Source organism: Chelonoidis abingdonii, chromosome 7 (assembly GCF_003597395.2).
Source record: "Chelonoidis abingdonii isolate Lonesome George chromosome 7, CheloAbing_2.0, whole genome shotgun sequence".
In the NCBI taxonomy this organism is placed as follows: Eukaryota; Metazoa; Chordata; order Testudines; family Testudinidae; genus Chelonoidis; species Chelonoidis abingdonii.
The window spans coordinates 39,820,735-40,109,092 of NC_133775.1; the positions used below are offsets into that span (position 1 = coordinate 39,820,735).

A 288,358-nucleotide genomic window follows, 5' to 3' on the forward strand; every position below is an offset into this window, starting at 1 on the left:
ATATTTTGCAATGCCAGCTACAAAAGTGCCAGGTGAACATCTGTTCTCATTTTCAGGTGATGATGTTGTAAACAAGAAGCAGGCAGCATTATCTCCCGTAAATGTAAACAAACTTGTTTGTCTTAGCAATTGGATGAACAAGAAGTAGGACTGAGTGGACTTGTAGGCTCTAAAGTTTTACACTGTTTTGTTTTGGAGTGCAGTTTTGTAACAAAAAAAATCTACATTTGTAAATTGTGCTTTCACGATAAAGAGATTGCACTGCAGTACTTGTATGAGGTGAATTGAAAAATACTATTTCTTTGGTTTATCATTTTGACAGTGCAAATATTTGTAATAAAAATAATATAAAGTGAGTACTGTACAGTGAGAACTATTTTTTAGTAAGAAATATTTCTTTAATGTAAAAGAAAGGTAACCACTGTGAGGCTGTTATATTTGATGAACATTTTTTTAAGAAGATACAGCTAGCCAGATGGCAGTGCTCTCTGCAGGTGACCAAAGATCAGGCATGTTCTTTCTGAGTCCAGACAGAGCCTGCAGTATACAGCAACAGGAACACTCCTCTGTGCCCTGTGGGCTGAAAGCGAAATGGGTATTTATAGCTCCCATGACTCTGACTGTTCATGCTGTAGAAAAGAAAAATGTACCATGTCACTATGAATTCACCATTTTATGTGAAAAGTCCAGTAAAATGGATTGTGATTTTAGATACAGGTTTGACCTTTTAATCATCATTCTTACTTGTATCCTTTACTTTTCTGGGAGACTGTGGCATGTCTGTTGCACAATATGCAGGGAAGCCTGAATTTCTACAGAGCTAAACCAGGGGCAGCAGGCAGAATTCATTTGATCTAGTCATATTCTACATTCATACTGCGCTGCACTCCAAACTCTATGCTTTTTAACCTGAACATGTTTGGTTTCACTTGGGCTGCTTAAATGTCCCTGCAATGTAATTATTTTAATTGGCTCATCTTTAGCAATAAATATAGGCAAAGCTCCACAGGATCTGTGGCTGATGCTTAGCTGGCAAGCTGCTTATGAGCCCAGCAGATATTTCTGATTTTAAGAAAAATATGAACTTTACTAACTCTCTCTCTCTGCTTAAGAGAGAGAAACAAAGCTCTGATCCTATAAGATGCTGAGCACCTCATGGGGAAACGCTAAGCTCCTTCAACTCCCTCAGTAAATATAATTATTATTTAAAAAAATAAGTTTCTTGCACAGAGTGGTACTAGAGAAAGGCATAACAATTAAATCTCTGCCCTTATCCACAAGCATGCAACCCCCATTGACTTCAATGGGAGCTAAGCATGTATAACCAAGGAGAATATGTGCCCTTGCTTTTTAAGCTTGTTTGACATCAGATATACCAATAATAATAGATATGTTTGCAAGAAAAGAGGGAGCTGGGTTAAGACTCCAACTCAGCATGAGAGTCTTAGTGAACATACTATTTGAGAATCTGCTGAAAGACTGTGGGAATTCTCAGACGGTCAGCTTGGAAACAAATAACATTCATGAACCTCTGTTCTTTGTACTGAAAAAAATCATGTACATCAATATTTGTACTGTAATGGTATTTATCACACCTTTGGAGTGTCACTTCCTATGGGCATCCGTGGAAGTTCTGTCTTAAGCACACACTATTCTCCTTCTGTTGATCTAGAGTTTCATTGTTTGGTGGAATGTAGTTGTCATGAGAAAGCAAGGACATAAAGTGAGAGATGATTTCTTAGGAAATTAGAGTCAAATCAGTGAAAGTTTTGAACGTCAGCACAGAGACCTTGAATTAGACTCTATGTTCCACAACTGGTGCTTCAAAGGTATCACTGGTAAGCATATTGTGATTTAGATTACCAAACTCTCAGTATCACATTGCGGATACCATGGACTCATAGCAATACTTGCAGCAAAGAATTCAGCAGCAACTCATAGGTAAAAATGGTTTTGCCTAAAATGTTCATCAACAAATTAATACAAATCACAGTCTGTTCACAGACAGTTTTTGAATAGTGTAAAGATAAATTTCAATGGATACATAATTTCTTATTAACTGTTTGCTGAGCATTAGTACTAGCCCCTTCTGAGCAATCATCATGACAAATTATTAGCTAATCGATTTATTCAAGCTATGGTTGTCTATTTGAAATAGACATCATGCCATGAACTTGATTTTGCTGTGGATGCAGCCTACTGAGCTGAGTCACATTTAGTGCCTCTGAGCTTGTCTGGAAATGAATATTCTCTGATATAAGCAGTCAGCAACTGAAGCATCGTTTCATCCTGACTCACTCAACTTTTTGTTAATTGATTACCATCGTCTGTTTATAGTACTTACAGTGCCAAATAGATTCTCATATAGTCTCTCTGCCATGGTCTGCTTAATGTGCTGTGATAGATAGGATTGGATGAACAGTCTTTCTGAATGACAATGGATGTGATGGTCCTACCAATGGAATCATTTGCCAGAGGAGGTTAACGGAAAGAGTAATCTCCAGGAGGTTTTTGCTGAGGAGGTTTGTCCCTGATCTTTCTGTCGGGGGCCAGGTTTGCCCATTCTGTGTAAAGGTTGTGGATCCCACTGCCAACATCCTGCACATACCCCACAGTCTACGTGGAGTGGCTGGAATATCTGTTTGGAGATATCGCAGTACCAGGTCTGTGTTCCTAGTCCCTTGCTTTTCTCTACAATCATGGCTTTGAGGGGAATTATTAAACCTCATTCTGTGCAGGAATATTGTGATCAGTGCATGTTCTTCCCTCATGAATCAAGGGTCATGATCAGTCCCAAAGATGTTAAAGTATGTTCTAACATTATTTTGTTCACATTTAACAGTAGAAATGTTTTTCTACAGCATCAATACCTCTAAATGTCAGTATATCTAGACCTTTACTATGAGAATAAAACTCTTATTTGATAATATTTAGGACTTCTGCTGAGGGTTTCTGCCATATTATGGAGATTTTCCATTTGTGCTGTTGAATTTGGAGAACAATTTGAATTCCAATTCTGATGTATTAAATGACCCTGTTCTTTAGCTTTTAAAAAATATTCCTTTTGAGCCACCAATACGAGAAGGAAATTCAGGCAATCAATAGTGATTCACATAAAAATGAGCACTGATGGTACAACCAGAAGGAAGCAGCATCTTTCTTCAATGGTTATTTCCCAGTTAGAACCAGACTCTGACATCTTTACTCTCAATGAATAGTGCCTTATTCCCCAAATGGTCCCATTGACTGCAGTGGGCCCCTCATGAAACAAAGTACTACTTAAAATGAGTTAGGGTATCAAAATCTGGCCCATAGTTACATAATTGCTGTTGCTGTTATCTATTTGTAGTTCTGAGACAAGGTGGGAGAGGCAATATCTTTTATTGGACCAACTTCTGCTGGTGAAAGAGACAAGCGTTCATGCTTATTCAGAGCTCTTCTTCACCTTCTTGACTTGAAGAAGAGCTCTGTGTCGCTGGAAAACCTGTCTTGTTCACCAACAGAAGTGGGTCCGATAAAAGATATTATTACCTCACCCACCTTATCTCTTTAATATTCTGGGACCAACATGGCTACAACAACACTACAAAGAAAATTTGTGTTTCTGACACCATATGAAGTTACTTTGTTCTCATGTAGAAATATGGCAATGTTACCTTGATTTACCATGCAGTTACCATTGTTCTCAAAAGAGCTGCTCCTCATATGTTATTGGCACAAGAATTAATTGTATTTTGTGGTAATTCAATGAACAGAATCTTGTATACTAACTTTTGTTTTTTAAATATTACATTTGTGAGGATTTGTGAGGGGTATTGCTCCTAGAGCAATTTGCAGTTTACCTCAGACACTAACATGTCTAAACCCATGTCTAAATCCAGCCCTAAAGAAAGGCTGGGTTTACCTGTAACAGTTTTTAATACAAATATCCATCCACATTCACATCAGTATGACTAGGTGAATGTTTGGAAAAAAAGATTCACAAATACTGCTCTGGTACTTGGGACTCCTAGTCATTTAGTGGAAATGAGCAGAGACCAGTAGAAACTGATAAAGGCCAGTTGCAGCAAATGGACAGCAGTTAAAGAATCCTAATGAAATGTACAGAATTTCCATTAGAGAATATGCAGAACAAGAATTTTTCACAGGAATTGCAGTGAAATTCCTCCATGATTCAGAGGGCCCTCTGCATGACTTAAGTCCTAGCTGCTGTGCAGGTTGAGTGTGCATGGACAACTGGACTGGGGAGTCTGAACAATAGAGCTGGTTGAAAACTTTTTGACCAAACACTTTTTGACCAAAAGGGTTTTTTGGAGTGAACAGCAATTTTTATGAGAAAATTTCCATTTGTGTTTACATTTGGGTAGGTTTTGTGGGGAAACAAAAGCTGTTTTTTTTCTCTACAGTTTTCAACAGCTGAGAACCAAGAATGTTTCAATTTTCAGTTTAACAGACACCAAAACTATTTTGGCTTTATTTTTTTGGAAAAAACCTGAAGAACTCAGCCAAAATCATTTTCATAGAAGTGAAATACATTTTTGACCATATGTACTGCCCACCCTTTATATGTACCAGAGATGATCTCCATGACAGCCTCACACAGGCTGGTGTGGAAGATTATGTTGGAGGTGGGTTAGGGGAGGGGCTATGAAATCTGTATTTACTGTGACCCCAACACTCAGAGTAACTGATATTGAAGAGTTGTGATTGCTATTCCAGCAAGAGGAGGGGAAAAAAATGGTGGCTGGGCAGCAGTCTTCCTCTTTCATCTATTGGCAAACATGTTTTTTATCTCAACTCTTTACACCTCATGAGAATTTTTTTTCCAATTAGTCAGAAAAAAAGGCACACTATTATTCCATTCTTTCTGTGCTTACATATTGCACAACAGACACGCTTCGAGACCAAATATACTTTAAGAAGTTAACACATTTGGAAATAGACAAACTGATCTCAATTGGTATGTTGGAGGTAGAATTAACAAATGAAATAGCTTCAAAATAGATCTGTTAAAAAGGAAATTTTTAATTTTTTGACAAAAGAACAAATTTTTCATAAAAAAGATTTGTGAGTCCCTCCACTTCATCATTTTCCATTTTCTGGTTAAAAGGATTTGAAAAAGGTGTTTATTCTAAACACATTTTTGGGGAACAGAGCCTTTGTGTTCTGTACTGCAGACTTGTGGCTTTCATAATCTGTGATATGCGTCATGGTAACGTAAAATAATTCTGTATCATTCTTCATGTTATATAGCATTTTTTTCTTTTATACCATGTCAGTTGCAAAAATAAGTAAATAAATCCTCTACAAACAACCTCATCCCACCCTCAAAATTTTGAAACTGGTAATATTAGTAAAAATCACAGATTTCACAAAAAACTTCCTTTCAAGAGAATTAGTTTTTGATCAGAGGCAGCAATACTATTTCAGTCAATAGCTAAAATTTTTGCTAAATATCTGTTGCAGTTTGTTTAGCCATGCAATATATTTCCCATTTAAATCAATAGACCAGGACAGCATCTACTAATGTATGTACCTCTCAGTAACAGGAGAGTTCATGCTTAATGTTATAGTTGGCATTTTCAGGGAAACTATCATGATGGATACCAGATGTCATGCCTGACCACTTTGCTGCTGCTTTTTTTGAGCTGCTATATGCCCAGACAAGCCTTCCCCCAGTGGAAATGTGCTCCTGTTAATGTAGGTAATGAAGCTGGCAGATCCAGGAAAGCCACCTCCCTTCTACAGTGGCCTCTATTACAGCCACCCAGATGAGCAGCTCGCACATATAGGAGTGCAGGCTGAGGCAGCAGCCCACCTACAGTCCTAAGTAAGTCTCCTCTTATCCTGCAGTATTCATGTAAGCCTTGAGAGCCTGCCCCCAAAGGAGGAACCCACAGACAGGTTACAGAAAGCAGTATGTAGCTTTCTGCTACAGATAGGGAGAGCTACAGAACATGAGAGGAAAATAACACCCAAAATTAGAGAGTGAAAAATACATCAGAAAGAAAATGGTTGGGAGGAAGAAAAGGTAGAAAATGGCAGGAGAGAGAAAATGAGCAAGACAATTGATAGTGGGAACAGAGACTGGCATATGAGGATACAGGCTGATAGTGCTTATTTGCTAGCATGTGTGCATCTACCAGCCAAAAGTTGGGGACCCACTGTCATGTGTTTGATAACATTTTAAATTGACCCCTGTTTAGAACTGTGACTAAACTTCAATATATTTTATAAAAAATAGTACTTAGTTTACTTTCACGGAAGTGAAGAGATACAATTGCACAATGGTGGTTACAATGGTAGAAATACATATAGTCGATAAACTGCAAGTGAGTTCAAAACATACTGTACAGCACCGCATCAGAAATGGTGTGATGGCAAAATGAATCATATACATTTTTTCAAAGTAAATCAAATCCCTAAAATCTTTCTCTTGGAATAAATAAGAATAATGTGCATTATGCTTCAGATTGCTACCAAAATATTTCCTGATGTTGAGCAATAGACAGATTAAAAAAGACATAAGGTGAAAAAAGACATTCATGCATTTAAGCCACCATTAGTCTCTGACTCTAATATAAGGCAGATCATAATCTTTTTAAAACCATCTTTAGCCACTTAAACCCTCTTTAGTGCGTTTCATGACAAGGTCATGGGAGGCCTTGTTTTTTCAAGAGTTAGGATGCTCGTATTTCCAACAGGTCATTTTTGACAGGCTCAGCCATATTTGGAACACATTGCACAGTAGAAAATGCTTTCATTTTTTAATGAAAAAGAACTTAAATGAAAAGAAATCCAAAAGGATGTTTTAGAGTTTATCACAAATGACACTTTTGAAGTGTGCGTGTGCAGGGAGTGGAGGTGAGAGACAAGTTTATGTGTCATCTTCAGTCTTAATAATGTGGAAAAGGGTGACATTGAACAGGACCTGATGTCCATTGTTCCAGGCATAGAGAGCTCTATCTCTTGCATTGTAGTCAAGCATGGATATATGAAAGTACTGATTATGGAAAGGAATGTCTGTATACTCATAAGTGGAGGTTTTCGTGGAATAAGAATAGTAGACCTTGGCTCCTGTTAAATGTGAGTTGGTAACATACAAAGTTCCACAGATCATGAAGGATTCCCCTGCACTTCTCTTTGGATAGCCTGTACTCCAGCTCTTCATCACTTCTAACGTATCCTGGTTTAGCTGGCTGATAACAATGTTGCCTGCATTCTGGTTGGTAGCATATATGGCCCACAGCCCAATTTCATCTGCCATCAGGTCAATATCTGAGAAGCCACCCCAAGTGTAGGGATACACATTGTGAAAGCCAGCATACTCCAGGCTACGCTGTGCAAGCACCCGTCCTGTGTCAAAGCTGTATTTGATGATTATGTTACTCTGATACTTGTTGAAATAGAGGGAGCCATTGTAGACAACATGATTGGTTCCTGCCCATTTGAACGGAAGATTGTATGTTCTTGATTCAGCCCCACTGACAAAGTCTGTGATTGATTTGTATTCACGGACAATTTTATTGTTAGTATAACTGTCCATGTACCAGACCTGAAAGAAAAATAAAGAATAGGCTGTAAACTACTGAAACAGAATCCTTAGCTGATCATGCTTTATTCTGAGAACATTTTAAAATATGTTCCAGAAATCCTATGGCATTATAAGTTACTAGACTTGCTCATAAAACCTACAGAAGCGCAGCATGTGTGTGTATATTTATTCTACTTCAAAGACATTAGTAACACTAGCATTTTGGATCAGAACCTACTCAATAGTCTCTCTGAGGCTGCTTTCACAACAACGTCTGCCAGCATCAGAGAAGTTTGCTTTGAGAGTGTTCTCATAGCTTGGTCCTCTGGCTCAAGGGGTCATTAGTATTGTTAATGATGTGCCCAGATTGTGAAAATCCCAAAGATGGAAGGAAAATTGAGTGTGACTCGAACTTTTGAGTCACACCCAGAATTAGAACTGGTTGGAATTTTTCAGTTGAAACTTTACTTGAAAAATGGCATATTTTCAGGAATGAGAATTTTCCTTGAAAATGTGTTTTCTGGGTTGTTGTTGTTTTTTTTGTATCTTACCGATTTTTCCACTATTTGGTTCCCCATCACCTTTCTCTGCAATTTTATCTTCCACACCTTATTACTTTATTTCACTCCTCACCTTTTTTCCCCTTTTGCCCCTGATAAAGGGCAGAGGGAAAAGAAAGTAAAAGAAATAAAAAATAAAAAATAAAAACAAACAAAAAATTTCTTTTTGCTGAAAATTTGGAAAACTTCCCCCAAAGTGAAATTTTGTTGATAATTTTTGTGACATGGACTTACCTTATTTCAACTAGCTCTGACTGAAATCAAGCATACTCAAGTGCATAGATTTTTTAATATTGGCTTTATCAGGTAAAGACCTGGATAAACCACACTGAGGGCCTAACTCTGCAAGCATGTTAGTTTACACATGTAGGAAGCTCATTGACATCAGTGAGATTACCTACATGAGTAAAGCTACTCATGAATAACTGTTTACAGGATTGGGTCCTTAGAAGATGTCCACTGAAGAAACTATAATGAAAAGAAAGAAAATAATGTGTATTTGTATACAGAATACAGACTAGTATGCATCCTCCCCAAAACAAGCAGTTTATAACTAATGAAAATATGCAATATGATAGAATTATATTTTTAAGGAGAATGGGTTAACCTTTTTTTCCCTGAAGTACTCCAAAAGATATAATTTGAAAATGCAGGGAATATAAGAAATAAATGCTAACTGGTAAAATCTCATGTAGGGAAATTATCTCCTTGTAAAAATTAAAAATGCAAATAAAATATCAGAAGAACAGAAAGATATTCAATGCTGCAACGTACTCGATTATTCTTTTTTGATGCTAAAGGATCTGTCATCCAGGCTCCAAATCGGGTTCCAGAGGTCTTGACTGTAACGGGGCCTGTAATTTTCATCAATTTGCCACATGCTGAAATTGGAAAAACAAATGTACTCTTATGAAAGCCACAAACAATTTTTACATAACCTGACCATATTCTGACGGATGTCAAAGAGTTGTCTAGTGAACAAGACTAATTGCTATAAACCACAGAATGATTTCAGGATGTATGGGGGCTGATTGAAAATAGCTCTTGATCCTCAGCATATGAACAGTGGTAGTTTACATTTTCTCCACTGAAAAGGGAGACAGGGATTTTTTAGAAAAGTTATAAAAATGTTTCAGAATCTTTATTATCTTCTGGGGTCAAACAAAATAAGATAAAATATATTAAAATATCTCCCCCACCAGACTAGAAAAACCAGAAGCTAGTGTTGTCTCCAAATGGATTTGACAAATCTATCCCTTCCTTAACAACTTGACACGTCAGAAGGAGAAAAGGAAAATTAAAAAATTCTACTGCAGATTCCCAGTATTGCATAATCCAAATTTTCATAAATTTAAAGATTTTGAATCGACTTTCTTCAAAATTATATTCAATTTACATCTACATCTACATTACAAAATTACATTCAATTTACATGATTGAAAAAGAAGCTGTTTGAGCTCCTCCTGTCTTAGAATGAATTGTCTAAGCACTAACAGCTCTATCCTGCAAATGTTACTGGCATTAGTGCCTACTAATGTGAATTAATCCCATTGTTATCAGTCTCCCCAATACCATGTGCAACTCAATTCAGGGAAGTGGAGTGGATTCCATTCTTAGGCCTGGTCTACACTAGGAGGAGGTGTCAATGTAAGATACGCAACTTCAACTACGGGAATACAGTAGCTGAAGTTGAAGTATCTTATTCTGCCTTACCTCCCGTCCTCACCACGTGGGATCGACGTCTGCGGCTCCCCTGCCACCTCCGCTACCGCTGCTCGCTCTGGTGGAGTTCCAGAGTCGACAGGGAGCACGTTCGGGGATAGATATATCGCGTCTAGATGAGACGCGATATATCGATCCCCGATAAATCGATCGCTACCTGCCGATATGGTGGGTAGTCTGGATGTACCTTTAGAGAACTGAAAATGGCAGATCTAAAATCCCATTCACGTGCCCCTACAGAAAGACCTGATTGATTCCTGCTGTCAGTTTATGCGACAATTCACAGATTGTTATTTTCTAATTTCTCCCCACACAACTCAACTCCATAGGAGCATCTGGAATAATAATCTAAGTTATAATATAATTAACTCCAATATGCCATAGATAACAGTTACAGAGATAGACTCGAATGTGTAAAACCACCATAGGTTTATGAGCAAAGTGATCAGCAAAAAACACCATAAATGAAGAAAGTAAAAATAAGAATTATTCTGGAACTGTCACCGCATCAATGGACATCTAATCCACCATGCTGTCCGTTGTTAGACTGTCTGGGATGAAATAATGAGAGTCAATTTGATCTTGAGTGCTGACCTTCCTAATAATCCAAAAATCTATATTTTAGGGGACATTAATAACATGCCTATTACCAACAAAGCTCACAGGGAATTTATTCTAAATTTATATTGCCAAAAGACTTAATATCATAGAATGGTGTAGATGAATAAGTAACCTTCAAGTTTGGGAAAAAATGATATTCCAGCTGAATGTAAATATTGAAACATTTCATGATTTTTTTAAAAAAACTATTTTAGATATAAATAATTCATTCTGATATAACTGCTATTGCACATGACACAATCTAGCCAGGAAAGGTAAGAGACAAATAGAATATAACCCTTTAAAAGCTAAGGTATATTATTCAAAGGAGCAGGTCACATCATGATTTCATTTTGTAATTTATAACAACAGACAAAGAATGCCCTGTATTATATGTTCCTATTTCAGCCAGTTATAATGGGGCTATTGTTCAGGTAGTTTCTGAGTTATCACCAAAAGGAATTCAATCCGAGGCTAGTGAAACAGGTTTTGTTTTTACTATGAAGGCCCTCTTTTTAAAAGAGACCTAATTTATTAGTTGACTGTTAATGCTGATCCACACAAGCAAGCATCTGTGTATCTCAAACTCAAGTTGCAGGATCTTTTGAAGACATACTGGATTAAACACGTAGAAGACAACACTTTTAAAATTCTGTTCTCTCCCCTCCCCCCCAGTTGCTTATAGTATTTAATTAACTATCTCTTCAGGGACTTTTTTTACAGAACTGCTTCCAGTGTCACATATAGCCTGAATGCTACTATTCTGGTATGCTTTACAAATCTCCATTGTGATCCCAATCAGGCCAAGTTTTACCCTCATTTAAAATAGCATGTCAGCGAACTCATTTGTGAAGGATATATACGTGGAGAAGTCAGAAACCATTTGGAAAGTACTATAACAATTATGATTTGAGAATCAAATTAGTGGAAAACATACAGTGCACTGAAAGAAATTAGAATGAAATTAATCACCACAACTCATTTACATTTACTTGCTGTTTTTTTAACTAATGGAAAAATACAAACTGAATAATGTAAGAATTTGTTGGGTACATAATTAGTATCATTCAAGTATTGTGTTAAAATTAGAATTAAAATACACGTTTTCCATTTTAAAAAAATTTGGAGTCCTAAAACAAAGGATATTTTAAAAAGAAAAAGGAAAATTTAATTCAGGAAGATACAGAAGTATACAAAATTATCCCTGAAATTTAGCTCTAGAATTTACAATAACAGTTGGATAATTATCTTTCAAAACCCATGGAGGGCTAATCAAAGATGAAGAAGAGGGATGAATTTAAAAAGAGACAAAACTCTGGTTTCATATAATCCAGTGGGGACAGCACCTCAAAAAAGAATGTTGCCTCCACTTTCTCCTCTCTCTGTTGCAGTTCTTGGCTTTCCCTTTCCTTTTTATTGGTAACAGACGCCTCAAAGCTTCTCTCTCCTTGCATGGGGAGCTTGATGAATCAGTCTGTGCTATTTAGAACTAACTAAGGCTACCCCATCTTATACCCACCACATTCCATCTCCACTTTAAAGTTTACTTTGGATCCAGTTTCTGGTATGGCCCCCAGTGGCGCATTGTGGGTCCGTTGGCTTCCTAATGTAATTGCTCTAATACTAGTGCACAGTGTAGACTGGACTATTCCCCTCTGTGATTTGGAGGGAGACAGGAGGAGCAATCCATGCCCACCTCCAATGACTAATGTTCCCAATCCTCCTACATCCCTTAGAACAAGCTCTCTCAGCACAACCTCTTCCCAGCTGAGACTTTCACTCATGGAGTGCGGTGATATGTGTCTTCAGTCCTGCCCTCCTTTCAAAACTCAGCAGATTCCCCCGCAGTTCAATGTATGCATGCATCCCTCATTTGTGGCAATATTTAAAAAGGTATCTTCAGTTTTAATTTGAAAAGTCTGGTCATTTTTATCAACAAGATTGCTTTGTGTGTGGGAGGTGGTGGTACAGAGTGATAGTGGGCAGGGGAAAAGAGAAAATAAAACTCCCATTTTTGCATAAGGCTGATCTTCTCTGATTAGAAATCTAATTGGACCCCATGAAGCCAAAACAGGGCATCATAAACAGATAGCTAAGGGCTAATGTCTCTTTCACCTATAAAGGGTTAACAAACAGTGACCTGCAACACCTGACCAGAGAACCAATCAGGAGACAAGATACTTTCAAATCTTGGTGGAGAGAAGTCTCTCTTTGTGTGTTTTTGTCTGTGGTTCTCTCTGGGATCTGAGAGTGACCGGACGTACTACAGGTCAATTTTCTATTCAAGTAGTAAGTGCAAGTAGAAAGGTGTTTAGTCTTTTTAATTGGTTTTTTATTCAAATGGTATCTGGCTGGTAGAGTTTTAATGTGTTTGCTGGAAGTATTTTAAATTGTATTTCTGCTGGAGGAGGCTTTTTCTCCAGTTTCTATAAGCTGAAAGACCCTGTAATATCCATCTTGATTCACAGTGATTATCTTATTCTTCTTTCTTTTATTAAAACTTTTCTTTTAAATACCTAATTGATTTTTTCCTCTGGTTAAGGCTGAGGTATTGAGTCTGTACTCACCAGGACTTGGTGGAGGAGAGAGGAGGGGGAGGAAGGTGAATTTCCTTGTGTTTTAGATTCACGGAGCTTGAATCTGTATTGCCTCTGGTGAGGGGAAGGCAGGGGGGGAAGGGACATCCTCCCTGTTTTAAGATTCAAGGAGTTGAATCCCAGTGATCTTCCAGGGTAACCCGGGGAGGGAAAGCCTAGGAGAGGCACTAGTGAGGGAAAGAGTTTACTTTCCTTGTATTAAGATCCAGGGGGTCTGGGTCTTGGGGGTCCCTAGGGAAAGTTCTGGGGAGACCAGAGTTTATCAGGCACTCCAAGTCCTGACTGGTGGCAGCTTATCAGATCTAAGCTGGTCATTAAGCTTAGAGAAATTCATGCTGGTACCCCATTTGTTTGGACTCTAAGGTTCAGACTGGGGAAAGATACCATGACACAGGGGTTTCAGTTACAGCAGCTGGTAAAATTTCTAGATCCTGTTTTAAAGTTAGAAAGTGACCAGATTAAAAAAGGACATAAAGAGCTGGTGAAAAAAACCCAACATAAAATGGGGAAAATGTCATGGCTCTCCTTCTCTTGAAGTAAAAATAAATTAAAAAAGAAAAGCTCTTGGTCCAACTCATTAGATGCTTTCTGGATAGTCAGTTTCTTGTTCCCTTTGGAAACAAGATAGAAAGTGAATTCTCTAAAAACAGACCTGGAAGGCAGACATGCTGGCAGCTGAGTGACAAAAGGAGAAATGATGGAATTATCCCCTGTTATGTTCTTTGATGAACTCTGACATGAATGGCGGATATTAGCAAGTACAACTATATTAGACATTCATGTTAATTGTTTTACTGAATCTTGGTGTTAATTGGAAACATCTTGTTACTATCTTTTAAGTGACTAATAGTAATACCATAATACAGGATTGTTTGCATCACAGATTTATCTAGTGCCTGTGCCTGTTTGTGATATAGTTGTGAATTCAGAAATATAGCTGGGAAAGATCAGTGAAGCAAAGAAATAATCTGCCACATGAGTTTTCTACAACAGTAGTGGTGGCTAAGAAATGTAAACAGCCCACAGATTATTTTTCAGGGCCAAAACTCCTTTTTTTTCTGTAAGAAGAAAAGTGTGACAATGTAGAAATAACTCTTGTCATAGCACATAACCTTTTGACTATAATATACCTCATAAGCAGAAATACCAGATGATAGTGAGAAAGGAAGGTCTTGTGTACTTCCAGCCTAGCAAAAAAGAGAAAATTTTAGAACATTCTCGTGAGGGCCTGTTTGATAGATTTGCAGTCCTTTTTCCAGAAAAAAGATATCCAGATAGGTTTAGATACCAGCAGATTTTCAGGATAAGATTTTTCTAAAACACTGAGTATTGGTCTAAATCTGCTTCCACTGTAAAAATTTTAATTGATTTCAGTGGAAGCAGCAAGGCCCATAATGAGTGCATTTGAAAATCCCAATGGTTATCCTAACTGAACAGCCAAGCCTTTTAATGTTTATCCACTAAATGTGATTGTATAAGAAGTACAGTGCACCATCTCATGGGTGTTTGTAGCCTGATTCCCTTCTTGTACTACTGTTAATCCATGGACTTCAATACAGCTGCTCATGATTTACAGTGGTTTAAGAAGATGATCAGGGTACAGGATGAGGAGCATATACTACCCATGAAGTAGTTTAGAAGCAGATGCACTATCCCTGCATGCTAGGGAACCCTGGAAAGCAGAATGCTTTCCAGAACTATCTGTAGGGGGCTGAGACACTGCCAGCACCTACTCTATATGTCACTGGAACTTATGGGGGAGGCTAGGAAGACCCAGTGAGCATGTGGCTATTTTGAGGTACACATAGGAATGGGTAGCCAGTGCTAATATATTCCCATAGTCTCTGTGATGACTAGAGTTTACTCTGAAGATTACAAGTTTTATTATACACCACAAACCAAAACAACCCCACTGTAATGATCATACAAGTAGTTTTTTTTTTAAGTAAGATTAATTTTTAGATGCATTGCTGAAAGAAAATGAACCGAATAAATTTAGTACAAGGACAGAATGGAAGTTTTCCTGGTTAATTAGCAAACATTTACCTATTGAGCTCTGCTAGTACCTAGTTATGAAGTTTTCCTTTTTCTGTCTCAAACACAGTCAATCTGGCTTTTATATGCAGAGCATTTCAGGTATTTATTTAGATACTAAACACTGACTTGAATTATTATGGGTAAAAAACAGGGTAGAGGGAAGTGAGTCCACTTTTCCGTGTGTGCACAAGCAGTTTCCAGATGCTTTACTTCTTTTGCATCCTTCCTTAGGATAAAATTTGTTATTGTAAAATGAAGAGCTAGAGACTGAGCTCACCCTTTACTTAGAATTTATGTATCCATTATCCTACTTAGCGCCAAACCAGGGAATATGGTGGTCTAGTGGCTAAAGACTGCCACTAGGAGTTGAAACTCCTCGGTTCTGTCTCGAGCTGTCACTGACTCCTTGTGTAATCTTTGGCATAGTCACTTACCTCTTTGTGTTATGGTTTCCTCATCTATAAAATGGGGAAAATAATTCTTACCTCCCTCACAGAATGCTGTACAGCTTAGTGTTTGTAAAGCTCCTCAGAAGCTACAGGAATGGTGCCATACAAAAAATCACTATTATCAATAAAAGACTCCCTTGCTAACGCTACCATCTCTTTTGCGATCAATATGATGGCATTTCTTTGTTGAATATGGTATTGCACTTTCCAGGCCCCAAGCAAAAATATCAATATCAAATTTTGCCTTGACCTTCCTGTATAAGAAAGCTAGAAATGAATCTAGCATATGTCTAGTTTAATAGTTTCTTTCATATTTCATAGGCAACTGTTGTCTGAGAGAATATTGATTTACTAGGCTGACCATATTATTTTTAAAAATCTGTTACTACTAAATAGCATTAATGCACAGTAGCTGATTAAATGAAGGTGATAAATCGCAGGAAAGTAGTGTATTACTAGAATGAAAATTGTCCAGATGTACAGCACATTATATGCAGTATAATAAGGCCTACATTTTCTTGTGTGTATCTGACTTGCATGAGTGCCAGCTGAGGATTTGCACACACAAATGCATGCAAGCACACACACCCTTTTATATGCAGACAACCAAATTTACGCGCAGAAGTCATGCATATGCTAAACTGCATGCACACTTCTGAAAATGTAGGCCACATTTATCAACTGCTGCAAAGTGACATTTTCCTATTATAAGGAGAAGGAACAAGTTTCACTCATCACAATGGCTTTGGAAATCATTAAATCTCAGTGAAAGTAAAATGACTGCTCACTATATGTTAATGAATGTTGCAAGAGTTGCCAATGCAGATGGAAGATTACTTTTAAGTGGCTAAAACTGTATAAATAATGCATAATATAACAGTTATATTACTGGAAAACACCTGCTAGGGAAAAGAAGAGGGAAAACAAGTCATTACACATGCTGGTTAGATAGCTATACTGCAAGACTCAACAAAAACTCTGTAATGATTCAAGCCCAGATCCTGGGAGCAGTGTTGCTGTTCTGTCCTACACTGCCATAGGATTCTGGCCCTAAACATGGCATGGACAGCCACAGCTGGATTACCCCAGTGCAGAGGGATCCTCCAGTGGTGTAGAGCAGGCATAGCCCTTCAGTGCATTGGGCACAACTGGGGTGAAATGGGTGGTAGCTGGAGTTTCCTTATGCCCCCTGATCCCAGATACAGTATTGGCCTCTTGGGGCTATATACAGCAAGATTAATTTTAAGCTGATTTCAGGCTGCTCTAACCTGCAGGTGGGAACTTGCCAGGAACACAGTCAGTCCAGGATTAGGGGAGCACAAAAACCACCTGACCTGTGCTATCCTTTTCCCAGCCATTACTGAGCACCTGGATCTCTGAGAATAAGAGCAAAGACAATTCTGCATTAGGATTTAAGAAGGCTGAAGTCCTTTCAGTAGTTAGCCATAACCTGCTTTAAACTCCTTAGCATGCAGGCAAATCATAGGCCCTAATATGAAAATTTTAGAATGGTAAAGTCTTACTAGTGTTATTGTCTGGCATCGTCACACTCTTGAGGCTCAAAATGTAGTTGCCTCTGGACTGGGAGAATATGTGATTGTTACATGGCTGTAGAAGGCAGAGGGGTGCAGAGACAAGTCTAGGGGGGTGGGGCGGAAAATGAGAAAGAACTCTAAAAACAGAGAAAGAGATGGGATCCTGGCAGTGAGTAGAGAGAGAAAAAGAGCCTTGGGGAAATCATATAATTGTATCTATATAGGGAGATAACTGAGTTGCAGAGTCTGGATTCAGAATCAATCTGGAGATGAATTTCTGAGAGACAGAGAGAGAAAGAATACATGTGCATGGATATGAGGGAGGTTTCTGATCCTATAGTGAAGTTTCATCCAACTTGCATACATATACTAGGAGCAGGGTATGATGTTTATTTCAATGTGGTGATGGTGTATTTGCTACTTTTATTTTATAGAACTTCTCCCCCCTTAAATTGCCAATATAAAAAAAATAGGCCCCAGAGACTTCTTTTTATTGGTCAAGAAAAAAAGAAAGGAAGAATTGTCTGTTAGGGAAGAACTCATGGGAAGAGAGTTAAGAGAAGGGATTTGACCTAGGAAAACAATTAAAAGGGAAATAAAAGGTGTGGGAAGAACCTATAGGAAAGACTACATATCGTATATACTCGTTCATAAGCCAAATATTTTTAGTAAAAAAGGGAAGCACCAGAGAAGGGGGTTGGTTTATGAACGGGTATAGAGAGGGAAAGGTAGGACACAGCCCTTCCCCCCTAACAGAGGGCGCAAGGAGAGGCAGCACAGCCAGAAGGAAAGAGGTGGGGCCAGAGTCTCTCCGCTTCTGGCCATGCTGCTCTCCCCACAGCCTCCAAAGCAGCTACTGTTCTGGGGCTGGCAGGCTGCAGCCGTGCCACTCGGCCCTGCCCCCCAGAGCAGGCTGTGGCCGCGCTGCCCAGCCTGCTGAAGTAGCTCCAGCCAGGCCAGAGACATCCTCCTCTGGCTCTCCTCAGATAAAGTGGGAAGGGATGGGATGGGGAGAATGTGAGGATCCTGGGCTAGGGGTGGGGTAATGTGGGGGGTGGTCAGAGGGGTTACTCCCCGACTCCCAGCTTCTCCCCTACAAAATTTCCCCATCATTTGCTGTCCCGGCCCGTCAGGGTAAGCAGCTGGCGTGCCGGGACACGTTGTTTACTTAGGTTTACCTCTGTGCCTGCAGGCACTCGACATAAATAAACCATCTCAGCCCGCCAGCAGCTTATCCTGATGGCCTGGGAGCCAAAGTTTGCTGACCCCTGAATTATAGGGTCGGCTTATGAACAGGTCATAAAAATTTTCAATTTTTACTTGTCTATCTTGGGGGGTGGGGTCGGCTTATAAACAAGCTGGCTTATGATTGACTATATACGGTAACTATAACAAGGATGATTGTGAGATTCAGCATACCTCCCATGGTGCAGTCAATTCGTTGATTTATATTACAGATATTCACCACAAAATATGAAAACAAGATGACTGAAAAATATGGAATGCCAACTTTTTTCTCCTTAATATTGCTTCAGAACAGTAACTATCAAGAAAAGTCACTATTTAGACCAAATTTCTTGCTTGCTGCTGCATAGTAAAGCATTTATTTCCCCTTGACTGCACATGTATATGTTCTGTCAATGTAATAACATGCTATTATATGTATGTATTGTAGGGGAGAATTGACTCATAAGAGATTTCTGTTTGAGGAAATCTTTCATGTACTTTTGCCCACCACAGATGTGCTAGTCCCATGTAAAAAGAAGCTGAAAATAAATAATTTAAGAGGTTAACCGAGTCTAGATTACTTTTTTTTGGTCTTTTTCCATTACTTCAAAAATGTACATCTTCTGCAATAGGCAACACCTCTTTCATATTTCAGATGCACCCACCGCCTATGAAAGTACATACCCAAGATTTGATCATTGAGAAACCTATCATAAGCCCGAGTTCTATTTTTTTAGTGTTTAATTTTTGTTCATAGTGATTTTTTTAGTTCTCATAAAAAGGGTCAGACGGAGAGAAGTGGAAGGCAAAGACTTTCAATAAATAATAATTCTTGGCTCCTAAACAGTACCTTCCAGCCAAGCATCTCAAAGTGTCTTGTCAGTTACTTTAATTGGAGCAGGCTAGGGCCTTTAAGTCCTCAGAACATACCTCTGAGGTACAGAAGTATTAATTATCCCCTGTTCAGGATGACATTTTCAAAAAAGGCCTCTAATTTTGGGTGCCCAATATTAGACAACTAGTCTCTAATTTCCCTAAGCATCCACTGAAGCCAACGATTGGGTATCCAAAACCGAGACTTTCCCAGAGTCACACAGGAAGGTTATGGCATTGCTGGAAACAAACCCAAAGCTGTGCTTTCGCCAATATCTTACTTCTGCTAAAGTAGGTAGGAACAGTTCTAATTTCAGTGGATCACACCTAACCTATTATTACTGAAAGTAATACAGTCTGAGACGTCATTTGCTGAACTGGCCATTTGTAAACTTCAAACCAAGAATTAAATTGTGATGATGGTTTTTGTCATGTGGATAGCTCTCCTTTGGACACTGGACAGAGACCGCCAACATATATCACACTGGCCACTAAAAAGCACCTGGAGGCAATCCTGGCCTGAGTTATATCAAAACTAGTGTGAGAGAGGAAACAATCTTTGTATCCCATTAACAAGCTCATGAGCAATTCAGTCCTAAGACCCCTGTCTTTAGGATTTCCAAGTTGCCATCCCTTATAATTCTGCATCTTAACCCTTTCTATTAATAATGGGTCAGATTCTAATTTAAATTATACTGGTGGAAATCTAGAGTAACAGTTGACTTCAGTGAAGTCACTCTTGATACACATTAGTGTAATAGAGATCAGAATCTGTCCCAGTGTGTCAAAGACCTGAAAAATAGGGGATTTTATGTTTCTACATCAAAGCTCTAAAATATATAACCTAGGGACAAAATCTGGCATGAAATGGTTAACTTACTGAGTTTTTTCATGCAGTCTCGAAGTCTGGTATCTAAACTGAGCACCCTCTGGTGTAGTTCCTCATAGTCATAGGCACCAATTTCTTCCTGAATCCCAGTGAGAACTGCTGACAGATTCCTAATTTCTTCCTTGAACTGGGTGATTAACTTGGCATCAGTTTTGTACTGTTCCAGAACTGGGATCAATGGCAACAGCTCATCCATCTTTTCCTTCAAATCCTGCAAAAAGCAGTCAAATGGGCATTAGAGCAGCTTAAAGGAGTTCAGTCCCCAACACTCTTTAATACAATATTTTGAACTGATTAATAAAATGACTTTAAAATTCTTATTTATATTAGTTTCAGATCCATTACTAGTGTATTGTGAAAGTCTAGCAAATTCATTGAATAAAATGTAAAAGAGAATATTCAATTTCCATTGAAAATACAAAATTCATTTTTAAAAGATTGGAAACAAATCTCCTGAGACCCGTCTTTCCCTATATATGATACAAAACTCCTATATTTTTCTTGAGAAAAGATGACCAGGACTGATCACACAGTTAGAGGTGAGGATATGGCACTGAAATAGTGACTTTATATATTCACCGATTTTCTATTTAATTTTTATAAATACTAATATTTAATTTCCTTTTTTTGACTGCCACTGCACTCTGAGCAGACATTTTCATTGATCTGTCCACAGTAATGTCTAGGTCTTTTTTCCCCTAAGTGGTTAGAGTTAAATTTAAACTCCAACAATGATATGAGAGGTTCAAATTATATTGGCCAACGTGCATTTGTCTTTAGTGATTTTTCACTGTCCAATCAATTAGTTTTGTTAGATATCTCTGAACTTCCTCAAATTATTCTCTGGCTTTAACTAACTTAAATAATTGTACGCCATCTGCAAATTTTGCAACCACATCATTCTTTCTCTGTCTCAGACATCCCATACTTAAATGTTTGCCATGTTGAAAATTGATCATTTATCCCCATTTATTGAATGTTTGTCTCTTAGCCATTTCTAATCCATAATGGCTATTTATCTCTCATACTATAACTATAATACACATAATATCTTTTGCTAGGGAGTTTGTTAAAATAAGTCAATACATTATGGCAACAGGCTCTTGTTCAGACACTAACATGTAGATTCCCTGAAAGAATCCTAGCAGATTAGAGATGTTTCTTTTATGGAAGGCATGTGGGTTTATCCTTTTCAGATGATGTTCATGTAGATGTGTTATAATGCCATTGATAATTTAAGGAAACAGCAGGATTTCCATGAGAGAGAAGGAGATGCAAGCCTGGATAGAAGACGGAGAAAAAGTGATGGAGATATAGGTTTGACAGTTGCCAGAACAAAGATAACAGAGGTCTTGGGAGCAGATGAGATCACCCGGGGGAAAGCAAAAGGGGGAAAATGAGGAGACCAAGGTTAGAACCCTGGGGAATATCACAAGATAGAAGAGAAGGCAGATTACTTCAGCACCATCTTCTGTTAATGGTAGAAAGGAAATCAGGGAAGAGTGTAATGGAAGCCCAAGCAAGAGAAAGTGGATCGGTGACATGTCAAAGGCAACAGAGATATTGAGGGTCAGAGGTGCCAGATTTATCACAGGCACTGAAATATGCTGATGTATGTGTGTGTGTGAAATTTATTACATTTTCATTCATATTAAAAGATGCAACAAACAATGTGAAAAGTTTTAAAGTTGCTGTAATGGTGATCCTGTCTCTGATCATGAGGTGGAGATGGATCAGGGATGCAAGGCCAGAGTTAAATTTAAGGAAATTTACCTCTGAATTTCCTGCCTTTTAAGCATGTTTTATAATGATTATAGTATTTGAATAATATTTGCTTATAAATTAATATGCAGCCCCCCATTTTAACACTACCTTGATGAATGTTTTTTCAGCTGGGAATTAACTCCAGAGAAAATCCTTAGGTGTTGGCAGTATATTTTATACATAGCTATTTTAGCTATTTTAAGCATTAGAAAACTGCATTTTAAAATTACATATCAAAATGTTATTACTACAAATGCATTTAGAGTAGCAGGAGTTCCTTCTGTTGTTCTGATTTATAGTTTTTACTCATGAGGGAACTTCCATTTACTATATAAGTCCAGAAATTTTTGAATTAAAGTGGGATGGAGAGGGGTGAGTGGATAGTTTATTATTTTATTATTATTAAAAACTATGCATACAGCACCATAAGCTTATAGCAATTTAAAACACATATTAAAAATTTTCTCTGGCCCAAAGATTTTAATGTGTGAGCCCAGTTTTGCTGCCATTGAAGTAAATAGGAGCACTGTCACTAATTTCACTGAGAACAGGATCAAGCCCTAAGAAATTTCAATGGGTAGAATTACAGGACTTACTACGTTTAGTATTTCACTTTAAAATTAACTTCTTAGTTACAGCATCTTCTCACGTCACTAAAGGAAGTGAAGATTTTGTGATCACTGTAACTATAACGATTCTTTTGATTTTATTGGCACTACTTACACCTGTTAAATCTCTTGTTACAAGAATGAATTCACATTGCAATAAAAGAAGGAAATTGCAATAAAAGAAGGAAATTGCACCATTTTTGAGCTTATTTCCCCTTTGATTTGCCACATAATTCCCACTAGTATTAATAGGAGCAATGTGAGGGTATCAAGGACAGGCAAACTGACACATTTTTGTGTCTCAGGAATGACGTACTATACCAAAATTTTAGTCAATCAAAATTCCGAAAGACGGTATTATTTTGACATTTCAATTACTCTTTAATTTAATTAGCTGGCAATCTGTTTTAGCCTCCTGGCAAACTGTCAAACTGAAGTTGAATGTCTAGTCAATACAAATATCGAATATTTAAAAGGTTGGAGTAGTACAACAGGTCGCTGCCTTTGACAGCCAAGTTAGACATTCAAATTCTGGTATTTTGTTCCTCTGGAAAAGAATATAACAAGAATACAAAATATATAATGGCACAACACAATGTGCCATTATATATTTATAATAACAATACAAGGGTAAAGGTGAAAACTTTCATTAAGCTGAAACTGGCTGAGCAGAATTATATTCAGACTTTCAGCTAAACTGAGAATAATAAATAAGAGATCACTTGGAGAGTATGGTTATTAGTATAATTAATTACTGAAACCAATTACTGAAACCAATTACCTCTGAAAAATCAGACCTCACTCAGTTAGGTGCCACTCCTTTTGAGAATGTAAGCCTATGCTTTTATGTTTCAGTTATCATGAGCACCTCAAAAGACAATGTTAATAAAATTTTCGTCCTTGGGATATATTTAATGGATCCTATCTTACATTTCTTGCACACTCAAAACTCTCCATCATTAGGGCCCAGTACTTGTAATACTATGATATATGTTTGTAACATTGTCTCCTTAGTATAGCACAAATGGCTTCCTAAGAATAGACAATAGCAGTTTCTAACCTCTAGCCACTAGACTTCATGGCAGATAGAGTGGCTAAAGTTTTTGTTCAGTGAAAAATTACTAGGAAATTTAACATGGACATTTTTCTTACAGCACATATGGATTAAAGGGGAGAGGGATACACCCAAAACCAAAATAACTAACTCCCCCAACCTCTAATCAGAAACTTTTAGATCTTAATGCTATTAAATACCAATTACAATAATTTCCGTCATTATGAACTTTCTTCTCTTCAGTTCTATGAAATGTCAGACAACGGTAAAAGTGCAAAACCCTCCGGTCATTTGCTATTAATTCCCTGGCTTCCTCATTTATCACTAGCGCTTGACTGCATATAAATCTCTCAGTATGAACTGCACATTGATACAGTAAAATAGGATTCTGTTTATACTGACATTTCTCTAACATTTTAATAATTAATGGTCACTCTTTATTGCTGTTAAACTGAATAGGAAAAGCGATTATCATAATAAAAGCGGTTATATTATGGTTCCTTTTCAACGTTTCTTTTGTATAAGCTTTTCAAGCCGAGATCTTAGCAGTTCATGCATTGCTTTTTAGTGCATGGCTTGCAGCAAGCTTTCAAAATTATTATTAAAATAAAACCTACTTGAAAATGCTTTGTCATTAATGTCTTCCGATCATCTTCAATTTGCCGAAACTTAGCCTTCAGCCCTTTCATTTGTGTTTCCATTTTTAAAACATACTGGAAATCCCTCTGAGTCCGTAGGTTTAAAACTTCAATAGATTGGGACATATTCTGAACCTGTTAAAGAAGAACACTGGCTGCACTCTGTTTTTCTTTTTCTTGTATGTGTAGTTAAATGTCAAGTGATAAAATGTCATGCTTCTGTCAATGCTTGAACTGTTAGCCATTTATTACGTCAGTGGAGCTTTGAATTCATAACTGTACAACAATACAGAAAGTGGGCCATACTTTGGCCTTGGTCACACGTGTGATCCCACTGAAATCAATGGGATTGTTCCACTATAAATTAGAGGAATTTGGCCCAATGTCTTTACCCATCATATAATACCTTAAAAAGAAAACTGTGCACTGAGTATTGTGACAATTCAGCAAGAGGAAGAACTGTTCCAGGGCAAGGAATCATAAAGGAGGTTTGGGAGTCAACATTCCTGAACAAAAGAATGTAAGTACTCAATAAATCAGGAAAATGGGATATTGACTTAAGTTAACTTATAACTCCATGCCACTTCACTACTTAAACCAATTTATAGAGGATTTGGGGGTGTGGAGAAAGAATGGGGTAAAGTTTTAATCTTGAATTTAAATTTGTTTAAGCTTCATCAAGGATCTGAATTTATACTTGACAAATGAAATGCATGCTGCCACCCAGATAGAGTTTGTACTATATTATGCAGCACTTGTTGATTTTTTTCAAGTGCTCTGTATACAGCATGTGGATCTTAGAAGCAATCATTTAGCCCTGAATATTGTACTACTCTATTAAAGAGAATGGGCATGATTCTGATCCTTTATGTAAATAAAATTCAGGAATAATTCTACAGAAGTCAATGGAGTTACATGAGTATGAAATCAGTACAAGAGAGATCAGGATCAGGGCTAGTGGGTCTCCTTTAAGAGAGATGTACAACTTTGGCTTTTGATAAATATGAATACAAGTTTTGCAGAACTCAATATTTTACACTCTAGTGAAGCAGTAGTTTAAATGTCAATGCTTTGGGAAAACATGGTCTTTGGCTTGAGAGTGACATTTACTCAAACTAGATTTTTAAATTTTAAGGAGGGTTACGCCATTGTTTTTGGTGAGTCAGCAAAAAACCCTATCTTAGGGCTTGATCCTGCTCCCATTGAAGTTAATGGCAAAATACCAGCTTACTTCAACGGAAGCAGGATTGAGCCTGTAAAATGCTAGTGTGTGTTAAAAAAGCTTTGAATTGTTCTCTTTATACTTTGGGCCCTAGCACTACTTTAGCTATAAATATCTTTATGCAAAGTTATTTATGCATGCTTCAGAAATATTTCCTAACTCTGACACAGATACTAAGATTTATTAAATTGACACCAACATTATTACCACTAGTACATTCTTGAGACTGTAACTTCTTTGGAGCCAAAACTGTCTTTTTTGTTCTATGGTTTGTACTCCATCTAGTACAATGGGGTCCTAGTCCATGGATTCTCTGTCTATTGTAGAGGCATTCCTAGATGCCTCTGCAATAGATTTCAATCCAGCAAAGCACTTAAGCATGGGCTCAGTTTTAAGTATGTGAGCAGTCCCATTGTAATCGTGCTTAGAATTGGGCATATGCTCAAATGCTTTGTTGGATCATGGCCAGAGTGCTCACCTGTCAGGTTAAAGGGTGTTAAGCCCTAAAGTAGACTATCCTACTTGGCTCTTTCAATTCCATATTGCTGCTGATGGGATCAGAAAAGATCACCGTGCTGAGCCTTCTTAGTATAAAAGAGAGGCTGTTGGCAGGGTATCCTTCATGATCATGAGCTTTGTAAATCAATCCCAGATCCCAGATCTGTTATCCTTCAGGATATGCTGCAAGGCACAACTTTTTCTCCAGCCATTTGAGGAGGGGATGGGTTGAGAGTTGTAGAAGTTTTTGTTGTTTGCTGTGGAAATCATTATTTTAATTGTTAGTATGTGTTTAGTAGGGTGGAAAGCAATGCATTACATTTGAGATTTTATTATATAATTCAGTAATATAACAGGTGGCCAGACTGTAGGATATGTGATTGTTTATAGTTTTATAAGTAGAAATAAAATAAATCTATTCAACTTTAAATCATTAATAGAAAAAAATCACTGAAAGATTAAAGGAAATGAGTTTTAAGTAACTGATTAAGCATATGTAGAACAAAAGAGAGCTCATTTCCATCTTTAAGACAAGGACAACTTTAATTTGTGCGTACTTTAGGTATCTTTCATACATGTTCATTTTATAATAATCAGACAAAATATGTGGGAAAAGATGATACATTTCCAGACATGAAGCTGAGGCAGAACATTTTCTTGTTGTTTTTTCACAGAGTTTTGCATGTGCAATAATTTAATGCAAAAAATTCACTTTAACTCATGCACACTAAATGGGGGAGGGGGAAGGAGGGAAGTACCACTAGAAAACATTAGGCTCAATCTTAAAGATCTTACTCAGAACTTGCTCAGGCAACACCCCTTTTGGCCATCCAATTTAATGGAGATGAGAGAAAAGGCTGATATTCCTTCCATTCACTAATGTGTATAATCCATAGTTTCAGCTGGCACCCCATTGTGAGGACGACTGTATCATACTGCATCTGGTTATTAGGATGCTGTAACATGTTGTGGATCTGATACGGTTTGATTTTACTTAACCTACCACCTAGTTAAAAATGCCTTAAAAATAGTGTTGATAGCAGTATAGATTAACTAGCAATAATCAGCCATACACTTAACCTTGACCTGAAAGGACCTCCTCTAACAAAGAGAGACTCCAGGGCTTGCCCTTTCTTTAGAGAGATGGCTTCAATTTTTTATGTCTGTTCCAAAACTACAGCCAGTGAATGCTGTGAAACTTCTAGGAATGAGACAACCCAGCTGCGGAGTGTGCTTGCAGCTATATGTTGTTAATATGAACACTGCTTAATGACAACCAGCCAGATTTTGATCTCATTTACACTGGTTTTAGATTGGTGCCACATATGGACTCCAGTGGTGGAGTTGCTTGTGATTTATATTGGTGTAAATGAGACTTAAGAGTCCAATTATTAACATACTTCAGTTTGGGGACCTGAGACACAAGTGAGTCCATATAGAAATGTTAAGAGTAAGGTTTTGTCTACACTACCACTTTTGTCAGTCAGGGTTGTGAAAAAAAAAACCCACATCCCTGACTGACATAAGATTCACTGACAAAAATGCTGACGTGAACAGTGCTATGTCGGCAGGAGAGGCTTTTCTGCCAACATAACTAACACTACTTGTTGGAGGTGGTTTAATTATGCTGGCAGGAGAGCTCTCTCCTGCCAGCAAAGAGTGGCTACACGTGAGACCTTACAGCAGCACTGCTGAAGCGTTAGTCTAGGTTTGACAGCAGTTCTCTAAACTTTTCTTGGGTTTGATCCTAATCTTTTGTTCTAGATGCTTGTGTAGCTCCCATTGGAATTCCCTCCAAGACCTCTTTCCACTTGGCTTCCCAAGAACTCAGTTAAACTCCAGACTTTGTGACTCGGGTATCTTTGTTTATCATTCAGCATCTCTAAAGCTGAGTTGATCAAGCTCAAACATGGGGAGGGGCATGTGTGGATGCAGCGTACATCACAGCTCCAAAGTTATACAGAAACTCTCTTCCTTTATATACTTTACACATCTCATTGCATTTACTATACAGTGCATCAGACCTTTTTGGATTGGCTTGGTTACTTTGCAGGAACCAATTCCTGTGCAGCAGACACTGTCCATGTGTTGTCCATGCTCAACTTTCTATTTATCTCATCTCTACATTCCTACCTCGTTCACTGTAATCTTGTTCCTAATAAATGATTCCCTGGGTGTTCTCCCTCTTATCTTAGATGGTCCAGACAATTTGCTTTTTAGCCTAATGATCTGTTTACCTCCCAAATTCTATCTTCCAAGAAATGAGGACCGGACCAGGCCTCAGCTACAGCTCCTGTACCACAAAGTAAATCAAAAGCTCCCTTAATCTAGCTAGGTGGGATTTCCTCAGATTTAGAAGAATTCCAGAGTAACATAACCATCAGAGCTGGCATAGGGACACACCATGTGCTTAGCTGGGGAAAACAAAGGTGGTTGGAGCATTGCTGCTCTCCACTGATCCCTGGCTGGTGGAATGTGTTCTCTGCAGTCTGCATGTGGCAGTGGACAGGTTCGTCTGTCTGGCTGGAAGAAAAGGGGTATTTCTTCGTTAAGGGCTCCCCTACAATGTGGGTAATAGGGAAGAGGGGGAAATGTACAGTGATGAACAGGAAGGGCAGAAAGTAGCTGGGGCAAGGTTGGGGTGGGTCACTGCCCTTTCTACTGACCAGAAGAGTGGGAGGGTATGTATACCCCACCCCATGCAGCCCTGGAGAAGCCATCTTTTACTGGGCTGGAATTGCAGCACCCACCCAGCCATGAAAAGTGCAAAAAGATGAGGTTTCCTCGTGACCTGTTGTGGGTATTACACTTGGCACCCTCTTCCTTGGAGGCCAGGAAGGAATTTTCCCCTCACTGCCAGAATGGCCAAGGTGGAGTGGTTTTTTTTCACTTTCCACATAGCAGGTCTGGGAACCATTGGGCAGAGCGGGGTTGGGGGGTTAGTATGTAATACTCATGGCACACATCCAGGGCAGGTACTTGGTATGGAGGAGATATGGTTAATGGATAAACTGGATTAGAAAATGATTTGAAGAAAAGTATCTCTTAAGGGAGCTAAGGAAAGCAGGGTTTGAAGGTCATCTGTAATGTACAGCAGCATGCTGACCCTTCTCTTTTTTCTAGTGGCCCTTTAAAAAAGCTGAGAAGGCGGGGTTGGGATATCTACATCTGGTACAGAGAGGAATTGACTCCCTCTCCTTTTATAGTCCCATTTCATCTCAAAGGAGGGGAGAGTGGCTGAGTCCCAGCAATGAGACAGCTGGTAGCAGGTTGGGATTTATGTAGAAATGATTTAAGGAAATGAGCATGACATGCACTGCACTATTTATTGCTGGCTAATCCGAGATATTTTAAATGAATAAAATTATGATCTAATTAAACCACGTCCATTGCCTTCTATCTTTCTTCTGGCATGGCCAAACAATGGCTTATTGGTGACTATTAAGCAGCATGGGAGGCTGAAGTGGATTAAGAAATGATGGCATAAAGTTCCCCTCTATATCCTACATGTTAACTTCTAAGCCCTTCCTGAACATGAGATCATGCTATAATTTTACAGAATTTGGTCACATGATATGGCATGGGCCCTGAGTTACATACACAAGCCAAGCTCCCACTGAAGTCCACGGGAGTTTTGCCTGACTCAGGCCTGCAGGATCTGGCTCCATATTGGCACTAAAGTGAGTTAATACTCCAAATATGTCTGTGAGATAGTAACGTACTGAACAATTTGTGCTGGCAAATAGCTCAATATTTGGTGTTGCTATCTGCCTTTAATGCTCTCTCTGGCCTCAGAGGGTATGCATCACCATTTGTTCTACAGTAAACAGAACTTGGTTACAGTGGCTCAGGGGTGTCATAGCTGCAGTTTTTTCTCATTTTCTTATGCAATGGAAATCAGCTTTTATCAGTTAAATTTACATGCAGCTGTGAATAAATCTGAGGTGTAAAACTCTTTAGTTGTTTGGCAGAAAAACCATTGAACAAGCTGTTGGTGTGATTCAAGGCAATGAGCTTCAAAATCCTCCTATGATGGTGATGTGGGCACTAGATTGAATCCTGGTGCTTCTAGCTAGCTTGAACTGGAATTTGTAGCTAATTTTATGATGGCCAGTCTGTTTTAATACAGACATGTAAACTATGGGACTCAGTTCTCTTAAAGGAATAAATCTGGGAGGAAGAAACAAGAGAGAAAATGCAGCATTAAGATGCTGCATCAATAACGGATCAGCAGAACTGTGTTGTAAAGAAACCAGATGAAGTGTGATTAGTGGTGGAAAACTGGGAAGGGGAAACAGAGAAATAGTATTGATAGATAATCATTGAATGCTGTATTATTTATGATTTTAAAGAGGGAAAGGAGCAGATTACTAAGGAAGTCTCAGTGGACAAAAAGAAGGAATACATTTGGGAGACTTACCTTCTCTAGCAGTTGTCTAAGTTGCCTGCTTTTGGCATCTCTGGAACATAAATTTTGTTCTGGTGCAACTACAGTACAAATGCATCGGCCATCTGGGTCTTGGGCTGAACTATACACTTGCCATCCTTCTTTGGGGCTAATTTGAGTCTATAGTAATAAAACAATAAGCAAAGACAAAGAGTGTGATATTCATGAATGACTTTTTGGTTTTTCAAATTCTTTAAAACAAAAATATCTATCTCTATATAGATATATGCACACAAAGGAATTAAACCTAAGAAAATATGTTTGCTCTGTTACATACCATATGTGTTCACAATGATGTTCCTTTTAGTTATCTTTTATTATCCCTGTAGTCGGGCGTGACCGGGGCTCAACCCTCCTCCACCGGGGGTGGAGGGGAGCCGCACCGGCTCACCGCAGTCCGTCGGCCTGGGGCCCGTCCCTTGCTGGGGTGCTGAGGGGGCCGACAACAGTTAGTAGGAGGCTCCAGCCCTGTCAGTCGGGCTGGGCACGAAGCCAGGAGTCTATATAAGCCCAGGCCCTTGGACAGGGCAGGGCAACACACACAGTTAGGCTCAAGCCTTGCAGCAGGGCTGAGCGGTAAGGCAACAGTATATATATAAGCCCAAGCCCTGGGGCAGGGCGGGGCAACACACACAGTTAGGCTCAGGCCTCGCAGCAGGGCTGAGCGACAGGCAACCACTGTAGATGGTCTCCTCAGGCAAAAGGGAGGGGGAGTCTGCCACCATTAAAGGGGTGGCAGGGGGAACGCAGGCCCTCCCACTCCACTGCGTTCCAGCCCGGGGCCCTAGCAGCGATCAGCGCCGCTGACGGTCAGTGGGGGATACTGACCGAAACACACTGACATGGGCTTAGACGAGTCTGCAGCCAGACGGGAGTCGGCTGCCCCCGGGCCACTTCCAACCTCCCCCTCACTGGGTACCTGCCCTTCGCCAGCGTCGTCCGGGGAGTCCCAAATCATGGGTTCCTCAGCAGGCTCGGCGGCGGGAGGTCCGGTCCACTCCTCAGGGTACCGGGGTTCGGGCGGTCCGGTCCAGTCCTCAGGGTACCGGGGTTCAGGCGGTCCGGTCCAGTCCTCAGGGTACCGGGGCTCGGGCAGTCCGGTCCACTCCTCCACAGGCCGAGCGTCAGCCGGCCTCTCTGGGTACTGGCCCCAGGGGATGTCAGGCCAGTACCTCTCCGGATACTGGGCACGGGGTAAGCCAGGCCCAGCGGGAGCTCGGGCCTCAGCGTCTGCCTTCTCTGGCAGCCTCCTCCTAACTGAGGGCTGGGGCCGGGTTTTTATACTTCCTGTCCCACCCCTTGACTTCCTGGGGGTGGGGACAGGCGGAAGGGGCCTTGAACTTCCGGTCCCGCCCCTTGACTTCCGGGGGGCGGAGATAGGCGGCCTGGCCTCCACCCGGGGCCGCAGGTTTTCTGGCCCATTCCCTTCAGGATCGTGGGGGAGGGGGGCCCTCTCGCTACAATCCCCTTAATGGATGATTGGTAATTTTGCATTTTTCCAAAGTTTTCCATTATACTTGACTCCTTGTTAATAGTTATTTAGAAATGTTTGACAACCCTGCTTAATTGCAGTCTTCATATTCAGTCTGGATGTGAACAGTTTTGTACTTATGATTCAACAAAAGTGCATTGATTTCATTTCCATGGATAGGTGTTATAGTTTCCATGAAAAAGCAAAAGAATTGTCCTTTCTTACTGGATGACTTTTACTTTAGATTAAAGGAAACAACAAGATAGAAAGGAACAAATATAAAGTCCCCATGAGAAAGCATAGTAACAGTATCCATGCTGATCAACTCTCAGGCCTAAAAACAAGTTAGAGGGGGCCCACTTTACTTTTAAAGGTGCAGTACACCAAAAACAGCCTTGCAGTTACATAGCTATAAACACCAACAGCAATAGAGAAGCCTCGGGGAAGTACAGCAAAGAATCTGTTTAGTTTAGGTGAGAGGGAGCAAAGTTAGTCATTGAGACTGTAACGTATGCTGGAAATTCCTAGCACATTCTGCTTTCAGCAGTCATGGTAACACTCAAAAATTCTTCTAGTCTTTTATAGGGTTTTTTTTTTTCCAGTGGTGACCAACATCCCAAAGTTCTATCTGCCTATTTCCCTAAATATTATATGATAGATTGAAAGAGTTGGTTCACACGCATTTAATAAGATATATAGAAATTTACAGAAGTCAAGATGAAGGAAGGAAATAAAACAACTTGACGATGGAGGAATTTCAGATGATATAATTAAATCTGTTAATAGAAGTAATGTTCTTGAGTATTGGATTTAGAGATGACTAGTCAAGATAAAATTATGCTTTCTTCTTTTTATATCTAACCAATACAGTATTGGCTACTTGATTTCAAAGCTCAGATGCTAATGGCTGCCCCAGAATAATTTCATTTTTGCACAGTGTATGTGTGTCACCAGTTATATTATAAAAATGTAGTTAACATCAATGCAAACAGTAATTATTAAAACTGGCAAGCATTAATATTGACGCTTACTGGCCTAAGTAAAATCAGCCATTGCATAGTTAATCACTACAGAGCAGATACAGTATCTCTTTAGAATGAGTTTAGAATAAAAGGTGAAAGAGTATTCCCTTGGTGATTCTTCTCTACATTTCATCTTAATACAAGAAAAGAGAACTACCTCTTTTCTTCCAAGGGATTTCTGCTGGGGTCACTGAAGAAACCAGTGACCTCTCCTTCTGTAGAGTTAATTGAAAGATCAAAACTGTAATATTCCCCTGTTTTGCTAGGAAAATAAAAGCCTGTAATTTAAAGGGATTGTAAATGCAAGACAGTTGAACTTGCTTTAGGGTTTGCTAGAAAGACTTATCTAGGGTTCATTGCTAAATCATGCCAGTTTTATGATGTTCTAACCTTTATTTTTTTAGGGCACAAGGAATCTAAGAGATGGTGAACAATAAAATCTAAACAAAATTACAGCTGCAGGGACAATTTAAATTGGTTTTGAATAGCAAGTAATATTGTAAGCTTGAACAATTCAGGCTTGTCAAAGCAGTTAACCCTTACAATGTTAGCTAATTTTATGTTGGTGACTTCTATGATTTTCCATAGTCCTCATACTCAGATAATGATGTCATATAACAGTACTGAAACCACAAGTTTATGTCAAAGTTTAGGAATATCTGCAGAATCCAATGTTAGTTCCTATCCCTTCTCAGGCACAGGAATACTTACTCCTAATGTACAGATACACTGCAATCTTTGGGCTTTATTGTGCGTTCATAGTGGTATAAACCCAGGAGTTACTCCATTTATGTTAATAAAGTTTCACCAGTGTAAAATGGATGAGACACCAGAATCAGGCCTAGTCTATAGTAAAAAAGGATGTAATCCAGGTTGAATTGTCCAAACAGTCCTTTATATGTTGTGTTGAAATCACAGATTTCAATCTCATTTCCTGACAAAAAGCATGTTTACCCAGGCACAAATTTCCTTACAATGTGGCGTTAGATGAAGAGACACTTGTACAAACATAAAAGCATTTACCATTCGATTTTTTTAAAATGAGCTGTTCTACACTTGTGATGTATACTTATCACAATGAGAAACCCTCAGGCACATACTAGAAGTGCATTGTGATTGATTATCTATGCTTAAATGAATGATGATACATTACTCTAAATTTAGGCTCCATTGCTTTAGTGTATTCTGCTTTCATTCAGTAGGAAAGAAGTTACTGTCATGAGAGGGTATGGATGGAGATTAGCTAGCTAGCTAGCTACCTATAACTGTGAGTGTGATTTTTACACACACCTGAACTTTTATTTTATAATTTTTTGTTCTTTCCCATTTAATCCCACCCTCAAGCGGAAGTTGCTCTGCTTCCCCGGGAAGGAGCTAGAAGGCATCAAAATCTTATGAAAGCTGCTGAATCCAAACCCCAAATGCAGGCTTACTGCTGACAGGTCTTAGTAAGCAGACGAGAAAAAATAACCATGTTTCAAAAGAGGAGAAAGAAAAATATTCATGTCAGTTCTTAATGATCTTATGGAAAGAGAAAGGAGCCCCTGCAAAAGCTAATATTTCATGTTATCTTAGAATAAAGGTAGCTGTGCTATAGAATTCCACTACCAGATATTTCAGTAAGAATATTATAGCTGTGTTCATTGTCACCACTATCTGGGCAAATGCATTTCATTGCAATACATATAATTCCTATGACTAATTGTGTATAAACACTATGGGCCAAATTTTCTTCTGGAATAATAACTCCACCGACTTCAACAGTTATTCCAACAGTAAATTTGGTCCTATCTTTCCCTCCTTTTCAGTTTAGGTGAAAAGAAGTAGTCAAATGTAAAGGAGATGAGTTTTTTTTCTTTCTCTCTTGTACAAAATGTACAATTTTTCAAATTTTGTGTGGCCTGTGGAAACATATTTAGAAAGTTTTATACATAGCAAGATTCAGTTTGAACTGCAGATTGCTCATATATGTTGATGGATTTCTGAGGATATGTTGGCAATATATGCCCAGGTGTCAAGGATTAGTACTGAATTCACAGTATATAGGGCCTAATCTCATAATGTTGCATTTTAGAAATTACATGCCATAGAAATAAGAAGACTCTATAACAAGATCGATAAGGCAGAAGAAATTCTCTTGACTATGATACTCTATAGAATATGAGTATTTTCCACCATATGAATGTTACAAGACTGTTCTGCTTCGGATATAAGGCTTTTATCCCTGTGTGCCAGCTTCACTGACACTTCTATTACCTCACAGTGCACTAAGGCATGAAACAAGTATGGTTGCTCCATCTTAATGAGAGCAAGCAGCACAATAACAAAGCCTACATGCTATGATCCAGAGCCTCAGTGGGTTTAAATGAGCAGAACTTCACTTGAAGTCAAGGAAGATGTCAACTTACACTAGCTCAGGATCTGATCTGCAAATTATATATATAATTATATGTGTGTGTGTGTGTCCCAGCTAGTCAAGCACAAATGTATATTTGGATTAAGGGACCCATCTGACTTGTTGGTGCCAGTAGGATTTAGAGACATGCCCCATATAGTTCAGTGTGCAAATTAGTTATATTTTAAGAAAAATTCAGGATTTCCCCATTCCCCCTTAACACGGTGTTGTACTAAAATAAAAACTCATTTCTTTAGGATAACAATACAATGAATTAAAAAGTAACAATATTAAAAACTTTGTATGCAATATTTTTTCCTATCCACATACAATCAGATAATTAAATATTGATCAGCTAATTAATCACTTTTAGCTACAACTGAAATTCAGTCCTGAGAATAGTTAGCTGTTCTCCTCTGATGTCATTTACACTGAAATTACACAGATAGGATTTCTCTAATATTTGGTAGAATCCATTTCCTCTTCTACAAATGCTACTGTAAAGGTCCTTGAGTTCACCTGTCCGATTGAAATATGAATCTAATTTTTAGATTACACATAGAAGTTCAGAGAAAGAGTTAATAACACTTTTTTTCTTTAGTTCTACATAAACAGAGACTGCGGCATGTTGTGTTAAAATTTACTGACATCAGAACATCAAATACAAGTACTGGAAGATTTTAACTAATCTAATTAATAATTCATCATCTCCACTATTTCCTAATCAGCCTGCATAAAAGTCCTGTGGCCAAACTGAAAAGTACCTATTTTCTTTTCTTGTTAAAAGACATCCCTTTGCTTGACTGTTCTGCAAATTAAGAAAAGAAACTCTGTGGCAATGCTACAGAGTAAGATAGACTGTATGTTTCTTTTCAGTTATTCTATAATACAACAGTATGCATTTTCTGGAACAATAAATATGGAAACAAATCTATGCTAAAGAAACAAGTATTTTTTTAGATATTTTAAACATTTCATACTAAAAAAATGAAGCTGTTTGTTCTTAAATACTTAATACGGCTATTTTTCAAAAAGATTCCCTTGTATAGTAAGTCTGTAGCATCCACACAAATACTGTGCAGTTTGACGTCTCCAGACAGAAGCATGCAGTAAGTTACAGCATAAAGATTAATAGCTTTAAAAGAGATTTACAAAGAGGCAACTTAAACCATAGCCTTGTGGTCCCTTAAATTATTAGCTCAGCATGAAGATGGCTTACAACATATCAGAGCTACTTACTAGAGTATCTGAAGTGGATAGTCTGGTGGTATTTAGTCCTACCAGAGATGGAAGAGTTTGGGACATCCAGTTAGAGATCATTGCCATGGTACTAAGAACAGCACCAAGCTTGAGCAGTGGAGGACTCATTGCTGTGGAGCTAGTGAGTTTTCATAGTGACTGATTATCATCCTAGTGCTAGCTGGCAGTGAGAGGTGTGACTGCAGCACTCAACATCCACAGCATGAAAGGAGATCAGCCTCCCCAGATTTAATCGACCATTAAAAACACACACAGCCTCCCCCAACTTCTGTTCTTCTACTCTAACCAACAGATACTTCAACAGTAAGTATCTCTTACCAATGGATACTTCTTATACTAACCACTAAGCCATATAGTACTTTGTATCTACATTCATCTCCCTTAATGGAGGGAAGGATTATTAGAGAGGCCAGGAAAACACAAAGGCTGACATTCTCAGAAATTGTTTCCTAAAACTGCTATTCATAGATTTTGAAGTAGTCACTTAAATTATGAATATCAATAACTTCACAGTTTGCAAAGCTTCTTATTACATGTTCACAAGCAGTACAGAAGTAGAGTGACTGATGAAAAAATAGCTATGCTACTTTTGGGAAAAGGAAAAAAAAATAAATGACATATGGCTCAAGTAGGGGTACGGGAGTTACTGATTCCTTAAATCTGCTTCAGGGTCTTCTGTTGTCTAATGTGATACAATGATTGTAAATTCAGTGGCAGCTTGTGCTGATTTGTGGGGAAGTCATAAAATAGAAATAACAGAACAAAAGCTTGTACCACAAATTGTGCAATATGGGTAATTGTTATGTATAGTATGTGCATTTTGAATATGTCTCTAAAGAGGGTAGGTAGAGCAAGTTTTCTTAACAGTATTTACTTGAAAATGTACTTGGTTAAAAGTTTGCAAGGAAACAGAATATTGTATTTGTTCCCAAGGTGAATGCTGGAGTTTGTTTCAAAATTTACTTCCTCGGAAATATATTTTTCTTAAACACTTTTGGCAGGTGATATGAAAAAAATCCTCAAAGCAACTGAAAAGATATATATTTATATAGAAGAGTGGGAGCTCATGAATGCATTCACTGGAATTAAGCTTTCTAAACATCCAGAAAAGCTTTTGAAATTCTCAGAGCTTGTGTTCCAAATTCATGCTAGACTTCTCTCTCCCAAATACTCTTAAAATGATTTCAATCAACCTGTTACTTAACCAAGAAGTACAGAAAATCAATCATTGTCTTTTTAAAATCAAGATATACAGGGAAAAAACAGATTGAGAGCTACTATATAATCTTATGAGGGACCTTGTGGCACAAAGGCTCAGCAGCAAATACAGCAGAGATAGCATGCATCTAAATATTAACTACTTTCATGGAACTGCATACTAAGCTAAACTGTTAAGTTTCAAAATATTGAAAAAAGTGTTACTCACTGAAGAGTGCATTTAGAGATCTGTGAGGTTTTAGTAAAGCAACAAACACTTAAAGCAAAAATCCTTGTGAAAGATGTACGTCCAGCAAATCAACAACAATTAACAGAGAGTTTAAAATGTGAGGCAAATTGTAGGTTTACTTATTTATGATACACTTCAACACAAATGATAAAATATTGAATATTGACAATTTTACCCTGTATTGTTTATTAGGCATGATAATAAAAGGTCTAAGTATGAAGAGTTTTTGGTGCCCCCTTTTTCAAGTATTATAACTACAAAAAACATTATACCACTTATGGCTTTATATATGGCTTTTAGGTGGAAGATCACAGTATTTTACACACATGGGATAGAGTGGGTAAAATCCTGGCCTCATTTAAGTCAATGGCAAAACTTCCATTAATTTCAATGGGGCAGGATTTTACCTGTCTGTTATCTAAGGATGTTAAACTGCTGTACAAACATTAATTCTAAATCACGATGCTCTCTGAGGTAGGTAACTATTTTACAAGTGGGGGAAACTGATATAACGAGGGTAAGGGATTGGCAAAGGGTCGAACAGTAAATCGGTGGCAGAGATGGGGGAATGATCAAGGACAACTGTTTTTTGCGCTACCTAATAAATAACACTCTCTGCTCTGTTGTGTTTGACTTTTGCCATGTGAACTAGTCTCCCCTTAACAAAATTCTGTTGGCTCTCATGAGATACCTATTCTGACTATTCAAATGAAATGAGCCTGATTCTGTTCTTGGTTCCACTGGTTCCACACTAGCGTAACTCTAATAGCTTCACCAGGGCCGGTGCAACCATTTAGGTGACCTAGGCGGTCGCCTAGGGTGCTGGGATTTGGGGGGCGCCATTTTCTTCAGCAGTGACCGTGGCGGATGTATCTTTGCTGCCCCAGTCGCCACCGGCATTTAGGCAGAGATAGCCACGGCAGAGGAGCGTGAGGGGGGCCGCCTGCAACAAGTAAGGGGGGCGGGCGGCACTCAGGGAAACTCCCTTCCCCAGCTCGCCCCCGCCCCGCAACCTCTCCGAGCATGCCATGGCTGCTTCACTTCTCCTGCCTCCCAGGCTTGCGAGGCCTACGCTGATTGGGCGCAAGGTGGAAGATTTGCCTAGGGCACGAAACATCCTTGCACTGGCCCTGGGCTTCACCTAATTTGCACCAGAATTTATGAATGCAGAATCAGCCCCAATGGGTCAGTTACATTGTATTTTGATTTGTTCTACATGGTTTCTGTTCAACAAATGCTTTGCCTTAGACTAAAACTAATGTTAATGGGTTGGATGCTCAAATGTGTCAAGTAAAGGAGGAGGCAAAGGTGGCTCTAGGTTAGCTCTACTTCTTCCTGCATCTTGAGGGCAGTTGGAGATTGAGCCAGCCACCGGACCCAGACAGAGTAACCACAAGTTAGGCTGTTCTAACGTAAGCTTCCCTAGGGCTTGGGATTACCCCTCTGGTTCTAACATACCTGTGGAAGGCCTCCTATGGCATCAAAGCTGGGGGCAAGGGTGTGCAGAAAAGACCCTCTGTACCCAGGATGATGGAACAATTTTTATAGTGGGGGTGCTGAGAGCCATTGAACCAAACTGTTAAACACTATATATTATGGAAACTACTTCAAGCCAGTGGGTTCAGTAGCATCCCCAGGACCCTTAGTTTCAGTGCCTATGACTATGCCACCTTAATGCCAGCCTGCAATGGGGAGATTGGGGATTCTCAGCTCCCTAAATTAAGGCAGCTTTAAGTCCCTTTGGTTTCAGTGGATTGGTTCCAAAGGGTCGTAACCAAAGCCAAAGGCCTGACACTGATGTGTCTATTATAGTTATATTTACAGAAGAATGTGTAAAGGAATGGATCTTTCAAGAACTTGTGGTCCTTTTTATATGACTACCATATCTAAAGGAATGATCAACAAGTGGACTCAAGGTTTATTATACTATTTATGCCACATTCTGCTAAGAAGAGGAAGTCTTCACCATCTGTTATACAAGCTTTGATTGGCTTCCCACAAACTGGATGGTTGTGCTGCCTTAACATATAAGCCCTACTCTTATTCCTTATATTGCACTGCTGATGTCCAAAGAGCTGCTGTTTCTTTTGTTCATGCTGATGCTACTGCACACTAATGTGGGACAAGATGCATACTCCTATCTTCACACAAAAAGAGATGACGAGCCAGCTACAATTTCTCCCTCCACAACTGGAAAAAGCAGTAAACGCTACAATTTTCTACCTGGAGCCGTTTCTTGATGTGGACTTTTCCTCCATTTCCAACCCAACCTCAAACAAATAAACCACACAGAACCAGTTCTTCTACTACCATATTTATCCAAGACATATAGAGCTCATAAAGTATTTAAAATTACCTGTACTTGGCATATGAATGTAGGTGCCCAACATCTGCACACTTATTTATCCAGGGGACTTGTAAGATCACAAAAACACCATTCTCTTTACTCTTCCTTCCCCTTTCATAGATCCCCTGTTACAGTGATCTTCCTTTCAACAGATTTGGGCTGAATGTATCCTCCCTCCTCTGTAAGTATTCATCCCACCCTCCACCACAGGAGCTCTCTGGACATAGGTCCAAGACACTCCTTTCCTCAGGGCTGAGCATGCAGCCGCCAATGTTTCCAGCCCCAGTTGCTCTGAGTGAGAAGACTGACTCTGAATTCAGAACCCAAATGCATTCTCCTTGCATCTCTGGAAGTGCAAATATTTTTGCTATGATTGGGAACCAGTGAACTCTGATCCCAGCTCTGCCACTGACTCTCTTTGGGTCATTTAACCTCTCTTTCCCTGTCTGTAAAATGGGCTAATATTGTATCATGGATGCCATGAGAATCCATCAGTTAATGTTTGTGAAGTCCACTGAAGGTGAGAAGAACTATATATCAGTGCGTATTATTATTACTTCAGCCATCTCCTTCCCATTCCTACTTTTAATATTCCCCTTTGAAAATATATAAGCTCCTTGTTTGGCAGGTTTCCAAAGACTGAGAGGCGGCATATCCTATATTACAGTAGGCAAATTAATCCAATTTCTGAAGAGAATCTCCTGGGGATATCTGAGTGGTGTGAAACCAAATTAGGAAAATGTATTTCAGTTGTGACAATTTACTTGAGTTGAACTATTGTAAAAAGTTACAGTAAGTTATTTGTAAAGGATAGACTCACTCCTTAATTATCTGACACAGGATTTATTCTTAACCAAAATCCCATTTTGAGAGAAGGCAGAAAACTGGCAGCAGTAAAATGAGAAAAAATATCAAAGTGTAAAAAATATAGAACATTTATATATCTTGCTTGTAGCTGAAGCAAAATAAATATCTCAAAGCTATTGCTGCAGTATACAAAGTGAGTTTTAATAACTGCAAGAGCACTGACACTCATCCACCTTTTTTTACCTGTCAATGAGTCTGCTACTCTGCTCAGGGGTGCAGGTGGAAATTTCCACACAAACAGAACCTCACATTGCAATGCAAAAGGCCTACTTATGATCATGCAGATATTCAGACTAAAAACAGAAGAGCCATATTATACAGTTGGATAAAACAATAAAATCCCAAGCCATTTGGGACATTATGTCAAGGACATCTAGAGGAGCCTTACAATAAAAAATACATTACATCCATAAAAAGAACAGAAGAATGTTGTCATAAACAGATGGTTAAGGGTTAATGCCCCTTTTACCTGTAAAGGGATAAAAAGTTCACCTAGCCTAACTAGCACCTGACCAAAGGAACCAATGGGGGAACAAGATGTTTCAAAAGGAAGGAGGGAAGTTTTTCCTTTGTTTTGAGAGTTTCCGTTTCAGCCGGAGTGAAAAAGATCAAGGAATCATCCTCTTATCAGAGTAGTAAATCTTAGAAAGGAATAAATAGGTTTATGTTTATTTCTTCATAACCTGTCTTATGCAATTAGAGGTAGAATCAAACTGGGTATTTGGGTATTATTTTTTTTTTGCATAACTAAATTTGTGCCTAGGGGAACATCCTCTGTGTTTGAAATCTGTGGTCTGTGAGAGTAGCTGGTATGCTAATCTCTCCCAGAGGGTTTTCTTTTACCTATTCTTTTCTTTAATTAAAAGCCTTTTCTTAATACCTGATTGATTTTCCTTGTTTTTAGATCCAAGGGGATTGGATCGGACTCACCAGGATTGGTGGGAGAAAGGAGGGAGAATGGTTAATTTCTCCTTGTTTTAAGATTCAAGGGATTGGATCTGGACTCATCAGGGAATTGGTGAAGGAGTCTCTCAAGGCTACCCAGGGAGGCGAAGGTTTTAGGGGGAAAAGGAGTGATCCAGACACTGAAAATTCTGGATGGTGGCAGTGATACCAGATCTAAGCTAGTAATTAAGCTTAGAAGTGTCCATGCAGGTCCCCACATCTGTACCCTAAAGTTCAGTGTGGGGAAGGAACCTTGACAAATGTGAATTGGTCCTTTACTAAGTTAAGAAGAACACTTTCAATACAAAGTCATTTCCTTTACTGAGGCCCACACATAGCTCACATTATGATGTGCTAAAGAGAGAGAAAACTGACAGCAGATTTCTTGAGATAATTTGGCTGCGCCACATGCCAAGACAATAGTGTGAAAAGGCTGTATCACCAGCTTACAAAAAAGTTTAGAGTGCAACTAGAAGTTCTGAGCGCAAAGATCTTTAAAATCTCCATTTGGTAAAATAAGACAGAGATTCAGAGCCAAATGAAATGTGCATGTAACTTACTGGTGAGTTTGTGTTACAGGTCTCAGTAGGAGCTTGTACTTTTTGCTCTGGAGGTTGCTGAATTATGCCCGGTGTATCACCCATGGTCATCACATAACCATGCACACCTAGTGTATAGTGCAGAACTCAGTGCTCTTGAGGGCAGATGGAAGTGGGGCATGGGCAGAGATCCATTGTTACTAGGAGTGCATAAATGGCATTGCTGCTTCAAACGTTGGGGTGCTGGAGCTTCTGGGAGTGACTCTGCATGTCTGGTAGAAATGGTCTTCTGCTTTTTGTCTTCCTACTACATATCCCAGGTAACTGGGGTGAGCATGGTCTTCAGGATTAGGCCAAATTGCACAAGAGTGCCAAGGTGTCATGTTTTGGATCCATCAAAGCAGTTGTGTAACATCAGCAGGAACGGTAAAGGGGAAATGTAATAATCAAATCAATTTCCAATACAGTTATGGATAAGAGTCTGTTTCAGTCATAAAACTTAAATCCAAGCCATGCTTTTTAGAGGGAAAAATTTATAATTTTACAATAAAAGGAGCAAGATATTATTCAACAAGAAAACCTCCAATAAACCCTTTAGATTTCTGGGAAAAGATCTGCTTCCAAAATATCTATCCCATCAGAAAGTAAATCAGGGCATTTCACGTTGCTCAAACCATCCAACACTGAATGTCAGACACACTATGAGATACACATTCAAATTAGATAATTATCCAAGATATGCAGAGCATAAGTCAGGCCAGAATTAGGTTCCTATGGTGTGTGTGGAAATAGAGAGCGAGACACACACACACAGAGTAATGTTCTCTGTGTTATTGCTATCCAATGAAAACTGAATGTCATTAAAACTTGGAGAATATCTGCGGTAGTACTATCATTATTTCTAGACTAGACTGGAAAGAAAACTGAGCATTTTTTAAAAGGAAAACCTCATTTTCTGTCTACTAAACATGCATGTTTTTCCCCTAGGAACTGAAAAGAATCTAATCATTGTTGGCATCCCTGTAAGCTCTTTAACTCAGTAATGTACTGTAATGTGGTAGTGAGTTCTACAGATCAGTTATGAGTTCTGTAAAGAAGCATTTAAATTTATCAGTTTTTAAATGTGTTAACTTTTCATTTTAATGGGTGTCCTTCTGTTCCTGTGTTATGAGGAGTAAATAGAAGCACCTGATTTAGTATCTCTACTCTCTACATATCATTAATATGTTACATCATATTTCTCTCCTTTCTAAAACATATAGTCCTAATCTTTTAAAATCTTTCCTGCTGCCAATCATCTCATCATTTTTGTTGCCCTTTTCTGGAACTTTTTTATTTGTGCAGATTTTTAATGAAGTGTGGTGACTAATGTTCCACACACTATTCAAGAGGAGGGTATATCACTGATTAATACCACTCAATGGAATTGTTATTCTTTTCTATTCCTTTCTTTATGCAGCCTTGCATCCTGTCTGTTCTTGTCCACTCCTGATTACTGAGGTTTTAAATCCAGAATGATGCAGCCATAAATCTTTTTGCTGAATTGTTACACTTAGTTTACAATCTATCAGTATGCATGAGTAATTCTGATTTTTGCTTCTAATATGCATTATCTTTCATTTGAACCAAGTGGCCTAATTTTCTAGTTTTATTAGGTTCTTCGGAAGTTCCTCAGCATCCCTTTTAGACCTGACTAACTCAAACAATTTTCTGTCATCCACAAATTTTGTCACTTAACTGTTCACCACCTCTTCCAGAAGTTAAATAAATGCATTAAACACCACCAGTCCTAATACAATTCCTTTGGAGGAACCACTGCTAAACTTCTTCCATGCTGAAAATCAGTTACTTATTCCTTCGTTTTTCTCCTCATAATCAATTTCTGATCCACAACAGAACATTACATGCCCCCTTCTGACTCCTTAGTTCCTTAATTGTCTCTCATGATGGACTCATCAAAGACTTTCCAAAAGCACAAATAAATTACAATACTGGTTGTCCTTTATCCATTATATTAATATTTTCAAAGAATAGTAATTAATGGAAAGGCATGATTATCCTTTACAGCTGCCATGCTGGTTTATCTTTATCATAGCATACTCATCTAGGTGTTTTATAATGTTATATTTAATTATTTTTTCAATTAATTTAGCTGGTACTGAAGCAAAACTCACTGATCTGTAATTAGCCCCAAGACTGATTTTTAAAGCTAGGCACAACTCAGGCTACCATCCAGTATTCTGGATGAGCATGTAATGATTCTGAGCTCCATGTGGGTGCATCCACACAGAGCTCTATTGACTTCTACGATGCTTTACTTGGTGCCCAGATCTGCCCATGCAGAGCCCATTATCTGATCTGGGTTTTAGTCTCTGACAACGGCTTGGAAACAGTACTGTGGGGTAAGTATATCCCAGTCATTGCTTGTGGGGTGTGATCCAAATAATTTGTGCAGCCTTTGTGTAATTGTGTTTGTGTCTGTAATTCTGAAAGTCTGGTTTCTCCCCATTATATCAAACCATGTCAGACATCTGAATTTCAATCCATATTAAGTTTACTAGTTGGATTAGATACATTTGAAAAAATAACATTCTTTGACTTACAATAGCTGAAAATTTCAGACACTACCTTTACTAAATGGCCTTTGAACAAAATCCCATTTCAAACTGCTTTTCTCACTGTCTTTGTAAAATCTTAGTGGGTGACTAAACTGCGTCTTTACATAATTTAGACAATTGTATTTCAAAGTCTTGGATTGAAAGTCCTTGAAATATGACCCTCAGGAAAAGTGTTTGTGGAATTTCAAGAATTTCAGTGTATCAGTAATGGAGAAACGGATATATCATTGGTTATATATTTCTAGTATAACTAGGAAAACTACTTATTGAAGCATTTAAATAAAGAACATATTTCATTCTGCAAATATTATATTTGATTTTCTCTTCATTGTAACTGTGCTAGAAAATTATCTGGGTTACATAAATTTCAGTCATATTTTATTTAAATAATTAAATGAACAAATTACAACTTTTTCCTTCCATTCTAATAAAAAGTTCTTATGAAATATTTTTTACTTACACCATACTGTATGTATCTAATGTCCTTCATTTTATGCATTCATTTGTGAAGTATGCAATTAAAAATCACACTGCCACAGAGCATTTCAGTGAGGAAAATGTGTGCACCTACAAACAGAATTTGGCTCCATCAGTGGAGCTGTACACTGGAAATGTGATTTGTTTGTCTTTTCCTTAGAACTAAACAAAATATTTTCATAAATATTTGAAGGAATAAAGCATTTAAATCACTTTGCCCTTTTTAGCACTCTCTTATTTACAGAACGGGAATGATCACGGAAATGAGAATTTTCAGCAAATATTAATGGGACACAAATGTTTGAAATAATAAATATGAGCATTTGCACTTGCATTTGCAGGAGAAATCTGATTCAAATAGTTATTCTTATCCAGTTAGAGAGCAGAAACAAGACTATGTGATCTATGTTTCCAATCAAATCTAACACAGCTCAATGTCAGATGTCAGTGGAGGACCTCCAGATTTACAGACGAGTAACTGGCCAGTATGATCATTCAAATCAATGCCTTCCACAAGGTTAATCCAAGGTCAATTTACATTTCATGACTGTCCTTGAATGAAATTTCACTTTTATATGTCAAGGAATAAGGCCATGTTATTTTTCTAACTTTCTGTATTTAAGTGCCCTTTTCTGGTGATGGTAGAGCCATGCATGATTTGCTGGCAGGAGCTGGTGAATAAAATTGACCATGGCAATCCTTATTTATAGTGGGGAAAACCCTTTTTTGAGTTGAACTTCGATAGTGCTGGTATCTGAAAAGTAGCAGGTAGACTTTTCTCAGGTCACAGTGCTGTAAAGCTTACATAGCCCTTTCCCTACTAACAGGTGTTATTTTCGTTACCTCAGTGATTGGATCTTTTTAATGTGACAGCTAAAAGCAAGTAAGATTTTTTTCTCCTCTTTAAAAAAAAAAGGCATCCTGAAAGAACACAGTTCCAGGTAAAGACTTTAAGGTCTACTGCTGTCCCTTGTCCTTACTGTAACATATACACCTCTTTGTCTTTGGGATTTTAGTGTCTGGATTTCCATCTGGACCTTTGGCTTGTTCAATGTTCTCTCCAGGATTCCCAGATTTCTGGAACATAGGCTGTTACCTGTGCTTACAGAGAGAAGTTTCTCCTTAGTATATTTTTAATGAACAATAATAAGTTTCCTCTTTTTAGGACTGCTAGATCTCTACTTATTCTTACCCTTATGTATGGCTATTTTTACCTATACTGGGGCTACTGAAACTGGTTGAACCAAATTTCCAAGAACATGGCCACTGTTCATGTGCGTGCAGCTGTGTATGAACTCCATTTGCTATCTATCACTCGGTAAGTGCAGGGGAATAGAATTTATGCAAGCAGAGCACACTGAATACACAGAAAAGCAGTCAGGGAGTAGTGCAAGTTGAGCATAATCAAGCTTTGTGTTTCAAAATGTGTCTATCATTTATTTTGCTAATGGACAAATGTCTCATGCAAGTGTGATAGTCATGCATGCAAATAGAGGCCAGGTTGAAGTTTAATTGAAAATTTGGACCATTGTGCTGTATCCTAAGTTTTTTGTCCCTCTACCGGATCCATATCACTCAATAAGAGAAGGCAAGACCTAAATATAAGAAAGGGGTGATTTTAAATGAGAGGCTGACTAGACCCTCGTCTCATATCATCTGAAAAGACAGTCAATACCCAAAGATATAAAAAGTGAGGATCTTTATTCCTCTCAAATAAACAGAATTTCCTGTTTGAAAAATCCCACATAATGTGTATTTTAAACCTTGCCCCCAAACAATTATTTGCTTGAAACCACAGTACCCTAAAATAATATAATTGAACATTCTAAGAAAGGAGCAACCCAGTATTTTGAAAACCCTCATGTGGCAAAGAAATGATATTTTCTTCTTTTTTTCTCCCTCTTATTAACTCAGTGTATACTCACAATAAGCAGTTTCTATGCTTACCAGATGCTTCAGCTTTGTTGCAGCATTTGACCAACCTAAAAAGACATTTATAGCTTTGTATATTTTGCCACCAAGAACAAAGGCTCAAATGGACTTGACATTGCAGAAAGAAAAATATTTTTTTTCATTGATTAGTCTAAAGATTTCAGACTTTTAGTGTTAGTGGTACTATTAAATTTTATGTTAGAAATAGTAATATTCTGAAAGATTAACCCCATTCTGTTTAGGCAAAACTCTTGTTGCAATCAGTGGGAGTTTTGGTTGATACAGAATCATATCCCACTTGAAGTTTCCTAGTTTAGTAAACAAGGCTATTTGTTATTTCAGTTTACATTCCAAAGGAGAAACTGAAATAATATTTTGTCTATTATCGACATCTATCAGTTTTTACAGAACTCACATAGTTCCATCTGTCTAGTGAAAATGCGACCAAATGAACTGAAATATATTTACCTGAAATCTATTATTGCACAAATAGCCATATTTAAGCACAGAATTAATACATCTCTTATTACTTGGAAAAATGTGTAATGTCACTTTTCTCCGCTCTAAGTCGGGAAAATGACTTGCTTCATAAAGCCATATATGGTTTATTAACTATGTATGGGATTAAGAATGTAATTTACTTTTTAAAAGTTGGTTTGCATTAAGTATAGGACATGGAAAATGAAAGCAAATTGAATAGAAATTGAATTACAGTACATTTAATTAAACTTAAAATCGTGTAAATAACAGTTATAATTCCATTCATATTAAAATTTCTGATTATATAAATATTTTGACTCTAATTCCCCAATAGAGTACATCAGATTTATGCTGATATAACTCTTCTGAAGTTGTTGGAGTATAAAACTGGAGAAACAGTCTGGAGAATCAGTCCCCTTGTATGGAAGGAAAGAGTTCCATTAAATGAAGAACCTCCTACACAGAGGATCCTCTGGATTCTCAAGTCAGTTCTCAGGGTCCCCTCAGCTTCTCCTGCTGGTAGGGAGAAACCACACCTCCCATGAGAGAATGAACAGGAAACTTCATGAGTTAAAACACATGGAGAAGAGGCTGTAAAATATCATATTTAATGTGCACTAACTATTACTCATGTTGAAGTGTTCTGTTAACTGTTAAATGCCATTCAAAATAAGAAAGCTCCACCTTAACATAAAAATAAACACCCAGTCCTGCATGGAGATACACAAGGCTATTACATGAAGCAAGCTACAAAGTAAAACTTGTTGCTATTCCATGTGGTAGTATTGGCTCCTATTACTGTCCTCTTCTGTGCCACACAAAACATGTTTTTTTTCAAAGCAACTGAGATTTATTAACACAACTGTGTATACTTTTAAATTAAATTTAAGAAGCTAACATTCCAATTTTGTTTTCTCTTTTTACTTTCCAAGTGTGCCCCCCCTCCAAAAAAAAAAAAGCCTCCAAAGTTCTCTTACAGATTCTGGTTAAATCTAATTCAATTATGAAGTATGACTATAAAATGAAATCTTGGTGCTCCATGTTTTCCCTCAATGACATCCATGTTAAATTTGATCAATTTCAAAATTAAAAATATTTTTCCAGCAGTCCAGACTGCAGGCTCAATCTGGTATCTGAATATCAAATAGTTCTATCTGCTTTGTATATTGCATATCACCAGTCATTGCTTCTGTCATGATTTCACATATAAAGAGCAAAACATGAACTTTCAGTCAAAAATAGCTTATTTTTAGGTTAAGGAGAACAACAGGAAAGAACAAAGTGATCCCGATTCAAAGCCCACTGAAGTTAATGTTTGGCTCTGCTGAGAGGGCACAGTCTGCTGAGAGGGCACAGGAATAAAATGACTGCCCGCTCTGAGAAGAGGCAGAGTTCTTAAGAAATGCAAAAATGAGGTACACAGAAAACGGACATTAAATTGGGTTTCTGAGCACCACGGGAAAGTAAAATATAGGAATCAAGATTTCCTGTGTGATATGAGAGGACAACTTTGTCCTAATCAATCAGAGCTTGGCTGGAAGCTTTGTTAATGCATGAAGCTTCCTCTTTTATTTCTGTTTATTATTTGTATTCTGGTAGTGTCTACAATGTGCTAGATACTGTCCACACACAGAAGAAGACAGAGCTTACAAATCTAAGTAAGATACAACAGGTTAGGGAAAGGAATACCATAAGTATAACTATGTATTGTCTATACCTAACTGCATCTCAACCTGCCATTTATTAGCTGGCATCATGGCAGAATTGAGTCTTGGAGACGGCTTTGAAAGAGGAGAGGGTGACTGTCACTCAGATGATGTCACCTGTTCTTCTTTCACATTATCCCTCTTTTGTATCTTTTAGGAATGTGCCAAACTGAAAGTCTGATGTCAGAATTTTGATCTATGAGTTTTCAAGGCTATATAACCCAAATCATCATTGTTAATGTATTAGATGCTGTGATATACTGAAATCAAATAAAAATTGATGTGATGCTTCTTTAAAATCTTTGTAATTTACATTAAGGCCACTGCCAGGTGGTGTAATGTAAATAAGAATCAGGTCCAGTAAGTAGACCATCATGAATGATATATAGCCACAATAAACCATACTATAAAATAATTAAATCCAATATTAAGAATATCAACAAAGAAAATATATTGGAGTCATAAAGATATAGTAAAATACATATATAAATACACTAAAATACATATTTCCCTCCTGACTGGAAAAAGAGGAACAGTAATAGTCACCAAGCGGAACCAGGACAAAACAACAGTAACCAGAAACTTGAAGTGATGTCTTGTAACCAAGCTACTAGCGTACAGAATGTGTATAAAGGACTCAGAGACAAGTCCTATACTTTTTCCAGCATTCAAAATCAGACTAATCTGACCAAAATGGCGAAAATTTAGATAAGTGCTGCAAATTGATCTTATTAGAATAGCAAAATAAGTTTGTTTGGTTTGAAAAACCATTTATCAACTGGCTTATAAACAGTTTGTATAAATGATTGGAAATAAAATTGATCATAATCGTCTAACAAAAGTGGCTTTTTTTGCTTAATTTCTTTTAGACAAGGGTCCAAACCTCAAATGCTAGCACTCTTGAACTTTGATAGGGGAGGGTTCTGAAACCAAATCTATAGCATAATGGCAAGGTTTGCACCATCTCTAATGTTTTTCCCTAATAGAATATATTCCAGAAGTAATAGAAGGAATGGGTTTCAAATAATTTACAAGTTAGTATATTAAATCAGCATTTCTTAGCTTTCCATTATTTATTTCTCCAAACAAGTTTAATGAGCACCTATTCAAAGAATTTTCACAATTATTATATTCACAACTAAGGATATACTTCCAAGCAAGTAGACCTTTGCCCAGTCAGTTCAACCTCAAATCTGAAAAATATAGAACACCCAAGAAACCACTAACTTCCCACACCTGAGCATCCACTAAACAACACCCTGCCCACCCTGCTTAAGAACAGTCTAAGCCTTGCAGTGTGACATGAAGTTAATAAAAGCCAGACAGTGTTGGGCCAGGAAATGGGGAGAAGTGAATTCCACAATTAAGGAGCTGGCTTGGAGAATACTCCTTTACCAGCCCCCTCCCATTTGAACCAAGGGGCTGTTAGCTCAAGCATCTCCACTGAGCACAAGTGCAGTAGTATTATGCAGAGAACATTTTCATTTTTTTTCATTAAACTAACTTCTAGTCTATTCTTAATAGTGCAAGTAGGGTGAAATTCTTCCCAATGGAGAGGGCATGCACAAGGCCTTGTGCACTGCTTCATCTTCACTGTACGGGCTTAAATGGACAATAGGGACTTGTGCAGGCCATTTGCACTGGGCAAAACAGTCCTCACTGAGAATATCTGCATCTTTTTTCTGTCTATCCTCTCGTGCCTGGCCAGTGATGATTCCTGCACGTACAGAGGCTGCTATTGAGTGCTGCATCTATAATAGGATTAGTTTATTAAATGAGCTGGCAGGAACACGAAGAAAGCAGGACAGAGTACTTTAGAACAGCTTGCACCTAATGGAAACATAACTTAAAAAAAAAAAAAAAAGGAGCCAGAGAAGTGACTAGTTGAAGTGAAACCAAGCCTTTGTTTTCAATGAATCCCTGCAGTTTCCTATTTTTATTAAAGGTTACATCAGATTCCCAATTAAACCTTTCATTTTATTTCTGATGCCAGCAGGTCTGTTAAATCAAATGCACAAAATGACTGACTAATTTCACTGGAGAATTAGTTTAGTAGAATCATCCTTTTTAAACCCAGTCTCTTTACTCCTGTAGATGATCAACATTTACAAAAAGCTCACATGTGTTAGAACACTGTCTGTACTGAATTATATGTGAGGATCCATTTAATGTGTGGCCAAAAGCATTTGCTGAAGATTGCTCCTCGCCCTTGCGCACAGGCTGCGAGAGAGTGCAGGGAGTCCTCTAGAGTGGGCTTCAAGGACAATTGCAGCCTCTGCCCTCAGGAAAATGCAGGCACGGCTCCCATTGTTGCACATTGCCCCAAAGGGCATGAGACGAATGTGGTAGGGTCATGGACCTGTCCCAAAGAACAGTACAACTTGCAAGGTTTTCTTGTTTGCTGTGTAGCTGGGGATACGGATTTTGTTCCTTCTGGAGCACTCTTTGCTCTAAATGTGATAATCATTCTAGCCCTTAACATTTACAGGAATTGCCTCCCTCCTAACTAATATTATGTGGAAAAGGGGTGATTATCCTAATGACTCCCTCCACCCACCATGCCTAGTGATTTTACTTTGCAACCCTCTGTCTTTTCAACTACACTTCCTGTTTTCTCTCCCTAGGTATCATCCTCTCTGCTTGCCTCTATGTGGGGTGGTGAGGTAAGAGAGATGGTCTAGTAGCTTTGATCAGCACTCAGTTCTCTTTGCCTGATATCCCCAGGTCTACTAGCATTAGATTCTAGCAAAAGTTGTATAGCTTGAACTAGTATGACAGCAATTCCAGCATTAAAGGCTGGAGTGCATCTACCATTATGAATCTCCAGTCCTAGTAGCATTAACAGCATTTCCTCTCTGGTATTGTGAGTTATCTCTCAGCAGGTATAAGGCAGAAATTGGCAAATGATAGGGCTTTTCAGAAAATACAATATGCGCTTTCTGCAAAATCTGCAAAATCACATTTTGAAGAGGCATCTACTTGTAGGTGACAATTTATTTTTAAATGCATGCTATGCTTCTGCAGTACCATTCTGATACAATTGTTTTACTTGTAAACAATGATGAAAGAGTACAAGATACAAACATATGTGGCTATTTAGGACATCCCAAAGGCATTATTTGTTGCAGCAGAGGGTATTAATCCTAGTGCTGTGATCCAAATTACAATTTAGTTAATTATATTCTACCTAGCAAAATGATCCCTGCTATTTCAGTTGGATACTGTAGTCTATTCTAAACTGTTTCATAGTGCTGTTTGTTTCACCTCTGAGATGGCTGCAGTTCAGTGGTGGGTAAAGTAATCCCTATGGACCATATACTGTGTATTTCAGTTTGTGATGAAAAACACTAAAGATGTAAAATAATGTTTATTTATTAAGTGCATACAAAACACACCTCTGATTTTTTTAAGGCTCCTATTTATTTTTTTTATAGAATTCTGGTTTAATAAGAGCAACACCAAACAGGACTAGGCAAGTTTATTTGAGAATAAAAACAAAATGTTTTTTAATAGCAGAAAAATAAATAATCTCACCCAAGTATCTTGCTAGACTCATTCCAGTTATCACTTACAGTATGCAGACTGCCACATTCTTTTTTATTTCCTATTTCTCTTTTACTGATCAGAAATAAAATGCCATTTTAAAATATTAAATTTTAAGTAATTTAATTGCTGGTTGTTTTTGTTGAGTCTGCTGTACACCCTGTTATTGGTCTTAGTATGGACTGTAAAGCAAAAGCATCTACTAGTCATGATGTGCTATACTGGCTTTATGGGTACAAATGGGTAATTGGTATTGCCCTCTTGTGGCCTGCAGAGAAGCTAAATGATTTCATAGTATCAGTCGGTGAAGGAGCTTTCTTTTAAGATCATATGGAAGAAGAATTTGATAATGGAGCTTGAAGGACCAAGGTTCTAGTCACAGCCCCCAGCTGATGATGGATATATGTGGGATTTATAAAATTGTTTGTTATCTGATGACATTAGTTTGTTACAAGTGAACTTCAACAATCCACAAGAGTGAACAAAATCTATACATGAGCCTGAAAAATACTAATCTGTGGCACATTCTGTCAAGACCAACTACTTTCTCCTGATGTGCCATTGCATCATATTGTTCAAATAAAGTAAATGAATGAATGGTTTGATTTTGGAGGGCCCAGCAATATTCACAAGAGACAAACAAAGGGCCAAAATTGTAAGAATTTCTTTCGCTCTGCTCCTAACATATCCTATGAATGTGGCAAGAGCAAGAGTGCTGAGAAAAAGAAAATCTAATGTGTTGTTCATAGACTTAATAAATACACTCAGCAAAACAGCACTCCCTCCATAACCACTGTCCCCACACTCACCACTACAATCATCGGCCTGCCCATATAAAATCTACTAAATCCTGAGTGTGTGTGGTGGAGTAGTTGCCCCACCCTCATGTGAGAGAGGGCTAGAGTATGCCAGAGCGGAGGCCAGCAGCCAATCAGAAAAGGGCTTACTAGGGGCCAATCAGGGCCAAGATTAGAACCAGCCAATGAAGGCTAGGCTAGGTCCTATATAAAGGCTGCCTAAGAGAGGGGTAGGCAATCTGTCCCAGACCTTCATGGGGGAAGGTCTGTCTCCTGAGTGAGGGGGCCAGGGCCAGGGCCAGGGCCAGGGCCAGGGCCAGGGCCAGGGCCAGGGCAGGCTGGCTGGCTGGCTGGCTGGCTGGCTGGCTGGCTCTGGAGAGCAGAAATGAACTCCAGCCTGCTACCTCCTGAGGGAAGGGCCTAGCCGGTGCAAAGGGGCCAAAGGGGAAGTGGCCCAGGGAGAGAGGTGCACAAGGGGAGAGAAGAAGGGCAGGAAGGCTGCCAAAGGGTCACTGGGTCACGATCCAGAGTAGTGGGTGTGCCTTAGTCCTCCCTTTCTCCCTTGTACTGCACCTGGCCATGCAGTAGGGTGGCTGAAACAAACTCCAACCAGCCCTTGAGATAAGGGGCTAGACTTTGGAGGTTGTGGTTCGCCATAGAGGCCAGTGCAAGGATGGTTGCTAACCACCTCCTCTGGAAGGGAGTGAGGATGGAGTAGGGGGGACTGTTGGAAGGCAGTGGCCTGAAAAGGATGGCGCAGAGTGGAGAGCAATGTGGGTCCAGACACCAGTAAGGAACAGATGATGGACAGGACACCACCAGCAGAGGCTGCTCCCCATGAAATAATTCCTGGAGGTAACCAGTGGGAGGTGGTGAGTCCCAACCCTGTCACAGTGTGTCTCAAAGAATGTATCAATGAGACTTGCAAGAGATTCGGCAGAGCCTCTTCAAAGGAAATCAGGAGACTCCTAATTGTAGCAAACAGTGATCTGGAAGTATTGGATGGTCACTATTCAAGCACCACTGTTTAGTTGGGAGTGGTTAATCTGTTCCTGACTGTGGGCCTCATAGAAAGCTCATCAAAGTCAGTGGATGTATTTCTACTGATTTCAATAAGCTTTGAATCAGGCCTAGATGAATGTTCAAGCTCTTCAATCTTAAGGACTTGCATGTGGAAATTTTAAATTTGGTTCCATGGCTACTCTCTGATTGCACTTTGAAATTCTCATTCCATGAATATTCATGCCAGTAAATTTACAGAAAGGGAACACAGAACATGGCCAAAGCTATTTCATGTAAATATTCGAGTGAATATTTGGGGGAATATTCTGCGGTATCTTCCCATCTGTGTCCTGCAATAGAAATGTCTGTCGCATTCCATTGATTCATAATTGATCGTTTTTATTGGAGCATTGTGCATGTACCCAGGTAACTTGCACCAACTATAAACAAAGAGGTCATCAACTTAGTGAGCTAGTTAAAACCCTGTGTATTCAAAACTGCCTCTATTGCTCATGCTGAAATAAATATGTTAGTCTCTAAGGTGCCACAAGTACTCCTGTTCTTTTTGTGGATATAGAGTAACACGGCTGCTACTCTGAAATCTATTGCTGGGCACGTTTTTAATTGTTACAAGACCATTGCAACTGACATTCAAAGGGTGTCAAGACAGCTACACGTATCCACATTTTATTATCAAAAATCCTATCTGTTCTTCCACAGCCTCACTCAATATCTAACTCCTCTTCTCCTCCTCCACAAACAGTAATAATTTGCTTAGGTATTTCTATATTGGCAATGTTAAGAAACATGGAAACACTTAAAACACCATCACTTTGAATTGTTTTATTAGTTTCCACTTATAATGGAATACTCAGTAAAATCAGTGCTTTGTATACAAAGGAAAGCAATTTTTCTTATTAGAGAAGAGAAGCACAAATTCACTACAAGGAAAAGAGAATAACATTTAAACAGCACAGAAAATATAAGACTGGGAAAACACTGCAATACTTTCTAAGAAATTTGTAGATTTGCAGCATATAGGAACATTAATGTGAAAATTTGGTGACATTTTCTAAACTAGTGTTCTCCGGGAATATTTTCTGTCTTAATCAGGGTTGTCGATTAATCGCAGTTAACTCACATGATTAACTAAAAAAAATTAACTGCAGTTAAAAAATCAATCAAGATTTATCACACTGTTAAACAAGAGAATACCAATTGAAATGTATTAAATATTTTTGGATGCTTTTCTACAATTTCAAATATATTGATTTCTGTTACAACACTGAATACAAAGTGTACAGTGCTCACTTTATATTAGTATTTTTATTACAAATAGTTGCACTGTCAAAATGATAGAAAATAGTATTTTTCAATTCACCTCATACAAGTGCTGTAGTGCAATCTCTTTATCCTGAAAGTGTAACTTACAAATGTAGATTATTTTTGGTTACATAAGTGCACTCAAAAACAGAACAATGTAAAACTTTAGACCCTACAAGTCCACTCAGTCCTACTTCTTGTTCATCCAATTGCTAACACAAACAAGCTTGTTTACATTTATGGGAGATACTACTGACTGCTTCTTATTTATGTCACCTGAAAGTAAGAACAGGCATTTGTATGGCACTGTTGTAGCTAGTGTTGCAAGATATTTACATGCCAGATGCGCTCAAGGTTCATATGTCCCTTCATGCTTCAACCACAATTCCAGAGGACATGCTTCCATACTGATGATGAGTTCTGCTTGATAACAATCCAAAGCAGAGCATTAATTAAATTTGTGACTGAACTCCTTCGGGGAGAATTGTATGTCTCCTGTTCTATTTTTACCCACATTCTGTCATATATTTCATGTTATAGCAGTCTCAGATGATGACCCAGCACGTTTGTTTTAAGAACACTTTCACAGCAGATTTGACAAAATGCAAAAAAGGTACCAATGTGAGATTTCTAAGGATAGATACAGCACTCAACTCAAGGTTTAAGAATATGAAGTGCTTTCCAAAATCTGATTGGGAGGGGGAGTGGAACATTTTTTCAGATATCTTAAAAGAACAAGACTCCGATGCAGAAACTACAGAACACGAACCACCTTAAAAGAAAATCCACGTTCTTCTGGGGGCATCTGACTCAGATGATGAAAATGAACATGCATCGGTCCACTCTCCTTTGGATTGTTATCGAGTAGAACCCATCATCAGCATGGACACATGTCTTCTAGAATGGTGGTTGAAGCATGAAGGGATATATGAAAATTTAGTGCATCTTGCATGTAAATATCTTGCAACACCAGCTACAACAGTGCCATGTGAATGGCTGTTCTCACTTTCAGGTGACATTGTAAACAAGACATGGGCAGCATTATCTCCTGCAAATTGTAACCAGATTTGTTTGTCTGAGTGATTAACTGAGGTAGGTCTGAATGGACTTGTAGGTTCTGAAGTTTTACATTGTTTTGTTTTTGAATGCAGTTATTTTTTGTACATAATTCTACATTTGTAAGTTCAACTTTCATTATAAAGAAATTGCACTGCAGTACTTGTATTAGGTGAATTGAAATATACTTTTGTTTTTTACAGTGCAAATATTTGTAATAAATATAAAGTGAGCACTGTACACTTTGTATTCTGTGTTGTAATTGAAATCAATATATTTGAAAATGTAGAAAACATCCAAAATATTTAAATAAATGGTATTCTATTATTTAACAGTGAGATTAATCACGATTAATTTTTGTGTTGCATGATTAATTGTGATTCATTCTTTTAATCGCTTGACAGCCCTAGTTTTAATCTGAACTAATTGGTTTACATGGCAACACTTATTAAAAATATTATATTAAGGATTTACTTTTTCATAAGGGATATTATATAATGGGATCAGCTACAAGTGCTTATGTTAAGTATTTCTATATTATAACAAATGATATGCCCTTTTATTGATACACAGTAGATAAACTATCTTGGATATAACCTCTTTCAACTTATGGATATTCAACTACTATAGTGAATGAGATATGTAAGTGATGCCAAATTTCAAATACTCATATGCACAATTGTCTGCATTAATTACTGGCTGCAAACATTTAAACTTTAGGGCTGACAAGCACATTGCTTACTAAGTTATCAATGAAATGCATGAAATGCAGTAATTTTGTACCTCTCATTCAGTCTCTCACACAATTTCCATCCTAAAGTTCAGAAGTGGCTGTGACTCCTGAGACTTGTACTATTGAAAGCAGAACATAGTAGCTATCAAGACAGCTCTTCATTACGAATATCTAATACCCTTGGGAGAAGTTAATCTTCTGCATGCTTGTGATTACTCACCACGTAATGCATTATCATTCTTTTATGTGTGTCCCAAACAAAAATGAGCTAGAGACCTGGGCCCTCTGACTAATAATAAATGACACTTCAATTATTACAAACCTAGGCTGTTACACAAATTGTAGGGGCCCTGGGAAATGATGCGATTAGGCTTTGTCATCTTTTGCAGTCCAGTGGCTGACTGTGATACCACAGACTATTGTAGTGGAGGAGAGAAAACCTTTTATGTCATAGTAAACAGTTCTGACATGAAGCTGATGGATGACTCTTTCAATACAAAAGGCTCACAGCTTTCAAATGCAAAACAGTCTAGAAAACTGTGCACGTCATGTCATATTAAAGGCATTCATTCACAATAACTGTTTATAACAAAGTGAAGAAAAAAAAGGTCATTCCCCCTTATGGAATGGTTGGAATTTTATACAAGTTTGAGAGCTTCTTTAAACTTACACTAAAAGACTGTAGAGTATGAATGTTGAAATGCTGAGTGATATCAACTGGGTTGTTATGAGAAATATTCAATGCACAGACTGTTCTACATACTGTGCATGACCTATAATATTTTTTTCTCTAGTTTTAACATGGCAGCTATTTTTTAACTGCTCCTACTGTTTGTTCCTCATGTGAAGTTCTAATCCTTTAAGGAGAGGAATATGACATCATGTGAAGAATATGCCACTAGATAAATCTATAAAGAACAAAGATTTTGCTTTCAGGAAAATGTTCCTTTACATTAAAAAAAAAAGGGGGGGGAACAGAGGGAGGGAGGAAGGGAGTTCATCTAAAAAAAGAACTTGGTAGAGGTAAAATTGTTTCTTAGTAGAATGTTTGTTTTTCAAAGTGTCCATGACAGATTCAGTGGATCTTTAAATGACTGTAACCTAATATGATTGCAAGGAATGGAATTCACCGCCAACTCTAGTAAATGTTAATGTGTGCTTTTTAGATTTAAGTTAAACTTATTGTTGTTGTTATATTTTTAGCACCAAGTCCTTTCTATAGTAGGATCTTTACAGAGCTTGCTAACTTCAGTTCAGGCTTTATAATGGGGTTTACCACTACACCATTAGAAAATGACAGAGAAATTTACCTGCTTTACAATTCTGTAGTTCATTTCTGCAACTTAACTAATATAGTCATGTAGAAATTTACAAAAATTTGAGCTATGAGAGCAGTTGTCATTTTAGATCCAAAATGTTTGTGTAGCATCTCTTAAAAGTCTTTTCAGCTAAATTCTGCACATAAAGGACATGAAGTGAGACCTCCCGGTATCGAACAATATACAGCCGTTTGAAAGTAGACGGGAAAATAACTTGTTTTCTTCAGCTCAGTGCAAAGCTGTGTGTATGAAGAAGGAAAGGAAATCTAGTTCAGTTCCATGAGGCCACCGTGCCTTGAACACTTTGAAACTCTGGATAAAGGACTGAACTTTTTTTTTTAAACACAAATTAATCTGAGAACAGAATGTATTTTTTTAACCAGTTCAGCTGGTCTGGGTTATACTTTCTTTTAATTAAAAAAGAAAAACAAAATTCTAGTAGACCAATAATTGATCACAATGGATCAGATAAATAAAATCTCGCCTTCACAATCCACTCATTCCACCATCAGTTCATCTCATCAAAAATATTTGAGAAAATAAATAGTCCTTATACTACAAGAAACTTTGGATGGATGCATATACAGCAGAGGAAGCTCTAGACATTTCGCCGCCCCAAGCACGGTGGCATGCCGCGGGGGACGCTCTGCCGGTCGCTGGTCCCGCGGCTCTGGTGGACCTCCCGCAGGTGTGCCTGCAGAGGGTCCGCTGGTCCCGCAGCTCCACCAAAGCCGAGGGACCAGCGGACCCTCCGCAGGCGTGCCGCCGAAGGCTGCCTGCCTGCCGCCTTCCCTGCGACAGGCAGAGCGCCCCCCACAGCATGCTGCACCAAGCATGCGCTTGGTGTGCTGGAGCCTGGAGCTGCTCCTGATATACAGACACCAAGGTCATCAGCAGGGACTGAATCCAGGACATTTCATCACCAATAGCACAGGCAGTACCACTTGAACTAAAGGAAAACTCCTTTAATTATGAGAAAGTAACACACTGAGACCTATCGCTAAATGTTATTAGACTGAGTCATAATCACACACAGGCCAGTTTATTACAAATAGAAAGCTCTGTAAGTCAAGAAACTTGGACTTTGTCTGACAAAGTTGGGGAATAAATTTCAGATCTGAATCCTTTCAGTGAGAACATCATGCCATCAGACTTAACCCTGTATATAAACCAGATGATGTTAGACTGAGTGCCTCAACTAACCAAGGAGAGAGATCATCCCTAAAGTAGACAAGTTATCATAATTTTGGTCATTATAGTAAAACAAACATTTTAATTTTCACCCGGAAACCCACTTAGTCTCACTGGAAAAGAGGATTTTAAAGAAATTAATATTTCTGAATAGACCTGTACTGAGAGAATTTCTGAGAGGTTTCTCTCCATCTAAAAATCTCTGTCTCATTGGAAATTTTATTTTTAACACTGAATATATTATAGTTGTCTTTTGAGGTATTTTCATTTTTATAAATAAATTATCAGCTTCATAGCTGTAATTTTTTCTACATTTTCTGTCTTAAAACTGAATCACAGAGACCAAACACATATTTTATTTATCAACCAACATTTCCAAGCTGCTCCAGGGCAGGATTTATTTTTTAAAAAACATTCACCATTTTTGACATCTGTAGATTTAGAGAATGTAGGAAGTTTTTAAAATGTTGATGGTTTAAAATATATACTAGCTGAGACTTGATAAAATGAATATAAAACAGTGTATGGAACTCCCATAAGCTAGAAAAAATGTACATAGTACAAGAATATACTGGGTTAGACCAATGGTCCATTTAGACCAGTATCCTGTCTTCCAACAGTGCCCAATGCCAGGTGCTTCAGAGGGAATGAACAGAACAGGTAATCATCAATCACTTTATCGCCCATTCCCAAAATGTATTCATTTACTTACATTCATTTACAAACACATTTGTTTATTTTTGAATTATTTACAAATTTATTTTGAATTATTTACACATTTTTGTATTTATTTTTAAATTATTTAAATCACTCAGGGACTGGAAAAACTATTCTTTAAACAATTGGAGGGATTTGGATAAAATTATTTTCTCCAGCCTGTATTACACATTTCTATATTAGATCCCCATTTCATATTTGCTACATTTTATGCACCTGGAATTTTCATAGGCAACAATAGAAACTCCACTCAAAGAATGATTGAAGAATATGCAATATAAATCTTGCATCCTGTTAAGATGCAGGGAACTATCAGCTGCCAATTGTTTCTCATGCAGCACTTTTTGTGAAAACAAAGGAAGTTTTTATTTAGAAAAATTTATTTTGCTAGATATGGGACTAAGCATTGGAGAGGAGGGAAAAAAATCTAGCTGAAAACCACAGAATCATATATTGGCTGTTTCAAGAAGTCCTCAACTTGGATTGATCTTGCAGCAGGCATAATACCCTGGCTTCAAACCAGCAACACACTAAAGCATGGTTTTGACTTTTAATACTAGAGTAATGACTTCAGGGCATGAAGTTAACTATTTTCCTGGACCAGGAGCAGGGTGCTTAGCACTCTGCATGGTCAAGCCCTATATAATTTTTTCAGCAAATATCTTCTTGAATTGTCCTTTGGAGACAGAAACTATAACCCATGATCAACACTGAGTTGTGAAGATTTTTCTTTGTGGCTGGAGTTAAGAAGATTCCTAAAGTTGACTAATTTCGCTAATTTTTGAATTCACATGACATCCTGAGGTCAGTCTGCTCTGAGCACAACATCATGAGGGGGGTAAGTAAATGCCAGGTGTTGCTTTTGCGATTACTAATCCTGCATGAAACAAAGTTATCAAAATTCAAACTATTGGACACAGCAGGAAAAGAAGGAGAGCTGTGAAATGGAAGCTGGTTTAGTTGTTTTATGACAACGGGGGGAAAAATGTTCCCATCAAAGAGAATAAAAATTTTAAAGCTATCAAAATTGTACAGACTACAGCTAGTAAATGAGGGGTTCCTGCAATTATTGGGCCTGATTCACCACTCCATTTTTAAATTGGTATGATGGAAAAATCAATGGAATTACGCTAATATAAAATAGGAGTAACACTAATCAGACACAGTATGGTTTTTTTAACCTTTTTGCAGCAATCTGTTCTGACCATACAAAGAATTCCACTCTAAGTTACAATTTTTCATTAACCCTTTCACATCCAAGAATTTAAGTTTTCCTGGCGTTGAACACATTATTAGCAATAACTGTAGTGTGTCTGTCTGTTGGCACCGAAAGCTTAAGAGCAAAGACTATCAATGTGAACTGGAAAAATCAATACATCTTAGCCAACTTGTCAAAGGGCTGATGTTGTTAAGGCCATTAAACTGCAATATAAAGAAATAACTTCCATCATCATTAGCCCTGGAGGTGAGTTTTAGATTTATACTCAGAATAAAATGATATAAAACCTGCAATGATTTGACAGAGGTTTTGAAATACCAAGAAGCTCAAGAAAATAATTCAGAGTTTACAACTAAAAAGACTAAGAGACCATATTTCATGGATACTTATTTTCTTGCTGTTAACTTTCATGTTAGCCAGTCGTGGACTTGCAAATTACACTGCACTTCATTGTTTCCTTTCGTAAACAGAATATGCAGTTTGATTCTCACAGGAGAAAGGAAGAGTAATTATGGATGAAACCTGTCCCAGCCATATACTCCCTCCATCCAGATGAGATGCCCCAGCATGAGGTGCAACAAGAAAGCTTTTTGTTTTAGACATACAGAGCAAAGAAAATGTGAAAACATTCACCCCATCTTTTAAATATGTTGGCTTTAACTATTCTCCTGCCCTATGTGTGATTATTGCCACAAGCATTTATGCAATCAAGCCTTACTTGCATTTATATAGTCAGGGGACAAAAACAATACCATGTGACTTTATCTGCCCAATCACTACTACCAGAAAAGCTTGAACAGCAAATAGTGAGTCATCACACAGGAATGTAGATAATCAATGCATGGATTAAAAAAATAATCTCAAAAATAATTAATCAAATACTTTCAAATGGATAATTCCAGGGACATTGTTGTCTGTTCATAGATAAGCAGAAAAGGAGATTAAATGGATAAAATATTTGTGACAAATTCTTAAAATGTGTGTGGAGTTGTGAAAACCCTTGAAAAAAAATTAAACTTGGCTCAGTGATTGTATAATTAACTGTAATCTTAGATGAGTAAAACTACATTTTAGCAAATTGGAACTTATATACATGATACTATGGGTTTCGGAAGATGTTTATTCCAATTTCAGTGAGGGCAGTTGATTGTATTTTTCTAAATTTCTCCCTCCGGGAGTTCTTTTCCTTGTACTCTGACACACAAGTTTTGCGGATGGTAAACCTTTTACTGTAGGAAGTGTAAACAAAGCTCATAGTGAGATTTGTGCAACTTCTTTTTGGAAGAATGTAAATGAAATCTAAAAACCCTGGAGCAAGTTTTATTTCTGGTGTAGCTCCATTGAAATCACAGTCAGTATGCAAATAGATTTGGTCCATTATATTTAAATAATCAAATTTTATTTACAAGCAAAACTCTTTGCTGTGCCTGTGAAAAGTTTAGCATAACTCCCACTAGCTTGGCTGGATCTTTTTTGTTTATCGAACAAAGATCTGTCTAAGGACCATGAGCATCCTGATTAAATTCTCATTTATATCAATGTATACAAGGGAGAAAAAAAATTAGCCATGCTTACAAATGGTGGTGTCTCAGGGAATCACGTTAATGAAGGGAGAGTGGATAAATCAGGTAATGAGATATGGTTCCTTTCATCTTCTAGGACAATGGGTCAAATGTGTTCTAGGCTAGTACTGACCAAAAGCTGTTATCTTCAGAAGGCTGTTTAATAATAGCTTTTATCTGGTGCCTATTGGTGATGGGCAGTTGTCATCACAACAGTCATCACTGTTGTTAGTAATAATCAAAATTCTAAAGGATCAGAGATTTAGCATGGATAAGCCTCCAGATATGACAGGAGATATTTCAAGTTACTTCTGCCTCTAGCCACACCAGAGACATAATAAAATCAGCCTCTGTTGTGCTATTTCCAATTTCATAATGTGATTCAGATCACTCATCCTTACTTGTTCGACTCTCAACTTTCTGCACTCTTCCAGAAAGAAGCTGGGACTGAATAAGCCTGAATTATAGAGCTGATCAAAAGATTTCAATTAGGAAGCTGTTTTCTCAAAAATTGATGGTTCACCAACAATAAAGATGCTCATGGAAAAGTTTCATTTTTAATAATTTTGTAAAACTATAATTGGTTTTCAAAAACTTGGGGGTGGAGGGAGGAGTTTTCAGATATTCTTTAAACAAATTCATAGGAAATTTCAATTAAAAAAATAAAAAAAACCCAACAAAGCCCCAGAGCATTTGCCAAAATTCCCTAGAAAAACATGATTGGTAGTTCTACTGAGTCACCCTTCTGCCCCTGGAGTTGGGCCCTTAAGAACAGTGGTGAGGAACACAGGCAGACTGCATTACTTGGATTGTGACTGTAGTGAGCTTTTGTTTACATTCTTGTAGATCTACCAATTTTCACAAATTCTCAAAATTCACTTTAAATCCAGAAGTAGAAAATCAAAATATTTGACACTTATTGCACACCAAAATATATGACCAACTTCGCCATATTCAACACCAACCATTGGAAAGCAGATTGTGTTGGCCCTTGCATTACCTGCTAGATACTATAGTGAGGGTAAGTCTACACTACCTGCTGGATCGGCGGGTAGTGATCAATCTATTGGGGATCGATTTATCACGTGTAGTGTAGATGTGATAAATCGATCCCTGAGCGCTCTCCCGTCAACTGTTGAACTCCAGCTCAGTGAGAGGCAGAAGCAAAGTCAACGGGGGAATGGCGGCCATTGATCCCACACTGTGAGGATGCGAAGTAAGTGATTCTAAATCGATCTAAGATACGTCGACTTCAGCTACTCTAGTCTCGTAGCTGAAGTTGAGTATCTTAGATTGATCCCCTTCCTCCCCCAAGTGTAGACCAGGCCTGAGTGGTGGTCTATGGATCTCACTTACAACCACCCAGGCCCCCTGGTAGAGTGAAACATAACAAACTACACAGCATGTTTTGGAGAAGAAATAAAGAAGATTATCATATTCATTTAAATTGCACAAGGAATAGAGGTAAAAAGAATGTAATTACCAGGGGTGAAAGTAACTGAGGACACTTACTGGTATGGGGGGTGGCTCTGGCGGAGCTTTGGGCAGAAGATGCAGGGCCGGGGGTCAGCATCCCCCAGCCAGCCGTTGGCCCACGCTGCCTGGGGCTCCTGTGTTGATTTAAAGGGCCTGGAGCTCCGGATGCCACTGCTGCAGTAGGGGCAGCAGCGTCCAGAGCCCCGGGCCCGTTTAAATCACCGGCCTCAGGGCAGCTGCTCCCTTTCCCCCCACCACCTGTCAGCAGCCAAGGGGGGCAAAAGGGGCAGGGACATTAAAGCACTGCAGGGTCCTTTGCCGCAGCAGTGCTTTAACATTGCTGCACCCGCTCCTTCCCCCCCTTGCCCCTGTCAGAGGCCCAGGCAAAGGTGCTGCCGCGGCAAAGGACCATCCTAAAAGTGCTGCTGCGGCAGTGCTTTGATGTCCCTGCCCTTTTTGCATCCGTTGTCAGCGGTTCTGCCAGTACAGACCCTACTGGCAGGGCCCCCGACAGGGGAGGCAAAAGGGGCAGGGACATTAAAGCACTGTTGCGGCAGCACTTTAATGTGGGCTGGGTATGGGCTAATGTGGGTTCTTACCGGTACAAAGTACCAGCCCGTACCTGCTCACTTTCACTCCTGGTAATTACCTAAAAGGAAATTTAGCTGAACATCAGCTGAACTGCCCTACTCTTCTGAAAAGTACAATAGCTTGTAGTGTACAATAGTGATCACAGGCAGTCAGGAACTTGTTTTTTTTCTAATTGAGAAACTATAACAAAAATACAAGCACAGTGCCTTTTGACTCATGCTGGATTATTCTAAAAACAGAGCACAAAATGCTACTTCCTAAATCACTCACATCATTTATTACAGCGAATTGATGAAACTAGATGATTATTGCATGATCATAACTTAGCTCCACCTCCGTAAAAAAAAACACTGTGCAAAGCAGCAAAAACCACACCACAATAAATGAAAATTATGACTTTTCTAAAAAATGCAATATGTTCAAACAATACACACTGTTAAAAAGAGATTAAGAAACACCATTTTAAACAATTTTAGGAACCATTTTGCAGACTATGTAGGAAAATCAAAGCACAAAACACAGCCACAATTAGAGACAAATTGAAAAAGAAGAACACTTTGCTGGGACAGTGTCTGTATGATTTCTATTATGGAATCTAGATACTAATTGAATTAAGATTGCATTCAAAATTAATAGGAAAAATGTAATTTTAAGAGGATATTTAATGTAACATACAAGAATATACAGATAATTTAAAACAAGACAAAATCCTTCTTACCTATTAAGGATTTCAAAGAACCAAGGAAAGGATAATGTCTGTTACCATGGTAACACAAAAGCAACACAGTTATGTATGGATTTTATACAGCACAAGTAAATTCAAAACCTCAAAATAAAGTATTGTGGAAGTGTGGATCTTGTGATGAGCATTAATGAAAACGTCATAGATATTGGTGTGAAAATGGATGAAGAATTACACATGCTAATTTAAAAAAATCTGCCAGTGTGGGAACAAAAACTAGCTGAGATTAAGTCAGAAACTAACAAAGGTGAAATCAGATTGCTCATGGCAAATTCTGAGAACAGACTTTGATCCCACAGAACGGGGATGAGTATTTACTCACAGTAGACTATTATTGCTATACAGGTTTCACAGAAAAGGATATTTACATTTTGAAAAGATACCCTTTGATTGTTAATATATATATATATATAAAACAAGCCCTAAGGTTGCAAATGAGTTTTTGATCGTCAGAAGGCTTTCAAATCAGGGCAGTGTTTATATGTTCAAACATTTACTGATAATCAGAGTAGATATTTCAGGCTGCAAAACAGGTTCTTGATTTAAGAGGTTTAGAATAAATACCAGCTCACACATCTTAATTGTTTTTGGAGAAACTGTAATGACCTGAAACAAGCTTAGTTAATTGTTAACCAATGGGCTGAGTCCTTGAATATTGCCATACTTTGAAATAAAAGGTGAATCAATAGTGAACTGATTCAGGGCCTCAGTAAATAGTTTGTAAAAGACATAGTCAAATGGGAGACAGGGAGGTCGTTTTGTTTTAGCCTGAAATCTAATCACAGATTTTCACGCTACCAATTTCTTATGTTTGCATATTGCTGAGAGCTCTGTGTAAAGGGCTGCATGATGGAAGCTATTTTCAGTTCCTAACAAGAAGTTTTATTGGACCTACAAAACTCATGAAGAATGGCACATTTTCTTGAGGGCCATCGACTGGCACCTTATTCTCTATCTTCATACATATAGATATTCAGCTATATCTCTCCTAATACGTATTTAGGGTGTTATAATTAACTTCTGTGTTTAAAATAGTTGATGAATCAAATCCCTTGACCTGACTTTGCTTTCAGCTGAACTCTGAAGAAATTCAGATTTGGCTTCAGAACTAGAATTGAACTTTGCTGACTGGTCCATATCCTTGTTATAGACTGGTCCAAAATCCCATATATGGGTATCTGCCAACCTTTGTGACTTGGCGTATCTGTCCTAAGAAACACAGGAGTAAAGATCACATTGTCGTCCAGCCCATCTCTTTAAAGTTTGATAGTCAATTAGAAAGTCTGGCCAAATGTAGTTACTTGTTTGCAAATAAAAGGTTAGGTTAAGGTGACCAGATAGCAAGTGTGAAAAATCAGGACCCGGGGTGGGGGGTAATAGGCACCTATATAAGAAAAAGCCCTGGATATCAGGATTGTCCCTATAAAATCGGGACATCTGGTCACCCTTGGTTAAGTTGTGCAAGCCTTCCACAGCCTCAGGTAAAATCATGATGCAGAGTCTCACAGCCCAGAATTAATGTTTGGGGAAGGATTGTAACTCACCAAAGGACCGGCCTTTCCTGAGATCTCACATGTGCAGAGGGGGCCATAGCCCCATGTCCTCTTCTTCCCCTTTGAGGTGATGTGCAGCTCCATCGACATATGGACTGAACAGTCCCTGTGCACGCCTGGGCAGAAGGGCTATGTAGAAAATGGGGCAATATCTGTATTTTGTTATAAAGATCATCTGCAGATCAGTTTATCTAGGTAATATTATCCTGCTTGAATGCATAGAGTTAACTCAAAGGAAGCTGTAAGGGGAGAATTTACAGGAAAGAAAATGATGGCAGAGATAAGACACCTGTGGTAAACAGCTTCAAAGGAATTAAGATAACAAAGACTGGGTCATCAATGGGGAAGAAACTTCCTATCTGGCTCCATGGAGAGTAGAATGGATTACATATCCCAAGGCTAAAGCCTGGATCAAAGGGGATTCTAATGTAGCCATTCCCTCTAGAAAAGGAAAGAGGATTGGGCAAACTAGAAGAGACTGCTCAGAGTGCTGCTGAAAGGCTGACAGGCTAGCAAACACACAGAGGGAGAGTGCTAGAAAGTGCAGTGGGGAAAGATATTCTCTCCAAGGAGGTATAGCTCAGTGGTTTGAGCATTGGCCTGCTAAACCCAGAGCTGTGAATTCAATTCCTAACAGGACCACTTAGGGACCAGGAACAAAAATTAGTACTTGGTCCTGCTAGTGAAAGCAGGGGACTAGACTTGATGAGCTTACATTTCTAGGAGATAGGTATAATATTTTCAATTATTATTATTTTTACCTGCCAGAGATGGAGCTAGCTGGACTGGAGGGAAGTTTGGTTGGGGGGAGGGGGGGGTAGTTTTCACTCCCATACTCATCTTCCCTGAGCAAAAAGTCCATTCCAGTCTGGCCCAGAGAAGATTGTTGAATCTGAGATTTTATTATATAAAAGAGATCTTGTTAGTGTTTATAGAACTATTTTGAAATAACACAACTCTAGTGCACCAAAAGTGACCTAGCCTGGTTATACAAAAGCAATCTCCAGCAATGCAGGGGACACATAAAGAAAGACAGGCAGAGAACAGACCACAGTTTATAAGTAAAGAAGTTCAGCTTTTTGTAATATGAGTAGAAATTTAGACACATGACTGATCAGTCAGAAGCATCAAAGAAAATAGTTTGGCTGCAGAGACTCTGCAGACCCTTTAAGGGGAAGTGAGAGGTAAAGAGGCTGACAGCTAGGATGGGAGTGAGATGATGAAAATAAAAACATCCCTATGGGAGAATGTCACTTATGAGCATGTGACAAATTCCGGACTATCTTGCTGAAGCCCATTACTAATGCCAAAGACACATAAGACATGAGGAATCAAATACAAGATACATTTATACCTGTGACAGATCTGATAAGATTCTTCCAAAGTTAAATGAGGGCCCAGCTATGCGAAGACACAATGCCAATCAGTTTTCAGCTATTGTGAAGCACATCAGAAAAATCACCAACCATATTCATACTGTAATTGGAATTCCCAAGGATTAAGCCACAATAGATTACATTGATTTCAGATAAAAATGAAACAAACAAACCAAATAATAGAAACACAAATATAGCAGATAAGATTTACGATAATTACCATAAAGTTCAATGAAAGATGGGGAAATTACAGCTATAAAAATAACTGAGGAACTGAACCCAGATGAATTGCATGCAGTGGAAGGGTAATATGAAAATCAGTCAGAAACACTGTATGATGTTCTCTTGTAGGGTGAGAGTAGACGAAAGAGAAATAGAGCAGTGAGACCTATCACTGACACAACAATCCAGAAAAATATGTCTGGAATACCCAAGCTGGAGGAATCCCCAGATGGTATAGAGCAACTCCTCCCATCATGTTCTAGTTCCTGGAACTCTCTGGCAATCACTGCGCGGCATAACGGCATCGAGGATGCCCTAATTTATATTGTGGTGAACAAGCCCCCAGCAGCACCAGGATTGAGGCAGCAGAAAGGTGATTTATGATCACTTTAGCCTCTCCAGTCCTGTACTGAGCACAGATCACATTTGCTGAAGCTTGAGCCCAAAGTCTTTTGAGTTCACAATACAACTACCACTTTTTAGTGTTGAGGCACTAATAAGAAGATTGCTCCTTCGGAGTTTCTTTTCTTATCAGTATTAAGGAAGTATTGCAAATGTCAGTAAAAGGCCTTGCATAAACTGATACTTTCTATTCTGCATGTGAATTAAATTAAATACTTTCTTGATAGAGGTTTAGTTTTTATTGAAGCACAATAGAATTTAAATATGAATGAAAGTTGCTACAACTGGTCCCCAGTGAAAACTATTTCATTTCAATCAACAATAGGACAGAATTTCCTACTATGAGTTGGCTATATTTCATTAAATGAATTATTGTAGAAAAATATTTCTCCCACCATACGGAGCCACCTATTATTTATTCAACATAATATTACCGTCTTTTAATATTGCTTTTGTCTGCCTGTGATATAAACTCATGAATACCTTAGAATTAATGGAATGCGTTCAAGTATGTGTAATATCTGTTCTACGTCTGCCCACAAAAGGATATAAAAATCATCAGTTACTTACAAGTAATGGAAAGGTATCTTTTTATTCAAACTGTTCAAAATATTTTGGATGCTGTTTAAAGCTGCAAATTTGTATCTATGGATTTTAATAAACTAACATTTTGTTGTCTGTCAATCTTTTTTTTTTTTAAAGAGTGGTAGCCGTGTTAGTCTGTATCAGCAAAAATAATGAGGGGTCCTTGTGACACCTTAGAGACTAACAGATTTATTTGGGGATAAGCTTTCATGGGCTAGAACCCACTTCATCAGATGCATGAAGTGAAAAATAAAGGAGCAGTATAAATACATGAAAGGATGGGGGTTGCTTTACCAAGTGTGAGGTCAGTCTAACCAGATAAATCAATTAACAGCAGGATACCAAGGGAGGAAAAATAACTTTTGAAGTAGTAAGAGAGTGGTCCATTACAGACAGTTGACAGGAAGGTGAGAGTAACAGTAAGGAGAAATTAGTATTGGGGAAATTAAGTTTAGGTTTTGTAATGACCAATCACTCCCAGTCTTTATTCAGGCCTAATCTGATGGTATCCAGTTTGCAAATTAATTCCAGTTCCGCAGCTTCACGTTGGAGTCTGTTTTTGAAGTTTTTTTAGTTGAAGAATTGCCACTTCTAGGTCTGTTATTGAGTGACCAGAGAGATTGAAGTGTTCTCCAACTGGTTTTTGAATGTTATGATTCCTGATGTCAGATTTGTGTCCATATATTCTTTTGCATAGAGACTGTCTGGTGTGGCCAATGTACATGGCAGAGGAGCATTGCTGGCACATGATGGCATATATCACATTGGTAGATATGCAGGTGAATGAGCCCCAGATGGTCTGGCTGATGTGGTTAGGTCCTATAATGGTGTCCCTTGAATAGATATGTGGACAGAGTTGGCATTGGAGTTTGTAGCAGGGTTTCGTTCCTGGGTTGGTGTTTTTGTTGTGTGATGTGTAGTTGCTGGTGAGTATTTCCTTCAGGTTAGGGGGCTGTCTGTAGGTGAGGACTGGCCTGTCTCCCAAGGTCTATGAGTGAGGGATTGTCCTTCAGGATAGGTTGTAGATCCTTGATGATGCACTGGAGAGGTTTTAGTTAGGGGCTGTAGGTGATAGCTAGTGGCATTCTGTTACTTTCTTTGTTGGGCCTGTCTTGTACTAGGTGACTTCTCGTTACCCTTCTGGCTCTGTCAATCTGTTTCTTCACTTCACCTGGTGGGTATTGCAGTTTTAAGAATGCTTGATAGAGATTCTGTAGGTGTTTGTCTCTGTCTGAGGGATTGGAGCAAATGCAGTTGTATCTTAGAGCTTGGCTGTAGACAGTAAATTATGTGATGTGGTTTGGATGAAAGCTGGAGGCATATAGATAATTATAGCAGTCAGTAGGTTTCTGGTATAGGGTGGTGTGTATTGACCATCGCTTATTAGCACTGTAGTGTTTAGGAAGTGGACCTCTTGTGTGGACTATTCCAGGCTGAGGTTGCTGGGTAAGGCGGAAATCATTGAAATCTTGGTGGAATTCCTCAAGGGCCTCCTTCACATGGGTTCAGATGATGAAGATGTCATCAATGTAGCACAAGTAGAGTAGGGACGTAAGGGGGTGAAAGCTAAGGAAGCGTTCTAAGTCAGCCATAAAAATGTTGGCATACTGAGGGGCCATGTGGGTACCTATAGCAGTGCCACTGATTTGAAGGTATAAATTGTCCCCAAATCTGAAATAGTTGTGAGTGAGGACAAAGTCACAAAGTTCAGCCACTAGGTTTGCCGTGATGGTATTAGGGATGCTATTACTGATGGCTTGTAGTCCATCTTTGTGTGGAACGTTGGTGTAGAGCAGAAGTCGTCAACCTTTCAGAAGTGGTGTGCCGAGTCTTCAATTATTCACTCTAATTTAAGGTTTCGCGTGCCAGTAATACATTTTAATGTTTTTAGAAGGTCTCTTTCTATAAGTCTATAATATATAACTAAACTATTGTTGTATGTAAAGTAAATAAGGTTTTAAAATGTTTAAGAAGCTTCATTTAAAATAAAATTAAAATGCAGAGCCCCCTGGACCGGTGGTCAGGACCCGGGCAGTGTGAGTGCCACTGAAAAGCATGCATGCCATAGGTTGCCTACCCCTGTTCTAGAGGGATTCTACATGCATAGTGGCTAGGATGGTGTTTTCTGGAAGATCACCAAAGGACTGTAGTTTCCCTAGGAAGTCAGTGGTGTCTTGAAGATAGCTGGGAGTGTTGGTAGCGTAGGGCCTGAGGAGAGAGTCTACGTAACCAGACAATCCTGCTCTCAGGGTGCCAATGCCTGAGATGATGGGGCATCCAGGAGTTCCAGGTTTATGGATCTTGGGTAGCAGATAGAATACCCCTGGTCAGGTTTCTAAGGGTGTGTCTGTGCCGATTTGTTCCTGTGCTTTTTCAGGGAATTTCTTGAGCAGATGTGTAGTTTCTTTTGGTAATCCTCAGTGGGGTCAGAGGGTAATGGCCTGCAGAATGGATGTCAGAGAGTTGTCTAGCAGCCTCTTGTTCATATTCTGACCTATTCATCTTCCAACCCAGGAACCAAACCCTGCTACAAACCCCAGTGCCAACTCTGTCCACATGTCTATTCAAGGGACAGCAACATAAATTTGTTAGTCTCTAAGGTGCCACAAGGACTCCTCATTTTTTTAAGTTATTATATAAAATACATTCATTATAAAACTTATCTGAATAGTTCTGTATCCTGGCCTGAAACTGTATTGAAGGTAGGGGAATAGATGCACCACTCCATTTCTTGTTTGGAAGGAGCAGAGCATTTTAGGCGCTCTACTTACCAAATGTCGAGACTGACGAGAAGAGAAATGAAGATAGATTGACAATAGCATAGGAAAAGCATTGCATATGAAGATTTTAACTCTACAGCCCCTTTCCCACTACAGCATTATTCCACTTTTCCTTCACCCACCCCTGGAGGGAGTCAGATTCTGTGGCACACAGGGAGTATTAGCACAGACTTGGAAGTAGGAGGGGGAAGTGCAGAAGAAGGCAGCCATTCCCTTTGGTATTGTCCCATCCCCATTGGGATTTCTCCCCTAAGTTAAAGTTGTCTGAAGCTTTAACACAGGTAATGTGGAGCTTCACTTGAGGGAGATTCCAGACACAGTGGTATCTGGGGGATTCTCTGGTGAAGGAACCTTCTCGCAGGGTCTGGAGGTAGCATAGATCTGGAAGTAGCAAGACTCCAGAAAGGGCTGGATGAGCTTGAATTCAATGAAAAGACACCAGACCCCCATGCAAATAGCTCAGGCATCTGCAGATCTTGAAATCAGCTGATTTAGGGTCGGGGAGGGAGGGGGGGAATCCTTGCATGTCCTATGCACAGGGAGCTCCAAGGGAATGATGCCATAGGGATTCTGTGAGGACAAAATCCTTATGTTTCCATATCCTATGCAGGTTATTCCACGGTAGGGCATGATCTGATCTATTGTAATTATGGGAATGGCAATCTACAAATCCAAGCCAGGATTTGCTTTCCATCTACCGTTTTTATGGTAAGTGAGAAATAGCTTGGCTTAGATGAGACGGTATGGAATAAAAGTGCTTCATATTTTCTGGAAAGACAGACAGAAGATCAATAGGCTGTAAAGAATCCTATGGTAATTTGGTTAAAAACATCTAAGAGGGCATATTACTAATTCTGCCACTGTAGCTAACTCTGTTTTTAATAATTCTGTTGATGGATTTTTAGTATACTGAATAGACAGAAGGTGTTTTTACTCGAAGATGAGATGGATGCAAATGCCTCGGTGAGAATGATTTTAGTGTTTAAGGTGGTACATTAATTTTGTTATGCACTTGCAAGAGTTTTTTCCTACTTTTTTGCATTTAGCATAAAGAAAGAATTTAAAGAAAGTATGGAAGAAAAGCTGCTTCTCCTCCATTCTTGACTCTCAAAATTGTCACAGTATTTTGCCTTTATATGACACCCCAAACAACTCCCCATCTCTTCCCCTTGAATAGCTCTTCGTCCTTTCCGTTGTACCAGTTTTCAGCAGAGCTATGAGAAGTCATTTGCAGGGCCACTGATGATTCATCAAACACTAATTCCTTAAGGAAGCCAAACCCACCGGTATTCAAATGATATGGATTCATAATGGCAATTAAGTGCAGGAACTTAACACAAATGTTTCTATCTTCATGGATTTCATGGAGGATTTTTTAAGAGAGGCAAAGAGGCAATAGTGCACTGGAATGGCAAATATGACCTACTCAGAACCAGAACTTCTTTCAGCTATTAAAGGGACTTGATTTCTTGTGCCATGTGCTGTAAATCAAGTAAAGATTAAAGCACTGTGTCCAAACTATAATGGCAACAATAAAAATAGAAATATGCTACAGGAAGCTTAGAAATGTGGATATAGGTGTGAGCGGCAGAGTGGAAGTATGGAAGGCTGACTTTATGCTCCACCTATATCTAAGCCTATAAATTTAACAAGCACAAAAATCAGGAGTTTGTCAGACAAAACCTTTTGTGTAGATTCACTAAAGGGGATTGAAAAGATGGCTATAGGGAGAAAAAATATGGAACCACAAATTCTGTGTCCTGCAATGCCAGTGTTAAATTATCTGCCAGAAGGAGGAAGATCAGTCAAATAGGGGCATATCTGAATCAGGTCGGATGTGCTCCACTCAACAGAAGCATCTTCGAAAGACTGAACAGTAAGGAGGAGAATATTGGTGGTAGAGAACAGAACCCTCAACTAACCAGAACTGTAATACAGAAGTGTACGCCTTCATGTATCAGAAGCTACATTGAAAAGTAAAATGTCTGGAAACAAAGTATAGTCCTCATGGGAATGATTGCTGAGCTCTTGGAAAACTAGATACATTCAGATTATATCAGAGTGCTGTTGCATGTTTCTGCTGGAAAGTATCCTCAAGTATTGGCCTATTTCTAATTACTTAGCTTAAATATAAAAAATGATCTGCTTTGTGTGGGGAAAAACATTATGCATATACGAGTGAGATGATCAGGAAAAAAGGAGCAGTTCAGGTTGAACATTCATTGTCTCTTTCATAAATATTAGAAAATGAGAAAAGGTTTTATCAGAGGGAAGAAATAAGAAAGAACATTTCTTTGAAGGTAAGATGACTATGATTTTCTCCCCAGATCTCCTCTAAGCAATGCCTGCAAATGAGAAGAATTAAAAGATGTTGTACCAAATTGTACTGATGAGGGAGTTGAGAAAGCCTTACTGTTTTTACCTTAACTTTGGGTTATTTACTATACGAATACATTGCATCAGTACAGAACCTTTGATTTGAGAATCTGAAAGATCTTTATAACATATCACATTAAGTCCTACAACAACCCTGTAAGATGGACAACTTTAATTATATCCATTTTGCAGATGAGATTAATGAAGCTCAGAAAGGTTAGCTGACTTGCCCAAGTTCACACAGCAAGTCAGTGGAAGAGCCAGGAAGACAACATGGGAATCCTGATGCCTAGACACGTGCTCTAATCAAAAGGCCATAATCACTCTCAGAGAAAATGTACAAAATCATATTTTCAGTAAGATAATAAATAGGTTGCTGGTGAGGAAAAGGGCAGAAAATACCATCTTGAAATTGTCGGAAGCAGATGAGGGAAGGGACTGGGAAGGGTGACTTGTTTGTCTTGTGATTGAATTCACACAGTTGGCATGAGAAGAACTTGAAGAAAGTCTAAGATACAAATTCATCTCCGGTGTAAGTGGACGCTACCCCAGCAAAGTCTGAATCTAGCATTTACCAAAATGTTTGAGATCATTTCTCTTACAATATGAAATTGGATTCTACAGCTGAATTGTAAGAGGTGCTAAGCATTTGTCCCACTGAAGACACCTCTGAAAATCAGGCTATTAGTGTAGAAATACGCTTAATGTTCAACTGAAAACGTATGTAGTGTTTCTTTCCTACTCAGACATGTCCTGCATTAAAAAAAGGAGACATACTCTGGCCCTGATCCTTCCAGGTGCGTCTCGTGGGAAGGTCACTGTGCATGCATCGTACTCCATACAGGGTCAGGACCTAAAGGTGCACATGCAACACTAGCAGACCAGGTGCCAGCTCATGCCAAGGTCCCTAAGGCTCACTGAATGCTAACAAATGCATAGCTGGAAACCAGTCTAGTTTACCTGGTTGTTATCATTATCAAAATAGATATTAGAATTATAACGTGTTTAGACTTTACGGAACACTCGTAGGGTGCTTCAAGTATTAATCCTACTTATAACATCTGTATCTCATGTTATAAGGCAATGTTTAAATGTTTGCTCTGTAACTATAAAAATGTTTGAAGACTGTACATTCCCCACAGTCAGGGGAGAAGCATTACCAAGTGTGAAATATTGGTTTACCCCAAGAGATGTTATCTCCTGCTCATCAGAAAGGACTGTTGAATCCCAATTGGCCATTGTGGAACAAAGACTTTGTCCTTTGGTTACCCCACCAATCCACAGAGAGGTTACATGAAGAAGTGTTCACCTGATCAGCTTGAATTCTGGGATGAGGGGTATAAAAATCCCTGACAAGTAGCAACTGGGCCTCTTCATGCTGTTTGACCTTTGAGGGGCAAAGATTCCTAGATATAAGCAAGAAATCACCCAGTTGCTTGGCTTGGATGATACCCAAAGGATATAAAAGCTTGCTTATTATAGAAGCTTATATTACCTTTTGCACTTAAGATTGTACCCTGTTTGTGTGTGTATTCTTACCTGCTTTAATCTTGAGAAGAACTTTCATTAATTCTCTTAGTTAATAAATCTTTAGTTAGTTTATTACAGGATTGGCTATAGGCATTGTCCTTGGTTTGAGATTTGAATACAATTGACCTGGGACTGGGAGTAATCTGAATATTGGTGTGTTTTTTGGCGTAAAATGACCATCTATCACATAGTCCATCTGGCCTCGGTGGAAGATATACTGGCATGCCCAAGGGGACTGTCTGTGATTCCCTAGTAAGATTGCTATAGAGCTTTAGGAGTTACCACTTGTTTTTAGGCTGGTGAAGTTTAATTATAGAACATACAACCAGATTGGGATGTCTGCTCGCCCTTTTGACAATTGATCATGAGTCTCTCCAGACAGTGTGACAGCACAAAAAGTGATATTTTAATCTGAAGATCTTTTGGCTGTTATTTGAGTAAGTAGCTGATACAGAATAAAATGTAGGGATCCAGAAAAAACAAAACAAAGGTCTCTTTATGACCATATGCATGTTCTGAATCAGCTGAGAACTCTCTAGAACCCTTATGCACTTTTGTGCATTTCTCAGATAACATTGTTGAACCTCTGCCAAAGAGGAGCAAATTTTGCAGCCTTGCAGGTTGATTTCCCATTAGAGGAGAAATCCATGAGACAGAGTGTGGTAATTTTCATAGTGTGGCTTGCTTTATCTACACTGCGTATGTCAGCACTTGAACAGAGGTAATCAAAACGGCACTGTCATGGGGCAGCTGCCCAGTACAGGGAGTTAGGGCTCATCTGACTGTCTGTGATATGCAGGGGTGGCTCTAGCTTTTTTGCTGCCTTAAGCACGGCAGTCAGGCAGCCTTTGGCGGCGTGCCTGCAGGAGGTCCCCGGTCCTGTGGATTCGGTGTACCCGCCGTCAAATTGCTGCCGAATCCACGGGACCGGTGGACCTCCCGCAGGCAAGCCAGATTTCTTATGTAAATTCTTACTTAAAAAAATCAGTCTTGCTCATCATCAATGCCCATGTCTGCAACAGCTTCTCTGAAAATAATGTACATCACAAAATTTCATAATTATTCGGCATTTCTGCAAACACTGAACAGTGCTAACATGCTAACAAAAATACCTTGTAAAACAGTCTGTAAGGTGTGTAAGCACCCGAGGTCTCCCAGCCCAACAATATTTTCCATTTCTATTTATTTATAACTTTAATCTATAGGGGCCAATTAAACAACAGAATTTGAATACTGAGAAGTATGATACATTATTTCCATTAACTAGTGCATCAGCATTTGGAATATCGTATGTACAAACTTCATGAACTATAAATTCGAATGTCTGTGCCTGATTGTGTCTTTGAAATTGGTTATTGGAGGGGACCCTCAGCATGCAAATTTGCCTCTTCTCACATGGAAAAGGTCAGATATCTGTCTGGAGCAGCACACTTTCTTTCCTCCCTGCCCCAGGTCCTTCAGAGAGAGACAGGATGGAGGATCTCTCAGTAAGAAGAGGCCATGGTCAAACATTTTAAAATAAATAGCATTCCATCAGCACCAATACATGAGAGCTAAAAGCTATTGTGGGAGCTGAGAATAATTCACTGCTACTTAATGTGCTTTTTTTTCTAAAGCACATCACAAGTTTTATTTTTGTAGCAACTGAGGCTGCACTAACAAAGAAACTAATGAAGCAAAAGTGACTTACAATTTAAAGTGAACATAAGGTATGTCAGTTATAGGTGGTCAACATATCATTGTTGAACTTGAGACCTAATAAGATTTACTGTTGTTCTCGGAGAGCTGACTTTACTGCCTTTATTCCATTTCCATGGCACAGTATTATAAATCTGCACAAATCACAGTTGCCTACTGCATGAAGGGCCTCTTGCCATGGTGACAAGTCTATGAGAACTTTGTAATTCTTAGATGATAAATTTGGAAAAGTGATTTCTGAGACTCTGGAGCCAGCGTTAGGCAAGAGCTGCAAAGGCTGAAATCTTTATTAGCTTGACGCAGTTTTTGTTCATTTTCATCTAAAAGAAAGGGTCCCATGACATCAGTGAGAACCAGAAGGGGCTTTCACATAATTCATTTCAACTGTATTTCAAGCACAGTGCAGAGTTAATGGTTTATTATAAAATGTGCTCCTTAGAATTTAGGCATTTGAAATGGATTTTCAGATCCATGTACTTTTTCTCAAATGATACCTATTTTATCCCTTTGTTAATGAAAAGTGTTTTACTGAAATATGGAGGTTCTATGGGCTTGATGCTGCAGTTTCTCCAGATCCCAAGACTCAGTAGTAGGGCTGGTTGAAAATTTTCCATCAACATTTTTTTTTTGACTGAAAAATTTTTTTTTGACAAAACAAATATTTTCACAGAAAGTATCTGCTTTCTTAGAAAACTTACAATTTTTTGTTGGAAAATGAAAACCAGAAAGCTGATTTCTTCCCTCTACCCCTGCCGCCCAGATTTCTATTGTTAGTCACCTAAATTTTTTCACTTTTTGGTTTTTCATGAAGTCAAAATTTTCTGGTGAAAAATAAACCTATTTTCTTACTGGCTCTAGTGAATGGTCTCTACCCTGCTGCCTGGAAGGCTCTCCTTTTAGCTCCTCTGGCCATTGATATAGTGAAGGTGGAAGTTGCAGGAATTGTGCTGAGCAGGGCAGGGATTGGTAAGGAAATGGTCCTTCATCTGCCTTAAAGTTTCTCAGCTTCTTCTAGCATGAGGTATAAAAACCCCAAAGATACTGTAAACAAGATTTGTCCAGACTGAGCTTAAAAGAAACAGGAGTGACAGAAATTGAATTCCTCTGATGAAGCTGGCAGACGCAGGACCATGAAAGTTAGAAAGTTACTATTCAAGGACCAGACATCGGTTCAGTAGATCGATGGCAGCATTTTATTAAGGGTAACATTCAAAAACCAATAGGAGAACACTTCAGCCTCTCTGGTCACTCAGTATCAGATGTAAAGGTGGCAACCTTGCAACAGAAAAGCTTCAGAAACAGACTCCAATAAGAAACTGATGAACTTGAATTAATATGCAAACTAGATACCATCAATTTAGGCTTGAATAGAGACTGGGAATCGCTGAGCCCTTACACACACTGAGTCTATTTCCCCATGTTAAGTATCCTCACACCTTCTTGTCAAACTCTCTGAAATGGGTCATCTTGATTATCACTACAAAAGTTTTTTTTTTCTCCCGCTGATAATTGCTCATCTTACTTAATTAGCCTCTTAGAGTTGGTAGGACAACTCCCACCTTTTCATGTTCTCTGTATGTGTATATATATCTCTTATTATATGTTGCATTCTATGCATCCGATGAAGTGGGCTGTAGCCCACGAAAGCTTATGCTCAAATAAATAATATGCTCAAATAAATAATAAGCTTATGATGACTGCTACTTTTCTTTCCTTCACTCTTGAAGGCCTTTACAATTGTGACTAAATGAACCCTAGTTCTATATAAATTAGTCTGCAAACCTAGAGTATATTTGTGAATAATAGGATCAAAAGTCAGATCAAAGTCTGCTGAAGTCAGTGGAAAGACTCTAACTGACCCTAGTGGGCTTCAGAATGGGCCCTATTTGAGTAATCTCCTAGTGAGGTCTAGCAGACCTTGCTTGGATTAGTATGCATGTCTAGTTATGAACCTGAATATTTAGGTGTATGTTAAGGGAATGGGCTCCAGCTTTTTAAACTGTGGAACAAGGTGAAGATGGCAGGATCAAGTAATGTTTAAAAGGCAGAACATTTAAACTGTCAACCCAGTTAGAAACCTCCAGAATGGGCTTGGTAAAAAGCACAATGAGTGGTATCCCTCTTGCCATGTGGTCTTTGGGCCTGTCGAAAAATGGCTAGGGATCATCATAAGGCCTTTTGCTTCTGGAGGAAGTTCTATTAGTCACTGGGTTGAGAACATCCTGTTCATACGAGGGCTAATGAAGTTATGGCCTGATCTTTCCTATTATCATTTTGTATCTGTCCTCACTTACATCGTGTCCTTGACAAAACAGAACTTACTCCTTTTGTAACCAACCCCCCAAACAAACAAACAAACAAAAACCTAACCAAGAAAACATTAGTAAAATTGCTGGTCTAAAAATTATTTATAATGCTCATGGTGTCATGTCCTGGTCTTTTCTGCTATTTCTGTATGGATAGTTCAGAAAGATTTCAGAATACTGGCTTACACGCACACACACATACACACCTGCAAACTTAGTGCATAAGTATCTTTTAACTTTAACCCTTTTGTTAAGCTATGTCTTCCTATGCCCTCACTACAAAGGAGTGCATATGCCAAATATGCTAATTAAGCTGCAGTCCGTCCTTTTAAAATGCAAAATCCTAAACATGTTTCATTTTCTATGAAGGACTAATTTTTTGTTTTTTTTCTAGTTCTTTATTTTTTCCCAAGAAGTTTCAGAATTTTGGCATCTTGCCACACAGTAAACTGCAAAGACAGCATAACAAAAGTTAATGGAGCTCTGAGATTCAGGTAACTCATATGAATTAAAAACAATTTGCATAGCAGGTTCAAAAAATGAAATCTAAAATACTTCGTGCAGAGTTCATAACAGACTAAATTAAACTTTGAAACTGTTGGAGCATATTTTACCAAACGGTGTTATACCAATAAAAACTAGCAGGATCTTAAAGGGGACAAGACATTTGTCACATTTATTGTAAATACCATAATAAAATAAAAGATAACAGCAAACAATGTTGTTTGGTTACTTATTTCTATGATTATATATATATATATATATATCCATTCACACAATCATTTATACAAGTTCTGTGTAGATATTATAGTTACCAGCCTAAAGTTGCTTGTGACAGAATACTGGCCAGGTACTCTGTACACAAGAGTGGAGCCGAGTCCGGGTCAGGTGCACCTGATGCTCCTGGAGGCTGGCAGCAGAACCATAGACTCAAAGTCCTCAGTCTTCAGAGTCCAGCTTTATAGGGATTTTTCCCTATGTTAGTTCATGGGAGTTGCTTCATTCTGCTGTTGTTAAATTAATCAGCAGGTGGCTGGCTCCATGTTGGCAGCAGAATGTTACCCAAAGTCTCTTATCTCACCCTTCTTTTTTACAGGCTTTTAGTTTGGATTCAAAGTCTATAGGTCTTGCTGTGTCACGCTGCCTTTGGGTTTGGATTGATCACCCGTCAATTGCAGGCGTGACTTTCAGCCTTGAACCTGGCTTTGATCTTCCTTCTGTTGTTCTTTTGTCCTTTTCTTTTTAGGGTGGATGCTTTTTACTTTGTTTCACTGTTGTCTAGGTCTTCAGCCGTTGGTAGTTGAACTTCACCTCATCAGGACAGGCTGGGGCTGGAGGTTGATTTTATCATCCATACATGCCTCATTCACACATCTAAACTAACTAATAAGATTACAGCAGGGTTGCCAAAAATGAAGGTTGGAGGAAGCTTTTACAAAATGGAGTGAGCGTTTTAAAATGGGGTTTGAATTACAATATGGCAAACAGTGAACAGAAGTTACAATGCAGGCAAGTGTAGTGAATGGTGAACAGAAGTTACATTAATAAAGTGAACAATTAAAAACAATTTCACTTATCAGTTCTACAACAGAAGTAAAATAAATGCCAAGGAAATGTCAGTAGGAACGAGAGATGATTGTTTTTACTTATAAACTGTTATTTTTGTATAATATCTCTATGGAAAACTGAACAACCAGCCTCCCCTCTCCTCCCAACACACACACTTATCAGTGTATATATTGTGGAAAAGCCTTACCACCTCTGTCTGAACATCTAAATTATAGACATACTCAGAACTAAGGGTTAGACTGTGAAATGAGTTCTGTGCCTACACCGGGGATTAAGGATTAAGGAAGCATAAGAATCACTCTTTTTTCCCTTCAAGGGATATCCAAATGTTATGGGTGGAGAGGGGTAGGGAATGGGTAGATCCTAGGTTTTATTCCCCCAACAAGTCAGTGCTAATGAGCCAGCTTGCCAGGGATAGCAACACATACACCAGCAATAAATCAATATCCCTGGGAGCAGTGGGGAACAGAATTTCTTCTTTGTGTCACCTGTGAGACAGCACAGGAATGCAATACCTGTTACTGAGGGCTGTATCCTAGGGAAACAATCTAGGTATAGACTATTTATATAACCTCAAAGGGCATGATCCATTGACACTCAAGGAGAAGACATTTGATATCAGTTGGTGATGGATTGGACCCTAAACCTTCAAAGAGTTGATAGAACTTTGCCACACCATTTGCGTTAAAGTCAGTGTTTTGAATCACTTCCCAGTTCATCCTTTGGGACATCTGTGCCAGAAGGTGGCTTTACCCTAGAAGGAAGGAAGGCAGTTGGAGGAACTCCACCACCCCCTTGAGATTCTTCCAGTAGAGGCCAAATTTATTTTACAGAAAACGTTTCATAGAATCCCCACCACTGGAGGGTACACAGGAGATATACTGAATACACAATCTCCTGTATGCTCTGACCATGTCCTGTCCCCAGACAACCATTTTCTGGGCTGCATAGGACATCTCCGTATTCATTAGTAAGATATTACTCCAATCCTGATTTCCTTGCTTAAATGGTTGGGCCTTTAGGTCTAAATCTTTAGCAGCCTTGACAGTGTGTTGGCACTGCTTTCCTTTAGTCTGCTAAATCACATCAGATACTTACACTCAAATTAATCCATAATTTCTCTTTAATAATAATAATGATTAAAACTCATATAGTGGCTGTAATCTAAGGATCTGAAACACTTTAAACAACTGCTCTATCATGTTGCATGCTCAGTGATATATAGGTCAAACTAGATGGTCAGAATGGTCACTAAAACATTGGCCAGATGCACTACTGGAAGAAGTGAATGCAACTTCAATGGATTTGTGAATGTGTACACCAGTAGTGAATCTGGCTCCTTAGCTATAAGTTTCCAGTAAATCAAATATCTGATACAACTTATATATATTACATAGGGAAGTTATATTAGCTATTTGATTTATTGGAAATGTATAATATATAAATATAAATAATATATAGATAAATATATATAAATAATATTCACACACACTACATATATGTGTGTATATAGTTGTATGTATGTATATATACACACACATCATACTTTTTGTTCAGTAAAGTGCTACCTCATAAGGTCAAACCCTGATGTTCTTATTCAGACAAAACTGTCCACGAGGGTCTCAGGGTCTATACAGCAACAAATGTATTTGGTTGTAAACATTCATGACGAGAGAATGTGAATGAATGAATTGTGAATGAAAAAAAAAAGAATAAGACATATCCCTCTAGTTTTCATCTGATGGAGTATTCCACATGTAGAATGTCTAGAATATACACTGAAGACCAGGACACTATAGCTCAGAAGATGTATGAAAGTTCAACATTATCATATTTATATTTTGAAGATTCTTAGTTATTGATGTTAGTAGTAGATGCTGAACCATCATTAGTAAGAATCTACAGATTGCTAATAGCAAAATGTTAAGCTAGATCCTCTATTGGGGTTAATCAGCATAGCTCCATTACTTCACTATGTTCTAATTATAGCTCTTGTCTTGTCTTTAGGATGATCATCAGTAACATCTCTTAATATTTACTGGCAACCACTGAAGTTCTGTGAGTTCATGTTTCGGTTCTGTATACAAAGGGCCAAATTCTGTCCTCAGTTACTCTGGTGAAAACCTGGAGCATCTCGACTGATGCCAGTGGAGTTGCTCTGTATTTACACCAATGTAACAATTTTAGTCTCTTGCTATATCTGTAGCTCAGTGAGTCACCAGATAAAAAGAATGAAAACACTAGGGGCAATTTATCCTTGCCAAACTGTAACAGTGCTCTTTATGGTCTAGGGAAAAAAAATCTTTATACGTGTCTGGTCAGCTCAGAGCAACCCATAATAATAGACAAGTGTGTGTCAGAGTGTCTTGATTTATTCAAATATCAAGGCAATATTTATGTGGCAGTTTTATTTAGCTAATGATAAATTGAGAATAAACAGCAACATGACATCCTTTGTCAAAAACCTCTCAAGCAGAAATGAAATGGCAGTCCTGGGTTTCACTGTATGTAGAGAACTCAGAGGTCTCTTCAGTATGTAAATGGGATCAGATTCTCTGATTCTGCCTGGTCCCTTTGCGCTGCTCTGGTGACAGAAAAGGGCCAAAAACTGGGTGGATATTCTCAGTTTGGGATTCCTCCAGTGTTTGGTGGATCCCTAGCAGGCTAAGAATCATGGCCAAATATTATAGCACCCAGTGTGCATCGCATGCCAGGGCAGGGAGTAGGGATGGTCATATGCACCAGCGATCACAGGCTGGTGGATGGCTCTTTGGAATCCACAGCCAGATGCTGTAGAACCAGCTCCAGAGTGAGATAGCTGCATGACTTCCCCTCCCTTCTGTTCACCCAGTAGTAATTGGGGACAGAAAACAACTAGTCTATGGAGTTCAGAGGTTGTGATTTTACAGTGAACAGCATAGGGTGTTGATCATATGCAGCATTTTTCAAAAACAGCTGGGCTAATGTGACACAGAGGGTCATTGGTGGTTCACGACTGTCAGCAACTCTTGTCAAGCCCAACACTCACTACACCTAACACACTGTTGTCATTATATATACCCAAAATGTGACATAATATATCATTTGAAAATGAATACCTCACTGGTAATTAATTTTATTGAATGGTACATGTATGGATTGTGTACAAAGACTAATACTATATGCTAGAATTATGTTCTTAAAATGTATTTGGCAAACAATGCATAAGCACAGTCTGCCTTAGACAAAGGAATGTGCATTTGCTTGTCTGACCTGCCTAGCCCTCAGACAGAGTCAATGAAGGTACATGTACATAAAAGGTAAACATAGCCATGAAATTAGGGAGTGGTCTGAACCTCAGATAATAAGAAATTGAATCACCTGATTGTATACAATATTATTGTATAATAAAAGTGTATCTAGTAAGGTTTTTTATGAAAGCTAGTGATACACTGGTGATTAATTGCATTGTGAAATGTGTGTATTAACACTCTATGGGGAATTACAGATACTGACTGCTATTATGCTTTAAAGCTTGTGGATGTTCTCCCAAGCAAGAGGGAAGGTAACTATCTAACTGTCTCCAGTGTAAACTAACCAGTGTGGAATCAGAACAGTGGAAACCATATTTACATCTGAATCAGTAGGGGGACTGGGAAGTCAACAGGAAGGGAAAAAACAACAGGAAGCCTTTCTTCCTCTTGGAACAAGGTCAATGAACTTTGGGAAGACAGTATGGCATCTACACATCCAAGCAAGAGAGAGAAGCTTGGTCTGGGCTTACTTTTCAAAGAATACATTGCAAAAGTTTACTGGACTATGAAAAAAACAGAGAGAGAATCTCATAGGTATTCAGAATTTGGGGAGATTAAAGGGTCCAGAGCTTTGGATCCTTCAACCATTGGGGTTGAAGTCCTTGGGAACTGAGTTTAGGAGTAACTTCCTGAAATGAAATTTTAATTGTAGAAGTGCATTTTTGCTTTTGTTTGCTTGTAACACTTTCTATCTTTATTCCTTATACTGGGTATCACTTAATCCATTGTCATTTTGTTAAATAAACTTGTTTTACTTTTACCATAAACCAATTCAGAGCTGTGATGGAAATTGGAGTGATTGTTAACTCCAGTTTTAAACTAATAAACTGCTGTTACTGTCTCTTTAAAAGAACAGCAAACTTAACTTCTATGAGTGTTCCAGGTGAGGATTGGACACTTGAGAGATTTTTTGAGGAACTCAGGAATTGGGGTGCACTGCTTGTTACCTGCAAGGCCAGGTTTGGACTGGCAGAGTCCTGAAGAGTTTTCTAGCAAGGCAGACAAGCTGATGTGTCAGAGAGTTGTCACACAGCTTAGCAGCCACAAAACTCTCATTTGCTGAGGCTGAGAGTGGCAACACAGTAACTCACAGTTCTGGGAATCTTAGCCAATTGATGGTTGGCTATTGATGGTATGGATGTAAACCACAGCATCTGAGGCAATTAGAGTCACAGGGCAGGCTGGGTTGCACAGGACTGCCCAGAGGAGGGGGCAAGTGGGGCAATTTGCCCCAGGCCTAAGGCCCCGCAGGGGCCCCCATGAGAATAGTATTCTATAGTATTGCAACTCTTTTTTTAATGGAAGGGGCCCCCAAAATTGCTTTGCCTTAGGCCCCCTGAATCCTCTGGGTGGCCCTGAGGTTGCATGCCAAAGTGTCACAGCCAGAGCCTCAGCTGTTGTAAATTACACTAACTGAGGATCTGACCCATCTATTTCTAACATGAAGTAGGAACATAAGGGAATACTGTGCCATTTGCATGCATACACATCCTGAATGTCAAAAAGAAATCACAAAATAAATATCTAATCAGGAAAGTCACAGTTTCTGCCAGCCTTGACTTAATTCTACCCTCCTGCTCCTCAGTCAGACCCTCAGGCTTCCCAGAGTCACAGAATCAGCGAAGAAATAGAGTAGCTGCCCTGATCTGCTTTGGCTGGCTACTCCCTTTAAGAGACAAAGACTTTCTGTGTTGTTATTTTTTGTTATAAACACTTCACTGCACCTACCATCTTGAGTTTATAATGCTGTGTCAAAGTTCTCTGTGCTTTCATGAACTTTTCAAAGGGGTGAAGAATAATTTAAAAAATAATTTAAAAACTTACAAGTTCTCATTTTTTAGGGAAGTAAAAAAAGTTATGATTTTTTAAAAATCATTTGTTTCTCCTGGGAATTTCTGTGGAATGCAATATAATTATATTTTTCTAACTGAAAAGCTGACTTTGTAACTTTGTGCAATAATAAAGACTGTAAAACAGCTCAGACTCCTGCATCTCTTCCATGGATGGGACTTTTAGGACAGGTCCATCTGTGATGCTCTTTGGTCATGAATCAATCACAAGACTCTGCCTCTTTTTTTTTCTGCTGCAGTGCAGAAGTTATTTGGAATCATATTGATCTTTGAGTAGAAATGAAAAGTTAGATAATATAATGCCTTTTAATTGGACCTCACACAAACTAAGTCCCCAAAAGCCCTTTTCCATGTGAACAAGAAGACAACTTTTGGCTTCAAAACTGTTATATAAATTCGTTGTGAGTCAATAAAAATGATCATATTATGTATCTTGTACACTCTCTCTGCTACAGTGAAGCTGTCAGTCTCCTCTTCTGTCTATTGTATGGTTTTCTCTAGAGAAAAAATGACTGGGCAGGAACAGCTCAGCTATTTCCATAGAAACCATAAAAAATTTATTTTACACCATACTGCAAAGCAAATCTATACACTCTGTCAGCTCATTATTTTTTATTTATTTGTGGTAGGGCCTACAATTTGCTAAGTGGTTCCTAGAAAGTTGAGAATGCCTGGACACTGTCTTAAGCAGCTTAGTAATATTTGTATTTATAGCCTATGAAGCTAGGTTCAGTTGATGTTCATAGAAACGGGCTCCTGAACTGTTATGCTAACCATATCACTTGCAAGAAAGGTGATGTTCTTGTGTTCTTATGATGTTGGAAACTGGGTGAAATTTTTTCAAACCATAATTTATCTGATATATGTAATCTAATTTTCCAATCACAGAATATCTGTGACTAGATTGCTTTCTTCAAATTCATTTGTCATATGTAAATTTTGGTATCTGACTTTTTATTTGCACTTTTTTTTAAATCTCTAGAGCTTTTTTATAGACTTTAGCATCAGAAGGGACCATCATGATAATCTAGTTTGACCTCCTGCACATTGCAGGCCACATAACCTCACCCACCACTCCTATAATTGACCCCTAACCTGTGGCTGAGTTACTTAAGTCCTCAAATCATGATTTAAAGACTTCAAGGTACAGAGAATCCACTATTTATACTAGTTTAAACCTGCAAGTGACCCATATGACAGGCTGCAGAGGAAGGTGAACCCCCCTCAGAGTCATGAACAGTTTGATGCAAGTAATCAATATTCATGATGCATAGATATATTTTGATTGGTCAGATAAGTCACATGTTCATTCTGTTCTATGAATGAGCACTTCCAGTACTCATCCTTGTGAATTTAAAATTATATTTCTGCAAATATGTGCGCTTCTGACTTTGAAACTCACTTTCCATAAGCATTATCAGTCACAGGAGCAACACGAGTGAAATGAGTGGGTGAATCTGCTCAACATCTTAGATGTCTATATACAGATACAAGGTGTATGAGAAAAATAGGAAGAATGGGAAATATTAGTCCATATGCTAAATTATGATTTAATTGGCATCACTGAGACTTGGCAGGATAAATCTCATGACTGGAACATTGGTATGGAAAGGAATAGCTTGTTCAGGAAGGACAGGCAGGAGGAAAAAGGGGAGAGGGTTTTGTATAATACATCAAGATTATATAGACTTGTTCTGAGGTCCAGAAGAAGGTAAGAGGCAGACTAGTTGAAAACCCATGAGTGAAGATAAAAGGGCAGGGGGGAAACAGGGTAACATGGTAGAAGTCTACTATAGACCACCAAATCAGAAGGAGGTGAATGAGGCATTTCTAGAACAAACAGAAATATCCCAAACTGTGAGTGGGTAGTAATACGGGACTTTAACAACCTAGACATGTATTGGAAAAGTAATATGGACAAACAGAAAGTGTCCAATAAGTTCTTGGAATGTACTGGGGACAACTTTTTGTTCCAGAAGAAGTGGCCAGGTGACAGCAACTTTAGACTTGATTCTGACTAAAAGGAATGAGTTGGCTATGATTCTGAAGGCAATTTGGGTGACAGTGTTCATGAAATGACAGATGCTTGATTCCAAGGAAAGGAAGCAGTGAGTGCTACAGAATGAGGAAAATGGACTTGAACAAACTTACAGAACTGGTACGTATGGTCCCATAGAAAGGAAATCTAAGGGAAAAAGGAGTTGGCGATAGCTGGCAGTTTCTTAAAGAGACAATATTAAAGTTGCAACAGCCAACTATCTTGATGCAAAGAAAAGATTGGTAGAACAGTAAGAGGCAAATATTGCTCCATCAGGAACTCTGTAATCACCTGAAAATAGGGTGACCAGATGTTTTGATTTTATAGGGACAGTCCCGATTTTTGGGTCTTTTTCTTATATAGGCTCCTATTACCTCCCAATTTTTCACATTTGCTGTCTGGTCACCCTACCTGAAAAAAAAAAAAGGATTTTGTAGAAACGTGGACCAATTGCTAAGGAGGAGTACAAAAGAATAAAACAAACATTTAAGGACAAACTCAGAAAGGCTAAGGCACAAAATGAGTCACATCTAGCAAGAGACAATCAATAAGAACAGAGTCTATAAATAGGCCAGGGGCAAGACAAACATGAAGGAAAACATAGACACTCAATTTAGCAGGGAAGGAGAGTTAATAAAGGGTGACATCAAGACAGTTGAGGTGTTTAATGCTTATTTTGCATCAGTCTTCACTAAAAAAAATTAATTCTGACCAGATATATAACAAAATTAATATTAACAAGGGAGAAAAAATACAAGTCAGAATAGGGAAAGAACAGGTTAAAGGATATTTAGATAAGTTAGATGTATTCAAGTCACCACAGCCTGATGGAATTAATCCTAGGATACTTAAGGAATTAGCCTGAAGCACTCTCAGAACTGTTGGTGATTATCTTCAAGAACTCATGGAGGACTGGAGGTCCTAGAGAGCTGTAGAAGGGCAAACATAGTGCCCATCTTTAAAAAGTGAAACAAAGATGACCCAGGGAATTATAGACCCTAACGTGAAAGATACTGAGACAGCTAGAGGATAATTGGGTGATAAGTAATAGCCAACATAGAGTTTTCAAGAGCAAATCAAGCCAAACCAATCTAATTTCTTTATTTGGCAGAGTTACTGGCCTAGTAGATGGGGGCAGGGGTAACTGGAGAAGTATTATTTCTTGATTTTAGTCCAGCTTTTGGCACAATGCCACATGACATTCTCACAGGCAAACTAGGGAAATGTGATAATCTTTAGCAAGGGAGATTTTGGATAGCTATTAGGTAAAACTTTCTAACCATAAGGAGAGTTAAGCACTAGAATAGTCTTCAAAGGGAGTTTTTAGAATCCACATCATTGGAGATTATTAAGAAAAGGTTAGACTAATACCTGTCAGGGATGGTCTAGATACATGCTCCTACTTCAATACAAGGGGCTGGACTATATGACCTCTTGAGATCCCTTCCAGCCCTACTTTCCTATGATTTGTGCTAGTAAAACACCATTGCACAAATATCCATGGAAAACAAGCAAAATAGCAGTGTAAGCGTGAATGAAATTAATTTAAAATTTGGATAAAATATTAATGGACAATTTCTAATAGGTACAACAGAAAGAAAGCAGAAGTGATCTAGGAACCAGAAATGCTATTGTCTTAAGATGTGGCCCCCTCCACCCTTCCTCTCAGTATTGATACCAATAACTACCAATACTAGTGTGTAATGGGGCGCACTGCCCCACTCCCTGAGAGTGTGGGCTGCGGCAGGCCAGGGCGCCTGCGCAGACAGGGAGCCAGTTAGAGAAGGGCTTATTGTGAGCCAATCAGGGCCCTGATTGGGGACAGTGAATCAGGGCCAGGCTTAGCCCTATAAGAAGGCTGCTCAGGAAGGGAGCAGTCAGTCTGTCCTAGCCCTTTGAAAGGGCAAAGTCAGTCTCCAAAGGTGGGAAACTAGCACTGCTGACAGCCCAGTGCTGGCCAGGCTTGGGGAGCAAAAGGGAGCTCTAGCCTCGAGCCTGCCAGCCCTGAAGGGAAGGGTCTAGTGGGTGCAAGGGGCTATAGAAGTAGCCCAGGGAAGCAGACAGAAAGAGAGAGAAGGAGAACAGCAAGGCTGCTGCCGGAGGGTCCCTGGGCCAGGACCCAGAGTATAGGGAGGCCTGGGTCCTGCCCCCCCCCCCCCTTGCAGTACACCCAGCCATCAGCTGTAGGGAGTTGCCATCATAGACTACGCCAGATCCCTGACAAGCGGGATTAGACTTTGGAGTGTGTGGTTGTACGTGGTGGCTGGGGCACAGAGAGACTGCTGTTCAACCCTTCCCCCCCCGCCCCCCAGAAGGGGGTGTGGATGAACTAAGGGGCACTACCGGAGGGCAGTGGTCCTGAAGAGGATGCAGTGAGTTGGGAGCAACGCGGGTCCATATGCCAACTGAGGGCAAGAAGCCAGACTGGACACCGTTAGGAGGGGGGCGCTCCACTGGACAGAGCTAATTCCCAGAGACAACCAGCAGGAGGTGCCAGGTGGTGAGTCCCAACTCTGTTACATAGTGTAACACAGATAATAGACAAGGCAAAGTTTTCTAATTCATACATTTTTATAAAAAAAGAGACCCCTCTGCCCCCAAAGCCTTTTTTGTTCTGGTCTCTTTTTGGTAACTTTTGTATTTGCTTTATTGTACATAAATATTATTATACATGAAAAACATATTAGGAATAGGCTTTAAAATGTCTCTGTAAAGGCAGGGGACTCACCCCTGTGGCACCTCCTGCTGGTACCTTCGAGAATTAGCTCTCCCACTACCGCTTGGCTCCCATGTCCCTCCCAGATGCCAGTGCCCCATTATCTGGGGTGCTGCTCCCTGGCAGTATCCCCTCACTCTCAGATTTCCCCTCCCCAGGGACCTCAACCCCCTAATCCCACCTTGCCTTAGCCAGTGGCTACTGCCAGTCAGCAATGAGCCCCCCGCTCCCTGGGGGAGACTGCAGAAAAGAGCCAGTCATCACAGGCAAGGGGGTAGGACCTGCTGTCTTCCTCTACCCCCTAGTACCTCAGGGGTGGGCCTAGGACCAGGCCCTGCAGCCTGGGAGGTCCGCAACCTGGAGCTCCCCAGCTCCTCTGGCCTTTCCCCAGCCCTGCTTCACTCCCTGTACCTTTGCTACCAACAGCCAGATCCTGCTTCCCCAAGACCAGAGAGAGCTCCTGGGCCTCTGGCTCACAGCCTTTTTATACAGGCCAGCTGTGGCCTGATTGGGGCGTGGCCCAGCTGCAGCCGCTTCCCCAATCAGCCCTGCCACAGCCCTCTCCCAGGTCTGTTTTAAGCCCTGCAGGGCAGGAGTGGAGTAACCATCCCACTATGGTCTCCTTTACTGGCTGGATCCCCTGACGCTCGCTCGGTGTATGGGGCTCTCAAGCCTTGTACTCCCCCATGCGTACTTCAGGAGGTGAGGGCCACTTTGCTGCCCACTGCTCGGGCCTACCTCGACCGGGTCCTGCACCCCAAGACCTCCGGACCTTTTCATCAGGCCCCTGCCCCATGGACCCAACCGGCTCCCTTGCCCCTTCTCTGTGAGCCAGCTGTATGACTTGCAGCTGGTCTGCTTCCAGACCATGCCACGGAAGCATCTATACATGCTCGTGCTCCACACCCTTCACTTCCTCATCCTCTTGTCCCACCCCAACACAAAGTGGTGGGACCTCCTGCCACCTCTAGAGGGTGAGAAGCCCCGGTGGGCCAGCCTACACTCCACCCTGGTCCCGAGGCCCACCGGGAATATCAGCTGGCAGCTCCTCCACAGGGCTGTGAGCATGGGTGTGTATTTGGCACGGTTTACCCCTGTCCTGGACACCTGCCTCTTCTGCAGCAGGAGGGAGACTCTGGTGCATGTTTAGTTGGGGTACGCCAGGTTGAAGTCCCTATACTGGCTCCTTATGAATATTCTGTTATGTTTCTATCTACACTTTTCCCCTCAGCTCCTTCTCTATGCACTCCCTATCCGTGGCCCCACAAAGTCGTGGGACCTCCTGGTCAATCTCCTCCTGGCCCTGGCTAAAACGGCCATCTACAAAACCAGGGAAAGGAGGTTGGCTAATGGAGACTCCTGTGACTATGGGGCCTGTTTCCAATCCTCTGTCCATTCACATATCGGGCAGAGTTTCTCTGGGTGGCATCCACTGGCTCCCCTGATGCCTTCGAGAAGCAGTGGGTGCTGTCCGGGGCTCTCTGCTCAGTGTCCCCATCAAGCTCCTTTCGTTTGATCCTTTGACCACACTCCTGTTCCTGTCATTTCATTAGTTGTCCCCCAGGATCATTTGGTTTCCAGGTCCTGTAGATCCTCCCCTTAGGCTGGTGGAGGGGAGGGAGGGTTCTTCAGCACTTCCTGGAACCCAATAGGTACAATCTACTTTCATATGCAGGTTTGTTTTTTAAAGAGGAATCTTTGTTTTCTTCTTCATTGCAAACCATTTGAAACTAATGGCTGACTAAGAAGAGTGATACAGCTTGGAAATGGCTGTGATTCACATTTTGTAGGGTGATGCTTGAAGCATACAGTAGCTTATTCCTTGTTTTGTTTGCTTCCTGACGTACACCTCAGACACACATTCTGAAAAAAATTGGTCTTCTCAGACTGTCTTCCTCCTCCTTATATTCACTGCCAGTGAAATATAGTGTGATAATTTTTTGCAAAGCCTCATTGACTGATTATGTTATTTCACTTTCCATCTCCTGATTCTATACAGTGAATGCAGGGCTCCTAGTCTTACTTCAAAAAGTGAGCAAGGGTGATATGATCATTTACAATTTTTGAAGAGTACAGACACGAGAGAGGAACAGGAACGATTTAGGATGACATTAGGGGTTATAACAAGAAGTTGTAAAATGAAGATAAGGACAATTTGGGCAAGGCTGCACAGGCCCAGCCCTTTGGAGACTATTTCATGTACTTCAGTGAGAGTTGGATTGGATTCAATGTCAGAAAAAAATTCCCTAATAGTGAAATGTGTTTGGTTGTGGAATAGCCTGACATAGGGACATAGTTAACGCTCTATCACTTGGGTCACTGGGCGAATAATTTGCCCTATTTAAATTCTATTTAACAAAATTGATCTACTATTCTATTGGTCAGTGGTCCACAAACAGTTTTTCCAAACTATTCAGAGGAACATGCATCAAATAATTCCTGGTCTGTAATTCATTCCTGGGCATTTTGTTACACACATTGGAAAGTTACAGTCTGAGCTATTTTGATCTGATCAATAAGTCACATGAAATTTTTATTTCCTACGTAAATGAGCAAAACTTTAAAAGAACCCGGTACTGTGCCAATACAATTACAAATCACTTTCTATAAATACTCACTCACAATTCACTATTTCAGAAAACATGTCTGCCAGCAATCTTGCTTGCTTCAGTATTAGGCAATGAAAACAGAAAAAGGACATGCAAATGGTTTAAGTGAATTTGTTTAAACATATGAATAAATATTTGTGGAAGATTTTTTCAGTATTTGCTCATGTCTACTAAGAATAGTGTCTTTGAAAGGCAAATGCACTGAATCATCTAGTAGGTCTTTTCCATCACTTTTCTCCCACAGGCAGTCAGCACTGATGTGCTTGTCCTTTAGGAGATCATTTTTGATGGATGGTGTTCTGGTGACTCATTGTATTTTAGCAGCAGAGATGGTAACATACCCTAACCCACATTTGATTGATGCTGCAGAACCAGAGAGAAAGAAACTGTTGTAATTGCTGTGACCGTTAACTTTTTCTTGAGAGACTTTCCCTTTTTCATTTTGTTGGGAGACAGACAGAGATTTCTCCAGGCAAAGGGTAGCTTGTAGTTCAGTGAAATGAAATTCAACCCTAATCCACCTTGACAGTCTAAGTAGCATTTCTAGCATGCTTTATTAATAATAGTTCAATATATTAAGTACCGTACCTAGTCCACAAAATTTTATAATGCTTTTCCCAGTACTCCTGTTTCTCTTGTGTGCTCAGTAATTTTTTCCTTTCTGCAACTGTTTAGCATTTGGTCTTCCTACTGTTTTTCCTTATCTGGCCTATACAGTCTATTCCTGCTTATTACAGTTAGTGCATTTTTAAGGGTGCTGTCATGATATATTACATCATTCTGATAGCTCTTAATAGCTGTCCTCCCTCCTCCCAGCCCAAACCTCAACTAAATCATTTGCGGTCTGTTTTACATCTCCCTCTAAAGCAAAGATATAATTATGAAACATTTAACTTTTAAAATAACAGAAGTTGTACCACATGCCAAATATTGAAACAAATGCTAATTTTGCATGTGGCCTATAGTAGCAAAATATACTTGGAGGCACTTATCTCCCAAAAAATGTGATCCTGAGACACTTCCCTAAGTAGAGAACAGGCTTCTGGAGGGAAAGGTACAACAGAGAACAGTGCCAACCACTTTCAGCTTCCGGTTTAGTGCCAGTGTTGCAGCCCTACGACTAGCCAGGGCAAGGGCACATGTAGATGTGCAGTGTCAGTGGAAAGTCTTTGCCAAACATATTCCAATGGAACCCATCCATACATGTAATTATATATTATATTTATATAGTCACCTAACTCTAATGTCTCCAAGTAACTGCACATAAAATTGACAATTATACAATTTAAGGAGGAGAGTGACCTGGTAAAAATGACTTGCCTTATACAGTAATATTCAACAAAAACAAGTATTAAACAGGTATGCAACTGATACTGTCATCCTCCTTATCATCTTCTGCCTACTCTGTCCCCTAGAACCTGCAGCCAACGTCTTCAAATGTAGGTGCCTAAAATTAGATACCTTGATCCATATTTAAGCACCTAACTACAAATGCAATACATCCTGGAGCTCTCACTGATTTGAATATTGCCTTGGGTTAAACTGCAGCCAGCTAGCCCTCCTCCAGGCTCCTGTCTTAACTCTAGTTATGATGCTCAAATAAGCACCAGTGGAATCAGATGACATGGAGATATGAAGCTGTTCTTGAGGCAAGAATTCCATGAGCTGTGGAGCGTTAAGGGGTCCCACCCAAACAATTCATAGTAGAGTCCTAATTCTCTCTCTCTCTCTGTCTGTATTGTTCATAGTCTACATTGCATTTGCAAACCTAAATGAATTGAGAAGCAATGCAGAACTGTGCGATTTGTCCATAGGTTCACACTGCGATAGGTGTATGACTTAATCTAAACTCAAAAGTTTTGATTGTGAGGGCCAGTCGACCAATGCAAACTGATTCTAATGAAAACAGAATTTCAGAGCCCTTGTGGGCAGAAGTCAGCAGGGTTTGCACCATTCTAAAGACTTCTCTAGTAGAATTTTACAAATTAATTTTAACAGGACATCATATTCAAAGATCAAGTGGCCAGAGAGGACATCTATTCTGAAGTAATGTTGCCTGGTATAAACTTTGTCTGACCTGAAGTCATGAACTTCTTTGACTTTAAAATAATCCAGTCTAGAGATCTCTTATTATGTTTAAATTGGCAGTGATAGATATGCTGATTAAGTCCTCCAACTATGGTTAACATTCTGTATATTATAGTAGCAGACAGATTGTAAAGACAACCTCCGCACTGCAACCTATGAATAAAGAAATGGGTAGTTTGGGGCAATGTTTCACTTACTTTTCTGTTGTGCCTGCTATGGGTTATTTTAGTTACACTGACCCTGACTGGAGTTACAACTCTAGAATATGGATGCGTGCCCTTGAAGAGGCTACCAAAGTCTTTCCAGTCTGAGGAGCAACTCGTCAGATCTGTCTGTTTTGGACTTACTCCTAGGAAAATCAGAGTCGGGGGGCCCTAAAACAGAATACATAAGGTCTTGGGACATGAATAGCAGATTTAAAATATTTTGGACATCACAGCAGAAATTTACCACTGGCAGAAGCAACTTTCATTGACCTCAAAGGAGTTGCTCTAGCTTATGCTATTAGTGAATTCAGCCTTATGTGCAACAGTTGGTAGCTCAAAGGCATGAGGCTGTAAAGGGGGGGCAGGATGGGGAAGACAAGATTGAAAAGACTCCTGAGTAAGGATATCACCCTCTTAAGCTAGGTGATAATGGCAAACACTAGCTATCCTAGTTAAAGAACGCAGTAAGGAACCAGGTAAAGGATAGACAGAAAGCATTTCCTAGGTAGGAAAACCATGGGTACATTGGTATACATAGAAAATTAACATCTCAATAGGGAAAAAAAGGCAAGAAAGAAAAGCCTAGTGGTCTTTGGTAGCAAAACTCTGAATAGGGGCAGATTCAATGTAGAATGACAAAGTATTAGGAAAGAAAAAGAACATATACATGTAAGTCTAACAATATAGATCCATAGAAGTATATAGTCCAATACCCCTCCCCCCAAGTCAAGATTAAGTATACCTATGCCATCCTAGACATAAGTTTGGTTAACTTATTCTTAAAAACTTCCATTGACAAGGATTCTACAAACTCCCTAGGTAACCTGGTCCAGTGCCTAACTACCCATATGGTTAGAAAGTTTTTCCTAATATCTAACCTAAATCTTCCTTGCTACAGGGTAAGCTGATTATTTCTTGTCATACCCTCAGTGGACATGAACAATTGAGCACCATTCTCTTTAGAAATAACCTTTTATGTATTTGAAGACTGTTATAATGTTCCACCTCAACCTTCTCTTCTCTTGCCCCAAATCAATCTTTCCTTGTAGTTCATGTTTTCTAAACCTCTTATCATTTTCATTGCTCTCAACATATAATAGTCTACTTATTTTAAAACGGTAAATACTTGGTAAACAAATAATATAATAGAAACTCTTCCTTCCCAGAATTTGTTAGAATTAAAGACTGCAAATAAGAAAACAGCAAGATTTTTTCACTTCTGTCTTTAAAGATAAAAAGAATAAATTTTGAAAAAAGCCAATACTCTCTGGGGAAAAAGTCTGGGCAGTAAAAGGATAACATCTTTGGTTCTTAAAATATTAGCTTCTATTAAAACATAGACATTACCAGATCTAAACTGCATATCTCAAAGAATGCTAAAGGAAGTGTTAGCCAATATGTTCCTGAGTATGCTTGGTTTAGAAAGGATCCTAAAGGAGAAAAAAGTGTAACATGCTTCTATTTAACAGAAAAACTGGTCACTTAGTGTTTATCAGGAAACTGTTCAACAACAGCCACATTTATAAACCATATGGGTCCATATGAGAAAACACTAACGAATTATGTTCCTTGGCAGGAAGATGAATTAGATGACTTAATTCTTATCCATCTTTAATTTCTATGACAGACAACTTCAGAAAAACAACTATTTAATCAAGGACCAGATTTTGTCTTGAACAAAACAAGGGTATAGGAGGGACTCAGATCACATCTATGCTCACTAAGGAGAAGAGAGGGTTGTGATCAAGATCCTAACTCCAGGGAGAAACTAAGCAGAAAAGACCGAGCTTGCCATGTGGGCTGGAGCATGTCAAAATTACTTCACCCAAAATGCAACCAGTGACTCCAGGAAGAATCACATCTCTATTGTTTTGAATCATTAATTTGTCTCATTTATTGGCTGGGGTGAGAGTCATAGTGAAAGGAACTTTTTATATGTGAATTTTGAGTAATGTCAGGTGCCTAGAACAAAGGGAAGGGAGCTCTTTTACTTGCCTACATCTAAATACATAAATAATATAATTTCTAAAAGGATCATAGCCACTTCAAGGTGAATCCATCCCACTCCTGCTAGGTACTGAAACACAGTCAATGGTACAAAGCATCTGGTAGACTAAAAGTATCAGCATGGATCATTTTTCTTTGTCCATGGCTGGAGATCATAAGCCAAGGCCACCAGCCAAAGTCTAAAACCTGTCAGACTTGAGAACTACAAGTGCTGCAAAAAATGTGCATCATCACCACCACCTTTCTCTCACTCTTCCCCAAAATGCAAGCTTTGAAACTGACCAATAATTGGCAAGATTGTCAAGTGACAGTTTCTGGTGAAGGGGCCATACTAGAGCTTCCTTGAGAACCTCTATTAGCCTACCCTCAAAGGGAGGTCTTGGTAGTCTCCACCTGTTACGTGCCTGAGTGCTCTGGAAGGACGAGGCCCACACACACACTGTGTGATTTGGCGTTTAATGAAGGTAAAGTAACACACCCGCAACGGGAACTCCATGCATTGCTGCACAAAAGCGGGGAGCAGAGTCCAAAACAGCAAAACAGGGTACAGCAAATATAGTTTCATGTTAATAGCATGTAAAGCAGCTCATGCCTATGCATTTCGGGGCTTTTCAACAGCTAGGGCTGCCCCTTTTGGCATAGGGCCAGGGGCTTTCTGCGCTTCCCCGTACACACAGGGGCTTCCCAGGCTAAGCGGTTTTAACCGGTTACAAGCAGCATACATTAGTGCACAACAACCTTTAATAACCTGTCCTTGAGAAGGCGATAAGCCCTAGCTAGGCCATAACAAACTCTTCCGTGGTCCCTTACACCACCAAACAGAGACCCAATGTGTCCCCCACTTGCTCTTTAAAGCTAGTACAAATATGGATCCCACCTACAAATATAAGCCTGAGGAACTCAAATATTTCCAAAAGCTTGTAAGTGACACTGGCTAAAATGAGATCAGAGCAGATTGTGTGTTTTTCCTCTTGACTTGAGCCATTGGTCTCAGATGACAGAAGCAGCCATACCAATCCAGGTGTGAATGACTTAAAAATAACATGCAAAATTTATGCAGTTGCTGAAGCTATTCTAAGGATCAGATTATCCATTGTTCTTGTGCAAATGCTCAGGGATGGGAGGCCACAAGAGCATGCCTCCCTCCTTTTTCACTTTGCCTGTGAGAGATAATCACAGTCTCTATGCTCTAGAGACTATGCCTCTTGTCTCCCTCTGACACATAGCATTTGATGAATAGGTAGAGCCACAGTCCTGAATCCCATCCATACTGGGCTCTCAGGGGAAGCAGGCTGCACAATCCCAACAGATAGTGCTCTGAAAAGTGGAGTGCTGGGGGAAGGAGGACTGTGCCTCCTGAGTCTGAGTGATTCACCAGTACTTGCTACTAAGAGCTGGTGTAAGACACCAGACTGTAGCCCTTACTATGGTAGTGTCTTCAATTCAGTGACATGTTAGCTGTCAGCAAATGTTTACTTCTTAATCATGACCACGCTTCAATCTCAAAGCAGCCTCTCACTTCTCAGTCTCTGAAGTGAGTAACAGCACCACAGAAGATGTAGTGCTTAATATTTTAAAAAGCCATGTTCATAACAAATGGAACATTCTGAGAGCACTGGTTCCTTAAACACATTCAGAATTTTCTTCAAATACTTTCTCCCCTGGATTGAGAGCAAGCAAGCACAGATATCACAAAGCTCTCATGCTAATGCTGGGTTTTATTGTTAGATGCTGCCATATAACAGCAGACGGCAATAATGTTATCCTTAGAGATAAGATTTATTATCTCAAAGTGTTTTACACTATACCCAATACAGAGAAGACAGTGATGGGGACTGAATTTCTGTACAAGAAAATTCCCATAATGCACTGTTGGGTAAAACAACTGTTATAATGCCAAGACGGAAGGATTTGATTTACAGAGCAGGATAAAAAACACGAGCAATCCTTCACTCCCTAAAAAAAGCAGGCATAAAGCCTGTGAGATGAGAATAGCTGAAGTGGAAGTTAGATTTCTGAAAGATGGATACACTCAGTTGAAACGTGCTTCATATTTGCACAGAAAAATTAAACATTAATATTGTTTATTTGGTTGTCAAGGTTTTTGTTCCTATGGCAACTGAGTTAGATTATTAGGGGATAGCCCAGCCAGCTTCGGCTGGTTAGGCAAGCTCTGTGTCTGTAAATAAATGGTAGTTTTGTTAGCTGTCTTCTGTCTGGCCTCAAGTGATTTCTTCCTAAACCAGCTGCCCCCAAGGATATAACAATTAATATAAGAAATTTGTGCTTCAGGAATGATTACTGAGAAGTTAGACTGGGAGAAATGCATAGGTCAGCAGATTTGTAATCAGATACAGAACTTATTTCTTTAAATCATCATGTTAACTTTTTAGGTTCTTCCTTGCATGGCAGAAGTCAATGGTAGTTTTGCCATTGAATTGTATGGTAGCAGGATCAGACACTTTGGCCATGGCTACATTGGCACTTTACAGCGCTGCAACTTTCGCGCTCAGGGGTGTGAAAAAAACACCCCCCGTGAGCGCTACAAGATACAGCGCTGTAAAGCCTCAGTGTAAACAGTCCCGCAGTGCTGGGAGCACGGCTCCCAGTGCTGCAAGCTACACCCGTAGAGGATGTGGATTACGTGCAGTGCTGGGAGAGCTCTCTCCCAGTGCTGGCGCTGCGACCACACTCGCACTTAAAAGTGCTGCTGCGGCAGCACTTTGAAGTTTCAAGTGTAGCCATAAAAGTCGTTACTATCCAGTGGTTGATCAATGGCTTTGCTAGAATGAGCTAACAGCCCGTTTACTAAGCATCGTAAGTGATGGTCAATAAACAGGTGCCTGCATCACCGAAAATCACCATTACAATTGATACTTTAGCTACCAGTCTAAATAGAGAGTAAAAAGTAAATGAATTTTGGGGAAAATGAATTGCTTTTTCATCCCTAGATTTAATTCCTCCACAACTGAGCTCATGGTTGACAAATGGTAAGCCTGTTCTCTGGACCTTTAAAAAAAAACCATTTAAACAATTTTCCAAAGTTTCAGTTAAAAATCTTAAACCTCATTTTCATCTTTCGTCGTCCCCCCCATTTCTCCTACCCCATTTTCCCTCTTGTTTATTCCCTCCCTCCTTTTACAGTTGCAGAGTAGAAAAGGAAATTAAAGTAGGAAAGAAAAGGTGGAGAGGACAAACGGAAGAGAGAGCAATAAACCAAAACAATGAAAAACTGATCAATTTTAAATTGGTCAATTTTTGCTTTTTCCATGAAAGAATCAAGTTTTGAAAGAAAACAAGTGTTTCCATGAACATTTTCATTTTCAAAAGAGGGCACTTTTTCTTGGAAGAAAGATTTCAAATGGAAAATATTGACCAGCCCTTATGGGGGAATTGTGGAAAAATTCACTGCCCATTACTGTGCCTATTCTGCAGAGGAATACTTTGTTCTTCATCACAGTGTCTATCTAGCAGATTACACACACTCTCTTTCCATTCAGTGTTAAGATAAATAATAAAATGGTCCATAAAAGAGAGAGCATATCTGTGTGTGAGAAACTATTCAGACTAAATGCAGGAAGGAGAGAAACACATGAGGAAATGTACGTAACTAGGTTGGAGAAAGTCAAAAATAGCAGAATGAGGCAAGATCCATTTTTATGCTCTATACATTTCTTCTTAATGTGACAAACAGAACAGTGCAAACAGAAATGTCTTAAATAGAAATGTAGTTCGCAAGAGTGACCTGAATTAGTGTTCCAGCTGTGAGGCTGATGAATGTTTTTAAAGGGTGTTTAAATTGTGAACAGCTCTAAATAGCTTTGAGAGTTGTGGCAATAGCCACTGCAGAGGAAAAGGATAGCAATAGTTTAAAGGCCACTGAGGAAAATGTAAGTCCAGTAATTGGAATTTCTCCAGTACCTCAGATTCAGTGATTTTCATCTATTGCTGAAATAAAGATCTTCAAATTCACTGTCTGAACATGTAATAGAATATATACATGGTCTAATGAGAAAATAACTCTTGAGGGCAAAAAGATCAACACAAGATGAAGACTAAGGCACAGAAGTTTGAGTTCCTGGGATAATACTGTACAGATTGCAGAACACAGCAGGAAGCATTGGAGGAAAGCACGGTAGAGGGGTATTTCTATAACCATCAGCCAATAAAGCTGTATTTATTTTAGCAGCATTTAGCAGTACTGGAACAGCAAAGGGTCTATAAGGATTGTCTTTATAACCCTCCCGTTAGAAAGGATTAGAATGCAAACCAGCTATTTAACCCACTGAAAGTCACAACTGGTTCATGCTGGGGATCACAAATTAGCAGTTGCTACCACGGAATAGGGAGACAGGCAGTATACAACCACAGGGCCTAAATGTACCACTATGATGATCATATGTTGAAATGTGGTGGAATAAAAAAGTGTACAATTTACTTTGGCCCTGCTAATTATACAACACAGGGCTGTGCGTGACATGACCTTCTTGGAATTTTTCCCCATTTTAGTTGTGGTGGTGATTTGGGGACTGGAGCTGGCTAATAAAAGGGTGTGCTTCTGGTGTGACAATATGGCAGTGGTACAGGTTGTCACCAAACTTCCAGATCTCACAGGGTTATGAAGTTGGTAAGGGCATTTGTTCTACAATGTTTACCCTTCAACATCTGTTTTTCTTCCAAGCATGTGCCAGGCCTGGATAATGGCATAGCAGACACCTTGTCTCATCTCCAGTCTGACAGATTTCGTGAGTTTGCACAAGGGCTAGCAGTGAACCCAAGCATATGCCACTGACTCTTTGGAACCTTGGAATATGATGTGGTCAGCGGAATGGAGATTTTTGGCTCCAGTTTACAAGTTGTTTGTTTTTTGTAAGAAGTCTTGTCAATTCAAGGATCCAGAGAATGGGTTGCCTATACGGCCCTCTGTGGAGGGCGATTGTTGCAGTATCAGGTCAAGGACAATGCAGCTACTGGTCAATGGGACAATGGGTTCTTTCTCCTCAGTAGGGCTGCTAGGCAAGAGGCCATTCGGAGATGTCTGGGAACCTGGCGGGGTTGCAGGGGAGGCATCCAAGCAAATTGCTAGCGCCTCCTTGTGGTGGATGTCCAGTGCAGGTACTCCATAGGGAGGGCAGCCAGTGACCAGATAAATGGCCTGGTAAAGGACTTAAAAGGAGGTACTGGATAAAGCTCTTCTAGACCTGCTGCTCACAAACCAGGAAGAATTAGTAGGGGCAGCAAAAGTGGATGGGAATCTGGGAGGCAGTGACCATGAGATGGTTGAGGTCAGGATCCTGATACAAGGAAGAAAGGAGAGCAGCAGTATACGGACCCTGGACTTCAGAAAAGCAGACTTTGACTCCCTCAGGGAACTGATGGGCAGGATCCCCTGGGAGAATAACATGAGGGGGAAAGGCTGTATTTTAAAGAATCCTTATTGAGATTGCAGGAACAAACCATCCTGATGTGTAGAAAGAATAGTAAATATGGCAGGCGACCAGCTTGGCTTAACAGTGAAATCCTTGCTGATCTTCAACATTGTTAGGCCTCATCGGCAGTACTGTGTCCAGATTTGGGCCCCACACTACAAAAGAATGTGGAAAAATTGGGAAAGAGTCCAGCAGAGGGCAACAAAAATGCATTAGAGGGCTGGAGCACATGACTTAGAGGAGAGGCTGAGGGAACTGGGATTGTTAGTCTGTAGAACAGAAGAATGAGCGGGGGATTTGATAGCTGCTTTCAACTACCTGAAAGGAGGTTCCAAAGAGGATGGATCTAGACTGATCTTCAGTGGTACCAGATGACAGAACAAGAGTAATGGTCTCAAGTTGCAGGGGGAGGTTTAGGTTGGATATTAGGAAAACTTTTTCACTAGGAGTGTGAAGCACTGGAATGGGTTACCTAGGGAGGTGGTGGAATCTCCTTCCTTAGAGTTTTAAGGTCAGGCTTGACAAAGTCCTGGCTGGTATGATTTAGTTGGGAACTGGTCCTGCTTTGAGCTGGGGTTGGACTAGATGACCTCCTGAGGTCCCTTCCAATCCTGATATTCTATGAAAGGAACAGAACAGGGAGAGGGTTGGGGACTCCTCTGATTGGTATGACAGGTGAGCAAGCCCCCCCCCCCCCCCAGGGTCGGCTGGGAGAGCTGGATGGAAATCAAGGGGGGCTGGTGGAAGCCCTGGAGAAGTGATTTGAATAAACATGGATTTGCCTGCACTGTACACTTTATCTGCTGGGTAGTCCCAGACATCTAATAATAAAGTTGTGGCCTGATTAAAATCCATAATAGGTGTCTCCTGTCCTCTTTGCAGTGTACCCAGACAAATAGTTTCTAGCTTACACACACCTTGGATGCATTTGCCAATCCTCAGCTTAATAGCATGTGTCACTGACACAAGTATGTAAATCACCGCTTGCTCAGCTAGTTAAACCATGTCAAGTAGTGTTAATGTCAAGGTGATATGAATATATTAATTGCAAAGTAAATGAAAAGCCTGGCTGGAAAGATCTGTGGGGTCCCAGATAATAGGTGGAAATCAGCCACCTCCTCCCTCTTGTGTCACTGTCAGATGTGTAGATAGGGTTAGCCTGGAGGTTAAAGAGCTGGCATGTAATGTGGGGCCTCCAAAGAGCAGAGCCTCAGAGAACAACTTCTTTGTTGGTATCTAAGGGCAGTCTTGATTAATAGATTAAATTGTTGGTATATTCATCATCCAGTGGTTTACACATGTGTTGACACATTTACCTAGGGCTATATCCTGGCCAGCCCTTATGCTGATGCACACTGTCTGGGGTAGAAGTAAAGCACGAGTATGTGAATGGCTATTCTGCCCTTGGAACTGCTTCCCATGGCAGATTCTGATACACAAATGAGGGCAGGGAGTAAACAGATCCAGGGCTCTTCCCCGCTCCCTAGTAGATCTGGTCAACCATATATAAGGCTCACTACACTCCCCTTAGAAACTGTTTGTGCTCTTCTGATATGCTATGTGGCTCTGGTCAGAGTGCCCCTGGTGCTTTACCCATACAGTATGGCTTTGCACCATCCCCAAAGAGAGCTTTGCTTCAGAGGGACAATCTAATCCACAGGTTGATATTAGAACACCAGGCCAAATTCTTCTCTCATGTACTAGCAGTACCTGCATCGAAATCAGTGGGGTTCCACACTAGTGTAAAACTGAAGTCAGATAAGAACCAGGCCCTGTAGTTCTATTATCAACCCCCAGCTGCCTTTGTGGCTACTGACATACACGTGCTCCCTGAATGGCATTGCTGCTTATTTTTCCAAGGGTTTGCTTTCTCCTCAGAACCAGAAACAAAAAACCTGACAAATTAACAGTACTCCCTCACTTGTATCATTATGTTCAGTCTCACAAAGGATTGAGCAGAACTAGTCATTGAGAGATGGCCAATAAAATGATTAGAGGCCTGGGAAGACTTTTGTATGCAGAGAGATTGAAAAGATTGGAACCATTTAGTATGGAGAGAAGGCAGATAAGGGATGCCATGAGAAGTATTAAAAAACAACAAATGATTAAGAAAAGGTAAATTGGTACTTCTAATGACCTTTTCTTATAACACAAGAACATGGGGACATTATAGCACACGTGTGGGCAAACTATGGCCCACAGGCCGGATCCGGTCCATCAGGGCTTTGGATCCATCCCACGGGATTGCCCCCCATTGTGCGGTGGGGCCCACGCCACTCTCAGAAGCGGCCAGCTCCATGTCCCTCTGGCCCCCAGACGGGGGGGCAGAGGGCTATTGCCCTTGCCTCCAGGCATCGCCCTCTGCAGCTCTCATTGGCCAGGAACAGGGAATCGTGGCCAATGGGAGCTTCGGGGGAGGTACCTGGAGGTACAGAAAGGACAGTGCATGCAGAGCCCTCCACCTCGCTCCCCCAGGGGCCGCAGCACTTCTGGGAACGGCGCGGGGCCTGGGACAGGGCAGGTAGACAGGGAGCCTGCCCTGGCCATGGTGTGCGCCACTGCTACCCCAGAGTCGCTCAAGGTAAGCGGCGCCAGGCCAGAGCCTGAACCACTCCTGCACGCCGCCCCCCAACTCCCTGCCCTAAGCCTCCTGCCTGAAACTCACACCCTTCCTGCATCCCAACCCCCTGCCCTGAGCTCACTGCTGCACCCCTGTGCACCCCAACCCCAGCCCTCCCTCCCACAGTCCGCACCCCTCCTGCACCCCAACCCCTTTCCCTGAGCCCCCTCCTGCACTCTGCACCCCTCTGGCACCCCAACCCCCTTCCCTGAGCCCCCTCATATGCCCCACACCCTTCCTCTGCCCCAATCCCTTGCTCTGAGCCCCTTCCTGCACACTGCACCCCTTCTCACACCCTACACTCCCTCACACATCCCAAGCCCCTGCCCTGGCCCTGCATACAATTTCCTCACAAGAAGCTTGGCCACCCCCGTTACAGCAGATTCTAAGGCCAATATTTAAAATTGATTATAGTAAATACTTCTTACCCAACATATAACTTGTGAAACTCACTACCACTAGATATCATTTAGACTTAGTAAGTTTTTAAAAAAATGATCACATATAAATGGATAATGGCCTCTGCCAGAACAGGTTACTGGCCTGGATGGACCTTTTTGTGGTCTAGTATGGCACTTTGTATGTTACTAAGAAAAAGATTCCTGTCACTTCAGGAAATGTTTTAGTATCTAACCTACATGATATTCTCAACTCTGATACTGATCAACTGACCAATTCTCAAATTTCTAGAATTAGAGTCTATGATTATGGCTTATGAGGGGACGGAAATTTTAGGAAATATACATTCATCTCTTAATGTCTTTACAAGAAGAGCTTCCAATATGGAAAAATCAATAACTGTTCTTCAAGAAAAAGATAATGAAAAAATAAGATTACAACTTCACCTTCTCAGTTGTCTGCTTGTATTTATGACAACACTGCATGGTGCAGACATGTAGAAAATCAAGAAAAGGACTTAAAGTACTTAAACCATCATTTTGTAAATTGCCCAATATTTGGTAGAACAGAACTTGACATTTGGTTTTATAATATGTAAATACATATTTGAAAGAAACTTTCAGAACAGATGAGAGCATACTCAAACAATTTTTGCTACAGGGATGGACTTTTCTTCTGTTTCTGTTCCTCAGTCAGATGCTCTAGGTCTAAGATAAGAACTTAATATAAGAACATAAGAACGGCCGTACTGAGTCAGACCAAAGGTCCATGTAGCCCAGTATCTGTCTACCGACAGTGGCCAGTGCCAGGTGCCCCAGAGGGAGTGAACCTAATAGGCAATGATCAAGTGATCTCTCTCCTGCCATCCATCTCCATCCTCTGACGAACAGAGGCTAGGGACACCATTCTTTACCCATCCAGGCTAACAGCCATTTATGGACTTCACCACCATGAATTTATCCAGTTCTCTTTTAAACTCTGTTCTAGTCCTAGCCTTCACAACCTCCTCAGGTAAGGAGATCCACAAGTTGATTGTGCGCTGTGTGAAGAACTTCCTTTTATTTGTTTTAAACCTGCTGCCTATTAATTTCATTTCGTGACCCCTAGTTCTTGTATTAAGAGAATAAGTAAATAACTTTTCCTTATCCACTTTCTCAACATCACTCATGATTTTATATACCTCTATCATATCCCCCCTTAGTCTACTGAATGACAGGAAATCCAATTTTAAAACAACAATCTTGATGTAATGCTAACAGTTTGAAATACACATTTAAGTAATTGTTTGGCTTAACTTGTGATGCCATAAGCATTCTAATGCTAGATTAAATCTATTAGGCAGAAATCCTCTCCACATAAATCACAAAAATAAAAAAAAATGTTGCTGATGTATTGTGAACATTAATATAAATAATGCAGGGCATACTGTAACAAATAATTTAAGGGGACAAATTCTCAGTGAAAAGTTCAGAAATTATAAAGGCAGTTAGGAAGTAAATTTTCTGTCCATTAATATTTATTTATTTATTAATTTTATAGTTTATACACATGACCTACTGATGCAATAAGCCTAATGTTATTTACTGCCTTTGGTTCTTCTCCTTTGGTACAATTGTAGCATTTCTGGGAGCGCTTGTATGTATTTCTCTGACTTCAATACCTTTATAATAAGGTACCAGAATCAGTCTCTTTCTTGTCAGTAGATTATGATGCTTAATCTGTTCATTTATTAATGATTTGGAATGCTCTAACATTTGTTAGGCTGTCATATGCAAGTCCCTTTGGCACTTTGTGAAAATGCACTGAAATACTTACACTGATAGTATATGTGATTCTTTTGTGATCTGACTATGGGTCCAAGACCCAAATTCCTGGAAAGCCGATGGGAGATGAAGGCACACAATACCTCACAGAAAGTACTCAAACTTACAGAAGCAGCCATAGTCTGTGTTCCACTCATGTGAATCATCTCAGTTCTACATGTAAGAATATTTCACTTCTCTTTAAAATGTGCTAAATATTAAAGAGGGACCCAAACTGAATCTGATGCATGTGTAGAAACAATAATAGAAAGGTAGTTTTGAAATTTGGACTCTCCGATGCAAGTTCAGATAATTCATCAATGTATAGATAAGAGTTTTAAGATCTGACTTAGTTATCCTCAAATGAACCTGCATATATGCCTTACATTTTAAGTATTTCTTTCTGCTAGTATCTTTAGAACTATTTAAAAATTTGAAAATCTGCAAATAAAAGACCATGTTAAGTGGCTCTTTGAATAGACATGACTGAAATTTTTCCTCAGAATTTTTTTTTTTTTTTTTACACAGAAAAGCCATTTTTCATCAAAACAGAAATTTCAATGGGACATCGGAATGAAAGCCAAAATACTTTATTGAAACAAAATTAATTTCCCAGCCGGTACTAATTTTGAGAGATTTCTCACCATGAATATAACTTACAAGCATAATAATTGGTATATGTGGACTTGGAGTTATTAACAGTTTTTCTCTCTCTACCTCTCCCTTTAAAAATAACTTTTAGGAAAAAGCCTGTTTTAAATAGCTAAGAAAGAAAATGACTTCTAAGGTTTCTGTGGTACAGAACTAGAATCCTTATAAGGAATACATCACAATCCTTTCACAAAGTGTGCTGGACTGAGGGGCCCAGTGAACAGCCTCATGTTCAGCTAGCACTGACTAACTGGGAAATAACGGGGAGCCAATGAGCTATAAACTACAAATAATGGGCTTGCTTCTGCTCCTGCCAAAGATAGCAAAACTCCTGTGGAATGTAGTAGGAACAGGATCAGTTTTGTTGAGTCCAGAGTGACCAGCAATTCAAAGCAAATCACTAACTAATCATGTCTTGTTAAAAAGAGAGCAGTTTTACTTTGGAAATGTTGTATTATGATTACTAAAATCTAATGAAGATCTGTGTGGATTATTGTTAAAAATAAAATGCTTTTGAACTGCTTTTGCATAGTAAATCTCAGTCATTGAATGTTCTATGTATGATATATTACATTGTTAAAGCATTGTAAGTTTTCAGCTGCTCTGTTCTCCACTGATTTTAACTGAAAATCCAATATTTTGAAAAAATACAGAAATACATTGTGTGCTAAGAATGTTAGTTCACTTGCATACCACAGCACTCGTGTGACTATAACAAAGGGAAGAAAAATAAGGAATATCCTGCAGAAGAGTGTTTGGAAACTGAAACAGAAATGACCCATATTTAAATGTAGGAATAAATATTTATTCAGACACTAAATAAGTTACTTTTCTTATTTATAGAAAGGAATATTTAAAAAAACCACTCCCAAAGGCAATCAATAAATAAAAAACCACAATTGAAAACAACTAAACCCTATAATAAGTACAATGGGACTGCTCACATAAATAATTAACGACTATTGATGTGATAAAATATTGCTGAATCATCAGAGCCTTAGGGCCTAATTCTGGAAAGCATCCTTATTCAGCACAGCACTTAAACGTGCTCAAGTCCCACTGAAGTCCATGCTTAAAAATTAATGATGTGCTTACATATCATTTAGGCAAGGATGGATTAATGTATGTATAAGTGCCATCCGAAATCAGGACCTTCATCTGGGTGTTTCTAATTAAATAAATAAATAGAAACCAATAACCATGCATAGATATGGCAAAATATACCAATTAATATGAAAGCTATCCCAGAGCATATCAGCTACATAAGAACAAACACATTTCCAAAATTGCCACTGGCAATTTATAAAGGAGTTCTGCAACATGCCTTTGTTGCAGAACCTCCTTCACTCAACTGCCCCAGTAGAGCTTACCCCACAGCTGCAGAAAGGTGCAAATAATAGCATCACTCCCTGAAATCAGGGGGACAAGTGTGGCCCTTTGTTTGTAGAATGTACCTAAATCCTGGTTGCCCCAACTGAAATATGTTTTCAAGTGAAGTAACACTAAATTGGAGATTAAACTGTAATCAGATTTACAGGGATTCATTTGAATAAATGTCAGGAAATCAGTTTGATGACTTTCTTCTTGATTATAAACATTTCCAAGGGGAACAAAAACAAGAAATACTACATTTTGGGCTATCGCACAGATACTCCCTGAAGAAAGTCTCAGAAAGGGCCAAAATATTAAAGATTTTTTTCACCCTGTAGACTCAATCTCAATAAAATCCTTTATAAAATGTCAACAGACATTTTTGTAAATAACTTTATTTTTATGTAATTGATGTGTTCTAGAATATCTGTCTTCTAAATAAGAAGCACAAAGACACAGAGGCAACTGGGCAATGAGATATAAAACCTTTTACTCCTAGGCTGACAGTTCAAATCCAGCCTAGTTCTGATAGTGATTGGAAGTTAACATCTTGTGGCTGTTTAATAACTTATATCAAATGAGTGTGGGTGTCTCAGTCAGGTTCCCAGTGAAAAAACTTCCATATCACAAAAAACTGTCACCTCCATTGACACTAATTTGGCACCTTTGCTGGCTGGCTGTGCAGCCATGCCAAAGATGCACACAGATTGGACAGGGAATCGGAACTATTTTTTCAGTTCTGCAAGTGATCCCCAAGATGAGCAAGGCAGTGTGGAACAGCTTGTAATGCCATCTTCTATGCTGTACCTGTGCAGTGAATAAATATAACATTTTAGTCTGCAGCATTGTCAAGTCTGCTCACAATCTGATTGGAAATAAAAGCCCGTATGCTGCAACTGTTACTGAACATGAACAAAACAAAAAGAACCAATGGAGGAAAACAAACAAAAGTAAACATACTTGCAAAATGATTGCATCTGTATCTTTCTCCTGACTGAATCAATAAACAGGCACCTTCTGACTGGTCTGGGGATCAATCTGGACAGTCCTACAGGACTAGACCATAAGCCCAGCAAACATTCTGGCCTAGAACTACTCCAGGCCAACCCCAGCAGTCTCTACCAGAAGGTTTCACTACCCTGGGATAGCAAAGTCCCTGATCTCTGGGTTATGAAACTGGATGACGAACACTGCCTTGCTCCAGTTTAATTGCTTATTGTTATACAAAATTATCCTACAAGAATTGTGCTGAAAACATTAGATAAATATAAATTAACCAACCACAATATCAACTTTCTGATACAAAAGAAAAAATGCAACACCACCTGTCCCTGCATTCAAGCATATGAATGAGTGGATGGATTTTACACTGGAAGGAGACAAGGAGGAAGAGAAAGCTCTTTCTCCTTTAACAAAGGACATTTAATGCCTCTTAGGTTTCGGAGAGGGTAAGAATTAGACTGTGTGGCTGGTAAGGCCATGCCTTCTTTAGGCAGCAGTGGTAAAAGAACTTCATTCCCATATCCAGTGTCGATGTTTGTTTTTTGTTTAGAGATATTAATCAAAGTCCACATGACCAAGTCTAAGCCGCTGAAGATCAGTAATGTGCATTACAGGAGCTACTAAGAAGTCCCTTTCAACTAAGAACCAGCTTATTTACCTATGGAAAAACTGAGTCTTTGAATGAGCCAGATTGAGTAACAGTAGTGATAGATGTACTTGGATTGTGGCTATGACCATATTTGGAATTTTTGCAATTCTGAAAGCTATTCTTCTATGAAGAAAAGCATGAATATCACATGGTAAAATGAGGAGCATCTGCTCTGCTTTGCAGGTGCACTGAGGTGCACAAATATCAGCCAAGACTGTTTGTGAGACATAGGACAGATATCACCTTTACACTGTAGGTGACCTCAAAGTTCTTTGGTCCTAGTTTCCAAGTTCTTGTAATCTGTTAAAATATTTTATAGGCTTAATATATATGTTTCTACCTCAACCACATTTAAAACAATATTATTCTTTACATTATAGTATGCATAGTTACTGTACATAATCTGTTTTTCATTAGCTGTGGGACTCAGAACGCCACTCTAATTAGATAGCATGTTGAACTTTTACATACATCCCTCTCCCCGATCATGATTTTAGAAACACAATTGACTGATATATGCAATTAAAAGATTCTGTCGGTCTCTAGGTGCATATTCCATGGTCATTGTTATGATATGTGAATGCCTTACAAAAATTAAGCAAGGCCTATAAGATTTTCAGTTCTCTCCTTTGGTATTCTTCTCCCTTCTAGAGTGAGTACATAGGGGTTTTGTATGTTGCAGCTGAGAGATGCTTGAAGAATTTGTATAGTGGGGATGCTGAGAGCAAGTGAACCAAACTGTAAACTCTATATATGATGGAAACCATTTCAAGCAGCACGCCTAGTCTCAAAACCTATGTCATCATGCCCATAAACTACAATAACTATAGTCAGTTGTTATTCTGGGAAGGCTATGATCAAGAGAGGCTTTTATGTTTGCTCCTGAATGTTGTCTTTCCAATTCCTTATGATATGGACTGCCACACTCAAGGTCCAACCACCAAAAAAAAAAAAAGCCTTGAATCTACTCCTGTCCGGTTCATTCTAACTTGTTAAGATATCCAATGCCTCTGAAATTAAAGCTATCATGGTAGATTGTCATCTTTCTGAAAGTCTTTGAGAGTCCAAGCCTACTCAGTCCTTTGTAGGTGACAAATCTGAGGAACTGTGAGATTGAAGTGTCATTAGAAGAGGTTTTGGAATTAATTGATAAACTTAACAGAAACAAAGCACCAGGACCAGATGAGATTAACCCAAAAATTCTGAAAGAACTCAAGTGTGAAATTGTGGAACTAACAACTATGGTTTGTAACCTCTCTTTTAAATCAGCTTCTGTACCCAATGACTGGAAGATAGCTAATGTAACTCCAATATTTAAAAAGGGCTCTAGAGGTGATCCCGGCAATTACAGACCGGTAAGTGTAACGTCAGTACCAGGCAAATTAGTTGAAACAATAGTTAAGAATAAAATTGTCAGACACATAGAAAAACAAACTGTTGAGCAATAGTCAACATGGTTTCTGTAAAGGGAAATCATGTACTTCACTAATCTATTAGAGTTCTTTGAGGGGTCAACAAACATGTGACAAGGGGATCCAATGGACATAGTGTATTAGATTTCCAGAAGCCTTTGACAAAGTCCTCACCAAAGGCTCTTACATAAATTAGTTGTCATGGGATAAGAGGGAAGATCCCTCATGGATTGAGAAACTGGTAAAAGACAGGGAACAAAGATAGGAATAAATGTAAATTTTCAGAATGGAGAGAGGTAATAGTGGTGTTCCCAAGAGGTCAGGTCTAGTGACCAATCCTATTCACTATCATAAATGACTGGAGTGAAAGGCGTAAACAGTGGGGGCAAAGTTCTTAAGATGATGCTAAATACTCAAGATAGTTAAGACCAAAGCAGACTGTGAAGAACTTCAAAAAGAATTCACAAAACTAAATGATTGGGCGACAAAATGGCAAATGAAATTTAATTATGGCATAAATGTAAATAAGCACATTGGAAAAAATAATCCCTGCTATACAACAATATGATGGGGGGCTATTTAGCTACAACCAATCAGGAAAGAGATCTTGGCATCTTTTGGATAGTTCTTCTGCAAGACATCCACACAGTGTTGCAGTGGAGTCAAAAAGCAAACAAGAATTTGGAATTTATTTAAAAGGGCTAGAGAATTAAGATGAAAATATTCTTATTGCCCTTATATAATCCATGGTACACCCACACCCTTGAATACCCATGTACAGATGTGGTTTCCCTCGCCTCAAAAAAAGACATAACTGGCACTAGAAAGTTCAGAAAGCGGCAACTAAAATGATTAGGGGTTTGAACAGGTCCCATGCTGAGGAGAGATTAAAGAGGCTAGGATTTTTCAGCTTGGAAAAGAAGAGGACAAGGGGGGGATATGATAGAGGTATATTAAATCATGAGTGTGTGGAGAAAGTGAATAAGAAAGTATAATTACTACTGTTCCCATATGTGACAACAGTTCCTGTCTACCTTGGTGGATCCTGGTGCTTCATTGGTGGATTTGACTCATCTCAGTGATCTTCCCCTCTGGTGATCCCACAGTCTGCTGTCAACTCCTTCCTGTGTCTAATCAGGAGTTGGGAGGTTTGGGGGGAACCATGGGCCAGCCCTCTACTCCAGGTTCCAACCCAGGGCCCTGTGGATCACAGCTGTCTATAGTGCCTCCTGTAACAGCTGCATGACAGCTACAACTCCCTGGGCTACTTCCCCATGGCCTCCTCCAAATACCTTCTTTATCCTCACCACAGGACCTTCCTCCTGGTGTCTGATAATGCTTGTACTCCTCAATCCTCCAGCAGTTCACTCTCAGCTCCTTACACCTCTTGCTCCCAGCTCCTCACACCTAAATTTCACTGACTAACTGGGAGGCTTTTAACTAGTTCCAGCCAGCCCTTGATTGTCTTCAGGTGGCCCAATCAATGTAGCTATCTCCACTGCCTTCTAGAAATATCTTAATTGGCTCCAGGTATCTTGATTAACCTGGAGCAACTGCCATTTGGTTACCATGGTCCTAGGGATTTTGTTAGCCTGGGGCTAACATACCTGTTCCTTACTACTTTACGGTAGCCATCTGGCCTTGCCCCATCACAAGTAATATAAGAATTTGAGCAACCAAATGAAATTAACGGGCAGCAGGTTTAAAACAAATAAAAGGAAGTTCTTCACACAGTGCACAGAAGGCTAGGACTATAACAGGGTTTAAAAGAGAACTACATAAATTTATGGAGGTTAAGTCCATTAATGGCTATTAGCCACGATGGTTAAGGAATGGTGTCCCTAGCCTCTGTTTGTCAGAGGGTGGTGATGGATGGCAGGAGAGAGATCACTTGATCATTACCTGTTAGGTTCACTCCCTCTGCGGTACCTGGCATTGGCCACTGTCAGAAGACAGGACTGGATGGATCTTTGGTCTGACTCAGTATGGCCATTCTTATGTTCTTATGTTCTACTGGGAGTTATACAGATGAAGGCTAGGACTTTGAATTTGATTTGGTATTCAATGGGATCTCAGGGTCAGGAATCAGTCTGGCAGCAGAGCCAGTCTGAAAGAAGGACCTGCAGCACGGTCAGTCTCTGGGCAACCCTAATGAGTGTATTTGACCTGCAGGAGGCCATCTGAGTGGCTACAGTGTCTGTAGGAAAAGTTATCAGATCAGCTCTTAATACCAGTGGTAACAGCAGTTCATTAGCTGCTCAAAGTGTTTGCCCATGACTGGACCCGCTCCTTGTTCCAGCCCTGCGGCTGCCTTGGATCCAGCCCTGCCCCTGGCTTGTTTCACTCCAGATAACTTGGTTCTGACTCTCAGCTCTGATTCCTGACCTCTAATTTTGGCTCCGACCCTTGACTCTGGCTTCTGGTCTCTGGCTCCGATTCTGACCGTAGGCTCCAGTTCCTCTAGGTGTGACCCTTGGCTCTAACACCTGACATCTGACTCCAGCTGTGACCCTGGACTCTGAATCCTGGCTAATGATTCTTGCTCTAAGCACTATGCCTGACTCCTGCTCTGACCAGAGTCCAGACTATTGCTCCAACCAATGGGCATGACGATCCATGTCCACATGATATGCAGGGATATGTTCTTGCTCCAACATTGTTGAACATATTTATGAATGATCTGCCTCTGACTATTTCAAGGTAATTCACATAGACAGATAACATCTGCCTAGTTTCAAGAGACAGAGTCTTCAAAAAGACTGAGGACAACTGGAGCCACCATTAGTGGCTATTACAAAAAAATGGAGAACTAAGTCCTGTGAGTCAAGGACTATGTTGTCATGCGTCCATCTCAACTACAAGAGCCAAACATTTTCTTGGATGGAGAAGAGCTGGCACATTACTCAAAACTCTATCTAGGAGTTACCTTAGCTCACACACTTACCTAGGTAGCTCAGAAGATAAGACCAGAAACAACCTCCTAATCAAGCTTGCAGGATCGACTTGGGAACCTAATACACAACACTGTGCATCTTGGTGCTAGCTCTCTGCTACTCCTGTGTGGTTAAAAACTCTTCCCAGACAAAACTAGTTGATGTACAACTGTTGGAAATGGGTGATTGCATTGGCCTCTTTAGCACAACAAAAGTACTTTTCCCTCTCTTGATATTCACCCCTTCTTGTCAACTGTTCAGAATAGGCCACTTTCACCTTAATTGAATTGGCCTCATTAGCACTGACCTCGTACTTGGTAAGGGAACTCCCATCTGTAATATTTATACTGCTTACTGTATTTTTCAGTCCATACATCTGATGAAGTGGGCCCTCAAAAGCTTATGCCCAAATAAATTTGTCTCTAAGGTGCCACAAGGATTCCTCATTGTTTTAACAGGGACTGTGAGACCAACGAACACCAAGTGGCTGTCAGATCATGCTAATACCCTGCATCCTAACATCAGGTCTTATATTGCAGCAAAGAACCTCCTTGACAAAATCCAGGGGATGCCACTACTGCCATTTTTCAAAGATATATGGGAAGTGCCTTGCCACCTACTCATCAGCAGAAGACCAGTCTATGTTTTTGACCACCTGTACAGCAGATGCTGCCACATTGTTGCAAGCAGAATGGGAATGAGCTGTTCCCTCTGTAAGTAACGTCCTCCTTGTCACTCAGCCTGATGAGACACTGCCTGGCTATGAACTGCCATGCTATCTCTGATGCAAGCTTAACCCTTTCAAATGCAGGCTGGTGGGGTGTACAAATGACTACAACTGGGAACTCAGGAACTGCCTCTGTGTAGTTGTGGTGGAGTGGAGAGTGCTGCTCATCTCATGTTGGACTATCAGGAGGACTTTCCAGTCCCCATACTGCTGATCCCAAGGCTACTGAATGGCTAAAATGTGTGATGCCTTCCTAAGCCTTTTTGACACTTTTGACATTTTTTTTGTTTTGACTTATGCATCTGCTTTATCTCCCTTCCTTATATTTTGTATTAGAACTTTTTCTTTATTGTCTCACTTGTGCATTAATTAATTAATAATATTTTGGAGGGGTTCCTATTAGAACCCAGAGCTCTGTATTGATGTACTTGTGTTTCACTATGTTATGGTGAGGCTGCTGTGTTCTGAATCAGCTGTAGGTTCTTCAGTGCCTCCAAGTTCATTTCTTAATATAGTTCATTATAATTATCAGCCTGGGAGGTTTCAATGTACTGATAATGCTGGCTGTAGCTAAGTCTGCATTCATCTAGAGAGTGTAAAACTGTCTTTACACTGAAAATATTGGGAGTCCGTAACCATCCAATTTCACCTGCATTTTGGCTACAAACAATCTGTAGCTCCAGTCTTGTTGAGAATAATGAGAAACAGTGGCCATTTTTAGTTAGGGCTTTAAAATACATGGGTTTTTTTGTTTTTCTCCTGATAGCAGCAGCTTAACACCTACTCCTACACATACACCTAAAATTATGACATTTTTGATAATATCACAAGAATTGGCAACTCTGTGTGTCACTTGTTTTCTCACAGTCTCTCCCAATAATATTAGAATAAAATTGAAAAGAAGAGAGATCCTTGTGTGACTTCACACTCAGTGTGGAAGGGGTGCTCTTTGGGGTTGGATTGAGAGGAAATATATGAAGCATCTTCATTCATTCCCATTCACTATTTCCAGGTCTCTAAGGCAAAAAAATCACTGTCTGATCACTAACTGTATTGTATATTGCTGAGAGAACCAGTGGTATTTGGATCCTGTTCACAGATGGAATAGAACAGCCACTAGTGGCTAACACCATCCCTGTGCTATATCCTACTTTGAACCCCAGTATACGACGATCGAGGATGGGAACAAAGTTACATGTAGCTGAAGACAATTCTTCCCTGGATTCTAAATTATCTTGCTCAGAAATAGGGGATCAGACACCAGGTGGTAGTTGACAAGACTCAGAAATTAATGTTTTAGAACTTTCATGTCTCCCAGTGCCATATATAGGCTTGATTGTTAATGCTAGATTTTCATATTAACTAGCCACTGATACTAGAAGAAAGAGACTATATTAATTTCATAGTGGCTAATGAGATTTTACATGTCCATTGCAGTGGATCATAGAATATGATAATTCAATAAAATAATGTATTTTGGCACATGTATGATATTACTGTTGTGAAATCTCATAAAGGGAATGAATTAACTTGAAACACCAGTGAAGTACACTTGATATAACTCCTTTTTTTCCTTTAACTCTCTGGGAAAAAAAAGTTTTTAGTTGCTAGATGTGCAAACAGTATGAAGACTGTTACAGTTTCTGAACAAGTTTATGGATTTTGAAAATTTAGAAGTATAAACAATTCTAAGGTGAAAATACAGAGATATAGTATGCATTCTGCAGTAACCAATGATGAATTTTAGATCTGTTTTTATTTCTTGAGCTTTTCCAAAATCATGTTAATAAAAGCCATATGTATAATTTACACTTTTTTCCTCTCCATACTATACTTTTGGTCCTGTTCTGCTTTCATTAGTCCATCTTCTTCTGAAACTGTTTTGGGCAAATTTCAAGAAATCAAAACTAATCACATGTGGAACATAAAGTCATTATGGGACTTATAATATACATGTAAAATAAGTGTTTGAATGATGCACACACATTTTTAAGGCCTATTTAAGTTCTAGGATTTCAAAATTAAAACTAAATATTTCTGGCTAGAATGAAGACAGTCTTTTAAACCTTTTCTGCTTATTTTCTTCAGAGGTGAGCACTGAACAGCTTTGAAATGCTTACTTCTGTTATACTCTAGTGATTAAATGATGGCCTGCCTAATGTGGTCCTTGTAAGAGACGGCCACTTTATATACTATCAAGATCATTACAATAAACCTTGCTTTTAGAAAAGCAGAACAGAGATGCCATCTAGCAGCAATGCATAGGAATTTCCAAATATTTAATAGTTCCTTCTCTCAAGAAATTGGATCTGAGTGAAATACCAAGGGAAGCTTTGTATTTCTAATTGAATCCTTTTGATTATAACTAGACTTCTTGCTGAATATCTACCTACTCTGATGGAAATAAAACTTTACTGAAGTACATTATTATGAACAGTGATTTTTTTTGTATTTTCCATATAAATAGATATTACAATTATAGTCTAATTAAGAGACAAGACATTTTAATAATTTTCTTGAACTAAACTTGATGGTCTATCAGCAACATTAAAAACTTGTAAAATCAATAGGCGGTGAACTGCTTTCCATTCAGTTAAAGAAGAGTTTCCCTGCACAGTCGATATTAACAAAAACACTGAAAATGTGTCAATGTGGAAAATAAATGAACTCAGTTGATGTAAACACTTTAGCATTTCAGAAATTAAAGACTAAACTCCACACTTTTTCTAGTTACATATCTTACCATGAGATGGCGTCACTTAAACACTTTATAACTGGGATATAACCTAGTAAGTTCTAACACAGAAAGCTTGTCATAATAAGAGTGCAAATATCATATCATCCTCTTAGAGTCAATAGTGGCCTTTCCGCTGGGAAACCTTTTGATTTCTGTGAAATCTGTAAAATGGGAAAATTGATACTGACCACTTTTGTAAAGTGCTCTGAGATCTAGTGACAAAAAGTGCTATGTAAGCTCTAGGTATTATTATTTCTATGTATTTATTTGGTTTTTTAGAATAACATATTGGATATATTTATTACTGTCTACATAGTAAATAAATATCTAGCACATTAGGAAAAATATATTGTGTCATCTATTCCAAAATGTTCATGTGATTTATTAGGGTAACGTGTATGTGCAGCAGATGTGTAAATATTCATGAGTATACATAGATCATATAGAATTATCCCTCACAAAAATGAATAAGCATAAAAGTTGAGAAAAGTTATCACAAATAATTCTTTTTGCAAAAATGCATATTAACATCCCCTTAGTCCCTCCAACTAATTTCAAATGGCAAATATGCTATCCAGTCTGAAAGGCAGAATATTATTGCTTCATTTCTTCTCAAATAAATGAATATATTTGTACTATTGCTATTTCCTAAGTCCTTTCAGTCATTTTTGTGCTTATTTACTGAAGACAGTCAATAACTAAAATAAAGACATTAAAAGGAAATAAAAATAGAGACGTTAATAAAGACTAGAGGAGTTTTCCACATACATAATTTATCACAGAAATTTGAAAGCTATTATTTAAAGTCTTAAAAAGGTGAATAATTAGAAATATAATGTGCTATATTCAATATACTTTATATGCTTACCCTGGCAAAAAAATTCACTGAAAGAAGTGTATGCCATTGTGGTTTAGGTCTATGAAAACTCAGCTGAGTCTGTTACATAGCAAAGTTTCACTAGGGCCTTTTATTTTTATATTATCCTAAGGACTTTTTTGCTTTTCAGTACATGTTCCTTTACAAAATTAAAATAGACTGCAATGAACATTTTAATATTCCCTAAAATGTCAGACAGAGTGTAGAATAAAAGGCCATTTTTATGTCCTGTGCATAGTATAATGCAGTACCAAAAGGGCTAGAAGCAAAGTTTGAGAAGTTAATTTATGCCACATCTTTAAAGTGGATCATTATGGCTTTTCAGTTCTAAATGAGTATAGACATGTTTGAGGGAGAGTTTATGCCATCATGTATATGGCGGACATCATCGACACCTGATGGAGGACAGAAAGAAGTATGTAAGTTACACTTCAGTTGCTGTACTAGGGGGTTTACTCTTGTGTAGATAGACAAATTGACATAAATTCTGCCACAGTTGCTCTCAGGCAGTTGCTCCCTTTGACATTAATAGAGCTGACTAGGTGTGACTGTGGCTAGAATACTGTGTCTCACAGGTACAGAAAAACAGATAAAACAAAATGTAAGTATGGAATTTCATTAATATAAAATGTATGTACGGCATGTACGGCATAATGAGCAGCAGCATGTGCTTGTTTTATATATACAACTCACATGCGTTTGCTTGGTGAATCTCTCTTTATCGGTTACAATAATAGCTACTAAACACTTTAATAGAATTGTTGATATAGCTTATTTTTCAGCTAATATTATTAAGCTTATATCACATCATGTTAACAATTACTTATGAGTAAGGTAAATTTCACTTAGATTTGCTATTTTTAAAAATCCCCAAAACTTATTTCTACAGATGTACATTGGATTTCCATTTAAATGATTTTAAAATTTTATCTCAGTGTATTTTTGAAGATGGACATTGTTTACTGTATTTGTAGCAAGCATAGATATATTGTTTTTTTCTGTGAGCAATTTTGACATCTACCTAGAGGAGAAAAGCTGATACTAGTGCTGAAACTGTTTCACACAGTTTAGTACTCAAAAGGCATCATTAAAATGACACTCACATACACACTGTATAAGTGGTGACAACACAATGTGTATTACTTGTGGTAATGGACTGATATACTCTACAGAAGTTCTTTGTCTCATTACCTTTGTATATAGCCTACAAGGAATCCAAAGATTGCATAACATAAATACTGAGACAGATGAGACAAGCTCTAAGTTCATACTGCACAAAATACACATATATAGGCCTAGTGGTTTTCAGTCATCAGTGCTATTAAATGGTATTAGAAAAGCTGATTTCTGCAAATTATTAAAGGATTGTATAATATATGATATTGCTTACTTTTCAGAACTCATAATTCAATTTAAGAGCTGATATTTTAGATATCTGAATGCACTTGAAAATAATGAAACTCTGCTGCAGTCTGGAGCAGGGCTATTGTACTCAAGGGAGGGGAGGGGGGAACCAGCCTTTTCTTTCCTGTGACACTTCAGTTTTTCAGTCTAAATACATTTATTTTCATTTCTTACAACACTGATACCAGTGCTGATGCTAGTGCTAAATATTTCATAATAGTTTAGGTATATTCACTGATCACTATAAATATCTCCTCGACTTGTGCTGGGTAGTCTAGTGTTAATTTCAGCCAGAACTGGACAGCTTCCAGAGTTCAATAGATAACAGTTGTTTTCATCCTAGTCTTAGCGTAGTAAGGCTTCTATCACCAGCTTCGTTTATTTTTGTCTGATAAAGTAAACTCCTGGAGATCCGAATATTGTATCAGCGATCAGAAACAGTTAATCTTTTCTATTCGAGGTTTCAATGGTACGAGCATCCCAAATGTTTTGGACACAAACTGCAGCACGTCTGCGTTGTTAGAATTATTGACCAATATCCAGCACACACAGAAAAGGAGAGAGAGAGAGAGAGAGATCTTTCTTAAACAATGGAACCAGACATCTCAATGAATGTTGACAACAAAATATCCTTCCCGTTACTACCCAGTGTTGCTGATCGGACAACAAAAGGACACACAAAAGCCTTTCCACTCCGAAAGCCAAACCCCGAGAGATCCGAATTGCCTGCTCCATAAAATATTTATCAGTATTTATTAATTTACCTTGCGGTGGCATTACTGGGATAGGTGAACTTATCATCTGTCAGGAGCGGGAGGAAGGGGGTGGAAGGAGACTTGGGTATAGGAGGACAGCTTTCAGATGGTCTCATGCAAACCACAATACACCGTCTCCTACCTTGGATGGGTCGAGCCCAGCGAGCAAAGCCAGCAGCAGCAGGTTGAGGATGTTGGAGGGCGCCTGCATTCTGATCCAAGGTGTGCGCCTGTTTTTTCACTCTTCATTCATTCACTCCGCTCTTGCTGCAGAGCCCAGGCTAGTCAGTTGCACTTTCTGCCAGCCCGCCAGAGCCGAATGGCAGCAGCAGCAGCAGCAGCCGCCCGAGGGACAATCATTCCGCAGGCATCCTTAGAGCGGAGAGGGAGGGGAGCGCCAGTCCGGAGAAGGCAAGCGAGGAAGGCGCTGCTCGTGGTGCTGAAGCGTCTCCAGCCCCCCCTCCCCCTCCTCTAGCCCACCTTCCCTCCGCCCGCAACCAACCCACCGCAAAAGTTTTGACCCACCCCCAAAAGAGCGGAGCCCTCGCTGCTGGCAGAGGGGTTGAGACCCGAGCAGCGGATGTGACATCAGCACAGCTCCGAGGGGCTCGGGGCTGTTTTGCAGGGAATTTGTTAACCAAACAAGGACCGACTCTCTCGCTCTCGCTGGCTTCACTTTGGGATTTGCTGGCAGCTTGAGCTGCGGAGCGGGCTCCAGTAGCCACACAGCGAAGCGCTACAGGGCGCTGGAGCTGGCAGAGCCGACGCACTCCGCAATCACCGGCAGGGGGCGGGCTGGCTCCCCAAAGCCCTGGGATAAAGTTTGTATTTTCTCCCATCCCGTGTGTCGGTGACATAAGCAGTTTACTATGTCCAGAGAGCAGTATGCAGCCCGCCATTTCTGTCCCTTTGTCTAGAGCAGGGGTTCTCAGACTTCTGAACTGATGACCCCCTTTCACACAGCAAGCCTCTGAGTGTGACCCCCTCCCTTATATATTAAAAATATATACTTTTTAAAATACTCTTTAGTACTTTTTAATACACTTAACACCATTATAAATGCTGCCAGTGAAGCAGGGCTGACAGCTCACAACCCTCCATGTAATAACCTCTTGACCTCCCTGAGGGGTCCCGACCCCCAGCTTGAGAACCCCTGGCCTAGAGGCAGCTAGAAGCAAGAATCTTACCATAGACAGCTTGCAATAGCCAGAGACAGACTCAAAGACTGATGATGAGGGCGGTACAAAAGCAGCAGAGAAGGTGAACAGCCAGGACATTAGAAGGAGAAGGGACTGGCCATGTGTGCTGCCTGCCCCCTGCTTTTACCGATCAGCCAGGAGTGGCTTTCAGTTGGAGGGAGAGAAGCAGCCAGGTGCTAAGCAGCTGAGACCCAGGAGGGTCAAGTGTAGGCCCTGTGGGCTGTCAGGCTCTTCCCCTAGGGGCCACCTGGAGGGCCAAGCAATGGGGACTCTAGGAAGGGCAGGGATGGGCAGTTAGCTGTGAAATTCTAAGTAGCAATTTGAGGGGCATTGTTGTGGATGTGAGGGTATGAAGTGAGTAAGCTTCTGCTGGGTTGCCCTTTTCCCCAGTATATAATCATAATAAACAAATTCTAATACTTTCATCTGAGGATCTCAGGGTGCTTTCATTTACCTGTCAGGTAGGTCACAGGTCAATATCATGTCCTATTGTACAGATGAGTACATTCAGGCACTAGGGGATGACATGACTTTCTCAAAGTCACACTAGGGGATGACATGACTTTCTCAAAGTCACACAGTGAATCAAGCAAAGCTGGGTACTGAACCCAGGGGGACTAGCTCCCAAGCTTGTGCACTAACCACTAGACCATTCTCCCACTAGTTACAAAGTACCTGCAGTTTTCTTTCCTCCTTTCCTCTCTCTTAATCCCAGTCTCCTATTTCTTTGTCTCTTTACTATGGTCTCTCTCTTTGCCTACCATGTGGCCCTTTCTCTCCCCTTTCTCCATTGGTTTTCTTCCTCCAGTGGTTCAGTCTCCCTCTCCTCACTTCTAGCCAACCCCCCCAAATGAGTCACTCCCCAAATCATAAAACTAATTTCAAACCCACCAAAATTTAATTAATTAATTAATTAATTGTGCTGTGTGGAGGCAGTCAATCCCGGGGCCATATTATACAACTGTCCATACAACCCAGGATTTAAATATACCATGCAGTATCGTGACCACTACAATTGAGACCAATCTACAGAATGAAGAGGCTAAGATTTTGTGAAAGCAGCAAAGAATCCTGTGGCACCTTATAGACTAACAGACGTTTTGGAGAATGAGCTTTTATGGGTGAATACCCACTTTGTCAGATGCATGTCTGCCACAGGATTCTTTGCTGCTTTTACAGATCCAGACTAACATGGCTACCCCTCTGATACTTAAGATTTTGTGGTCCAGGCAAACAAGTTGGACATAACTGTTGTAGAAATGAAGACAAACAAGACCATGTTAATTGATATTGGCATACCAGCAGATAGAATCGTAAAAAAAGAAACAAGAAAAGAAGATAGCAAAATATGAAGAGCTCTGTGAAGTGGAATGATCAAAGACAATCTGAGTGATTACTTGAGCATTTGAAGCAATCCCTAGGGGTATGCGTGAGCAGCTCAGGAACATGCCAGCAGTGCAAGACATTACAATCATTGACCTCTAGAAGACAGCGCTCTTGAGCACTATGAGAATTTTAAAAAAAGTCAGAGAAAAATGCATTTGAGAATCTACAAATGCTGGAAGTCTGTGAAGAGTTTAACAAAATGCCTGACTACCCAAATCTATGGAGTCAGTTTGTGATCAGGTTTTAGTGGTGGCTCATGGGGATACATTTTAGACAGTAGCTTCCCCTTTTTGTGCTTAAAGATCTCTTATGTTTTGAAGCTATCTGTTTAAAACAAATTGAAACAAACAAATCATCCCCATGATGTTATAATGAGGGATAATAATAATAATAATGATAATAAATACAATGGTGGTGGGGGTAAGGGCAGGTAGTTATTTGCCTTCTGTTTTTTGAGCCTGTAGAAATATGATGCTGGCCTGCAATTAGCATGTGATCAATAAAGGTTGAAATTTCAAGCCTAGGTAGTCATAAAAAAGAGCTTTTTTACAGGGTGTTCAAAGGGAGACTTTACTTACCTTAGCCTAAGACTTGGCATGAGGAAGTGCCATTTTATTCATCTCCTCCATCTTCTCTTGTCTCTTTCCTGTTGTTGACAACTCTCACAATTGAATCATGAGTCTAGTTTTTGTTTAAAACCCCAGCACCTGAAGACAAGTGTTTACAGGAAAATCTCAGATTTAGTTAAAAAAAACAAACGGTTCTGGCAATCATGGTTACCCAGAAAAGCTTAAGAAAAGCTTAAGAATGTATCCTAAAGGCTCAAAATCAGAAGACAACCCACAACTTTAAAATCTCATGATGGAACAGGAAGGGGGATTGAATCATGATTTTCAAGCATTTTGAGCTGACAATAATTCTTGCCCTTCTTGTTCCATCCAATCTCCTTTCCCGCACTTGTTTCCCATTTTTACCTGCCTCCCCCATATTTTTGCTGTCCATTTATAATAATATTCCATACTTCACATTCTCCCTTTCTGCCATCTTCTTTCCCTCTTCACCCTCTTCAGTATCCACCCATGCCTTTTTAGAATCCTTCCTACCCCCCACAATCCTTTGTACGCTGCTCAGTCTCTCCACTGGATCCCACATACATGAGCCTCTCTTCTGTTCCATTCTATCCTCATAGTTGTCTGTCTAGTTTGAAACCATTAGACCACAGGGGAGTAGCCATCTTCCCTAAGGACAGCTTGGCTTCAGTCCCAGTGGAAACAATGGAAGACGGTGACCAACTTTACTAGAGGAAGCCTCATTTCACATATAAAAGCTGTAAGGAAATGGCAGCCATATTTAATAATGGCAGCCTGTGGCTTCAGTGTCTTTAAGTGTAACAAGAAATGGTAGCTATTTTGAATGAGAGCAAAATTTTATGAGTTCCACACAAGCCATAATGAAATACTTTAATATATGTCTACTCTGATGAGGCCTAGAAATTCTGCACATTCCTTTGTAAGCCTGTCTCCATTGCCACCTGGCAGTGGAATGTACTGCTGTTCAGAGGCAAGAAGCAACAGAACTGGCCACCTAATGCTCCCCACTTCCTGCTCCAATGTGCCACCGTGGCATTGAGGGAGCAGTGAGAAGGAGAAGGAAATCTTGGCTGTCTGCTTAGAAGCTGTGAGAGTACCTTGTAGTAACTGGAAGGCACAGATGAAGGGGAAACCTTGCTCAGCGCCTAAAACCCTGCCTATGAGTGAAATTTTCACTCACATAAGTCAAAGTGAAAACAAGGGCAGATGAGTTCAGTTGGAGCTGTCCCCCTCTCCACTTCAGGGGTTGGAGGGAGAGGATGGAGAGAGAAGGCACAAGCAACTAGCATACTAAAATGGGTAGGGATTGGCCCAGCAGACTGCCTGCCCCCTCCACTTAGAGACCAGTAGAGATCTGCCTTCCCTGCCTACTGTGACAGAAGGGAGAGAAGTAGGCTGACCCCTTTTCTAGGGACAAGCACTGAACCATTAAAGAGAAGGAGAAGCAGTACAGGAGGAGGCTCTTACATAATTTTGGCCCGTCTGTGGTTTTGTTTGCTGTGGGGAGAGGGAAGGTAAGTATGTGTGGATGAGATGAGTGGAGGGCACTTTTGGTTGGCAGAGACGTGATCAGAGGGGAAGGAAGAGGGACTTGATTTGGGGAAATTAATAAGCATGGATGGTGGCATTGTGGTGAAATGTAAACAAGCTCTTTTGTTTTTGCCTATTGCAAATATATTGCATGGTTTTGGGATTGTTACATTTTGTCTGTCTTGTCTATATTTTAAGCTCTCTGGGGTTGTTGAATGTATTTTACCATGTGCTTTCTCAGCACTAGCACACAGTCCTGACTGGGGCTTCTAGCTGCTATGGTATTTCCATATATAAATAATAATAATGTAGCATCATGAGTATCCATATGAATGAAGCAAGACCCACTGTCAAAAAGTCTAACAAACTTTAACTGAGTCAGAACCTGAGTTTTCACAAGATCTGGCACCACACATTGAAGAACACTTTGTTTCATTTTCCATTCCCCAGCCTCTCTCTCAAACCACACCACATGTTACACAGACTCTGTGGGAGGAGATGTACATAACAAGACAATAGCTATAAAAGCTGTATGATAAAGAAGTAGGTATGCAGAACAGTTAAACTCTGTTTTCATTTTATACCTGAGGAAAGATGCAGTGATGGATACTGGGAAGTGGTCTTTTCTGATTCTCCTCTTGGGTAAGTAAGGAAAAGGTATTGCTGGGTCCTGGCAATAAATGGGGCGAGTGGCAGTCTGGCTTCACTAACCTCTATCTCCCACCAGTCTATAACCCTGGTGCCTGACCAGTCAGGAGCTTTGCTCAGTGCCTCTGAAAGGTGAATCGAAAGGATTACAAAACATGCCCTCCGCACACACACCATAGGCAGCATATGAGAAATCTTACAAACCATCAGTGTAGGGAAGACAGTTGCATGTCACTGAGAGAATTGCATCCTGTTCAGGAGTGCTGGTTTTTGGGTAATGTGTCACGATATTTTTCCAAATCTGAAATTCTCTTGGGATAAAACCAGACAGACAGATTTTCATATTTGAGTGAAGCAGCACTGATTCTTTTAATGTTAAAATTAGAATAAGAAGAATACTTTTTTAGATTAATCTGAAACATAAGGCCTTGCATTATAGAAAAACACTCCAGTCAGCAATTTATTTTTACTAGGCTATATACTCTTTAATTTCCATATAAGGCATGTCAAAAGCATGGCCTTTCATATAAAAAAAGTCGTACAACTTTGTGGACCATGCATAAGGGGTCTCCCACTGAAATCCTGATGGTTAGAATGGAAACAGGATCTGGCCCAATATTGAGTCTGTGTTGAATTTTCTTCTACAAACTGTAACGGAAAGGAAACTAACCTAAAAGTTTCCTGTGGAAAAGGTATATTAGGCATAGAAAAGAAACAAGAGCATATCAAAAGGGACAGTAATATAGATTAATGCAGATTTAATAATAACCAAAGCAATAATTCTATAGCACTGGAAATCTGAGATTCCCCAACAGAAAGAGAATGGACAATGTCTTCAACAGAAATAGTCTCCTATGGAAAAAAGCACACAGATTAGAAAACTACAAAGACAAGTATGAGAGCATTTAGGATCCCTTTCTAGAGTACATCCCCGACTAATTCTTTTACTTTCCTTTGTAGTATAGCCTAACTTCTCTCTTTTTCATATCCCTCATGTGCAAAACTGGCAAAGTTTAAGAACTTCAAAGTAAATTATATACAGTGACACTTTTTTTAAAAAAAGATGCTCTATCAAAGTTGTACATTTGTCTGACAATTTCAACATGCTGTTGGAATGTCTGTCTTTGAAAGTATTAAAATATTGAATAGAACAAGTTAAGATAAAAAGGAGCAACTGTTCTGCCCCTAAAAAAGGCAAACCTTCCAGAACTCCTCAGATATTTTAATTGGTCTCAGGAACTAATCATTTGTTGGACGCAATGGTAGCTGAGTAGATTTTACAAAGATCTGGCATAAGGGTGGCTGCATCATGATTATAAATATTATCTGGAATAACAGAGAAGGAACTCAGTCCTCTTCCCACTTATGTTAACATTCCCTGTAGGGGAGAAAGATAAAATTTAGAATGGACTTTTCTCTCAACCAGACAGTCATAGGAACCAAAAGCAATCGGCTGAAGTGTGTAATTTGGTGAAAATGGTCACAAACTTATTTGAGGTACCATTTTTTCCTCTTAGATTTGCAAAAATATTCCTGAAAAATAAACTAAATTCAGACTAACTCGAACATCTTTCTGCCGTGTAACCAAGAGGGACAAGGGAAGCAACATACAGGCCTTGGTTCAGCAGCCCATCCCTATTCAGTAAAGTGCTTAAGCAAATCCTTAACTTTAAGCACATGGTTAATTCCCAGGGACTTCAATGGGACTTAAGCACATGCTTCAATACTTTGCTGAATAAGGACAGCCATAAGAACATTCTTAAATGCTCTGTTGAATTATGTTTACAAGGAGGAAAAGACATACATCATCAGCTTTCCAACTGACCTTAACAACAGAGGGCTGGCAATATGGTTACAAATTGTATGCCACTGATGTAAGTAATGAGGGATTTTCTGTGTGGCCCTGAAGTTAGAGTAACTTATTTTTGATACCAGATTGCAAGACATATTGCTAGCAGTTGGAGGAAGATAAGACTCTTATTCACTTGTGTACATTAGAGACTACTGTTAATGTACTGGATATAGATAGTTAATTGTATACAAACATAGTGCCATGCACTACACACTGAGTTTGACACCTCCAGTGTGTACTGATGGGAATTTTGATAAAACATAATACACTTCAGCATCAGTAGAAAAAGACTCTTGAAAATATTTATTACAGCTCACATTTGAAGATTGGGAATCTAATTGAGGGTGCTATGGAAGAGTATCTTAGAAAAAATGATGTATAGTGTAGAAAATGTTTTATAAACAAAATTTATACTTTCCCTGAATATTAAATCTTGTGTGAGAATTTTGTGTTTTCCTCCAAGCACCTGTCTGTAAGGATTGTTCTTGATTTGGTCTGTCTTCCTTTTACATTCAACTTTTCCACCTTTGTAGTGAGGAGGACCAAATACCTTTGCCAGGAAAGTTGGACACAGCGTTGGGGATCTCTTTCGACATTTTCCATGGATACTAACCCTAACATCATTCTTTATTCCAGGCGTTGTTTATTACTTTTTATTCTGTAATCCTCATAAGGAGGAAAGTGGGACTTTTCACAATTCCTGTATAGTTTTTTAAAAATAAAATATATACGTATTTTTAATGATTCTGTCATTCACAAGATTGACACCTACACTCCTGGCAGCTGTTTTCTAATTAAGATAGTGGTCTTTTCTCCAGTGTTTAATGTATGCATTAAACAAAAAATCAATCAAATAAAATCCTTCACTTCCTGTCTTTGTAGCTGTTAACATCATCTTTATATTAGAGAACCATATGGCTCTGGTTGTTTCAGATTCACAAGTCAGTTTTATTTAAATATAAATGGTGCGTTTAAGTAGAAATTAAAGCATGTAATTAAAATCAGGCTGTCTTATAGAAATGGGCACTTCTTAATGAAAATGCAAACATACCAAAAATATCAGAGGTGCTGTAAACCAAAGTGTTTTCTAATAAGTAAATTATGGCACTGTGCTAAAATAAATTTTCTGATTTCTTCCCTCCAATAAGGACAAGTACAATTCAATATATTCCTTAAAGAGGAAGTATACCTGTAATTACTGGTAAAATGTAACTTCTCGTTTTCAAAATCAAAGATAAAGAACAAGAAAAGAAACAACCTTTAAAAATAAGGACCAAATATACATCACAGGGAAAAGTAGATATACTCTTGACGAATCCTCTTAGACTGCGAAAATTGCATGAGTACACAGGATAAATGGGGTTTAGAGAGATGAATATTAATGAAATGTGCTTTCAAGACTATATAAGAGATAGTAATATGTAGTGAATTGGTTAACGAATAGAAGTTTAGGTTTGGGTGATATACTTTGAAACTGATGACCAATAAAGTAATACTATAGAAGGTGAACTGGAACAACTTCATTTTTTTACATTAAGAATACATCTCACACTTTTTAAAAGCAATATTAAATATCTAAAAATGCAGTGTGTTAAACAACACTCAAAATTGAAATAAGTACCAGTGGAGCTGGTTCTAAACCCTAGAATCCTGCAGGGTGGTATTAATATATGATTTTTCTTACCGATTAGAATAGAAGTATTTCACATATAAATGCACACTTCAAAAATAACAAAAGACAAGATTTGCCATAGCATATGATACAGTTGCACTGCTTCTATTAAAAGTTACCACTAGAAGTCCATAAATGCATCTGATGAAGTGAGTATTCACCCACGAAAGCTCATGCTCCAAAATGTCTGTTAGTCTATAAGGTGCCACAGGATTCTTTGCTGCTTTTACAGATCCAGACTAACACGACTACCCCTCTGATATATAAATCATTGGATTTAAGCAGAATTTATAACTGTGAGCAGGGTTTTGCCTCCCCAAGCAGCCAAAAAAAAAAAAAAGCCGCGATCGTGATCTGCGGCAATTCAGTGGGAGGTCCTTCGCTCTGAGCAGGAGTGAGGGACCCTCCGCCGAATTGCCGCCGAATACCTTAAAGTGCTGCCCCGCTCCAGATTTGCTGCCCCAAGCACCTGTTTGGTAAGCTGGTGCCTGGAGCCCGCCCTGACCGTGAGTCAGATTGCATGTGAATTATATTTAATGTTACTAGTTCCATGGTAAGAGATTGCTTGAGATGTCTTTACAAAGTATCAGGGTCTGCTTTTGCAGGCCGTGAGTGGAGCTGAGTATCCACAACTGACATTGACTTAAAAGAGAGCTCAGGATGTTCAGCAGCTCATAGGATCAGGCCCAAAAACAATCAGTGGGGACAACGTATCAGCCATCAGTTCAAATGTATCAGCCATCTCCACCAATAACATTTAATGGCAGAGATTACTAAAGGGAGACTATATCATGAACATATATTGCAGTACAAGCAGACTGGTTAGTATTCTAGTCTACTCTACTCTAGCCTAGTTTATTTCTTATACTGTTCCCATTATCATCATATCTGAGAACCTTCCAGAAGTGCACCAAGTAATGTATCTAGCATCCCTCTCCGGTGCAAGGTGACTTTCATTCTTTCTCCAGGCTGAGATTGGGTAGGTTTTGCTATAATGAGAAATGAGTTCATTTAAGGAGTGCATATTTTTTATTTTATAACATATTATTCTTTTGATTTTAATTTTTTTTGTGCTTTAAAGGCCCATCTGTATTAACCATAACTCATACAGTTTAATATACAACCAGGAGATACACTTATATTGCATTAGATAACAACTAAGGTATTGTTATGACAATAAAATGCTAATTGATAAGGATATGGAACTTTATCTTCACCTGGCTACTAGTAAATAGCTAATCTGAAGAAATTAGCTAAATTGATCCATACTGGCATCCCCCTGACACTTCAAGTCTGTTAAATTTTAAATACTGATGAAAGATCAAGGCCATGTAAGCTATACACTGATATTCTCTCTGAAATCAATTGAAACCAGGAGGCAGATTTTTAAAGATGAACTTTAGGAACAAAAGGATAAGCCACATTAAACAGGACATTCAGTTTACTTCATACAATGTTTATTGTTTTCTGAGAAGTCTTTTCTAAGTGAATCTGGTGTATCTGATTGCCATTATAAAATAGTGTATGACCAAATAATCCTTTAAATTCCTTTGTAACTAGTTCTGCCCAGTTTTAACCTAAAATGAACTGTTGCTGTTCAATTTGTTGCACTGGTAAAAAGACAACTCTAAGAACTCCTGCAATGGCTTTTAGACAAATGATTCCTTTTTGCTCTTCTGAATAAAGATTATTAAAGACAGAGGGCCAGATCTTCAGGTGATGTAAATTGGTATAGCTAATAGACATTAATGGTGCTATGTTTATTTACACCAGCTGAAAATCTGGTCATATAATCATCTACCTGTAATGTAATTAATTCTCTCTTTGTTATAATATCCTTTTAAAATGTTTAAGACAAAAGATTTTTCCCTAATGATTTCCCCTTTCTAGCACATCAGAAACCAGCATAACTCACTAGTTTAGATTGACTGGCACTACTGTGGCCAGAATGATTATGAATTAACTGCTCCTACAGAGCAAGTGGAGAAACTTTGCTGTAGTGTTTTGTATCATGACACCAAAATAGTTTGATTCACACATTGTTTGTTTCATTTCTCAGTGACAGTGTGACTAAAAATCTACTAGATATTTAATAGATATGGGTTCAGATAACCAAAAGAAATTGGTTAGCACATTTTATGATCAGAAACTTGATGTAAGTGAACACTCTTTCCAAAAATATCATCATAGAAATAGTCATTAGTTGCGACAACATACCTTCCTTGAATTTTTAATGGCATACCTGACCATCTGTAATAAACATATGTTTATAAACTTTAGAGTTAGTGGCTGGCTTTAAAATGACAAAATGGATAAAAAGTGATGTATTTTGGCATAGAAGATCTGGTTCTTTTGTCACATGAATTTTACACCCAAGTAATTCCATTAACGCATTTGAAATTATTCCTGATTTATACTGGTGTAAATGAGAAGTGAATTGGGACCAAGATATCTAATGCTAAGTAAAGGTAAAGATGAGCAGTGTGCTATATTGAAAGCCAGAAGAAACACAAATGTGGAAACAGCTCCTTGCTTCTTCAATACCTAGGTATGACAATGACATGTCTTTCCCCAAAATATATACAGGCAGATATCTCACATTTGCACAAACAATATTAATAACTAGGGCTGGTCAAAAATTATGTTTCTAAATTTTGATTTATGTCTGAAATTTGAAAAATAAATGAAAAATCAGATACATTTTATGACACACACCCCACCTCCCATTTCTAAGTCAACTGCACAGTTGGTCCAATTATGTTGAATTTTAAAATTTCAAAATGTTAAATTCTAAGTAAATATCTGGAAAAATATATTTTAAATGCCATTAAGTTTTTTTTTCCTGACAAGTTCTAACAGCAACTTCCATTTATACAGTATCACAACTGAATATCAGTGTTATTTGAAAACTCAGGGAACTGAGGCTTGAGAGTGAGGTACATAAACTATTAACTTTATTCACATTTGCACTGCATGAATGATGCTTATAGTCATGTGGCTCATAAGTTTAATACTACAGTAGTTACCATAGTCTTATATATATCTCCTTTTCTCTTAAATATTGGTACTAATGTGCGCCTTCTCCAGACATCAGGCATCTTCTCACTCCTCATAATGAAATTAAATAGTTGTGTCACTATTTTCAGTCTACTTGGTCCTGGCACTTCCATACTTCTGCTGGTATACTATTGGGGTTGAAATCATTCTTATTTTTCATTTTGCTCAATGGTTCTGCAATTTCTGGTGTAACCAGACCCTGGTTTGGTTTTAGCCTACACATGGTTATCTTGGATTCTCTTCACTGTTCCTTGATCTTGTTCTCATTGATTAACATATTTCCATGTTAATCTTTAATATCTTTGATTTCACCACTGTCTTTAGTTCTTTTATCACAGATCTATCTACTCTAGTCTATATATTTTTTTCTCACCCTCCTTCATTTCAAGATGGACATACAAGCCTTCAATGGCTTTAGCCTAAGCAGCTACCACCTCTTTCTTCGCTACCTCTTCAGCTTTTTTATACTCCTGAAAATCCTGCTGTTGGAGCATCTCTTGCCCAAATTTAAAAAACTTTTTCTTTTCCTTCATGGGCTCTTGTACTTTCTCATTCCACCACCAGATCTCATCAGGGAAAAAAGGCTCTTGCTTTTGTTTCACCAAGCAAGCTTTTTGCACATTCTTTATTTTTGCCTGCAATATGATTCCACCATTGATTTGTATTTTCTCTTAATCTCTCTAAAGAGATCTTTTTCAGCATTTCCTATTTTAAACTCCTTGCCAACTTCATTAAGCTTCCACCACTTGGTTTTCTGCATTGCTTTGGGCTGTTTTCTTCTTACATGCGATACATATCCATTGTCAAGAAGCAGCATTCTAGGCTGAGTTGCAATGCTTTCTCCTGGGAAGACCTTACAATTTTTTATATTCTTTAGCTCAGCTTGGTGTATCAGGAATCTGTGCCCTCTTACTACCACCCTTATAGGTAATCAGATGCTCTTCCTTCTTAGTGAAAAATGAATTAACTACCAAATCGTATGCCAAGGAGTAATGTAAGATAGTCCCCATTCCTTGTTCATATGTCCATATTAATGGCTACCATAGTATCATTTGAAGAATTTACCATCTCTTCACACATGACCTTTGAGGTCAGCTCCAGTGATGACTCTCTCATTCTTTATCACTTTCTGTATAACAATGAGGGGGAGGGATAGCTCAGCGGTATGGTCATTGACCTGCTAAACCCAGGATTGTGAGCTCAATCCTTGAGGGGGCCACTTAGGGATCTGGGGCAAAAATTGGCTCTGCTAGTGAAGGCAGGGGGCTGAACCTGATGACCTTTCAAGGTCTCTTCCAGTTCTAGGAGATTGGTATATCTCTTTTTCTTGTTTGTCACATGCCATCTGCACATATAACATTTAGGGGGCTATTTTCAAGTGCTAACTTATCCAAAATAATCCTGTCAATTATCCATAACCACTACACATTCACACATCTCTTTATCTAAAATTAAACTAGTTACATTACTCTTATTAAACATGCTATAGTATAGTAGCTTATGGCCTTACCCAATATCTCCTGGCTTTGGTCCCTTCCATTTGGTGTCTTGAATGCAGGCAATCTGTACTTTCCTTTTCATGAATGTCTGAGCCAGATCTGCACTTTTTCCAGGTAATGTACTTGTATTCCAGGATATCAAAATTATATTCTGGACTCTCTTCTTTGACCACATCCAAACAAAATGATTAAGTAGCCTTGGCAGTGGTGCTCAGATGAGAGTGTTAATGCTTTGCTTCTGAGGAACGCTCTATTTGTATAGGGCATATAAAGGGCTCATTTCAGGGATTTCTTTGGCAAAGCTTTATAGCCTGCTGCCCTACTCTCTTACTGACATCCATAAAATACCTGCAGATACAGGAACGGCATGATACTAAAGACAAAACCTAGCATTCCATCTGAGAAAATAATATTTCACCTATGCTGAATATTGACCAGGACTCCACAGTGAAATATTTGCCAGGACTCCACTTTCACACCCTTGTTTGTGTGAAAAAGACAAGGAATTTTTAATGATTGCAGATTATCAGGAATTTGGGTTTCATGTCTTATCTAGAGCTGGCAAATATTGATACAAATGTGCAAAATCACTTCAGCAACTTCTAAATAAAATTTAACTTTCACCCTCTCCCTTTTAATTAGTTTTGTGAATACTCATGCAAGAGAAGTTCTGTTTGTACGGATGTTTGCAGAAGGCAAATTTTAGGTCCATAGTCAAGATCTGTGTAAACATGAAATGAAATTGGTTTCCTGATTGAAGGAAATTTATTTTGGAAAGGAGCCTATTCAGGTAAGATAACTAATAAGGGAAGAGGAACATTATCATGTGACTGAGGTGACCAATCACACAGTTTAACTATTAAATTGTAAGTGCAAATACACTAAGGAATACGCAACTTGAACAACTCACAAGAAATCTATAGGTCAAAATTTATCTGCAAAAATAATCTAACAATTCTGAATTAGTAGATGATACAATCTGTTTATAGATAATTGGCCATATAAGAAAGTGCTACATCTGCTGAGTAATTTGCTGAATAAATTGTTCCTTGCAAACTATTACAGCACAATGTGCAGCAGCCAAAGGTCCTGATCCTACAAAGATGTATGCATCCATTTTATTGTACACACTGTGGGGAATATCCTGGCCACATTGAATCAATAGGTGTTTTGTCTGTGAGTATTTCCATTGACTTACATGAGACTACCCACTGCATATGAAATTAAGAATGTTTGTAAGTCCTTGAAAGATCCAGGCCTGTCTTTTCTTGGTGGGACTCTCCTAAGGCCCAAGGCTTGATTCTTGTTACGTGTGAGATCTCATGAGACAGTAGCCAAATATGACATAATTTCAGTTTCTCTTTTACTTTACACTTTTAAAACATAAGCAATTTTTCATCCCTTTCTTGCTACTTTTCAATAACTTTCAAATCCCCGACTAACAGGTGTTTATGTACTTCTAGATTTATATTAGTTCCTGTCATGCTATCTGGAATGACTCATGACCGTGAGTGCCAACCTCTGGGCAGACAGTTGAGAAGCAGGGCTGAGACCCCAAACTAGATGTATGTTCTATAATTAGATTTCACCAACCCAGTAACAAGTGTGAACTCCTGAAGCACTGTAACAGTCTTACCATGGTGTCGCAGACAGTTCCCTTGGGCATTCCAGTCTATCTTGCCTCCCATGCAAACTGGATTTACTGATAGTTGGTTGCTATACACCAGTGATCACAAAAGTTCAGGTTGCTACCAGTCATTTGCCTCAGGTCAGTTTGTACCTTACGTTTCTCACCAAAGACAATGCTTGTAGCCAGTCCTGTAATAAACTAACTAAAGATTTATTAGCTAGGAAAAAGAGAGGAGAGAGTTTTTACAAGGTTAGTGGAAGCAAACATATATAAACGTATGAGTTACAGTCTATAGTTTTATAATGTGAAAGAGTTGTAATAATCTGTCAACTCTGAATGTTTTTTAGGGCTAACCGAGGTTGATCCTCGGGATCTCTGCTTTGTTTTGTAGCTCTAGGCCCGTGAAAGTCCAAACAGCAAAAGAGAGATGAAAAATGTTCTTGTCAGCTGTTTTTATTTCCTACTTCTGGAATTCATGCTAACGGGGTGAGTCCTTTTGCATGTAGCCTCTTCATGAATGTGAAGGGATGATTAACAAAATCTTTGTATTGTGATGTCTCACAATGGATCATTTAGTTTTGATAGGCCTTCTTGATGGTTAGAAGACAATCCCTCCGGATTGGGTTCATAGTTTCAGAGCAAACATTTTTTACAGTCATAAAGCAAAAACTTAAATATTACCTTAGAGCATTTGCTAAAGATATTATAAGTGAGATGAATACTTGCAGGAACCTACAAGCATTTCATAAAGTAGAATCACATTGTTATAAGTTCAATACTCATCTTAACCATACTAACACACAGGTGAAACAGACAAGTTTCTAGAAGTGAATTTGTCAGAGCTCACCTGAGGCCTAATGCTTTGGCAAGGGCTGGCACCTGGCCTGCCAGTGTTACTCCCAACCTCCTTCCATAGATGTAAAAGGGAAAGCCTCTCTCATATTATGTTCTTACTCATACATATAAGCTTGCTTTGCCTTTGCACTGAAAGACAGCTCTCTCCAGAAGACTTACCAATTTGAGGATTGAATTGCACAGATGAAAAATACAGACAAGCTAATGAGATGACCTTTCTTCATATTCAGTATGAACTTTCTTATGAGCTGAATTTATCAATAAGAACAGAGGCTTACAACTATGGCATTAACTTACATTGTCTGGGCGATAAAAACTTACAACTCATTCTCCATATTAACATTAATAAATGTGAAGGGTGGAACAAACAGCGTTTCCCAAACAACTTCTGGGTTTTTTTTTTATTTTATGCTATATTATTAATCTTACATTACATTGTAGTAGCCTCCACTTCAAAGAAATAGTAGAGAAGGTTTCAGTTTTCTTAAGAGTGAAAGTAGAAATTGATGTTTCACAGAAAAATTGACTGAAGATGTTTGTTGTTTTTTTTGGGGGGGTGGGATATCAATCTTTACAAAATGTGTGAAGCAACGTATGGACATGATATTGAAGTCAATGCGAGCAGGATTACAAACTTAATTTGTAGGCTGTGTATGTTTGTAATGTTGACATGTTCTCTCTTGTAAACTGTAATGTGTGTCCACTTTTAGTGTTTGCCACCAGTATTCAAAGATACAGCCATGAGATCCAGTAGGAAAGCAATGCCTTGTCAGATGTAATGATGCAGTAATTTCTGTAAGGTATTAAGACTAGACTAACTTTTCAATCAGTCCTTAGTAAGAGGTGACATGGACCTGAGCTGACTGAGGAGCAGCCATGGGAAGGAACTGTGACTCAAAGAGCCGTGAAAATCTAGCCTTTCATAAGATATTGTATTGTTGCTACTATTACATGGTGAATGTTGACATTTTAATTGCAGCCACTTTCTAAAGAAATGTTCAAAACACATATTATAAATACCTGTCATTGTTTTAATGTCTCCATGCACCGCATTGAATGTTGCATTTCTCAGTGGAGGCTGGCATTTTAATGATACTTCTTGGTTGAAGGCCAGCTTGATGACACAAAGGAGAGCATTTAAATATGGTGGAAGGAATATGCCAGTAATTTAGTCTAACTAATTTGATGCCAGACTGACAGAGTAAATAATAAGCATTTATAAATTCTGCCTTTCATGTTTTTTAAAGATTTATTGGAGATATATTACTTAAGTGTGATTAAAATGCTCACTGTTGATTGAAAGTTGTTGAAAGAAAACATTTTCAGCTAAATTTGGCCTTTTTTTCTGAAATAGAATTTTTTCATTAAAATGTTTAAAATGTTTTAAGTTTGCCACTTAAAAATTGTGATGAAAATGTTAACTGATTAAAATGACCCTGTGTTTCAGCAAATTTTTTTTTATGATTTGTTGTTATTTTGGTTTGGTATGTTGAGTATTGCCAATTTTGATTTGTTATTTCAGCCACGTAATGGGATTCTTGTCTCAATTTTATTTCAAAATTTCTTTGTTTTGAAAATGACACTTTAATCTTAAAAGAGTTTGCAGGAAACTTGGAAAATGAAAAATCACTGTTACAAAAAAGAAAGAAATGATTTGCTGAAATTTTCATTTTTCTTTTCTACATTTTGACCAGCTCTAAAAGTAACACACACAGAGTCAGAGATTCACCGAAGAAATGAACGGAACCACAAGGTGGTTTCATTAACATTCCAGTGAACTCACTGACTTCTAAAGTGGGATAATACAACAGTACCCCACAGCTCCTGGAAGAATGGAGTCTTGGTCTATGACTGGCCTCCTCAGCACTACTGAAATTCAAATATTAATTAATAATAATAATAATAATGCCACCCAGGAATTTCCACATGCACCTTCTTTAAACTCTCAGTAATGTTGAAACATAAATGGGACATTAACTATTGATGAAAACAGTATCCAGAAAAACAAAGTTTTCTCTTCACTAAGAGAAATATTCTTGTAAAGAACCTGTATCGTGTTTGCAGTCAACCGTAGGAGCATATGGCAGAGTGTAGACATCTAACACACTTATCTATTCACGCAGATGATGTTTGTAATCATAGACCTGTCAGAGAAACTTACTGATTCTAGCATGTGCATCTGCATTTGATTTTGGGTGCAATTTTAGAGGCCGCACTGAAAATCCGGCCCTCTATAAATAATACATCTGCTGTTTTTTGGCTTCATAGTAGGTTTGTGTGAACTCAGGGTGTCTGCATTTCTTGGTTTGCAATACAAAGATTAACTTTTACCTAGATATTAGTTGCTACATTTCATCTTGAAATGTCCCATGAGCACAGCCTGAACCCTCTGTGGGCATACTGGAGATGTTACAATTGTTCATGGATTCTTTCTCTTCTGCGGTCAACACAAATGCCTCCCACGTCTCGACCATGTGATCTGTGCCTCTGGTTGTATCCACTATCCCATAACAATTGTCTGTGCACCCTATAACCATTTCTATCCTCTGAAATAGTCTCACAGAGCTACTGATTGTCATCTAGATGCTAATTAGTTCTAGTCCCTTCTCCTGGCAAGTGTAATAGTCTATCAATCACATCCCCCCTGGATATTTGCAGTCAGCTGATCTAGACTAATATACAGGCTGTGTTTGAGGAGCAACATAGCAGGAGTCTCTTCAGCCATATTTTATAGACATTTCTATAAATCAGAAAGCTAGAATGCCTGACTTCTAACTCTGACTTTGCCACTGACTTACTATGTAGCCTTGGGCAAATCATTGAACCTCTGAGATCTTCATTTTTCCCAATCTGTTAAATGGAGTGTTAGGATTATTTAAAGTTTGTAAAGTGCTGTGAAAATATAAATGCAAAGTTCACATTCTACTTCCGTATGGGAGACAAAATGTGTGATGAGTTACAAATCAAGAGTGACAGAGATTTACATTAATTGGATTGTTTTAAGTGAGACATATTATTCTAAAATGGTAACTTTTAGGTGTAGATTACAGGTAACCCTGTGCAAAGAAAACTCTTTGAGGGCATAGGAAGCCTTGTCCCCTTCCTTTGCATCTCTTTTTAAGGCCTAGCCACAATTCTTGTCTTTTCCCTAGGTTCAAACAGGGTTTAATATCACCATTAGAATTCTGAAAAGATGAGTGGGGAAAGGGGTGAGGACAGAGCCCTATCTTCCTTTTGTATCAGCCTGCAGCGTGCAGCCAGCATAGGAATGAATGCACACTGTACCCTGTTAAAGGCTATCACTGCCTCCGCTCTGCCAGCCACCTACTCTGGGGACTGCAACTGGTACAGAGCCCCTCTATACTCACTCCACTGAGGGCTTAACAGCTGTAACCTTAACTATTATCTCAGTTAATTGAATTTTGTTATGATTTGTACAATTAATACAGAATGTGAGCTCTGCAGCATCCTCTTAGAAAATTAAGAACAAATTAACTAGAATACTTGGTTTTTAAGCAAGATTGGGAGAGTACAAGTATCAGTAGTCTTGTCTTTTTATACATGTGTACTTCTTTATTAATGAAAACTATACTTGGGGAGAGAGAAAAAATCTTGTCATAAGAACTTCCATTTTTCTTCTACTGAGTCAGAACAAATATTTCTATGTACATCAAAAATGACAAGGCAAATGTTTATTTCTCATGTTTAGCTGCTTAGAAAATAAAGGCCATGTGTAAAACAGCAGCTCAAAATGTTAATATGTCATTAGCTTTCTGAAGAATCATATACTAAAGAAAAACAATTGCCTATGTACAACAACATTCTTACTTTGTGCATGTAGCTTTTGCTGACAACTAAGTATTCAGAAAACCCAGCTGTATACCTACTGTAAACAGGGCCGGTGCAACCATTTAGGTGTACAGTCAGGGCACTAGGATTTGGGGGGTGGCATTTTCTTTGGCAGTGACCATGGCAGCCGGATCTTCGGCCGCCCCGGTCGCCACCAGCATTTAGGCAGAAGGAGCTGGGGCAGGGAAGCGCGGGGAGGGCTTCCTGCAGCAAGTAAGGGGGGGCCAGCACTCAGGGGAACTCCCCACCACAGCTGACTCTGCCCCGCCTCCTCCCCGAGCCTGCTGTGGCTGCTTCACTTCTCCCGCCTCCTAGGCATGTGGCCAGGACCGGCGCTAGAGTTTTTCGCGCCCTAGGCGCACGGCCATTTCGCCGCCCCGCGCGCCGCTCCCGCAGCTCTGGTGGAGCTGCCGCAGCCATTTCTGCGGAGAGTCCGTTGGTCTGCGGGCTCCGGTGGAGCTGCGCAGCGTGCCCTGAGGGAGGTCCACCGGCCATCGAGGTACCAGCTGGACCCTCCGCAGGCACGACTGCGGCAGTCCACCGAGAGTCCGCCTGCCACCCCCCCGCAAAATGCTTCCCCCCCAAAATTCTGGCGCCTAGGTGATTGCCTAGTTCACCTCAATGGAAGCACCGGCCCTGCTTGCGGCGCCTAAGCTGATTGGCACCGCAAGCCTGGGGCGGGAGAATGTGAAGCAGCAGCGCATGCTCGGGGTGCCTCATGCCGTTGCGCAGAGAGGGAGTGAGCTGGGGCTGGGGGTGCCTCAGGGTGAGGGTGCGGATGGGGAGCTGCCACAGGGGGGCGCCTCAGGCGCGAGGGGGGAGCTGCTGCGCAGGGGCGGCGCCTCAGGGGGGGCTCGGAAACGGGAGGCGCAAGGTGGAAGTCTTGCCTAGGACGCAAAACATCCTTGCATCGGCCCTGACTGTAAACCTTCAGTTTGATCCTATTAAAACAGTCATTAATGCTGAGATACATGAAATCAAATGTATTATTCATTCACACTGGCCAAGGTAATTGCAGCAAATATTTTGGGTGTAAGCCAATCAAGATGGAAGCTCTGTGTACAATGTAGAAATGGTCAAGATTGTCCAAATTGCTATGATAGACACATACATGTAATATGAAAAAGACAGAAGGAAAATCCATAGTTAGGCAGAATTCCAAGACATACTTATGAAGGACAAAGGGCTGATCTGCAATCATTTAGTAATATGGTAGGTGATGTGGTTATTAAGACAGTTACTATCTGGCTATACTGGATCATTGGAATATTAATTGTATGTGTATGTTGCTTAAGTTTAGAAGTTAGGCTGTTAGGAAGCAAGCTGGAAGGCAACACGTGGCTAATGTTAAGAAACGTCCAAGTGAACACATGTAAAAGGATAAATGGACACAAATCAGATATTAGGAATGGCAATATACAAAAGCCTGTAGAAGAACACTTCAATCTCCCTGGACACACAATAGCAGATTTAAAGGTAGCCATCCTGCAGCAAAAAAACTTCAGGATCAGACTTCAAAGAGAAACTGTTGAGCTTCAGTTCATCTGCTAGTTTGACACCATCAGCTCAGGATTAAAGAAAGACTGTGAATTGCTAGCCAACTACAAAAGCAGTTTCTCCTTCCTTGGTGTTCACACCTCAACTGCTAGAAGAGGGCCTCATCCTCCCTGATTGAACTAACCTCGTTATCTCCAGCCTGATTCTTGCTTGCATATAGATACCTGCCTCTGGAAATTTCCATTACATGCATCTGACGAAGTGGGTATTCACCCACGAGAGCTCATGCTCCAATACGTCTGTTAGTCTATAAAGTGCCACAGGACTCTTTGCTGCTTTTATGGTGGGTGTGAGGGGATCATAAAGAGACAATTCCTGAGCTATTAGCTATTTCTAGGTCGCCAGCCAAGTTGTTTTGCCAAGACTGGGAGACAAAAGAGCCAAAGGACACACTGAACAGTTAAAAAGACACTCTCGAGAGAAGGGAGGAGGCAGGTCAGTGAGCTGTTCAGGAGAAACAGGCTGACATTAGGGTATGTCTACATTAGCGACTGTATACATGTCCATCTGCATGGTTGTGCCACAAACCCCTATTGTCCAGAGTTAAACCCCACCACATGTCTGAAGATGAGGAGAGGGCAAGCAAGCTAGCATGCCTGAAGGGTGTGGGTAAGTACACACAGCATCTATGACACAGCCCCATACTTGTGCCAGTTTGCAGTGTGGACGGGAGTAAAAGGTAACAGATCTTGAGCTTCCGTAGTCCTCCACTCTCCCTTACCCTCATAAATGTTATGTAATGTGCAGCAGGCAACAATTATATGAACTGCTTTAGCCACATTGCCATCCAGGTGAGTGCATAGGAAGCACCAATCAGATTTTAGCCCGCCAAATTCACACTCCATGACCATTCTGCTGCTATTGAGCTTTTAACTGAGATCACTTTTCACAGAGTCATTGATATTGGAGTACGGTTTCATGAGCCAAGATAAGAGTGAATACATACGCATACGCCATCATATGCCAGCAATGCCCCTCTGCTATGTACATCGGCCAAACTGGACAGTCTCTACGGAAAAGGATAAATGGACACAAATCAGATATTAGGAATGGCAATATACAAAAACCTGTAGGAGAGCACTTCAACCTCCCTGGCCACACTATAGCAGACCTTAAGGTGGCTATCCTGCAGCAAAAAAACTTCAGGACCAGACTGCAAAGAGAAACTGCTGAGCTTCAGTTCATTTGCAAATTTGACACCATCAGCTCTGGACTAAACAAAGACTGTGAATGGCTTGCCAATTACAGAACCAGTTTCTCCTCCCTTGGTTTTCACACCTCTACTGCTAGAACAGGGCCTCACCCTCCCTGACTGAACTAACCTCGTTATCTCTAGCTTGCTTGCTAGCATATATATACCTGCCCCTGGAAATTTCCACTACATGCATCTGACGAAGTGGGTATTCACCCACGAAAGCTCATGCTCCAAAATGTCTGTTAGTCTATAAGGTGCCACAGGATTCTCTACTGCTTTTACAGATCCAGACTAACATGGCTACCCCTCTGATACTGAATACATGGAGACTCCCAAAATAACTGTTGGCACAGACACACTGTACAGAACAATATCACTTATGGGGAACAAAGTCCTTTCGTCCCCCATCAAATACAATTTCCTCAGCACCCTGTCATCATGAACCTTTCCAGTGTTTTCCAAGTTTGTGTTAATGAATCTACTTTGTGGTCCATTAAATCTGGCATACACAAGTACTGGGTTGGGTATATGTTTGCGTACACTCTCCATAGCCATGCTGAATGTCCACATATGCTGCACTGGACATGAGTATAGCACTTTGTACACACATATACCCTTTCCACACTGCTGCTATGTGACATTAGTGCTACCATTTTAAGGGTGGCAGCCCAGTGGTCTGTGTGTCACAGGGAGACACTCTAGGAACTGCTTTGCTGTGTGTTGTTGGTACCATCCCTTGCCTTCAGACATTTGTCAATGGCAGTTTCTGATCATGTCACCCCTCACTGTTATTCCTTGCAAAAATGACTGGAAGACATGAAAAAATGGATGATGATCTGGTTCTGCTCCTGCTCCTTATTGCTGGTTGAAAATTTTCCCAGATTTTTTTTTGACAAAAATTTGGTTTTCAGCTAAATGAAAACTATTTTTTTAAAATTAGGTTTTCAACAATTTTTGGCAGAAAATGTTTCATCTTTTGGCAATTGAAAACTGTAAAAATGTTTTTGGTTTTTCAATAAAAGACAAAAAAAATTAGCACATAAAAATTCTGACCCACTCTAATATGGAGTCTTTAGAACTTTGGAGTTGCAGATAAGAGGATGTTGGCATCCAGTCATTCACTGGTGGTGTATGTAACAGTGTAACTAAAAGATGTTGTCATTCTTTTTTCTGCATACTGCACTTTTATATGAAGAAGCATCCCTGTCTGATTCATGGTCAACAAGTGTCAGTTACCACTTTATGTTTCAGTTCATATGCTCTATGTGACAGAATGAGCCACTGCATTCTCCCTCTCCTGGGCTTGCTTTCTTTTCTTCTAAAGAAGAAGTCATCTCACAGGCTAGCTAGGGCACAGGTGGATGCGGTTTGAGAAAGACTGGTGTGGGGAATGGAGACTGAAAGGAGAAGTGTTTGGGGGTGTGATGCTGCCTCTTGGCATCTCAAGGGAAGATGAGACTGCTGGATGAGGGCTTTGGCAGCTTTAAAGAACTGTTAAATTTGAAGACAACAGTATTGCAGAGTATTAAGACAACAGTATTGTCAACTTGCGGCCTTCAAAAATAATGAGTTAACTCCCCCGCCCCAAATCATGAGCTATTTTAAAGCAGTGAGTTTGGAATTCTACTTTTTTTTTAATCTTAGGGATCATGTTTTCAAGCTTTGCTCTGCAACCTTGAGGGCTCGAAACTTACTTTTTTTAATTAAAAAAAAAAGAAAGTTGACATTCTCACACAAATAACAGGACTTCAAGAGACAGAGCTTTAAGAAAAACAGCAAATATTGCAAAAGTTGGAATAAAATCATGATTGTTGGCAACACTGACACAAGGAGGTCCCATTTCATTCATTCATTTAAATATTCCTGAAGCTACGACTTTATAGGTAGGTTTGACAGGATTAGATTTTTATTGGTAAAGTCAGCAAATGTCAATTTCATTGTACACACAGAAACTGATGGAAAATATATCCATCAATAATCAAAATGTGTGGATATGTAAACAACGAAAAGTGCTGCTTGAGAACTTAGAGTTAGATTTAAAGATACTCTATATATTTTGATATATGATGTTTGCAATTTCTGTAAATCATGTAAATCTTTAAACCATGATTTGAGGACTTCAGTAACTCAGTCAGGGGTTAAGAGGTCTATTACAGAGTGGGTGTGTGAGGTTCTGTGGCCCACGATATGAAGAAGGTCAGATTAGATGATCATGATGGTTCTTTCTGGACTTAGTCTCTGAGCCTGAGTCTAAAAGCTATAAAGTTTTAACTTTTTGAATCTCAACTTTTACTGTTATTAAATAATTATTGTCTGACTCCCTAATTTCTCTCAACTGTGAAATTGTAAAACTGTAAAAATTGAAAAAAAAATGCTTAAAAAATATTGGCATTATCTATTAAAATTACAAAAAAAAATTAGAATTGAATTCTGCCAAGCCTGTTATAGGTTTGAACTAATTAGTTTAGAAAAACAAACACAGACACAAACAAATTACTGAACATCTGAACAGAACCTACTACCTTTCTGGACATCTTTAACTTTTGTGCTGTTTTTAGAGTAATTATAAAATTTATTTCAACAACAATAGCTGTAGAATTATTTGCATAGGTTTATTTAGAATTTTTTCTAGGGAGCCCATTTTACCGCTAGATTTATCACTCTGATAACACAACCCTACATTCATTTTCACAATCAGGTCTTTTTCTAAAACATGAATGTTTTACATAGTTTTCTTGTGATAAGGATTACATTGGCACAAGCTGCTATTTACACCAAAGGGAGGTGTCCTGGTTTAGATAAGACACTCTAGGGTATATCTCTTGAGCTAAGCTCCTTAGACTTACAATCTTTTTATTATAGTAATTAAACTTCTATTAAATATTTTTTTACAAAGCACAAATTTCAATAACCCATATATATTCTAACATAACACAAAAGAAAACAGTATAAGGTTAAAAGCAAGGTAAAATTAAATAAATATGGATTTATGGCTAAGGAGGGATTATCTACCTGAAATTTGCTTGTCCTTGGGAGACAAGGTAGAAGTCTCCTGCAATTTCTTCAACCTGCCTGAATATTTTATAACATAACTAACTAAAATACACAAAGCACCCTGGCTGCAATATACCTGTAGCTATAGCTTAATATTCAGTAAAGGCACAAACAAGTTTGTAACAACTAATATTAAAAAGAAGTTACAGTAATTTTATTAATATCACTTTTGTTTCAGTATTGAAGTCTCTTTCCACTGAGTATAGGACTTTTCTTTATTATTAGTAATACATATAAGTTCATATTGCGGTTCTACATTTATACAAAAAGCACAAGATATACAGAAATCCTGGGGAAGGTATTACATTAATTTATTGTGTTGTAACAAACTTGTCAGTGCTATAGGTGGAGAAGGTAGTGGAGCAATCTAATCACAAACTTTCAGCTTGGAAAACCTGAGGTCGAGGATGTTCTAGTTCAAAAGTGGAACTAGTTGAAAATTTTATTAAACTAGCCTCTAGCAGAAATTTGTTACATCCCATTACGGGGTTAAGAGAAATCAAGTTTTATAACACCTGCTTGCGTTGTGTATGGCTTTGGTCAAGAAAGGCTCTGATTCTGGCAAGACATGCAACTCCGTGCTTGCTCAGAGTGGCATACTGCTCTGTCCCCCTCTAGTGATGGCTAGGCCAACTATAGATTGATGAGCCTGCTACAACCTTGGCTAAAAGATACGTGTCTTTTAGCTCATGCACTAGAGGCTCATGCATTAAGCTCCAGAGGTCCCAGGTTTGATTGCAATGGGACTATTCATCGTGTGTAAAATTAAGCATGCATGTAGAGTTTTCATAGGACCTGGGACAATATCATATGATGGAGATTTTTCCCCCTTAAGAGTAGTGGTACCTAGAAGTCAGCATATCCCTGTCACATTGCATGGCCCTTTTGAGATTTTGAGAAATATGATATACAAAGGTCACTCAGATATTGGGAGAGAATAAATGGTTCCTTAGAATAAGCAGTGTTTTTAAGAATCCTGTTACTGTGTCTTTAAGGGCCTGGTACAAAGAGCCTTGCAGAGTGGGTGGGGCAAGGCTCTAGCTCCCCACCAATTAGTATAAATTTAGGAAGGTGACCAGCATATATATGTGCCTTTTCCCTCATTACCAGGCAGACATCAGCAGGAGAAGGCTGTCTGGGGGATCCTCTAAGCTGGAAGACTAATTGGGCAAAAGGGGCCAGCGGAAGGTGGAGCTGGTTAAGGCCCTACAGTTGGCCTAAATCACATCTCCACTCTGTTGGAGAAAAGCTCTGGAAACTCCTGTCTTGCTGAGTGAGTCTCTGCAGTCTTACATCACAACTCCTGTCCTGTGGAGTGAACTAACTGCCCAACTGTACCCTGAGCTCTACAGAAGAGAACTGGATAGACAGCTGTTTGAAAGAGGGAGAAACTGACTGCCTGAATCATAGCCTTGGTTCCTGGAGAAGGGCTGGGGGAAACTCCAGCTTTAAGGGGAGAGGCAGAGGGATTATCTGAAATAAAGCCAAGCTTTGAGGCAGCTCCTCTATAGCTAGCTGGGAAAAAGCTAAGAGGAGCAGCAGGTCCATGGCAGGAAAAACTGTGCTTATAGATCTGTAGAGAGTGCTGACAAGCAGGGAAAGATAGGAGCAGCCAGGGAAGTGGCAAGTGATTGAAGGATGAGTCAAGTATCAGAGGGGTAGCCGTGTTAGTCTGGATCTGTAAAAGCAGCAGAGAATCCTGTGGCACCTTATAGACTAACAGACGTTTTGGAGTTGGAAAGGAAGATGATATCTGTCTGTAACATCTGTTAGTCTATAAGGTGCCACAGGATTCTCTGCTGCTTTTGAAGGATGAGTGTTCAGCTGCTTAAAACAGGGTCCCTGGGCTGGCTTCTGCTATCCCTGCCTGATAACAAGAAGGGAAGCACGGGATTCAGGGGTAAAAAAGCCCTAGAATGATAAGGCTCAGCTGGAGGCTGAGGGCGTGGCAAAGAAGCCAATAGACTATTTCCTTTTTTGGGGGGAACTTTCCTTAACCTCAGAAGGGGACTGGACTGTGAGGGACTTTGCTGCAGGGCTAGGATACTTAAGTGGAAGACAGTTGTTTAACCAGGAGAAGATATGCTAGAACCCCTGGAATGTCATATGGTGAAATGAGGTGGCTATCTGGTGGTGAGTATGCAGTATAAAATATCGCTGAAATTTATAGTAATCTATCATTCTCCAGCATTTGATTCTGCCTCATGGACTAAACATTTCTAGTTAATAGTTGGAAAATGCATAGTAATATTTAACTCAATTTTACAGTAAAAAAAAAACTACCAAGACTGCATTTTTATGGAAAACTTAAACATCCATATTCATGTAGGAATGTTTAATTACCACAGAGAAAAAGATAGCTGAAACCTAATTAAAGAAGTAGAGAGAGACTAAAAGGAGGTATACAAATGTTTACTATCTGAAACAGCAGATGCAAAGAAGAGTGATCTCTCTAGTCAATGCCAATATAGTTGTTTTTCTTACAAGCTTATTATAAATCAAAAATGATTATGCAGGAGGACACAACAGCACCATTAATATGGGAAATACATTACCTAAAATAGTCTGTTTTTGTATTGTCCGTTTTAATGGTTGCATACTCATAGAGGAAATATATTTTCAGTTTAAGACACTATTGAGATGATGCTTTCTGAAGAAGGTTTATTGCTGACTGTCCTCTAGGAAAAGATGGGGCTTTCAGTGAAATATGCATAAATAGCATTTTGGATGTGACCCACGTAATCATACCTGTCCTGAGAGGCTAGGTATGAAAATCCTACTATTCAGAATAATTAAACTCACCTCCCTAGCCTTATTTCTCATTAATTCAATATTCTTTTATAAAATAAAGCTCCCACAACAGCTTTAGTAATCTATCTCTCAGATTTATGTGCTATTTTTATGCTAGTATTGTTTTATAAGACAAGGTCCTTGATCTATTGCCAGGTAACTGTTTCAGTCTTTTCCAGCTCCTTGTTAATCCTGCACATTAATTTATTTTTAATTGAGTAACTTCATTATTTAGAAAATCCCTCTTGTGATACTTATGAAAACATTGCCAGATATTTTATACAAGCAATGATTTCAATATACTCACATTCTATGCATTCCCCTCCGCCCTTTTTTTTCATAAAGGGAAAGATTTTTTGAAGTTCGGCTTCAGGTAGAAATGAAAAAGAAACAGTCTGGGGCAGTTAAATTGGCATAGTGCTGCTGTTGAGTAAAAATGGTTAGCTGAAAGGTTTCAGCTAACCAGAGAACTCTCACTGCTATATAGATATTAACAAAGGTATAAAGCTTACATTATAATAAATAGTATTGAAGGTCTAAGAGAATTTTCAGAATGTTGATCTAGCAGCAGGCTCAGTTTTGAGGCCTGAGTGCGTAGAACGCTAAACCTAATGTGAAACTTCTTCAAAAGTGTGTGAGAGAGTTATCATCATGTAGGAAAAGTAAGTTAGTGGGAAGTCAAGCGAGTATTGGAGAGGGAAGCAATGCAATGGTTTAGCAGCGTTTTTTAGTCTAAATTTTTGTTAGTCTAAATGTTGTTGATGTGCTTCCTGCAAGCATATAGTATTAATAATCCAATTTCCTATGCTTAGAAATCTTATTTACAATTCCATAGAGATGGAAATCCACCTAGCATATGTGCTACAAACTATGTGGATGCTTGGAGATAGATTCTCAGATGTTGTAAATCAGAATTGTTTCATTGTGGAAGAACTGTTTTACCCAGACAAGCAGCCTCTCATGAAAGCTCTTCTTTCTAACGAGAAAGCCAGAGCTCCTACACCCCACCTACCCTGTTCTCCCTGCTTTAGGAGGAATCACTTCTGCTCTTGTTAGAGATTCCTGACAAATCAAGAGTTCCAGAAGTTCTAATGATGACCACCAATATTTTTTTATTATTTTTAGTTAAACAAAAAAGAATATTTGTTCTACACACATAACCATCCTAAGAGGATGGGATGTGTGTATTTGGCCAACTACCATTGTTGCCCTCAGACTTTAACAGGCCAGACCAAAGGCAACTGCAAAGACCCTCTACCCCGCAACTTTTGTGTGAGCACCTAGCCTCTGTATGTATAAGAGACTTACCTGAAGAGATGTACCATGGTCTTGGACCAACATCTGTCTGGAATGGACTCACATCACTTAAGACTGTGCCTTGTGGTTCCACTGAGTGTTAAAAGATGGGTTACTTACTACTCTGAATATAAAACATGGAGGGAGATAAGGATACATGAAGAGTAACTTCCTGCAGTGTATATAGGCCCTTTTATGTTAGGGTCTCATTTAGGGTCTGACTCTACACCTCAGAGTATGTGAAGCAACCATGGCCACTTTTCCTATCTGAGCCATCTACTGTGTGGCTTGCATGAGGGCACAAACAGACACTGTCTGAGTGTGTGACAGCTGATCTGCCGCTCTGTGGTGAAAAAAGTGGTGACTTCACTCCTCTAAACTGTAATATGAACCAGAAATCTGCAGATGTGGTCTTGGGTATGGAATTGGACCACAAGGAGGAAAAAAGTCAGGGAACACATTTCCTGAGTTAAACTAATTCATTGCACAAGAGCTTCCCCAGCTTTCCTCATTTTGCTTGTTGCAAATACCAATGGCGTTCTCACTGGCTTTCAAGCTTTTGTTAATATACTGATTACAGTTAAGCATATCAGTTCACCAGAAAACTGTCAAACAAAGGTTACCCATCAATTCAGAGGATCATGAGATTTGTGCCCACACTGCTTTCAGAGATAAAGGAGTGCAGGAAACCATTCATACTTCAGATACAGCCATGTTACAGAACCTGAAGGCAGCACCATTGTTCTGTAACCTAGTTGCAGTGTGGCTCAAATTTATAGTTCAGGTTGGAACTAGCTGCTAGGTAAACAGGACAAAACCTTGGTAATGTTAATCACATTCAAAGCTTTAACCTGATTGCAAAACTTGTTCAGGTACCCTGCCACCATTAGCTTCCCCTCCTCTGACACTTGTGCTGTCTGGTCGCTCTGAGCTGCAGAGGAGTAGTTCAAGCAGCATTAAGTCAAGATTTTTTTTCTTTCCAGAACTGACTCCATGTTGGATTGGGAACATGTCCCTTAGACTAGCAGTTCTGACTCCTCCTTCCCCTTCTTTGGTCTGACTATACCAATTTCCCCATGTGGGATATCTGTACTGAGTTTGTATGTAAAAGCAGACAGTAAGGGTTTGGTGAGGAGGGGAAATAGCAAGCATACCTTTTCTCTTGGTCCTTATTTCCCTATGATCAACATGGTCTTGCGTCCTTCCAGGCCATGCTGTGTAGTGGAGCGTATGGACCTCGTTAGCAGTTGGATATTGAGTTAGAAAGATCATTACCCAGATCCACTAACCTGCAATGATTAGGAGGATGGAAAACAGGAACACTGAATTTGAGCTATTACAGTGAATCAAAACTACAGGTTTTTATCCCTGCAATTTAGCGGATGGAAAAAAGTTTCCTAGACCCTCCAGCATATAACGTTGTGCATACCAGTGCACCTTGGTCAACTGTTCTGGAAAGTTCCATTAATCTGCAGTGCTGGTCACTCGCTGTTCTGAGTCATCATTTCTGTTGGCAGTGCCTCTGAGTACATTACTTCAGAAAATGGCAATTCACCATGGGGAATGCTGGAGGTTAGAAGTGTTTGGGAGAAATGTAGTTTTTATGTCAGAGACTGATGGGAATAGCACTTCTCAGTGCCCTTGCTATTGTTTATCTTAACTTAGCACTGTATAATAAGCAGTATCTGCATATATACAATGGGGGAAAAAAAACAAAACAAAAGTCCATCCTGTCAAAAGAATGTTAAGGTCTAGTATGCCAGTGGAAATGCTAGAATTAAAGTGGCCTGTGAAAATTTAACTTAGTCGTCTTGTGCATTTGAATTTTGATATTCTTTAACAGTATGATCACATACTTCTCCCCTATGGGACTCTTGCCCTATGCAGTACACAGAGTGGATGGGGCTGACTGAGCAACTATTAAAGTTAGGTCTACATTTAAAATGCTGCAGTGTGCAGCTGCAGTGCTTCAGTGAAGATTCCAGTATGTTGACAGGAGAGCTGCTTCTGTTGGCATAGTTAATGCATCTCTGTGAGAGCTGATAGCTATGTTGATAGGAGAAACCCTCCCATCCACATAGTGCTTTCTGCACCGGGGTTAGGTTGGTATAACTGTGTCACTCGGGGTGTGGATTTTTCACACCCTTGAGCATCATAGTTCGAACAATATTGATTTACAGTGTAGACCTGGCCTAAATATTTATTTTTATCCTCACTATTCAGTCTGTGGCCCCATACCTTATTTCAGGGATTGCCAACCTTTGGCCTGTGGACCGTTAGATAAATCCACTGGCGGGCCAGGCCAGTTTTGTTTACCTGCAACGTCTGCAGGTTTGGCTGATCGCAGCTCCCACTGGCTGTGGTTCGCCCGTTCCAGGCCAGTGGGGGCTTCCGGAAGCAGCATAGGCCAAGAGATGTTCTGGCCACTGCTTCCAGCAGCCCCCATTGGCCTGGAACAGCACACTGTGGCCAGTGGGAGCTGCGATCAGCCGAACCTGCGGATGCTGCAGGTAAACAAACCAGCCCGGCCTGCCAGCGGATTTCTCTGACAGGCCGCGTGCCAAAGGTTGCCGATCACTGTCTTATTTATTGCACGCGATTCAAACCTTACTCTGAGGACAGAATTATTTACTTCCGCTTTGGTTTTCCTGTGCTGCTCATCACTACAATGTCTGAGTGCTTCACAAACAATAATGAATTTTAATTTTTGTAACACTTTTTCTGTGAGGGAAGGAGGTGGTATTATCCCTATCTTACAGATGGGGTACTGAGGCACAAAGATTAAGGTCAAAAGTATCCACTAATTCTGGATGCCCAAAGAGATGTCTAGAACCTGTTTGGTTTTTTTTCAGAGTACTTGGAATTGTATAGCGCTTTATCTAGTCAAAGCAGACTCCCATTACTTTAGTTACAGCTGGCAGTGCTCAGCACTTCTGCCAATCATGCCAAAGGGACCTGGAGGCCAAATTAGGTTGCTGGGTAATAGACTGAAGTCCAATACCTCCATGGCAGCATTCTCTGAAATGCTTCTAGTTCCATATGCAGGGCCAGTGAGACAGGCAGAACTGCATGATCTCATGCATAGATTGTTTAGGGAGGAGGAGTTTAGGATTATTAGGCATTGGGGAATCTCTTGGGAAAGGAGGAGTTTGTATGGGAAGGATGGGTTCCACATAAGACAACAGAGAACCAGATTGCTGGGATGTAAAATTAAAAAGGTTGTAGAGGAGGCTTTTAAATTGAGGGCTGGGGGAAAGCTGATAGGTATGGAAGAGCACATGGTTCAGACAAACATCCCTTAGGGGAGGATCTGTTAATGGTTATTTTCTATTCTCTCCTCCTCTAGTAAGGAGAAGAGTATGGATGTTGATAGAATAATAGAACTAGAAGGTGGAGAGGTCATCCAGTTCAGTCCCCTGCATGCGTGGCAGGACAGAGTAGGAGATGAAGAGAAACAGTCAAATGAAAGAGTCCTACTCAATTACATCACAAAATGGCTAAAAAGTGACAAATGCTATAAGTGTTTGTATATGACAAATTATAGAACTCTAAATACTATGATGGATGAAAAAAAGTGTTGCGTTCATACAACACAAGAACCAGAGGTCACCCAATGAAATGAATAAGCAGCAGGTTTAAAACAAACAGAAGGAAATACACACCACACAATGTCCAGTCAACCTGTAGAACTCATTGCCAGGGCAAAACTGTATCAGGATTGAATTAGATAAATTCATGGAGGATAGATCCCTCAATGGCTATTAGCCAAGGTGGTCAGGGATGCTACTCCATGCTCCGGGTTTCCCTAGCATCTGATTGCCAAAAGCTGGTAGTGGATGACAGGAGATGGATCACTTGATTGCCTGTTCTGTTTATTCCCTCTGAAGCATCTGGCATTGGCCACTGTCAGAAGGACAGATACTGGGCCAGATGGACCAAAGATCTGACCCAGTATGGCTTTTTTGTGTAAGATGGGCACCCAGAAAAGTAGGAACATAGATAGTGACCACCTGTGAATGTTTGACTTGACCAGCACTAAACAAGAATTCTGTTGGAGACAGGGTTAGGAACCAGTTATCCAGCGGAGCATTCAGCAACCCATCTGCCATGTGTCCTTGTCCTGTCTCCACTTATGCCAGGCCCCTGTCCCAGTCTTATTGCCCAGCGAATCAGTCTCCCACTTTGGACTCCCCATCGCAGTCCCAGCTTTCCTCCAGCCTGGCTACCAGCCCTTTCCCCAGGCTCCTCGTCCCAGTATCCCTCTCACGTTCTCTGTTCATTCAGTCCCAGTTTCCTTTCAAACCCCTCTGTCCCAGCTCATTTCCAGAGTCTCCATGTGTAGCTAGTTCCAGTCACTCCTCTTCTTTTACTTAGTCTCTCTCTTTCCCCACTGGATCCAATCTTCTGGCCCAGGCAGTCCCATTCTCCACCAGAAGCCTCTTTGTCCCTATCTGTTCCCTTCTCCAGACATCTGCCTATTCTTGCTCCAACACCGCCAATGTGCCTAAATCCTGAACTGGAGGATGGATAGCTGAGCACTTGTCTCTGTACTTGCAAAATCATTAGCATCTCAGTTAAGGAAAGTATTTTTAGCTGCATTCAAACCATGCAGAGTAAAGTGCACTCTTTTGTTGACAGTTAAATTAAACAAGAGCTATATTGCATATACAAACTAATTAAATGATCAACACAGAATCAAGTTTGCAATGAAATAATGAGAAACACTCAAGTAAGAAGAAAACGAGGGGTACATAACAGTAATCACAAAATAAATGCACCTAAAAATGTAAGTGATCTTTGGGTTGATAATGAGATGTTTCAAATTGTGTATTCTGATTATCTCAGCTGAATGCTAAATTAGACTACCCTGAAATTTGAGATTCAGGCAGTCAGTAACTGGTATCCAAATCAAAGATGCACCTCTTCCTCTAACACCAATAGGTAATGCCTCAGGCCCTATTAAAGATGCGTGTCTTCTCTTCACATGCTGGACAGGATACCATTTCTACACTGATGCTGTCCCAGAAGCAGTGAAACATTCTAGAGAATGGTAAAATGGTAACACTTCCATTAAATTATTAATCAATGAGGAACCACTCTCTGAATCATCCAATGGGACCATTCCAGTATGGAATTTAACTGGGCTCACCTATGACCCTAAGTGTTAGAAATATGAGATTGGCTATGGGGCAATGCCTGCAGAACCTGCAGGGAGTCAGGTTCAACTGATTCCCCTCAGCCCTATAGGAGAGATGAGATGAGGGGAGCTCACTCTGTGACATGCACAGTAAAACTTGCTTTTCCAACTCTCTGTATGTGGGCATAGTACTACTCATTGGACTCAAGAGAGGCATCTAGCAAACATACAGGACTCTTGGCAGGCATTCTCAATTCAGCTGGACTAGGTGCGCCCCTGCCCCCATCTACCCTGTGGCAGACTGTTTCCATTCCCCACTGTTGATCATTGTTCACTCTGGGAGAAAGATTTATGCATACCAAATAGGGTTAGTCTCTTCATTAAGATAAAGACATATATTGACAAGTTTTCAGGCCTCTTCCCTGGTGTTGTGTTGGTCTGTCTGGAGATGCTTTCATGACATGTCTGGCGTGGAATATCACATGGACACAGAAGAAAGTGAAACAGGAAATCAGTAAGTGTATTATCATGAAAGGAGTGCAGTGATCTCCCATCAGAGAATTATTTACACCTCGCCAGAACTGTCTAGAGAGGACAGTCTACCTTATAAAATAGGGTGTCAGATATTTTCTTGGAGGACCTCAAGTGATGGGTGGATTCTTTTCTAGCTGCCTGGCAGGATGGAGTTGGAAGCTGATTGTTGTTATCCCCTGTGGTATGTTCCATTCTGGTGGATGGGTTAAGAAAAGGTCTAATATAAGGTCCTTATAATGCAAGGAGCATAAGCCCTCTGCAATACAATAGCATCTGTGATTGGATAATTAATTAGTACTCTCTAAATTCACAATAAATGGCTTTTGTGATAAATTTAGGCTATTCTGGTCATGGAATATCCACAGGAAGATTAAAATCCTTTGAATTTTCTATCATGAAATTTAATCCTAAATATCTTTTCAAATACCTTTGCTTGATATTCAAAATTTGGGCTGTGTTGCTTAGTTGTAACAGATCAGATTAGACAATAGCATGTGTTTTTAGTACCCTATTTGGATGAGAATGCAAACAATTCCACATGACTATTTGAGTGTGCATATTTAAATTTCCGTTTTCAGGAATAGTTTATTTTCCAGGAGCTGCAGATTATAGTATTCTTTATCTACTGCTATTGGAGTGATTTTCGACATCTGTTTACCCTTCCATAATGACACCACATCTGAAAACTTTCCCTTCCTGTTTATTTCTGTGGTGAAGTTTAACTTCATGTGATGTTGGTGGCCAGAGAACTCTTTTTCAAAGTGCATGGTTCCACTATTTTTTTTATTAATATCTTCGTGACCTTCCACTCTCAGGGCTGAGAGTTTTAATATCCCATATAGTAGGCTTGTCTGTCTGAGTGATCAGAGTAAATTCCATAGAAGTTTAGAAAGTTTATTTTTCTTGCTTAATTGATTGAGGAACAACATTTTGGATCCAAAATGTAGATTTAAAAATTACTTATTCAGGTGCCAAGAGAGATTGCTGAGCTGTTGTGCTGCATCCCATGACCTCTCGGGGGCTTCATTTTTGTGTGTGCAATATTCATCCTGTTCTATAATTAATAACAGGACTATGCCCTGCCTTTAATTTTTAAATCTATTCTCTTTCTAATGTCAGGGACTGCACATGCTCACATTTAATAGGTCTTAATTGATGTCTAAAACCAGCTAACTAGACTGTGAATCATTCATGGGTAGTCCCAATGAAGTCAATTATTTATATCTTAGTTTATTTCCAAATTTAGCTACTTTTTCCCCTTGTAAACATAGCACTTCAAATACTGTAGGTTAAGATAGGCAAGCTAATTCCTTACGCAGCCTTTTTAAATGTACAGTCACAATTAGACCAAAGTTTGCTCTGGACGGTATGTGATATAGTCAGGGGGTGTAGAGGGGGAGAGATAATTTCATGGTGCAGTTAAACCTCTTTATTCCTTGTTTTTTTCCCCAAATTACATGTCTAAATGACATAATACATAGAAATGTACTACTGTATCCGTCCTGTGCTACACTTGAAATCAAAACTGTCTTGGTACTGAGACACTTTCAGTCCAACAGTCCTGCAAGTTTTTATGACAATAAGCATCTAAAATTACAAGAAATAAGCTTTTGGCCTGACTATTTATTGATTGAGGATTGCTAAATATCATGCAGATTCCATTCACTTCAGTAGGAGATGTGTGTCCTCAGCACTTGCTACTGCAACGAGATTTCAATAAAGCTGTGAATCTCAGTTCCTTCAAAGGAAGTCTTTTTTGTGGTATCCATTTGTGTGCACATGCTAATGGAATCTTTATCAAGTCCAAATGTCATCTAATAGCTCTGGAGATGAGCTCTAGAAGTCTCATAGAAGGGCTCAATGTTTCCCTCACCCCCATAATTTTATTTAAGGTGTCTGAAATTTCACCCCCAAACTTCTGTAGCCTGGGAAAATCCTAGAATGTATTAAGATTCTGAGTGAAGTAACACCTTCAATAAGCATCTTCATCAGATTTACCCACTTGAGGTACTAAATTTGATAACGGAGTAATTTGTTCGGTGAACTAACTGAAATAGTTTTAGCTACTTAAAAGTATTGAAACTATTCTGAACAGTGAATTCTTCATTATATTTGATCTTCTCATTGGCAGCACATGTCAGAGAAGGAGGTAGCCACTTGATTTGTGCATAGGCTTTCATGATCTAAATGATATCCTGGCCCAACTCAAGTTGATGACAAATTCCATTGACTTCAATAGGGCAAGGATATTTCACCCATAGTGTGTGGGGTTTTTTTTTTTTTTTTTTTTTTTTTTTTTAATAAAAACTGGTCTGACTCTGGGGCCCATCCATATAAGTGAACTAGGCGGTCGCTTAGGGTGCCAAGTTAAATGGGGCACCAAATTTGAAGGGGAAAAAATTAAATAAAAAAAATGAAAGATAAAATAATGATGTCATTATTTCAATTCCTGTGCATGGGAATTATAATCAATTTCTCTACATTTCTGAGAATTTATTATGTCAAATCTTTTATTTGCTGCAAAAAATAATATTTTAACAAATTCTTTTTTCAATTTGTGACATAGGGTTAAGATAACCTACTATGCAATTTTGATAAGCAATAACTCAGCCACAGCGAAACACATCCACCAGCGGCAAGAGCTGCAATGCTAGTGACACCTAACTTGAATATACATTAAGGTCGCATAGCCGGAAATTCATGTAGAGCAGAGATATCGCAAGTTGATACATGTCAAACGGTCATTTTAACATACATCACAGGTAGAGGGTTAAGAATTGAGTGAATACTGTGGAAAATTGTTTCTTAATGCCAAAGAATAACGTCTTTCAGCATTATAAATCCAAAATGTGAGTATCTTTAAGTGTTGTTAAACCTTAGCATTATTATTGGGCTGTATAATTATGAACTTTTCTTTGTTATAACTGGTTCACAAGTAATAAATAACATCCATAAAAAAAAAAGTAACAGCATTAATGCTTAGACTATGAAAATGATGAGGTTGCACTCCAAGCAGGTAACTGTGAGGAAGAGGCTTACTTTCCAAACAACCAGTGTCGGGTTATAATGTCAAAATGTCATTTTGTTTCCATGTAAATGCTGTAACTAACTGTTTTAATAGGTAATTGAGTGTGTTACTAATCATTGAACCTTTAAGCAGTGAAAAGACTTGAGATGGCTGCAGTGTGGTTTAAATCACCAACCATGTGGTGTGTCAGCCATCCTTATCGCTATAATGCTTGCAGTTGGGAGCATAGTACATAATATTCAAATGCCCCATGGCAGAAAGAGGAAAAAGAAAACCCTCAGGAGCTGAGGATCATAAATGAAAGGCTGAGAAAGAAAAGTACCAAGCAAAGCAGCAGGGATCCTTCCTGAAATATCTTCTCTTTAATCCAAATAAAGATAGAAGCAGTTCACAGCATCCAGATGAAGGAATTTTACTTGGAGAGAAGGTTAGCTTACATCTGTCTGGAAGCAGTTTGGAACATCAAGATGAAGGTATATTACTCTGAGATGAGAGTAGCTCACATCCACAAAAAAAGCAGTTTGGAAACTCAATGATGGAAACTTACTTCTAGATGAAGGCAGCTCACGGCATCTGACTGATCTGGAAGTGGAGAAAATATATTCACCTTCAGAGACATGCAAAAATGGAAGTAAGTGAAGTAGAAGGATGAAAGGTTGAAGAAGTTACAAACAAACAAATTTCTCTATGGGGACCCAGATTCATGGCCCAGATATGATGACAGTTTGTGACAAATTCTCGTGGAACATGGACCCAAACAAGTTCATGAATTTCCCTTTAAGGATGGAAATAAAAGAGAATTCTCTGCTCAGCATTACAAGAGGAAACTCACTAACAGGGAAGAAATTCATTGAAACTGGTTACAATATTCAGTGTCGAAGGACTCTGTGTTTTGCTTTTGCTGCAAGTTGTTTAGAAATCAAGCAATTGGTACATCACTTACTGAAAATGGTTTGAATGACTGGAAAAAACATATCTTCAATTCTCTCTTCACATGAAAGAAGTACAGAACATTTGGCATGTTTTCAAAATTGGAAAGAACTTGAATTACAATTGAAAAAAAGGAAAAACTATCAATGAGGAAAGAATATTGGCAACAAATATTAGAGCGTCTGATTGGTTTAATGAGTTCTCAGTGGGCAAAATTTAGCATTCTGGGCCATGGTAAAAATTATACACTCCAGATAATGGAATCTTTTTTTAAAATTTGTTGAATACCTAGCTTTGTTTGATCCAGTCATGGAGGAACATCTCAGTAAAATAACTGATTCAAATATTAGCAAATACCATTAAAAATAAAATTGTAGACACTGCCCAGTCTGCAAAATACTTTTCAATAATACTGGACTGTACACCATATGTGAGTTATGTTTAACAAATGACGATAAATCGTTTTGTAGATATGGAAAAGTCTGCAGTTTAAGATAATGTTGAAGTGCTCATAAAGGCACATTTTTTGCGTTTCGTACCACTGAAGGAGACTAGAGCATTTATGACAAACTATTCTACAAGAGCTTGAAACAATGTCAATTATCTGTTGAAAACTTACGTGGCCAAGGCTATGATAATGGGACTAATATAAAGGGTAAAGCCAATGGTGTGCAAAGGAGAATGATGGAAATCAATCCTAGGGCCTTTATTGTTCTTTGCAGCGTGCGTTCTCTGAATTTGGTTGTCAGTGATTGCTGTTTGGAGGCAAGCAGTTTCTTTGACCTGATGCAACATTTGTGTTTCTCCAGATCCATATACCCTTCGGAGATTCTGACTCGCCATGTGAATTCTCTGTGAAACAACTTAATCAGACATGATCGGAGAGTCGCATTGATGCTTTTATAGCCTCTTTGCTATGAACTTGGAAACATTTATGATGCCCTAAGTGAAATTTCTGATGATACTACCTTTACTGGATCATCTAGCAATACGGCACGTTCAGATGCAGAAGCTCTTGCACATGGCTTTTCCAAGTTCAAATTTGTGACTTCACTCATTTTGTGGTATAATATCCTTTTCAAGATTAACCTCACTAGTAAGCAGCTTCAGGAAAAGAGCTTGAACATACATTCTGCTATTCAAAAACTACAGCAAACTAAAACTATTCTGGAGGATTTCAGAAGCGATGAAGGGTATGAAAGAACACTGGTAGATTCTCTTGAGCTCGGTGAAGAAATTGACTTTCTGCCAGAATTTGAACCAGAGCCAGTTCACATTCGGCAAAAGAAACAGCAGTTTTCATATGAAGGACAAGACACACCCATTCAGAACCCAAAACAAAGGTGCAAAGTGAATTTCTACTTTGCAGTCCTTGATACTTCTAGTCACTTGGTTGACAAAAAATAAACAGATGCAGCTGCTAGTGTCAGTATTTGGCTTTCTAGATGATATCCACAACTTCCAAAAGAAACAGCAAAACAGATAAGAGAATTCTGTATAAAACTGGAGTTGGCATTGACTCATGAAAATTCAAAAGACATTGATGCTACAGATTTGTGTAGTAAACTTTAGGCTTTTTCAATATGACTTAAGAAACATTCCACTCCTGAAGAAGTACTGAAGTTTGTTTCTTAAAATAAACTCTTAGACAGTTTTCCAAACATTTTTATAGCTCTACACATTCTTTTAACTTCCCCACTTTCCATAGTTAGTGGGGAACATAGCTTCTCAACGTTAAAATTGATAAAAATATATCTGCGTTCAACAATGTGCAAGAGAGACTTGTTGGACTTGCCACAATGTCAGTAGAGCATGAAATAGCTGGAAAACTGGATCTAAAAGAACTAGTGACTGAATTTTCAAAACTTAAAGCAAGAAAAATCATGTTTTAAGAGCACAGTTTTTTTTATTCTGAGCGTTCTGTAAATACAAGCTAAAGTTCATTGAAGAGTTTTCTGATTTCTTTCTATTTTGGATGTGGTTGTAATGGCAATTAAAGCAGGATAGCGTAATGGATGATTTTGGATTTGTAACAAATTAACATTTTTAATGCATTTTTATTTGAGATCGGACTGAAATACCATCTTGCTGTTGTGTACAAATCTCTATTCTGAAGATTTCATGTTTCTCTTTTATCTGATCTCAGAAACATTGGTTGGTCAGATGGACAGACAAACTGCATAATTAAGCCTCTGTTTAAAAAAAAAAAAAAAAAAAAAAAAAAAGAAGCTTAACCATTGAAAGGGGCAAAATGTTTCCCAGTTTAAGAAAAACCTTAGCCTAGATCTGCCCTTGGTGCCAATTGCATGGTTCACCTAGGGTACCAGTTGTTCGCAGCTAGTCTAGGGCCACCCCTGCTCTGGTGTTTTTTACTTTTATTTTTTTTAGGCAGAATGTGATTTTTATTTTAGTACTTGAAATCCAAAATTGGGATACAGGCAGCTGAACTGCTTTTTGTTAGTTCAGCTTTGGAGGAATACTAACTTAAGGTGATACATTTTGTACTTAAGAATGTGACTGACATTTGAATAATTTGGGGTATGTATTTGAGCTAAAGGAAAGGAACTGTTTCATTTATACATGTGATATTACTGCAGGGCTTTTCCTGAAAAAGAGGAACTAGTTACAGGATGTCAGATTATTTAGATCTTGAAAATTCAGATTTGTGGAAAAGAGAGAGCATTTCTCAAATATGTGGTTTCAGGAGCAGAGGTCTCCTCTCTTGAACACTGAATCAACAGCATATTAGAATGTAGCAAAGTGAAGACTCACTGGCATGGCACCTCTTGCTGGTTGTCTGGGGAATTAGCTTTCCAGCACTCAGAGCGCCTCCTGGTGGCTGGTGACTCTCCTGCCACTGGCCTCCATATCCTTCCTAGACCCCAGTGCCCTTTACCTCAGGACTCTGCCCCGACAGTACCCCCATGCTCTGGGTCTCCCCTCCCAGGGGAACCCCCAACCCTCTCTTCCACCTCTACGCTCCATCTAAAAGGAATGTCTAATAGTCCGTATGCACACTGGAGAGGTCTAGCAGAGGCCATCTTCCTCTACCCCCCACCCCCCCAGTGTTTCCCACCATTTGTCAGTAATTAGCTCTTCTGACAGAAATGAAAAAGTACAGCTGCTATGGTAGGCTTTTTTTTGGTGGAGGGCATAGTCTCTCTCTGTGACCTTGTCTACACTATTTGAAAGAAATAGTACTTATTGTGGTAATAGATCACTGTGCTCTATTAGAATTATTTAATCAACCAAACCCTAGCTCTATGCTAACTAGTGTGGATGGTTTTCAAAGTTTTATTTTTATTTGGTGTAATGGAAAGGGCAACTGAAGGTGGTTTCTAATGCCTTTTTATGAGCATGAACTGTGGCTGGTAAATCAAATACTTGTACAGATGTAAAGAGACAAGAAGCCTCATAAGCATCCTGTTACACTTCATGAGATTAGTGTGCAGTAAGCAAAGGACCAAAAACTTTGATACTATTAATGCTATGCTTTGCAATTTTTTAAATATCAGTAAATGTTGGATTTGCTATTCAGTGATATAAGATGTTGTTGTTCAGAAGTTTCACTAAAGGATAGTGGAGGGCCTATGAGGTTCTCCCCCCGCCCAGCCCCAAATTTCATGTGCAGGGCTTATTTCAGGTCTCAAGTGGGGGGGAAAAAGCTAGGTACAACATTTCTATGGTGTGGAGGGTAAGGAAGTCAACATGCACAGAGGGCTCTTTCCAAATATTCCCCATTTTGCTTACACACATCCAGAGCCATGAAAGCCATTCAGATAGCTTTCTACAACTTTTCTCATTTGCCAGGGTTCTGCACATGGGTATATTATATGCCATCAGCTAATTATTTGGGGGTAAATTGGTTAAATTAGTGCAAAGCTCCTCAAATTCTACAACTTGCACTTTATAAGGACATTAATAACTTACATGCAGTGTGATCATTACAATCTATACTTTGTTTATACTATTGCCTTTGTAAAAAATTTCACACTTGTTTCAGGATTCTTTATATTAGGCAATGCTGCAAATATTTAATTGCAAAGGCAAAAGTGGTAAAGATTTTAATGAAAACCCACGGAATGCTACACACTCCATAACACAAGATCACATCAGCTATCTGAAAATAATCTTGTTGAAAAGTGTACTGTTAGGATGAATAAAGACTGCTTGATGACTATTCAGCATATCTCTTAGAGCTACTTTGAATTTACTTGCATTATTTGTGTTTTGGTTGTTTCTTCCTCAGCCTCCCCCCACTCCCCGAATTTCACCTTGTTGGAGCTAATTAAAGTATCCATCATAATGAAATTAATAGTGACTCAGTGTTACTTTTGCTCATCTTAAGTCAAAGGTAGCAAAACATTAATATAAGTCAGCATCAACACCCACTAGCAAAGTCAGCACTACATATTTCTTTATACTAAGTTAATATGAATTTTTTTTTTCCCGGCAGTGACTTCATTCCCCATAGTTGTGGACTGCATGACGTGTGTTCAGTAAGACACCATTTATGGCATGCCTAATAGATTAGTAGTGAATGATTCCTTTTTATTACTATAGGCATATCAAAAGCCACCTGAGGCTGGGTGTGATTTCAATTAAGCATGTTGTTTACACCTTTGCAGCACATTACAAATAATCCTATAATATAGATACTCTGGAGGGGCCACTTTCCAAAAGTAAATGACTTGACATGTTTAAATTCATTGCAAAAGTCACTGTTTTATTCTAAGTAATAAAGAGGCTGTTTTGTCCTTGATGATGGGGAGAAATGTAATTCCCATTACCACAAAGTGCCTGCAAAACTTTACTTTGTGAAATTAGACTATTTTTAGCAATAGTGGTTCAAGACAAAAACTTAGATTCCAGTGGACCTGTCACTAAGCTTGTTATAGTTAACTAAGAAACGTGATCCAGAATAAAATCTGGTTGAATAATGTAATAGAAAAAGAGAGCCAGAGACCTGAGGCCTAGAAGAAGGGGCCTGTTGTAAGGCCTGAAGTAAAGTATATAAAAGAGAGGGTGTCCCTGAGCCAGTCCATTGTAACAGGCTACATATCTTAGTATCCAAGTAGAGTCTATGGGATGATATTACTGTTCTTCATTGGCAGTGAACCTGGCTGAGCATCTTTACCACTGAACTGAGTCTGTAGTTTTCTTGGGCAGCTTGATCGAGGTTTGCTGGGCCAGCTATCTTTGCAGAGCCTGTACAGCACACGGAGAACACACACACAGCCAATAGCTGATGAAGACAAATATCTTGTACACTTACATTTTAAAATATCCAGTTTCTAAGCACCCTAGGTAAAACGAGGTGTTTATAGTGGAAAGGCACAAGACAGTAATGTACTGTAAGTGCTGCTATATTATAATTTTTACATAGGGTGTCGCACAGCCTGGTGTGCTATTATGAAATTGTGCTGCACGTTTTGGTACTACACCTACCAAAATATCCTGTAGGCTAATTCCTTCCCAACCCCAAACCTGGAGATTAACTTTAACTCTGGGTACCACTTCAAGAAACACCATAACTATGCAACTAATTCCACTTATATTGTATGCCACCATTTAAAAATCCATTATCCAGCTTAGAAGTCTCATTATCTTATCAAGATACTCACTGCCTAAAGACAAACAACTTATGCAAAACAGAAATGTCTCTGTTTATATAACTTTCCAAAGAGTATGGTTACACTGCCCATTGCTGTGTGGCCATGGAATGAATGACATAGAGATGAGATACACACTGTAGTCAAGTAGGAACTTCTCCTTGCATTTTTTACTATAAAATCAAGTTTTTCAGTAGACGCTGCAGTCATCAGTTTGGTACATTTGTTTATCTTTCTATAACTTAGGTATGTAGATGTGAAGTGGTATGCTAATCTAGCTACTATTGCCTGTTTAAATACTGACATTACTTTTGAAACACAATTCGAAAGGTACTGTGTGCTGGCAATAACTATCCCTCTAAGTCCCAACAAATGATAGAGATTAACATAGGATTTAAATGCAGGTACTTAATGGGAAGTTATGTAATTATCAATACTTTGCATTGTTATAGGACTTTTCGTCTATAGTACCCAAAGTCCTTTACAGCATTATTGTTCCCATTTTGTAGACAGGGCAACTGAAATACCTATTCAGAATTTTTATACCATCTTTAAAAAAATTAATTAAAATTATGTCAGTGGAAGGAGAGAATTAAAGCAACCATGTTTCATACAACATACTACAGTAGCCCAAGGAGGAGATACGTTTACTGGATTTTCCCATACTGTTTGGCCTGCAATTTAAGCTTGGTGACTGCAAACCTTTAATCAATATAGAAAATAATGTACCAATCCTATTTAGGGTATTATAGACACTTCTGTAATGTGAACACTTACATGTACAGCAGGGAAACTATTCTTTATGCCACAACCTGATTTAAAAAGGGCACTAAATATTTTCCAACTCACATTTATCATATTCAGTGATCAAGCTTCATCTTAAACAAATCATAGAGCAAGATCACTGAACTGATGTAAAGTCTTTGAAATCAATGGAAAAGCTCCCACTGACTTCATTGGGCTTTGGATCCAGCCGTATGTAGATTAATATTAAAATACAAAAAGGACCTGATTTAATTTCTTCTGATAAAAAGATTACTCTCTTTGTGATGATTGCTATTGACAATGCAAATTGATGATTCAAGTGCCATTAGTTAATCTGTGGCAGAGTAAACACATTTTATATTTGAGGAGTTTTCTAAAGGCACCAAGGGCAGATTTCTAAAGGCTCCCATGTATACACTGTACACCATAAAGACACAAACCTACCATAAAAGGCTGCCAGCTCTTTGCATGTATTTAAGAAAGTAACATATTTCAGTGACATGCCATGGAAAATTAACTAATTATGTATAATCTGACATCCTATATCATTGAGCTGTCTGTGCTATCTCACTCTGATCTGCCATATCAGTATAATTGTATTTGGAACCACACTTCCACGACTGTCCAAGTTTTGAGTTTTGTTTCTCTCATTGCTCTTGCTTAACATGAATAAGTTTACCTCCCAAGACTATAAAAATTCATCCTTGTGACTAACAAATATATTTTCCCTATTAGCAAATCTTCAAGGAATATAAAGTTTACACAAGATATTAAAACATCCATTTTAGTATTGCCCTTTGTATGCAGACCTTCTAAAAAAGCATAGCATTGTATTGCCATTTTACATGGCACTTCACAGAGAGGGAGAATGTCCAAAATTATTTAAGAAATGTACATTTCAGAGAATAAGAGAAGCTAGAGGTGAAGGTCAGCTTGTCCATTCTACTTCCAGTGCAGAACTGTTTCTTATAAATTTAGTCATCTTCATTCTGGAGTCCATTTTAGATGTCTCAAGTAACGTGGCATCTACCACTGCCTTTGAAAGACTGTCCCAGAATCTTGTAGATCTCCATATAAATAAAGAAACTTTTGCTTATATTCTTCTAGCTAACTTCACCTCTACTTTTTCTATAGCGTGTTTTACTTGTACCTGGCTTCACTTGTATCTGGCTTTTATTTGTAAATACTTCTTATTCCCCTTAATATTGGCATTTTAGTCATCCTAGATTGTGGTGGAGATAAACAGCATCAGGATCAAAACCAAAATGTAGAGAGCAGATCGGGGCTATTGTGCAAAGCTGTCTTAAACCTTGCATTTGTTCTCCCCTGATTATGATGCTGCTTTGTGCCCTTCTTCCTCCCTGCACAGTGTTGGAGCAGCCTGAAGGCTGCTCTAATGAACACCAGCCTATTACAGCCATAAGCAGCCAGAAATGTAACCCAGGATCAGATTAAAGTAGGGGAACCAAGTTAGCCCCATTTTCCTGCTACTCTGGCAACAAGTTGAGTGTATTGTGTACAAACCACTACATTATCTGTACCCCATGGCAGGATCACCCTTGCACTGTGGTGATCCTCCATCAATCATTCCACAGGCTTTGCAGTCATGGTGGTTTTGTGCGGAGTAGCCACACTGCAGTCAGGTATCTACCCCTCAATGTACTCTAAGGAAACTTCTGTATCTAACAAGAGTCACACATACACTTTTTTCAATTATAAATATTTTATTAGCAATTCAATAGCCAAGTAAATTATTGTAGAGTAGTAGAGATCACCCTACAGGCTTAACCTTTTCAGATTAATTAACGCTATTATCTAGACAATAATAACTCTTTTTCCCTTAAAAAAAATCCATGGACCTACATAGCTAACTTAATACAAATTCTCCATTCACAGTTACTGGAAACTCCGTTTAAACAAGAATGAGACTTTTGCAGGCAAGAAACCTATCAATAACTATGTCAGGCATGTTTTATTTAAAAGTTGCTGTTGCAAAACTTCACTTCCCCCCTTTTCTGAATGGAATAAATATTGGATTTTGAGAAACGCAGGTAGTTTCTTGCTTTAATTGAGTCTGCAGCCATGGAAGTCTCCTGCTTAATTTTTGCTGTTCTTCTACCCTCTGTAGATTTGTAACTACTTGCTAGCATCTAAAAGGGTATACCTTGTCAGAGCAAAAACTCTCTGGAGTCTTCTACTGGGGTGGGAGGAGAAGGAAACACAAAGTAGTGAATCTTCCAAAGTATCTGTTTTGCATAAACATCTGGGTATCTCAGAAGTAGCCAAACACTACCCCATCTTTGCTCATCACTTCCATGAGTTGACACCTCTTCGGAGACTCTGGGGACATCAGTGCCCCACCTGACTGAGGTGGGGAGGAGAAAAGCTGTGCTCCTGAAGGATGGAGTCAACCCCTATGAGGAAAGAGACTGCCCTGGTGAGTACCAGGGCAAGGATTAGATCCAGATCTTCAGAACTGCTGGATACCATTAACATCAGCAACTGTAATTTGAACTCTGGACGTTCTTTATCTGCTGATTTGTTGTTCTCTTCCTCCATCTTCCTTAACTTCTTTGTTCTTCTCACTAAAGCAAGGAGTGCTAGCACTGAATAATTACATTTTATCCAGTCTTGACATACATCCAACACTACTGAAACTGCAGATTGCTCTCTGCTGTAGTCTGCAGCTCTTTTGAGCAGATGCTGAGGCCTGGAAAATCCTCCTTCCCTACTACATGTGTATATTTTGTCATTGTATTGTTGTTCTAAGAGTTTATCCTGTAGTCTTCACTTGAACAACGGAACCACTCTGCAAACTTCATTATATAAAATAGTGGATCAGATTTGCTAAAGCCAAATAAATAAGATGAAAACTACAACAGTAGTTTCACAGAGTAGAATGCTAAACAACCGAATTGATTCACTTTAAGAAAATCTCTTAAAGATTCCTTCCCCTGCTTCCCTCCTCCCCCCCCCCAAAACAAACAAACAACACATCCTGACTGAGCAGCATTGGTTCTACTGGTTTCTACCCATTGCTATGGGGACAGTTCATAAGAGATGCAAAAGTGACATGCATCAAAGCACTTTTATCGTTTTTTCTAGTGTTGTCAACAACACTACTTTAAACATGTCTTTAAACTTACTAATACAATTGTCTGCTCGAGTGGAAGAGTCTGCAGATTGGGGGCCTTAATCCATAGAGGATGACATCAGAATGATGGGACTAGGGCAAATGTCAGAGGCATGTGAGTAGAGCAGAGAGCAAAATTTTTGAGACTAATAGTTCATTTGCCAAAAAATGTAATTTCAGTTCATCAAAAAATATTAGGAATTTCATATGCATTCACTGAATAGTTATAGCTCCCACTTTTAAAAAAACATTTGGGCTGAATTCAGAAGTGGACTTCACGCACTATTCACAAAATAGCTAGAAGAGGTCATGCCTGCTTTGTAACTTTTGGCCAAGTGGTTAGGGCACTTTCCTGGAAGGTGGGGAATCTTCAGTTTTCCCTTCTGCTCGGTAAAATTTTTCCTCAGATTTGTCAGAACTACCAGCAAATTAAAAAAAGGAAAAAAATCAGCTCTTTGCCCAGCTCTACATGTGCCTAGGGCTGGTTAGAAAACCATTCCATTTTGCAAAAAATGTCAAGATTTCAACATTTTTGTTTTGGAATAAAAAGGACCATTTGAAATTTTCCATTGGAAGAAAAACATGAGAGAGAGAACCATTCCAGAATAGACAATAGCATGGTGGTTATGGCACTTAGCTGACTTGGGAGACAACCTCTGATTCAGAGCAGAGACATGAACCTGTCTCCCCCACAGTTTAGCAAATGACCTAATGCCAAGCCCATAAAATGTAAATCTTCTCCAGTCTTTTCTGGTTTTGACCAGAAATTCCACCCCTGACCTGAGAAACATTTCTGATAATTTTTATCAAAACCAATACACTTCTGTGTAATACTTCAGTTTTAATAAAATGTTGTTTCTTGACAGAAAAAAGTTTTGTCAGATGTGTCTGTCAGCTCTGCATCTGAGGTATTAAAAGCCTCTAAATAACAAATAGCTTTGGATGAACAACTAAAATGATGCTTAATGTTAGACACCATAATGTGATGTTTTAACAAGAATATTAGCTAATCTCTTGTTATCTGGCTGTACAATATAGCTGGTTGTATGTATGTTGTGTTACTGCAACCAGTGATGCATTTTAAAATGCTTCTTGTAAATGAGCCTCTTTAATTACGAGGAAGCAAGGAGGGCCAGTTATAGTAAACTATGCTGGATTGTGTTACATTTTATGAGGCATTTTATTTTATGTAAGTGATGAACTTGTTTAGGCTACAAGTTGGATTGAAATTGAGGTCCCAGAAGAGAAAAGCTAACTTTATTATTGGGACTAGGAATGTTCTGAAGAGTTTAATGAATATTTTAGAGAATAAGGCTTTAGTGTCTGGAAATGGATACTGTGTGCCATGATGATGATAGTTAGCACACTAAGTTGCAACAGCCCTGGAAATCAATGCCTGGGCAGGGCCTGAAGAGTAGCCTCTTCCTCTGTGAGGTTCTGCAGGACTTGCAAGCCAAGAGCATATCCTTCTTGAGATGGCTGCTTTGATCAATCCCCCCCAGCTTCTGGGTGACAGAAATGGCTGGTGCATACTATTGCTTCCACTGAATTTTTTTGAGCAAACCCTTTCTAGCACAACCTCTCCCCACAACTCCTTTCACCTCAGTATCTGTCGGTGACAATACAGCATTCATAGGCCCTCTTCCTTCTTCTGACACTTCACCATTCTACAGCCATAGCCCAAGATCACTTGCCTACTTTCTCTCCCTCCTTCTTCTTTCACACAGCCATATTGCATGTGGCCCCATGCTCTCTAATTCACTCCCACTTTTTACCCTGCTCAGCCAGGCTGCACACAGCTCCCAGGGATCTTTCAAGCCATTGTCCATAGGTTAGTTGTCCCATTGGTGCATGTGTTGTTTTGCCATCCTAACCAGTTGGTGAATAAAGTTTGATGTCATAAGTTGTGAGTTACACTTACTCACTTGGAATGTTCTTAATAAGTGGAATAGGCACCTGAAAAGGCAAAAACCTGGAGCAGCTACAGTGACCTGCACTTTCACTTGTGGGCCTTATCTATGGGAGAATTCTCCCCCCACCTCCAAAATCCCATCATTGCTAGCAGCAGTGGTGAGAGGACTAGTATAGAGATGGCTTGTGCAAACACTAGTGTTTTGAACACCATGTCATTTCCTCACTCATCTCATTATACAATAAAATATCATGGACTATTGATGGAATAATGTTCCCTAGTATACCAAAAAGTTTCCAGGTCACTCAAACTGCTGGATAGCTGATCCATATTTTGTGAAAAGAGTTAAAGTAATAAAACTTCAGCCAGATAGAGAAGTATATTCAAAAAAGCACAAGACACTTCTAGCAACTAACTATTTTTGGATAAATTGGCATACAAAAGGCTGAATCACATACCAGGTCTGTGTCTTTGTACACTGAATGGCTTACAGAAATGGCACAATGAGCAACTGTCACTTTACTGCCCTAACATCTGTTCGATAAAACAATGACAAGATCTACATCTGTCATTTGATATCATAGAAATAAAATCATTAGACTAGAATGTTGTCACAGGACCCATATCCTCCTCTTTGAAGATAAACGTCTCTTTTCTGCCTTTTCATTTATAGCTGGAGACCATTCTCTTGTGGCAACTTACTATTCTTTTGACATTAGTTACTAAACTATGTAGAATAAAATACTTGTCATCTTGTATTACTATGCATATTCACAGGACAAATTCTGTTCAGTTATAGGGATGCCAGTGACCTTGAGTGTGTTTTTTGAAAACTTCTAAAACACATCCTTAGGAAGCCTTGAAGCTTTTGCAGAAAGTCGTTGTAAAATAACTGATGTGAAAGGCACCTGATCCGTTGGGAGCGTATGTGCTGATACTTTGACTATTATACTATGATATTACAGCTGCACATTTCAATGTCTTCATACAGTACATAAACTAAGGTAAAAGGAACAGGTAGAAAAGAAAGGTGAGACAAATATTGATTTTTATTTTTAATGCTAAAGGCTCCCTGGTTTTCCCATTTTAAAGTTATTGCAGGACAATAACCAATACAACAAAATTTGTTTACTCATTTTTTTCCTCTCCCCGTTTTTCTTTGTAAGTGACTCTTCTGATGCTCTTTTCTGGAGGCCAAAGCAGACGAGCCAGAAACTTGTTTCATAAAGCAAGTTATCATTTCTGTTATGGTAAGATATGGGGATAACTTCTCTTAGAAATACTGTATGTGGCTTGCCATATACAACACTGAAAACATATCCCACAATCTGTTTCTTTAACATACAATAGTATAGTAAATCTCCATTTAAAAACTTTTGTTGTAGTTCTCAAATTTGTTACCACACAGTAAGATAACTATTGTATAATATTTTGTGTGGATTAAAAATTTTTACAAGTACAATATAATCATTTCTACTGCACAACTGCAGGAAATTGTAGTTAATTATAGGTGGGGCTGGAAGTGCCCCCTGTAATTCACATTGTCAGACACTTCCTATTATGAGACCTAGTTTTCAGCCACTTATAACTTTTTGCCAAACTTTACCTGTTTTGAGCTGAAATTTTTCACACTGGGTGTCTTCCTCAGCCTGGTTTTATTTTTATATATATATAGTCTCAGAAATAATTCAGCTGAAATTAAATTATATAATTTAATCTCAGCTGAATCATTTCTGAGAATGAGGCTAGGGAAAAATACATTTTTCCTTTGTTTAAAAATTCTTGTGACCTTTTATCCAAGAAGTTCTAATGGTCTGTTACTTTAAAGTAGGGCTGTGAAATTTGACAGGGAGGTAGCCTATCTCAGGGATAAGCCTTTTGCCCTTCCTGTATAAATCTACCCAAATTTAGCCATATATTAATGCTGTGACAAATCACAGTTCATATGTTCAGTTGAGACTTATTAGAGCTTTACACCTAAATTCCCTGAAACTTTCATCCATATTGAGCATACTCTAGTGTGGGAGCAAGCAGGGCTTTCCCTGAAATTGAAGCTCTGGGCTTTTGCAGGCTTCAATAATTCTCTGCTGGGCCCAGGTCATATGGAAGAGGAAGCTGCTTGAGTTGAATGCAACAGGGACAAGATCTTGGGGATCAGCTGAAGTAGATTAGGGCCAAGAAACCTAGGTGAGGGTGAAGGAAAACTGGGACTTGGAGTGAAACAGGACACCAGGACTGGGTGGACAAGAAGCCAAAGGATGGAGACCGGAAATGGCTGGGAAAGGTGCATGGGAGCCAGGAGGGGAAGACTGGGACCAACTGGGAAAAGAGACAGGGACTGGCAAGGAGATGATGTAGTGGGGAGAATGATTTCAGTAGGAGCCAGAGTGTGGGGGATAATTAGGATTGATTGGGTATAGGGGGATAGGACATTTGAATTGGTTAAGGAGCCTGGGGAAGGATACTGGGACAGGAAATATGGAAGGTGGCAGGGATAGACACAGATCAAACAAGGAGTAGGACTAATGAGTATAGAGGTTGGGACTAGAAGCTGAGGGAGACTGGGACAAAGAATCTGGAGAGGGTAAGATGGGGATTTGCTGGGCAAGGAGACTGGGACTAGAAGAGAAGCCTTAAGAGTTGATACTGGGACTGGCTAGGTAAAGAAAATAGGACTGGAATGAGGAGATGAGGAAGAGATGAGACAGGGACAGTCTGGAGTGGATGAGGCAGAAGGAGTCAAGCTTGGGTGAAATGGCAGAAGAATCTGTACCCATTACAGCATACTTCTCCCCCGACCCTAGAAAGGAACCCAAAATTCCTGAGTCTCTCTCTATTCCTATACTAACAGGAACTATCTGTGGAACACAATAGCAGTGTCCCATCTCATAGAATATTAGGGTTGGAAGAGACCTCAGGAGGTCATCTAGTCCAATCCCCTGCTCAAAGCAGGACCAGCACCAACTAAATCATCCCAGCCAAGGCTTTGTCAAGCCGGGCCTTAAAAAATTCTAAGGATGGAGATTCCACCACCTTCCTACGTAACTCATTCCAGTGCTCCACCACTCTCCTAGTGAAATAGTGTTTCCTAATATCCAACTTAGACCTCCCACACTGCAACTTGAGACCATTGCTCCTTGTTCTGTCATCTGCCACAACTGAGAACAGCTGAGCTCCATCTTCTTTGGAAACCCCCTTTCAGGTAGTTGAAGGCTGCTATCAAATCTCCCCTCACTCATCTCTTCTTCAGACTAAATAACCTCAGTTCCCTCAGCCTCTCCTGGTAAGTCATGTGCCCCAGCCCCCTAATCATTTTCATTGCCCTATGCTGGACTCTCTCTCCAATTTGTCCACATCCTTTCTGTAGTGGGGGGCCCAAAACTGGACTCAATACTTCAGATGTGGCCTCACCAGTGCTGAAGAGAGGGGAATAATCACTTCCCTCGATCTGCTGGCAATGCTTCTACTAATACAGCCCAATATGCCATTGGCTTTCTTGGCAACGAGGGCACACTGCTGACTCATATCTAGCTTCTCATCCACTCTAATCCCCAGGTCCTTTTCTGCAGAACTGCTGCTTAGCCAGTCAGTCCCTAGCCTGTAGCGGTGCATAGGATTCTTCCTTCCTAAGTGAAAGACTCTGCATTTTTCCTTATTGAACCTCTTCAGATTTCTTTTGGCCCAATTCTCCAATTTGTCTAGGTCACTCTGGACCCTATCTCTGTCCTCCAGCATATCCACCTCTTTCCCCAGCTTAGTATCATCTGCCAACTTGCTGAGAGTGCAATCAATCACATCTTCCAGATCATTGATAAAGATGTTGAACAAAACCAGCCCCAGGACTGACCCCTGGGACACTCTCTGCTTGATACCGGCTGCCAACTAGACATCAAGCTGTTGATCACTACCCATTGAGCCCAACGATCTAGCCAGCTTTCTATCCACCTTATAGTCCATTCATCCAATCCATACTTGCTGGCAAGAATACTGTGGGAGACCATATCAAAAGCTTTGCTAAAGTCAAGATATACCACGTCCACTGCTTTCCCCATATCCACAGAGCCAGTTATCTCATCATAGAAGGCAATCAGTTTGATCAGGCATGACTTGCCCTTGGTGAATCTATGTTGACTGTTCCTGATCACCTTCCTCTCCTCCAAGTGCTTCAAAATGGATTCCTTGAGGACCTGCTCTATGATTTTGCCTGAAATGGACTGAAGTGAGGCTGACCGATCTGTAGTTCCACAGGTTCTCTTTCTTCCCTTTTTAAAATATGGGCACTATATTTACCTTTCCAATCATCCAGGACCTCTCCTTCTAATGCATGTTCACATAAAAGATGATAATCTGTTATTGCTATCTTCATTAGCTTAAGGGACAGAGGATCTAAAGGCTCCAAACCTGCTGATGACTCTCATGGATGTCAATAAGATACAACATGACGGATTTTCTGTTTGTTTTTTTTATTTGTTTTTATAAAAACCAGGGATATTACATACCCAATGCATTAAAAATAGTACTAAGATTGCAATGTCCAAGAGTCAAAAGTTAGCGAATGCAAAAGTTAAGATTGCTTTTGCAATCTTAATTTGTTTCCCTTGTATGTATGTATGCATACATGCATTATGATGCAGTCTTCAGTTGATCACATACATGGTCATCATTAAGATTCTGAGCTCTATCATTTTTAGAGCAGACTATCTGTGACATATTACCTGGTGACTCTTTGCTTGCTTATCCTTTATATGTCTTAAGCAACAATTTCTTTGGGTGCAATATAATCCATTACTGCTGATATCTTCTTCTTTTTCTTTGGCCTAGTAATCTTGTGATATCAATAGAAGCAGTTAAAATGGGTGATTTACCACTCACCTGCTATGAATTTAGCTAATAGCTGGGTGTTGAGAGTGTTCTCTGTCTACGTCTATGTAAATAGTTAATAGATAAGGAAAGTATTAGTAGATAGTGCTCAAGAATATGTCACTCAGTTCCTGGGTTTTGAAGGACCAATAAAGAGTACTGTCCTCAAAAATGGCTTCCTTTGTGTATCTCTTTGAATCATCTTCTAACAGCTGATAAGCAGAGAGGCATATGAATATTTCTAGTGCATTGCTGAATATTGGTTCATGGCTATCTGCTGCAGTGCTGGAGCATTGCTGCTTGATTCAGCAGTGTGCAAATCCTGTTTTCAGTTAATTTCAATGGAGGTATGCTGGCCCAAAAAACAAACAAACAAAAAACAACCCCAAAACAAAACCCACCCCTCTAGAGTATTAATGTAATTGAATCAAGCCCTACCAGGGGAATTAACTACTCTGCTGTAGCCGCTTTGCATTGAGTAGGGACCCCTGTTGTATACCCCCATCACAGGACTCTCTCTGGCTCTGTCCCCTCACTCCAGCAGGCCCTGTAGCTGGGGCAGTCACAGACAGGCAATCATTGCAGAAGGGGCTGACTGAATTCTGTGACTGAACTGGTCCTAGCAGTCTGTGAATAAGGGAGGGAACCCTAGGACTGGCACAAGAAGAGAGTCCAACACTGGGATGAAGAGTCATTCTTTGCTTATTCCCTACCATATAATAAACAAGTTGGACGTACAAACAAATTAAAAATGGGAAAAAAAGCATGAACTATTCAAAGCCCAAAAACATCATTAAGGTGCAGCTAAGTCAAATACACCTATATTTCAGGCTCTGAAATTTAGGAAAGATACACACCAATTTTCAAGACAATACAAATAAGTATGAGGACTTTAGAGCACTTAGAAAAACAGCTGTTAAACATGCATCTGACGAAGTGGGTATTCACTCACGAAAGCTCATGCTCCAAAATGTCTGTTAGTCTATAAGGTGCCACAGGATTCTCTGCTACTTTTACAGATCCAGACTAACATGGCCACCTCTCTGATGTTAAACAGTAAGTTAATTTAAATCTTAACTATCCTGGAGCAACCACACCACTTTAATAAGGAAAGTGGCATTAATAATAGTCCTTTCGCTGTTTGGTCAATTCCCTACCAATATCATTAACTGCACTGATAGCAAAGGCTATCCAAGTCTTTCATAATAACAAACAACCAAAAAAAAAAAAAAGACAGCAAAAATAATCCCATGCTGTGAATGCAAGTTTTTGAGAATATATTTTCAAAGGGTTGCACTGATGTCAATAGACCTTTGTTGGCTAAATCTTGTGCTAGTAATTAAATATATGGGGATGATGGTCTCCTCTGCATTTATTTTTACAATCTGAAAAAACTTTTTAAAGTTTAAAAAAACATAGTTGTTTGGATCTGGCTGGATTTTTTTCCTTTGCAGTTATGTTTTATGATGGTGGGTCTAATTGTGAATATGACATAAATAACACATCGGCAATGCATGGGCTTTCTGTATAAGGAAGAATTTCATATGCTAAGAAGAGATTAAAAAAATAGGAAGAATAAATATTGTGGTGTATGTAATATGTAGTATCAACTATTCTCACACAATCATTTAATATACATACTCATCAATTGTTTGCAAAATTGTTATTCCTTTCTAGAGATGAAAGTGGAAACATTAATTAACTAGATCTTCCAGATCTTTCTACCAGATCTTTTAAAATGACTATTGGTGGGTAAATATTGTACAGAATATAGTGAATAAAGGCTTCATTAAGCAGCGGTAAGATTTATAGGTCTCCATCCTGCATTGTTTTTATAGGTAAAACTTCCTCTGAAACAGAGGGTCAAATTCTGCTCTCATTTACACCAGTGTAAATCTAGTGTGGGTCATTACAAGCAATAAAGTTATTCTAGATTTTAACTAGTGTATGTGAGAGCTCTGTGTGGCCCTGTGGGAAGTTTACTTACTGAATGCCTTCAGGGTTGGTCCTGCAGAGGTTGTGTAAAGGAAATACAAAAGTTTATATGAGAACAGTAAATTAAACTTAAGCAAGGAATGTCTTTAAAGACCTGCACTATATTATATAAGTTGTTGTGGGAACTGTGTCTTCTATAATAGAAATAAATATGAGAACTAAAATCAATGGAGAATTAAATTGAGGGTAAGTCTACCTAGAAAACGCTGTGCATGGGCAAGCTTATCTGAGCTATCTTTAGTCCAGCTAGTGCAGGTAACAATACCAGTGGAAACAGTGCAGTGCGGTCTCCAGAGCAGATTAGTGAGCTGAGCGTCGTCAATGCTGGGCTTGTACTGCTTGCAATGAAGCCTGTGTTGCGATGTCTTTGATGCTGTTGCTGTCTGTGCCAGTTCGATTCAAACTAGCTTAGGTAGGCTAGCCCCTGCGTGACTTCTGCTGTGTAGACATTCCTGAACAGTGGTGTAGAAATTAGAAAGTAAGATAAAGGAAACTTTCAGATGATAGTAATCTTGCAATCAAAAGGTAATTTTGTATAATATATAGATAGTACTAGCATATAGCACACTAAAAGTTAATTCAAAAACACCAGGCAGTGTTAGGTCACACAAAAAAACTATTTAATAATTCTCCAAAGTCTAAAGTGTCTCATTTTTTTTGCACAATTATTACAAATTGTGAAACATTAATATACCGACTGAAGTAATCCTGGAGGAATTCATACAGTAAAATGTTCTGTAAAACTACATTTATCAGACATTCATCGTGGGGAAAAAAATAATCATCATCAGCTTGTGCTGCTGTTCAGCTTTATTTTTCTTGTATTTCTCTATTGTCATGTTAACTGTTTAGCAAACTCATCCTCTGGTTTATTCTAAAAGGCTGTCTGCCAATTGAAAACTATTGCTAATACGGGTATACCAGCTACCCTTTGGTAAAATTCACTCTTGTGCACAGTCAGCACAAAGCCTATTCACCATGCAAGTCCTAGCTCAGTCCCACTTTGAAAGCTGAAGTGGGCTGAAGGAGTGGCTGTCACAATAATTATTTACCCATTTTACTGGCTTTGGTTAACTCTTAAAATTGTTTCATCCTTTCAATAATTTCATATTGTATATCTGAAATTGTAATTAAGGTTTATGGAGATGGATTCATTTCTTGCTCTATCCATGTTATAAGTAACTAATTATATACTATAGCTTTCTTCATGTGACTTCACATCACAATGAGGTTCTGGGAGAAAAATGACATAAATTGATTCTTGTTACCTCTTTTGACCTGAGCAGCTAGCCAAATTTAGGGTATTGTGGGTTGTTCCAGTTAGGAAGGGAAATTGATGGTGGAAGTGTTTTCTTTGATGCAATCTTGTTTATTTACAAAGATTACTCATATAAGTCCTGTTTTCCTAACAGAGTAGGAATCAAATATCAGAAGATAGTTTTAGAACAGGAAGCAAATAAACTGCCTTTCCAGCTAGCACAAAAGCTTTCTCTCAGGGCCATATTACCAGCACTTCTTTTACAATCTCTTTTGGCTTTTTTCTCTCTCCTGCTTCTCCCACATGTCCACACCAGCCCACTCAACTGTTACTCAAATGATGCCCAGCCTCACTCCTTCCCAGATTCCTGAGTGGATTTAGATGTGCTTTTGTTTTAGCCAGAGACATGGGCCTGTGTTTGGCGCAGAGGCTGCTTAGCTGTTTGTCACCTGATTACAATGGTTTATTTACTTTTATCCTGGATATACCAGGATAAAAGTAAATAAAGCCCAAACTGTAGTACTGCTTTATTCACTGTAAAGCATCTTTTTTCCTTTCCTGACCTTGCTGAATGACTGCAGCTAGTTGTGAATAATGTATGAAATGCAAAGCTCCTGGCCAATGCACAAAAAATACAGATAGTGCTGTGCAATCATCACTGTACTGAGTTATGTTCTCTAACACACAATATTCAGCTTGGTTAGGAAAGCAGTCCAAGCCTAGAAGAGAGGCCAAAAATAAAACAAATATGTTATTTTGAAAGTTTTATTTTTACTTTGTTCTCCATTTTATTTCATCTCTTAAGGTCCTTGGGTCAGCCAGAAACCCTCATCTCCTGAGTCCTTTACAATACTTTAAAATGTCATAAAATACTTTAAAAACATTATTTTAAAACTGTTTAAATATCCTAGGCATTCCTCCTGTGGGAAAATTTAGGGAGGCTAAAACCCCACTGGAAACTCCATATTATGGTTTGTTTTCTTACACACTACTCTTTGATATTGTTTTATAAAGTTATTGGGATAATAATCATGTTTGATAGCCAAAGATCTTGACATTTAGATTTCCACCATTAAGGAACCATGAAGCAAAAAGTTTAGTAAATTCTTGGAAAAGGTATTCTGGGCAATTTACAGACTGCTATTTCTGTAAATTGCTATTCTGTGGAGGGTGAAGTGGTTTTGTTTTGGCTGGGTTTTAAATTTGGGATTTTTAAATTGTTTGCTTTTTAATTTGCATGCTGCTGTATATTTATATCACTACATATCTATATAGAGAGTTAGTGTGCAGCAAGCTGGAGTGTAAATCTACAGTGCTTTAGCCTTCCACACACTACTTAGCCATGTGGATCCTGCTGCAGTATGCATTGATCTGCTGTTTGAAATGTTTGTGGAATTTTTAGTGAATGGGAGGCCAGAGCCAGAGTGCTATAAACTTGTATCCCAGCTTGTCATGCACTGTCTCTTAATATAGACAGCGCTTTAGAGAAGGCAGGTGGAAATCCTCCTTTTACTTTTATTGGAAGGTGTGGATGTTTGGGATGGTCATTTAGTTCCTGTAGGGGTTCATTCCACTCTCTCAGACTAGCCCCTGAGAAAACTCTGTCTCCTGCTCAGATAAGCTTTACTCTTGGGGTAGAGAGTGCCATTGCAGAGTGATGTTGTCTACCACTGTCTTTTTTATCTAGGAGTATTAGATGATTGTTTAGATACCTGGGCCCAGATTATTGAACACCCTGATCATAAGGACCAGGACCTTGAACTTGACTTGCAATTCTGGGGGAGGTCAGCATAGAAAGTGGAAAACAGGTCTGATATACTCAGTTGCCATGTCACTGAAGAGATGTGCTGCAGCATTCTGTACTAGGTGGGAATTCCTAAGGTGTGGGCTTCATATCCAAGTATTTTGTATTGGCGTAGCTCAGATAGGAGGTTACAAAGATGTTTGTAACCAAGGCCAGGTCATCAGGTAGAGTCACCTAACCAACCGGTGATATTAGAAAGTGTTACTTGCAGCTGCATGAGACCTTAGTCTCGGCAAGGAATCCAGCATTGTTCCTAAACTGTGGACTGAATTGATCAATTGTGGGTGAAGGTCTTCAATCAAAGAAGACTGCAAACTCTTCAGAGTGCTTTCTTCTGACTACAAGCATCACCTCTGTCTTGCCTGGGTGCAGCTTCAACCAGCTGTGCTTCATAGATAAGCTGATATCATCAAGCACCAGGATATCTTGGGAATAGTGGCATGATCACATGTGGTGAAGGATAGGTAGAACTGTATGATTTACAGGTAACCTTCAGAACCTTAGTTGTACCTATGCGTCATATCAACAGTGCAGATTTTCCCCACTATAATTACCTCGACATAGTTACACAGCTGCCTAACACCTTCATATAAACAAGGCTTTCTTTTATTATGGTAAAGGTGTTTGTTATATTTGTAATGGAAAACAGCCATCTGTTGGAAAAGATTAACAACCATTGCAGACCACCTTAACCAAGTTGAATTGGTGGGTGTCTAGCTAAAGAATGTAGACAATTAATACTACATTGTCTAACCTAGTATCTAGCACATAGCATTTCAAAGGCAAAGGTTCACTGAAAATATATTTGAATGAATATCATTTTGAGTCACAAGACCTGGCAAATGGTTCCTTTTGTGTAGTGGGGCGGGAAGACATGTTGATTTTGATTGATATCAAATTCACCTGAGTGGTTGTGACTTTGATTGACAGCATTAATAACTTAATATGTTGGGAATGAAGAAAATATGGGCTATTCTGAAGCAATGAAAGAAAATCTAGCTAGCTATTGTTACACAATAGCTTTCCGGCTCTCTGAAAGTATGAACCGTGTTCTAACTATTGTTTTATTAGTGATAAACTCAAACAACAAGCTTTTTATATCTATCAAAGAAAGGGAATGTACGAAATACTGTTGTGGGGGGCATAAATGTCCAAATGTGACACATAAAAAGAATATAAACAAACCTTCTTCTGGGAAGTTTCCTATGTGGCCATTTCTGACAAATCTGGTGCTTCTGTTGTATATATTTGTGAACTTTCTAAAGCACTAAGGGATCCCAAGGGCTGAAGGGCCGTAGATAAATCTAAGTATTATTGTACTCACAAACAACTGAAGCATGTTGGAATACTAGATACAACACCAGGAGAATGTTTGTTTATTTTTGTTGTTGACTGAGAGGTGCTTTTCTGCTGGAGCAGACTTGAAAGAGAACAACTTAGCAATTTATATCACAAGACAGGGACCAAGTAGAACTTATATCAAAGACCAAGCTCTACTTTTATTTCCACAGGTGCAAGCCTACTGAATTAAGGTGGGTTGCATCGGTATAAAGGAGGGTAGAATTGGCCCTGTATGGTTTCAAAAAAAAAAAAAAAAAAAAGAGGTCAGACCTTACAGTTAGTAATTCTCTATAATCATTTTCCTAATATTTTAGGTATTTCTGTTTGAGTATAACACTGAAACACTCATGGGCATTTTTTCCACTTTACAACTCTGATTGGTCAAATGCCTGAATATTAATAGATTGCTTAAAAGGTGCCCCAGGGCATCTACAGGTTTTTTTAAATATGTCCTTCTGTATTTAAATTCTAACTCTCTTAAAAAAATCTGCTTTTTCTGCTGTAGAAAATAGAAAGGGCAAGAGGATATATGGTGATAGGGGAAAAAGTAATAAACATTTTTGTTTGCAGTAGAAATAGGAAAAGATAATGAAGACCTTTGGTCTTCTGTTTGTTATAGTTGTCATTATTTTTGTAATATAATATTCAATACCATTGTCATATTGCTTTCTCCTTGTTCCTAGAACAAAAAGATTCGATACTGATTTTCACACTGTGCAATCCCCTTGAAGTCAATAGGTTTTCTTGAGGTTAAATCAACACAGAAAAAATGGCCTGTCTTTCCACTGACTCCTCTATTTGTGTGTCTGTCTCTCTCTTTCTTTTTTCTCCCCTCAGCTCCCATTGCTGTTCCAAGAGTAATGTTTTCTCTTGTGCCCTGCTCTTCAGACCTTTAGTTAAGAAACTGAATTTGGAAATTTTAAGCTCCATCTCAATTTAACTTCCCAAGTAAATGTACCAAGCAGCCTAGCCACCTGCCAACCACTGTGGTTGGAATGGAAGAGACTAGCTCTGGCAAGTCCATGTGTCCCCTGCAGCTTGAGCATTTCAACAGAACCTTTGCACGGTCTTGCCACTTAAGATTTCGATTACTAGGAGTATGTGTAACTTGTGGTTCTGGTTTAATATAAATGAAATTTGGTACCATTACCAGCTACAAACTGACAGCCTGGCAGCAAAGGTGCTGAATAGAATATCCATGATATAATCCCCTCTAAATTGGAAAACAATAATAAAGCTTCATGGAATAATGGGATTTGTGCATCTTTAATATGTTTTTGCTGTATCTGATCACTTTGGCATCGTTAATATTAGGGAATTTGCTAACTTGTGGGTGAGTGAAACTCACTGGCTAAGTGTGTCCTATCTTCTACACAGATGAGGCCAAGGAGAGCAGGAACCTGTTACTGCTATAGGCTAACAGAGTTATCCTTTTAACTCACATCATAAAGGTTTGGGCTTTTGTTGCTAAAAGCCCTGTGGGGATTTGGGATAAGCTTTCCAAAAGCAGCGTAGAAGATTTAGCAACACATCTTCCATCAAAATGAATATTAGTGACTGCCTCTCAGCTAAGTTTGTACTGTGCTGAACACAATGGGACCTCATTTGGGATTTGGACCACTAGGTACAATGAACAACACAAATGTTTACTACGAATAATTACAGAAGAAGATCCTGTCACCTGCACCAAACATAATATCACACAGCACAAAGGAGCTTAGAGTACTAACATAACAGGGTATTTAGTTAATTTTCTAGAGGATAGTCCACCACCTCCTCATACATCTAAAGGGGTCTGAATTCCAGAGGTGGGGAGCACTCACAATTACAGATGCCTAGTACTTTTGAAAATTGAGTCCTAGTTGTGTAAGAAGTAGGATGTGTCACAGCTGCTTTTTTCTCATTTGTTATCATAGTGAACTGTAGTGTCATACAAGGCCTTTTTCAATGCTTATGAGGTTCTTTCTTTCTTTCAGTATAATGCATCTGTGCTCAAAGTGCATTTATGAACAATTTCATAAAAATCCATAATCTGGCCTTGAATTTTTGCTTTCTCACATTTAGTATCCAATTCCATAATAATCCCATTAAACCATATATAGTCTCTTGGGAAGTTTAATGTACTGTTCAATACATGGATATCATAATCTGGCCCTCAGATTGAGATATCAATATTGAGCTCCTCATAGCACAGCAGGACTAATAACTCACCATTTCAACCAGTGCTCTGCAGAAGCCTGGGAATATAGATAAACTTTGCAGGTTGCCCTGGAAGACAACAAAGCACCTGGCTTTGTTGGACTAAATGACAAAACAAATTCTAGAGTTGTCCATTCTTTGAAAAGACCTTGTCACAAGTCCATTCTCATTTTAAGTAGAGCTATTAACCTGAACACCGCAACTCATCTCATACATGGAGAAAGGCAGTCGTAAGGTAGCTGATACTCAAACCACATACTATGTAATCTGTACTGAGTGATCTCGTCTCTCCAACATCCTTTATTGCCTAAAAGGACTTCTATTATGTAATGTGACACCTAACTCCACTGAGTATGGTCCAATAGGATGCAGACCTGAGCAATGTAGCTTTCACATGATAAAAAGGGCACAAAGTCATTGAGCAGTAGTAAGGCCCTCATTTTCAAACCAAGAAAAGCTGCATAAAGTAGAAAAAATAATGGAGCATATATTAAATATCACCCTAGACCTTGCAGCTATTATTCACTAAATTCCACTTGTGCTATCATGACCTCAATGAATCCTGTACTGTGTCCTCATTCCCCATTATGCACACATAATTATACCCAGAGATGAAAAATAGTATTCATGAGGGATTTCATTGCAATGAGCTTTAACCTACAGGTATAAACTTTTATAACAGTCTAGTTTTGCTGTAATAAATTTAGTTCCTACACAGGTTGTCACTCGTATGTTCAGTGATAATATGAATGTTTTACAAAATTAAAAATAGATAAGGAAAGATGAAAAAGATTTAGCTTATTTTAAAATGTTTTTAACATTGGAAATTGAAATAATTATGGACCACATGTATTTAACCTTAAGCATCCAATGACTATACAATGTATTTGCAGGCTTAGAGATAAATCTGAACCAAAAAGTTTTTATCTGGATCTGAACTCACTCATATTTTGCGCTGTTTTGGACTAGATGTTTGGTACAGTGCATTTTATATTGCATTTTGGACTAGATGTTTGGTCTATAGTGCATTTTATATTGTTTTTTATTTCAATGCACTAAAACTCATATCTCTAAATGTGTATACATATTTTGATTAAAACACATACCAAAGCTCCAATAAATCAATATCCATAAAATCTCTCTAATCTACTTCAGTTACTAATCTCCAGCTGCTGCCACCTCAGGATCCACAAAAAGCTTCTCTGCCCCCTACAAATCTTGCTCTCAGTCCCTTCCCGTTTACTCCTGGAAAGCTGTAAGTTCAAGTGTAATGTTGCAGTGTCATATGAGATGAGAGGCAATCTCTGAAGTAATAAAGGACAAAACTATTTAGCACTATATAAATCAAAACCAACACTAACTTTACAAGTCTGCCAATTGGAAGGCAGTGGAGGCTAAGGATATTGTTTGTAATACATTCCCTATATGAAATACATTTTTCTAAGTCTGAATCCATATTTCTTCATTAGCTGGAGAGTGAGTGGCATTCAGGTTAGCCCCATGTATCAGTACAGCTCATTGTGGTAAAACAAACTTGAGTTGACAAAGGCCCAGCCAAGTGTAGCAAGGTCCATGCTCAAAAAAAAAAAGAGCTTGCAACCATCTTTTGCTAAACGCAAATGAGAAGAGCACTTTTGGTCACTGCTAATACTTGAACATCTTGGAGCAGTTGTGCATTTGACATGAACTCAGATGCAAACCTGAGCGTACAGTGCTCCCTCAAAGGAACTGATGTAATCACCACCACTTCATTGACTGGTGGGTGGGGGTCCATATAGGCATTGAGGTCTATCCACGCAGAACCAATTGCAGGATCACGGCCTAAAGGTGAGGGATGTATTTGGTCCCAGGAGCCTAGATTTCTAATCCTAAGCCTTCACTAACTGGCAGGCCTCCATTAAGTTGATAGAAAAAAAACCAGTTATGCCTATTTCATTGTTTTGGTCTCCAAGCCAAAACTTGTGTTTAGAATCTAAATTTACACCGTAATTCATAGTTAATGCTATCAACAAACTAAAGGAGTGAGCTACATTTAAAAAGTAGAGGGCTTAGGATAACGGGAAAAACCAGAGAGTAACTGCAAAGAAATCAGCAGTGGAACAGAAGTGCAATTAATACCACTGCAGTTAATGTGGTCTGTTAGCATTTTCGTCATTATCCTCTATTTTCAAGGATTATATCTATCTTGACTATAAAAAGTCAGATTTTGAAATAAAAAGGAAACTTTCTTACAATTTTTTTTTAAAAGGAGCTTCTATGCCTCTGCAGCATGTTATTTTCATTGACAATTTCATAGATATTTTTAGCACTCAGCCTCATTGATCTCACACATGGACACCACTAGTCTATAATAGCCCCAGTGGGGCTACTTTCATCTGTTGGGATGATGAGTTGTGAACTAAGAAGTCTGTTAGAATGTATGGCTCATTGAAATGGCTGAACTTAAGGAGACCTCAGTATAAATCAGGTAAACTAGTTAGAATATCATATTTTATCAAAACCCCATTAAACTGTCATGGCCCAACTGCTTATTTTTGAGCACTTCTTTGTCCGTCATTGCTGATCTAGATGACTGTGTGAATGTAATCACTCTTTATAATCGGCTTTCTTCTCTTTGCCCATATTTTGCAGTCACAGTGCTGTAGCCCATGATGTAACTTCAATGGATTTGTCAGACAAGTGATGCACACTGATAAAGGAGGGTAAAAGGAGAGACCTGTGTTTCACCCAGAAAGGAATATTTTGATATGGATTACTGATCAAACAGGACTTAATGAATAGGAACATGGAAGTGAAATGGGAGTGAGATATTTTTGAAAATGTACTAGATTTTGAATAGGGCTTTTTCATAATTCTAAAAGTTTTGCTCCTTACTAAAGCATTAAACCCAAATTCCTTATTTCAGGAAGCATTTTAAAAGGCTGGCTACAGTTTCCACAAAAATAAGAGGTATCTGAATTTTCATTTTAATTACACAGAATATAGTAGACATGCAAATGCATCAGAAGCTTATTAGATATCAAAGTGAATCTGAGTTCGCTGATACTTCAAGAGAAGTCTGCAGTACCCTATTCCTGTCTTTGCCATTGATTTGCTGTGTAGCCTTGGCAAAGTCACATAACTTCCCTCTGCACCAATCTATCTGTCTAGAAAATGGAGATAATAATATGCAGGGGTTCTTTATGCCACAGGCTTGCGTGGCTGTGCCCTCTGCTGGCAGGTGTCATGTACAGAATGGTGTCTTCCACATATGAGAGTCATTATACAGTAGCTCAAAGAGTCCACATTCCTCTGTCCGCTTTTGATGCTGCTGGTCAGGGGGAAGGGTTTCTAGAGTTCACTCTTCCTCTAGCCACTGCTAGTACCAAAAGGGTCGGGGTGAGGAATAACATTAAGTGCTTCCACATCCTCATTGAGTTTTGGGAATGCAGTTTAACACTGAATAAGTTATTCCTAGTTCCATTCTGAGGCTGCTTCTAAGGAGGCACATAGGCATGGCTCCTGTAAGGTGTTTTAAAAGCCTACACACTGTGTCATCCCTTTCCCCCTTTAGGGAACAATATACAGAACATGTCACAAAGGAACCTCTTTGAGCGTTCTGCTCCTCTCCCACTTTCACCACTCTGTAGGGGAGTTTGACAGGGGTCATCTAGCTAGCTCCCACGATTCTTGTGAGGCTGAATTAATTAGTGATTGTAATTGTCTTTGAAAGCCTGGGATGAAAGGTGCTGTAGAAGTGCAAAGTGTTGTTACTGATGCATAAACCCTTTTGTAGAATTGACTTTGCATGCTGTAATTCTCAACTCTCCCAATATAAATTCAGTGTGTGACTTCACGTTTATCTGAATCCAAAATGCCAGCATTTTTTTCACCAGAGGTAACATTGATAAAATGAATGACATATCAATACGCCTTGAGTTTTTAAAGGAATTTCCTCAGTTATCATTATTCTCAGACTGGGAATTCTGACTTTGCATTAATGAGCCTTGCAAAAGCACCAAATTTCTTAGGAAGAGCTTCTCAGCTTGCAAAGGAAAGCATAAGAATAAGATATTAGATGGGCAAACCAGATACATATATGACTCATACAGAAAGTCTGTTAATTCTGTATTATGGCTACTCAGCAATAAATATATGAATGCCAATTTCAGTAACCATTATATGTTACCTAAAGTGGCTTACTAAAACATACATACTATAGGGTTAGAGCCTCAGCAGGACAAATCTCCACTTATTTCTGTTGTGTTATGCCAATTTATACCAGCTTCAGATCTGAGTCTCTGTCTTGGCATACAGGGATGATCAGTGCTCTATTGATAAATTTGGTGATTTAATCCTAGTTTTAAATACTTAAAAATTGGGATCTTCGACTATCTCCATTGACATTATTCTCACAACAATTGAATGATATTCCAATTCCAGGTGCAGGTGATTATCTGAAGCTATGATGTCACCCCTGGGAGTGTTTCCTTTTAGAAATGGGCCTTCTAGGATTGACAAGAAGACATGACATGACAGAGCCTTCCCTAATTAGGGACAATTTCATTCCTTTCCTGCAGTACTGCTGCCTAGATAGATGTTCCCCCTTTTGTAGTTTTACATTTTGATTTTTTTTCTTCCTCAGTGAAGTACTTTGCACTTGTCTTTGTTGATTTCAGACCATTTATTCTCCAATTTATCAAGCTTGTTTTGAATTCTAATTCTGATCTCCAAAGTTCTTGCAATCCCTCGCAGTGTGGTATCATCTTCAAATTTTATAAGCATACTTGCCACTCCATTATCCAAATCATTAATGAAAATATTGAATAGTACCAGACTCAGAACTGACTTTTGTGGAACCCCACTAGGTATGCCTTCAGAGTTTTCCAGATAACCATAGATAACTACTCTTTTGAGTATTGGCTTTGAGCCTCTGGTGACTCATCTTATAGTACTTTTCTCTAGTTTGTGTATGACTGTGACAAAAGTTTTAGTAAAATCAAGTTATAGCGCATCTCTTGTTTCCTGCCTATTCACTAGGTCAATAACCCTGTCAAAGAAGGAAATTAGGTTAGTTTGGCAGGCGTGGTTCTTCCTTACTCTCTAAGTGTTTACAAATGGATTGTGTAATAATTTGTTCCTGTATCTTTCCTGGTATTGAACTTAGACTGACTGATCTATAGTTCCCTATGGTTCTCCCTCCCCCCTTTTTAAAGACAGATACTAGGTTTGCCCTGGGTTACAGCTCTCAGGAGATTTTTCCCTCTATCTTTCTCAGTCCCTCCTCTTCAGGGCCTATGGCAGGATTTGGCTGTACTCTTTTAACTGAGCACTGCCTCTTAGGGCTCTCCCCATGGAGTCCCTTTTTCTCGAGAAGGTTCCCACTATCTCCTCTACTAGGGGACTCTGGCAGCCTCCCCCAGGGAACTTCCTGCTGCTCTTGCTCCCCCTTCCTTTCTGGCAGCCTGGCTCTTCATGGTCCCAGGTGCTGCCCCATCCTCTTAAATGGCTAAAGCACAGGGATTCTGGGCCTGCTTCACTTAAAGGGGCCAGCCACCTGTGATAGCTATAAAAAAACTATCAACTGGTGTGATGAGACTACTGCCCGTCATGCTGACCACTATTGTCTCCGTGTTTCCATGTACTTCCCCATCTACCTGAAGCCATCTGTGGTCTCTTGTCTTATACTTAGTCCCTAAACCAAGGTACTTACAATCTATTTTTGTGTCCTAACAATAGGATACTGCTCCATAACATGGATTCAAAGGGGCTTCAGTAATAATCATAATAAAGACTGGTGTCAATCAAATCTCACTGCAATGTAATTTTGATTTTCAGAATTTGTTGTGCCTTCTACTATATCTACAGAAAGCTTAATATCTTTTGGCTTCAATTGAACGTGCATGTTTATTAATCTGGGAGCCCCTAGTCTACAGTGGGTTTTTGATGGAATAATTCTGCACTGTGCTTGTTGTTGTCTTTGTCTTGGCTGTATTTTTAAAGCTTATCAGCTAAACATGAATTGCTTCCAGCAGAAATTTAGAGCCAATGGATGTTCAGCATTCACTCTACTCACTCTGGAGCATGTCTAGAAATTATTAGCCTTCACTGGAGTTATGTGCATGAGAGGAGCACTCAGTGAATAAATGGAGCTTTCGGCATGGGAGACAGAATCTGAGATCACTTGTTACAGAGTTCACTTGTGGTTCAGAGCATCAGAATAATAGTATGGATTGTGGTAGTACATCATTGTGTCTGAGATGCTATAGTTAAGGGCCTGCTGTATGCTAACATATTTATTAAATTATATTCAAAAAGTTTACATAGCAGATTATCGGTGTTAAAGCTAATTTTTCTTTGAAAAATTGAAGGAAACCATTTTGACTAGTTTGTTTAGGGCATTTTTTTTTAAAGGGTAGACATTTAATTAATTCTCTTGTAAAAACAGATGCTACTGAGATTTGAAATACTACTACTGGAATTTGGCAGGCAATCAGTCATTATTTAGAGTGGTAGCCGTTTGAAATAATTTTAGCTATTAACATTTTTACAAATGGTCATTCCCCCTGCAACTTAAAATCCATTAGAATTCTTGAGTCAAAAGGATAGTATTGATTCAAGTTGACTGCAGTGATTCAGATCCATTGTATCATACGTATGTCATGTTTTTCCTTCTTAGAATAAATAACATGAGTAAAGATTATATTTTATGGGAAACATAAGATTTTTGCCCCTTGAAAATTTCATAGTACATCTCCATTTTTTTCTGTAAGATTTTGAAAGGGGTTTGTATTAATTATTGTGGAATATATGGTCCAAAGGTGTTTACATAACGCAATCACTGTCCAAGATCAAGCAGTGTTTATACCAAACCCTGAACCTTGTTTAAGACCTCACCCTGCTTAGGGCGATGGAAAGCACACCATAAAAATCCTTTTAATCTTTTATTAATGATAAAGAAAGGAAGGAAAAACAGTTAAACATTTGAAATGTAAAATATTGAGTAAGGCTTTCATTTTAATAGCATTCCTTGTTCCCTTTCCCTTGTGCTGGTGAGCATTTTAAGAAGAAAAGGACCTGGGGTTTGACAGTCTCTTAGATGGTATCAAAGATGGTAATAACTGTCCTTTTGGAGAAAGGAGAAATTAGTTGAGATGGACTGGAGCTGTGGTGTTTGTTGATGAATTCCAATCATGTTTCATCTTAGTATTTTAGATTCAGCTGGAGCTGGTTGATATGTCTGGCTCCCTCTTTCTTTGGCCTGGTCTGATCAAGATATCTCTTAGGATCAGGATGAAGAAAATCTGGGATCCCAGGACATGGTGGAGGTGATAGCCAGATGCTGAAGCTCACTCCAGTAAGGAGTGGGATGTAGTCCAGCTGAGGCCGCTAGGCCAGACTGCCTGAGGTCTTCCCACCAGGGACAGGAGTCACCGGGCAGGCATTGGACAAATCGGAAGGCCAGGTCCCATAAACAAGAGTCAGAGTCAGGCTGGGATCGAAGAGTGGAGATCAAAGAGAGTGCCAGGCTAGAATCAGGACTCAAGAATTGGGGTCAGAGTCAGGCTGGAATCAGAGACCAGAGATCAGGTGACAAGGCATTGCAGTAGGATGATGTCTGTGTGGTTGCCCAGATAACTTCCTGAGGCAACCCCTGGGGTTAAGTAGGGACACTTGGCCAGAGGTCTGCAGGATACTGTCACTCTGGGTTGCTTAGGCACCACAGGAAGTAGCACCCACTCTCCACAGTGCTCCGTGGCTGTGCCCCTGCATGGCCTCCTGGTGGAAACACAGCTAGCACGGACTCTGCAAACGTGGGTTCTAGTACCTGGGCCTTACACTTTTTTTAAGGACCCCAAGGGGAATGGTGGGTGGAATAGCTTTTCTCTTTATTATTTAGGCCACTAATTGGACCTAGTTTCTGATACACTAACTTTGGTTTATTATTTCTGGTTCAACACTTTTTTCTTATTTACCAAACATGATTTCAGCACAGTCGTTCAGTTATACCAGTAAGCCATCTTGTTTGGACTAATTCAGTCTTTCTGTCTACCTTTCGTACCTTTCCCCATTTGTTCTATAGATTATTGTGATATCTTATGAATGTTCAGACTTCTTACAATTGAGCTCACAGTTAGGGTAACTTTGTAGGCACAGTTATCACAACAGATCTAAAGGTGCCCCACTACTACTGAATTTCAGTGTGATTTGAGTGCGTAACTCTCAGAGATCCTTTATAATCCCAGCCCTGGGCTTCTGGACCATGTTCACCACAGTGCATGAAATATGTCAACTGAAAATAAAATGCAAAGTGGCATCCAATTTTAAAACTTCAACATTGATTAAAGGATTTTCTATAACTTTCAAGAAAACTTTGAGGAACTCTTGAAAGCATTAAAGGCCAGATTTTCAAATGCTTTTCTACTTGTTCACATGCCAGTAGATATTGGCAGTTGGATATGAATTTACCTTATTTATCTATTCAGAAGTAGATTTTGCATACACAGGCACACATGGAGGAATTTTCATAATTTGGGCCAAAATTCCTAAAAGCGAGATTTTCTTTCAGATAGATATGTAGAGGGAAAGCAAGTGACCAAGGGATGCATATAGACTTTTAAAGCACAATCCTGCTTCTTTAATTAAAGAACTGGCAGTGATGAGAGTTTAGTCACTGATTTACATAGATATAAGATCAAAACCGTATAGCCTAATGGATATATAGCAACTCCTACATGTATTGTCTCTGTGGGTCTTTCTACATTGCAATTAAACATTCACAGCTGGCCTGTGTCAGCTGACTCGAGCTCTGGGGGCTCAGGCTGCTGCGCTGTAAAATTGCAGTGTAGCTGTTCAAACTCAGGCAGGATCCCAGAACCTGGCCTCCAGCCTGACCCTGAATGTCTACACCACAATTTTACAGCCCTACAGCCTGAGCCCCTTGAGCTTGAGTCATATGACATGGGCCAGCTGTGGGTGTTTAATTGAGGTGTTAGACATACATGTAGTGTGTTGAGACTCGGGGTAACAGAAGGGATTTTGTTGCAGAGTTTATAGGTAGCCATATATATGTGGTAAAAGACTTAATCTAAAACAAGAATCTTCTTATTTAATATCAGGCAATGTACTATTTATATCTACAGGAGAACTCACAGGGTATGCCTGATATTGCAAATTATGTGATGAAACAGCCAATGAATATTTCCCATAATGGATCATAAAGTGAATGATTTTTAGGTTGGCAGAGAGGTGGATGAATTGCATTGTAGGCTCTTAGGGTCCTATCTTCTGTCTCATGCCTTCAACTCATAAATCTCTGGGAGTGGTGGACACTGCACAGCTTCCAAATCAGCCCTTAGTCAGTGACACTCAGGGTAGTAAACATATAATAAATAGAAAATGTTTTGATCCTCAGCTCTGCATGCAGCAGAAAGAGGGAAAAGAAGACTTTTGAAAAGTCTTGATTTATGATCATTTCATGCTAAATATACTATAGAGAAGGCTGTTTTATATCGACATGCACTATATAAATTGTCAGTAATCAAACCTCAGGCAATAGGAATGGATTGTCCCTTAAAGAACTGACAGTGACTACCACTCAAATAAGTCATGCCATTCCAACCAGCAAGCAACATAGTATTCGGCGAGGATTATGGGGGATCACATGGGATATTTCTCATGTTCTTATAACAAGAATTCTGTGGACATTGGAAAATACTGAGTAAAAAACATATTGTGAATTGTGGCCTATTTGTACAGAAGGCAGCCAAGGCCATGAAACTGGTCAGTGATTTGCTACAGCCAAAGATTCACAGATCAGTGTCATTCTATAATTAATCTCATTGCATTGAAAGTGAGCTGACAGTTGGTACAGAAGGAGTTTTATTCTCTAAGGAAGCAGAGGAGTAATACTGACACAAGGAATTACCTAATGCAGACTGCCAATCGTGCATAGAAAAGTCACCTAGGGCTCTTAATAATTAAATGCCTAATTCATGAAGGAAGTATTTGCCTTATTTTCAAGTACTTGGAAATTCTGGGCCAAATGTAATCACTGGTGAAGTCAGTAGAACTGCAGCGTGGATGAATTTAGCTCCCAGTTAATATGTTGAGTGCAAGTACTTGTTTAACTGCTTGAAGTATACTTTGTGCTTGTCTAGCATTCATGAAAGGGGTTATAGCTGAGAAAAAATATTTATCTTTATATATCATTATATATATATACATATATATAATACATATTTTAATTAGTCTTTTATTTAATCTTTTGTTCCAGCAAATCTCACATGTAATTTATATTTAGTCCTGAGTCAAAAGATTACTCAACATAAACTTCAAGCAAGTTATTTCCAGAACTAACATGGTAAACTAGCAATAGAATTTTTTTTAAAGTAGAGTAACATCATTAATTGTTAATACAACTTTATAGAAAGAGCTCCATGGGAATGGAGACTTCTGTGTCTGGAGGGGTAAGAAGAATCTGAAATAGGATCAATGGTATATGGGTATGTCTACACTACGAAATTACTCCTATTTTACAGAAGTTGATTTTTGGGAACAGATTGTATAAAGTTGAGTGCATGCATCCACACTAAGCATGTTAATTCGGCGGTGTGCATCCATAGTACCGTGGCAAGCATGGACATTCCGAGCAGTGCACTGCTGGTAGCTATCCCACAGTTTCCGCAGTTCCCGCTGCCCACTGGAATTCTGGGCTGAGCTCCCAATGCCTGATGGGGCCAAAAATTTGTCATGGGTGGTTATGGGTAAATGTCGTCAGTCAACCCTCCCTCCATGAAAACAACGGCAGACAATCATTTTGCACCCTTTTTCCTGGATTGCCCAAGCGGATGCCATAGCACAGCAAGCATGGAGCCCGTTCAGCTCACTGCAGCAGTTATGAGCATTGTAAACACATTGCGCATCATCGTGCAGTTTATACAGAACCAGAAACTGAAAAACCAGGCGAGGAGGCAACGGCAGCGTGGTGACGAGACTGATGAGGACATGGACACAGACTTCTCTCAAAGCGCAGGCCTTGACAACGTGGACATCATGATGCTAATGGGGTAGGCTCATGCCATGGAACGCCGATTCTCGGCCCGGGAAACAAGCACAGACTGGTGGGGACTGCATAGTGTTGCAGGTCTGGGGTGATTCCCAATGGCTCCAAAACTTTTGCATGCATAAGGGCACTTTCATGGAACTTTGTGACTTGCTTTCCCCTGCCCTGAAGTGTCAGAATACCAAGATGAGAGCAGCCCTCACAGTTCACAAGCGAGTGGCAATAGCCCTCTGGAAGCTTACAATGCCAGCTACCGGTCAGCTGGGAATCAATTTGGAGTAGGCAAATCTACTGTGGGGTTTGCTGTCATGCAATTAGCCAACGCAATCACTGAGCTGCTGCTATGAAAGGTAGTGACTCTGGGAGATGTGCAGGTAATAGTAGATAGCTTTGTTGCAATGGGATTCCTCAACTGTGGTGTGGCGATAGACGGAACCCATATCCCTATCTTGGCACTGGAGCACCGAGCCAGCGAGTACATAAACTGAAAGGGGTACTTTTCAATGGTGCTGCAAGCACTGGTGGATCACAAGGGATGTTTCACCAACATTAATGTGGGATGGCCGGGAAAGGTTCATGATGCTCGCGTCTTCAGGAACTCAGGTCTGTTTAAATGGCTGCAAGAAGGTATTTATTTCCCAGACCAGAAAATAACTGTTGGGGATGTTGAAATGCCTATAATTATCCTTGAGGACCCAGCCTACCCCTTAATGCTATGGCTCATGAAGCCGTACACAGGCACCCTGGACTGTAGTAAGGAGCTGCTCAGCTATAGGCTGAGCAAGTGCAGAATGGTGGTAGAGTGTGAATTTGGACGTTTGAAGGGCCGCTGTCGCAGTTTACTGACTCAGTTAGACCTCAGTTAAACCAATATTCCCACTGTTATTGCTGCTTGCTATGTGCTCCACAATCTCTATGAGAGTAAGGGGGAGACGTTCATGGCGGAGTGGGAGGTTGAGGCAAATTGCCTGGCCACTGATTACATTCAGCCAGACACCAGGAGGATTAGAAGAGCACATCAGGAAGCACTGCGCATCAGAGGAGCTTTGAAAACCAGTTTCATGACTGGCCAGGGAACCACGTGACAGTTCTATTTGTTTCTCCTTGATGAAAACCCACCCTCTTGGTTGACTCTAATTCCCTGTAAGCCAGCTGCCCTTCCCCCGTCATTCACAGCTTGGAAATAAAGTCACTATCATTTGAAAAGAATATATTCTTTATGAATTGATTATAAAAATAGGGAGATAACTCACAAGGTAGCCCGCGTGGAGGAGGGAGGGAAAAGATCACTTCAAAACTTGTTGAATGACAACCTTCTGTCCACTGGGGTGAAGTGGTTGGGTGCCTGGAGCCTTCCCCCCACTCCTGCGTTCTTGGACGTCTGGGTGAGGAGGCGCCTATGGAACTTGGGGAGGAGGGAGGGCGGTTAAACGGGCTGCAGCAGTAGTCTCTCCAGCTGACATTCCTGAATCTCCACGAGACTCTGGATCATGTCCGTTTGTTCACACAGTAGCCCCAGTGTTGCATCCTGCCTCCTCTGATCTTTCTGCCGCCACCTCCCCTCACGTTCACTGTCCGCTTTCCTGTCCTGTGCTATTGTGTCCCTCCACAGTTTCTGCTGAGCTCTTTCAGTGAGGGATGCCTGCATGAGCTCAGAGAACATTTCATCATGCGTGCGTTTTTTCCCCCTCTTTATCTGAGAGAGCCTTTGGAATGGAGGAGGGAGGCTTGAAACATTTACAGCTGCGGGAGGGAAAAAAAGGGAGAGAAGTATTTAAAAAGATACCCATTGTTCTGTAAAATGTTTACCCTTTCACAGTGAACAACACTATTCACATTACATAGCACATGTGATTTCAGTACAAGGTCATTTTTTGCATCTTATATTGAGTGCCTGCAGCTTTGGTGTTAGAGGACTGAACATGCTGGGCACCAGAATTTGGCTTGCAGGCGGCCATGGTAAGCCATAGGCTTTTGGCTTCTGCAGCCTTCATAACAGCAGCACCACCCTCCTTTCCCATACCAAGCAAAACCCGTTGAGTTGTCCACTTAGGGCTGCAGTTTTTGTGTTAACGTGCAGCAGCAGAAACCAAACTAATCCCCCCACCCCATCCTTTTATCTGGGATGACTGCTTTAATCCTCCCCCAACGCACCACGTGGCTGGTATCAGGGAAGATCACTGCTAGCCAAACACGAACAGCTCAGTGCCAATGTCCCCCACCCCCACCGCTTGACTAACTATGGAGAAGAGTTCTTTTCAGCCACAGGCAAACAGCCCAACAGGAATGGCCACCTATGAATGTCCCCTTAATTAAATTCCTGTATTTCAACCAGGTTACCATGAATGCTATCACTCTTCTGAGGATAACACAGAGAGATAAAGAACGGATGTTGAATGTCAGCAAACACTGGGATCATACGCTGCCAAGCTCTGTCATGCAAAGATACCAGATTACTTGCTACTAGCATGGCATGGTAACGTGTCCTACCATGGAGGATGGAATAAGGCTGCTCTCCCCAGAAACCTTCTGCAAAGGCTTTTAGAGTACCTCCAGGAAAGCTTCATGGAGATGTCCCTAGAGGATTTCCACTCCATCCCCAGATACATTAACAGACTTTTCCAGTAGCTGTACTGGCCATGAATGCATCCCAAGTCCTCAGGGCAAATTAATCATTAAAAAATGCTTGCTTTTAAACCATGTTTTATATTTACAAAGGTACACTCACCGGAGGTCCCTTCTACAGCTTCAAGGTCCGGGATACCGCCTTGGGAGGGTTGGGAGGGTATTTCAGTCAGGGTGAGAAAGAGATCCTGGCTGTCAGGGAGAACTGTGTGCTCTCCTCAGCCACCTCCTCCTCCTCCTCCTCATCTTCCCTGTCTGCAAAATCCTCAGGCATGGCAACTGAGAGTACCCCATCATCGGAGTCCATGGACAGGGGTAGGGTAGTGGTGGCAGCCCCCACTTAGAATTGCATGCAGCTCAGCGTAGAAGTGGCATTTCTGCGGCTCTGTCCTGGAGCGTACGTTTGATTCTTTGGCTTTCTGGTATGCTTGTCTCAGCTCCTTAAGTTTCACGTGGCACTGTGTGGAGTCCCTGTTGTGGCCTCTGTCCATCATGGCCTTGGAGATTTTTTCAAATGTTTTGGCATTCCGTCTTTTGGAACGGAGTTCTGATAGAATGGATTCATCTCCCCAAACAGCGATCAGATCCAGTACCTCCCCTACAGTCCATGCTGGAGCTCTTTTTCGATTCTGGGACTACACGGTCACCTGTGCTGATGAACTCTGCATGGTCACCTGTGCTGATCAGCTTTCCACACTGGGCAAATAGGAAATGAAATTCAAAAGTTTGCGTGCTTTTCTTGTCTGCTTGGCCAGTGCATCCGTGTTCAGATTGCTGTCCAGAGCGGTCACAATGGTGCACTGTGGGATAGCTCCCGGAGGCCAATACCATTGAATGATGTCCACACTGACTCTAATTCGAACTGGCAATGTCGATTTCAGCGCTCATCGGGGAGAAGTACTGAAATCGATTTTAAGAGCCTTTTATGTCAACAAAAGTGGCTTTGTTGTGTGGACAGGTGCAGGGTTAATTCGATTTAACGCTGCTAAAGTCGACCTAAACTCGTAGTGTAGACCAGTCCTACACAGTGTTGATGGAAACCCAAAGAGATTAATATAATCCTTATTTCAGATTACTTAAATTGTACATTTTGCATTTGATAATTAAGAATTTAGGAATGAAGCGGTTAAGAAAGCACTGGGGGTCTCAGTGTAAATGTGCTGTATGTACTGTGTCATATAGTAACATTTCAGTTCATTCCCATGTTGTATTGGTAACTGTGCTTTTGATGCAGAGGACTAGAGTTAACCTGTACAAAAAATGTGCTAATTATAGTGCCTGTCAAAAAATTAAGGTGTTAACTCACAAATACACAGTTAGGATTTAGAACTATTTGAGATATATGAAAATAATATGAACTGAAGTATCGTAACATTTCCTCTTGGTGTGGAAAAAATGACTAGCCATAAGAACAATATGATAGATAGCAGAACTTACGGCTACTTTTTATTACTTATGTTGATGCTAGAAACTTGTTTAAAAGATCAACACTCCTTATGAACTTTTCTAATATTCCATGAACTTTCATTCATTTGGTATAGAGTGTAACATCACACATCATATGATTTTATGAAAATATGGTAATGAGTGTGAATATAATATAAATGGAATATGCTTCATGCAAAAGGTCTCTTGTAAGGTATCATTACAAAGCTTATAATCTACTGAGTGGTCCTCCAGTTTGTATAAATGTGTCATTCTTGTTTCTGAAACTAGAAATATGAAATATAACTCTGAGGTCCTATTGTTATTATGCAAAGTGTGGGCCATTAATGGTGGCTTGGAATCTTGATGGGTCCATTAACCAGAACAATTGGTTGTAAATGGCTCTGTTTACTTCTAAGTCTTCCTTTATACCTGTGTGCTGGGAAATGGGTAATGAAGTCTTACAGTGACATGTGATCATGTCACTTGAATTGGAATCCATCTTTAACCTGGTGCTTTTTCATTTAGAAGGAAGAGTGGGAACTCAGAGAGGGACAAAGGATTCCTGCCTTGTGCAAAAGATATATAAGAGAGTGGAACAGAACAAAGGGGGTGGCAGTCATGAGAAATCTCCTAGCTACCCCTGGAGCTGGAACAAGGACTTTATTGGGGAAAGGATTGGGCCCAGATTTGAAAGGCGTCTAGTCAGGGCTGGCGCTTCCATTAGACAATCCTAGGCAGTCACCTAGGGCACCAGGATTTGAGCGGCAGCATTTTGTGCGTTCCCCATGGGGTGCACGGGAAATTCCGGTTCCGCTCCCGTCGCGCCACTGAAGAAGGACTCAAGAAGCTCAATGACATTTCGGCGAAGAGTCCTTCTTCAGCGGCACGATGGGAGCAGAACTGGAAGCTCCCGCGCTCCCCGTGGGGAGTGCACAAAATGCCACCCCCCGAATTCTGCCTAGGGCGTTGTAAACTCTGATGCCGCTCCTGAGTCTAGTCTGTGAAAGAAGCTTATTGGAACATCTCTGAGGGTGAGATTTACCTGCATTCAGTTTCTTAAATTTGTTCGGCTTAGACTTGCATGTTTTTGTTTTATTTTGCTTGGTAACTTAACTTTGTTCTGTCTGTTATTTCTTTAACCACTTAAATCCTACTTATTATATTTAATAAAATCACTTTTTACTCAGTAATTAATTCCTGGGGGAGCAAACAGCTGTGCATATCTCTCTATCAGTGTTATAGAGGGTGAACAATTTATGAGTTTACCCTGTATAAACTTTATACAGAGTAGAACGATTTACTTGGGGTTTGGATCCCATTGGGAACTGAGTATCTGGAGACAGGAGCATTTCTTAAGCTGAGGTTCAGACCTCGGTCTGTGCTTGTAGCAGGCTAGTGTGTCTGGCTCAGCAAGACAGGATACTGAAGTCCCAAGCTGCCAGGGAAAACAGGCTCAGAGTTAGTCTCAGCACATCAGGTGGCAGTCCCAAAGGGGTTTGTATACCCAACCCATAACATGATGCATGTAGTGTTCTATGATTTGCAAGTGATGCATATGACCACTTTGTTTTCCATTCTACCTATTACTTTCTTACTATTTCCTCTTTGGTGTAATCTTGGATCATCTGTGACCACAATAAAAAATAACATTTTAAAAAACCCAAGCAAACAAAAATCAACCATAATAGGCCTTAGTGTTATGGGGCCTAGTTTAAATATGTTTTTTTAATTCAGGTGAGATTTTTTTAATGTATATTTTCTGATTTTGTTGTTGTTTGTTTGTTCTCATTTAATAAGGAAGATGGGAGAAGTGAGTGATTATGACTAACAGTTATCTTTGCTGCCATCATGGTGCTGCTGACAGGGCTACACAGCACAAGAGGACCAACAGCTGTAATAATAAATAAGAAAGACTAGCTGTTCATTATCTCATCAGTCCATCGGTGCATTAAAGTGATTAGGCCTGATTTCCATTCACTTATACCACTGTAGCTATAGATTACAATGGAAATATTGCTGATTAACACGCATGTAAGGCAGAACAGAATCCAGCTTACTATTTCCCATATGCTCATATGTAGCTTGGCTTCTAGTTCACATTTACCTAAATGTTGTTGTTTGGCTCTCAGTACACATTCACTACAACTGCTGTTTTTTCATGGGATATTATGGACTGAATATCAACTCTGACAATTTTGTTGTTGTGGCAACAAAGTGACCCACCTGCAAAAGTGCAATTTGCTCATGAATCAGATTTTGACATATAACTCAAGTACAGAAGCCTTCCTCTGCAGTTAGTAAATGAGCACAATACTGGCATGAGACCAAGTATAAACCTTTTGTCATGTTCTCACCATTCCAGTGTCAGAATAGGAGGGAGTCAGTGACTGATGGTTTGGCACCTAATCAATCAATCATGTGTGGAGCAGTGCCACCGCTGGCAATTTTTGTGTGTTCCAATAAATCATGTTAGAATTTTTTTTCATGTACATAAATAAGACAGGAAACTCCTGGATCAGCGAGGTAACAATCCCTCTCTGTACAACAGTAGTAAGACTCTACCTGAAAGAATACTTTTTAGGGGGGCAACTTAGAACCAGAAAGATAACATTGGGGAGAATTCACAGAGAAACAACAAAATATGGCAAAGAAGTTGGTTCTTGAGGAAAGTTTGTGAGAACTTAATACATATGTCTTGCCCAAACCATGACTTACTATGGGGTAATAGAATCGGTGAACAACATCTTAAGGGTGTAAACACCAAAGGGTAGAACAATTGTTTAGGGTAGTCCATGGTGTCATGATGAAATGAAGCAAAATAAAATGGGGTCCAAGTATTGAGAAAATGTGAAATTCTATTAGACTGTTTAATGGTCTCACAGGAGGAGTGGTTTTGTTGTCTGATAAGTTAAAATTACAGTGGACAGCACTGCCCCCTCCATTTGTGGAGGTGATTTTTAATTGAATTGGCCAGAGAAAGACAGTCGTAAGCAGAGTGGTTGGGATGGGAGGGAACAGTGATGTGCTTTCCTCACCCCTTGCAATCTTATGTATAAACAGGGCTTTTGAGCAGTGTTGTAGTTTCTAACCCCCACAGACTGACTGGTCACACCTGGGGTCATGTGGGCACCTTATTTTCCTAAGGGAACCCCTACAATTGGGGGCAGCTTATATTGCTCTTCCTGAGCCAAAGCTACCATTGTACCTGTCTATTAAGGGCTTAGGAAGAACTTTTCTCACATCACAGATTGGCAGGTGTGAGATATTTGCCTGCATCAGAACATAGTGGAGGTTTGACTTTTCTGGTGTGTGGGTTGAGGGGGGATAACATTGTACTGAGGAAGCAGCAAAGAATCCTGTGGCACCTTATAGACTAACAGAAGTTTTGGAGCATGAGCTTTCATGAGTGAATATTCTCCAAAACGTCTGTTAGTCTATAAGGTGCCACAGGATTCTTTGCTGCTTTTACAGATCCAGACTAACACGGCTACCCCTCTGATATTGTATTGAGGAGTTACTTGTCACAATGGAGTGGCAAGTATCCAGCGCAGGTTAATTGAGGTAGACATGGAGCCAGAGCTGCTACTTCATTTTCAGGCACCAGCTGGGTAGCATCTGGCTGGACCCTTGCATTGCATTGTGTGGAGAGTTGAAGGCTTCAGGATCTGGTATAGAAAGAGACACCTGTTGTGTCAACCCTAATCTCTCTCACAGGAAAAGGAAAGAGGGAAATGGGGCCTTTGTGGTCCTGATCCTTGGGTGGATTTCACTGGAGGCAGATAGCAGTAGTCTCCTTAAGAATTTCTCTGCCTTTACAGCCATTTGTGTGTGAACTGCACTGGATTTAACTTGTATGGGGAGAAGCCCCCTGGCAGTTCTCTCCCTAGTTCTGTTAAGCCATAACTAATAATTCTAGTCTTCACTCTAACCAAATCTCTGTGTGTAGTGTCTTACTTACTGTGAGTAGTAGAGAATGCAGTACAGGCACAACATTACAATGGCAAAGAGATGGGGAAATAACTTAATTAAATGCTCAAGGAGCCTAGTGTGGCAGTTTGTCTCCCCTGAGGAGAAACCAGACTGGAAGAGTCTCCAGAGTGTATGCATGGTCAGACTTTGCACAGCTCTGCAATCTGCTGGAAGTGGCATCTTGGTGGGTGCAGCTTATTTTGTGGATGGAGCTTGGAAGGATTCCACTACTTTTTTCTCAATTTGATCCCTTTGCTTAAGAATTCTGTTGTATTTCTATTTTCTCTGATGCTATGAAAATATACACTAAATGAGAAATGCTGTTAAATTAAGCTAGAATGAACATAATTACATTGGGACTATATCATATGATTTAAGATTATTAAAGATATTTTTATATGAATGAAGGTGGATGAATATACACTTAAACTTAGTATCAGAGGGGTAGCCGTATTAGTCTGGATCTGTGAAAGCAGCAGAGAATCCTGTGGCACCTTATAGACTAACGACGTTTTGGAGCGTGAGCTTTCGTGGGTGAATACCCACTTCGTCAGACAGCGTCTGACGAAGTGGGTATTCACCCACGAAAGCTCACGCTCCAAAATGTCTGTTAATCTATAAGGTGCCACAGGATTCTCTGCTGCTTAAACTTAGTAATGAGGGATGCCTATAAATTGAGACCATATAGTATTATGTCTTTAGCTTATCATTTAGCTGAACAGATATTTCCATAGCTGTCAAGTCACTCATTATCTTACGTATGCAAGAAGAATTCCATCTTCGTAAAATTAACATCTTGGCTATCATTACCCCTCTCAACAACCATCTTTCATCTCCCCAGCTCGGATAATTTCACTGTAGAGCGACTCCCTAGAATAAATAGATCTGGATCATGTGGAGGTGTACATTCTTATACTAAGTGGATTCTTTCAATTTTCTCTTCCCAGAAATATTCAGTCTTATCAGAATCCCAGATCATTTCTACAATAGTCATGTTACATCTAAAGCAGTGGTTCTCAAACTTGTTCTGCCGCTTCTGCAGGGAAAGCCATTGGCGGACCTGATCAGTTTGTGTACCTGCCGCGTCCGTAGGTTCAGCCGATTGCGGCTCCCACTGGCCGCAGTTCATTGCTCCAGACCAAAGGGAGCTACTGAAAGCGACATGGGCCAAGGGACGTACTGGACCCCGCTTCCAGCAGCTCCCATTGGTCTGCAGCAGCAAACTGTGGCCACTGGGAGCCACGATCAGCTGAACTTGTGGACACGGCAGGTACACAAACCAGCCCGGCCTGCCAATGGCTTTCCCTGCCGAAGCGGCGGAACAAGTTTGGGAACCCACTGATCTAAAGGGTATGCTTTTTATTAAATATTAACATTAGCAGGATTGTATCTATAATTAAGGGAGTTCTGTAATAGTTATACCAATGTATACTCAGTGGACTAGGTGCGAGGTTGGCAGCGCTGGATTCATCCCATTTTTCTACCAGCTCTATTAAGATCCCTGCTCCTCCACGGCTTCTTTTACTTCACACAGAGCAAGGTCCCCATCCAGTCAGGCCATGGCACAAAAAAAGTACTAATCATAGCGCTCTGCTATCTCTTCAGGGCAGTGGACAAGGACTTTGCTGATATACCTCAGTCATCAGTGCTGTTGCTCATGAAGTGATGCTAACATAACAATTAGCCTGCCTAAAACAAAGTGGATGGAGTCACTTTCAAGCGATTCTTCTTGTTGCTTTCTGATCAATCCCATGGGGTAGTGAGGAGTGTCTGCTCCTCCTCAAAAGGTCTGTCAGCGATGGGGCGGGGGGGTGTCCCACTGGGATTAGTCTGGTTGGCCTATCTTCAATATCTCTGAAACTACTGGGAGACACTGTGAGGTGGTGGTGTCATTAATAAACTGAGGACTCTCACCTTATTGTCTTTACTTCCTGGAAGAGATTGCCCTTGCTAGCTTCACCCAATCTCTGGCAAAAATTGGGATCTAGATAAAAGTCAGTAGAATGGAGGCTGATCTGCAAGGGAAAGTGCAAAGTCTAAAGCCATTCTGTTCATTCAAGGTCTTGTCCTAACCATCATCAGTCAAAGGCCTGGTCTACACTATGCGTTTATACCGAATTTAGCAGCATTAAACCAATTTTATGCTTCACCCTGTAAGGACGCGCCCTGGCTCCCCGCCGCACCTGAGGGGGAAGAGCCAGAGCAGGCACCTCCGTGGGCGGAGCCAGCACCGCCTGTTCCCGCCCCCCGGAAGTCAAGGGGCGGGACAGGAAGTATAAAAGCCAGGGCCCAGAGCTCAATTAAGCCCAGGATGCCGAAGAGCACAGACATGGAGGCCCGAGCTCCCGCCCGGCCCAGCTTGCCCTGTGCTCACGATCCAGAGGAGCGCTGGCCGGACCTGCCCCGTGCCAGGTATCCTGAGGACCCTCAGCCTGAACTACCCTGCCCTCACTAGCCGGAGGAGCCGCCAGAGCCTGCTTCCCCCCAGTTCTCCGAGGAACCTATGGTCTGGGACCCACCGGACTACGCCGACGGAGGACAGGTAGACTGGGGGAGGGGAAATTTGGAAGTAGCCGCCCGGGGCGCGGCTGACGACAGTCAGCCGCAGAAGGCCACCGAGCCTATAGGCCCGTGGTATCGACCGCCGGATCCCACTGATCACCCTGTCAGTGTGTTCGGTTGGGCCCTGTGACCCTTGCAGTGTGTCTCGGGCCGGGACCCACTCGACCGCCTTAGCGGACCCGCGCTACCAGGGCCCGGGCTGGAACGCAGAGGAGTGGGTGGGCCTGCGTTCCCCTGCCACCCGTAACGGGTGGCAGAATTCCCCCTTCACCCAGAACCCCTGAGCTGTGATACAGTTTGTTTGGTGCCTCGCCTGCCTAAGGGCCAGGGCCTATAGACTTTGCTACCGCTCGCCCCTGCCAAAGGGCCAGAGCCTGAACTGTTTGGTGCCCACCCTGCCTAAGGGCCAGGGCCTATAGACTTTTGCTTGCTCAGCCCCTGTGACCAGGAGCTGAGCCTGAACTGTTGTTTCCCCGCCCGCCTAAGGCCAAGGCTCATAGACCTCACTTGCTCGACCTGAGTACAGGAGCGCATGGAACCGTCCTGCTGCATAGAAGGACACGCCCTCGGCTCCCGCCCCTGGAGGGAGGAAGGCCCGAACCGACCAGCTTACACACCCGTCCACAACGAGCCCTTTATATTGATGTAAAGGCTCTTAAAACTGATTTCTGTACTCCTCCCGACGAGGGGAGTAGTGCTGAAATCGGTTTGCCAGTTGGATTAGGGTTAGTGTGTCTCAATTCAACGGTATTGGCCTCCGGTGGTATCCCACAGTGCACCATGTGACTGCTCTGGAAAGCCACATCTGAACTCGGATGCACTGGCCAGGTAGACAGGAAAAGCCCCACGAACTTTTGAATTTCATTTCCTGTTTGCCAGCGTGGAGAGCTCACCGCACAGGTGACCACGCAGACTCACCAGCACAGGTAACAGTGCAGTCTCCTGAGAATCGAAAAAGAGCTCCAGCATGGACTGCATGGGAGGACTGGATCTGATCGCTGTATGGGAGAGGTTCCGTGCTAAGAACTCCATTCCAAAGATGAAATGAAAAATATTTGAAAAAATCTCCAAGGCCATGATGCAGAGAGGCCACACACGGAGGACTCAGTACAGTGCCTTGTGAAAGTTAAGGAGCTCAGACAAGCCTACCAGAAACCAAAGAAGCAAACGGAAAGTCTGGGCAGGGCTGAAAACATGCCGCTTCTATGTTGAGCTGCATGCATTCAGGGGGCCACCACCACTCACCACCACCCTGTACCTGGATCCGGGGGTGATAATTGCAGCCATGGCTGAGGATTCTGCAGACGGGGAAGATGAGGAGAAGAGGAGGACGAGCTTGTAGACAGCACACAGCACTCCATCTCCCTAACAGCCAGAAGCTTTTTCTCATCCTGACGAAAACCCTCCAGCCCTCCCAAGCAATTGTCCAGACAATGAAGCCATGGAAGGGACCTCTGGTGAGTAGACCTTGTAAATATAAGACGTGGTTTAAAACATGTGTTCTTAATGATATTTGCCAGAGACTTGGAATGCATTCACGGCCCTTACAGTTACTGGAAATGTCTGTTAACTTGTCGGGGATGGAGCGGAAATCCCCAGGGATATTTCCATGAAGCTCTCCTGGAGGTACTCCAAAAGCCTTTGCGAAGGTTTCTGGGCAGGGCAGCCTTTTTCGTCCTCCATGGTTGGACCACACGCATGCATGTAGCAATTGCATGGTATCATTGCATGACAAAAGCCAGCTGCTTATTCCTGGTGTTTGCTGGCATTCAAGCAACATCCGTTCTTATCTCACTGTGTTATTCTCAGGAGAGTGATATTGTTCATGGTAACCTGGTTGAATTCAGGAATTAAGTAAGGGACGAGATGGCCATTCCTACTGGGTTGTTTGCTGTGGCTTAAAGAAAGGGGGGTGATTGGTGCTGAGCTTTCCGTGTTTGGCAAGCAGTGATCTCCTGCTACCAGCCCGCGGTTGTGTAGGGGAAAGGGTGTTTAGCTGTGATCTTCCATGATACCAGCTGCGGGGTGGTTGCTGCTGCGCATGTTAATAGAAAGAAGCAGCACTCAACGGGCTTTGCTTGCTATTTGGAAAGGAGGGCGCTGGATAGATGAAGGCTGCAGAAGACGAAAGACAATGGCTTACCATGGCCGCGTGCAGGCCGAATTCTGCTGCCCAGACCTACGTCTGTGATCTGCAACACCAAAGCTGCAGGCACTCAATATAAGATGCAAATGCGACTTTGTAGTGAAAACACATGTGCTATGTAAGGTGAATGTGTTGTTCACCGTGAAAGAGTATGACCATATTCTCTAAAATGTATTCTTTAAATACTTCTCTCCTTTTTTCCCTCCCCATGCAGCTGCAATTTTTCAAGCCTCCCTATCCATCCCGAAGGCTATCTCAGATAAGGCGGCGGGAAAAAAAGATGTGAGAGAAATGTTTTCGAAAAATCATGGAAGTGATCCGCAATGAAAGAGCTCATCTGAAATGAGTGGAAGACGTGGTACAATTACGGGAAAGAGGCCAGTGACCATGAGGACGGAGGACCAACATGAGGACAGGAGGGATGAACATCTGAGGAACAGGAGCGATGGTCAAGATGAGAGGTGCGGCAGGACGAATTAGTCGGGATGCAACTCTGGATGCTGCGTGATCAAACTGACATGCTCCGGAATATGATGGATTCAGGAATGGCAGCAGGATCACAGAGTGCCGCTGCAGCCCTGATACCACCCTCCCCTCACATGTTCCTTAGCCCTCCCACCCACCAGATGAGTAAGAACTCATGGGGGTAGGCTCCCCATGTACCGCACTCCACCCCAGTGGACAGCCCACCAAAGGCTCTCATTATTATGAATTTTTTTAGTGGCCTTTCTTCCCTCCTACCTCCTCCCAACCCCACCCGGCTACCTTGTCAGTTCTTTCCCTCTTTTATATTAAGTAATAAAGAATACATGATTTTAAATGAGAGTGATTTTATTTCCTTAGAAAGCAAGCTGTGATCGAGGGTGGTAGGGGTGCTTACAGGGAAAGAGTCATCAACGGGTGGGTTCAAACAAGGAGAAACAACATAACAGTCACCTGTACCTGGCAGTGATGAACTGGTTTTCAAAGCTTCTCTAATGCACACCGCTTCCTGGTGCCTTCTAATCGCCTGGTGTCTGGCTGCACATATCAGTGGCCAGGTGATTTGTCTCAACCTCCACCCCGCCATAAAGTCCCCCTTACTCTCAAGAATTGGGAGCACACGCAAGCAGCATAACAATGGGGACTTTGCGTTTGACTGAGGTCGAGCGTCAGTAATGTGCGCCAGCGCGCCTTAAACGGCAAAGCACATTCTACCACATTCTGCACTTGCTCAGCTCGTAGTTGAACAGCTCTGACTACTGTCCAGGCTGCCGTTATATGGCTTCATGAACCATGGCTCAAGGGATAGGCTGGATCCCCAGGAAACTACAGGCATTATAACATCCCGATCTGTTATTTTCTGATTCGAAAGTTAATCCCTTGCTGCACGCATTTAAAGACAGTAGTGTTCCTGAAGACGTGGGCATCATAACCTTCCCGGCTATCCCACGTGTGTTGGTGAAATGCCCTGGTGATCCACATTGCTTGCAGCACCATGGAAACGTTCCCTTGCGGTTCATGTAGTGGTGCCTGGTGCTCCGGTGCCAAGATAGGGATATGGTTCCATCTACTATGGTAGCCATCCAGCTATGACCTGCACATTCCAGTCCAACCTTTCGTAGAAGCGCTTAGTGATTGCTTTGCTACTGCATCACAGCAGCCCCACAGTTAGATTGCCACTCCAAACTGATTCCTGACTGACCAGTAGCTGTCTGGCGTTGCAGCTTCAGAGGGCTATTGCCACTGCTTCCAACTGTGAGGGTGCTCTATCTTGGATTCTGACGCTTCAGGGCAGGGGAAAGCAAGCACAAGTTCCATGAAGTGTCCTTACGCATGCGAAAGTTCGCGCCCTGGAATCCTCCAACCTACAACACTAGTGGTTCCCACGAGTCTGGCTTGTTTCCCGGCCCAAAATCGGCATTCAATGGCTAAGAACCTGCCCATTACCAGCCACGATCTCCAGCGCAGGGGCCCGCAGTTTGACAGAATTCGTGGCCTGTCCTCATCACTCTCGTCGCCGCTCTGCGTAGCGCCACTCCTCGCCTGGCTTTGCAGGTCCTGGTTCAGCACTGACTGCACAAGAATGTGCGAGATGTTTAAAATGTCATGATTGCTGTCTTGAGCTCAACAGGCATGCTTGCTGTGGAATGGTGTCTGCACAGTTCACCCAGGAAAAAAGGCGTGAAACGGTTGGCTGCTGCTGCTTTCACGGAGGGAAGTGTGAGGCTGTACCTAGAAGCATCAGCCTTTTTTTGCCCCATTAGGCACTGGGATCTCAACCCAGCATTCCAATGGGTGGGAGAGACTGCGGGAACTATGGGATAGCTATGGGATAGCTACCCATAGTGCAACGCTCAGGAAATCGACGCTAGCCTCGGCACATGGACGCACACCGCCGAATTAATGTGCTTAGTGTGGCTGCATGCACTCGGCTTTATACAATCTGTTTTAAAAAACTGGTTTCTGTAAAATCGGAATAATCCCATAGTGCAGACGTACCCAAAGTGATCTGAGTGTGGAGTCTTACTAGATTCATTGCTGCAAACACATGATGATGGTGCCAGTGTCCTATGAGATTCTTTCAGTAATGACTGGCAAATAGACTATTTCACTTCCTTTTCAGATGCTCAACTCATCTTGCTCATCCATATATGCCTAGATCCACACCTGGGGTTGTTCTGAGGATTAATTAGTTAATAAATGTAGAGTGGGTTAGGAAATGCAAAGTGCTATAAATAATATGTCATCACAAGTATTTGTGTTGTACGTGTGGCAGTCATTCCAGCTGACAGATGAGGATAATCTCTCTTTGGATGAATCAGCTACAAATTCTAATGCCAGGTGAGGATTTTATTCCTTTTTTTTTGGTGTGTTTTTCTTTCATTATGAGCCTGGGATATGTGTGGTCAGATTGCAGAATGCCCTTGAAGGGTACTTAATGAGTGAGCTGCTGATAGATGAGGTGCACTGTAGTCATAAATTGAGGAATGGAGGAGTTGCCAGCTAAGAAGAATATTTATAAACTATATGTGATCATATTATTAATACGTGACATTTAGATAGTATCTTCCATCCAAAGGATCCCAGTGGATTTTACTGACCTCATGTACAGGAATCACTTCCCCACATTACTGTGGTAAGAACATGGCAGTCTTTCTGAATTACCAGTACAACAAGAATCTTTCCCTCTGCCATCTCTCCCCAGGAGAATTAAATAATAATGTAATCAGCTGAAACCACACAGGATATATAGGTACCTGTAGGCTGAATGCAGCTCCCTGAGTTGGAAATTTATAGGAAATGAAGTCACCCCAACTCTTGTGCGAGTTATGTGATCCTTAGTAATGGTTAATAAGTCATAAGTCAAGTGACTTGTCCAATGCCACAGAAAAAGGCTGTTGCAGAGTTGAAGTTAGAGCTGGGATTACCTAGGACTGCATTGCATAACCACTAGACCATACTGCCTCACTTTAATAACTACAGAAAGGACACTGGTTTTATAGCTTATTCTAAAAGAAGACACTTCCTACAGTACAGCATTCCTAATGCTCTGATGGAGCATTACAGTCAGTACATGATTCTGATAATTTTATTATAGTGGACATATGGTGGAAATATTACTCTATCAGATCTATGGTACCTAAGGAAGAGAAGACATTTAAAAAATGTAATTTATCATGGCCCTTAGCCAAACTTGTAGAAATTATCTTTTCAAGTAGCAAACCCCTTTATATATGTAGATTTATAAAGAGGTAGATAGATGGCCAAATTCTCCCTTCATTTACCTTCTTCCTCCAATGAAGTCAGTGGTGTAACACACACATGAATGAGGGCACAATTTAGCCCATAGAGACTATCATAGTGAAATAAAAAAACATTACTTGGCCTTTAGCCAAATAGGAATAAATGAAAAACTGTGTGATTTCTCCCTGCAAATGCCCCCAAATATATTTGCTTTTCAGGAAAAAAAAAAAGCACTGAAGTTTGTAATTAGTTTTAAGCATATGAATAGTCCCAATGAATTGAATGGAACAACTAACAAGCTTAAAATTTAAGCACCATGCTTAGGTGCTTTGCTAGGCCTTACTACCTACCAGCATCATTTCATTGATTCTAAGCCAGAAGGGACCATTGTGATCATCTGTTCCTGTATGTCCTGTGCTTAAGGGTATGTCTACAGTACAAAATTAGGTCGAATTTATAGAAGTTGTTTTTTTAGAAATCATTTTTATACAGTCGATTGTGTGTGTCCCCACATAAAATGTTCTAGGTGCATTAAATCGGCAGACTGCGTCCCCAGTACTGAGGCTAGTGTCAACTTCTGGAGCGTTGCACTTTGGGTAGCTATCCCACAGTTCCTGCAGTCTCTGCCACCCATTGGAATTCTGGGTTGAGATCCCAATACCTGATGGGGCAAAAACACTGTCGGGGTGGTTCTGGGTACATGTCCTCAGGCCCTCCCTCCCTTCATGAAAACAACGGCAGATAATTATTTCATGCCTTTTTTCCTGAGTTGCCTGTGCAGACGCCATACCACAGCAAGCATGGAGCCCACTCAGCTCACCGTCACCATATGTCTCCTGGATGCTTGCAGACGTGGGACTGCATTGTTACACAGCAGCAGCTCATTGTCTTTTGGCAGCAGATGGTGCATTACGACTGGTATCCGTCGTCGTCGTACACCTGGGTGCTCTTTTAGCTAACCTCAGTGAGGTAGGTCAGCGGCACGTGGGCAGACATGGGAGTGACTCAGCCAGGATATTCCCATCTTCTGCCGAGCACCCAGGAGATGACGATGGCTAGCAGTCATACTGCACTGTCTGCTGCCAGCCTAAGATGTAAAAGATAGATGGAGTGGATCAAAGCAAGAAATAGACCCGATTTGTTTTGTATTCATTTGCTCCCCCCTTCTCCCTCCATGAAATCAATGGCCTGCTAAACCATTGAGTTCAATTCTTGAGGGGGCCATTCTATGTGACAGTTGTTTGTGTTTCTCCTTGATGTAAAGCCATCCCCTTTGTTGATTTCAAGTCCATGTAATCAATGTCGTCAGTCACCCCTCCCTCCGTCAGAGCAATAGCAGACAATCATCTTGGCCTTTTTTCAGTGCAGATGCCATAGCACTAGGAACATGGAGCCTGCTCAGATCACCGCGGCAATTATTAGCACTGTAAACACCATGCGCATTATCCTGCAGTATATGCAGAACCAGAACCTGCCAAAGCAAAACCAGGCGATGAGGCGACGGCAGCACGGTCACGAGAGTGATGAGGACATAGACATGGACATAGACTTCTCACAAAGTACGAGCCCTGGCAACGTGCACATCATGGTGTTAATGGGGCAGGTTCATGCCATGGAACACCGATTCTGGGCCCAGGAAACAAGCACAGACTGATGGGACCACATAGTGTTGCGGATCTGGGAGGATTCACAGTGGCTCCAAAACTTTCGCATGCGTAAGGGCACTTTCATGGAACTTTGACTTGATTTCCCCTGCCCTGAAGCACCAGAATACCAAGATGAGAGCAGCCCTTACAGTTGAGAAGCGAGTGGTGATAGCCTTCTGGGAGCTTGCAACACCAGACAGCTACTGGTCAGCCGGGAATCAATTCGGAGTGGGCAAATCTACTATGGGGGCTGCTGTGATGCAAGTAGCCAAAGCAATCACTGAGGTGCTGCTACCAAAGGTAGTGACTCTGGGAAATGTGCAGGTCATAGTGGATGGCTTTGCTGCAATAGGATTCCCTAACTGTGGTGGGGTGATAGACGGAACCCATATCCCTATCTTGGCACTGGAGCATTAAGTCAGTGAGTACATAAATGGAAAGGGGTACTTTTCAATGGTGCTGCAAGCACTGGTGGATCACAAGGGACATTTCACCAACATCAACATGGGATGGCCAGGAAAGGTACATTACGCTTGCATCTTCAGGAATTCTGATCTGTTTCAAAAGCTGCAGGAAGGGACTTTCTTCCCAGACCAGAAAATAACCATTGGGGATATTGAAATGCCTGTAGTTATCCTTGGGGACCCAGCCTACCCCTTAATGCTATGGCTCATGAAGCCGTACACAGGCAGCCAGGACAGTAATCAGGAGCTGTTCAACTAAAGACTGAGCAAGTGCAGAATGGTGGTAGAGTGTGCATGTGGACATTTAAAAGCGCGCTGGTGCAGTTTACTGACTCGGATAGATCTCAGTGAAACCAATATTCCCATTGTTATTGCTGCTTGTTATGCGCTCCACAATATCTGTAAGAGTAAGGGAGAAGGTGTTTATGGCAGGGTAGGAGGTTGAGGCAAATCACCTGGCCACTGATTATGTGCAGCCAGACACCAGGGCGATTAGAAGAGTACAGGAGGGTGCGGTGTGCATCAGAGAAGCTTTGAAAACCAGTTTCGTGACTGGCCAGGCTATGATATGAAAATTCTGCTTGTTTCTCCTTGATGAACCTCTCCCTGCCCCTTGGTTCACTCTACTTCCCTGTAAGCTAACCACCCTCTCCTCCCCACTTCGATCACCGCTTGCAGAGGCAATAAAGTCATTGTTGTTTCACATTCATGCATTCTTTATTAATTCATCACACAATAGAGGGATATCTACCAAGGTAGCCTGGGAGGAGTAGGGGAGGAGGGAAGCACTGGGTGAGGTGGGGGAGAGGGAAGGACAAGGCCACACTGCACTTTAAAACTTAAAATCTTTAAAAAACTTACTAAAGGCCAGCCTTCTGTTGCTTGGGCAATCCTCTGGAGTGGAGTGGCTGGGTTCTTGGGCATCTGGGTGAGGAAGCCATGGAACTTAGAGAGGAGGGCGGTTGGTTACACAGGGGCTGTAGTAGTGATCTCTGCTCCTGCTGCCTCTCCTGCAGCTCAGCCATACACTCGAGCATATGAGTTTGATGCTCCAGCAGCCTGAGCATTGACTCCTGCCTTCTGTCAGCAAGCTGACGCTACCTACCATCTTACTCTCTTCAGCCCACCACCTCTCCTTGCGTTCATATTGTGCTTTCCTGCACTCTGACATTGTCTGCCTCCACACATTCTGTTGTGCTCTGTCAGTGTGGGAGGAGAGCAGGAGCTCAGAGAACATTTCAGGCCGAGTGCGTTTTTTTCACCTTCTAATCTTCACTAGCCTCTGGGAAGGAGAAACCTATGTAGCTGGTGGAGGAAAAAAAATAGGGAGAGTGGTAGTTAAAAAGACACATTTTATAGAACAATGGGTACACTCTTTCATGGTGAACCTTGCTGTTAACATTACATAGCACACATGCTTTCATTACGAGGTCGCATTTTGAGGGCTTCACCCCTCCCCTCCCCATGTGACTAATTGTGGGGAACATTTCTGTTCAGCCACAGGCAAACACTCCAGCAGGATCGGGCACCTCTGAATGTCCTCTTAATAAAACCACTCTTATTTCAACCAGGTGACCATGAATGATATCACTCTCCTGAGGATAAAACAGAGAGATAAAGTACAGATTTTGTTTGAATGCCAGCAAACACCGGGACCATACGCTGCAATGCTTTGTTCTGCAGTGATTCCTGAGTATGTGCTGCTGGCCTGGCGTGGTAAAGTGTCCTACCATGGAGGATGGAATAAGGCTGTCCTCCCCAGAAACCTTTTGCAAAGGTTTTTGGAATACCTCCAGGAGAGCTTTATGGAGATGTCCCTGGAGGATTTCCGCTCCATCCCCAGACAGGTTAACAGACTTTTCCAGTAGCTGTACTGGCCATGAATGCCAGGGCAAATTAATCATTAAACACGCTTGCTTTTAAACCATGTCTAATATTTACAAAGGTACACTCACCAGAGGTCCCTTCTCCTCCTGGTGGGTTTGGGGGTTACTGGCTCCAGGTCCAGGGTGAGAAACAGATCCTGGCTGTTGGGGACACCGATTTCTTCGTTTCCTTGCTGTGAGCTATCTTCCTCATCCCCAAAACCCGCATCCATGTTGCGTCCTATTCCATTGATGGAGTCAAAGCACAAGGTTGGGGTACTGGTGGCTGCACTCCCTAGAATGGCATGCAGCTCATCATAGAAGTGGCATGTTTGGGGCTGTGTTGGAGCGGCCGTTTGTCTCTCATTTTTTGGTAGGTTTGCCTGAGCTCCTTAATTTTCATGCGGCACTGCTGCGAGTCCCTGTTATAGCCTGTGTCCTTCATACCCTTGGAGACTTTTTCAAATGTTTTGGCATTTCATTAACTGGAATGGAGTTCTGATAACATGGATTTGTTTCCCCATACAGTGATCAGATCCTGTACTTCCTGTTCGGTCCATGCTAGAGCTTATTTGCGATTCTGGGACTCCATGGTCACCTCTGCTGATGAGCTCTGCACGGTCACTTGTGCTGATCAGCTCGCCACGCTGGCCAAACAAGAAATGAAATTCAAAAGTTTGCGGGGCTTTTCTTGTCTACCTGGCCAGTGCATCTGAGTTGAGAGCGCTGTCCAGAGCAGTCACAGTGGAGCACCCTGGGATAGCTCCCGGAGGCCAATACCATTGAATTGTGACCACGCTATCTCAAATTCGACCTGGCAAGGTTGATTTCAGCGCTAATCCCCTTGTCGGAGGTGGAGTAAAGAAAATCAATTTTACAAGAGACTTTAAGTTTAAAAAAAAAAAAAAAAAAAAAAAAAAAAAGGCTTCTTCATTGTCAGATGGGTCCAGGGTTAAATCGAGGTAATGCTGCTAAATTCAACCTAAAATCGTAGTGTAGACCAGGCCTAAGATATTTGTAACCATTTTATATCCTTTGTTCAGATTCATAAGTACTACATTTCTGGAATTCTATACCACAATATCACATTCATGTAACACAGAATATACTGTATGGGACAAATTTTGTAAACTGTGTTCAGTTTGTAAAAAATCAAAATATCCATTAGCCTCATTTATTTGGTTCTTTCTGAGTAAGGAGTGATAAAACTGTCCTTATGTATATTGCATATAGACCATGATTGCCATTAAAGGCTTGGAAAGGCAGTGGGAGCTGGGAGTCTGCTATCCTTAGAGCATTTGAAAATCCCAGCATTTTTTTAAATAGTTTTGCCTTTGAAAGTCTCTAATATAATATACTTTATACTTAGTGCAGGATATATAGCATACATACCACAGAATGTTAATTATTTCCAAAGACACATGTAAAGATTTTTAAATGGCAGCAACTGTAATAATGAACAACATATTTATAAGGGCTAAGGGGAATAAGAAAAGGGGGAAAATAAATAATGCAATATATTCATATTTAATTTAAAATACATTTGATATAAATCATTTCATGCTAGAATATTTATAAATAAAGTTTGATGAAAATAGTTTGAAATGAAATAGAATGAAAATCAGCTTCAAGATACAAGTATTTTTTCATTACTTCTGAAAACCCATGCAGAAAATAGAAACATATTAATAACAGAACAGAATAATCTTAAGCATGTGTGTGGTTTAACTGGGAAAGAAAAGCAAGAGAGGCTGAACATTACACACTGTAAACTGATCTCCACAAATATTGGTTTGTCTTAAGCCAGCTAACAAAAGTTTCCAGCTGCTGTTCCACTAGCCAGGGAGGAGCTGGCAAAGCTGTATCCTAGCCAAACTTCCTAGAAGGTGGCCATATCCCCCTGTACCAGGTGCTGAAATGTAGAGTGGTGCACCATAAGGTTTTCCCAGGCTGGGAAATCCTGCATTGACTGGATGACTGGGTTTAAGGTTGCTTTGGGCAACAGACTGGTGTAAAGTGGCTATATCATGCCCATGAAACTGGCTCACAGCACCCTAAACAATTTGGTCAGGATAGTCAACATGACTATTGACTGAAATTTTATTCCAACATGGATAATTTATTGCAATTCAAGTAATTAGAAAGAAAAACAAATGCAAAAATTAAAGGTTGATTCTTATTTGGAGTTTAATATTTTTATATCTTTATCGCAAATTCTATTTTGTTTATACACATTGGACTTGAGAAATTATCTTTTTATTCACAGAGGGCCATTGGAGCAGCAAATGCCATACCTGGAAGATCATTGTTCTCTGCAAAATGGAATAGCATCAAATATCGAGAATGGTTAATTCAAGCAAAGTATTAAATGCATGAAATGAAAACGTACATGGGTAATAGGTGTAAACAATACTCATGATATAGAAAAAGGAACCAATTTTGAACTGACAAGTAGGGAAGGAATGAAAAATGAAGAAGCAGCAGAGGAAGTGTAGAGGAGGAAGAGAAATTTAATTTAAGAAAACATTCAAATGCTATGTGGGCTGAGCCAGACAACCGAACTATAGAGTTGAATTTACTATCTGTAATTGGGAGCCAGAGACTAACATATTTCTGCCAAACTATGGAGCTGCTAGAACACATGGCCAAAGAAACTGTCAGAGGTGTCATGGGGTATTGAAACAGTACCCCTTATAGAAGTATCTGTCTAAGATGTTATACTCTGTCTGTTGGTACTTGGGTTATAGTTAAGAGTCTGTCATTAGTTCTTTATTAAAGCCTGGATTCCAAAAGGTGAAACAAAAATTAGTGTGTGACATTTTTACAAGGTACTCTCTGCTGTAAGTCCTGAGGCAGCAAAAGCACTGACTTCAATGGGACTACTCGTGTGCTTAAAGCTTGGCATGTGCTTATGTGATTGGCTGGAACAGACCCTAATTTATTCAAAGAAAAAAAAATTATGCACACTAAATAGCAATAACCTAGTCATGGGAACCTAAGTGATCCCAGCCATCCTAGGATCCTGAGATTCATGTCCCTCTCAGTCTTCCTGGGTAGTATCTATGGTACCTGCCGTTATCTTGTGTGATTCATATGACTCTTATTTTTAGGATTATTAGTGCCAGAGTTATAGTCAAACTAGCCCTCCTGGAAGTATATTACAGCATTAGACTTTCCTCTCTAGAAATGAGTTGTCAGTGCTTACTGTAGGTCATAAGAAATGACTTCAACAATTTCACTTCAGTTCCCATTTGTACATGGCAGAAAACCCATGCATGATATCACAGTTTTTCAATATTGACTGTCTCCATTCAGTAAAGGTACAGGACTAGAGCCCAAATCTGGCATCCATTCTAGACAATAGGAATTTTAACTTTGACTTCTGGGAGTGCAAGATATGTCCCTAGCAGTCAGGAAAGAGGTTCATTGATTGAATTTTGTGTAGGACAGCTTGGGGAACACCTGCCCACCTTACGCCCAACAAGGATTGATGCCATTGTGACCTAACCCTGTTTCCCTTTAAGTCAACAGGAGCTTTGCTATTGTCTTCACTGAGTGCTGGATCAGGCTTTTAGTCTTTCATTTTCGTGAGCAGCAACAATTACTGAACTATTTAGAGAGAAGAAAATAGGGAATCCTTTAGCTTTTAATTAATTTTATATACTCTTTCCCATGAAACTGTGACTAAGCCTATTACATATGTGGGGAACATCACTAAAACGATTATTTTTTGGAATAAGTCATAAGTGGAAACTAGCATCACAAAAAGACATGTTTTTCATCATGATAATTTTTGCTAATACATAGATTATCTATGCTACAGACAGAATACTACTATACTGATTTCACAAAAGCTAAGGCCAATTTTTAAAAAAGCAATAAAAGAAACTATCCATGATGGAGCTTCACTGGGTGGGTGAAGAGAATGAACTGAGGAGAGCTCATGTAACTGAGCACCCCGCTTGTTCAGGAGTGATGTTTCCAATTTTAAGTCCTACTAGAGCCATGTAGGGGTCCATATGCAGCTCAATGAAGGGGAAGAAGTACTAAGTTTCCTTGTCTTTTGTATATTAAACAGACAAGTTTTGGTGAGAAGATATGAGCTTTGTTGTTCCTACTGTGTTATCTGGGAAGGGGCGATGGAGAAGAGGTCCCTTTTGTCCAGCTGTTGCAGAGATCTCCATTCTTCTCTGATCGTAATTTGTGATAGAACATATCTAGTCTGGTGAAAGACTTTTTGTATTTGTCAGCTGGAAGAGGTCGATTCTAGTTTCTGCAGATCCTTTCCTGACTGACTAACCGGAGCTCCAGCTAGGGATGTTGGCACTTTTTGAACATCCCCTGCCATGGTTATGTCTACACTGCAGTCAAAGATGCAATTTGCAGCTCAGTAGGCATATGTGAGCTAGCTTAATCTATTAGCATGGCTAAACATAGCAGCAAAGGTGTGGCAGCATGGGCTAGCAATGTGAATACAAACCCAGGGGGAGTGGATGGGCTTGTTCAGCCTAAGTCATTGCAACTTCACTGCTATTTTTAGTGTGCTAGCCAGATTTAAAACTAGTGCAATCACACCTTCAGTTGCAGTGTAGATATAGGGCATGATTCACAAGAGCCTTATTGTCATATATAGCAGTCAGGATGTCCAGATAGATTATCATGATGGTTTTTTCTGGCCTTAAAGTGTATGAGTTAGCCAGGGAGAAGTATATGTATCACATTCTGGGGTGCAGTTCAAACTGGTGAAGGGCTGTGTCATCGCCTGCCCTGTAACCTCCTGTGCCTCACAGTGCTTTGCTGTTGTAGCTCACAACCAGTTTACAAGTATGAGTATCTGTGTGCAAGGCAGCTCTGACCCTAGCAGCTTGTCTGCACCCCACTTTGGCTTCCATCAGCCTTTTTTCCTCTTGCAGGATGACCCCAACCATAGGTGCTGGAACTAGGAGTGCTGGCGTGCTGCCGCAGTCCCTGGCTTGAAGTGGTTTCCATTATATTCAGATCTTGAAGTTTTGTTCAATGGCTTTCAACTCTCCTGCTGTAAAAATTGTTCCACCGCCCCAACACATGGCCAGTTCTGAATTTTCCCAAAACTACGTTCTCTCCCATTTCCAGCCCTCTCCTAGACAGTCCAGAGAAATGATAAGGTTTGTTTGTTCCTTTAAAGACACAAAGCACATCACAGCTAATTAACTTAACTGAGCTGAATACACCCTTCCCTGTAAACATCATACTGTTATTTTACAGTTAAATAAAACAAATTTATTAAAAATAGGATATAGGTTAAGTGATGCTAAGTAAAAGGAATAATGTTAGGAAGGGTTACAAGCAAATAAAAGTGTAAACACACATATAAAACTTAATAACGGGCTTTGTTCAAGGTGTTTTTTTCTCACCAGTCATTCTTCTTCCAAGCTATGGATGACTTTCTCTCAGTCAGGAACTTCCACAAAAGCACCAGGGGACTGGTTTCCCTTGTTTTCCTAGGTGAAAGATCTTTGCTTAAGCAGGTTTCTCACCTATACTTAGTTCCAGTGACCTCAACCTTCCACTTGGTTGAAGGAGACATCTTTTTCAGCTTGCAGGGATTCTGTTCTGTTGTGTCTATGTAATAATGGATGCAAAGGATGGCTTCTGTCCTTGCTTATATCTTGTGACAGATCCAGACCAGTGTGATGCAGAAGTCTGGTCCTATTGGCATCCAGCGGGGGGTGGGCGGGCAAAGCCCGCCCACTTCTAAAGCTAAAGGACCACCCCCCCCACCTACAGGGAGGACCCAACAGGTCCTGGGACATCCAAGTAAGTACAGGAGCAACAGAAAACAGGACTAGGAGTGAGGTCAATAGGGCTAAACTAAGGGAACCTGAATGGACACTAACCCGAGCAGGAGAACCCCTGACAACGCCCACTCTCTTCAAAGGCGTCAAGGGAGCCTATGGTACACCACCCAGAGGAATCCGCTCTGGTATGCTTGAACGGACAGAGGAACGGAAATAAGGCCCCCAACAGTCACAAGAAAATCCCATCAGCAACCCCTCTCCCCTGGTGTTGTAGATGGCTAGTTTGGACCAGGGCTAAGATGAGTTGAGGAAGGAGATCCGCGACTGTGTGGGCCGATGGAGGGGAAGTGCGTAGAACAAAAAAGGGAGGGAAAGTGCAACAGAGCGCAAGAAAGACCATTCAGGAGGAGCCGCAGGGCTCCAACCGGCGCACTTCCAGTAATACGTGCCCAGAGGTCTCCTTCGTCGCCACAGAAAGGGCAGGTGTTTGGTGAACAGGGTGAACCGCACCATGTGACACCAGCCGTGCGCAACGCCCCCATGAAGGAGCCGCCCAACTGACATCTCCAGCGGCCGCGGGACAGTCAGATATCAAGCGGCCCACCGGGGCTTCCACCCTCGAGAGTGGCAGGAGGTCCCGCCATTTGTACGGGCGGGACGCCGAGGGGAGAGTAGTGAAGGGTGTGGAGCCAACGAGTGTGTACAGATGTTCCTGGCGCGTGTCTGAACAGAACTGGCTGCACATCGTGCAGCCGGCCTGCAGAGAAAGGGTGAGGGAGCCAATTGCGGTCCAACGGGAGGGGCCCTATATGAAAATGTCCCATTGGTGCCCAGGGTGGAGGGTGGGTGGGGCGTGCCCTCTCTGTAGGACCCGCGATGGTACAGCTCCGGAGCAGCAGGCAGCAAAGGGCCCTCACCTCCTGAAGACGTAACGCACAGGGGATAGAGGTCTGAGAGCCCCATGCGGCCGGCGAGGTGTGAGGGGATCCAGCCAATCTCCCCAGTCGTAGTACAGGAGGTCTCCGACCTCTTGGTTGACTACCCGCCAAGACCAGCCCCGCGCAGCCCGCGGGGACTCCGCCACCGCACACAGAAGCTGGGATTGGTAGCAGGCTCCGCGAGGAGGTCGCCACCATGGGGCCGCCTACGACCTGGTCGGCGGATAAGAGCTTTCCAGGTCTCGGAGGAGGCCTGGTAAGACCTGCAGCTCCGGAGAGTCTCCGAATGACCTCTCGGATGGAATAAAAGAGACTGCCGTCGTAAATCGGAGCCCTCGAAGCGGCGGATGGAAGGCGTTCCTACCAGTATTGCTCTCACTGCCACTACCCGCACCATAACAGGAGCCTCGCCAGTGGCCTGGAGGCGGAAGACATGGACTTGGAGTGCATAGGCACTTCAGAACCCGCCCCTTCCTTCCAGGGCAAGGTGGAGGACCCCTGCAGGACCCAGTGCGTCCCTGGGCCAAAAGAACTCCAGAATCATCCGTCCGAGGGTCAGGGAAATCCGGCCAGACCAGGTGTTGAGTCCGTACAAGCATTGGAGCAGTGACATGGATTAAGCCACCATTGCCCTCGCACCCGAACTGGGAGGCACCGAGAGGTCGTCCTCCGACGTCCCTCCGCCACCCTGCCTCCAAACCGTAGCATTCTACCGCGTGAGAAGGATGCGTGCAGAGGGGTAAACCCGAGATGAGCACGCTGACCCAACGCTCCACCCGGTGCCTGAAGCCGGGAGGGAGCTCGCCATGCCACCCGCCCCAACCACCATGCCAGGCTCTTGACCCAGTTAAACCCGGCGCGGAGGAGCCGGTACACAGCCTGCCAAGCCTCCACCGCCCAAGCTCGCCGGTCCTGGACACGAGCAGACCAACTTCGTCACGTACCCGACAGGACACCACCGCAGTCCACTCACGAAGCACAACACCCCGCAACCTCTCGCGGAGAGACAAGAGAAGGCCGATCCAGGTAGCCATCTCCCGAGAGGGGCCACCACGCCGCACTCCCCGCCCGAAGCTGACCGGCTCGTCGTTCCAGTTGAGCCTACTCAGACACTCCGCCAGAAGCGTACAGCACCCTGAGAAAACCTACAAAATGGGTCCAAGCCCGAACGCTCGCAGTATCCAAAATTACCCGTATCCATCCTGTTGAAAACGCCTTCTCCTGCTACCAGGACAAGAGGGCAACGACGTCCATCCCTACCCAATTCCAGAAGGTCCCGGACCAGATAAAAGTTATCAAGATAGTCGGCCTGACTGTGGTAGTCGTCTGGTATGGATGACCAACGTCCTGCCAGCATGGACCCTAACCAGCGAGTGGCCTTGCAAATTTTGTAGTCCGTGCTGAGGAGCGAGGGACGCCCAATTCCGTAAGTCGCAGAGGTTCCCCCTCTCGCAATAAGCGAGCACGGCTCGCCGCACAAGAGCAGGAGGAACCCCGCCTGCAAAGATCGGCCCCAACAGTGACAGGTCGGGCCGAAAACGTCCCAAACAGCGTGTCAGAATCCACGCTGCAGCCCGTCCATTACTGGAAGATTTATTGGTGGCATGCAACGGTAGGCTCGAGAACTCAAGCCAGAGTGAGAGCACTCTACGCATCACCGGTCGCCCGTGCGACGTTCGGAGCCCTCGCCAGAGTAACTCTGCGCGTAGGTCGGTTGGAATCCAGGGAGAAATAGCCGCGTAGAAGCCCTGGCCCTCCCCCCACATCTCCGCGGGTCCTAGGTAGTGCCATCCTCCCCAGAAGCAGGTGACGTTTTCTTGCGCCCCCTCCTTTCTCTCAGGGCGTAGAAGAACGCGGAGCTGCTCCATCTCCCGAAGGATGGTGATGCAGGGATCGAACAAAACCCCCCAGGCCTCGATTTCTCGAGTGGCCGGAGTCCTCGCTCTCCCAGCACCTCTGCAGAGAAGTGATCCTCGGGCGGCAGCCCACGCCCTCCAGCTCCAAGAACCTCTCCGCTCCAGCTGCTCTATGGACATCCCCCGCCGTCTGCGCCTCGGGTTGTAGTCCCGGCAGAAGAGTCGGTGCGCGCCTTCCCCAGATCACCACCGCCGCTGCGAGCAAAAGCACGCCGCTGCCTCGTCCAGGCCCAGCCAAAACTCCGAAGACGCACGAAGCCCATCCCTCCAGCAAATATTATTAACAGTCCATAGGGGCCAGCCTTCCCGCAGAGAAGAGGCTGTCAAGTGCAAGACGGTGATCCGGAAAAAGGGACCGCCGAATGCGCCAGGAGTGGGCCCGTAAAAAGTGGAAACGGTGACAGATAATGCGGCAGCGAGTGGCGCGACCGATGGGCCTCCACCCGACGAAGTGAACAGTCCGAACGTCGTCCGGGTATGGCTCCGCCAGACGATCACCAGGACGATGGCGTTCGACCATCTCCCGAGGCGTCCGCGGCTGCCGGGCACTGCCGGTCCCACTGGTCCCGTTCCTCGATGTGATTAAAGTCCCCTCCAGAACAGGCACTCACGAGGATCCAGGACAAGGAAGCGACCCTCTGATAAAAACGCACTCTCCGGCCGATGGTCGGGCAAAACATTGATGAGATTAACTACCAAGCCCCGCATGCGGCCCGGATGTGCAGCAGGCAGCCGCACCAGCCTTATGCGACCCCCAGCACCTTGCCGTAGTCGGGGAAACAGGGTCGCCACCCCAGCGCCAACCCGAGAAGTGCTAAAGTAGCCTCGTTCCCCCACTCCAGCGCCAGCTAGATATCAGCGCCGCATCCGTATGGTCTCCTGCAGGAAAATCACAGATACTCCCCCTCCCGGAGGTAGGAGAGCACCTGGTCCTGCGGAGACCCATCCTACAGCCCCGGGTGTTTATGTGGCAAAGATGATCAGTGCCATGAGGAGGGCTGGGGATCCTCGCAGCAACACGCCCACAGCCTCCGCAGGCCGTGCAGCAATCCGTGACCTACCCCATAGGTGAGTAAAGAGTCAGGAAAGGCGGACCGCTGGTAGGCCGCGCGCCTGCTTCCCGGTCCTCTTACCTCCCCCATGAGGACCTCCGCGGCCGGAGGACCTGATGGAAATCCCCCAGCGCTGGAGCGCAAGCTGGACTTTGTTAGGGAGCCACGGACGTCCTCGAGGAACTCCCGCAGCTCCTCCCTCAGCATATGGGGGGCGGGGTCACTGATCGACTTCCCCAGTGGGCGCCGCAGCCCCCGGGCACCGAGGCGGCGGACGGGCAGACCCCGACGTTGCGCTCCGATGGCCGATGCATGCCACGCGACCGCCCGCTCCCCGGTTCAACAAGGGGTGGCGAGAGAGAAGCGCCCCTGGTGGTCGGAAGAAAAAACTAGCGGAGCCGACCCTGGGGTATTCCCAGGCGGCACGGCATCACAGGAGGTGGGGGACAAGGACAGGGCTAACAGGAGTAGGGCGGGGATCAGGAGAGAATCTGGAAGGGGGCAGAGGCAAGACCTTGAGCCTCTATCATAGAGCACTAGCGGTGCTCCTCCTGGCAGGCTCAGGGATCTGGAAGTGGGAAGGGACCCTAATGAGCGGGCGCAGCCATTGTGGCCGTGGGCAGCTTCGGCATCCAGACATGGACATTTATCACATGGGTTCCCCGCCAAGGAAGGAGGCGGGTCCTCCACACCCAAAAGGGACACCCCTGGAACTGGGTCCCGGCAGCGGGCACTGGCCGTTCGCCCAAGGGCTCGGCGGCCAGCAACAGGGTCCACCCGACAGCTGGCGATGGAGGCAATCAAGGGGCCCTTAGAGGCGGAAGTAAAGCAGCAGTCAGGGGAAAGGGAACTCGGGAAGGGGACTGGGGAGAGATCGCCCAGATCGAGGGCCCGCTGCTAGAGGGTGTCCTCCCCTGACGTGACTGGGTTCCACCAGGGCCTCGTTTCCTTCATAGATGGAAGGAGATGATCACACCGCACTCACCTCAGGCCCCTCCTCGCTTTCCCACCCCCCCCGCACCCGAGCGATACACCTCTCGCACTCGCAGAGGGTTGAGGGGGAAGGGGGCTGAGCAGAAGGCTCCCTCGGGGCTTCCACGGTGAAGGACCCCGGAGGAGGAGGTGGCGTTATCCTCCGGTGCTGCCACGACTCCCCAGCCGGACCACAGAATGGGAGTCATCAGGGGGCAAAGGCGGACGGCTCGGGTCATCGGCGTCCCATCTTCTGTCTTCTTGTGTGGGGGGCCTCTGAATTGAAGATGTAACTGAGGCTCAAGCCTTTCCCTACTGCCCGCTTCCCCTGCACTAAGAGCCAGCCCTCCATGGCATCATTCCGGGCTGGCTAACGGGTCGGATCGGGGGCAAGGGCAATGGCTCAGGATTCCGGGAGGCAGGGTGGGAACGGCAAGAAGTGAGAAAGAATTCCCCCTGGGATGAGCCCCTCTCCACTATGCCCGGCGTATCCCGCTGCACCCCTCCTCCACAGCGAATGGACCGAGAAGAGAGGAAGGGGCAGCTTCGGATGCCGGCAGCTAGGGTGCCGGTGATGACAGGCGCGGCACCGTGCGGGGCTCAGGGGTCCCGAGCTCCTCAAGTGCTGGGCCAAGGGGCAATCCCTCCGATGTGCCCATCGCCCGCAGAGGTTAAGCACCGGCCTCCCCGTCGATGTGCACCGGTAGGTGGGCCCCCTGGGGGGACCAGAAAAGGACCCCTCCGAGCGCCTCCCCGCCTACGTGCCAAGTTGAAGCTTGCGACTTGCCGGCTGGACGATGAAGAGTGACAGAGCGCGGGTCCTTGCAGCCCAAGGGAGAGGGCTGGATGACGGGATGGAGCGCCCGGGCAGAAATGCGGCCAACAGGGGGCAATTGGGCAGGAAAGGAGGAACGGACGTCAGGCCCAAGGGACCCCCAGGGTTCCTTCCCAACGGCTCCAGGGGGATAAGAACACGCCCAACACTAGGCGCCCTCTCTACCGCCGTCTGTGGCGGTGCCTCGATGCGAGAAAAGACCACCTTCCGTTACATTTTGGAGGCCGTCTCAGATGCGTGCCCCACCACCTCAAGCCAACGCCCGCCACGTAGGTCTCCACGTGGGGCAGCGGGCACCAGGAGGCAACGGACGCCGTGCTTCCTGGTCAAGGTGGGAAAGGGTCCCCGGCCGCTGTAGATGGTGGTGGAAGCGGTGGTCGGAGGAGCGGCGGCAGGCGGGGGGGCCGCCGCCACCTGGGCGTACGCCCTGGGGGCCGGGGAGGGACACCCGCAGAGCTGGTGGAGGGAATAGCGGGGAGGGATGCCGCAGCCGGGAGCGGGGCTGCGGCAGTGGGGGCAGTTTCCGCCATGGAGGGCCTGGCCTTTTTAGCGGGGCCCTTACCCTTCTTCCCACCCCGACCTTCCCACCGGCTGGGGGGGCTCCCCCCGAATCGGAAGGGGGGAGGGACGTGGCAGCAGCGGAGGTCTCCCCGGTACTCGCCGCTGCCAGTGCCCCAGCAGGGGCGGAGGTAGGTGGATCGGCAGCGGCGGTCGAGGTGGAGGCTAGGGCAGTGGACATGGGGGCAGGTGGAGGAGGGGCAGTGGGAGCATCGCGTGGGGTCTCCCCCGCCGCGTCCCCCGCCATAACGAGAGCGGGAGAGGGGACAAACAGCGAGGGGAGGGGAAGGAGAGGAGGCGACCACCCCTCCCCGCTAGGCTGCAGGCAGGGGAGGAGGGTGCCAGAAAGGGAAGGCTAAAGGGGCGTGGGGAGCAACCAAGGACCTAGGGGTGGAAGGGTGACAGGACACCGACGCAGAGGGGAGTTCCGGCTCCTCCAGTTGCACTGGGGGATCAGGGGGGACAATGGCAGATGGGCGGGGGGTGCAGTGAACAAGGGGAAACTCAAATGGGGGAAGGGCACAAGCGCATGGGGGGGCGTGGGCGCACGAGGGGAGGGACCAATCAGGGCTGGGGGAGCACAGGGTGGGGGAGAAGGGCTAGCTGGGAATGGGGCAGAGGGACCACGGGGATAGCTGCAGGGCTGGGGCAGAACTAGCAGGGCCACAGAGGGAAATAGGTGGGGCGGACAAAAAAGGAAAGGGGCCAGTCCAGGGGGAGGGGAAGGTGGTGCGCCCACAGGCACTTGTGCAAAAGTCAATGGTAGGCTGCTGCTGCTGCAGGCCCGAACGATGGAAGTGGGCGTGGTGGGTCAGGCGAGCAGCTCAGTCCCAGAGGCAGGAGTCCAAAGGCGAAGGAAAACAGCCAGCGGGGGTGGTGGAGGGGGCAACGATGGTGGTGGGGGCGAAAGGGAACACAGATGGACCGGGGGCAGGCTCCACGCCACACCCCGGTGTCCCAACAGACACAGTCCAAACCCCCACCACAAGAGCACAGGTTGAAAGAGGACTCAGTCCAGGAATACCCCCTCCACAGTGGTCTTCACGTGGTCTCCAGCAGCGGGCGGTCTCCTCCTCCTCCTTCACCTCCTCCGGGCTCCAACAGCTCCCCAGCAACTGCCACAGCAGCCCCAGCAGCTCCAGGTGGTGGTGGTCTGGTGTCCAGGCAGGAGGGACCCCCAGCTCAGAAGGTGTCCTCAGCAACAAGAGCCAGGGTCCCTCACTCCCCCCTCTCTGGGAGCAGGCCAGCAGCCCCCCCTCCCCTCAAGGGCTGTAGGTGGAGTAACAGCAGGAACCGAGGGGGGGGGGGAATCTACTAGCCAGCCAGTGAGCAGATAGCAGAGGAGAGGGGTGGGTGGTGGTGTCTAATCCAGCCAGGGGAGCAGCAGAAGCAGGAACAGCAGGCAGCAGTAACAGCAGCAGCGAGCGAGGGCCCAGCAGCGCCCAGCAGGAACAGCAGCAGCAGCAGCAGCCCTCTCCCTCCTTCCTCTACAGCGGAGCGGTCAAAAGGAGATGAGCTACTCCTGGCCCCAGGAGAAGCAGGGTTCTGTTCTCTGAGGGACCAGAGCAGGGGCTGCCCTAGAGCAATCAGGAACCTGCTAGAAGCAATTAAGACAGGCAAGCTAATCAAGACACCTGGAGCCAATTATGAACTTTCTCAGATCAATTATGGCAGGCAGGCTAATCAGGACACCTAGTTTAAAAAGGACCTCCCATCAGTTAGTAGGGGTGCGTGCAAGGAGTGAGAAGGTATGCTGCTGGAGGAGTGAAGAGGTCAAGCATGATCAGGCTTCAGGAGGAAGATCCTGCACTGAGGATAAAGAAGGTGCTGGGGGAAGGTTATGGGGAAGTAGCCCAGGGAGTTGTAGCTGTTACACAGCTGATACAGTGAACATTGTAGACAGCTGCTATCCACAGGGCCCTGGGCTGGAACTTGATGTAGAGGGTGGGCCTGGGTTCCCACCATCCCCCCAACTCCTGATCGGACACAGGAGTAGTTGACCTGGTCTGTGAGAAACATCAGAAGGGAAGGTCTAAATTGGAAAGAGATCTGGCTTGTTCCTGATCTGCTATGTGGGACACAGAGACTGTGGGGATTGTACTCAGTTTCCCACATGCTGGCCAGTGATGAGGTTAGCTGAGTGGATGGCAGGTTTGAGCCACTAGCAAAAGTTGCCAAACTGAGGGCTACCATGAATCTCTGAGGCAAGCAAATCTGTCAATAAGCGCAGGACCCACCAAGGCAGAGGAGGAACTTTGTCACACTCTTCAAAAGCTCAATCAACTTGTTTCAAGAGACAGGATGATCTCCTATTGTTCTTTTCTTCCTGTGGGCTTCCCCATCCGCTGTATGATTTCTATGTAAATGAGGCTTCCATTGTTTGATTGCACAATGCTTAATTTACATGGGCGACAGATAGAAACTGACAATCTTTCCTTTCTGAGCAAACTGTACAGGATAATATCAATAAGTATCCATAATTCCTTACAAAGTATTAATACATATATTTCACAATATTAATTACTAGTATGTGATTAGCTTTCAAAAAAGACCTCACTCTATACACTTTTCTAATATTGTGTACAATCAGTTGATTCAATTGCTTTTCAGATGAGGTTCAGACCACCTGTCTTTATAGACCAGTACAACTTTGAAATGGATTCTTCTGAAAAGTAAAACCCAGACCAAGCTTCTCTCTTGTGCTGAGTACAAACACAGTGCTGTCTCCTGCTGTTAGTGTGAGGTTTGCCTCTACCCCTTATTAACTTGGTGGGTCTGTTTACTGCATATATGTAAATGGAGCTAAACACACATTCCTTTGTTTAGGATAGACCTGTTTAACAATTACCCTTGACTTACCTGGTTTGAACACATTTTAATTATCATTGTAGCATATGTCCATATCTCTTAATATCCATCAGGTATATACATGAGACAAGATTATTAATGATCACTGAGTTATTAGTTTTCAAATGGTACTTTACAAGGCATATTTTACACAAAGATTTTTATAATAATTTATAGGATGTGAATACAGGGGTGCTTGGTGCCACAATATGACTTATCCCTAGGAAGGGCTGGGTTTGGGAGGACACAGAAGATCACCATTTTCTTTCATGGTTTCATCTAGAAGGGAAGAATCCCTTAAGAATGGGCTGTGCAGCCCCTGAAACACTTGGGATTTCTATGGTCTACATAATCATGGAAACACACCCAGGCTGAAAAACGGCTTTAGTGAGAGCAGATTGGCTCTTTCTGCTGGTGTAACAAACAGAGAAAAAAATTCCTGGTTGAGGTAGTTTAGAAATAGAGATCAGTTACATATGGTAAATTCACCACCTGAGAGTGAGAAACCCAAGAGTAACTCGGGTAGCCGGGGTTTGTGCACTCATTAAAGAACAGTGAATATAATGCTATGACATGTAAGGCCTGAACCAAAGCCCACTAAGTCACTGAGAGTCTTTACTCTGACTTCAGGGTCTTTTCTTTAGGTCTTTACTGTGATGGGCACTATAGAAAATCCAAACATAAATACATAAACAGGTAACAATAGATTGGAAAGTTGTAGGCTCTCTTACTGGGAAGAAAATCATAAATAGGACCTGTAGGAAGTAATAACTGAGAACAGTTTCACTTTTAGAGAGCTTGTATGGGAAATGCCAGTTTCTGGGTCAAAATGAATGCACTAAAAAAGGTGTGCTATAGTTTAAGAAATGGACTATCAAGAAAGCAGCAACTTCTTTGGGGAAAAATCCCAAGCTCTACTTTGTTGCATTTTATTAAATATGAATAAAAAATTAAACATTGAAATTAGCTGTTACCAAGTCTTTAAAAAGCATCCACTGGTAAATGCCTTTGCTGTAATTTTTTTGCTAGTTATGATTCTTTGATATGCACTTCCCAATACTTTACAGGTGAATGGAGGGCAGGGAAATAAACTAAGTTTGCTTGAGTTCTTTAGTAGTTTAAACAAAACATTTCTCAGAATTTTTAGCCCAAAATATCTGCAAAAGAGCCATTAACTCCAGCTGGAACAGGCACTGGCCTCTTATCCCTTACATATTCTTTGACATCATGAATGATAATGCCTCCAAGAGTCAAAAAGCAGCTCTTTGAAAGCTGCTAGATATGTGGCTTTATTGAGTATGCACATAGTAAAGTCTTGAAGGAGATGATCTATTACAGTCCTGACACATTTTCTTTTTTAGACAGTCACCTTTAAAACTATGGATACATGTGCCATTAATCTAAAATCATTCTAAAAGCGTGTTTTAAACCCACACACTTTATTCATGATTATTAGTTTGGGATCACGGTAATATCTACTGCACCCAGCGCCTTCTACACATATATTAAATATGGGACGTTTAGGGTTAGGACTAAAACTAATCAGTGTTTAAATTAAGATATGATTCTTTACTAGGTGGGCTAAGAATAATAGGTGATCTTCCATCCTATAGAATATTCAGAGGTGATTTGTTATAGTGAGATCTTATGCTGACTAAGTTCCACAGAGTTCATTAATTTAGTTAATGAAGTATGTCAGTGGTAGCTCTGATAATGGGATTTTAGTCAGAACAATCCTTCACTAGGTGCCAATTTTTGTTTCTTTGCTTTCTGAATTTGTCCATTTGGTGGAATTGGTGGTGTTTTCCACTTCTCACCTTCTATAAGATGTCACGGTGTTATAACTTAATTAAACTCATAGCAGTTCCTCACGCTTGCTTCAGCAACTCTGGTATGAGAAATTCCCACTTCAAGATTGCTCTAAAGTATTATCAAATTGGATCAGACATCCTGTATTTTCCTGTTAAAAGTCTGAAAAATCTACAACTTATGATCTTCCCCCTCAGAGCAGAAACTTATTCTAATCAAACAGTTGATTTATAACAAAGAATAGTGATGATGAATAGTCCTCTTTTTGTTAAGAACCTCCTACCATGGGGCATATCCAACAATTAAAATACAGTAATGTAGAGAAAAGGGTTGAGAGGCTGAGGGATCTGATTGAACTGCAATGGGGTTGCATTGAATCTCATACCATTTAATGGCAAAGACTCATATAAAAACCCAAATCTAAGTAGTTTCTCAGGCCCCATAGTCCTATTTACATATGAGAATAGTCAAACTGATGTATTATACTTTGTGTGTTATATTCCAGCACAGCTGCACAAAGGAGTCTCTCTGCATCAGTTATAGGCTGCAAATGTTACAGCAGCAGAGGAGCTTTGCTTTTATTTGTGCAAAACCCCAACGTAAACCCCTTCTGGAAAACAGTTTACTGCTACAACCATGTCATATGTAGTGGTTTGATTTGACTCTACTGGGGTTCAAGTGAACTTTATCTTCCTTTCCACTTCATATGGATTCACACATCTGCAGAGTTGTCCTTTTTAATTTTTGGTTAGAATGAAATTTGGAACCTCAGAGGAAAGGTTAGTTCATTCCAAACCACTGAATTGTACCTGGTGTGATGGCAAATTAATGTAAAAATGCGACTTTTTTATGGTTTACAGCTGAAACCACAAATTATACTAGGTTTCCTTGGAAATGGCCCAAGAGTGACTCAGAAATTGGCTCACACTCATATTAAAGGTTCTACAAGATCTTTAAGTGAATCTGATCTGTGCTTAGACTTCATAACAAATTTTTGGGTTTAATTGGAAATGTTTTTAAGAACTTTAGCTATAACCAGATGTCAGTCTGGAAACTAAGCCTATTGAAGGCAATGGGTGTTTGGTCTTACAGTAACTTTGCTGAAAATTTTCAGGGATGCTCAGGGCCATCCCTAGACATTGTGATGCCCTACGCAGTGCCCCTCCCCCATATGGGAGGGTGTCCCCAGGCCTCTGCCGGGGCGGGGGGGGGAGGCTGTGCCCAAGGTCTTTGAGGGGCAGAAGCAGAGTTGAGGGGGGGCAGGGGGGAAGCCACCCCCCCCCAAGCATGAGCTGACAGAGCAGAGCAGATTGGGGTTGGGTCGCTCCACTTCCCGCTGCCCGGTGAGTGCAGGGTGTGCCCAACCCATGCTGCAGTCTGCCGGGATGTAGCTCAGGGGAAGGGGTGGAGCGGGGGTGGCAAGGATTGGGGCAGGGAGGAGCAGGAGCAGGGGCTTTGGGGAAGGGGTGGAGTGAGGGCGGGCTGGGGCAGAGCAGGGGTTGAGACTTTGGGGAAGAGCAGGGTCGGGCAGCTTTCCTAGTCGGCTCAGCTGGCCAGAAGATTGGGCTGGCTGCTGCAGTCTGGAGCAGCACGCAGCTGCGTAGGGCACCAGGAAAAGTAGGGCAATTTGGTGCATCAAATTTCCTAGTGCTCTATGCAGCTGCATAGTTTGTGCATGGGTAAGGAGGGCCCTGGGGACGCATCTATAGACCTATGCAGATTTACACCAGCTAAGAAAGTCAATGAAGCCATGCCAATTTACACTACTTGAGGATTTGGCACTAAATCATTAAGGGGAAAAATTTTAAAAGCACTTAACAATAAACACCCATTGCCTTTCAGTGAAATTTAGGCTTATAAGAGTCTGTCAATTAAAAAATAAGATATAGGGTCCTTAATCACTTTGGGTTTTTTTGAAAATTTTAACCTTGCTGTCCCATTATGTTGGACAAGCATCGCAAAATGTCTTCTGTGAATCATTATAGCTGCTGTTTTCTTTACATGGAAAAGTAATATTGTCTTGAATGTAATTCACTGGTACAATATCCATGAGTGTTCTCTACATGAAGCTGAAGAAATGTCATGTGTTCAAATAGACTGGGCTTCTTTTTGCTGCATCTTATGTAGCTTTGACACAAGTACTCAACTTTTTATTCAATACTTCTGTGTCCATTAAAAGGTTTTCTTTTTGATTTTTATTAACTCTAGTTAGGCTAGGGAAATTACATGAGTTTTCTTTTCTTTTTAGCAACTCTCCATAGATCTTGAGTAGTGCTCTTGTAGTTGTCTGAGAGAGAATTGTTCCTTGTGATTCTTTCTTTATCAGAATAATCTTTTGTTTTCTGTTATGTATTTACCTATATGTTATATAGATGTGTTAGTGCTGATTCCATTAAAGGGTGTATCTATTCTAATTAGGGCTGTCAATTAATTGCAGTTAACTCACATGATTAACTAAAAACAAAAAATTATGATTAAAAATTTGATTTTTCTGTATTTTCAGATATATGAACTTCAGTTACAACAGAATACAGAGTATAAAGTGGTCACTTTATATTTTGATTACAAATATTTGCACTGTAAAAATTACAGACAAGAGTATTTTTCAATTCACTCAATACAAGTACTGTAGTGCAATCTCTTTATCATGAAAGTTGAACTTAGAAATGTCAAATTATGTACAAAAAAACTGCATTAAAAAATAAAACAACGGAAAATGTTAGCGCCTACAAGTCCACTCAGTCCTACTTCTTGTTCAGTCAATTGCTCAGACAAACAAGATTGTTTACATTTGCAGGAGATAATGCTGCCAGCTTCTTGTTTGCAATGTCATCTGAAAGTGAGAACAGGTGTTTGCATAGCACTGTTGTAGCCAGTTCACAAGATATTTACATGGACATGCTTCCATGCCGATGATATTTACATGCAAGATGCGCTAAAGATTCATATGTCTCTTCATGCTTCAACCACCATTCCAGAGGCCATGTGTCCATGCTGATGATGGGTTCTGCTCGATAACGATCCAGAGCAGAAGGGACTGAGGCATTTTCATTTTCATCATCTGAGCCAGATGCCACCAGCAGAAGATTGATTTTCCTTTTTGGTGGTTTGGGTTCTCTAGTTTCCGCATTGGTGTGTTGCTCTTTCAGAACATCTGAAAGTCTTCTCCACACCTCATCCCTCTCAGATTTTGGACGGCACTTTAGAGTCTTAAACCTTGGGTCAAGTACTGTAGCTATCTTTAGAAATCTCACATTGGTACCTTCTTTGCGTTCTGTCAAATCTGTGGTGAAAGTGTTCTTAAAATGAACAACATGGGCTAAGTCATCATCCAAGGCTGCTATAACATGAAGTATATGGCAGAATGCAGGTAAAACAGAGCAGGGGACGTACAATTCTACCCCAAGGAGTTCAGTCACAAATTTAATGCATTGTTTTTTTAATGAATCATCAGCTGGAAGCATGTCCTCTGGAAAGGTGGCCAAAGCATGAATGTTGGGCATTCATGAATGGGAATTTGAATGTTTAGCATTTCTGGCACATAAATACCTTGCAATGCCGGCTACAAAAGTGCCATACAAATGCCTGTTCTCGCTTTCTGGTGACACTGTAAATAAGAAGAGGTCAGCATTATCTCCCATAAATGTAAACAAACTTGTTTGTCTTAGCGATTGTCTGTCTGAATGAGAAATAGGCCCTAGTGGACTTGTAGGTTCTAAAGTTTTACATTGTTTTGTTTTTGAGTGCAGATATGTAACAAAAAATCAACATTTGTAAGTTACGCTTTCATGATAAAGAGATTGCACTGTTTCTTGTATGAGATGAATTGAAAAATACTATTCCTTTTGCTTTTTACAGTGCAAACATTTGTAATCAAAATAAATATAAAGTGAGCACTGTACACTTTGTATTCTGTGTTGTAATTGAAATCAATTATTTGAAAATGTAGAAAACATCCAACATTTTTTAAATGGTATTCTATTATTTAGCAGAACAATTAATCGTGATTAATTTTTTAGTTGTGTGATTATTATGGTTCTTTTTTTTTTTTTAAATTGCTTGAAAGCCCTAATTCTATTTAGATAATGTATACAGAGGAAATAATATTGTACGGCCTTCTCAGTGCAATGACATCATTGTGGGTCTAATGCAACCCAAACTTTTCCTTATGGTACAAGATTTAGTCCTCTTCTAAACTTGATGTGTATATTTTATATCTTCTAATGAAGTAGTAACACTTATTTTACCTTTCATCCTCTTCTTCAGAATCCCACTCTATATACCTGATGAGTAGGCTAATATTTATTAGGGATGGATAAACTGCTTCAGAAGACAGTTTTGGTTCAGTTTGGGGAATGGAGTTTGAGACTTTCTAAAGATTTTACATAAGCATCCTACTACCACAGCCCAAGGCTGCTTATGCCAGTCAAAGCTCTCTTTTTCCCTGATAAAGCCAGTGATGGTTGTAGCAGATATGGCAGTCTCAGCTGGTCTAGCTACAGGCTCATAATCTCATTTGAGCTTCCCCAGAAATGCTCATTACACAATTGGCATGCTGCACCTGGGAAAGTCCTGGATAACATAAGATTTGATGAAAGCTGCTGGCTGAAGACCAGCAGGTACTGCAGCTTTATATTTTCCAATCCATTTAATCAAATATCAGCAAAGATAGTGGAGCGGAAGATATGCCTTTGTTGGCTAACTTACAAGGGGTGGTAAAGAACATTTTTTAAAAAAAGGATTGGAAGGAAAAGAGAATTGGAACACTGGGTTTGGGCTAGTAGGTTAGTACTGGAATGAGAGATGTAGTGTAATGGGGTCAGGGACTATACGGAGGGCGATTGTGAGGAATACTAGGACTATATCTGCTCTACATGTTAGGGATGTGATTCTCCTGCTAGTGTACGTGGAAACAGCACAGTATAAATAGCACTGTAGCTGGAGTAGCTACAGTGGAGATGCAAATGAAACCAATGAATATATATTCAGCCATGTCTTCACTGTTGCTATCCATGCTACCCTCTAATGAGTGCAAGTATGTGTACATGATTGGAAGAACACTACCTCAGCTGGTAATGTAGACATAGCCTAAGAGCAAGAAGAACCCGGTGGGTTGGAAATGGGTACAGATGGAGAACAGGAGAGAAGAAAAGATCTCCATATGTCTGAGCATTTGAACACGTAAGAGCTCACACTCAGTAGTTAGATTAGATATTTTATTATTCTGCCTTCCTAAGACAGGGAACTATCCTGGGATGTACACTTAGTTGCCAACTCTGTAGCATGCATTTTGAAAAAGAGTATTCTTTGGATTTATTAATGGAAAAGAAAAAATCTAGAACATATATAAAAGGGTTAGCCTTGTATTACAGTACATACAACATTTCATCCTTTTCGGTTGTGCAGATCCTTTATTACTTTCCTAGGGTTTCAAGAGAAGTGGTTTTTGTATGTATTTGGCAAGAGTGCCAGAACATTGTTCTGTTCAAGAGAAAAATAATTTTTTAAACTGTGGGCTATTCCAGGTGTTTTCTTGCAGAAAAGTCTATATTTCATGAAAGAGAGACACAAGTAATCAAACTTATTGTGTGTGATCCTATAGTAAAAATGCTTTTTCATAATAACAAGAATATATCTGTTAAATTGCAACATATCCATTTAGATGTTACTGGACTGTGTTTTCCAAAGCAGATACTTGTACTGAAAAATCAGAGTAATATTTAAATATACAGTACAGGTGTCATAAGGTATATTTCCCAAATCTGAACCTTAGCGTCCAAAATTTGGGTACCTGCATGAAACCTCTAAGCTTAATTACCAGCTTAGATCTGATAGCCTGCCACCACCCAAAAATATAGTGTTTTTGGGGACACTCTGACCTCCCAAACCTTACCCTGGGACCACCAAGAACGACCCCAAATCCCCCCATTGGAATTCTTAAAACAAGGAGAATAAACCATGTTCCCGCTTTCCCGCTCTCCCCAGCCCGCCCCCAGATTTTCCCCACTAGAGTAAGAGAACAGTAAAACACCCTGGCACAGAGAGAAATTAGCCTCTCTCTCCCCCTTCCCTCCTCCCCCACCAGTCCTGGTGTTTACACTCACTCTCCTGGGATAAAACAAGGAAAGCTCAATCAGGTTCTCTAAAAGAAATCTCTTAATAAAGGAAAGGAAAGGAAAGAATTATCTCTAACTTCAAGATGTAAATATTACAGGGTCCTATAGTTTACAGACAAAAGAAGAAACCCTTCCTCCAGTACCAATACAAATCAAAATATTCCTAGCAACTACACATATAAAAGTTAACCAGCCAGATCCACATGTGCAAACAGAGTAGAACAAACAATTAAAAAGCCTAAATCGCCTTTTTACTTACTCACTATTCTGAATAGATTGGCAGAGACCTGGTTTCATTTCTAGTCCTGTCCAGGACCCCAAGAGAACAAAGCCAAACCCAAAAACCACAAACAAAGGCTTCCCTCCCTTAGAGTTGAAAGTATCTTGTTTCCTGACTGGTCCTCTGGTCAGGTGTTGGTTGTTAACCCTTTCCAGGTGAAAGACATTAACCCTTAGCTATCTGTTTATGACAACAGGTAAGAAATATTAACATTGGCTCAAAACCTGACATCCTTACTTGGGCCTTGACTCAGAATACTACTTAAGCATGTTTGATTTCACTGGGATTGCTCACATGCTTGAAGTTAGACACATGTTTGCATCTGGGTCTTAGTTTCTGGGTCATTGCTTACTGTGTCTCATTGACCTATTTAGTCCTTGTTCAGGTTTTATTTATTCTCTACTTACCTTTCACTTAAGGTGAAATTCATTCCTCTGTGAGGGCCAGAAAAGATCTATGCATCAAGTCCAACTTAAGCCTTTTAAAAGATCTTAAATGGGACTTATGTACCCCACAGGCCTTGTACTAGTCTCCTGCACAGAGATGAGTTCCATCTTTTGTCCTTACTCAGGCTTCACTAGTTTGCTTGACTTTAATGAGGAATTAAATAAAACAGTAAAAACTCCACAAAATGGCCAAACTTTTAGTTCTCTCTGCTCCCCATCCCCCCAAGTCAGTTTGACCGCCATGAAGACTGAAGTTTTGAATTCATCCTTATAACACATGCAGCACAAGTAGCAGAGGTGCAAGCTTTCCAACACCACTGCCCCAATAGGCCTCAGTGGCTTTCTGCATGAGAGCGCTTTTCAGACTACCTACTCATTCCTATCCTTTTGGTTCTCTGCTGAGATTACCAACATGTGGACAACAGGCACTAACCATAATGGTGACTTTTTGTGATTTTTTTTTTTTTTTTTTTTGGACTTTTGAGTACTCTAAATTGGTTTAGACAACCAGCTCATTTCAAAAAAGGCCATCAAACAGCCAGATAGCAATGATGACTTTTAGCTGCTGCCAGCCTGCTAGAGGAGAAGCAGTGATTTAGCCAATAGTGGCTCCATATCCTGTTACCAATCCCAGGCTAACCAATGACCCACAACACTTCTCCACATTTAAACTCTGATTTTTTTCTCTTACATAATGTTATCTCAATATTTCTTCTGATTTCCTCTGGAAAGTTGTCACCCAGCCACTGGCACACACTGAACTGTACAAAAAAGACATACCAGGTAGATAAGACCTTCATGCCCAATTTACTTATAAAATGATGGGAATGGGCATTCACAACCCTTAGCCAAAAAGTACAATTTCAAAAAAAAACAATTTGGCACTAGTTCCGCCCTCACATCATTTTTGAACATTTCACCTGCACAGATTACCTAGGATGATGAAATATTTATTTGTATACGTTTTAGCCTATTTGGTGTCCATCTTAAAACAACCCATCTCCTGGTGCTGATTTAAAATCACTTTAGTCTTTTTCCATATTGTGTGTGAAACTCCCCAAATATGTGTCTTCAGGTCTGTCAGTAAAAAGGCATAGAAGATTAATTAGCACAATATGAAGTCTGAAGGCACTCCTACCCATCCATTCTGTGACTTTTACACTTATGCAATATGAAAAGAGAGAGTGTTTCCATCTTCTACTCGTAAATATCAACTGCTACTTGCAAGCTTCTTTACCGATGCACCATGAATCTCAGTTAGTGGGTAACAACAAGAGACTAAGCATGTTTTCACATTATAAAGGAACCGTTTTGTCCTGAAAATGATCGATCATAGATAATTACAGTATAATTATTTCCCTATGTCATGTATATAGAAAACTGAACAACTTTGCCTAATAAGAATCCTGTGGAAAATATTCACTGCCATCTATGTAAATGCTGCATTTAAGAACTGAATTAAAGTGTCAAATTATCATCTTACTAAGAAAGTTCATTATTGTGATAATGCTCTGAATATATAATTTACACCTAATTATCATTCTGCTAACCCTGTTTTCTTTGTTATTTTTAAGATATTACAAACCCATGATTTATATTTCACTTAAGGTTTCATGAAAATATGGCACAGAATCTTAGTTGAGGATTTCCTTATTTACTACTTCTGGAAGGGGATGGATAAGTTTGATAGCACTAATAATTTGAAATGGATGCCTTAAATCCAATTCTCTCCCAAATACACTTATGAAACACCCAGAGCAGACAGTGGGAGTGGTGTGTACATATTAGAGGGCAGAATGGGGCCCTTTAGGAACCACAAATAAACTTAAGAACATGCTATTCCTATTTTTGTCCTCATATGGAAATCGGGAATATGTCTATTCACTGACTGAAAACCTTTATGCAAGCAAGCCTCTATGAAAGCAAAATGAGTAAGTGACTGTGTTTCTGCTGCTTTTTGCAATAACAGAAAGGCATGCTCAGACAAGCTCTCAAGAAGCAGATTCTCTCTGCCTGATTATTTATTCTAGAGAAATAAAATCCATAAGGAATTGCCCTAATGGGGGAGCTGTATACTTGAGATATTTGACACAAACTACCACTGGTTGAATTTCCATCCCTAAATCATCCCCAGTAGGAATGATTTAGAATTTTCATTTGAGTGAAAACAGGTCATGCTTCTTTCTCTCTTTGGAGGCTGCATTTCGTTTATTTGTTAACTAGTGCTGGGATAACCTAAACATAAAAGCAAGCGTTCTGAATCTTTTCGATGAAACAATATGTACAAAGGGGCACTTGCATCTTTCAGACTTCACAAAGCATGTAATAATCCCCTCTACCACTTAATAGGGCCACCTATTCTGACTTTCATTAAGTGCATAGCTCAGATTTGAACATGCTAGTTGCAAAAAAGTACTTCAACATGTTCCTTTTATTAAAACCTGTGCACAGGAGGCATTCTGCCATGTATGCTTTCATGTGCCTTTCAAGCTGCTTCACATTTAAATAAGGGCTTGTTTACGTTACAGATAGGATATATGGCCATACACCAGACCAGGTTCTGTTTTGCCTTGCACCAATATATATCAGGAGTAACATCATAAACTTCAGCCAAGTATGCTGAATTCTTAACTATACATTATGCTACATACCTAGTCATCCAGACCAGTGTCTACATATGGAAGAAAATAAAGAACATTGGATCTAGCCTACCCCCTAACAGTTGTTTTATACATTCATGAGACTTAAGTATGTCTGTAAATGAACATAAGAACGACCATACTCAGTCAGACTAAAGGTCCATCTAGCCCAGTATCCTGTCTACTGACAGTGGCCAATGCCAGGTGTCCCAGAGGGAGTTAACCTAACTGGTAATGATCAAGGGATCTCTCTCCTGCCATCCATCTCCATCCTCTGACAAACAGAGGCTAGGGACACCTTCCTTACCCATCCTGGCTAGTAGCCATTAATGGACTTAACCTCAATGAATTTATCTAGTTCTCTTTTAAATACTGTTATAGTCCTAGCCTTCAGGAGTTCCATAAGTTGACTGTGCACTGTGTGAAGAAGAACTTCCTTTTATTTGTTTTAAACTTGCTGCCTATTAATTTCATTTGGTGGCCCCTAGTTCTTGTATTATGGGAATAAGGAAAAGTTATTTACTTATCTAATTTCTCCATGTCACTCATGATTTTATACCTCTATAATATCCCCCCTTATTCTCCGCTCTTCCAAGCTGAAAAGTCCCAGCCTCTTTAATCTCTCCTCCTATGGGGCCTGTTCCAAACCCCTAATCATTTTAGTTGCCCTTCTCGGAACCTTTTCTAGTGTCAGTATATCTCTTTTGAGATGAGGAGACCACATCTGTGTGCAGTATTCAAGATGTGGGTGTACCATCGTTTTATGTAAAGACAATAATATATTCTCCGTCTTATTTTCTATCCCCTTTTAAATGATTCCTGACATTCCGTTTGCTTTTTTGATTGCCGCTGCACTCTGCATGGATGTCTTCAGAGAATTATCCACGATGACTCCAAGATCTTTTTCCTGATTTGTTGTAGCTAACTTAGCCCCCATCGTATTGTATGTGTAGCAGGGGTATTTTTTCCAATGTGCATTACTTTACATTTATCCACATTAAATTTCATTTGCCATTTTGTTGCCCAATCACTTAGTTTTGTGAGATCTTTTTGAAGTCTTCACAGTCTGCTTGGTCTTAACTATCTTGAGCAGTTTTAGTATCATCTGCAAACTTTGCCACCTCACTGTTTACCCCTTTCTCCAGATCATTTATGAATAAGTTGAATAGGATTGGTCCTAGGACTGACCCTTGGGGAACACCACTAGTTACCCCTCTCCATTCTGAGAATTTACCATTTATTCCTACCCTTTGTTCCTGTCTTTTAACCAGTTCTCAATCCATGAAAGGACCTTCCCTTTTATCCATGACAACTTAATTTACGTAAGAGCCTTTGGTGAGGGACCTTGTCAAAGGCTTTCTGGAAATCTAAGTACACTATGTCCACTGGATCCCCCTTGTCCACATGTTTGTTGACCCCTTCAAAGAACTCTAATAGATTAGTAAGACATGATTTCCCTTTACAGAAACCATGTTGACTTTTGCCCAACAATTTATGTTCTTCTATGTGTCTGACAATTTTATTCTTTACTATTGTTTCAACTAATTTTGCCGGTACTGACGTTAGACTTACTGGTCTGTAATTGCGGGATCACCTCTAGAGCCCTTTTTAAATATTGGCGTTACATTAGCTATCTTCCAGTCATTGGGTACAGAAGCTGATTTAAAGGACAGGTTACAAACCATAGTTAATAGTTCCGCAACTTCACATTTGAGTTCTTTCAGAACTCTTGAGTGAATGCCATCTGGTCCCGGTGACTTATTAATGTTCAGTTTATTAATTAATTCTAATACTTTCTCTAGTGACATTTCAATCTGTGACAATTCCTCAGATCTGTCACCTACAAAACCTGACTCAGGTTTTGGAATCTCCCTAACATCCTCAGCCATGAAGACTGAAGCAAAGAATCCATTTAGTTTCTCCACAATGACTTTATCGTCTTTAAGCGCTCCTTTTGTATCTTGATCATTCAGGGGCCCCACTGGTTGTTTAGCAGGCTTCCTGCTTCAGATGTACTTAAATATTTTATTACCTTTGGAGTTTTTGGCTCGCTGTTCTTTGAACTCTTTTGTCTTTTCTTACTACATTTTTACACTTAATTTGGCAGTATTTATGCTCCTTTCTATTTACCTCACTAGGATATGACTTCCACTTTTAAAAAGATGCCTTTTTATCTCTCACTGCTTCTTTTACATAGTTGTTAAGCCACAGTGGCTCTTTTTCAGTGTGTTTTTTTAATTTGGGGTATATATTTAAGTTGGGCATCTATTAAAAAGCGTCCATGCAGCTTGCAGGGATTTCACTTTAGTCACTGTACCTTTTTAATGTCTGTTTAACTGGCCCCTTCATTTTTCATAGTTCTTCTTTTTGAAATTAAATGCCACAGTGTTGGGCTGTTATGTTCTTCCCACCACAAGGATGTTAAATGTTATATTATGTTCACTATTTCCAAGTGGTCCTGTTATAGTTACCTCTTGGACCCACTCCTGTGCTCCACTCAGGACTAAATTGAGACTTGTCTCTCCCCTTGTGGGTTCCTGTACCAGCTGCTCCATGAAGCAGTCATTTAAAGTATCAAGAAATTTTGTCTCTGCATTTCGTCCCGAGGTGACATGTACCCAGTCAATATGGGGATAATTGAAATCCCCCACTATTATTGAGTTCTTTATTTTGATAGCCTCTCTAATCTCCCTTAGCATTTCATCATCACTATCACTGTCCTGGTCAGATGGTCAATAATAGATCACTAATGTTATGTTATTAGAGCATGAAATTACTATCCATACAGATTCTATGGAACATGTGGATTCACTTAAGATTTTTACTGCATTTGATTCTACATATAGTGCCACTCCCTCCCCCCTCCCTCCCGCACGACCTGTTCTGTACTTCTGATATATTTTGTACCCTGGAATGATTGTGTCCCATTGATTGTCCTCAGTCCACCAGGTTTCTGTGATGCCTATTATATCAATATGCTCCTTTATCACAAGACACTCTAGTTCACCCATCTTATTATTTAGACTTCTAGCATTTGTGTACAAGCACTTTGAAAACTTGTCTCTATTTGTCTGCCCTTTTCTGATGTCTGAGTCTTTATGTGAATGTTTCTTGTCTGATCTGGCCCTTACATTATCCTCTTCCATCCTCTGCTCCTTCCTATAACCTGAGAATCTCTATCAATAGACTCTCCTCTAAGAGAAGTCTCTGTCTGATCCACGTACTCCTCTGCAGCAGTTGGCTTTCCCCCATCTCCTAGTTTAAAAACTGCTCTGCAACCTTTTTAATGTTTAGTGCCAGCAGTCTGGTTCCACTTTGGTTAAGGTGGAGCCCATCTCTCCTGTATAGGCTCCTCCCATCCCCAAAGTTTCGCCAGTTCCTAATGAATCTAAACCCCTCCTCTCTACACCATCGTCTCATTCACGCATTGAGACTCTGAAGTGGCCCTGGCCCTGCGCGTGGAACTGGGAGCATTTCTGAGAATGTCACCATAGGGGTCCTGGATTTCAGTCTCTTCCCTAGTGGCCTAAATTTGGCCTCCAGGATATCTCTCCTACCCTTCACTATGTCATTGGTACCTACATGTACTACAACCACTGGCTCCTCCCCAGCACTACACATAAGTCTATCCAGATGCCTCGAGAGATCCACAACCTTTGCACCAGGCAGGCAAGTCACCATGAGGTTCCCTGGTCATCACAAACCCAGCTATCTATGTTTCAAATGATCAAATCTCCCATTACTAACACCTGCCTTTTCCTAGTAACTGGAGTCCCTCCCCCAGAGAGGTAACCTCAGTGCAAGAGGATACCCTAACACCATCTGGAAGGAGAGTCCCAACTATGGGAAGGTTTCCCTCTGCTCCTGTTGACTGCTCTGCTTCCCTGAGCCTTTCATCCTCTTCTACAGCATAGCAGCTATCTGACCAGAGGTAGGACAATTCTAAAGTGTCCTGGAAAGCCTCATCAACATACCCCTCTGCCTCCCTTAGCTCTTCCAGTTCCAGCACCCTGGCCTCCAAAGCCTGTATGTGGTCTCTGAGGGCCAGGAGCTCCTTGCACCGAATGCACACATATGCCACCCACCCATAGGGCAGGTAATCATACATGCTGCACTCAGCTCAATAAACTGGATAGCCCTCACTCTGCTGCTGGGCTTCTGCCTGCATTGTCTCCTGCAGCTACCTAGTTAATGAAAGGGTTTTGTTTAAATCAAGAAGTTTTGAATGTAGCTTACAGGTTTTAAAGAACAGCAAGTGAACCTTGCCCCCTTCCAAACTCCCTGTTAGCAACCCCTGTTCGCAAACAGTACATGATCTTGTTAGTCAGGCCAAAAATGCTATTGTAAAGGCATATCCAAGGGGAGAGCCTTGCACCATCCTGGGTATTGTGATAGTGGTTCACGTCTGACTCTGAATTGTTATAAAAATGGTAGCTGGATTGTGGGGCTTCAAGGGTGAGAAGGGGAAATGTCAGAAAATGGTGTGATCTTCAGGACTTCAGGAAAAAACAGTTATGGAAAAAATGTAGCAGACTTTGCTTTTTGTGACTTTGAAGAGTTTATTCCCCATTTTAGTTACTGTAATCTGGCATAATAAGGTAAAGATTTTTTCAACACACAATTCAATAACTTCATGGGCATGAGACAAAGGGTTAATTTTTATTTAATTTATTTATATATTCCTTCCTAAGATGTTGTGAATTGATATAACACAGTATGAATTAATAAAAAAATTTGCATAAAGCTCATACTTATCATGTTCAGATAGCAAACTGAATAATATAATCTGAACTGCTCACAATCAATATAAATTCAATAACAGCTTTAGGAAAATTAGGTTACCAAAGGAAACTGAGAAATTGTTAATCAGCTAGGATTTTGAAATCACACTGAACTTCCAATGGTGAGGGTTAGATAAAATATGAGAATACACTCTGACAGGATGGGAGACACAGGCCAGGTCTACACTACGAGATTAAATCGATTTTAGATATGCAATTTCAGCTACGAGAATAGCGTAGCTGAAATCGAATATCTAAAATCGATTTACTCACCCGTCTTCACCACGCGGGATCGATCCGCGCGGCTCGCCATGTCGAATCCGGAAGTCCGGTTGTCTAGCTGGAGTTCCGGAATCGATCTAAGCACGCTCTGGGATCGAGATATCGCGTCCAGACCAGACGCGATATTTCGATCCCCGAGCAATCTATTTTAACGCTCAGATAGGACGCGTAGTCTAGACGTGCCCATAGACAGGGTGAGCATTCAATCAACAAACAGAAGCTGGCACTAATACAGAACTGCTACCAGACAGGCATCAGACCAGACTAAAAACAGAGATTTTATCATCTTTATGTCATGATTTGCCTTAGCTTCTTTCCTTCTGCAGAGCAGAAGAATGACAAAGAACAAGGGTACACTGAGCCATGGTGCATGAATTAAAGGTGGCAGATGAGCAGCTTATTGTGGGCTCCTGTCTAGACTGAGTAGTAAGCAAGGAAAGTCATTCCATTTTTGTTCTAAAGAAAATGTTCTGTGCCCTTTTCATAGTAGCCACAGGGTACTTCAAAAGGGTAACAGGGAATGTCACACAGATGAGTCAACATTTAATGGCCAGTTGCTTTAGTTTCTGAGAGCAAAGCTTCAACCCATTCAAATGTATCAGCCTGACCGGTAGTAGAAAGATAATGTCATCGTTTATAGAGCTCAGTAATTCTGCCGATTAGCTGCACTCATTTTTTTGCACTGTGGCTACCTTTTGCACTGTGGCTATCTTACATAAAGAAGGAGTATTTAGGAACAGGAAGCAGTTTCATATTAATATGCAAGGTGAACTGGGACATAATTACTCATCTTCTAGTTAGGCATCCTCGTTTCACACTTTAAATCTTCTACATAAAACTCATGTTGGCTTCTTGGTAAGCACACATTACTGTAAATTAAGAAATAGGCTTGAATTCTTTTTTTTTTTTTTTTTTTTTTTTTTTTTTCCTGAATACCTTTTGGTTAACATTATAGCAAATAGTGGCTATGCTGTAAAGTTTTAATAAACTATCTGCTTCTAAATTTCATGTTTAATCATGAAAGAGAATGAGGCTCATAAAAATTGATCTCCGATTAAAAGGACACTTGAGAGCTCCACCGCCTCAAATGCTTACACAGCATGAAAGGTACCTTACTAACATTCCTAGGGACAATCTAACAGATGTTTTTTATTTCAAACATGATAAATAACATGGCTGGCAAAAGGAAGTGCAAAGCTTTCCTACTTCCCTTCTGCTAGAAAAAACAAAATCCAATCAAACAAAGAAACCATCAGAAACTATGTGCTAAAGGATGTTCTCATCCATTGCTATTTTTTAATGGAAACCTTTAAAGATTTAGTTCTTGCATATTTGATCTGTTTTATATCAAAATAGAGTACTACATCCTGAGTTACTTCTGTCTCTGAGAATAAACACAGTGCATTGTGAAGTTTGGCTTCAGGACAGCCACCATTGTTCTATGACAGTGGTTCTTAACCAGAGATACGTGTACCTATGAACTCCCCTAGATATTTGCCTAGTTTTATAACAGGTTTCATAAAAAGCACTAGCAAAGTCAGTACAAACTAAAATTTCATACTGACAATGATTTGTTTATATTGCTCTATAATATGCTATATACACTGAAATGTAAGTACATTTATATTCCAATTGATTTAGATGATGGTTATACGGTAAAAATGAGAACATAAGCAATTTTTCAGTAATAGTGTGCTATGACACTTTTTTGTATTTTTATGTCTGATTTTGAAATCAAGTAGGCTTTAAGTGAGGTGAAACTTGTAGTATGCAGGACATATCAGACTCCTGAAAGGGGTACAGTACTCTGGAAATGTTGAGAGCCACTGTTCTATGACATAGAGCTCTGCAGTGCCTTTTTTTTTCTTTTGTACAGGGCATGAAAGTTTGATATGTGCAATAAGATGGATGTGAGATTTGGAGAATACATTGTGATTTAGCATCACATAAGTTTCACATGAAGCAGCCTTTGTCAAAGCAGAAAGTAAGCTTGGCTTCCTCAGTAAACAAAATCTTATATTGTTACAGTGCCTGGTTCTACATATCGTTGTATAAAATATATTTGCTCTAAGAAAATATATAGGTTCTTGGATGCAATATCTAGAATAGTGAAAATGGAAGAAGCAGTCACGCAAGATTTTGAATACTTTTATGTTAAAAATATGGCAATACCCATCAGAATTTTGAGCACCTTTACTGCACATTGCTGAAGATAAAATAGCATTTTAGCATTAAAAGTGCTGTTCAACATAACAGGCTCTAATATAGTAACATACCGAGATTTTACAACATGAACATGATAGAATGACTTCAAAATCCATTTTAAGAGAACCCTTTTGATATGTGGTTAAATATAGCACAAGCTCCTTCTCCTTTGAGAGCAAGAAAGAAAGATGGTAGGTCAGCCTTTTCACATGAAAGGAGAGAAAGGGAGTCTGTCAATGAAAAGGGAAAGCTTAGCAGTGAAGATAAGAGATAATCAGCCACCAAAATAGAACACTGGAAAGATATTTTAATATAAAGGCAGAGTGAGATTTTAAAATGACTTTCCACATGTTAAAGAGCTGTATGGCTTGCTGTAGAGGCTGAAGTGTTCAACGTGTCCTCAGACCCAGCTATGCATTATGAGCATCCAAACATCACCTCATCCTGTCTTGAAAAGATCATTCATCCTTGCCCAGTCAGTCCTTGGCATCTCTGCTGAGAGAGCCAGTAAGGTGGCCAATAAGAGCAAATTACAGTTAAGGTGGTTTTGTTTTATTTTTGTGCCATGTACATACCAGTAGACTGAATCTGTCAATTCACTTCACTTAAGACCGTTATTACCAAGTTTGGCCAGATTTAATCTTGGGAGGTGAGAAAAGACTTCATATTAGAGATGGGAGAATTTGTGTTGCCACTTTCAAACATCTCTGGGTTGACTAAGATTTGAATGTTATTGAGGTCATGTCTCGCTTATCAGAAACCGTCAAAAAAGGAAGCAAGAAGACACAGAATCCAAATTAAAATAGGGTGAAACTGGAGTAGAGAACTAGCACAATACAAAAAACAAATAGAGACTGAGCCCAAGGAGCAGAAAAGGGAACAAAGAAATTGTGCAGTGTAGGAAACAAAGGGCCAGAGTTTCAGATGGTGTAACTCTATTGACTCAGTGCAGCCACTTGAATTTACAACAGCAAAATATGACCTAAATACTGTTATGTCCAGGAAACACTCTTGTGACAGCCTGATTTTGCAAGGATATTTCAAATCCCTACCACATGGCATAGGTTAAGATTTATGTGGAAAAAATTGTTAAAACTGAAGCATCCTTGAAAATAAAAGGTCATTAATTTAACTATATTAATTGTCATGGTAAAACAATAGCTTGAATCAGCTTTGCAAAGACTACCCTTCCCCCTCTCCCCCAAATAGTTCATAGTATTTGTAAAAACTTGCATGTCTTAAGATTTGCCCACTTAACTCTATAATTCACTAGTAAGCTCATGAGTAGAGCTGGTTGAAATTTTCTGAAGTTTGATTTCTTAATTAAAATTTTCTTTGCAATTTCAAATTTTGATGGAAAAAAGACATTTAAAAATAACAATGTTCATCCTGTTTTTTGACTTGCTCCACTCATGAGCCATTCACCCTCTCTACAGGCATATTCAAAAAGTTTATAAGATGATAGTTTGAGAGTCTCTTCAGTTTCCAATCCTGTATTTCTTGCACACCACAAGAGTCCTGTCAAAGATAACTGAAGTTCTGGGGTATGTAAGAAATGCACGATCAGATCCTAGATAAATATAGTTATCAGGTGGAAGGAAGAAAGTTTCTTTCCTACCGGTAATACATAGGATAGACACATCTGAATTGACTGACGATTCAGAAGCCTGCTAATTCTTCCCCCTCGCAATTTATATATAGATTCATATATTTTAATGACATAAGATACCACTGGAATCTTCTTGTCTGATTTTTTTTTACATAATACAGGCCTTAGAATTTCACCCAGTAATTCCTGCATCAAGGACATTGCTTCTAGTTGACCTTGTTATATATAACTAGACCACACAAAATGATATAAAGCTAAACCATATCCCATCTCCTGACAGTCTGGACATAGAAGACCAAGAAGCCTCATGATTCTACAGAAGGAACTTTAAGAATAAATCTAGCTCACAAAGTGCTCTGATAGTGAGGGAGGCAATTCTGACAGATTAAAATCCTAATTTTATTGTTCAGTCTCCAGTAGGTTACTTACTGCCAATTAGAAAGGTAAATCCAGGTAATTGTCTTGAAACACAATCCATTGACGAGATTGGTTGAAATATAAGGGAAAATCATCCATACTCTCAATATGATAAGGCCAGATAGAATATGCTTTAGAATATTATGCACTTGAATCAGGTACTGTCCACTACTGGCCTGATCAAATGTTAAAGGGAAAGCTCTTAGTTGCTACTTTTAGCAGGCCTTATTCAGTAGATATACTAGCTATGAACTAGATACAAACATATCTGTTGTTACCCAGTACAAGTATTCTTTTAAATCATCTCTTTGCAAAGAGAATAATTAGGCTAGTTAGTTAGGTCTGGCTGAATACATTCAATACCATATTGACTTTAAAAATTTTATTTGGACATTTTTAGTTTGACATATATTACTTGATATCCTACTCATTCTCTTAGGTCATCTAATTAGAGGCTACTTGAAGTTCCCCTTCTGTTCAATATTTAAATGACTGATTACTGCGTCAGCCCTTAGCCCGAGGGTTTTGAGTATAATTCTGAAGGCCTAATAATCAAAGACAATTTTTAGGTCAAACTTTTGCAACTTTTATGCTTGCATACTACTACTTATACTTCATGTGCTCTTTAAACTCATTGTTCTGTCTTCATTTTTACTTTTGTTTTTCTCCTGAATTGTAGAATACTTTGTGATGTTTGCCAGTACAAGTTGATAATAAGAACATAAGAATGGCCACACTGGGTCAGACCACTGGTCCATATAGCCCAGTATTCTGTCTTCCAGCAGTGACTGCTGCCAGTTGCTTTAGAGGGGATAAACAGAACAGGTCAGTTATTGCATGATGCATCTGGCTATCAGAGGCTTAGGGACACTCCGAGCATGGGGTTGCACCCCTGACTATCTTGGCTAACAGCCATAGATGGACCTATTCTCCAGGAACTTCTCTAATTCTTTTTATAATCGTTATATTTTTGGCCTTCATAACATCACGGCAACGAGTTCCACACGTTGACTGTGTGGTGTGTGTGAAGAAGTACTTCATTTTGTTTGTTTTTTACACCAGCTGCCTGTTAATTTCACTGAGTAACCCATGGTTCTTGTGTTAGTAAAGGCATAAAAACACCTTTTCTCCACGCTGTTCCTGATTTTATAGACGTCTATCCTATCCTCCCTTAGTTGTCTCTTCTAAGCTGAACAGTCCCAGTCTTTTAATTTCTTCTCATATGGAAACTGTTCCATACCCCTAATATTTCTGTTGCCTTTCTCTGCATCTTTTCCAATTCTAACATACATTTTTTGAGACAGAGCAACCAGAACTGCATGCAGTATTCAAGTTGTTGGCATACCATGGATATATATCATTACGATAAATGTTTGTTTTTATTATCTATCACTCTCCTAATGATTCCTAACATTCTGTTAGCCTTTTTGATTGCCACAGCATATTGAGCAGATGTTTTCAAAGAAATATTCACAATGACTCCAGGATCTTTCTTGAGTGGTAAAAGCTAGTTTACACCTGTATCATTTTGTATGTATAGTTAGGATTATGTTTTCCAACTGCATTACTTTTCATTCATCAACTTTGAATGCCATTTGTCACTTTGTTGCCCAGTCATCCAGGATAGCAACAGGTTAACTCCAATCCACCATGGTGAGTCTTAAAGTTCTTCCCTTAACTTGCTCCAACCCTTCCCTAGCTCTCTGACTTCACCTTTCACTTTTCTACAGCTTGTTCCCTTGGATTCATGAATACCAGAGAGCTTCCCTTTATGCTCCCTGCCTGGTCTCTCAGTAATGATGTTAGATCCTTTCTGCATTTTGGACCAGATTTTCAAAAGTGTTCAACACCTAGTTATTGAGAACAGCTGGCTGCTGAGCACTTTTGACAAGCTAGACACAATCAGAACAGAACTATTTTGAACATAAGGACGGAAACAGTAGGCCAGACCAAAACTCCATCTAGCTCAGTATCCTGTTTTCCGATAGTGGCCAATGCCAGATGCTTCAGAGGGAATGAGCAGAACAGGTAATCATCAAGTGATTCATCCCCTGTTGCCCATTCCCAGCTTCTGGCAAACAGACACTAAGGACAAAATCTGGAAACAGTTGTGGGTGCTGATAACTTTTGAAAATCTGACTTACTGACAATTTTTTTATGCCTACACGCCTATCACCACTTTACACATGGGAACTGAGGCAAAGACAGACAGACTGACTTGCCCAAGGTCACACAAAGCTTCTGACAGAGCAGGAAATTAAACCTGGGTCTCCTAAGTCCTAGTCTATGGTGGTATCCACTAAACCAACTTGCTTCTTTAGTCAACAGGTATTCAACCTACATCTTTTCTCTTGTAGGTTTACCATATTACTTCTATTCATACTCACTTTGCTAATCTCATTCTCTCTTTAATGTAAAACAATAAAATTGTACTACCTGAACCATCTACTTTTCCTATGCTGTCATTATCTTGAAAATTTGATCTGAGCCTTTTTTCATACTTGCCCTGCTAAATCTAAATAGGCTGTTTTAACTTATGCTTAGAACATAAAAGCAGCCATACTGGGTCAGACCAAAGGTCCATCCAGCCCAGTATCCTGTCTTCTGACAGTGGCCAATGCCAGGTACCCCAGAGGGAATGAGCAGAACAGTTAATCGTCAAGTGATCCAACTCCTGTCACCCATTCCTAGCTTCTGGCAAACAGAGGTTAGTTCTCATTCTGTGTTTACTTGTGTAGGATGTCATTGGCTAGGAAGCTGTCGTGGTTACAGGGCTGGCTGCTCCTTAGACATACCCCCTCAGGTGACTGTCCTGGCTTCCCTCTTCCCAAAGCCGGTGTTTTAAGGTATAAAATTCCCTTTGAACCTAGGCTGCCAGCCTTAGGGAAAATAAACCATGGCAACCTGGATGGAGTGTCAGGGGTAGCTACTTCTCAATCGATGGCCCAGTCATTGTTGTCATAACTCTTTTGACACTGTACCTGGGCTGTCTTTGCCATTATTTTGTTTCCTGTTGGTTTCTCCCTTAACAGCCTCCTTTGATTTAACTCCTGGTATTCAGGCAGGATAACATGAAACAGATAACCTGAGGGCCATGTAATAGTTATAAAAAATACTATACAGAAGCAATTTGTGATACTCTTATAGAAGACACTTTACAAAGCTGAGATATAATTCCTTTATTTATGCATGAATTGTGCTTAATAAAAATAATGCTTCTGGAATTGTACTGTTAGTGTTTTTACATTAAACGTATGTTTATGACACACTGTTAAACTAAAAACATACTTGACAACATTCTAATAGTATCCACTAACTGATACTCAGAGTGCTTTCTATAAGGAAGTAGCATTTAAGATACAAATGGAAAATTTCAAATGAGTTTCTTTCAGTATATTTAGGCAATGAAAAGGAGCAGTACTTAGTTCTGATTCACAGCAAGAGTTCCATTTTACATAGCTCAGTTGTATAATAAGTGATTTTATAATTATAGAGGGCAAACAAGTTTGGTACTATAACCTGCAATGCTCTTATGTACTGCAGAACATAATTTTTCAGTATTCAATATTAATTTCATTAGGAGTACAAGTACTAGCAAGCCAGATAGTAATGACATACAACATTTACTGGTCTGAATACAATTCCCTATTTCCCCTCATGTTGCTATGGGGAACTTACATAACATTTATTCCACATCTCGCTCTCTCTCTTAACTGATCCCAAATCCAGTGTTCAGGCAATAGATATAGAGGTAGATTCAAATGTATTAAACTGTGAACCCTTGTGTTAGGATATCGGCTTGTATAAAAGAAAATAAATCTTCTGTTTTCAGTAAACCAGGTATAGTGCAGATTATGTAGATGACAGGTTTCTGCAGTGCTTTCAAGTTGCTCTAAGAGATTCACCTTGATTAAGGTTTCATATTCAAACCTCTCAAATATAAACCCTTAATGGTGTATTTTAGTGTTTATATAAATTCTACGTATAGCTCAATCATCCTTACTCAGTGGGGAGTGTTTGCCTGAGTAAGGACTGTAAAACAAGCCCTTCATGGTATTTCTACTCCAGACTTTTTTTCAGCAGCCCTTGATTTTCACTTTCTTGCTGTTTTGAGTTTTACTTCAAAATGAAATGGGGCTGGCCAGTGCTGCTGTTGGGCAGGCAGAGTTGTAGGTAGCATTTGCTGCAACTGGGAAAAGGTATCTGCAGAACCATTTGACTTCTGCATATCTGGATTGGGTGTTTATTTTGCAGGGTATTATGTGAAGAAGGTTAATGGGCTGCAGCATGGTGTAACTTACACTGAGGTTTTTGATAAAGCCTTTCCCAGCTCTTAAACAAATGTGCACACGCACAGACAGGCATATACATTAAATGACCCTTCTCTGTGTCAGAAGACTAGAGAGAGGAAAACAGCTTTCAGTGCCAAGCTTTTGGAGTCTTTAGTTCTGGCTAGCTGTCGTAGCTTTCCTACTCCGATTTGAACCTTAGCGTTGCTAACCTGAGAAGCTAGCATGAACCCCTCTAAGCTTAATTACCAGCTCAGATTTGATCTCGCTGCCACCATCCAAAAATTCCAGGGTTTTGGCTCCCTTCTGGTCTCCCAAAACCTTCCCTGGAGGGACCCCCAACTCAGACTCTCGTCTTCACCAACAAAGGAAAATAACCACTCCCCTTCCCCCCTCTCTCTCCTACCAGAATTTCCTCTCTTGCGGCTAACCTGAGAGTACTGATGCAACCTCTTTACATTCACAATACCAAGAAGCATGTCTCCCCTAGTCCACAAAGAGACAAACCTCAAACTCACGAGGAAACAGAAATTGATTCTTCTCCTCTTCTCCCTCCCACCAATTTCCCTTGTGATCAGAGTTTTACCCTCCGCTAGATCTAACACAAGAGAATTCCCCTTCCGTTCGTTCCTTAGCCTACCCCAGAAGATACTCAAACAAGCTGCTTTAAAAGAAAGCTTTATATTAAAAAAGAGAGAAAAAAACACCCATGAACAGTGATCTCTGGCATTAAGTTGACCATACACAGGGCTATTACTTAAAGAAATAATGAATAAAACAGACTTATTCAAAAAAAGAGATACAATTGAAATATTCCAGGCAAAACTACACCCATGTAAATACAAAGCATATAAAAGCCTATTGTTTTGCTAACCTTTGTACTAGCACAACTTTGAAACTGAAGATTAGAAGCTTGAAGATAGAAAAGAAGCCTCCCATAGCCGAGAGACAGACAAAAGACTCAGACCCCCAAAAATTCCTTCCCTGACTTTGAAAAAATCCGGTTTTCTGATTGGTCCTCTGGTCAGGTGTGTGGTTCCCTTTGTTAACCCTTTACAGGTAAAAGAAACATTAACCCTTAGCTATCTATTTATGACACTAGCCTACCCCAAAGCCTATCTAAGTTATTTGGAGTATCTCCACTGATTTCAATGAGCATTGGTTTGGGCCCTTAGATACCAAAGTAATAGGGCTATATAAAATCCATAGCATATAAGTACTAAATATTACTTCTATGTATGTAATACATATGCTGTATAAGTTTTCTGCAGTTGATTTCTGTAAGTTGACTAAACACATAGAGCCACAAAGAGTCCTGTGGCATTTTATAGACTAACAGCCGTATTGGAGCATAAGTTTTCATGGGTGAATACCCACTTCGTCACATGCATCTGATGAAGTGGGTATTCACCCACGAAATCTTGTGCTCCAATATTTCTGTTAGTCTATAAGGTGCCACAGGACTCTTTAGTACTTTTTTTACAGATCTAGACTAACACGGCCACCCCTCTGATACTAAACACATACAGCTGATTCACCTCTTCTGTAAAATGTTAGAGACTCAGTACTGATGGACCAGTTTAATAGTCACTTAGCAGAAAATACCAAAAAATGTCTTACAGTTGAAGAAAGTCTGGCCCACTGGTTTTACCAACAATGCTGTATAAACAGTCATTGACTGTAATAGCATATTATTTCCTGTGATTGATCTCCCTATAAAGTGGCTAAATGTCTATGATTAGGAAACAGCGGAAGTGCTCTAATTGCACAGAGATGTGCAATGAGTATGGAATCAGTGCTAAATGATTAACTCTATGATTACTTCAGCACATTGACTCTGAGATCATTGTAAAATAATTTAGACAGTGATTCTAATCTGAGCATAAACTATGGCAAAAATTCCTTTTTCTAGATTAGGAGACGTTTGCTTTTCTGAATGACCAACATGTGAGAGCAGAAATCCTAGTGGACGTGCTTAATGTACAGTAATGGAAAATGTCAGAAAAACAGTGTGTGTAAGCTTCTAACAAGTCATATGACTGGTTCTTGTAACAGTAAATTGCCATACCCCCATGTCCCCAAGGGAAGAGGGCCTCATCTATGCCAGCATATGGACTCTGACAGTGTGATACCTTTCAGAAAGAGGATTGTAGTGCTCTTTCCATGTACTTTTTTGTGATGTTGGCTGTGCTGGGTCAATGAACTCTGCCTCATGGCTGAGTGTCTTATACATCTGCCAAGACAGATAGCCAGCTAATGTTAACAGACACATCCATTTATATAGTTGGGGGTTAGAGAAGGTGTGGAATATTTAAGAAAAAGGGAAATAGGTAGGTAAAATCACTGTTTTATGCTCGTAGAGATGTTACTCTGCAGGAAGCTGAGGTATTAAGTGTCATAAAAAATAGGTTACAAAGATTAAAAGTTGCAACAATGACCTGTCAGACTCCTGTCTTTACTTTTCACTTTGAGTCTCCCCCAGTTCATAGCACCGGGAAGGAGGACTAGTATCCCAATAAGACTGTGTCCCTTCATTTGTCAAGCAGTGCCCTATGTATGAAAAGTAATCTCTTTGTACTTTTTCTACAGGCTCCTCACACTGTTTTTTCTGCAGATGTATGGTTTCCAAACCATGTTTGAATTCTTTCTTCCTCTCCCCTTCTTTGGGGAATCTGTCAATTTGGGAATCCTGTTGTTGTTTCTACCTACAGTAGCCTTAAATCAAATTTCATACTAATATGCAACACATTTAATCAGCTGTACTGACCATACCTTGCACTTTTGTGCATGCTAATGATACCAATTTTTCCAGAATACTATAATGTTATATTCTTGTGGAATTATGATCATCTCTTTCTGCATTTGCTGTTGCCTTGTTCATCATGATCTCTTCAGTCAGCTTCATCAGCACAAATATATACTATGGGATGTCTACGTGGGAGAGATTTTTAAAAAAAATACTTAGAGTGAAAAAAGAAGATAATGTGTCCTTAGGTTAGAAAAGTTCGTTTGCTTAGTCTTTTAAAAGGAAATTGTGCCTCTAGGGTCGGATTTTAAGGGAGATCTGCATAATTCTGCATTTTGTTTCCACAATTCAACTGAGGCCGTAATTTGCACCTGCAATTCAAATGTGACTACAGATCAGACTAATTGCTTGTGGACCTAGATAACTATGGGAGCACTTCATTCACAGGTTCCAAAGCAAGAAGGAACCATAGTGATCAGCTAGTCTGACCTCTCATATAACACAGATCATAGAACTTCCCCAAAATAATTCACAGCGCATAAATTTTAGAAAAATGTCCCGTTTTGGTTTAAAAATCCTCAGTGAGGGAGACTCCACCATGACCTTTAGTAAGTTGTTCCAATAGTTCATTACTTTCACTGTTAAAAATGTATGCCTTGTTTCCAGTTTGAATTTGTCTACCTTCACCCAAGGTATTGGGCTGTGTTATACCTTTCTCTGCTAGATTGAGGAGCCCCACATTAAATATTTGTCCTGCACATAGGAACTTATAGACTGTAATCAAGTCACCCTTTGATCTTCTCTTTGTTAAACTAAATAGATAGACTTAGGGACTTCAGTCACTATAAGGCATGTTTTCTAATCCTTTAATTGTTCTCTTGGCTTTTCTCTGAACCTTCTCCAATTTATCAACATCCTTCTTGAATTGTGGGCACCAGAACTGGACAAAGTATTCCAGCAGGGGTTTCACTAGTGCCAAATATCAAAGAAAAATAATCTCTATTCCTACTTGGGTCTCCGCTCTTTATGCATCCAAGGATCACATTAGCTTTTTTGGCCACAGTGTTATAACTGGGAGCTCATGTCCAGTTAATTATCCACCATGACCCTCCCCCAATCTTTTTTCAGTCACTACTTCCCAGTATAAAGTTTCCTATAATGTGAGAATGGCCTACATTATTTGTTCCTAGAGAGAGAGATTTAAATTTAGCCATATTGAAACAAATACTGTTTGTGCCCAGTTTACCAAGTGGTCCAAATTGCTCTGTATTAGTGACCTATCCTCTTCATTATTTACCATTTCCCCCAATTTTTGTATCCTCCTGGTCCCTAGTCTGATTTGGTGATCTGTAGCAGACACCTACAAATACCCATCTTGTGCTTTGTCTATTAGGACATTTGATCCATGGTCATTCAAGATCATTTTCTTCTGAGTTATCAGTGACTCAAACAGTAATGCCATTTTTCACACAGAGTATTCCTCATTTTGCCCATTTGATCCTTCCTAAATAGGTTATAACCTTGGATTTCTTAATAATCATGGGAATCATCCCACCAGGTTTGAGTAATACCAACTGGTTCAAATTTATGCTCATAAAAGAACAATTCCAATTCTGTCTTTGTGATGTAGGCTCCTAGCATTGGTGTACAGCCAATAAAATAATTTCTTCTCTTCATATTGTTTGGTTCCTTGATTTTGTTCTCAAATTCTCAATTTTATGCAAACTCAGTGTTTATATCTCCTGCTGTTTACCCTCCTCTTTTGTTATTAGTTTAATAACCTCCTGATCATTTTTGCCAGCCTGTCCTGGAGAAGATCAGTCTCCCTTCTACTGAAGTGGAGGCCAGCCAAGCTATACAGCCCTCTCCCCTCAGAAACTAGAACCAATGTTCCACAAAACCCAAACCCTCCACTTTATATCATTTACCTAGCCAGCAGTTAAAAGGCAAAATATTCTGGCAGTTATCTTCCTTTGCTCGTGATACAGGAAGGATCTCAGAAAAGATTGCTTGGATGCTCTTCTTCTTCAGCACATGTCTGAAGTCATCTACTATCAGATATCCCATGATGCAGTGCCATTAGTGCCAGTAAGAAGCATCACCAATGCATCCTTTCCTGTCAACTTCAAAAGCCTATCCTATCTTAGAGTGATATCTTGTGTCTTGGCTCCTGGAAAGCAGCACACCATCCTGTTGTCTGCCTGTCTCTTGCAGAAAGTTCTTTCAGATTCTTCTGAGTATTGAATCCCCCAACAAGGATTGTTTTTCTTTCTTGGTCAGTTGGGGAACTCTTTCTGGGCAAGCCTGATTTTTCTTACAATTAGCTGCCATCCACAGGTGAGTCCTGTTCAACTCTCCATTTTCTTGGACCAGCTGTAATCTTGAGAGGAATCTTCTACCTGTGTGGAATTCTTCCTGGTCCTCTTTTCTCTAGTGGCTACAGCCTATCCATCCTCATCTATCTCTAGCCATGTAGAATGTTGCTGTGACCTTTTTCCTCTGGTGGTTACAAACTACCAGGCCTGCTTTCTGACTTCTTATCTCTCCAGCTCCTTAATGTCCTGTTCCTTTCTTCCTTGAATGTGAAGCACTGACATTTCTTGAACTTGGCTGTCTTAGGAATGCCTGAGCTTCTCTGAGTCTCCTGTAGGTGGTGGTGCAATTTGTACCCTCAGTTTTCTTGCAAACACACAGATGATGGAAGGTTTATCTTTAATTTGGTGCAAATTGCTCTCTCAAATAGTGAAGATGAGTCTGTTGGAAAGATAATCTAGCTTTTAAAAACCTACCCCTTAAGTTCTAAGACAAATCTGACCCTAGCCCTGCCCTATAAATGGTGCTTGGTATCAGTGCCAGTTATACTACGGAGCTGAGAGCTGTAAAAGGTTTCAGTAATGATCAGGAAAGTAAGTTGTATATATCAACTTTTATTTATTGTTTTGTTTTTCTGTATGTACAACACTTATATTTATAAGAAGACAGAATTGATACTTTCTTCTCAGACTGAACCTGAGGGGCACCACACAATGAAGTCAGTATATCTGCTTGCAGGAATACAGACATTATGTTGGTCACAGAATTTCAGCTTCTGGAAACTGTCTTCAAGGCTGACAAAAGTGAAAACCTTAAATCCTACCACGCAGGGAAAGGCAATGCTGGATCAGGAACAGCCTCTCTCTACAATGAGAGAAATAGTAAATTCATCTGACAAAGTGGGTATTCACCCACGAAAGCTCATGATCCAAAACATCTGTTAGTCTATAAGGTGCCACAGGACTCTCTGCTGCTTTTAGTAAATTCATCATAATGCGCTTTTTAAAGGTGGGGAAAGGAGTGAAGACAGAGGGAGAGAAAAGATAATGACAATAGGGAGGGATAGACTGAAAATAAGAGACCAAAAGAACTAGAGAGGAAGTGGGGATAAGAGAGAGGATTTCTGTTACTTTTCTTCTTCTTTCCTTTTATCCCTTTCTTTTCCTTTTTTTGTCCCTTTATTTCTAGATAGCAGCAGCTTTACCAGTTAAACTGGATCTGAAGCAGGAGCTTGGAAGGGAAATCAGCGCTGCCACCTTCACCTGATGAAACAGTGGAAAGATTCACTTTTTCCACCAAGAAAATTGAAACGTTTAAATTTCAAGTGGATTGATTTGAAAGGTTTCTGGTGGCAGAAAGGAAGAGTGATCCTTCTGTCTCTGCATTGGCTGGATTCTTATCAGTTAACAGAATATAATACATCAGAGTGTCATTAAAAATATTTCTACAAGTCTCTCTAGTATTATCCTCAAGCAGCAGAGACTTATTTCCAGTCAGGAAGCTGGGATGCTAATGTACTTTACATGTACAAGCAATGCAGATGAGACCACTTCAGACGTGTGTGTGTGTGTGTGTACAAATCCCCAATCTACACACACACATAGTTTTATGTGTGACTGTCTCTTTTTTTTTTTTTTTTTTTTTTTTTCTGACTGGGTTTGACCTACTTCCCAATGAAGTCAATGGGAACAAGACAATGACAAAGAGGCAAATCCTATCCTTCATTATTTATATGCAACCTGATCTATGTATACCTCTACATGCCTACTTTCAGTGAGAATGGAAAGCAAAACTATTAGGGATATCAGCACTACCAAAGTGAATTCATTTTCAGAACACAGAAGTCATCTTTAACATTTAACAGGTTTTAGCTCTGGCTGAGGAGGCATTAAAATGACAGTTTCAATATTTGTGCTGAGCATCTACCGTCCTACTTCTGCCCTGCCCACTAACTGACCATCTAATGTCCCCTTCTTCCTTATCTGACCACTTATTGTCAGCTTCCTTCAACTGAGCACTTCTGCTTCTGAAATATTAGGGTGTTGTCCCAAATGCTCTCTTACTCTTTTTATAAAGGAACACGTTCTATATTTTAATGCCACTTATAGTTTCATTATTAGTTTCAGGCAACATTTTGAACTAAATGTAATATTCTGAGTATACTTAAAATATTGGGTGTAAATGGTTGAATAGGTTCCTGGCAGTATGAATGCTTTTAGGATTTCTAGCCTTGATGGTCAGGTTCATCAGTCAGTCTGTTGTGGTGTTTTAATGGGTAAACATATAGATATATACAGTGGAAACTGACAAACTTATAACTATGATAAATGACTCCTCAATAACAACAAAAAAGGAATCTAGTGTAGCATATAAAAGCAAAGAAGGTGAAAATAGCTCTAGTTCATCATTAAGAGGAAATTATCCATAGAGAAGTCTGGTAGAGTGCCATAGCCTCAGACTTCATATCCAGCTACACAGAAAGAATAGCTGGAGAAGCAATTAATAATAGGTTTCTTTTCCAAATATAATGGTTTCTTAATGGAGGTTACAACCTTAATGATGTCTAACTTCAATTATTCAAGAGCACCAACAATTCCAAGCAGAAAATTGAACATAGCGGTAACACTTGCAAAACCTTTCCATTCTTACTGCAGATGGGGGGGGGGGGGAATGCATTATGATTCATCACATAATAAAAAAAAAACCTCTCAAACCAATAACTGAAAAGAAAACATCAAACACTAAAAGTATATCTCAATGAAACATCAAGAAAATATACTGAGATTAATTATGAAAACTAAGGTAAATAGGCTTTGATCCAGCAAAATCAATGGGACATTTGTATCCTTAAAGTTAACCAAGTGCCTAAATACTTTGTGGGAATGAGACTTGAGTGAACACGAAACACAATGTTTTAGAGGAGAAATATAGTCACCATGAGTGAAGGAGAGGGAGCAAAAGGAAGGCTAGAAAAGAGGAATAGATATTTGGTGTGTGGATCGGTCAGGAGCTGTTGAGACACAGCTTGAAAATTACAGGAGCTAAAGGTAGAAAAGGCAGTCCGTAGTAGAGAGGAAATACATGCAATTTAAGATACAATGGTGAACAATGTATGGTCAACTGTACTGGAGGACACTTATGCAAACATACCCTCTGTCTGAGTTTTCATGCTTACAGCCGAGCAAACTATTTGCAGAAAACAATTTTAATTTTGTTAAATTCACTGAATAAATTATTTGACAGTTCCCTCCTCCCTTGCCCTCCAATATTTAGCTGGGTTATAAACTTGTTGAATAATTAATATGGTAATCAAATAATAGATATTACAAGTTGTATGAAATTCATGTAAAAATGACTTGAGGAATACATGTTCTATCACTTCAATCAGTTCTTCTGTAGTGATGTGACAGGTTTTTTTCTTATCTACCTCTCTGAAAAAGCTCAATAGTTTTTTTTCAAAATGAAATATTGACAAAACCAAACCTCTTTTCACTTTTTACAAATAAATTAGACAGTTGAAAACACAATATCAGCTACTTTGGAATGATTGTGGTTGACAGTATATACTAGTTCAAGCACAGAAAGATATAGTGGATACTGGAGATAATACTGTCTGGTTCCACTGATGTCAACAGCAAAAGTCCTATTGACTTCCACAGATCCAGAATTTCACCGTAGGTCTTTCAATTGTGCCCTTTAAAAATACTGTAGTCTACAACTATTGAACAATCACTAGCACCTACAGTCTATAACTATAACACAGGCTTGGTGCTGAAAGACTTATCCATTTTTTTCTAACTTCCTTCTCTAATAGAATATACTCTATTTTTTGTTTTAATTAGAGACAGCACTGATTGTAGTAAACTTCATCCTGACCATAGTCAGTTCTCTTTAATAGGTAAGACCGTATTCTCTGCTCCATTAAAATGCAATTTATTTCAATGGAGTGCAGAATCAGGTCTTTCAGTTGAAAATTCCTTCTTTCTGGCACATCCACCTCTCTCTCACTTCCTCTTCACTTCCAACCTCAAGCCACAACATCCCATGGAATACTGCAAGATTAATCTGTTCTCCCTGACAGATGGGGGGCAGTTGTGGTTGGGAAGAGTCTCTAATTTGTTGTTTTAATAGAGACGTTAAACCAGAAAAATGACTTTCTGAAAAATGCTGTTTTCACTTTGCCATTTTCCGTTTCTGTCACAATATTGTAACTCATTTTTATCAACATTGTTTTGAAATTCTTGAAAAAAATATTTATTGAAAAACATGATTTGACTTTCAATGGAAGTTGAGCACCTAATTTCCATTGACTCCTTTTAAAATCTCACCTCTAGTCTTTTTACCATTGTGAGAATTAATAGTAAGGGTAAAGATCTGCCATTGTACCCCTCACTGCTCTGATGGTACTGAAAGTCAGTAACCTTGTCATCAGTTGCTAAACCCTCCCATAGGTCCTGAAAATACTCAAAGCCACCTTCTAAACAGGTTACATATCCCAACCCACAAAAACAGGACTCCTCTCACTTCCTAAACGTTCTTGTCCCTTCTCTCTCCCTGGCTGATTCCTGTCCACACAGGCAGTAAAATAAATGTACGTGTGAGAAACACATATATAAAACGTGCAATGTGAATGACATTTAATATAGCAAGAACACTAATATATATATATATATACACGCACACACACACGCAATTAGTAACATTTTAAAATATTTAAGTATATTAGCAGTCTATGTCCCATTGACTCAGTGTGACTGAGGCTCCTAAATTACTTAGGAGTAATGGCACTTCTGATAATGTTACCCAATGTATGTCTATATGGCTTCTCTTTTACCTATAGTAGCAAGAAAGATGCACTGGATTTTCAGCATAAAGCACCTTTTGAAATATGCATTAGATCAGGCCACTGCTTGTTCAGGGAAAGCCCCTGGTGGTCCAGGCTGGTTTGTTTACCTGCCACATCCACAGGTTCAGTCAATTGTGACTGACTCCCACTGGCTGTGGTTCTCCATCCCAGGCCAATGGGGGCTGCGGGAAGGGTGGCCAGCACATCCCTCGGCCTGCGTTGCTACCCACAGCTGCCATTGGCCTGGGACAGTAAACCGCAGCCAGTAGGAGCCACAATCAGCCGAACCTGCAGACGCAACAGGTAAACAAACCCGCCCAGACTGCCAGGGGCTTTCCCTGAACAAGCGGCAGACCGGCTTTGAGAAGGACTGCATTAGAGTACCTGCCTTGGGCAAGGTCAGAATTTTATGCCATGTGGATTCAACACTATAAATTCATACATTTTAAAGCCAATAAGAGCATTGTGATAATGAAGTCTGACTTCCTTTGTATCACAGGCCATAGGACTTCCTTGAATTAATCCCTGATTCAAGTCCATTAGTGCTGGTTGAATTAGAGCATATATGATAGAAAAAACATCCAATCTTGATTTAAAAATTTCCAGTGAAGGAGAACTCACCACTATTTTTAAGTTATTCCACTGTTAATTAGCTTCACCATTAAAAAATGTATGCCCTTTTTTTTAGCCTGAATTTATCTAGTTTCATCTTCCAGCCATTGGGTTGTGTGATACACCAGCTAAATTACAGTGTCTTCTATTATCAGTTGTTTTTTTTCCCAATCATCTATTTTTTGTTCCCTGGTACTTATAGATTATGATCAAATCACCTCTTAATTTTCCATTTGATAAACTCACCAGATTCAGCTCCCTGAGTCTTTTGCTATTATAAGGCGCGTTTTTCAAACCTTTAATCATTCTCGTGGCCCTTCTCTTTACCAACTTTCATTTTTCAACATCCTTTTTGAAATGTAGACATGGAAACCAGAACTGGTCACCGTATACCAGTTGCAGTTGCACCAGGGACAAACAGTTATAATATAACCTCCCTACTCCTACTCAGTATTCCCAGTTTATACATTTAAGGATCACATTAGCCTTTTTAGCTTAAAGAAAGTTTACATGTTTTTAAATTGTCTGGACACTTTCTTTAGAATTATTATAACAGAAAGGTAACAAACAGTTTATGTTGGAATGGAATAGTGTGATTGATCACTCAGACAGAAAATCTGCATTCTCTTGGAAAATTCTATAGAGGGTCACACTAAGAGTTTAATTCCTGTTTTTATAAGATAGTTTTTTCCCCAGTATTCCTTGGGTATATTCAGTCTAAGTGCCCTCTCCATCTCCACTTCTTTCTTGTAGGACTACTTCCTGATAAAGTATTAATGTAATACATCATCAGAAGGCCATCAGGGATGTTTTGATGAAATATTATATCATTGCTCATTAAAGAACTATTGTTCTGATGATATATTTGTCATACCCTCTTGAATTGATGGATAGCACAGAGATTCCATTTGTAACAAGGCTCTAAAATAGCCACAGGGAAGAAGATGAAAGAAAAGCATGGAGTCCTAGGAAAGCCATAAGAGAAGATGTGACACAATGAAGGACAGATGGCTCAGACTGATGAGGAAATTAGAAAACGAAGAAATAGGAGGGCTTGGAATCTTGTAAAAAAGGGAAAAGGAGATGGTAAAATTAAAAAAAAAAATCTCTCTCAAATGTGAGTTATGAAAAGAGGAAAATTCACCATTGAGAATGGAGAGAGAGCAAAAATCAGTATTAACATCATAGGAGCAAAATGAAAGTTAAAGAAACTAAGTGTAGACAGCTTTACCACATGGATATAATGTAAAGCAACCCACGTGGGAGTCTGAAATACTGCTGTTTCATTCTCCATTTTCTGTTGCTAATAACAGGTCCAGCAATAGCCTAATGCTTTATATACATGAGGTACAACATAAGAGTCAGAATCTGATGTTTACAGGCCATCTGTAAATCACCTCACAAGGAGAGGACATTAACCACTTAAATGTAGAAAAGACAGCTCATTTTAGCATACACATTCACAGCTTGTTTCAAATAAACATGTGGATAAACAGTGAAATGGATCTAAGTAAGACAAGAGAAATTCTTGAAATTCTCCACTAGGCGCACTCTTGAGGCCTGATCCAGTGCCCTTTGAGGTCAATGGGAATCTTTCTGGTTGTCTCCAAAGATCATTGGATCATGCCATCAGTTTCAAATCTGGCTACAAATGATTGGAACGGTGTTCTGAAAAGCTCTCACAAGAGAAGCTGGGTCCTTAAAAGTGTGCATGCTTATGTGGATATGATGATCACCACAAAAGCAGTTGTGTCAGAAATCACTGCCACCTTATGAAGAACTTTTAGGGAGGATGGGCAGGGTCACCGACAACAACCTTAATAAGATTAGTCATCTTTTGTTTAAGATGATATGCTGCTATTCCTCAGTCTGTCTTTGTCAGATGGGTACCTATCCAGGGCCGGCCCACAACATTTTGGCACCTGAGGTGGGGATCTCAAATGACACTCCCAGGCTCCCTCGCTTAGGCAAAACTTTGAAAGGTCTCAATTCTGCCTTCTTCCTGTTGTACCATGAGAGGAGTAGTTCTCTGCTACCTATCCCAGTAAAGGAGAACTAACAACTTAAAATGCCTTGTTCAAAAAATTTTAAGTAACACTTATATTTGCTGTTCAGGCGTTTGAAAGTTAACTTTTCTTGTCTGTGTAGTAAACACTGGCATGTTTATCTGTTTGAATAATCAAAGTGGTGCTTTCCATGCCTTCTTGGTTGCAAAGATTTGAATTGCTTCCTGCTAAAGGTCCACAGTCTGGGCCAGCTCATGCCCTATTGAACTATTGTGGGGAAGGGATAGCTTGGTGATTTAAGCATTGGTCTGTTTAAACTCAGGTTTACGAGTTCAATCCTTTGGGGGCCATTTAGGGAACTGGGGTAAAAATCTGTTTGGGGAGTGATCCTGCTTGGAGCAGGGGGTTGGACTAGATAACCTCCTAAGGTCCCTTCCAACCCCAATATTCTATGAGATGGTTGGCCAGCCATCTCCTCTCCCGTGTCTGTGTAGCACACAGATATGTTTTTATTAACTGCAGCTTGGAGAAACTGCATTCTCCACTGGCAACTGTTACAGAAAGTGTTAGAACTATGCACAGAGCAACAAAAGCATTTGCAAAGAGTGTGATCATCTTATTTTTTTGGCTTTTCTTATTACTTTTTTACAGTTACTTTGGCAGTTTATGCTCTTCTATTTCCCTCACTAGGATTTGACTTCCACTTTTTAAAAGATGCCTTTTTATCTCTCACTGCTTCTTTTACGTGGTTAAGCCACGGTGGCTCTTTTTTAGTTATTTTACTGTGTTTTTTAATTTGGGGTATACATTTCAAAGATACCATAATAGAGGCCCAACTTAAAAGTGTCCATGCAGCTTGCAGGGATTTCACTCTAGTCACTGTACCTTTTAAATTTCTAATTATTAAGTAAATGTGCTTTTGATCTAAGGTTAAGTAAGTACAGGGATATACACAATGTAATCCAATAGCATCGAACAGGTTACAGATAAATGAAGACAATATCATTCACATTTCCTTTGTAGTGAATTAGTACATTTAACAATCCTTTGAGATTCACCATGAGTTAATTGGCCTATCAGCATCACTGGTCTATCAGCATCACAGATTCTTCTTTTGCTAGTTGACAGAACTTCCTTTAATGCAAATAGGAGATTTTTAGTTTGTTTATATTTAACCCAGTTTCACTTTCTGTAGTATTTATACTTTCAGTGGTACAATTCTGTAAATAAAGAGTACAATGTGATATCATTTTTTTTACGTCATAAGTGACAGATGTCTGTAGCCCACAGTTGTCTTAAGCTGACGTTTTCAATTGTTATAGCAGTATTGATGAAAGATGCTTAGGAAGCTCTCAGATGCCAAACCCCATGATTTCAACTTTACGTAGAGCTGTCAAGCCCTAATAATTCCAAAGGGATTTAGCCATTATAGGGTAAAAAGCCTAGATCCTCACAGCAATCTGAAAACTGTTGTAGCCTGTCAAAATGTAAATGGTCCTATATTAATGAAAATATAATGGTATAACGTTCACTCGGTGTTTTTTAATTAACACTCTTCTAATAACACAATAGTCAGCAAATGGCAGGACACACTTAAATAAATCTTTCAGAGATCTGATGATTTGCCCTAACATCCTAGAATTGTGACTGTCATTGCCTAACATGGGAGCATTTATTAGACTTTGCAATAAGCTATAGTATAAGACTTCTCCATCATCAATTTGCAGGCCAGTCTTTTTTAAGGCAGTTTGAAGGGAGATAATTCTTAGAGCCTCACTGCTTTATAGCCATGACACTTCCATGAAAACCTACAAGTATAGCCAGTACACTGTTGACCTTTTCAAGAATTTGTTCTTAGTCCTTTATTCTTTTATTTTTGAGACATCCAGTTGTCTGTCTATCATCATTTCTGCAACACATCAGTGTAATAACGAGAAGGTAACTAAAAGGTTAAGTATTTCCCTGTCCTATACACAAAGAACCCAGCTCTATACCCCTCCTAGATTCAGCGATTAGTAAATGAGGGTTTTTTCCTCCTCTGCTTTACTCAGCCTTCATTATTAGGGAAGGCTTTTTCAAAAGATGTGAGTTGGAGCATGTTTTTAAAATGATCATGTCTGTGGTGTCAGGGCATTGTTGAGCCTAGTGTCCTGTGCTAAAACTACCTTGCCTACAACTCCTTAAGATTTCGCCTTAGTGGCTATTGAATTCAGTGTTGAGCACAGCTGTTTCAGAGCTTAGAGGATGGAGAGGGTCTGTAATCCCATGAGCTTTAAACAAGAACTGGAAATGCATCCAGTCTATTGGGGAGACATTGGAACACTGTTGTGATGTGCTTTCATTGGCATTTATTGCTTAAAAGACGGACTGCTTTTTACTGTACTAATTGAATCTGCACATGGCCTCCTCCGTCATCTCCTGGTACAATGTATTGCAACTATCTAACCTGGAGCTGACAAACCTATGTACCACTATATTTAGTGAGGGGAATGACTGCAGCATGTTGGCTGAATGGAAATGGGAGAAGATGTTTTGCCACTATGGCAATATGCTTGTTCAAAAGTACTGATCAGTCCAATAAGTTCTTTAGAATGCTCACACCTTTAGTGATGGGTAGATGCCTTAAAAATGGAGCATCAGTGTCTTAGACAGCTCCTGAAAGTGCTTTCTAGACCTCTCAACAACTGGCATCTATCTCAATGTCTCACAGTTATGCTAAAGTAAAGTCTTTTTTGTTTATCACTGGATTGGTGACAGACATTTATACTCCTCATTGGCCTATTCTGATCCTTTTGTGAACAGGGACCCAATAGTGAAAAGTTGTATCTTTTGGTTTTATAGCATTTATGTTATATTACAAAGCACATAGATGAGAAATGCACAAGTTGAACTCTGCCTATAATTGAAAAACGAAGAACAATTAACTATACCACTTATAGTCACCAGCTTATCATTGGATTTTGGAGACTAACCAAGGTAGAAGATAGATTTGTTTATTGTTTTGCCGCCAGTACAGCGGAGAGACCAAAACCAGTGTACACTGTGAACAGAACCCTAAAGAATGCTTTCTGGGCTGCAAGATCTGAAAAAGACACGGCAAAGAACTTCTAAAAGGACCAGTAGAAAGTCTTGGGTTCCATTCTCTAAGTCTAATTCAGCACTATGTTATGCCAGTTTTATGGCAGTGTAATTCCATTGAAATCAATGGAATTGCATAAGTCTAAAAAACTAGAGTAACACAGTCTGTTCAGGTTGTCTAATTTCTCACTCACTATCTGGTGTCAGGTGTTCTAGGAATGATGTGGAGTCAGTATGAAGAGTGAATACGTCCCATCGGTTAGCACTGCTGTCACCCAGGATATGAAGGAGTGGGTCTGATGAAATCTGAGAAGTATGCTGTCCAATCCTCTTCAGCCAGAAGAGTCAGAGCTTTTATAAGGAGGTAGAGGACACTCTCCAGGGGATGGAACAGATAGAATGATGTGGGAGGATGCTTAGGGAAGTGTGTTTTTTGAGCTCTACAGGGGATTTGTCAGCTTGTATTGAAATCAGACCCATCTGTTAAACTTGCCTGTTACACGTGTTTTTGAACATTTCTTATTAATACTTATTTTTATCTTCAGTTAGTCAGTGCGGGAAGCTAGGATTTTGGTTTACTCCCTCTTGACTCTTCTGAGACCACCAAACTCAGCCTCTGCTTGGTTTCTGAGTTTGTAGTGAATGATTGTTGCTTTCTTTGTTTTCCTCTCAAATTTGTAGCTAGCTAGTTTGCCTGGGTCCCTGTAATTTGTTGCTATGACTGTTGGATGATATTCCTTGCTTTGTGTGTTCTAATGAGCTCAGTAGTTCATTCTGAGCTTCTGCATCTGGTAAAGATAATAAGCATGATATCTCTGTTAGTCACAGCCGTGCCTGCACTGAAGGGCGCAATGGGTTTGTAGTTTAAAATAGTTTTCTCTTCTCTAGCCTGTGTGCTTCAAACACACAATAATTACTGAACAAAATGTTCTTAGACATTTGCTTGTATAGTGTTGATCAATAGCACTGTTATGAAGGAATGCTATTTTTGAGCCACAAGGAACCTATGCAAATAAACAGACAATTACTTGGTTTCACTACCAAAAACCAGTGCTGACGTTTTTGTTTGTCTTTATTTAATCAATAGGCAATTTTTGGTTAGACAGCTACTGCATGTGCCAGCATCTCCATAACAGGAAAAGAGAAGAACCAGTTCCTTTTTGTCCTGTGATGATTTCAATATTATTGAAAAACTGTCTACACCATCAGATATCAATAGCTAATACAAGTGCAATTTCCAGGAAAATCCTTATGTTCAATGAGAACAAACTGTGAGTTCCTGGGTGACTATAAGGATATAATCTAAGCAAATTATTCACTATAAAATGGTTTATAAGAAATCAGGAGGGTTGAGAAGGGGACCAAACGTATTTAGGAAAGTAAAGGGGCATGTTCAGTTTCTCCAGAGAAGGGGATAACCCTACCTTTGTTAGAAAATGGTTACCTCTCTTTTGTTGTAGAAATTCACTAAAACAAATATAGCCCCAAATCCTGCAAGTTGTTCTGCATAGATGGACCCCCCCCAATGTGGAGTCCCACTTACACCTCTACCTTGATATAACGCTGTTCTCAGGAGCCAAAAAATCTTACCGTGTTATAGGTGAAACTGCATTATATCGAACTTACTTTGATCCACTGGAGTGCGCAGCCCCATCCCGCCCCCCCAGAGCACTACTTTACCACATTATATCTGAATTTGTGTTATATTGGGTCGTGTTATTTCAGGGTAGAGGTGTATTTCCATCCACATGGCAAAATTTACAGGATTGGACTGTACATACCTCTAAAGGGGGTGGTGTGTGTGTGTGTGTGTGATATTTTGACCAGTTGCAGCTCAGCTATCTTTGTTCTTATATGGCACTAGAACAGGCTGACATTTTATGTGCAATAGAATGATTTGCAGAAAGTTTGTTGGCATCTCTTTTTGTGAAAGTTTCTTTGACATTTTAATAAATATATTTTAATGAAAATGTTCAACAATTTCAATAACATTTTTCATTTCCCTGAATCTTGGTTTTTAGTGAATGAAAATGTTTGATAGCATTTTCAATATTTTTATTGAAAAATTAATAAAAAATGACCTGGAAAACTTTACATTTAGTACCATGTGACATGGAAGCAGTTTGAAAATATCTCTCAAAATTGTGTTTTCTGATTTTCAACCAGCTCTAAAATAGGACTTCTGAGAATCTCAAAGTGAAGGAAAGTTAGTACAATTTTTCTCCTTTTATAAATGGGGGAAACAGATGTGATTGGCCCAAGGACACACACAAGATTAAGGGCTGAATGAGGAATAGGATCTAAATCTTATTTGTCAGTTCAGTGCCCTACCCACTGGACCATGTTGTATCCCCCTTCTGAACAGGATGGGTTAACACTAAATGTTGCCCAGATAAGAGAACTTTATCTGCAGCCCTTGACAGAATTTTCTTCCCCTCAGAAAGATTCTGCCTCCAAGCTCAGTGGTTTGAGCATTGGCCTCCTAAACTTAGGGCTGTGAGTTCAGTCCTTGAGGTAGCCACTTAAGGATCTGAAGAAGAATCAGTACTTAGTCCTGCTAGTGAAGGCAGGGGCTGGACTTGATAATTTTCAGGGTCTTTTCTAACTCTATGAGATGTGTATCTTCATATATAAATAAAACTCCTCTTCTGTCCACATGACCTCTGATTTTCTGCCCACCACTGAATCTTTTATCATCCTCCCAAGTGAGGAGACTTGGTGTACCCAAGATGATGATAGTTGGCAATAATCAGGTGTCTGATACATTAATAGCTTTCTGCTTTGTATTTGACTCTGTTCCATCCTGGATCTTCTACTCAGGACATCTAGATCATAATGATACAAAGTAGTCCTTTAGTCCAATTCTATTTTTCAACAGGCTGGGTGCTGCCTTGTTTTCTATGTAAATCTCGACAGGTTTTACTTCTGCAGAACAATTCATCAAGGAATGATATTGCCGTACAGGAAATATTGATTGGTTTAAATTGCGATATGATTTATAGGAAGAAAACCACACTCCAAGAAGGCTGATAAAGAAAATGTATATCACAGTGTACACTAGCTAGTCAGAATAAACACAGGAGAAGTTTGTGGGGGTTATTATAGTACCCACACTCCCAGCAGATTTGCAGTGACAATGTGTGCTTTATAAATAGAGGTGATTTATTTTTCATTATAATCACTTCTGTAACACTCTTGAACAATGGCCACAAATTGTGAAAAATTATGTGAATAATAGAGCTGTCAAGTGATTAAAAAATTAATTGTGATTAATCGTGCTGTTAATAATAGAATAACATTTATTTTAAATATTTTTGGATGCTTACTACATTGTCAAATACATTAATTTAAATTACGACACAGAAAACAAACTGTACAGTGCTCACTTTATATTTTTTTACAAATATTTGTGCTGTAAAAAAACAACAAATATTTTTCAATTCACCTCATACAAGTATTGTAGTGCAGTGTTTCTCAAAGTCGAGCTGCCACTTTTTCAGGGAAAGCCCCTGGGGGTCTGGGCTGGTTTGTTTACTTGCTGCATATGCAGGTTCGGCCAATCACGGCTCCCAGTGGCTGCGGTTCGCCGCTCCAGGCCAATGGGGGCTGTGGGAAGGGCAGCCAGCACATCCATTAGCCCACACCCCTTCCCACAGCCCCATTGTCCTGGAGCGGCGAACCGCAGCCACTGGGAGCCGTGATTGGCCGAACCTGCGTATGCAGCAGGTAAATAGCCCCTGGCGGTCTGGGCCGGTTTTTCTCTGAACAAGTGGCAGCCCAACTTTGAGAAGCACTGCTGTAGTGCAATCTCTTTATCATGAAAATTGAACTTACAAATGTACAATTATGTACAAAGAAAACTGCATTAAAGAATAAAACAATGTAAAACTTTAGAGTCTACAAGTCCACTCAGTCCTACGTCTTGGTCAGCCAATCACTCAGACAAACAAGGTTGGTTACAATTTGCATCAGATAATGCTGCCTGTTTTTTGTTTACAATGTCACCTGTAAGTGAGAACAGGTTTTCGCATGGCACTATTGTAGCTGACATTGCAAGATATTTACGTGCCATATGTGCTGAAGATTCATATGTCCTTTCATGCTTCAACCACCTTTCCAGAGGACATGCTTCCATGATGATGATGGGTTCTACTTGATAAGAATTCAAAGCAGTGCGGACCACATGTTCATTTTCATCATCTGAGTCAGATGCCACTATCAGAAGGTTGATTTTCCTTTTTGGTGATTTTAGGTTTTGTAGTTTCCACATCAGAGTGTTGCTCTTTTAAGACTTCTAAAAGCAAGCTCCACACCTCATCCCTCTCAGATTTTTAGAAGGCACTTAAGATTCTTAAACCTTTGGTCGAGTGCTATAGCTATTTTTAGAAATCTCACATAGTACCTTCTCTGTGTTTTTGTCAAATCTTCCATGAAAATGTTCTTAAAACAAATGTGCTGGTTCAACATCAAAAGTCAAATGGATAACTTTAAGATACTTAACTCATACTGCTGTCATTTTGAGGGAAGGCTTGGGGAGAATCTATTTTAATATTTATTTTGGTGTAAGTGCCTGGGCCATTTGTGCACAAACTAGTTTATTACTGTTGAGGTGAGACACATGACCACTCATGGCCATATTGTATATAGAAAGCTAGAGCAATCAAATCTTTACAATAGTTTCTCTTTGTAACTAGACAGTCCCATTTACTAACCTGAAAAGTCAATTAATGTAAAAACTGACTTTAAGGTCTGAAGCAATATCTTCATTGTCCAGAGTCTTCCTAAATTAGGAGGCAATCTTGCCAGTGTTTAGTGCATGGTGAGTTAATGAGCACTGTCAAACCCAAATCACTTCAATGGGAATGAAGGGCACTCTGCACCTTACAGTACCAAATCCTTAAAAACTGAGCTCTTCACTTTCAGTCACAGGGATGAGTAATTCCTGTGCACAGCTGCCTGTGTTCATTACCTCCACAGAAACTTGCATTTGTGCACACAATGAGGCATTTGTATGTGCACTGGGTAATTGCTAGTCCAGTCCATTTGTGTACAACCTGACGCAATCTGTTACACATACAAACACTTGTGAATCCCTCCATTGTCTCCTGCTTGAAGAGTTAATTGATATGCTGGTGTTGTCAGTCTTGTAAGTACGTTGGGAAAGGGAGAAAGTTGCAAATAAAAGGCAGCACATTCCATGATGCGAATATATTAATATAATACATGGATTACATTCTCCGCCCTTTAAGACCAAAAGAAGTTGTGCAATGGGGGCAGGATTAAGCCCTGTACCTTGCTTTTTATTCGATGTCTAAGCAGCGTCAAGCTTCTGTGAAGCCAGAATAAATAATATAGCTGCACAACTTGTAGTGCTATTTCACTTAACATTTGTATTGACTAAAAATGCTAAACAATTATCACAACTAAAATAGGTCATGCTTCACATTTTCCTTTAGCCTAATGTCCTAGAAGTCTGTGAGAAGCCTCTAAAAGCCAGGAGCCAGAAGCAGTTTTTAGAAATCAGTCCCCTTTATCCTAAGCTGTATGCACTCATCAGACTGGCAGCTTGAAATTGGCATGACTCCAGAGAAGTAGGACTTTTCAGGAAGGACGGCATTATAGCAATATGACAATCCTCCTCCTTTCTCACCCTCTTGCCCCCCAGATATTTCCCTGTTAGAGTGGTTGAGGATGGGGTGGGAAAACCATCTATTTTTGTGCCTCTATAGACCTTACTCAGTGCTTCTGGTCTATTATGGAAATATGTACAGGTGTCAAAGTGCAAATATTAATGAAAAATAAACTCTCATGACATTTATTTATAATACAAATAATAATCCAAACAAAAACCGTAGCTATGCTAAGCATCACCACTCAATCCCATTGCTTTTGCCACTTCCCTTTCTCTCTCCTGTTTGCGTGATGTCTATTTACATTCTCTATGGATTCAGAGGGTATATTCTTTAGGAAAATAACCTTATCTTTGTAACTCTTTATACCTCTCTATAAGGTATGTGATTGTTGTAATGCTAATAACAAATAACTCTCTGCCATGTGAAATCTCCTCATTTCAAAAGGTAAATATCTCAATCTTCTCCCCCTGGTACCCCCAGAAAAACATCATGTTATGGGGTTAAACTGTTAGGACCTTTTAATTCCCAGTGTGTGTGTGTGTGTGTGTTTATTATTTTATTTACCAAATTATGGTATCATCCAAATTAACCCTAGTTCAACTGAAGTCAATAGCAAATTCCCTTAATTTTAGTGGAAGCAGGATCTGGCCCTACAAAACCTTGGAGCAGAAAGATGTTCATAATGGAAATGCTATCCAGCACAGAACTCTGGCTACTAATGCAGATGAACAGGTACCCTTTTTAGTTCATGTATATAGACTTAAAAATGTAAAATAAATTAATGGTTGGAAGATCAGGACCCTATTTTATGAGACAGCCTACAAACCATCATTATGTGAGTAGCCTCATTGAATAAGGCGAGTGACCTCAGGACCAGGAACTGTGGTGTGCCTGACTTCTGTGCTGGGCAAGAACTGAAATGCTGTCTTCTTTTTAGAAGTCCCTATGGACATGTGCAAAGTCTGACTGAATTTTGTAATGAATCTGGCCCAGTCACTGAACTTTTCAGAGTAAAAGCTTCTAAACTATTAAGCAAATGTTCTTAAAAAAAAAAAAAAAAGCTAATACACACATAGTTTGTTGTGCTTATGGCTAAACTTCTAAGAGTAACTGCTTTAACATTTTTGTGTGTGATGTTTTCACAAAAAAGAAATTTATCTTTAGAGAGAGTGGTATTTTATTGCTGAATAAATTCACTTACTATAGCAGAATATAAGAATGTATTATGCAGAAGTTTATACCTACATTTTGTCTCAGCTGCACAATAATATTGTAGAGTTAACACAGCAGGATAGAGAAATATTTATATGCCCATCATACAAGAAAGTAAACTGAGATTCTAATCTCAACAGCAGCATCCATACAAAAAAAAAGTGAAAATGTCTCTATTCTATCATTTTCTTTTGATGATTTAGCCTAATTCAGATCATAATGGGGCTTGATCCTGCATGGTGCTGTGCACCTCCTCTGAACTGCTGATTTCCCCAGTGATTTCTCTATGTATTCCAAAGGCCCTCTGTCAGGGGTTCTCAAACTGGGGTCATGAGGTTATTACATGGGGGTCGCAAGCTGTCAGCCTCCACCCCAAACCCTGCTTTCCCTCCAGCATTTGTAATGGTGTTAAATATACAAAAAAGTGTTTTTAATTTATAAGGGGGGTCCCATTCAGAGGCTTGCTATGTGAAAGGGGTCACCAGTAAAAAAGTCTGAGAACCACTGCCCTGTGTGCTCAGTGTTTTCACTTTATTAAAATCAACAGGAGTTGAAGCTGGTCAGGGGCCTTAGGGCTTGATCTATTTCCAATGAAGTCAATGGGAGACTGTATTTCAGTAGTACTTGGCTTGTGTCCATAGCATTTTACAGGATCAGGCTCCAGCATTGCTGTTGAATGTGAATGATTTCATGTGAGTTCAGGGTGGATCAGGCCCATACTTGACTGCTGTTTAAAATGGCCTAGAGATTATTACACATTGCTTTTTGCTTCAGAGTACTAGTAAGAAAACAACCTGAAAGAAAGGAATAATAATTATATTAAATGCATAACACTAAATTAAAATAATATTTAGTTTGAGACAGACTGACAGAAATATGTCAGTTCAGTAACAAAAGTAATTCTGTGTGCTAGAGAAGATTTAGGCAGCTATTTTCAAAGCTACCTAGGTGAACACCTTAGTCAATCAACCTGCACCTTGCACCCAAAATGTTACATTTAAAAATACCTGGAGATTCTCTCTTTTGAAAACCAGGTGTGCTGGCAAAGGGACAGTAAGGAATTTTGAATAGTTCATTTAGCCCCTTCCCCTTTGTGATGTCTGGTTTAGTATAAGGAAAAGGGAGCCTAGGAAATGGTTATCCATTGCATAATACTAAATTGGTTCCCTAGCTGTTGTAGCTGAAATGCTGAAAAATTATCTATCTGTTCTCAGAGGATTTTACTGGACTGGCTGCCTCAAAGTTGAATGTTGTTCCTAACTTAATTGCAGAGCTGGTAAACAAAAAATTGTTTTCACCAAAAGTGTTAACAAGAGATTTGCCCCATTTATCTTAATTTTTTTGGGGGGGGGCGGGGATTCAGACTTTTCCAACTGGCTCTATTAACTGACTAATAGTTGAGTTAGTGTTCAGTTCTCGTTTATCAAAGTTCTTACAACATACACATCACTGTCATATATCTGAGTTGCACATTCGATCTGTTTGTTCCTCTAGAATCCTTGAATCTCTGCTATCTGTTTATGTAATTCTAGTGATGTCAATTGGAGATGTGTGTGAGGATAAAAGGCAGTGCGTCGCCTTCGGAGCTTGCCTGTACGTGTTTGCCTTTTCCAAAGCAGAAGTTTAGAAGGAAAGGTTAAGGTTGGCATGGTTATGATCTACTGCACAGCAAAAGAAAAACCTGCAGTGGGAAGAGCACTCTGGGATTTCCAAGCAGACCTTATTGATTTAATCCTACTGAATAATGATGTGGTCAATTATGGAACCAAAGCTCATGATAACATTTCTCCATGTTTCTGCCTTCATTTGTGTTAGATACAGGAAATATCTAATCAATATATTTTTTTATTCTCCCATAAATCCAAAGGGTTGCTCAAAGTTAAGTTTACAGGATGTTTACATGGAGACATTTGACTTGCTAAAAGTAGGGAAAAGGCTCCAGAAATATAAAAAAACTAATGCACTTTCAATATGGAAAGTGGTTTTTTTCCAGATAAATACACTACATTAAAGAATATTAGCAATATGTCAAAATAAGATAATGTAATACTAAATACTTCTTTCTTGTTTGCTGTTTCAAAGTAAAGCTTAGTAATTTCTATAGTGTTCCCATAGAAACCTTATAATGAAATGGAAAACAGCAATTCAGCTTTGTAATGATCTTTACCTTCTTCCAATAAAAACCTGCTGCATATTCCAATCAAAATGCTGGCATGGGTTATAATGTAATATCAGGGCTGAATTTACAGAAGTTCTGGGGCTAACATGTCAAGATAGTTAGAACAGCACTGCATGGATGTGATGATTTAATACCCTTTGCCAGTGGGAATTCCTGGAGTTCAAAGTAATAATGTCTTCTGCATTAATGTGCAGTGAAGTGAATGTAGCATTAATCTTCATAGAATGTTCAATTCTCCTAAGACTGTAGAAACACAATATAAACCACATTAATTAATAAAAGGAAAGAGCCAGGTAACATTAGATCACTTTAATATATTTTTAATCTGATTAAAGGAAGTCTTAATATTTTGTATCTTTGCAATTTGTCAGAATTAAGTTTTCAGGATGAAAGATAAGTGTCATGATATTGAGAGCATGTGTAGATAGATATATGGACTAAGCATCTTACTAGATTTTGCCACTTCTAAGGCCCAATTCATAAAGAATTGTTTTAGAAATGACAATAACATCACCATTCATGCTATTGTATCTAAGGAACTATCCACATTTGTACTATAAATGCCCTACGATCTGGAGACTACCATTCAGCTATAAATATGTGCCTTAGGCTGAATCTTAATTTGCAGTGTTGCCACCTTCAAACAAATTATTTTACAGTGCTACAGAAGTTTGTTTGTCAGGATAAGAGGGTCTTTTCATATTGGGGTTTACTCAGAAATAGAGTGTACAGAAAGAAACATATTTGACCAGGATGTTTTGTTGTTTCCTTTGCAGTTATTGAAGCCTTTTCTCAATGGACAGTCAGTCCAATGTCTCCTTAAGAGAAATCATGATCCTCTCACTTTGATGTCATAATCTGTTCCTAGTGAAATGACTGTGATCTAATTTTATCCTATGGCTTCACTTCAGGGTCAGATAGGGATTTGGCTGTGAAGGAGCAAGCATCTTTGAGCTTCATCCAGCAGGAGTGCAGCTCTGAACATGGAGCAGAGATGCTGAATATGACATTTGGTTATAACAGTCCAATATATGGATCAAGGGAATTGGGTATTGCTAGTTGATGGGCTGGTACGTGTCCTGTGTCCAGCATAGATCCTTAGGTTTGGGCAGTGGGCAGTGAGAGCAATGTTGCATAGGAACTGTCAGAAGCAGCATGGCTGGACCTTATGACAGCCTCTGCTCTGACTTTCTGTTAAGTGCAGCTATTCTGCACACTTGGGCAAGCAATACTCTGGGGTGGCAAATGGAGTATGATGACAAAGGCTGCTGTAATCATTATGTGTATGCACAGATTGCATTTAAACCATTGTGCCCTTACCATGCCTTAGCTCTGCCCTGCAATATGACTACCGTTCCCGTGCTAACTAGGGCTCATTTCAGTGAAGACAAAGTTGATTTGCATTACTGAGCACTGTGTGCAGTTCACCCACTCTGACAACACAGCACCGCCACTTTACCTTCACACACATCCTTCATCTCCTCTCAGATGCCTGCAAGATCAGACTCTTTGGTCATAGTTATTAGAGACATGAGAGGAAGTGCTGGTTAGATCAGGTGGACTGCAAGTCAGCAGTTCTCTTGCTGTGAATTTGTGGTTCTTAGTACAATGAAACTCCCATTGACATCAGTGGGAGTAAGGTTAGGCCCATCACCTCTTTGTGTCTAAGTTTACACATCCAAAAGTGAATATAAGAATATTTAATAAACAGTAGTCTTGTGAGGCTTGGTTAATGGAAGTTTGTAAATGCTTTGAAATACTGTGAAAAATATGCCAGGATGTGGAAAGTCTATTGCAGTTATCCTTGTTAGGGCCCCCCAGTCCTGCAAACCCACTCTCGTATGAGCAGGACTGACTCCTGAATATAGTCCTACTGTAGTCAATAGAACTATATTGCCAAATAAGGTTTATTCAGGTGAATAAGAGTTTGCTGGACAAAGCCCTTAATTACAATGATTGCAGTGAACAATTATGAAATCCCTTTACCTTTCAAATGCTATTGAGTTTTTAGTCATATATATTTGAGAGTTTTTTCTGCAGTTTGAAAACTGTCATTTGTATGTGTTTGGCTATGCAGATGCCATGATATACTTGTCTACATAAAAACATGCCTGTATTACTGTCATAAGGTATAATTCCAAATCTGAACCTTAGCGTCCAAAATTTGGGTACCTGCATGAGTTCCTCTAAGCTTAATTACCAGCTTAGATCTGATAGCCTGCCACCACCCAAAAATAGTGTTTTGGGGCACTCTGACCTCCCCAACCTTCTCTGGGGACCCCAAGAACCCAAATCCCTTGGATTCTTAAAACCAGGAGAAATAAACCATTCCCCCTTCCCAGACTTTCCCTGAGAGAGACAGTAATCCTGGCACAGAGAGAAATTAGCCCCTCTCTCCCCCTTCCCTCCTTCCCCACCAGTCCTGGTGTTTAAACCCAATCTCCTGGGATGAAACAAGGAAAGATCAATCATGTTCTCCAAAAGAAATCTTTTAATAAAAGAAAGGAAAAAGTAAAGAATTCTCTAACTTCAAGATGTAAATATTACAGGGTCCTATAGTTTACAGACAAAAGAAGAAACCCTTCCTCCAGTACCAATACAAATCAAAATATTCCAGCAACTACACATATAAAAGTTAACCAGCCAGATCCACATGTGGAACACAGAGTAAAACCCAATTAAATTAAAAGACCTAAATCGCCTGTTCTACTTACTACTTGAACAGAAACTTAGAGAGCCTGGAGATAGTGTGATCCCCTCAGAGCCCAGAGAGACAACAGACACAGAACAAAGGACCCACATCCAAACTTCCCTCCACCCAGGGTTGAAAGTATCTTGTCTCCTGATTGGTCCTCTGGTCAGACGTTTAATTCCCTGTTTGTTAACCTTAACAATCTGTTTATGACAATTACTGTTACCTCATCCTCCCAAGTCACACAGGTTTATCCACCTTTTGCACGCTGTCATCAACCAAGAATGTTTAAGGTTGTTAGAGCAGAGGCTGTGTTTTATGTTTGTACAATGCACCCCATACATATAGTGAATAGAACCTCTTTCATCCCTGCGAGGGCTCAGCACAATAGTGTTTTTCATAGCTACACTTCTAGCCTGGTATAATGCTGTCCTTGGCAGCCAAAAAATCTTACCGCGTTATAGTTGAAACCATGTTATATTGAACTTGCTTTGATCCACCAAAGTGCGCAGCCCCGCCTTTCCAGAGTGCTGCTTTACCGCGTTATATCTGAATTCATGTTATATCGGGTCACATTATATCGGGGTAGAGGTGTAATTAGCACTTTTAAATAATATGACTACTACTA

General features: G+C 40.3%; 1 protein-coding gene and 1 pseudogene across 1 annotated transcript; both read right to left on the minus strand.

Annotated features, from left to right (window-relative positions):
• Positions 1–5,078: 5,078 nt before the first annotated feature.
• On the minus strand, positions 5,079–125,428 carry OLFM3 (olfactomedin 3). The gene is made up of 6 exons (XM_032797068.1): positions 125,146–125,428; positions 30,228–30,374; positions 24,067–24,222; positions 20,015–20,234; positions 8,869–8,975; positions 5,079–7,555 (listed from the first exon to the last, which is right to left on the minus strand). The coding sequence occupies exons 1-6, from the start codon at positions 125,212–125,214 to the stop codon at positions 6,878–6,880; spliced, it is 1,377 nt and encodes a 458-aa protein (XP_032652959.1). The 5' UTR covers positions 125,215–125,428; the 3' UTR covers positions 5,079–6,877.
• Positions 125,429–201,640: 76,212 nt separating this feature from the next.
• Positions 201,641–203,507, minus strand: LOC142047141 (uncharacterized; annotated as a pseudogene).
• Positions 203,508–288,358: the final 84,851 nt, after the last annotated feature.

Excerpts from the sequence above, each read along its gene's own strand:
- OLFM3 (XM_032797068.1), bottom strand. The coding sequence starts at position 125,214 with ATGCAGGCGCCCTCCAACATCCTCAACCTGCTGCTGCTGGCTTTGCTC. Across the intron at positions 30,375-125,145 it reads CTGGGCTCGACCCATCCAAG|ACTCAAATTAGCCCCAAAGA; the intron begins GTAGGAGACGGT and ends TTATTACTATAG. Across the intron at positions 24,223-30,227 it reads TTAGACAACTGCTAGAGAAG|GTTCAGAATATGTCCCAATC; the intron begins GTAAGTCTCCCA and ends CTTCTTTAACAG.